The sequence below is a fragment of the Neopsephotus bourkii genome, unplaced genomic scaffold (genome assembly GCF_033783945.1).
Source record: "Neopsephotus bourkii isolate Nb327-2 ecotype Australia unplaced genomic scaffold, CSIRO-AGI_Nbou_v1 NB_1768, whole genome shotgun sequence".
NCBI lineage: Eukaryota > Metazoa > Chordata > Aves > Psittaciformes > Psittacidae > Neopsephotus > Neopsephotus bourkii.
This window is the reverse complement of record NW_026902242.1, coordinates 7753893-8033980: the sequence shown is the minus strand read 5'-3', so window position 1 is coordinate 8033980 and position 280088 is coordinate 7753893. Positions and strand designations below refer to the sequence as shown.

The following is a 280088-nucleotide window of genomic DNA, read 5'->3' as shown; positions in this document are numbered from 1 at the left end:
TCTTTGGACAGCAGTGGAGTGGAGTTGAGAGGCCATGGGAATTGATCCTACAGACTCCCTTAGCTTGCATGTCTAGGAGCTACAACACCAGGCAGTAGTTTGAGTCTAACTTGTGTAATGGGCTCTTTGGTTGTGATTGTTGCTTCCAAGATGTTAAATTAAGCCTTTTCTCATACAACTGATATGACAGTGATGCTGGCCTTCCATTTTTCTGTAAGTCTGTGCCCTATATTTCCCATCTTACTACTGGGGTGTGCCTAAATCGATGACTTATGTTGGGGGAGAAGTGTTTAAGTATGTCTTTTAGTGGATTTACAGTCATTTACTTATACAGTTCAGAGCAGCTGTAGACATCAACAGCACTAACCTGTTCACACACTTGATAAAAGAAGGTTCTGCTGTCTCCACAAACACTGTGTATATTTCTACTGGAGAGTTGTTTTGCTTGCAGTGAGGAAGGGGAGTAAGTCTTGTTGCTTCAAGAATGCATTCAAAGACTTCCACTGAAGTTTGGGGATAGGGTGAAGTGTTGTCCCTGAATTATTAATTCATACTCTGAGAAGAGAAAATTTATGTGCTGCTCAGGACTTTAAAAAGTGTCTCTTTGACTAACTGTGTGTGCTAGTAAGATAGAGCCCAGCCACTGCTGGCATGAAAATGGGAAGGGTTTTCAGGTTTCCTTCATACCTGACTCTTCCCTTAAATTTTGTTCTTAGATTCCTGCATCATTACCATGGAGTTAATCATTTGGCAATTAATTTAGCAGCCATCTGTTGTTTTGCATATTCTGTAATCTAATAACAGTTGCAGCCATTGGAAAAGACCATTTGCCAGTAAGTCTGAGATAATATGATGGTGTCAGTTCATTCCAGGCACAAAGCAGAGACTGCACTTTCATCTTTGAGAGGAACCTTTCAAGTGCATCCAAGAATTCCACAGGGCAAATGCCAAGTCTCTGCATCTGTGTCTCCAAGCTACACTCAGACTTTCTTCCATTTCTTTTTGCCTCTGGGGATCCACCAGCCACAGTGTGTCTGAACTGATTGCTTACCACCAGAATCATCTGTGTTTTGGGTATCTTTCTTTGATATCTTCAACTCATCCCTCACAACATCATCTGAGGTAAGACTCTAACTAAGGACTGCTGTTTCTTCTCTTGGAGGTTAGTGTTCTTGTACTTCACTGGCCTCTGCTTTGAGACTTCCTTACTAATGTCAAGGACTGAGCAAATTACTCTAACTCCTTGTCAGCTGTATTCCTTTTCAGAAGTTTAATTAGCAGAGAATAACACAGTTTGAAATAAATGTAGCCAACCCAAAAGCCATCTCCTGCAAAGTGATTAGCTTGTTAGCAGTAAGGCTCTTAGGACTGTATCTTCTGGAATGTTACAAGCTAAGAGAGAACTCCACAATCAGTGAGTCCCAAAATCCCTTTTACACACACCTGCAGCCAGCTAAAAATATGTAACATCTGGTGTGTGTGTACCTGCATAGAAAAACAGCTTTTTTTTATCTTTCCTTTGCAATGCGGGCTGCTATGTGGGCTTAACCAACATAATGTTACTAATGTACTTTAGAACTAAATCAGTACAAAAATGTAATCATTTCTGTGTGCCTGGAGACTTACAAGCCGTTCTGCAGGACTCTGGAACTCTTGTGTCAGCAACAGGGACCACATACACATTTTTATTGTTATCCTGTCGTGCAGCAGGAGTTACTGATCGAATCACTTCAAGTGTTCATAAACCTCAGTGAAGCTGATACGAAAAGTTTGAAAAAGGTAAAATAAAGTTCTTCTTTATGCAGTGGGTGGTGAACTTCTGGACCTTGCTGCTATAGGAGTTTGTAGAGGCAGTCAGTATGAGCAGGTTCAGAAAGGGATTTAGACATTCATGGACCAAGGGTCTGTGAATGCATACTATGAGGACTGAACAATAAGCCCTGTAACATCCTTAACACAACAGCTTTGAGGGAGTAAAAAGTAAATAGAGAACAGAGAATGGCTATGTTGCCATGTTCCCTCTGAATAATTTATCCTGTTGCTACTACCCAAGTCAGGATCCTGGGCCGGATGAACCGTTGATCCAACCCAGGAGGCAGTTCCTACATCCACATTGCTTTCTTAAGGCCAGGCTGGATGTGGTTCTGGGCATCCTGATCTAGCTGAAGATGTCCCTGCTCATTACATGGGGGTTGGACTAGATGACCTTTGAAAGGTCCCTTCCAACCGAAACTACTCTATGATTCTATGATTTTATATGACTTGCATTTGAGCAGTGCAGGTTGTCAGGTTCAGCCTTGGGTCTAGAGGTCCAGTTCTTGACAAATCTGCACTCAGAAGTAGACTCTTCCTAGAGCCCTCTTGCTAGCACAAGTAGCACAGGCTATTTCAGAACAGAGCTAAGACATATTGGCTAGTCTCTGTGGGGAAAATGGTTACCTTGACTTTTCCAAAGGAGCTATACTTCATAATGAAAATAACAAGAATCATTTCTCACTGAGCCTTTTACTTTCAGAGGTAATATATCTCTAGCCATTTCCATTAGTTCATTGTCCTTCCCCAGCACTGTCCTTTGGCTTGTTGTTTGGCTTCAGTGTGAGGCAAAAATGGATCTAAGTGGCATTTGGCTACCATGCTTGAAACACTCGCTTAGTCTGAAAGTCTTTGCAAGTGGCAGCTATTTCTACAGCCGCCTCTTTTTTGGAATGAACGGGACAAATCAAGGACAGTACATACCAAAGCAAAAGGCTTTTTTACCCTCATGTAGATACAATACACATGTAATTTATGAGATCCACACATCTTGGATTTTATTTCCGCACTTCAATCCCTTCAGTGCTGGAAAATACTGCTTGCTTTGAATGGGAATTCTCTTTTTCCCATTGCTCCGTACTGTGATATCCACCTCTGCTGTCTTTGTCACAGGGCTTATGCAGTCAGAAATCTCTGTTTAGGGTCAGATCATCTGCTGACAGACATGTGCTGCTCAGGCTCCAGTGAAGCCATATTGACATTTACTGGGGCAGCATCTCAGGGAACACAATATAAAGTGCTTCATATTTCTTTTGCTGGTTCAGTGCTTGGAAGCAGTCCAGCAAAACCCAATGTGAATTAAAAATGGAAACTAGTTCTCTAACCTTCTCTGCATGCTGGCTTGGTGATTACACGAATTAGCTGTGCATACCTTTTTCTTAGTGCAATGCAAACATCTCCCCACAAGCCAGTCAGTGTTAAAATGTGCACAGTTTTAAACAACACAGTGTTAAAGGGTGAAAAATTGGTGTTAGTCTTGCTTTCTCCTGACCCTGTCACCATAGTCGAATTTTCTTTGTCAAAGAGAGTACCTTTTTGTGACTGCACCCAGTAAAACTCTCTTTCCGTTCCTTCCATTAGCTTGCTTACTGATTGAATTGATTCCATCATTTATAAGGTAAAGATTGAAGCCATCTCAGCACATCCAACACACAATGTAAACCATTAAGAGGTGTGAAAGAAAAGACAGGCAGTTGATACACTAACCCAGTATAATAAACCTCATAACCTGGCACAAAAGCAAACCCAGTAACTGTCAGAGAAACCCCTTTGGTAATAAAAGGGGGCTTCACAGATTTAGATAGCAATGCTTCTAAAGCCTGTTTGGCACAAAGCATTCTTGTCACACTTTGCAGCAGCCATGATTAAAAACTATTTGAGGGTAAAATTGTTTTCTGGTATTTATCAGTGGGTATTAACCTTACCAATATCAACATTTCTATTGTCAGCAAGATTAAAAAAAGCCCATTATAGAAAAATGAGCACACTGTATATAGAGATATTGGAGTGCTGATGAATTACCAGCTCTGCTCAGATACAGACTTCAATAGGGTACAGCCTTCAGCATAGTGAGAAATAGAGAATGAATTAATTGCTGTGTGAAGTATAATGCTGAAGAGTTAGAGGGAAACTAACTGAGATGGTTTAGCACATAGGAAGACTTAAAGGTTTTATGCGCAAGAGGAAGAATATACATCAGCTTTTAGTTCCTGTAAGTGATGCCAGTAATGATGGTACAAAGAAAAGCAGACCTGAGTAATGAAGTCTGTGAATCCAAGCCCATATTTAGATATAGATGAGAGGGGGAGTCCAGGCAGGAAACAGGCTGATTCCATGCAGAGGTCAAAGCAGAGGAACACAGGGACAAGGCAGTGGGTATGAAAGAGGAGAGGACCTGACAAGCAGCACCCTATTGTATCTACCTCATTCCTTGTTCATGTGATTCTAGATGAGGATAAGTCGAAGGACCACCTGGTCCTCTAAATTGTGGGGTTGGACTTGAGTGCCTGATGTGCAGAATTTGTACCCCATGCAGCAAGCACTAATTGTACCTGGCAATGTCTGTATCTAAAACACACTGAAACCTGCTGTATAGAGAGCCGTAGGTGCAAAACTCAGAAGAGGAGTCTTCTCATTTCAAAGCCATTGCTTTTGGTTACAGTATAATGGAAAAGCTCAGGGAGGAATGCAGACTGTAGAGAGGTGGTTGGGACAACAAGGATAAAGGCTCACTGCTTATTTCTGTGGTATACTGAAGCAGAAGGGGGACCTGAGCCTTGCAGTGAGAGTCTCTTTACCAACTTCTCAGTGGCAGAAGCAGGGAGAGTTTGGTTGGAAGGGAAAGCCTTAGGAAAGAGCTTTTTTCTGCATCACAGGCCACATCTCCACTTGCTTTGACCAGAAGCCTCCTATGTGAGGGGCTCTGCAGGATACAGAAGCACTGGACCGCTTGTGTTCTGCAAGGTAAGAAGAACCAGAAGAAAAGGTCCATGCTGACAGCCCTGCTGGCTACAGAGCAAGACCACCAACTGTTCTGCTCTCTATGCAGCTTTTAAGTTATAAAAGTAAAGATATAACAGAGAGGATTTTTGTTGCTCTCTTTTCCCTCTGCTGGTTATTTTTCTAAGTGTGTGTGTGTGTACATAAGAATGCTGTTAGGCGGTCATTTATTCCTGCCAGGTAGCTTTCATTACTGTAATAAAACTCACCTGTTTGACAGCTTTTATTTCTGGATTCTGAATTCTCATGCTTTTCTGAGATTTCCTTCTGACCTCCAGGATGCCTAAGGTGGGTAAGAGACATGTCTAGCATTTGTGAATGTCTTAGAAATACCAGAATTCAAAAAGCCTGGCTGTTCCTGTCTGGTAGATCTAATTTCAAGCTCTACTAAGAACATGGAAAGACACTGCTGATCAGCACAGAAGGAAGCATTAGGTGCAGGCTGATGTTTTTCTTAAAGCATCAGTGCAGAGATGACCATAAAGGTTAGCTACAGCTGACAATTACATATTCTCCAAACCAGGTGAGGTCTGAGACCCATCAGCCTCCTCTTCCTTTTTCTATTTGAACTGGCTCTGCTGCTGACAGAGGTACCCAGTCCTTTCTGCAATAGCAGAGACACAGGCATGAAATTTCTTAAGGAAACTTCAGGGACAGACTCAGGTTGGCACAAAGTTCTGTTCAGAACAGTTTTTGTACAGGGAGGGCTGACATTCATTTTGGGGATTCCCAACGGAAAATAAAAGCATGTGCAGACCCGCTGCAAGTTGTCCTGCATGTGTGTAGTAGGTCTGATGCTTTTTGAATGGTTACTGTGTAGGATTTACTTTATCATAATGTGAGGACTTGTTCAACACATTCATAGGAGTTCCAGTGAGTGCCAAGAGAGGACTGTGGGTATGTGCAAGGGCACATGGCTCTTGTGTGACAACTATTTGTGCAATCCAGCCAGCTGGAGCTATAGCTCTGATTGAGCTGCTGCTCCTACTTTAGCCATGCCTGGAAACCTTGAACAAATAGCCAGACCTCAGAGGGAATGTACTGAAGTGTCCCTGCATACAGTGACACCTGCTTCTCCTTTTCTGTTAGATGTTCTCCCATTGCAGGCCTTATTGGAAAAGGGGTAGTGATCTCTTCTGTTCAAATAGCAGGGGTTTCCATATGAGACTGGGCAGGTATCCTGAAGTACATCACCTGCTGTGGAATCATAGGCCATAAGAATGAAACCTGGCTTGAAAACTGGATTGTTGTGAATGAAGAACTCTTCTTGAGATTAATGTGGTTTCTACTGAAGTCTTAAGATGTAAATTTGAAATGTTGTGGAATGTATAAGTGTCTTTTGGCTGCTAACTCTCAGAGGGAAAGAAACTGTTAGAAGATAGGGGTTTGATGATGCCTGGTGGAAACTGCCACACTCACATGAGATCTGCTCTTGCCCAAGATGTTTTATACAAATCTGAAAGAGTATTTGGTGGAATGTGAAAGCAAGTATGTTGCCAGAGAGGGCCTCGATATTCAAGATGAAGGGAAGCTACAGCAGCATATATAGCAAGTATTATAAATATGACATAAATGCCATTGAGTAAGAATCTGCTTGGCTAAAAGCCATGGAGAGAATCTGGGAAGGAAAATAACTCCAGACACAGAAATTCAGTGGCATGGAGGGAAATAGATGTGCAGTCCAAAAGTGATAGTAGACAGCAAGTTGAACCCGTAGTGCAGTGCAAAGGGGCAGATAGAAAGGTCAAGGCAATTGCCAGCTCTGGAAGCATAGATGGCATGTTACCAGAGCACAGAGGCAATAGCCTTTCTCCGTGTATGTCCAGGAGGAAGAATATATAGGAATATTAATAGGAGAGAGTGTAGGCAACTCAGGGTAATGCAAAGACAGGAGCAATTAATGGGATAGAAATATGTTTTTATAGTTAAAGAAAATAAGGTAGTAAAATGTTATGTGGCTTTAGCCCTAATTTTCAAATATATATAGAAAAATACCTAGTAGATTCTACTGCCCTACACCTTTGTGATTAAGAAGGTAAGAGTGCACATCCATAGAGTCTATAAAGACATGCTATCAGTGCCAGCACCTGCTGTAAATGAAGCTGGAGGAGACAATCCAGGAGAAATCCATCAAAGATTATAGGCCAAATTCCACTGCCTTCACTTTCTGTACTTCCACTAAGGTAAATGAATTTGCCCAAGGAGGTATTAAATGAACCATCCTGATTTATATCAGACAGAACCCTCGTTGAAGGCACCATTCACAACAATTAAAAAGACAAAACTATTAATAGTATGGATAATTGAGAGTGTAGTATCTGATTGATTTATATATAAATGTATTGTTACATGTCAAAACATTTATTGTTAGCAATATAATATTGATGGCATAGCATTGATAATGTCCTGCAGGCTACCTGCTATTCAAACAGTGGCCATTTATCACCTGGCAAGATCCATGGGCTCATATCTCATTAAAGAGGTGGAAAATATTTTTCAGTGTCCTCCAAGATGTCTGAATATTTCTTGTCCAATCCTTCACAAGCTTTGCTCTTTGTACATCCCGAGTTACTGAAATTAGGTTGCTTTACCTTACTGACTGCTAGATCCACTAATGGAAGAGACTGAGTCAATCTGATACGTGCAAATATGAATACTCTGACCAGTTTTCTGGAAACAAAACCTATTTTAAAGAATACATTTAACAAGTGTCTTGGGACAAGTCATTATCTCAGATTTCTCTTGCTGGTTTTGGTTAACTTGAAAGAGAGAGGAAGAAATACAAGAACAAAAGATAATCAGGAGGTGTGAAACTTAGTTTCCTCTGTGACTATGTTTTATAAAAATTTGATATTACCCCCTGCCTGAATGGAGCTTTATTTGGTGGAATCAGGCAGGAGGCGTTTGGCTTTACCTGATATCTACTTTGGCAGTACTTCTTTCCGTTTTGTGTGACATGGTGCCAAAGCCATGTTTTGTAATCATAGACTTTTGGGGGTGCCAGGCCAGATCCAGAAGCTGCAGAAGGGACAGGAAGACTTGCACTGACACAGCTGGCTTTGGACCAGGTTCAGTCTCAGTATTTCTCTAAGTAAGGAAGGGACAAATATTATTTGATGAAAGATACCGCTTCTCATCTGTCATCTTTCACACTGCAGAGTGCCATCCCTACTGTATTTAAGACTAAAAACTTACAAAAAGTTTGTACTTGCATCTGTATGTTTTCAAAGTAAACATGGAAATCTGATCATTTTAACTACAATGTAGTTTCTGTAGCAGCTTGGTATTGTTTCTGCATTCCCACTTTTGGACTAATATTGTTTTAAGTACTCTGTGTTCGTAATGGAGTTGTCATCCTAGCAAAGAGCTATGCAGTGCCAAAGAACATTTCTTAGTGCTGTTTGTTAGTCTGCAGGAGAGTTAAGCACCTCTGCAGACGTCTGATAGCCTCAATTTGCTAGAACTTAACCTCCAGAAATATATTCCTGCTACCATAAACAAAACTGGGCCAAAATATTGCTGCTGACAATGAGCTGTAAGCCAGCAAGGAGAGATTTCAGTATCCTAAGCACAGCGTGGAAACGCTTGTTCCACCAATGTTAAATACCTTGGAAAAGGGCTTGTCATCTGACAGCAATGACCTTGCCTGTCACGCTTACATGCCTGTGTGCCATCCTGTACCCTAGCAAAAGACACAAAAATGCAGGAGCCCTACTGTGGACATTCCTCCTGGAGTCTCAGCCTGCTTCTGGTCTTTTGTGGGTTGTAACTTTAAAAGGAAGAGCTGGCAGCAAATGAGCCGGAGTCACTTGCAGGTTTTTTCCCCCTCACAAAGCCTTCTGACCTTGAAAAGCCTTAAAGCTGCATTCCCCATGAAAAATAACTTCTACTTAGTGCTGAGCATGTGTATTGTTGTGCAGACAACTAGACAAATAACAATGTGAGTACATGCCTTTATCATTTATCCTCCTTGGAGGGCCATAAACCATGAGTAAATGCAACAAAAGCAGAAGATTAATAGTGGCTGCATAATGCTTTGCATTTTTCATAATGATTCTTTACAGATAGAATCAGTAAGTGTCACTAATTGGTAGGCACTTGTTCTGTGAGGGGGCTTGAGTTCCCTCCAGTAGAGTTGAAGGCCAGTCTCTGGTTCTGATGTGAGGGAGAGCTCCTAAGGAACTGCAAAGACTGTTTGTTAAGCAATGCCATCATTGAGGCAAAGGCTGTGTGCAATGCAGAGAAAACCCCAGTAGCCTTTTAAGATGTTACCAGCCAGCCTGTCTGGTGCAGGGGAGGTTGTTCACAAACCCACTGGTGGCTATTCAGCCTTGAGGACTACTAACACAAGGTTGGCCACAAGCCAGCTGTTGAATTTAACGGCTGGGGCTGGCATAATGATATAATCCTGCAGTGTCCTGCTGATCTTTTACAGATCATCTTGGCTGCTTCTGATCCTTGTCCCCTTTCGATGCAAGGGTCCTGTGCAGTAAACTGCTGGAAACCTACCCAGCATTGTCCAAACATTGTTCAAAGCAGCAAGTATGTGCAGAAATGCCCATAGTGATTCTCGTGGAGGGCTGTATGCTGTGAAAACCACTTTCATCAGACTTTTATCAAATTTGTTGCTTAAATTGATTTGCTTTTTTTTTGTCTTCTATAAAATATAAGAGCATATTGTGTCTAGTTCCCTAACTCTGAAATTACATACCTGCTTATATCCATTATAATGCCAAGCAGAGGTACCCAAGCTACATCAGTGCTGTTTGAGCAGGAAGCAATGCCAGGGAAGCTGTGCTGCTTTCAGTGCCCAGGCAAATCTGGCTCTTTATGTGCAATCTGGCTGTAGTGCATGGGCTCAGACACTGACCATGCACTTGGGTGCTCCAAGAGGAGAGCTGGTACCACACCCTGCCCTTGAGTCCTCCGTCAGACCTCCCAGGCTGAGATGATGATGGGCCCAAAAGCCACGAGCTGGCCGCTTGGCTTTCAGAACTGCCACACGCACACACTGCAAGCTGTTCCTGTTGCCAGCTCTCTGAAATGTAAAGCTTAAATTGATTTGGGCTATGCTGCCAGGATTTCCCCAAGTGAACTTGGAAAAAGTGATCTTACACAGATTTATCTGAAAAGCTGCCTAGTGGTGTGGATCTTTTCCCTTTCCCAAAGTCCAGAATACCCACATCATGTATCCCTGCTCATATTCTCCATAGTATCTTTTAGTGTCTCCCTTTATTGTGGAACTGTGTTGTTCAAGTCTGAGATTGACACTGGAATGGCACATCCTCTGCAGAGAAGAAGATGTGGGACAGATGGAGATACAGGAGAGGGAGAGCATATGGGGCCTTCCAACCTCTTTCTGTCTGCAGCCTTCTAAGGCAAGTAGAATTTGGCCCCTTGTCTTCTCCCCACTCCTAATTAAAAGCTCTTCTTAGCTCTGTTCTTCCCAAGGAGGCAGGAAAATCTGGAAGGCAGCTTGTTAAGCTTAGGTAAGCTCATAGTTACATCGCTCCAGAAATGGCTCTGGTGGAGAGCAAGCCCATTAGGGAAAAGATGTCAGTTCTTTAAGTGCCTCTGAGGACCAGGCATGTGTTCTTTTAGTAGTTTCTTTACCTATTCCTAATTCTCTTCATTTTTCATCCTTTCTTTGGCTATTTGTGCTCTTGTCTCTGTGCAGCGTCTTGAACACAGTATGGCTTCAGTCTGGCTTCTTGGCACTGCTGTAATAGAGGTATTTCTGTTACTAAGAGCAGTCAAATAAAATCCAGCAGGCTTGGGACATGAACATTTGTGGTCAGTCTCAAAACCAAAAGCCAAGTAAGCAGCTTTGTTCTTTTCAGGCAGATCTTAGGGCCAAGATCAGTAACATGTCAGTATGGTTTCTGACGCCAGGCTGCTTTTTAAAAAGCATCCAAGATACATAGACTATCACTTGACATGATACAGATATTCATACAACATTTACCTTGAGGTTTCTAGAGAAGCTTCTGAACTCTCCAAGAAGCTTCAGAGCTCTCCCTGTTCACTATTTATTTAGTGGTGACAGCAGGCACACCAATGTTACATATGTGAGGTCAAGATTTGAAAGAAAAGGAGGCAGAATATCATGAAATCCCATCCACTTAAACTAAGAGGAGTCATAACCTAGTAGGAGAATAACCTGAGCATTCATTACTGAATTGCAGCATCAGGTATTGCTGGGGTAATCAGAGATTATCGCCTCCAGAAAAACTGCATCTGAAAAGAGAGCCTGGCTGCCAGACAGGCATTTTGAAAGGGAAGGGAGCTTCTCTGCTGCAAACCGAAGAACATATGCTCTTCCCTCCATGCTGCACTATATGGTAAAGAAAAGGAACAGAGCTTTTAGCAGAGCTGTCCTGGCACACCAAGCATACATTTGATGTTCAGTGGCCTGGCACAAGTGGAAAAGCAGGGCTTGGACGATAAACATCTGAAACAGTGTTAACTGAGGCCACCAATGCACTAGGAATGAGACATTGAGTATACTGCTAGGGAAAAAAAAAAATCCCCTGCAAACCCCTATTCCCTCTCTATTTAACATTTCATATTCTGTTATTTACTTCTGCATCCTATAATTTGCACTGCTGCATGTTGGGACTTGCTGAAAACAAAAGGAGAGCTTGAGAGGGCAGATTTCGACTCATGTCATATCCAGGCCAGTTCCCTTAATACAAGCCTTTTGACTGTTGACTGTTCCCTGGCTGTTCCACTCGTTTATCTTGGGAACAGTTTACCAGGGCCTGTGCTCACCATGCAGACCCAGGGCACTGAAACCTTGCCTTCCTTGTTGCTTGTTAAAACTCTTACCTCTGCTAGCTGACAGCTGCATCCTGCCAGGTAAAATGATCTTTTGCCAATGGAGTTTGTGTTCTCTTTCTAGAAATCCCTGTCTATGAGCAGGAATCTGTAAGAAGGAAATATCTGAGTCCTCCTCTAGGCATTAGCATAGCAGGTTATTTTCTAGGTAACATGTTGCCATTAAGTACAGCTGGCCGGTGTTAATTTGCTATTTGGCAAAGCTCTGGAGAATCAAGATCAATGCTGCTGCTGTCCTTAATGGAAAGGAATTTCAGATGTTGCAGGGTGATGAATCTGAAATGATACCTAATAGGTAAATGAACCCCAAAACTACGTAAACCAGCATATGGGTGTGGTAACTTGGTGGAGATCAGGAATTGACCTGAAAAAGCCTTGGAGAGGAGAAAATATTTCATTAGGCCTGCTAATGTAACTGCGATCAGCTGGGTAGGATTGGCAAGAGGGTTTGTTGCTGCATGATATGGTGCAGCTGGAGCAGGAAAGCGTTTTGTCTGGCAATGGGAAGAATGGGTCACACCTGAGAACTTTGGTTTAAAGTTGTAGTGAGACGGGCAGTGCTGCATGGAAGATCAAGGTGGAGGTGTGGTGTGAGGATGTGGTTCCAGATTCCCAGGAATTCAGGTTAAGGCTTTCCTACAATCTGTCCCTCTCTGTCTTAAGAGAGGCATGATTTCTAAGAGCAAGCATGATGGAGATTCTTGTGGCAAAGTATATACTGTGTTCTGAAGGTGGTTTGTTTTTTTGAAGGGGGCTTTTTTAATGTGTGTTTTACACTTTTGCCCAGTTAAAACATGGCTAACAGTAAATTAGTAGAAGTTGCAAGTAGGATTAGAACTTAGTGGAATTTTATGAAGGAATTAGAATGGTATTTCATAAAACCAGATGAAAAATGCAGTTTTATCCAAAGCACATCTGCTCTATCTTTTCTTATGAAGCACTTTGACCTTCCACTGCAAACAACAGAAGGTTTGGCAGGTAATACAATGTGCTCTAGTTATAAAAAAAGTAGGAGAGAGTTGTAATAACTCTGGAGTTCATGCAGTTTTGCTTCCAGAGAGCCTGTTATGATTTTCATTTGTCCTTATGAAAACTTTGCACTGAGCTCAGTTTTTATGTGAGCTCAGAAGGAAAATAACCTAAATGATCATGTATGTGTACCCCTTTCTTCCATGGCTGACCTGGGCTTATGCTTATCCTAAACTTACCTGTGTTCTTTTATCTAGTTCAGACATGAAGAAAGCATTATATGTTTGAAGCTTTGCTTTCTTTTTTTCTGATCAAAAATACTACCTTTTCCCACCAACTTTGTTTTATGAAGATCCTTCCTAAAGACAACAATGGCTGTGGAGAGTTAGTTCATGCTGTCTGCAAGCTGACCAAAGCGAGTGTTTGCTTGTTGCTACTTGATGCACAAGGTTGTCCTTGTGTCTCCTGTCTTTGCATTGCTATCTCAAAACACTGTTCTCTACTGAAGGTGGAAGTTCGTCACCTTGAACTGACAGCATGAGTTGGAAGGGCACCAGTTTTATTAGATGGTGGGAAGGGTCCTGTTAGTTTTCTTTAGAGCCTGTGAAGAAGGGGAGATGCTGTAGTGAGAATGGAGTGAAATCTCAGTCTAATCAGAAAAGAGTGACACTGCTAGAAAAGTGTGGATTTTTTTTTGTGTTTGTGTTTTAACATTAAAGCTTGGTGCATGGCACGGTTGCCTTCAGCTGTCTCCAGCACAAGTAACATCTTCATGCTGACTTTCCTCTCTGCCACTGTTCTAACATGTAGACCAACCATGGACAAAACTGGAAATTTTCTCCTCAAGTTAGGCAGTAACATACTTCAAGTAAAACATAGGAAAGTTGTGTGGAGACAGGTCTTTGTGAGGGATTCTTGAGCAGGAGAATAGTCACAGGTGAGGCATTGGGTACAGGGTTCTTTGGCACTCTGCTTGCTCTGTGTTCTGCCAGCACAGTTGCCATTGCACAGATATGGCCTTATCTCCTTTCCCTTATAGTTCAATCCTTTATTGGTGACATCATTCCATAGGTATCCCTAATATTCCCATCTGAAACACCTTACAGAGGCTGTCTAAGGGGAACAAAAACCTATCCTGAAAATCAGATTCTTGTCAGAATATTTCCAAGTTGAAACCCCAGACTGTAAGCCACATCTGAAGCAAATGTAGGTGGTTTCCAAAAGAAGCTATGGATTTTCTTATCTTTCTTTAAAGATCAGGCATCAGCCCAAGTAGTACCCTGTGTAATATGATGGATTTGTACTAAGTCATTGCAATCAGGAAAACATACTGGGTTTTCCTTTCCTTCTGTATTCTCTGTGCAAACCTGCTTCTGAGGGAGTTTTGCTTGGCAGCTTGGCTTTCCATGGAAGTGGGGTGTGGAGACAATGCAAAGTTTCTTTTTCTTTTCCAAGTATTTCTCTGGCCCAGGGAGACATTTGCAGTCCTTAGGCAAAAACATGTACCCACCCTTGTCAAACTGTCAAGGGATGGAACCCAGCTGTGTGTGTGGGGATTGCTCCTGCTGCAGAATCCTCTGCTAAAGGTAAAGGAGAGAGACCGCTGCTGCTCAAGGGCTTCAAAGGTGATAAAAAAAGGAAAATGGTTTTCTTTAAAACACCTGAGTCTTATTTGACTACCATTAAATTTTCATTCATTACCCTGTGCTGCAGAAAATGGTATGTCCTGCGGTCATACTTGAGTAAAGCTCTTGCTGCTTTGTATAGAAATGCTTTGAGAAGGGTCTTGCATGCAGCTGTTTTCATTCATTGGAAATGGAAGGATGCCTTTAGTTAGTACAGGCCAACCAAAATACACTTTTCTAGATCTTTGCCTGAACTCATAGAGCTGAGCCTTCAATTAAAGCTGTTAGTCATGCTGTGTGTCTTGTCAATGGTGGCTTTGAGTCCTATTGGAACAATGGGAAATCAGAGGGACTGTGTTTCAGTGGGGGGAGTTTGTTTTGGTTTTCATTATCTGTTTGATTCCAGCCTCCTGTCACCTCTTCCTGAGATCTGTCAAAAGCAGTTCTATGTTATTTTGGTAGTTACAGAATCGAGCAAAATGAGGCCTCCTGCTTTACTGGTGTTTGTAGGTGCTGGAGTAGCAGAGGTAACAGTGCCCTGCAGGTTGGTGCTATGCTGTGGGGGTCTGCACAGTCCTGTGTTTGGTCTGTGTACCAATAGGTGCTGTGTGGTCATCTCTGCATTGCTGTTGGGTTGTGCATGAGCAGGAGCACCCCTGAGCAGCAGTCTGGTGTGTGGTAGTGCTCATGTAAGCTGTGCTCATGTACAGCAGTTGCCTCTCAAAGGCAGCAGTATCAGCATCTTAACAGTGCTTGGTATCTTTGTTATCCTGAGAATCTTCATGCGTCTGCTCAAGGGGTTGAGCAACCACGGAGTTTACTAGATTGTTAATAGTTCTTGTAAATAAAACAGCCTGCTGGAGATCTTAAAATTCAGGTCCTTATATTTCAAAGAAAATTCTTCCATTGTATTCTTCCAGAATCAAGAAAGTCAAGGCAGCCTCACTCTTTCTCTGTGCCTTTTAGGCTCTAAATGAATGGAGGTGGAAGGACAGAAGCTGCTTGAAGCAAAGACAATAATGGCTCCAAAATATGACTGAATGGATTCTTCTTGAATCCTGTTTTGAAGTCCTTCAGATCTGTCATTGATTTGGCTTTCTACCATCTTCAGTCAGATCTAGCTGTAAGCACTGTTTTCCAGCCCTTATCTGCTGTTTAGGCACCACCACAAAGCGTGTGTGAAAAGAAAACAGGAGGAGGAGGACTATCCTTCTTCCAAAAAAAAAGTTATTTCATAAGGCATCAGGGAAAGGGGAAAATACGGCTTCAATACAAAGTGCATTCAAAATGCATTGTGAATCTTTGTGAATGAGTGACCACAGTGATGCTGATCACTCTGTGATTTGTTTGGCTGTTGTAGCAATTGCTTTCTGTGTTTCCCTGAATACATTGGAGTTTTTTCCATTTTACTTTTGCTAAAATTATGGAATCATCCCAGGTATAGAGTTCTGAGTTGTTAACATCTTTCCAGATCCCAACTTCTTCAATTTGATGGTGAATTAACTAGGACTGTGCTTGTTTCTTCGCTAAAGCATTATCTTAGAGGTTGGCTTATTCCTACCAATAAATGTCTGCCTTTGGAAGAGCATGTAGTGTGGTTTTAGTATTATTTAGTTATTCATTTAGAAATAGAGAAGTCTGCAAAGTTGTGATCTGATTCGACATCTTTCCCTGGCTTCATCAAAGAGATTGTCTATAATATTCCTATGATAAAATGAGAGGACTAGACATGGCTCTTTTGAGACTACTATCTTCTTCCAGCAGCAAGACTCTCCCAAGATTACTTTTCATTCTATCCATGTGGCAGGTGCATAGGTCTGAAACAGATAATCTGGAAGAAATCTGCTGTATGTATATAGACAGAATACAATCTGTATTGTTAATCTTGGAAAAAGTGACAACAGCTGTATAGTCCCTGCAACTGCTGAATAAACCCAGCTGCTGGAATCTTTTTATCTTTCATTCTGTTTATGCTTTGATCAAAAGCTTTCATTGCATATTCAGAGATAGTATTTTATGTACCAGTGATGCAGAATGTACAGCATTGTACGTTAAATCATTGGTGCAGGTGTGGAGGTACCTTTAAGTATAGGCTGGGTGTATTAAGGCTTTCTATAGCATCTGAAAGTAGCTCAGGGTGAAGGTAGCTTGTTTTGACAGTGGCAATGTCACTAACATACCATCTGTTGGCAAATGATCATCAGCTCAAAACTAAACTGCACCTTGTAGTGGAGTGGACCTGCATGGTTTGTATGCATACAAAGCTGTTGTCTTGATTATTGACAAAGGCACTCTTCTGTGAAAGTCATGTATTCCAGAGGGAACAGTTGTGGTTGCAAGGTTTCTTTCTTTGGAGAAATACTAAGGAGTTGTTTCACAGATTTATAAAGGAGAAACTGAGGCAGAACGTGTTTGGTATCATGTTGACAGTTTATCATGGATGGCCAGTGGGATCTACAGAAGAACCAGATAAGGCACCTAATCTTGTAAAAGCTAGAAAGAGCCAGAAAGGATTTGAAAACCTTTCCTAAAGGTGTTAACAGATAAGCCCTTGCTGAGCAACTGCAATTTTTGTAAGCATGTCTGCACTAGCTTGCACAAAATGTGGTTCCAGCTCTGACTGAAAATACCAGCCAAGAATCTAGACATAGGCTTAGGTCCTCATCCCATCTAGTGCCTCAAAGGTAGTGAGAAAGCATCAAACGCTGATGGTAGTGCTGAGGAGCAGAGTTCAGGCATATTCTCTGCCATAAAGGACTTCTCTACGTGTCCTTGCTGTGGGCAGAGCTGCAGGGCAGCTGACTGCTGCTGCCCTCGACCTCTTCTGCAGTCCTGCACATGTTCCAGGCCCACTGCACACAATGGCTGCTGGAGGCTGCTCTCATAGGCCATTGCAAATACTCATCCTCCCTGAAAATGAGCAGCTGAATTTTATCGTTGCTGTGTATTCCTAGTGATCCAGAGTCTTGGAAAAAAAATGGGGTGGAAATATTTTCTTTCCATTTTCTCTCTTCTTCTTTCTCTGTGCTACTGAAAACAGGAGCGTTCTGGAAACAAACATTTTTCATTTTCTGGGTGTCAAAATTCCTTTTAGAAATAATTGAAACGAGTATTTTGTGTGCATCCATTTGGTAAATCATGCCAGATCATAGAATCAACCACATTGGAAAAGACCTGTAAGATCATCCAGTCCAGCTGTTCCCAGCACTGCCAAGTGCACCACTAACCCATGTCACTAGGGGCCTCGTCTAACACAAGTTTTGACCACTTCCAGGGATGGTGACTCCACCACTTCCTTGTTCCAATGCCTGACCACCCTTTTGGGGAAAAAATTGTTCCTAATATCCAGTCCAGGCCTCCTCTGGTGCAGGTCAAGGCCTGTATTGATTGTTAATAGCAGTTAAACCAGATCAAAATCAGCAAGCACTTCAGAAATGCAAGGTGACAGCTAGCATACCACGTGGTTGGTACATGAGGAAGACAAAGCACTTGTATAACCTGAGCACACGAGCCCCTGGTTCTTCCACTGTGCAGTCAAGTTCCTGGTCACCATACGTATCTCCCCACATGTTGTTTATCCTTGCCCCTTGCCCATGAATGGGATTGTGTCGTAATCAGTGACAGACACAGAGATGGTTTTCTGTCCCTTGATCTCAGGAGGGAACCATAATGGGAGGAGAGTGCATAATTTGTGCCTTTAGACAGATGATGGTTAGGCTGGATGGCAAAAATAAAATCCAGCCCAGGCATACTGTTGACAGCATGCAGAATAATTCCCAGCTAACTCTAATGCAGTCTACCCACCATAAGTTCAAGTCTGGCTGTTAGCAGCTCAAGATGTGCGCAAAGCACTGAGCTTTCCCATCTCCTGCATTTTTTCCCAGATGTGTACTGTGAATAGCCTTTTCCTCTTATACATGTCTGGTTGCACATGTTCCCATGTTAAAGTCAACATAAGGTTCCAAATAAATCCATGATGCAACTATGACAGCTTTGTTGAACTTAGTGACAACCATCCTGAGCTGCGATGGATGGTGACTGCACTGGAAACTACAGCAGGAGGGGGAAGCTGTAATGGAAAAAGAAGGTGTAGTTTTAAATTCCTCTCACTCTGTGCTTAGAGCATGTGTATGCAGACATACTTTCTAATGTGAATTAATTTAAATGCAGGAGCCTAAACTTTGGAAGTAAAGTTTCCTCAAATTGACATGGTACTTCAGCTGTTGGGTTTTTTTTAAATGTTTAGACAGCATTAGTGTAGTTTGACTGAGCACCCATATTGTTGTCTACCATAGCCTCTCAAGTTAGTATAAGACCTTAGAAATAATGCAGGTATGTGTATACTTAAGCATTATGTGTGGTGGCCAAGTGTTCATAGCAACATTGCTTTTTGATACTTCAGTGTCGGCTCTTCCTATCATTGTGAAGCAGAATTCACCAAGCATTGGATTGTTCACCCACTGATAGGGAACGTGAGCTGGGATTAGACCATCATGAGACAGGTTAGTTTTACTCTACTGATGATGTGTTGTTGCAATAGTAATCCTGCTCAGTATGAGAGGAACCGCAGTTTCAGACCCCTGGTGCATGCGCTTGGCTGAGGAGCCCACTGGTGTGAGGCCACCATCTGCGGGCTTATGACTGAATGCCTCTAAGTCAGAATCCCGCCTAGACGCTGCTTGTGCTACTGCATCATCGGTCGCTCGAGATTGTCCCAGGAGATGACAGTCTTGTTCAGAATGCGTGGGTTAAAGCCCTTCCCGAATCTTCGTTAGCGAAGACAGGCCTTCCTCACAGGAGAAGGAAAACTCCTGTCGTCAGAGCCGGGCAGATGGAGCTGGTCTGGCCTTGTAAGGTTTTCCATCGAAGAGAAGGACACTCTTACAAAACCTGCGACCTGTGGACTTTGCTGTCACCATCCTAGCTAGCTAGGCCGTGGCAGTTAAACCTCAGGTGTAAAGGGTGGGACCAGTTCTGCGCAAGCTGTGCCTCACCTAAAAAATCCACTGCGCAGGCTGGAAGGGCTCACTCTCACTTGTCTGTCTGGACAGGCGAGGGTCAAAACGGTAGGTGGGAAGCTGCAGATCCAACCTTGCATGGGGGCAGACCAGTGCATGGGTCACTCACGACTGCCCCAGGAGATGACAGTCCTGGTTAGACACTTCCTGATTGCCAAAACACCTTTTATTCCAAGCAGATTTGCATATCCCACGTGCCCTTGGTTATCATGCTTGTAGTAAGCGTGGGTAAAGCCCTTCCTAAATCTTCGCTTGTGAAGCCCAGCCATCAATATGTGATGTTACTGTCACTGGGGACTAAGCATAAAAACTTGTGGTTCTGTTTTGTTCAGGTGTGAGTTTTATCTATAGGATACATGGAATTTTTTCCAGGTGTTGGTCCTCCCTGAGCTTACAGTTGTTGCGTTGCAAATATTGGCACAATGACAGAGCCTTTAATTTCTTTTCAAGGTCAATCTGTGCTCTTTCTCTTGGGAAATCCTTGCAAACAGCTTTAGGGCTATAATCTCCAGTGATGAAAGTCCATTGGTTTTAATGGAGTTGGTTCAGCAGGGAGCTTGCCTGTTGGATTTGACAGAGCAGTGAGGTGGCCTGATGGCAGTAGCTTCTGTTGTTTTCCCTGGAGAGGAGAATGAGGACATGGATTATCCTCTTCAAAAAGGATTGGGATTCGCTCTGGATTCCCCACACAGTGTCTCAGAATGAGTTTCACACTGCTGCTGTATTTCTCTGCAGCCAAAGGAATAAAAAGTAGCTGAAGTCTAGATAAATCAGATTAAAAACCTTCTATTTGGGAACTGAACATGAGTATGAAATCGGGTATCTACAGTAACAGGCTATAACATACAGCATGTGGGATAGAATGCTGTCTTGGCTTTCCCGTTGGGTTTCTGTTTGAGGAGCCCAGCAGTAAACACTGTCCTGACTCTTGTGTGCTTTGGTGTTGAACTGTATGTTCTCACTTAAGATATGTCTTCAGAGTGGACTGCTGCATAGTACAGAGATAGCAGAGGCAGACTAATCACAGTAGCATTCGTCTTGGTAAAGCAGGGATCTACACTGTATCTAAGCTGACACTGTGATTTCTGTTACTGCATCAAGGCTGCCTGTAGTTCCCACTTACGTTATTTAAATGGCCCAGGTATAACTACGCTGTACTGCGGTTTGCAGCACTGATACATCCTCACTCTTCTGGCCCTTACCAGCATGGGGTTTTCACACTGGAATTATTCCTGTGTCACAGAATCATTCTCTTAATCCCATCTGTAGAAGCTCTGTAGATCACCCTCCTGGGAAATGGTACTCAAAATATCTGTTGTTCTGCTTAAATGCTGACAGGTTTTTACAGCCCTCTGAATACCTGTGGCCTCCTCTTGGTTAGTTTTGTGCTTTATACCTTGAAATACAGTACAATTTATTGTATCTCTTTATCAAATACTCTAACTTAATCCTATAGGGTTTTTATGAAAGTATCAACTAGACTAGTGTCCTATCTAATACACCTGCATGCTTATATGTAAGTTCCTATTTGTAGGTGTCTAACTTAAACCCAAATACATGTTTTGCATATAGCTTTTATATAGGCATATGTACATGAAATCATACATACACCTTGGATAGAGAGAATGTGGAGAGATTCATGCTGTGGATGTGTTTACCTGCATAAAATAGTTTACAATATAAGATAGAATACATATCAAGAATATATCAAGTCCAGGTTGGACGGGGCTTGGAGCAAGCTGGTCTACTGAAGGTGTCCCTGTCCATAGCAGGGGGTTGGAACTAGATGTGCTTTAAGGTCCCTTCCAACCCGGACCATCCTGTGATTCTCTGATTTTTCTGGTAGGTTCTAAGGATACACCCCTCCAAAATGGTCTCACAGTGTTTAAAATTCCATCTTTCCTAGACATCTTAAATGTTCCGCTGCATTTGCAGTAAAGTGCGATGAAGTGGTGACCTCACACCACCACCAGTGATGTAGAAAGCATGACATGTAAGGTATAGTCTCCGCATGCTTCCAATTAATACAGGCACAATCACACATGCTTCCCATCCACACATGTGCATGTGCTTAGCTAAGCTTCATTCTGAAAACCTAGCTATGGTTGCATTAAACTTCTTCATCTTCAGTTTCCATTTTCCTCTGAATACTAACAGAGTCTAAATGAATATCTGTTTACATTAATTGAAAGAAAGAATGTTTTTCCTCAGGCCCTAGATGGCTTTAGACAGCAAACTGACATCCCTTCCCGTATGAGGGATAGTGCAAGAGGCAAACTGCTTGCATCATTTTCACATGGAACAACCTCTGCTGACGTACAATCCCATGAAGCCTCTCAAGACAGTTAACCCTTACCCCTGTTAATCTTTCACACAACTGGCAATGGAAAGGTGCAGCAAAAAATCAACTGCAACTTGAGGTCATAGCAGGTAGCTTTATGTGAGTGAAAGGATCTGGATTCGGTAATGTTTGTGCCAAATGTATTTTCGTTAATGTTTACTTTTAGCAAGAAGGCAAAAAATACAGAAAAATGTAAGATTTGGAGCCTTTCAAAAGCTGCCTTTACTTCTCTTTATTCCAACTGAGAAATACTGACTTGGTCCAGTGAGGCACTGGGAGCTGTGTATGGTTTTTGCTGCATTTTCTGATGCATTTTCTGATAAGTAACACTGGCAGAAAATTAAAGCCTAATTCTGCAGGGAATACAAACTCTGTATAGCCACTGACTATATTAGCAAACACTGAATGATAATGATCTTAAGGTCCTTTCCAAACCAAACCATTTTATGATTCTATAATGGGCTCCAGTGTTAAAGCATTGATGAAGCTTGCTGTAACGAGTCTTTATTGCAAATCAGGACTGTGGTCTTGTTATGGTGAAGTACATAAGGATGTTTTTAATGAATAGAGTAATATAGTTAGGGCTTAAATGAAAATACATATTTGCATATGTTTACTTTTACAGGAAAAACTATGTGCAAAATGAACTTGGATGACTGTATTCAAAAGGAAAGGAGACTTTTGTATGAATTGTCAAACAAAATTTGTCTATAAATTTTTTGTTTGTTGAGTTCTGAATGACTATTAAATTGGAGAGTCTGGTAAGCACTTAGCTGAAACCTTCGCATAAGGAAAAAGGAGGAGAAAACAGATGCCCATTTGACTAGAAGCGTGAAAAGCATGTACAGAGGGTCAAAGACTGACAGGACAGAGAAGATGAGATGCATAGTCTACCAAAAAAGACCACCTGTCTGAAGTGGCAGAACAGATTGTAAGGCACTGGGAGTAGACAAAATGTGCTAATACTTATTACTTTAAACAAAGACTATGGTGTAAGGAAGCAGAGTAGCTGGGGGAGACAAGTGGAGTATTTGAAGGCTATCTTGTTCACAGAAGGAGACAGTGAATTGAGAGCTTTACATGGAGAGTGCCACTGCACTTGGAGTGTCCATACTGGGAAGGTAAATGAGAGACCGTGCGTGAACATGGTCGCTCAAGGGCACCAGTCCTGCCATGAATTTGCCATCTTACAAAATACTACAGTTTGGAATCTATCTTCAGGCTTTGGTTCAGACCATCATAGCAGATGGCTCTAGGTGTTTGGACATCTCTCTGGGTGGGTACAGTGATTACCTCAGGCTGGCCTGTACTCACATTACTTTAGGAGTGCAGCTTCAAAGCAGATTTACCTTTTAGACCATGTGCTGAGAAGCAGAGTACTTGGTTGGCCTTGCTGAGCCATGTGGAGACCTGCTTCCAGCGGGAGCTGTGCTGGGCAGGAGGAAGTGCAAGCTCCAGCCAGGTCTCTGCTGCCAAGGAGGCATTGATCATCTGCTGCACAAACCTCACTGACAGCACAGGATTTTAGGGATGTTGCTACTTCTTTTCTGATCTTTTAAATGTATTGACTAGTCTTGTAAATTCAATTGAGCTTGAATTCTAGGTGACTGCTAGCTCTTGAAAGGTTCTTCCCACTGAAATTCCTGGTACTTGCTCTTTACTCTGACTCCAGTTTAACTGCCTTGCCTGAATAACTAACTAATAGCCAAGATGAGCTTTATGTCTGTTTAAATGCTTGTGGCTTTAGTGTATAATGTAATATGATGCTATCCTCTGGGACAACGTGGGAAAATGTAAAAACCAATTCCATGCGTGTGTTTGCAATATTAGAAAGGCAGCTTGGTCAGGTTGGTCAGGCTTGGATTCTTTTTATAGTAGGACAAGTAAAACAAGCCTGTTTGTCAAACTGCTTGGCTGAAGATTTTTTTCTCATGAGTAAATATTTATAGAAGTTATATGGAATGGTTGCATCCCTGTGGAAGGGTAGCTTGTATTATTTTGTAATGGTAGACCAAACTTTCTCCGTGTTTAGCCATGTGTATCAGGGTAAGCAAAAGAATTCCTAAATCACTTCAGTTCTGGCATCTCAGTTGCCTAATTAAAAGTGTATATGGATACTTAGGTAGATATTTATTTAGTTACACACCTGACTTCTGCTGCATGAAGTACCACTGCATGCCTCCTATGTGCAACAGAATACTTCCCCAGAAGTTCCCCAGACAAGGCCAACTTCTGTTTTACTGATCTTACAAGAAAGAAAGATACTCAAGGGCTTCTTTTGCTAGGTAATTAGTGATTTATAGTGGAACATGCAACTTCAGGCACTTGAGTTATCGAAGGTCAGCTGTGGTGCCAGGGGGCATGTGGCACCCTTTGTCCGTGCAAAAGCACCAGCAGTGGGTCTGGTCCCACAGCCCTTATTGTGGCTCTGAGAGTCTCCTCCACAGTAGGATATCAGTCACAGCCTCAAATTCTTCCTCTGTGTGTGAAGTTTGCTAAACAGTATGATCTTGATCCTGCAAGAGGTCTGAAGCTACAAGAGAAGAATAAGCACATAGACCCTGTCCCATACAAAGAAAAGTGACACGTGGAGGAAATACAGCCAAGCCTGAGCTATGCTCTTTCAGAGTGAACAGAAACAAGTCCCAGGATCTCTCGCACGCTTATTTCCCTGGTCATAAATAGTGAAATTTGATGTTTGTCTGGAGACAAGAATGTAAAAGCAATCCTCTGTGCCCAGGGCATGGGATCATTTTGGTCCTGAAAAGCTTTGAAAGATTCCTCTTCATTCAGTCCCAGTTACTTCTGCCTATCTGAACACAAACTTCTGCAGCCTCTTCCCAGGCTTCTTGTTTCTGAGACAAAGCCATTTCCATTTAGAGCCCTCCAAGCCCCATCCACCATAAGCTTTCCTTTGACCTGCTGGGTGTGGACAGGTTCCCCAGAGCACCCTGTCCTGCCCACTCTGCCCTCACCAGACATGGGCAACAATTAAGCTAATTAAGCCATATGCAGGATTAAGTCTATAGGGCCAGTTTCACAAAGGGACTTAGGTGTTTGCAATGGGAATTAAGCTGATTATCAGCATATCACTCTCATTATACAGTCTTTGAAACTCACATAGCCTTGTGCTTGTGCACATTTCCCTTCTGTGAGTTCCTGTGCCTACCGGGAGGGAACAGAATTCCCTTTATGCTGTTCCCTTAGTGAGAACTGCCCCAGGGCGAGTCCTGTGCTGGGGATAGCCCCCACCTCACTATACAGTGCTCAGAATCTGTGAGAAGCTATATACCCCATATCCCTGCCACAGGCTTTGCTTACTCCATGTAGTAGGAAAGCCTGTTTGAACCATCTTGTTTCACACCTTTATGTACAGAGTTGTCAGGGAACAAAAGACATTTTTGTTAGCAAAGGCTCACAGAGCTTTTCTTTCATGTGTGACAGATGCTTTCAGAATCCATTTGAGGGAATCTGCATAATTGATACACAACACCAGTGACCCAGCCTGAATGACTTAAAGTCTTTATTTTCATCCCGGGTGGCTCAGAATCAGCCAGTGGAATTTGTAAGGCTCCATTAAAATGTTCAGGTCTTTGGGCTCTAGCAATGGGGGCCACATGAATACCTGAGGACAAATAGCCTGGGTTTCATTAGCAAGATAGAATCTGCAGGGTGAAACATGGGAAATCAAATGCGATAAGGAAATGATTGTGAGCTGGTTATGCAGAGTGTCAGCTGCAGCAGGCTGAAGAATAATAAAAGGAGGGAAAACGACGAGTTCTAAACTGCAACAATTGCCCTACAAGCCTTGACTGCTACAAGACATTTCCTTCTCTCTGTCACTCCTAGCAAGGGTTAGCAAGCTTTTAATAAAAAGCCAACGTGGAAAATCCTTTTGACAAAGTACATCGTTCAAAGTGGTGTTGCTGTCAGCAGCATGTTGTACCACTCCGTCTTCAGATTTTCCTCGTCATCTAGGCATAAAGACTCATCCCAAAATGAGGAGAACTTGGGTGGATTAGTTTTTTCTCATTGAACAGAATGTATTTGAATAGCTCAGGCAGTGAGCTTGGGGGCTTTTGGAGGGTCTCTCTGTTTCCCAAGGGTAAGATAAAGAAAACTGCTACAGGTTTAATTTTAAAGACATTTTTTCAGATGATTACTCTGCTCATTAATGGCCCTCTCTTTCATTCTCTAATTTTTCTCATTCCCTCAACCCAGTGGATCACAACAGCATCCATGCCTTGGTTTCCAAGGGATGTGGGATTGCAGCCCACATGGGCTGGTGGAGTTCTGTTCAGGGTCTGGCCTTCCAGAGGTTCCCTGTAGTAAAGGCTTCAGCAACATTGGGAAGGAACTGAGTGTTCTGAAAATAATATTTCCCGAGTCACGCCACACTCATTTCCAGTAAAGTGCTGAGAGTCATATTACCACATTTATCCCCGTTCAGCTCCCTGAGTCACCACAAAAATCACTGGATGAGTTGCTTATTCTCTCTGCATCACCATGATCCATTTAAATTGGGGATAAAGTGTAGCATTTCTTCACCTGCAAGGAACACCAGCTTTGCACTGATGACTTTATGTTCTAAAATAGTGATCAACATAAGGACTTATATTGAAGTTTCTCCCACCTTAGTGCACAGTCTCTGGTGTCTCTGCTTGCATGAATGGCTCGTGCCGGGCACACTTGAGAGATGGGTTGCAAAGTCACCTGGGTTGGATCCAGTATGGCAGGTCTCAAGGTCCTGAATGCTTTGCAACAGCACAGTGATCATACCTGTTCTCTAACAAGTCTTAGCGGGAAAAGCAGTGGCAGTCTGTAAGATGGTATTTGTTCCCTTTCCCACTCTAGTTTCAATAAGGTGTCTAAATATAGTCATATATATTCTTCTATTCTAGCTTTATGTGTAATCACAGAGCAAAGGAATATGTCCTGAGAGAGACTGCTCTTTAGGGGCTAAAAAAAGTTTGGTGAAGCCTGGCAATCACATTAAAAATTATCAGTGACCATGAATAAACTGTTTGCACCATTCAGCCTAGCACTATAATCACTATAAGTTACTTTAAGACATGTTTCTGTTTAGTGGCTGGTAAGAGTGAGAAGCTTATAACTTAACTCTGGCAGGTGCACTGGCAAATGCCTCTTTAGTAAGTGGCCTGGCTCTGCAGGGCTCCACGTTACTTGCAGACCCATTGCTGAAGAGAGCGCTAACGTATATGGTGTATAGCTGCTTTAACAAGCCAGATGGGTTTGATACAAGCGAATGCAACGTGAAACAGTTACAAATCAGATACCAGAAACAAACCAACAAGGGTCATGTGAAGCCTGAGCTTTGAGTTTCGGTTCCACACCTTATCCTTCCCAGTGGTGAAGAGACTTCAGCATCTTCCTCACCTTATTCTTCCCATTGATGAAGAGACTTCAGCTTCTCTTCTCCTCAAATGGGCAAGGTGTGTTAAACTACAAACAAACTTCTGCAGCTTTGGGACAGGCTCCTTCAGACATTCAGAAACTTTCCAGCCCCATAGCCAGTGGGATAATGCTCTCCAGGAATTTGCCAGTGCCCCCTTGAGTAATGAGTTTGCATTAGCCAGAAGGAGCAGAGTGATGCTATGCTATCTATAGTTTACTAGCGAATCCGTTTTATCCCTTGCTAAGGAAACATAGATTTGCAATAATGGGAGTAAGAGTAAAAAACAGACAAAGCATGTTATCAAAGATAATACTGAGTAAGAGAGATCCTCTTTAACTTCTGCAGCCTTTCAGTTGCTTAGGAAGAAGCTAAGTAGCTGTTTGAACTAAGTCAAGGGTCAACATGTCCTGGAAAATTCTTGCAGTCTTTCCTTCTCTCATTTGAAGTTGAGTTTGTGCTACCCAGACCACAAGATTATTTGCTCTTTTCTATAAACTAAATGGAAAGATCCAGCTTTGTTTTCTTGCCTGTTCGCAATTCTTGTGTTTAGAAAGTTAGGACATCGTATAGCCGGGAACGTGTTCGGGTCCTTTTATCTCCTCCCTAACATTCTGATTAATATGCCTGTTTCTCTTACTATATTATATATTAACTTCATCTTTGTGCTTTTTCATGTTCATTACTGGACCCTTAAGGCATGGTAGGAAGATTTTATAAATCTTATAATGGTTTATAATTCTACCTGCATTTTAACAGGGCAAGTAAAATTTACTACTAGCAATCCATAGAGTTCAAAACCACTATTGAAACGTAAAGAAATTAAGAAGTACATATGACACCTCTTATAATTGTCACTGGATCACATTTAGAGTCACCATTGCATGTAATATACGGGAAAATGTGTTACTTTGGCTGGGAAATACTGAACCTGTATAATTCATTGTTTGAATCTACTAATATTAGCCCGAGTCCTGTGATTAAATAGAGTTAGTGGATGGTACAGTACTTAATGCAGAGGTAATAATCTGACTTCCCTCATTAGTGCAGTACTGCTATAGCTTCTTAATTGATTTTAATTGGCATTTAATTAGAAAATGGGAATCCCCTGTGGCTAATTCGTACTTTATTTCAGAGCAAACTGTTATTCCTTTTGTACAAGTGGCATCCCAATTTCAGGTGAGGAAAAATATGAAATCTTGTCTTTGAGTCATGACCTTTGAGGGTCTCACATATAGAGATTGTGTGTCTTAGACTTGGGCTGCTTATCAGCTCTAAGCCTCTAAAGATCACTATCACCTGCCTCAGGAAAGAATCCCCTTTTCTATCACAGCTTTTTCTCTGGAGTAGAATTTCCTACTGCCAAAGTACCTCACAGACCTCTGTAGTTATACAGCAGGTATCCAAGTATTTCTTGGGGGAATGATCCAAGGACTCTGTGTTCACAGAGTTTGTGGTAAGATGCAGACAAAAGTTTTATCCCTTATGAAGGACTGAGAATACCTATGGGTCCATATATTGAAAGCGTTGTGAAAGGTACTCAGTGAAACACCGTATTGTTCCATCTCCAGAAAGAATGACTTGAAACAGAGAGGGAAAATATCCCACTCTTTGAATGAATAACACAAAGAAATCCCTGTGCTAGCACAGTATGAAAGTTTTATTGCATTCTGGATTTTTAGTTTTGCTGTGTTAAACCATATTAATATTTGGTTTGTCTAGGGCAGTCAGAAATCATTGGTAATGATGAATTTTTCATGTACACTAGTGCCAAGTGATCAGCCTTAGCGCTCCAGGGTCAGTCAATCATTCCACTCTGGTGGAACATTTCTGCCTTTAAGGCAAATGAAACTTTTTTTTCCTCTCTATCTCAAGTGCAGATAACTTATGGGACAAACTCGCTAATAGCTCATCCTGTGTGCCACAGATGTTGCCCTATGATCCATCAACATACCTGAAATGAGAAGTGATTTCCCTGGAGACAAGGGGTAGATCTGCTCATAGCTTTTGTTGTGTACCTGACTGTAGATTCTCTCATAAGCAGCCAGATCAAGTGAAGTCTCTCTATCCAGGCATGCTGTGGCTTGCCAAGAAGCTAAAAAAACCTGAGAGTCTGATCCAAACCTAGGTTTAGTTTTTCACAGAGATCTTGATTCCAATGGGCATTCAAGATAGTCCTCATATCTACCCCTGGAACCACATGAGCTTACACTGAAGCAAAATAAGCTTTAAAAAAAATGACCTCCAAAAGCATTAATCCTCATAGTCCATTTTATAATGGAAAAGCTACAGGATTATTGCCTGAACTGTGATTTTGCTGCAAGTTTAATGTATAGTGTAGATTTCTTACAATCATCTACCTCAGTATAGCAAAGGAAAAGGCAGGTGTGGCGACCTTAAACTCATCTTACAACTTCACTTCCAAACAAATGCATCTGACCCTTCTAGCTTCTAGCTTTGTTTGGCACAGAAATGAACCTGCAGGGACTTTTCAGTGACATTCACCCATTTTATCTTTCTTTTAATACTGCTGTTCTGCGATTGGTCATATATAGAAACTTGAGGAATTTTATCTGTCTGCATGGTGTATTTAGCCTTACAACACAATATTCCTTTCTTTACTATCTGTCATTTTTTTATTGCTTGTGTTCTGAAGCCTTTGGATTTAGTTCAGACATTAAGGCTGAAAGCTGTTGATTTCTGAAAGGTAAAAATGAACAAATTCCTGCAAAGCTAAGTATTTGCTTGCAAGCCAGCACTGACACAAAGGTTGCAGAAGAGACCTGCTTCTTTCTGCTTCATATCCTTCTTTGTGCTGCATGCTGGTCCTGCTTTCCCCCTTTTAATTTTTTGTTTTAATAGTACATCTGTCTTTTTTTCCACCTGCTGTTACACTTTTCATCTGCCTTCTGTATTTGCCTGTTTCCTGAACCTCCTTCAAGCTTCTTTTCCAAGGCATCTTCCATCCTGAAGATAGTTTTTTTGAGAGAATATGTCCCAGTGAAATATCAGCAGACCAGGTTCTTATATGTCTCAAAAAGGTGGAAATCAAACATCCTCCACAGTGAGCAGGATTTTCCAGAAGCTGTATTCTTTTTCAGCTAGTATTTTACTTTTCCTAATCATAGAATCACAGAATTAACTATCTTGCAAAAGACCCTCAAGATCATCAAGTCCAACAATTCCCCAGCACTGCCAAGGCCACCATTAAACCATGTCAATGAGGGCCTCGTCTGCATGGGTTGTGAACACTTGCAGGGATGGTGACTCCACCACTGGCCCTGGGCAGCCTGTTGCAATGCCTCACCACCCACCTTCTGTTTGGAGAGATTCTGAAACTGAATATCCAGCAGTTCAGCATCTGGGCTGCCCTATTCATCCATCCATACAGCATTGCTAAGCACTTCCTCCAGCTCTGTCCTGCTGCAGCTGTACTTCACAGAGGCTGGGGTGATTTGTGTGCTGTACCACATGAGAGCTGCAGCTGAAGGCAGCCTTGAGCAGCTGTGGATGAACTGGCAATGCCAGCAAACACCACTGACACCACCAGAAGCACTCACATTCAGAGGACCATCAGCTCATTCATAACAAGGACATTCTGATTGCAAGGTTAATATTTCACACTGTTATTTTGGGTCTGCAATCACTGTGCATTGTACAAAGACAAAACTCAGAAGGACCATCCCAGCCTTTGATAAAATACATGCAGCAATGGGGATCACCCAATGCAGGAATGAACCATCTCCCTCACATCCAGGTTCATGGTCCCCAAGGACCAAAACTCTTCAGTTGTGTGTCTTGTTAGAGATCAGCCATACTTGGTATTGTAGAAACTTCTTCAAAGCTGAGGAATGTTTGGATAAAAGGCTCTGGTCTGCTCTGTCTGTTTGTATACATCATGAGGCAGCCTTGGGGAAGGAGGAAATCTCATTAGGAATTAACTTGGGATCAAATATGACCTCCCAGGTGATTCTGAAAGGCCGGGGTCAGTCTAAGGGGAAATGGGTTGATGAACAGAGCCACCTCAGGCTGCTTTGAAGAAAAGAACCACATCAAATTTTGCTATTACAAGGTATTTAATAGATCTAACTTACAAAGGGTGTTGCTTCCAATTCCCAGAGTGCTACAAATCCCGCGGCCTATTTCTTTACAAGAATGACTTCAATTCATTCGTGGATTTTAATGCAGCAAGCTGTTTAACAGCTGCAGAACATATTTTAGGACAGGAAACCTGAGCCCTTAAAAAGTGTACAGGCTCTTCTCTATCTTCAGCAAGCCTAGAGAGGTAGGTAGCTCTGATATGACATGAGGTACCAGGGTTTTTTTCACTCAGCCTAGAAGCAGCATTACCACAACCTGTGCAGTCATCGTAGAGATCTTGGCTCACTGGAGAGCAACAAGCAGCCTCTGCTCAGGGGAACTTAAAAACCCAGAGTTTCCCAAAATTCCCCAACTCCCACATTTTCAAGCATCCCACCACCATGTGTGTGCAGCTGTATCATGTCACCAGGATACAGGTGTCCCTTTGGGTGACGGGTGCATGCCAGGCCATGATAGAGGGAACTGGGATGTGTGCTGACAGTGGCTATCACACTTTGGTGTGAGCAGGGCTACATCTATGCTGTGACCACAACACATCTAATGAGACCTGGAACTCCCATGCCTCAATGAGAGGACAGATACACCTCCATTCAGGTGGTGGGAAGTCATGCGATATAGATAGTCCTCAGATCCTTCCCATTCTGCTTGTGTACGTCATCTCAACAGAGGTGAAGGCACATTGCATTTTCACTGGTGCTGCACACGAGAGCTCAGTCTTTTGTGACCTGGAATCCAGAATCCTGCCCAGTGTGACAACGGAATGTGACAATGGAATGTCCCAAGCACAACCTGTGCCAGCATCCTGCAGAGCCAGCGGGACAGTATCCAGCCTCTGCCAGCAGCGTTTTGAGGACATTCATTGTCAGGCAGGACCAAACAGAAAAGTAGCCAGGATTTTGGTGAGTCTTCCAACAACATTGGGATATATAATAAACATTGGAGCAGTTTTTCCACTCCTGCTGAGTCCAGGGAGCCAGTGCCGAGTGCAGAGAAATCTCCATAGAACCAGATGGCCTCAGGAGTGAGAGCAGTGAGATAGCTGACTAATGCGAGTCAGCTATCATCCACTTAGGCTGGCAGGAATAATTCAAGTGTAAGGCATGATGTGAATTGTAGCTGGATCTCAGGCTAGTTTAGTGAGGGAAATACTGTAAGTCCACTCCAACAGGCAGGTTGGTTTTGATTTCCACAGAGAGAGCATGATGCTCCCTTATGTCCATCTCCTTGATGCATTGATGAACCAAGGTGCCCAAATCCGAATTAAATGTAATCTGCAGTTGGCAGTTATTATGTCTGGATAGTCAGTCTTCACTTTGTATCTGTATTAATGGTTCTGTGTGGACATCAGTAGGCATTTGAAAGCTCTTTAGCACCAGTCTAATTATGCTCTTACTAGGGGCAATGATAAAACTGCTGTTGACCTCACTGGAAAGAAATTTGGCAAATGCCAAGTGGCTTTGAAAATCCCACTTAAGTGTCCTACAGCTGTCCTGCTATTCTGGAGCCTTTAATGAATAAGGATTGCAAGAGCACTACTTCATGGCCATTCTCAGGCACCTCCTGCAGCAATGGCTGCTGGTTTTGCCAAGCCAAGTTGGAGAGTGAGCATTATACAGGAATTACATTAAATGACCTATCCCTGTTCACACTCAGATTCTACTTACCATGAATCTTTGAAGATTTACTTTTAAAAGTGCTTCTAAATGTAGTTTGGCAGTACGCATGTCTGAGTCAAAGTTAGACCCACACATCAGTAACGTGTTGTTCTCTATCAAACATGAGACAAGCATGAGAAGTGTATGGGCAGTTGAATAAAAATGCAGTGACTGAATTTTCTCTTGTGACAAATTGTAAAGTGGTGGCTCTCCATGTTTCCTAAAAAATAGGAATCTCTTACTAGCCCAAAATGGAAAAATGCCTTATGTTGGTATGCAGTAAAATGTGTTTGTCTTTCAAAACTCTATTTATAGGCATTGTCAGTGGCAGCTGTTCAGCCCACTGTCAAACTGCTACCTGCCAATTTTCTCTTTATGCTTCTATTAACTGGAGCTTTGGGATTCACAGTTTATTCTAATTCATTCTTAATGATAGTAAGACAGTCTCTTGTGTCAGTACTTGAGTTACACTGAAGCACTGGAGTCAAACTTCTTACAGAGAAGGAATTTCCAACCCCCCCCCCCCTTTTTTTCTATACTTACAGATGATTTTTGCAGTGATATGTTCTGAGTGTCAGGATCAAGACTGGTTTCAGAACAGATTGTGTCAGTAAAGATAAGAGGAAGTTCTGCAGTCTACATTGTTTTCAAGCACTTTGACCCTGTCTGTCTATGAATAATTTCTTTGTCTTAGGGATATTCTTTTAGTCTTTTCAGGTAGCAGCTAAAGGTTACTGTCACTTCTACTGGGGCAAACCTGCGTATTTCTGAGATGGCTGTTAGAGATTCTGCTGAAGTTATCTAAGAGATGCTAGGTACTGTAGCAATGGGACAAGGGGTGATGGGTTCCAACTTAAACAGGGGAAGTTCAGGTTAGATATAAGGAAGATGCTCTTTATCGTGAGGGTGGTGAGGCACTGGAACAGGTTGCCCAAAGAAGTGGTAAATGCTCCATCCCTGGCAGTGTACAAGGCCAGGCTGGACTGAGCCTTGGGCAACAGGGTCTAGTGTGAGGTGTCCCTGCCCATGGCAGGGGTTTTGGAACTGGATGATCTTAAGCTCCTTTCCAACCCCAACCATTCTATGATTCTGTGTTGATTCAGTGTTGGAGAAACACTTGCTTCTGTAATGCATATTTTTAAGCACAGCTAGTTGTTACTTCTCCATTCATTCCCTCTCAGGCTGTCTGTGCCCACACTGACTTGCCAGTAGGCACACCCCTGGGAAGACTGGGCAAGTTCACTACACTTATGGCAGACATAACAAGTTCAGGTCAGTCAGGAAAAACATTTGTGAAATATAATTTTCCATTATGCCTCTCAGTAGCTGGTGCTGATGCCTGTTCTCTGTGTGTGAGGATGTAGAGGTGACTGCACATTTGTTATATTTAGTTGATTCATTTCAACAAACTTGGTTGCATTTCCTTCACACAAGCAGCGAGTTGAAGGAAGGTGTATTTAGCAAGAGGCATGCTACCTAAAATTTAAAGCTATGAAAAGACCTAAAGCTTGGAGGCAGAAGAAGCAATCCTTTATTGTCCCATTGAGAACGAAGAATAAAAGAAAGATAGGAAGGCTCAGTATGAATAACTTTATAACAAGATCTAATGCCTTGCCATATTCATAGAGCTGTTTGAGAGTGTTGAAGTAGAATGTGTAGTCTCGGGCCATGTAATGATATTACTAGGTGCTATATGCATTAGTGTCCAAGGGAATAGTGCTGTTTCTGCCAGGATTGAATTGAATCCTTCATGGGGTTTTTTTCATTGCTCAGATGTGCAGATAAATGCAATAACAGAAGACTGTCAGAAAATGTACAGTAAAATTACCAGTGAGTATCAAGACTACAAAACTCCTGTTCTGATTGTATTACCCTCAAGCAGCCAGGAAAGCTATACAAGAAAGACAGTGTCTACTATAGCAAACTGACCGCTCTAATTTCTACTTTCATCTGGTGATAAGTATTTGAAAATTATTATATATTACTAACCTGTAGAAAAACACCTCTTCAGTTAACCCTGTAACAAGAGGAAGAGCCGTAGGTGGAAACACAGTGGACTCAGTGAAATTAAACTGATGTCCTGGAAGAGAAACACAGATCAGGGAATCCTCTCGCTGATGGGTGCCCCAGAAAGCGTGGATGCATAAAATGCTCAAATATTCCTTTACTTCCTCCCCCTATTTTTCACTTGAATTTAAAAAGATCTCCATATGAGATTATTTTTTTTCTTTCTCTGTTCTGATGGTCTTTGTAATAATAAAAATACAGAAAGGGAATAGAGAGTCTGCTGAGGACAAGTGACCTGATTTATGGCTTCATGTCCCAAGTCTCAACAGAATGTCCAAGGATAACATCAGCTACTTTGCTCACAATTGTTAATTATGAGAAAGCTTGACAGGAAGATCTGAAATCTTTTAATTAGACCAAGTAATATAGCTATGGGGAAAAAGGAAAAGATCTGGAGTAAATACACCCTTCTGCAGGTTCATTAAACACATGTGATTCGGATGGTTGGAAGACGCTTGTCTTGCTGACAAGACCATGTTGGTTAACACATATGGCTTGGTAGCGCTGGGGTAAAAGTTGGACTTGATGATCTTAAAGTTGTTTTCCAAACTAATTGATTCTATGAACCTTTGTAATTACTTTATTCACAGCAGCTTTGGATGATTTATTTCATGTGAAATGCAAGGCCTTGAATAGACCCGACTTCTAGAAGGTGGGTACCTGGTAATTTTGGGGAACATTTGTTAACTTTAGTTGAGACACTTTGGAGTGGGTTTGCCAGAGTCTATGGGATTAGGTCAGCGTATGCTGGTTGAGGAGTTGGCCAATACACAGGTAGAGGGGAGAAATAAGGGTGCAAGTGTGAGTTAAGAAGCTGTAGTGAAAATGAGTGCTTACAAGATGTAAAGAAACAGTTACCTGAGGGGAAAGAGAAGAAAAGGCAATGTGTCCTTTTCAACAAAAATCTCCTCCGAATCAACACTGAAAAAACAAATGGCAAACTCATTAGGTTGACAATGACTAATGGACCAGCTAAGGAAGGCAATTGTGCGCTTCCATTCTTAAGAAAGCCGTTTCTTCTGGCAACCAACCATCCCAACCAGAGAGTGGAGTGTTATTATCGTAGGAAATGAGTTGTTCTGCTGCCTTCATGTACACAGTGAATTGGCAGAACTTCTACAGCAAACTTCTTTTAAAACAAGCAGAAATCACAGATAAAATTTGTTAATATGCCTGTCAGCACTCAGCTGTGTTAATACTGGCAGAATGCACACAACATATGGAGTTTAGGTATAGATTGAAACGTGTTAAATTTGACTTTCAAATCAGATCCATCATGTTAGTGTTAGACAAATATTATCTGAAAGGACACAAATACAGTAGTTATCAAAATAAAGCACCAACCAGAGAGATTGACGTAGCATGCCCAGACTTAGCTGATTTATGTGTTGAACTTTATAAGGGTACCCCATGCTGGTGTATCACTTGTATGAAGTGATCATACTGTGTGATGGTAGCGAAAGTCCCACAGATGTGATTGCAAAAATTAGTAAGAGGCTCTGCATTATTAAACCGTTGCCGTTGTTCCTTTGTTTTCCACAAACACAAAGGAAATATATTTTTGAGACATCATAAGAACACTTAAAACTCCTGTTTTCCTTTGGGAAGTTGCAGGATATGCCATAACTCTCAGTGCATCAGGTGTATGAGAAGGAATCCAGCTAATAACACAGGTTGCCTGATGAGAAACCAACAATAGACCATTCACTAGAAAAGCCCCAGTAATTAATACTGGAGTTACAGAGGGTTATAGGCTAGTTAGAGGCCTGGCATAAATGAGTGTAGCTCTAATACTACCCTAATTTACACCCACATTATATGTCATTTAAAGCTATTTACAGTATAAGCATTAGTTTCTATAATTTGTCCTGTGAGAGGAGAGATTCTCTTCTGTTTTGCAATGTGCAAGTGCTGATTTCAGCATTTGCTGAGAAAAGAACAAACAGATCAGCTTTTTTGGTCAGAAACTGTTGTTCTATTTAAAGTAATTGCAATTTTCATGACAAAATGCTTCACGTATTATATTAAATGTATTACTACTGTCTTGTATTGAGCAATGGTGTAGGATATACCAGGGTTTTCCACTGTAAACACCAGCCACTTATCCTTAAGACTTTAACATAGCCGTAAAAGCTGATTATACTTTGGAATGTGAGTGTAAAGATCTTGGAGAAAGAGCTCTCTGGCGCACATAGAAGATACCTCTCTATAATGGCTTATAAACATCTTTCCTTGAAACCAGGCAATATTGAAGAGAGATGATGAAGACCTACTCAAAAATCCATTTGACTGATAAGCTGAATGCTCCTAATAACCAAATTTCAGGCATCGCAGTGAAATAAGTGAAAACAGTCTGAAGCGAGTGTAGCCATAAGAAATCCCACCCTTTCAGGACAGTTTCTCCACAAAGTGCATGTTTTAGAGCTCATTTCATACTGATAATGTCAGCCCTTTAGTTACCCATAATTAGCACCTGCTGCCTATCTCTCGGTGCCAGGTACCATAGGAGTAGGAGCTGTGTAGCAGATGCTCCTGGGCAGCAGATCCCATCAGTCACTGAGAGATTGCTTGTCAACATGGCACAACTCAATTTCATTTCTGGGTAAGAGCTGCACCCACTGCCTGTTGGACAGGCATAATGGGCTGTGATGCTGAGGGTCTGTCTGTGCCACAGAGAGATGAGATCTACATTTGCTGTGCTAGTGGCTGGGTGCAAGCAAGTTCATGCCTGGATATAGCTGTTGGTTAGGCATTGTTGTAGAGGTAGCGTGATCTGCTTGGGAGAATGAGGTGAGTCGTTCCCATATAGCCCAAGGGCAATGAAGTTAAACCAAGGCTGAGAAGCCATCAGAGAACTTCACCCTGAGTATCATTCCCTCCTTGAGCTTTCAGTAACTCAGGGATCTCTGTGTTGCCCTCTACCTCTACAAAAGATGTGCTAAGTCTGTAGAACTGAAGATTATATACAAGGGTTGCTCTCATGCTGTCATCTCTCTGCAGTCATCTTTGGCTTTCTTCTAGTACATCCACTGACCATTAGGCATGTGAGCTTCTGTGACTTGGAGGATATGCACAAAACGTGGTGCAAAATGTTTACGGAAAGTTGGCTATAGGAAACACATCTCAAATGTTGGTATTTGGGGTTGTAAGCAGCCTGCAGGGACATATGCAGAAGAGATACTGCTTTAACTATACCACAGTTGACTGTTTTTTCTCATACAAGCAGCACCATACATGACAGTCCTGTCTGGATCTTGTTATGAAAGAGAGCTTTAAACTCTGGAATGGGGGCTAGTATTTAGATGTTAGGGCTCTTGAGCAAATCCGTGGCAGTTCACACCTGAAATGATGGCTCAGAGGAGCTATCTTTCATCCAAATAAAGAAAATTAAGAGTACAGCACTCATATGGAAGAAAAAAAGCCCCAAAACTAAGTAGAAATTGGAAGTTGTTAAAGAAGAGCTTTTTAGAAAGCTACAGGGAAGGAAGATTACAATTTTAGATTCAAGGTTTTCCTGATTCTGCAGTGAAAGCAGCAATTAGAGATAAGTGTGTATGTATGAGAACTCGGTGTGTTTTGCTTATCAAAGAGAGGAGAGGGAACAGTTGTTTAATGGATAGTGTCTTCATGGAGGAGAAAAACTATCTAGTAATGATTCTTGAAACCAGCAAAGAAGGACTTACTGAAAAATTATTGCTGGAAGCTAATGGTAGACAAATTTAAATTCTCATTTAAAAAGCATGCACCATTGAGAAACATTGATAAGGACATTGGTGCTTGTGTCTTCAGGTCAAGAGTTTCTTAAAGATAGGCAGTATTCAGTGGCAAAATTTGGGATGTAAACCAGTACTCACTGATTGTTAGACCAAATACAAGGCAGAAGCTACAAGCAAGTGGAAGGACTGGAAGCCTCTAAGCACAAACTGAAATGAACTGCACCCTTAGAATGGGCAGAAGGGATGTGGGGGTATTGCGTGACCCCATGAGCCACGGGCTACAGCTTCCCCAGGGAACTGTGAAGGGCTCTACTTCTAACCACACCAGTAGGAAACTGTTCCGGGTCTCTCTGGAATGGAAGTTGCTCTTTGCCCGTCGCACAGCAATCTCATCGCTCTTCAGTGTCTCCTTTAGAGAGTTCTGGCAGTAGTTTATTCAGTAACTAAACTTTTCTGCCTACCAATTCAGTTTCAGAACACGAACAGAAAACCAAACAGAGGCTGAAGGTGGGAACAGCAGCTGAACAGGGCAAGGTGAGCATCAAGTGAATGACAGTTCCTAAGCAAAATGCTCACATTTCTTTAACTCTTGCATTTTTTGCTCTTCTGGCACAGCCTGTCCAGAGATAACACAGTCTGGGATGAGTTCTCCTTGTAGCAGTTGCCTGTTGCGGAGAAGGAGCCCTTTTCCAGTCAAGGTCAGTGTGAGAGCTCAGTCTGCACAGTGCAGTGCAGCCTGGTCACCTGTGGATCTTTCAGAACCAGCTGATAATGAGTGAGCCCAGGGAGTCCCTGGAACCTGCAAGATCAGAGCCTGGGTTTAAATGTACTATAACCAGGCTTGGTTTTCAAGCTAAGGGGCTCTGCTTGGCCATAGGCTGAGCTCTGTGCTATCCGAAGTCTGAACCTGCTGTTACTCTCAAGTCCTACATCAGCTGTTTATTGTTTCTGCTTCTCTAAGGGCTGGCCCTCAGGACTTGATTTTGCATATACAGTTGAAATAATTATGCATGTAAATTACACATGCTCTTTTACCTTCATCTCATCTCTGACTACCCCATTAAAGAGATTTAGGGGCACCTCCAGTCAGTGAAGGGGACTTAAAGCTAACTTGTTTCACATCAAATGAGCATATTTTGTCTCTTTTGGCTGGTACCTGACCAAGTGAAACATCTTAAACCACTCCAGATTTCTTTTCAGCTCATGTCTGATGGCTCCCTTGGGGCCTTTATATTTATATCCATATCTGTGTATAAACTCATTTTTAATCTAGGCTCATTTAGATAAAATAAAACTTCTCAAATATTTAGTAGAGAAGGGAATGGGCAAGTTTCTTGTGAGGAGAACTTTGATTTTTTTTCTGCAGTAGCTATCTTCAACACCAGATTTTGGCAGAACATGATGGAATTAAGGCCTGAGGGTACAAATTCCATTTCAGGAGTGTGTTAGAAAAAGGAGTCTGCCAGCACAAAGGCGGAGATGGTACCTGCAGGGTAAAACCTGGGGAACAGAAGGGGTAAGGTTGGGAGAAGGGGGACATCATGATGTTTACAACTGGAGATGATGGAGCAGCCAATAGAAAACCTTGGCCAAAGTCTCCTTTGAGGCCAAGGCAGCCTCAATATCGGTGAGGGAGGCTGCAGGCAGTGATGCACTTTATCTCTCCTGGTGGAAAAGCGCACTTTGTTCCGGTTGAGGGTAGGATGGACTTTTCTGACTGTGGCCCAGTATTTCACCAGTCCTTCCCTGTCCTTGCACATTTCTTTAAATACAACTTTATTTTACCCTAGCTATGGGATTTGAACCTTGCAGTAAGTACAAATGAGCATTGTCTTCCATGCAGTTGAAGATCATCCAATCAAAACTAGCACCAGAGAAGTTGGTGTTATGTATATACTTAACTTAATCCACCACTAAACTTCAGCTGCTTGCATTGTGTCTTTGTTTTGTTTTTAATCACTGTGTTACTTCCTAATTGAAGCTGACAGTGTCTTATTTAACGAGAGCATTCACCTAATTCACTCTTGAGTTTCTACAGTGCATATCTCTGACAGTGTAAGAAATAGCATCATTGCTAGTAAATGGCTCACCTCCTCATACCCAGAGCAGCAAAGTTACACCCTATGAAAAACCTGGAGAAAGCTCTCTAAAAGGTAAACATCTTGGTTGGCATTGGATATAAGTCCCAGGGGTGATGGCATACTGAGGCACAGCATAATTCTCCAGAACAAACCTTATGCACAAGCCATTAGAAAGGGAAGAAAGGGCAGAACAACTGTTTTAAGTAACTAGAGGACTTTTTGAGAAAGAATAATTTTTCAAAGTAAATGAAGTATGAACCTTGCTGTGTTGATATAAAGGTGGTAAGAAAATAAGGTACTGGTTTGCACTGATTTCTCTTTAAATAAGTGTAAGCATCTTGCTTTAAGGACGTGCATTGTGGGCAACTGCAAATTCAGGTCTTAGCTGTGCAGCCCAGTTCTTCAGGCCCTGTCAGCTCAAGTAAGCCTGCAGGTTGGGACTGCAGGAATTGGATGTCTGCTGAGCAAAATGTGCAGGAGGATAAACAAGTATTAACCTTTTTCTCAGGGGTCAGAGAGAAATCAAAATGCCCTTCCAAGGAAAGGAACGGAATGAAATTAATTTTACATGCTACAGCTATGATTGTCCAAGTGTTATGGGGAAGGCAGGAAAAATTCAGGCAGACAAGGTTTCATTAATTGAGGGAATTTCCAGGCTAATTTCCAGGTGTTCAGGGACCTGACCTACTTCAATTTGAATAACACCTGATGACAGAGTTCGATATGCACCAACCTTCTATTTAAACAGAGAGAAGAGAATTGTTTTGGGTTGGAGCTTCTTAATTAGTATTCTACAAACACAGCATCATTTTGCTAAGGCCAGCTAGCACTGATTTCCTAGTGAGATTTAAACTTAAAATCAGTGCATTTAACTTTGGTCCATATAAAAGATAAATCCAAAAAGAAAACAACAAAGAAGTCCAACAAGATAAAAACAAACCCAAGTCTTGTGATGTATCTGGTTGTTGATTTAAGTTTTAATCTGAATTAAAGGGAAAGAAAAGCCGGAGAACAGTCAGATACTCTTTAGACTGACAATTAGACTCTCATTTCCAGTTTCACTTGTTTAATGGACAGCTACCTTGGCCATTAACTTTATCTGAAGTGGATGCTAATTAATGCTAAATTACAGTTCCTAAGGTGCTACATATTATACTCACTTGACTACCAACAGTCACCCACCATTCACAGTAAGAGGGAAACACTCTTAATCGGGGACTGTAGCGATAGGACACGTGGTAGTGGTTTTAAACTTAAACAGGGGACACTTAGGTTAGATATGAGGAAGAAGTACTTTACTGTGAGGGTGATGAGGCCCCTGAACAGATTGCCCGAAAAAGTGGTAAATGCCCCATCCCTGGCAGTGTTCTAAGGCCAGGCTGGACAGAGCCTTGGGCAACATGGTCTAGAGTGAGGCGTCTCTGCCCATGGCAGGGGTTTGGAACTGGATGAAGGTCCTTTCCTACTCCAACCATTCTGTGATTCCATGACAAGAAGCCAGCGAAGATTGCCTATCACCTGTGGTCTTCTAGTTATTCACTGTAACTTAAGTTACTTGCTGAGTTTTAACATTTCAGCTATAATTCTTAACTGTAGGGGGGTTTGCCTATTTAGAAAGAAATAATCTCAAGCCCTCTGGAGAATGAGTTAATATTTAATACTTTTGTACTGCAATGTCAAAATTTCATGAGTAGGTAAGCAAGAAATGTGTTTAGCTCACCAATTCCTTGAAGTACAGTGTGGTGTAGAATGCACATGTCTAATTGTGGATTAATTGAGCTGTTTTCAGTGTCACTTTTCTCTTCAGTTATCACAAAACACTATGCTTGCCTGAGGTAACAGTGGCACTGAGCAACTTCCTCCTAGTTACTGGTGTTTGTATTTCATTATAGTCCTGAGTTCCCAACAAAGATAATTCTGGTCCTGCATGCTGTGCAAATAGAAAAGGAAAGACCTCATCTCTGGGATGTTTGCAGTCTCCTAAGCTGTAATCGAAAGGCAATCCACTGACTTTGTAGTTCTCCATGATGAGCTTTAAGTAGAAAGAGGTGCTTTAAATGTGTACTCTCCCATTTAAAACCAGGCTTAACCTTTAGCATGGTACAGCCTGGCAGAGCCATCTATCCATTAATCATTTAGATTCCCTGCTGACTGTTTTCCATCCATTTCTATCTCTGCCTTCTCCCAGCTGCAGGGGGAATACAGTATTTCTCACTGTCTGGCCTAAAATCTTGGTATAAATCTTCCTCAGAGCGTAGGATTCAGCATATACTGACCTTTAGAAGTTTACTTGTGCTAATGACAATCTTCTAACAATCAGAGTAGCAGTAAAATAGACAGCCCCTAACTAGATCCCCAAGATACATAATCTTGGCATTTGTCAAATAGTAAGTTTACCAAGAAGAATGACTTATTTTTGTTCAAGAAATAGTGAAATTCTCTCCCATGGCATTTTTACTGTGGTATTCATTCTCGTGAAGTCTGATAATCTTACTTAGCCACTTGTCTCCACTGTGAGGTACACATGTGCAATTTATTTAATCTTCCTCAGGATAAGCAAGTGAGCCAGAGGCTAAATAACTACTGACACTTGCCGGTCAGTAATTGTCTGTCCTACGAGATGTGTTAATCACATTTGGTAACTGTTTAGAAACCTCACCATTCACACAACAAGGTAGTTTTGTCTCCTATTTTTTTGTATCCAGAACTGCACATGGTTTTTCTACATAGTTTCCCACAAACAAAATCTTGATTCTTCTCTCTCACACACAATCATAGAGAAGACTAGGCTGGAAAGGACCTCACCTGCTTAACCTCCCATGGAGAGCAGGGCCGAGTTAGGAACACTGACTAGCAGCTTCTCTTCTGGTGTTGTGGATGTGGATGGCGAATGTGGAGGGAGTGATCTCCATGCACAAGAAGAACTGACTGCACAGTTAAATGAGTTCAATACACTGCTTGGGGATGTTCAATACTGACAAGAGGAACAAATGCATCCACAGTATTTATGCATACGTGGTGAGTCTTATTGCAGCACACTGCCATTCGTACCAGCAAGCAGAGGTACTGCTAGCTTTACAAGATGATGCAAAACCTCTTTTCTCTGTAGCAGTTATTGCCAAATTAATATCCAGATGGAAGAGATTCATAAACTGGACGTTCATTTTGGGAGCTTGTGCTTAAACTTTTAGCCCTAATGCAAGCACAGCTTGCAGTATTATCTCTTTGTGTATCTCTCCACATCCATGATTGGTGTTTATGAAAGTGAGTTCAGACACTGCTAAGAAGAGACTTCTGAACATATACATGTGTATTTAGGTGTGCAGCTTGGTGTGGTAACAGTCAGACTTCTTATAGCTGATCTTCTTTACTGTAGCCTTCTAGATAGCACTCCCATTCATCTTCCTCCCACTAAATCTACTGTTGCTGCCTTTTGGTTAATTATGGAAAGGCTGTGGACATCGTGTATTTGGACTTTAGCAAAGCATTTGACACTGTCCCACAGCATCCTCCTGGAGAAACTGGCTGCTCATGGGCTGGATATGTGGATTTTTCACTGGGCTGGAAACTGGCTGGGTGGGTGAGCCTGAAGAATGGTGATAAATGGTATCACATCTAGTTGGTGACCAGTCTCTAGTGGTGTCCCTTAGGGCTCAGTGTTAGGGCCAGTGTTGTTTGGAATCTTTATTGATGATCTGGATGAGGGGATTAAGTGCACCCTCAGTAAATTTGCAGACAACACCAAATTGGGTGGGAGTGTTGATCTGAAGTCTGATGAGGACTGGTTGAGGGAACACAGTGGGGTTTAGTCTGGAGAAGAGAAGGCTTGGGGGCACCTTATTGCTCTCTACAATTACCTGAAAGGAAGATGGAGGCAGAAGGTGGCTGGTCTCTTCTCTCAAGTAACAGGACAAAAGGAAAGGCCTTGAGGTGTGTCAGAGGAGGTTTAGGCATGATATTAGTAACAATTCCTTCTCTCAAAGGGTAGTCAGACTGCCCAGGGCACTGGTGGAGTCACCGTCCCTGGAAGTGTTCACAAACCGCGTAGACAAGGCCCTTAATAACATGGCTTAATGTTGGATTTGGTGGTGCCTGGGGTAAAGGTTGGACTTGATCTGAAAGGTCTTTTACAATGTAGTTGATTCTATGATTATATTCTGTGTTCTTTCTGTCTCGATGCTTATCCATCCTTACCTCCACTAGTGATGTTGGACTTCTGCTGTCCCTTTAGTCCCCACATTATCCCCAAACTTGCCTGTGGGTCCTACAGCATTGTAGTGGAACTTGGATTGGCTCCATTTGAAAAAGAAGCAAGAATGACATATCCCTTTATTCATGCAACATATCCCAGAACAGGAGGTGTAAAATCAGATTTTGGATTTAGGACACAGCAGAGATTATAATATCATGAGTTCTGGAAAATGTATTCTAGGCAGATGTGATGCTCTAATGCTTTTAGTAGAAGCATGCTGTGCATATGTAGGTACATCACCAGGCCAAGTCCCTTGTGCTGTAACTGCTGCTTTCAAAAGCTAATGAGACAAAACTGCTAATTTCATGACCCATCTCTTGGTGTCTTCACAGAGCTCCCTCTCCCTTGGGATTTGGGAGTGAATTGAGATTTAAGGCCAGACTGCTGTGGAAGTGTGGTGTGCTGGGCTGGTGTAGGGAAGAACAAAACCAGTGCTTATAGGAGATGGCTACTATTTATGTAGAGTGACAAAGTTAGGTCCTCTCTGTTTTGTCTAGGTGTCCCCAGGCAGATAGGGCACAAGAAGCTTGGGTCCTGACCTGCCTCTATGGTTATTCCTCTGCACTAAGGGAGCTGCCCAAAAGAGTCCTCCCAGCCCTGTCACTGACAGCCCGGTGCGCCAATGGGGCAAGCGCTGGGGGCTCCGTGCCAAAGCCTCAGCCTGTTCCAGGCACACTAATGAGCCTCCAACAGGTCAAAATATCTGCTTATTCCTACATCATTTCAAGGAACATTAAATGTGAAATCAGATCTTGGGGTCAAAACCTGGTCACTGCCACCTGTTCTGCTGTCACTTGTCAGGCTTTAGCTATTCCTGCAGGATTTCTGTGCCTCTCCATGTCAGTTTTGCAGTGCTCCTTGTCAGCTTCATAAAAAGGACCAAGGGGAAAAACTGACAACCAGCACACAAGGATCAGAGGTGGAATAAATTGAGAAGGAGTGGTTGGAGAAACGTGAAGGCTTTGGAGCTCGAGAGCACTGAAAATCCGAGGAATTAAAGATACATTTTAGACATACAGTTAAAAACTGCACAAGCTCTGAGGCATCAGGAATGGTTCTAAATTACAGCAAAAGGATAATGCCAAAGGTAAAAGATCAGAGATGGTCCCAAACTCCAGCAAAAGGAAGCTGGAGGAGAAAGAAAAGGTGGTAATAGAACTGAAAACCAGATTACAAGTTTTCAGTCAACTGCACAGGTTAGTACTAGCCTGGGAGCTGTGGGAAGCCATGAGGTTTTGCAGAATAACTGCTGGGTGTCTGTCTGTGATTCTAGAGACACAGGCCAAATTTGGAGAAGCAGAGAGTGAGGTTTGTGTATGTAGTTTCAGCAGGTACTAAGCTTATACTCAGTGCAACTGTTGTGAAACTTCTGTAGGCAATCTGCTGCCGCACCCGTCTCTTGTGTGGGTCAGCCACTGTTACGGCATCACTCATAATAAAAGGAGAGGTTTGGTGTATGTATGGAAGGTGGAAAAAGACGAGCTCTGGCTATTCAAAAAGCATTAGCCATCTGTTTCAGGGAAAAAGTCTCATCCACTAGACAGGACAGGGGTGGTTATTCAGTGTTTCACTGTGGAAAGAGGGGCATTTGAGGGCAGAAGGGATTCTGTAGGCCACCATCCTACACAGCTTTGGCCACTGCACTGGAAGATTCTGGCACTGATCTCCAAGCATCTGTTAGAACCAATATATTTTTAGATGTATGTCTGCTAGGGGATTTTAAGGCTTCAAGAAATAGAAATTATAACACAACCCTGAATGGGCTGTTCTCATATCTCTCTGGTGGTTAAAAAATAGAAGTATCTCATCTCATCTGAATTGCTCCCATTCAAAGGTTTTTGTTATGCCTTTATCTCCCAAATAATGAAGGTCTTTGCTTTGAGAAATTGTCTCTTCCCATACACACTTAGCACGAAACTCCCTCTTTAACAGTTATGGATATAATGGTTGTCTGATGCTTCTTACTGTAGGATTCTTTTCCTCCAAGTTCCTTACCATTTTGGCAAACTGGGACCAGCTAGGTTGATTTTCCAGTCAGGGTTATTTTCCAAGCTATAGGAGTGCTATGGTGGCTTGGATTTGGGTTTTTTCGATAAGTTTCACCCAAAAAGATTCAATCATGTACAAGAATAAGCAGAGAGAAACACATCGTTTGGTTGGTTGGTTTGTTTTTAATGGTGAAGAAAAGCAGCCTTGTGAGCATTTGGGATGGTGTATCTTTGTTGTGGAAATAAATTCAGTGATGTTTTGAAGTGCCCTGATACCATCTTGCCATTAAAAAGAAATAAATAATTAGTTGTTCTGCCTTCAAAGCTGGGCTTGGTTAAAGCACAGCAAACCAGGGAGTGTTTGAGGCCTGGCTGAACACTGAATACCTATGCCTATCAACTGTCCATTTTGTGCCCCAGCTGAAGCAGATGTAGTGACAGGACAAGGGGGAATGGCTTTAAACTGACAGAGGGGAGATTGAGATCAGACATTGGGAAGAAATTCTTCCCTGTGAGGGTGCTGAGGCGCTGGCACAGGGTGCCCAGAGAAGCTGTGGCTGCCCCATCCCTGGCAGTGTTCAAGGCCAGGCTGGATGGGGCTTGGAACAACTTGGTCTAGTGGAAGGTGTGCCTGGCCATGGAAGGGGCTGGAAGTGGATGAGCTTTAAGGTCCTTTCCAACCCAAACCATTCCATGATTCTTTGATTAATACCCCCAGACATACATATCTAAAGGCTAAGGGAGAACATATTGCAGAGGTAATACGGGTAACCATTCTGTCATTCTTACTTTCAGGTCTGTTTGACCCTTCACAGCGTGTTATTTTCGTGCTCTGTTTTGCATGTAGTGAGCTAAACAGGTATGTTTTGTTTAGTGTCTCAGTGTCAGGTAGGTTTGCAGCCTCTGAGCTGCAGCTGTAACTCTTTGCCCTGTCTGTCCTGCCAGTGCCCTTCCTCTGAACAAGGGGAGGCAGTTCCAGTAATGCTCGCACAAATAGTTGCTCTGTAATTGCCAGAGTTCTCGTGGTACATTTCACTGGCAAACACTGAGTGTATCTGAGGCCTGCTCCCGATGCCAAGGGTTCTTTAGGATGTGCTGAGCACCTCTCTGTCTTGCTGAGTTCAGCTGGCATTGACAGCTCCAAATACCTTGCAAGAGTAAGCACTTGGCATATAAGGCAGGTGAGAGAATCAGCATTTTATGCATGTGAGGATGTGATCATGCTTGCTTTATTTCACTTCCCAATAAGCTTTCTTGCAGGAAAAACAGCTCTTGCACTTAATAAAGTCCATGCCTTCAACCAAAAGGCAGCAAGTGTAATTATAGACTGTTAATGATCAGGCTTTTGCATGAGAGAGTTATCTTTTGGCTTAGCTATGTTTATAGCCTATTAAATTTTATATGACTCAAATAAGATTTTCTTTCTTGTTCACATAAAGATGTGCACCATCATTTTCATGCAGGTAATTGCATTACTGAAAAATACGGGTATTTCACTCATTTTAGAACAGAGATGTGCTCTTGGAGCAAGGTTAGCATCTCAGGGGGTGCATGTGGTTACATTTGTGTGTATGTGTAACAGCATTTGAATGACAGTGGACCACACTGAACAGAGGCTGCGTATTACACTGTTACGGAAAGTGCCCCACCATGGTGGAGGGAGGGCAGTGGGCACCAGGGTAAGTCCATTATGGGGCTTTTGTGTGTCACCTGCTGATCAAGTGTGAATGATGCAATATTGATAGAGAAGGAGAAAAGGGATGACTGTCTGAAGTGAAAACGCAAGGAGATATAACTATTTTCCCCCGAATCACATAATCTGTCCCCAAGATAAGTGTGTTGTGTTGGACAACATGGAAGTGTTAGACTGACATTCCACATGCCATTTGTGGTGTCCCACAGGGCTCAGTGTTGGGGCCAGTGTTGTTTAATGACTTCACTGATGATCTGGATAAGGGGATCAAGTGTACCTTCAGTAAATTTGCAGATAACACCAAGTTGGGTGGGAGTGTTGATCTGCTGGAGGGTGGGAAGGCTCTGCAAAGGGTCTGGAGTAGTTGGATCGATGGGCTGTGGCCAGTGATAAGAAGTTCAACAACGCAAAGTGCTGGGTCCTCTACTTGGGCCACAGCAATCCCCTGCAATGCTCCAGGCTTGGGAAAACTGGCTGGAAACTGCTTATGGAAAAGGACCTGGGGGTGATGACTGGAGTTGAACATGAGCAACTTGTGGCCAAGAAGCCAACAGCATCCTGGCCTGTATCAGCAGCAGTGTTGGCAGCAGGGCCAGGACAGTGATCATCCCCCTGTACTGGGCAATGGTGAGGCTGCACCTGGGGCCTCTCACTACAAGAGACATTGAGGTGCTGGAGTGGGGCCAGAGAAGGGCAATGGAGCTGGTGCAGGGCCTGGGACACAAGTGTGATGGGGAATGACTGAGGGAGCTGGGGGGTTAGTCTGGAGAAGAGAAGGCTCAGGGGGGACCTTATCACTCTCTACAACTGCCTGAAAGGAGGATGGAGCCAGGAGGAGGCTGGCCTCTGCTCCCAAGGAACAAGGGATGGGACAAGAGGAAACGGCCTCAAGCTGCACCAGGGGGTGTTTAAACTGGATATTAGGAACAATTCCTTCCCTGAAAGGGCTGTCAAGCACTGGAACAAGTGATGGAGTCACTGTCCCTAGACAAGACCCTTAGTGACGTGGTTTAATGGTGGGGTAAAGCTTGAACTTGACGATCTTAAAGGTCTTTTCCAACCTCACTGATTCTGTGATTCTATGAGTTCTTTCTGTGGAAGCACTAAATATGTGAGCAATAGGCCCCTGTGATCAGTAGGGAAAAAGGCAAGTTTACTTTTCCTTGGCACTGGGGAATCATTTGTATTGTCCCACTATGGACAGTCTGTGCTAGCAACCCTGGCTATAAATAGGGAGCATTTTATTATTTATCATCTTTAAGGGTGTTTTTCTGTAGACATGTGCTGCTTTTAATGATAGGGTTTCGATGATGTGAATACAAAATACATCACCATTTCTGTTATCTTTTTAATTTTATAGATGGCACAGCTTAAAACCAGGAACATCAAATAAAATAACTACTGCTGAGAGTGAATAAAAGTTGGCAGGTATGGCAGTTTAAAATAGCCTTATTTTCACCCTAAATATAACCTGGTTTAATTGAAATCTAGTGGTAGCTATGAGACAGCTGCTATATCAAAGACCGGTGGCAGCATGCTGAGGTTAAAAGAATACAGGCTGCCTGTGTCTCTGCTGAGATAAAGTGACATCAGAGAGAGCAGAGCAGCAGCCAGACTGATGAAAAGTTAAGTTTTTAAACACTGATTCATAAAGTCCTCATGCAGTTTTATTTATAGTTTGTTTGTCCCTGTCCTCCTAATAAAACCGGTTCCTGCCTGAAACCAGAGGCGGGATGCAGATCCTCATTTGCTGTCAGCTGCTTAAGCCCGGCTGGAAAGGAAGCCACAGATAGTCAGTCAGCTGGGTGTCCCCGCTGCAATTCTGCCAACCTAGGAACAATAATGATAGAATTCTGACTTTTTCCATGACAGAGTTTCTTATAACAGGTAGTTCAGCTCCATGAGGTCTGCTTAACATCACCACGCAGTTTAGAGGAGAACCCTCAGCACATTAAGGCACAATCTGGTGCTTGCATGTGATAAACTCAGTGATAATGGTGTTAGTGCCCCTCTCTAAGAGGACCATGTACTAGGACCAGAGATTTAATCCTAAGAGTTATCTCCATTGTTGCAGGTGAAAAGTGGACGTCTCTCATTATTCTGCTGCTTTCAGTATTCTCTAATTAACAAGTACTGCTCTTAATTTCCATGTTCTCTGGTTTTTATTTTTTCGGCTTCATACTGCGTAAGCCCCAGACTCTCAGACTTATCCTCCTTGGTAGGTATTGTCTTTCTTTTTCCTTTCTAGTACTTAATATTTGCCATGTTCTTACTAAGGTAAGTCTGTACTTTCTCATTATATGAAATTAAAAGTAGATGAGCTTAGTCCCCAATTAAGAGAAGCCTTAGAAAGATACAGGGCACCTTCGTACCTGGATTTCTTTGGATTTTAAACCTCAGGAGGGCCCCTGAGACCTTCTATCACCCCTACCAGTCAAATGAATTGATGAAGCATTGACTTGGAGCGGGCCTGCATAGCAAGTTCTGAGTTGAGCTCGTGACTTGCTTGATTATTGCACACAGACAAAAGCTCTTCATGGCTGTGGGTCACTGCTGAATGAGTACAAAATAAAGCAAGTAAAAGCTCATCCACCTTAGGTTTTGTGATTACTCTTAGAAAGATGTGAGTTCAGCTCCTCTTCTAAGCCACATGCTTCCTGGACTGTCAGGATCAGGAGGAGAACTAGAAAGGCAAAGCGATCTGCCTAAACAGGAGGAATTGCATCCTAACAGCATCCTCTAGCTGAGTGAACAACAACCTATCAGGAAGGGAGATAGATGGGGAATGGAAGAAGAGAAAGGGAATATATGGTGGTGTTGGAGGGTTTGCACAGACATGCTAAAAGGTACCATCATGATGAATGAGTTTACTGTTCTTATGAACTTCCATGGATATCTGTAACTTGTGTTCTTTGCTGGCATCATTATGTGTATGTCATAGAAACAAATACGAGTTTGGGAAGGGGAACCATGCCAAAGCCATTAAGATACCTCAGAGGGTTTTCTGTATCCTGTTACTACCCCAAAGGCATTCCTAAGCATCACATCACATAAGCATACTTCTCTCTTCTGGACACCATACGAGAGCTGAGACTGCCCAGACATCTGTGGGAAGCTCCTTGCACACTGCGGGACAAAGAGGTAGGAGCCTGTCCTCAGCATCACCAACCCATGCATCCTGGCTCCCTGGAGCTAGGCTGCTTGATTCAAGGAAACCAGCATACTGCTGCTGAGGCACCCTAGTGCATGCAGAGACTCATTGGGAGTCACCTGAGTTCTTAATGCTGCTGTTTATGTAACTGTAACTTGAAAGGGTTTCAGATAACCAGATTAGTAAATGGAGACTAAAGTGTGCCTGAGAATGGGTTAGACCAAAGGTGTCTGACAAGGGTCACAAGTGCATGTATAGGGAAGAACATATGGCAGTGCTTCCACATTGACACCCTCTGAGCTTCCAGCAGTTTGTACCTCAGAATCTCTCCAGTGAGGTCTGTGCTTAATAGCTATGTAAAATTCCCACTGATGTTAAGGGGAGCTTCAGCAAAGAGATTCCAGCCATCCTTACTGAGCTAACAAAGATAATTTTGCAGTTCTTCTCTGCATTTGGCTATCTCCAGTTCTGCTTCTCATATACAGAATCAATATTTAAGACGATGCCATCAAAACTTCCAAATCCATTTGGACAGAAGGCTTAACCAAAACCCATAAAGGCAGAAAAAGAGGGCTTTCTCTTGTGAGCTACACTGCATCTCTTGAAGAGTACATTTATTATGCTACTTTTTGGAGGGAATGGTTTTCAGCTCCTTCTCAATAGATAAGTTTTCAACAGTTCATTTCACAAAACATTAGGAAAGAAAGATTTGGGGGAAATTTTATTTTTCTCCCTTAAAATTGAGTTATGGGTAGGGTGTTTGTCAGCTTATTTTTCTTGTTTGTGTGAAACAGACATTTGTGAGTTGAGGAAAATGAGCAATAGGAGGAGGGAGGAAATTGCCTAAGCCTAACATAAGAAGGTTAGGTACTATACTGGTGTAATTTATAAGGATTTCAGGTACTGCTGTGCTTTGATACCCAGGAAGGCCATTGTGGACACGCTGCACTGTGTTCTCACCTTGTGACCCATCAAGCCAATCGCAGCCATAGATGGGTCAACTTTTATGTGCCTTGAGGACATGGGAGCAACAGCAGCTGTTAAGTGAACAACTCTAGATTCTGATATTAGCTTTTGTAATTACACTTGAGCTATCAGGCTGGTGCTTGTAACATAGATGTTAGAGACAGCCTTGCTAGCAGAGCGCATAGCATGTATGAGGACTTAGGGGCTCACTGCAGGGTCATCAGCACATTCATTCACATAGTGAAGGGCCATAGGAGTGAAAATAGAAGCCTTTAAGAATTATATTCCTGGTGGATGCTGCGTAGTCTCTTGTTTCCACCAGGCTGGATTTAGGAAGGACTGTGAGTCTGAGACTGCAGATGGCTCTAACGCTGGATCAGTCTCCTTTCAAGCATGGATACACTGGTATCTAGTACAAGCCATCACTTGGTTAAGCAAATGCATACAGTTCTTATTAGTGTTTTTGAGTATGTCCCAAAAGTAAATCTTTCTCACTGATCAGTAAGCATAACAGGTTCCTTATACTTGGTTATTTTAGAGTTTGTGAACCTTGTTAAGGTTACAAAACCAAGGGCCAAGAAAGCACAGAGAGGAAGCATTTTCTTATGGAAATCTGGGAGGACAGCAAGGCTTCAGTAGGGCTTCACTGTAGGAGCTAATCTTTATTTTCTTGAATTCGGAAGACATGAGCTATGTCTTGAAAATTCATAATTTCTTTAGTCATATTTATGAAGAATAAACTCTTATCAATTGCATATTCCTGTGCCTAATTGCTTTGATTTAATAACAAATTCTCATACCAAAGATATATGTTTTATATATATTGTATTTGTTAGCTGCTGCTGCATTGAAGGGAGGAGGGAACACAGCACATTAGGCCTCTTGGTTTTGCAAATTCATTTCTAAATCCAACATTGACGTTTTGAGGCTGCTTTATAAAGGCAAAGGTATTCTGTTTCATTTGGAGTCAAAAAAATAGTCTCTGTCAGTCCATAATTAGTTTTATATACACCTAGTATTAGGAAGAAACTCATACAGTCCTCTTCTTGGGGAAAACAAAGAATAATTTGTGGATGAGCTGTCATTGAAAAAACTCAAAGCCAGAAAATCTGGCCCCAATTTTAATCTGAAACCCAAATCTGTTTTAAAATCATTTAAGGGTAAACATCAGGTTGTAGAACACCGTGGAAGTAGATTTCTTATGTTGTAAGCTTTGTTTTCCCCAAATCTTTTTCTTTTAGGTCTGGCAGGGAAAAATCAGGAGACTGGGAAAAGACTAGTATGGATAGAGCAGAACACAACAGCCACAAATAATCCAACAGTTGATAATGTAATTTCACACTCACTAGACTGCAGAGGCATTGCAGGCTGTGGGGAGAATAATCTGAGAAGGGTGTTGGCTTGGCAATGATAACATCAGAGCTGGAAGAGAGGTCTGGCAGCTTTCTGAAAGTAGGTGTGTGTCCTTCCTTCTCCCTCTTTCTCTACTCAGTATAGATTAAAGTGACCTCTGGAGAGAAACTCTCCTGAACCCCCCCAAGTCGTTCTGCAGTGTAGTTTTTATTTGCACAGTATGTGAAAGGAGAGCTCATATTAAATTCCAGGCGCTTCAGAAAAGTTTGCCTGTTCCTTAAAAAAAAGAAACAGAAAGAAAAAAAGGCTATTTGATTTTAAAGCTGGAGCTTCTTTCATGGGCCCATGATCTCATGAGTTCTTTGGCTGGCCTGTGACCTCTCAACCCTGCACTACATGTTTCTTTTCTAAATTAGCCCGTGTTGAGACATCAATGGAGGAATATCAATGTTGTTATAAAAGGCATCATTCTCTCCCAAAAATGTCAGTGTGAGTGAGTCATTGCATCTAACTGCCTCGCTTTTGTAAGGCAGCAAGGAAGGTTTGAAAGTGTGATCCAGGGTCCCCTGGTCCATCAACTTCTATTTAAAATGCTTTAAAAAGCAATGTCCCAGGCATCTGCTACAATAGAGGCAAAGGACCTAAGCTTTGCTCCTTTAGCTGTAGAAGAAAAGTCCTGCCTAAGACAAAACTATAGGTGTGATGTAAAAACACAGTTATTGCAAACAATTTATTTTCAAGGTTGTGCTCAAAAGTAGCACTGTAAAAACCAACCAACAGAAAACCCTTTCAGAAAGAACTCAGTGTCCTGACGAGTTCTATCATTTCTAACACCCAGTGGCTCTGCATCTTCTTGTATTCGTGCTCTCTGGTTTGCGGCAGGTTGAGGAAATCCGATTAAGAGCTCTATTCTTAATCTTAAGAAGATGAGTTTGCGTTGTCTGGTGTCTTGAAAAATTCAACACTGGATGTTTATGTGGTCCTGACCAAAGAACCAGTAGCCAGAGGGCCTGTAGTGGCGCATGAGGATGTTGGATTATAACGGTGTTTAATCCTTAGCCAGGATAAACAGCTGTCCCTTCACTGGCATCACACTGTCTTCTGAGAGCTTGCTCTTTGAGCACCCTTAAAGTTATGTAGCCACAGCAGATTCATACACGGTATTGTATAACACATAGATCTTAAAATGAATAATATTCTGGCCCAAATCCACTTCAGCTGTAACTCCACTTGTGTACAGTTACCTCAGAAGTGAAGCTGGCACACATCGAAAACTGTGTGTCATTTGGTTATCACTTTACCAAGACTGCAGAGAAAAAGGCACAGGAAGGATACGTTCCCAACCTCCAAGTCAGGTTTTGACCCCTGTACGTGAAAGGCTGCTTGATATCCATGGTTAGCTGTCCTGCCAGCAAGCTGGTCTAACCCTGCTTTGCCTGCACCTCTGCCTGACACCGCTCAGCACTGGGTGTCTGTCACACTGGAAAGCCTGGAGGGTGAGAGCCTCTCTTCACAACCAGAGGTTTTCAGTGCTTTGCAGTACAACCTTGTCAGTGTTTCCTTGTAGTCACTTTCTTTAGAAAACCAGGTTATGTTGTACCTAACCAGATGTGAGGGGAAAAAATAAACACTTGAGCAGAATGCAAGATAATTGTATTAATTCATCTAGTGCTTTAGTCTGTAGTGTTTAGTGTAGCAACAGCTGAGGATAAAGTGTCAGCTGAGAAGTTCCATTAGCATTGCCAGATGCCTGTATTGCCACTCCACACATTTCTCCCTTCCTGGCTGTAACTTTTGTTTCTCACAGAAACCTGGGATGTCTATCCCACTTCCATGTGCCTCGAACCAATGCTCAGGAACATAGTTGAGCTAGTATTTATAGGAACGGAGTGTGCTCCTACTGGCAGTTTTCTTACACGAGTGTCCAGAGACTGACGATGAGAATGAGGGGAGATTTTTACTTGAAAAATCCCTTTCAAAACCAGTCAGCTCTGGATATAACCTCTTGAATAATAAGAGAAAGTCATCAATTGCAATGTTGAAGTGGGAGAAATCTACATATCTCTTCAGTGGCATGCTGGAATGACCCATTTCTAACCATTTGGGGGCAAATTTTAAGCCATTTCATGCTGTTAAGTTCTGCTTATCAAACATAAATCAGATTGTCATCTCCATGTTCTTTTTTTATTGTTGGCTATGTTTTGGGCAGCTGGGAGTGGGAAAAGCTTTATTGAAAGCAGTGGACAGAAAGGATGAAATGTACTTCCTGGGGCAGACCCAATTAGCAGCCATTTCTTTAATGAGTTTATGGCATTTGTTTAATTTTTTTGGCCTTTAAGACTTCTTTCTACTGGGAAATTTCTGACTCACATATATAATACAAGTTCAGTCCTGCAGGGTGGCGTCATTTGTAAGAGGTCATTAAAGCAGTACATTCCTTTAAGTCGCTGCTGTAACATCGGATTGTTCAATTCAAAACACAGCACAGAGTGGTAATTACCTGCATTAGCCAGATTCTCTGCCTGAAATTATTTAGCTGTTCATAATCTCCCTCTGCAGAGTACTAGCAACACACAGGGGGAATTAAGCATTGCATTTAAAGAGTCTGTTCCACCAAAGTATCAAGCATCCGACTGGCCAAGCCTTGGTATATACTGCTACACTTGCTCTCGGTGCAGCCTCCCTTCCTCTTCTCCTCAGCAGCCAGAATTGTGTTCATCATTCCTCTGGGAACTGAAACTGGCTCACTCAAGACCTGGGGAGGATCATCAAATCATGGGTTGGAAGGGACCTTAAACCTCATCCAGTTGCAACCCCCTGCCACGGGCAGGGACACCTTCCAACAACTTCCACTAGAGCAGGTTGCTCCAAGCCCCATCCAACCTGGCCTTGAACACTGTCAGGGATGGGGCAGCCACAGCTTCTCTGGGCACTCTGTCCAGGATTCCCAACTCTGTATATCTATTGAGCAATACTCTTAATCTGGACACACAAATCCCAACAGGTCTTGGCATTTCTGTAAAGCAAATGGCTTCTTATGAAGTCCACTGGGATTGAGCTGGGTTTGTTAGCCGTACATAGATGTCCCAGCAATTCAAAGGGACTCATCTGATGCTTCTGGTGACCAAAACAACCTGACAGGTGCTTCCTGCACATGTCAGAAGAGGGTCATGAGGCAATGTGTGCAGAGTGGTGGAGCAGGTGCTGGATTTCTACTGAACGAAAAGCCAGTGAAGAAGTAAGCAGCTGTAGATAGCAAGGTGTAATCTAGTAAATCCTCTGAGTAACTTAATTCGATTTGATTCAGCGAAACACACACATCCAGCTTCTGCTGAACTCCAGCCAGTGATGGGGGCAGGGCAGGGACCACAGGGAGAGCTTTCACGGATCCTGCAGAAGACAGGTAAATCATACATTAAAAGAAACGGGTGGAAAAGGTACTGAGATACTCCTACTTTGATGAACATTTTCCATCTAAAGGTGCCCGATTTTTTGATCTTTCCACAGAATCAGAAGCAGCGTAAGACTGGTGAAGGGAAAGGTGCTGGGAGTTTCTTTACACAACATTGCTGAGAGGAAGCTGTAGCCCACATAGGCTTTGCCCATCTCTTTTCCCCTCCCCACTCCCCATTCTGTGTGAGCTCTGCACTTGACACAATAGTGAAAAAGGTGGAAACACCAGTGAATCCAAGTAGGAGCACCCTATACTTTTATGTAGCATCAAAGATACGATGCGATTTAATATGCTTATCTGGTTTTGCTGTCAGAATTCAGGTTGCTGCAGCTCAGCATAGGTCCATTTTGGAACCAGCTGGAGTTCTGGTGGGTGTAATTGCATTGCTGCCTGTTCTATCCTTGATTTGCATCCATATAGAAAAGAAAAAAGAGGTATGTCCGCTGCCTTATGAAACTTTTGGGAAGTGCTGAAGAAATGAAACAACAGTTGAGGTTGTACAAAGCCTCTCTTCACTTCTTTATTAAAGGGTAGCGTTCCCCACTTGTGCCAGATTATTTGGCTCCTCTTCATCATTCTTACACATAGTGCTTGGATCAGCTTTTCAGTGGGCAGCACTTTCTGTCAGATTGTCAAGAGGTGATCCCCACACTAGGATGGATTTCCTGTCTTCCTCTAACTATCTTGCTGGCTGGCTGTGTGCTTTTTTCCTCCTCTGCATTTTATCTACTTATCTTTGTGTTTTGCTGTGCTTTTCCTTATATTCCCTAGTTCTAGCTCTTTCTGCTCATGGTTGGACAATCTTTTGTTCACTTTTTGCAATGCTCCATTCTTTTAACCAAGAATGTTCAGGAAGTGGATTTGGTCCTCAAATACACACAGAACACAGCTGCCAGAAATACATTTTCATCAGGGTGCTTTAAAGATGTTTATTTCAATGTGCTTAGAGTGTACCTACCTCAATCCTGCATGTTCGTAGAAACAAATAGATTGGCTTGCTCAGGGTTGGATCCTGTCTAGACTCGCAGATAGCTTCTCTGTTGAAGAGCTTGTATCAGCTGAGGTTTATTTTTAATCTGCCTACTTACAAGCTTCTATTTGTGATAGTACGTGAGCATCTCACAGGTGGGTGGTCAGGTAAGAAGCACCTCTTATCCCTCTTTAGGAAGTGAGTGAACTGATGATGGTCACTTTGTCACGGAGGTTTATGGCAGAGCCTGGAATTCAGTTCCAGCTTCTGCACTGGGCTTGGGAACTAGCAGTGTGCTGTGTTCTGGCAGTGGGTACCTTGGTGTTTCACCATGGGAATAGCAGAGCGCATGCTGCAGTCCCTCAGGATTTTATCAGGAGTGACATGACTTCAGTCCCTGCTGCAGGCGCTGTTGTCACCCAGCTTGAGGAAGTGAGATGTATAGGAGGAAGGGAAATACTTGGGTCTGTGAAATGATCTGTAGCTCAGGGGTTGGTTCCAAAGCCAAACCCAAGGGTTTCAGTTTCAGTTCTTTCCCTGCCAGCAGTTATTTCTGTACGATTGCAGAGGGCTTCATGGTGCAAACTTGAGGTATAGCTGCAGCTCATGGAGAGCTTCTCTGAGGTCACTTCAGGCAGAGCTGCAAGCTCTTGATATACAATGGCAGCAAGGATCCAACCTCAGGCTTGGATAACGAAAGGGAAAAATTAGGTACTCATTTGGTCCCCTGTGCCACCCCGCGTCATTCTGTAGCAGCCAGACCAGATAATAAAGAGGTATATGACTCTGCCTTTCTTCTCTATCACGTACTTTGTCTCTTTGGAGTTTGCATTCCTGCAGTTCATTCCCCTCAACAGGCCCAAGTGAGAGTGTTATTAATGGTGTGTCTGTGAGTATCTGATTTTCCCTCTTTGGTTTTCCAGGAGGAGGAACCAAGATCCTGATGTTCCTGTAGCCCTGTAAGTATATATATGGATTTCTCTGGTGCTTGTTTTCTGCTATTACTGTAGTTGAATTAATTAGATGAGATCTCTGACGTCTCTGAGAGATGTGTTCAAAGCCTGGGATGGGCAAAATATATAGCCATTTATATTTATGGCTATAAAATTAAGATAAACACCTAGAAGTAAGAGCTTAAGTAACCTTGTGCCACATTAACATACATGGTTACCTGTTATGTGTATTGTACTCTTGTATTTACAAAAGAGATCCCATTTAAAATGGGGCAGGTCAGACTTTCCATTATCCATGGCAGATTTTTTCCTTACGTATTTCCAGGAACAAGACCTATTTCCATGCTCTGTTAGGCCAACTCCAGGCTGAGGTGTACCAAGTTTTCGGTACTCCGTAAGCTTTGGGTTTCTGAAATGGGCATGACCGAGAGATACAGCAAGAGACCAAAAGAGATCTGCTAAAGAATCAAGATTTGGGGTGTATGGGGTGTATCTGACTTGGAGTCTTTAATTTTTGGTGGTAATGATGTATCAGTCACCTTAGCAGTGATCCCCATGACCAACTTCTCCCTGGCTTTGCAGTTAGATCTAAATCTGCTTTGCTGTATCTTGTAAATGAATTTAATTAGGAAGATTTAATAGGAAATCATTAGGCAACATCATAGGGAAGCAACAACTTTTCTCTGCTGCCATCCTTCTCCTCCCTGGGGCTCTTACTTTGCGTCATTTACTTGTCCATTACTCGTTCCTCAGGAGAACAAGGGGTTCTCAAGCAGCAAGATGAACAACCCAGATTTCCCATGTATTTCTGCATGTCTGAGTGACTAATCCAAAAGCTAAACTCTGATAAATTTTTGCTGGGTTTTTTTTTGGGGGGATGTGTTTCTGTGTGGGGTGGCTGGTGTCTGCTAAGGTGTAAACTCACACTGCTTCAGCTGAAGCACAGGCACATTCCCTCTCCTTTTTCTATAGAAAACAACTGCTCCCCCTCAGCTGAAGATTTGGAGGAGTGATCTTTGTGTCCTCTGTCGGTCCTGAAACATATCATATTTGTTTGATGTTCGTTGCACAGAGAAGCTGTGGCTTCCCCATCCCGGGCAGTGTTCAAGGCCAGGTTGGATGGGGCTTGGGGCATCCTGCTCTAGTGGAAGGTGCCCCTGCCCATGGCAGGGGGTTAGAACTGGATGAGCTTTAAGGTCTGTGATTCTGGCCAAAAGCCTTGGTGCTTATTTTTTTGGGGGGAAACACATGGGCATTACCTCGACAGAGGTGATCACAGATGCCTCAGTTCTGTGGGAAGCAGTTTAAAACACAGCTGGCAGAGCTGCAGAGCACCAGGTTCAGAAGCTGGCAGGCTTGTGTAGGATTCCAGAGCTGACAATCTCTTGTTGAAAACAGCCTCCCTTTCCGTGTGTACTCCTAAAAGGGGCAGTTTTAACCCTTCCCCCCATTCGAACCTTGCTGGAATGCCCAGGCTCCCAGTTACAATGCTTTCTACTCACCGTCTTGGCTAAGTGCTGTGTAACTTAAGTCTTCTGCGTGATTGTTTCCCCACTAAATTTGGGGCCACTCGGGGTCTTCAGGTGCAGCACCCGGACCACGACGCAGACGAAGATGGCTTTAACACCCCTGTTCCCCAAGGACGGCGTGCGACCGCACGAGTACCCCATTCCCCGGTGCTCCGCGGCCGGTGTGAACCTTCCCGGGCGGGGTCTGGCTGCCGGCGGCCGGGACCCCGGGTTCAGCAGCGCTCCCGCGGGCCGTGCCGGCGCAGCCCCGCAGGGGAGCGCGGCTCGGCGGCGGGGGCGCTGGGCGGGGCGGGGGGCTGCGCCCTGCGCGGGATTGGCGCGGGACGGCGTGATGCCACGTCCGGCGGGGGAAGCCCGGCCTCGCTCCGGAGCTCCCCCGCCGCCCGGCTCGGCGCGCAGGTGGAGCGGTGCCGCCGGACGCACGGACCGGCTCGCCGAGCCCAGCCCCGCGCCGTGCCGAGGGAGCAGTCCTGCGGCCCGCCCCGCGCCTCGCCCTGCTCCGCCCGGCCCTGCCGCGCCGCAGCCGGCAGCATCGCGGCGGGACTGCCCGGGGATGCAGCCGCGCTAAGAACAAAAGCCCCTCTGCCACGGTCACGCTCCGGGGCTCTAAAGCGGCCCGGCCCAGCCAAACTTGGATCTCTGCCCCTCTCCGCCGAAGCAGCGGCGGCGTCCGGATTGAACTCGCCGGAGCCTTCGCCGCGGCAGCGCCCGAGAGCCGCGGCTCCTCAGCCCCGTTGCGCGCCGTCCCGCCGGGGCTGCCCGGGGAGGGACGGACGGAGGGAAGGAGGGGGCCGCGCCCCGGACCCGGCATCGCCGACTCAGAGGGACCCCGGCCGCCTCCCCGCTGCGGGACCTTGGCTTTGCCCTTCGCACGGCAGGTGGCGGGGCCAGCGGAGAAGGATGCGTTTCTTCCCGTGGGGATTTTGGCTGCTGTGTGTCGCCTCCGCCCCGGCTCGCGGTGACAGCGGCGGCAAGGCTAGGAGCTGCGCCGAGGTCCGGCAGCTGTATGGGGCCAAGGGCTTCAGCCTCAGCGGCGTGCCCCAGGCCGAGATCTCCGGTGAGTCCTGTGGAGCGCGGTAGCCGAGGGCGAGGGGGTTCCGGCCGGGGCTGATCGCTCCCGCCGCTGGAGTTTGTGTCTGGGCGCGGCGGCGAGGAGTCGGACCGGACCGGTTACCCCGAGGGCCGGGCACCCCCTGTAGCCACTGCCCGGGTTGAAGCGGGCTCTCTGCAGCGGTGGCGGTGCGAAGGAAGCTGGCGCGGGGGGGAGGCGTGTAGGGTGTGTGCCTGTCCAAGTGTTCGGCGCTCCTTTCTTTTATTGCATTGTCTCGTTTTTTTCTGTTTTGGGTACAATTGAAATGGTTTCAGGGGTTGGTTCAGAAATCAGGATAATTAGTCTGTAGTGGGTTTTGGTGCTGGAACTGGAAAATGCCACAAGGTTATGAGAGAGAAGAATTCATTTCGTCTTCTTTTGAGTGGGGAACAAACCTATAAATGGCATTTGTCACTTGTTAAAACGAAGGAGGAGTAAAACGACCCAGTGTCGAGCACGTAGAGCGTAGAGGAAATCTAAGCAACCTACGTAAGAGTGTGTCCGCTTGCCTTCATTCTGGATTTGGACAAATCTTGGTTGATTTCCTCCTCTTTGCAGAAAACCACTGAAATACCAAAGAATATTAAAGGTCTGGTTTATGTTAGGTGGGTTGGTTTTTTTCTTGAAAGCTTGAGGGAAATATGCTGAGGTATTGGGGGTTTTGGTTTGGATTTATAGATTCTCACCTAAGTTTTGATACACCAACTCATGGCCCATATCTGAAAGCTTTCCCCTCCCTTGTGGGAGCTTCCTCCTTCAGACAAAGCATAAAACGTGCAGGCGTATGTGCCAGAGCCAACCTACAGGGACATCCCAAGAAAAACTGAGTTTGTAGTTCCCATCGAAGCTACAGAATGCCTTATGTTGAATATTTCATTGTGTAGTTTTCCAGGGAAACCGAGTCATTATCTGCCCCATAGGCTGAACCATGTGCATGTCTCATACATATGGACAAATTAAGACTTTCTTTGTCAAGTTGCAACAAAGAGTACGTTTCCCAGATGAGCTGAGCAGTCTTGAGGTTAAACAGTGGGGAATTTTGAAATCATTTGAGCATCACTATTAATAGAATAGTAATTCAGCTGAGCAAGAAAGTGGCTTTTTATACATTTGCATCTAATTATGACAAATGTGAATACATTAGAGCTGTGTTTCAAGTGGAAAGTTCTTGGAGGACTAGACATTTACAAATACTCATAGGGATGGCTACAGCATTGTGTGCAGGGATAGTACTACATGGGCAGGCCTTGGGGATAGCGGGTACAAGTGTTACATAGCCCAGGTTGGCCGTGAGTAAAACATCTTGTGCCTACAAACCACTCATGCTCAAGAAGTGGTAGAGGACACACAGGTTTCTGGGAAGCAGGAGTTTTGTTTCTTACTATTTTTTGCTACGTGTAGGCTGACAAGTCTTGAGCAACAGTAGTTAAAACTTTAGTATCAAACTGGGCATCTCTGGTTGTTACTTTAGACAGGGAAACTATAGATAAATGCTATAAAACTTTGAGGAATACTGCATGGAAACTAATATGAAGGAGTGCTTGGGAGAAGAAGGTTCCACCCATAAACCTGCTGCTGCTGATACAATTAGCCTGGTATTTAAAACCGAGTATTTAAGCTAGCGGACTTAATGACTTTCATTGGTAATTATCATGCATACCTCCTGACTGAGAGATGCTTATGAATGTGCTTTCCTCCTGCTGTTGTACTTACTGTATGGTTAAAACATTGATGTACATTAGTACTAGCCTTAGAAATGTCCATAAAAGTGTTGTATATCCTGTATGCTTTTTGGCAGTTGTGCATGTTAGTGCAGAAGTCGGATGCCACTTTTGTTGTCTCTAAAAAGGAAGACTCTTGAGTATCCCTATGTGTAGGAGGTGCAGTTTATAATTCTACATTATTCTAAGTGCTCAGTCATCACTTAAAAGCTCAACAGCATTAGTTCAGCTTGCTGACCGTGGAGGTCATAATCTGTATGGACCCTTGTCAGGCTCCCCCTGGTTGACACCTGGGAATACACACACATCAACATACAACAACTTTTGGCTAAGGTAAGAAACACTGATGAAGGTGCCGTGGCTCCAGTTGGACCTGTGCTGCAGGTTCCTCATGGTGCCCTTCACCAGAGCTACCCGGAGAACCACATTTTTATTTCTGAGCCCTCCAGAGGCAAAAGCTCTTCACTTTGTCCTTCTTTTGTCCCTCTGTCAAGGGGATCTTGCTGTTCCTTCTCTTTCCATTGCTTGCCCTGAAGCAAAAGAGAACACTCATTTCTCAGCCCACTGCCTTGTCCCTGTAGCGGTGCTGCCATGCTGGGCTGACCTTGCTCCTGTCTTCTTTGAGTTGGCTCCAGGCACTGCTTGGTGCATGTTGCTGTCACACCAGGCCAGCACCGGGAGTGAAACCACACTTGCATCCTCAGAACATGACTTCAAAAGGAGTTCAGTAAGCTCCCATGATGCAGGCTCTGACTCAGGCTGAGGTGGCTGTGTTTATGTTGGGTTTAGAACAGTTATTGCACGCTTTACACCTTCTAATCTGTATTCTTTGTTATGATTTAAGAGGATTATGAGTAATACAAAGCCTCCACAGCTCACCAGAAGGTAGTCCCTGCTTATGACTGTACAGATCAGTTCGAGGAGCAGTCACACAGTTATTAGCTGGCTAATAGATAAGCATCTGATTCAGGGATAGACTCTTGGCTCACCATGTTTCTCATGAACCACCTAGATGAGGTTTCCTCTGTTTTTGCTAATGGTGTACAATGCCTTTAACATGTCTAAGCACTTTAAATGTGTCAGGTGCTGTTATTAAGGGTGTTTAGGGTATACTGTTATATCTCCCTACTTTGAAGTCAGTGGCAAAACTTCCAAACATGAAAGAAGCATCTGCTCGTGTTAGTAATCCTAAAGGACAGACATGCACCAGGAGTCTCAGGTGGAGATCTGCCTGGAAGAAAGCTTTTAACAGTGGGGGAAACATTCCCTGCTCCTTGGTTTTGGGAAAGTTATGAGACCTGCTTCTGTAAGACATACTTGTAAGACTTTCCTCTCTGTTGGAGACTGTTCCTGCTCACCGGCTGGAATGCCTGGGGGGTTCCACGGGGTTTCTGTGATTGCTACAAAAAGATGGGAAAGCAGTTTGAAAACTTCTAGTTCCATTTCCTCTCAAGCCTTCTGGATGCAGCAAGTTCCTACTTTCTCACTCTTGCTGCCCAGACACCATCACCCCCACTGTGGGTCCCCTAAACTGGTGGTTGAAGAAGAGAGGTGTCTTGGTCCAAGTGTACTTAGTGCCAGTGCTAAGGGCTGGTCTTCTGAGGCTCACAGCGTGGTTTGTAGTGGAAGAGAGAAAGCCTATGGAAGAAAATAGTGTGTTTTAGGGGGATATCCAGCCTTCTCTGTTGACTTGATGGAATGATGTAGGGTTATTGATGTTGGATGGGTGACTGCTCCTGAGTGTCTCAAGCAGAGATAGGTATCTCCAGTACTGGAGGAGACTTGTTGTGATTTGATGTGGATGTGCTTGGCTCTTGCTCACTGTTTCGGCTAGGCTTTTGCTTTTGTTTGTTTATTCCCAAAATTAATCCTTCCTAGACTTGGCTCTCTGCGAGGTTGAGTTTGTTGACGTGGGCAGTGGGTGTATCACAGTGAAAGAAGAGGAGGGCACAGAAAGAAGCCAGTGGACTTTGACAGGCTATGTTGCTGCCCACCCAGTCACAGACCTGTGCATGCTTCCCTTGTTCCTTAGCTAAAATAAGTCAAAACAATCTTTGTAATCTTTTGGTCCTTTTAGGCTGCGTAATTGGGTTTTGTGATGAGAGCACTGTCAAGTGTATGTGTTAGAGACTTGCTCCAACAGCTCCATGTCCTACTTATGTTGAGGACACCAGAACTGCACAGCAAAGTGCAGAGGGGCAGGATCCCCTCCTTTGACCTGCTGGTAACACTCCTTTTGATGCAGCCCAGGACACTGTTGGTTTCTGGGCTGCGAGCACACACTGCAGCCAGCTCATTTTCAGTTTCTCGTTGACCAGCACCCCCAGGTTCCTTCTCTGCAGGGCTGCTCTGGGTCACTTCTCTGCCCAACCTGTAACTGTGCCATATGACAAGTAGATTGGTGCGAAGGTTAGAGGAAGCCATGCCTGAACTGTGTGTTTCCATTTCTGTTTAACTCAAAATACACAGGGAAATGTGGATATTGGGCACTTCGGGGTGGTTTTGCTGTGGCCGACTGCAGAACATGTGCATGCAAAACCAGGATCCGAATGGGATTTAGGGAAAAAAATGGGCGCCCTCTAGCGGTTGGCCACGGCAGCGGCCGGAGCCGGGAGGAGCCAGAGCTGGGTCTGGAGTCTGCTTGGATAGCCTTAGAGTTCCGTGGTGTTGGCATCGTTTTTTAGAGAGCTGCCTCTCTGTCACTGTGATCCGCATGACTAAGCTCTCACCGCATAATTATCCTTACCAGCTCTGTCTGACAAAACGATTTCAACAGCTTCTTTTGTTGGTGAAGCAAAGTCATGTATTTTCTTTGCCAAACAAACTTGTGCACGCGTGTAGCTGGAGACACCCGCCCCTACCAGGGAGTGAAACTGCAGGGCTTACCTTCCCTCTGCTCTTGCCCTGTAAGTGCCCCGCTCTGTTTAGGAACACATGTCAGTCAGTCTCTGGATGGGTTTGATAGGTGACATGTGGCTTTTGGCAGGGATTGGGAAGCAGTTGGTTTAATGTTCTATTGCATTCAGTATGACTGTCTTGAATTGAGGGGACCAAATAGATCTATTCCTCTGGGTAATTTCAATATTAAGTGTGGTTTGACTTAACCAAAGGTGGGGAGGGAGCTGCTAACTTGATTATCACCAAATTTAGAGCCAGAGGTTTCCTTTTCCTCTGGCAAGTCACAGTAATGCTAACTGAAACCAGAGGCAATGGAGCATCACAGCAACTGAGCCAAGCTCTGCACCCTACCCACCACTGCCCATCAGTAGGGAAGGGGGGGTTAAGTATCATCTGTTTTTATTGCAGCAGCAAATTGCATTAGGCACAGTGTGGAAGGGGAAGGCAGGATAAAGGATGGACCCAGCCTCAGAGAGCTGCTGGTCTGAGCAATAACAGCCCTGACCCTGCTGTCTGCAGTAGTCTCAGCACGGTGTGGCTGGGGCTGGTGCTACAGTTCTGGTTTCTGAGCAGCAGCTTGGGTGTTCCTGTTCCTTGTGTGGTGGGACTGTGGAATTGAGGAGCGGGGAAGGTGAGAGGGTGATTCCAGGTGTCCTGGGCATTGGGAAACTTTTGTTTTTGCTTTCAGCTGGAAATACTGGCTTGGAATTTCAGGGGAAGAGCAGGGAAATAGACATCCCAATTCTGTGGAGATCTGCAGGCTTCCTTGGGGAAACAGCTTTAATTTTTCTGCTGCCCTGGCTCCTGCTGAAGGCAGCATATTTCTGGACACTGTTTCTTTATTTGTCCTGTGAGGTGCTTTTGTGTACCTGTAGCAGGCAGGTAGCCTTTTGGAGGGGATAGCATCAAGGCAGTGAGCTGCTCTGGCATAGTGAGCCCTACCTCCCATATCCCCTTGACTTCTGTGCTGCAGCAGGCGTGCAGCAGGCGTGCAGCAAACGTGTGGAGACACCTTTTGGGATTGTGCTGTGGAAGAGCATCTTATCAATTGAGGCCTAATTCAGAAAGGAGCTGAACGTGCTACTTCTGGTTGTGTGTCAGTAAAGCTGAGGAGAATGCTTGATGCTGACTTGTGTCTGCCCCTTCTGGACCTTCTGCATAGACTGAGTCTTTTTGAAAACCCTGAGCACTTCCTTCCTTGTTTCCACCTGTATGAGTTAGGTCAGAAGTGGGCCATGTTTTCCAAAGTGTCTCCAAATACTACCAGGCACAGCTATGAGAAGGCAGGAGAGGTTCCGTGGGCAGCTTGGTGGCCTGGCGCAAGTTGGTAAAGAGTGACTTCATCATTACATCTCCCTGGAAGAAGTCACATTCTTGCTTCCCTGTCTGTGGAAGGAGGATTGACAGTCTTTTCTTGACATCTGGGAGGATAACTCAGGTGATGGAAAGACCTAGGGAGAGGTTACTCTGAAACATGCAGGAACCCTCGTAGCAGTTGCTTGAAGATCATTCCATCACAGTTTGTAGTTTGTTTGCACAAAGTTGCTGTTGCTGCCCTTGCATTAGGACATTTCCTCTCAAAGTTAGAACAATAAATACAGTTCGGAACTCAATAAAAGCAGAAAATCTGCCTGTTTTCCTGAGTGCCCATGAAGGACAGACCGCCCTGTGATGTCTGTACTCCGCCACAGAACCTGTTACGTCCGTGACAGGTAAAACATGTCTTTAAGTAACATTTGATTCCCAGGCAGTCGGGTTACTTCTGCTGCCAGATGGCTCTGCAAACATCATAAAGCTTTAGACTGCAGACACTTCTGATGTAGCCTGTATGGCAGGCTGCATCCCCACAGCATGACCAGCAGGTTGAGGGAGAGGATTCAACACCTCTGTCCTGCTCTGGTGAGACCCCCGCTGCAGTCCTGTGTCCAGCTCTGGGGCAACAACACAAGGGGGACATGGAGCTGTTGGAGTGAGCCCAGAGGAGGCCACGGAGATGCTGCGAGGGTTGGAGCAGCTCTGCTCTGGAGCCAGGCTGAGAGAGCTGGGCTGGTTCAGCCTGGAGAAGAGAAGGCTCCTTAAGGGGACACCTTAGAGCAGCTCCAGTGCCTAAAGGGGCTACAGGAAACCTGGCGAGGGGCTTTGGACAAGGGCCTGTAGGGACAGGACAAGGGCAATGGCTTTAAACTGATAGAGGGAAGATTGAGATGAACTCTTTGTCAGAAGCTCTTCCCTTTGAGGCTGCTGAGGCCCTGGCACAAGGTGCCCAGAGAAGCTGTGGCTGCCCCATCCCTGGCAGTGTTCAAGGCCAGGTTGGATGGGGCTTGGAGCTCTAGTGGAAAGTGTTCCTGCCTGTGGCAGGGGTTGGAACTGGGTGAGCTTTAAGGGCCCTTCCAACCCAATCCATGCTGTGATTCTATGAAAATGCTTGTCTGTATGTGTCGGAGCTGGGTCAGTCACTTTTGCTCACTGGTGTGTTTGGGAATTCTTAAGGCATGGACCATTTTTTTAGTTTCTTATGGCTTGAATGAGCAGGGTGCGCTGTGACAGTTCCCGCTCTGAGTTTTAGCAAAGACATGAATCACTGTACAGAGATTATAAAGCTAACTTAATTTCTCGTGCCTTTTCCTATACAGTGCATCATGAATCAAAAGCACAGAATGATCCAGCTGCTACAACTCCTGTGCTAGCAGCAGGAGTAAAACAATCGTTTAAATTGCCATGCATTCTTCTGAAGTATTAAAAGAAGAGGAAAACAACAACACAGAAAGTTTTACTGTGGTTTCGCGGAGCAGCGTGATAGTACTTATGCAGACAGTCAATCTTTTATATGACTAGAATGCAAATAGTCTATGACAAATAGTTTTGGCTTGTAAAACATTGGTATTTTATAGGATTGTAAAACTATACTGTATAATTTAGTTGGAGTGTTTCCATGAGCTTTACCCAAGTCTCTTGCCTTTTAGCTGGAGCAGACGGGCATATTTCTAAAATATAAATAATTTAGAAATTCTGCTCACTATAAATTTTGTTCATAAATAGAAATAGAATAAAAGCACTGTCAGAAATCTAGATTAATTGCACATTTCTTAAAAAATACAGTTAAAACAGAGGCTATTTCAGCCTCTGCTGCTCTCTGTTCATGTTGTTGCGCTCAAGTTTGCAGTGATTTGGTGGCATAATTGATCCTGAAGTGAGGGCTGAGCATAGCGTAAAGTGAACTTTGTGTGATGGCAAAGCAGGGGGATGCTGTATCAGCATCTCTTGTCTGTTCCTGTGATCTCCCACATAAGCTGGGTGGTGAAAATGGGGTGCTGTAATATACCACATAGGTCTTGCAGGAAGAGAGTCTGCTCTTTGTACCCATCTAGATGCAGATTTTTACCATGAGGCTGGAAAAGCCACTTTACTTTGCTCTTTTCAGCTGTTTCCTGTACCATAAACACTCAACTGGAATGAGGGAGCTCAGATAATTCATGGGAAGTTTGGTTTATTAAACTGTACTCCTTAAAAGAGAGCAGTGGTCTTCTCCCGTGATGCAGTTGCTCGCTGTGCACAGCTGCACGAGTTTAAAACAGTTGGATAATAGTTTAGGTTTTACAAACATCTGTTTGGCTTTGTGACAGAATACCAAGAAAGCCCTGCAAAAAAACCCCAACCCTCTCACTCCCCTTTCATTTGTGGGAGGTCTCATGGAGGCTTCCACGTTGAGGGAGAAGGAGGCTGGTATTTGTATTTGAGAGGCTCTCTAAGACCAGACCATAGCTGGAGACTCATCTGCTGTGAATTTGAGGAAGGGCTGCACAATAGTGGGAACCTGTGGGTAGAAGTCCCATTGACTCAGCCACAGGCTCCCCAGGGCCTGTGCCCCATCGTGTCTGATGGGGGGTAGGATGTAGGAGCGGCCCAACTGCTTGTGTTTGGGGATGGTTGGTGTGGAACAGACGTTGAGAAGTGCCTGGAGAGGTCAGAGAAGTGTTCCCGATTGCCTTCTGCAGTGTGCCTGCCACTAGTGTGTTCCCTATGTGAATTTAAGCCCAGATAAGCAAAAAATGATACAATGCTGTATAAATATATGCATGAATCTCTCTAATGTGTTAGGTACTGGAGTCCCTGCACAGAGTGCAAGAGTAGCAACTTGTTCGTCAGAGTTGCCATGGAGGTTCTGTCCTCTGGCCAGTGATCAGATACTCCCTTTTGTCTTCCCAGGTGAGTCTGCACATCTGTCCTCTCTCTAGGGTTTGCATTAAGTTGATTTAGAACAGTGTCTGTTGCACTCATCGTGTCTTGGAAAGCTGTATTTGGTTTTATGTGATCAGTTGATAGTAACCAGTAACTTAATTATCTCTGCTACACATTGATATTAGGGGCAGAAAAAGTTTAGATGTGGAAAGTGTGGATTAAATTTTTCTGTGATGGAGTTTATATGGGGTGAGGTCACTTAATAGATATATTAAGGTGGTCAAAGTGATGTTAGTTGTGGAGGGTTGGAATTAGGTGTGGCAGAGCAGAGTGCTATAAATCCTGTAAATTGCTCTTTAGGTTTACTGGCAAGTGTTTTATCTTACTGGTTGCAGAGCCCAGTCATGCCAGAAAAGGACTTGTTTAGGTTACTGACCTCCAGCTTCAGGCATGGGGTGCGCTGGCAGCCTGCTCTCTGCTTTTCTGTCCATGAAGTCTCACAGCCACTCCTTGCCAGGTTAAATGTTGCTCTCTACATCTACCTGATGTAGGTGTACATCTACATCTGAAAGGAGGTTGTAGCAACATGGGTGTCAGTCCCTTTTCCCAAGTCACAGGGGATAGGACAAGAGGAAACAGCCTCAAGCTGTGCCAGGAGAGGTTTAGACTGGGTATTAGGAAAAACTCCTTCACCAAAAGGGTTGTCAGGCCCTGGAACAGGCTGCCCAGGCAAGTGGTGGAGTTGCCATCCACAGAGGTATTTGGAATATGCATAGATGTGATGCTTATAACACCGTAATAGAGGTTATGGTTTATTGCCATGAAACTGGAATCAACTCACGGGTTTTATATATTTGTATGTGTGTCTAAACATGGGGTTGGTAGCTCTGGAAAGGGAATTTTGACCAGCTTGCTGGTGCCAGTGTTCGTGTGGGGTGAGGTTTTTCCCTGCCTGCGCTCTGATAATGCAGCTTCCTCCCAAGATGGAGGTGGGCAGTTATGTACGGAGCCATGCTTGTTTCTGGCACCAAACTGGTTCATGATGGAGGGCAGTTTGTTTTGCCATATCCACATGTACCACACTGCGATTGTGGCATCACTTACATCTCCAAATGCCTCCATGCTATGCTGATGCCTTTAGTGTCAGGATGGCTGGCTGTCGCTGAGTGAATTGAGTTTGCTGCTCAGTAGGGCAGTACATTCAGGGGAAACCTAAGCCAAATGTTGGTAGCACTTCTGCAGAACTAATTAAAATGAAATTCTTTACTGGTAAGTCTTCACAGGTGCCAGCAAATAGAAATAAGCAAAGCCTAAGCTCTGACAGGGCTCTCGTTAAAATAAGCAGAGAGCAAATACCTTCTGACACAGGGCACGTTTCACTTGTAAACCAGGAAAGAAAGCCACTTTGTTTAAATGCAGTATCATTTCTCCCACTATCCAGCTGTCTGAGAGCTCCAGTTTTATCTTGTAAGTAACACTGCTGCTACTGTTTGTGTTGCACTGAAGCAATCTCCTGTCACAGTTGTAAAAGAAATATTTTTCACTGTTACTAATACACTCCGTTGGCAGAGTTTAGGACTTGTGTTTCTAAATATATCTGCGGATGTGTATGTATCCAGTAAGGTGTTGTCTTGTGTTGTCTGGCTATCACTTATGTGTTTTGAGCACGCTGTGTCGCTCAGGCTGATCAAGCTATTCATTGTGTCAGCTAAAGACATCTGAAAGGCCCCTTTCCAGCATTCTTTGTGGGAGCAGCTCTTGGAGCCTGTTGTGCCTCTGTGTGAGACCCCTGCAGCAGCCTGGAGTAGAACTGTACAAGGGAAGCTGTGAAATGTGGGTTTGTTCAGCGTTGAGAAGTTAAAGTCCAGAAGAAAGAAGGGTAGGGGGGATCCTGCTGCTGTCACCAAAAGCTTAATGGATGGGAATAGAGAAAATAGAGGTAGACTTGTGTGCACTTGGGTGCAGCAGTGGGAGGTGGCAGACACAAGCTGGAACTGGGGAAATTCTCATTTCATACATGGAAAGACTTTTTCAGTGTGAGTGATGAAGCAGGATCCCAGAGAGGTGGTGGGATTTCCATATCTAGCCTTGAAGATATTCATAGTTTTTCTGCTTTGGCACATGTGTCTGCCATGACCTTTGGCAAGTTGCTTAATCTGTTTTATCCCCAATCCCCATCTGTGCATTAAAGTCTTTAAATAATTGTGTTTTGTAATTTGCCTACGAATTATAAAGTCTTGGAGTACTGAGTCTCGCTACTTCTCTATATTTCACTTTACAGTACTTAGCACAACGGGACTGTAAATCTTCATTAGTCCCTTGATACATGAATAATAAGCAGTAAAGGCATAATCTAGGGCCACATTCTGCCTCTGTTCTCATGATGCATAAAGACAGGGGGGGGTTGTTGATTAAAATGCTCTGCTGTTCAACCTAACAAAGACACATGGCCTTACTGAGCAGGTTTTTATGAGCCTGTTGTTGGCACTTTTGGTTTTGAGGGTTTTATTTTGTTTCATCATTACTCATTGATTGCAGGTATCCAAACAATTTGCTTGGCAGATCGGGGAATAATAAATTCCTTTAATCTCTGTCTCTTTCAGTTTAATTATTGTTAACTCATTACTTAGTGTTTAGTGCAGTGGATAATGAACTCTGTTCACTGTGCACTGGAGAAGACTTGGACTACAGAGACAAAACTGGATTCACTGGATCTTTTGAAGATACAAACCAAAATTGCAGAGTGGCTGAACATTTAACCCTAGGTTAGATTGAAGGTTACCAGTAGGCGTCCTGCTATTGCTTTTGCAGGCTTGAATATAGGTTATTATTTCAGTTGATTCCATGCCTTGCATTGCATTACATTTGTTCCTTTATTTTAGGCAGCTAAGAAAGTAATCACTACTATGTAGACAGTTATTTTTGTCTTGATTATAAGAGAGCGTCTAATAAAATCATGTGTAGTACAATTCTCATTATTACAGACACACTTTACATTTGTGACTGTGGTAATACTTGTGTTAAATTACTTCCTGCAGAGTTTAACAGACCTTCCTATTTCACCTATAGCCAGGAGAATAAGTACTACATCCACTCAGGGGTGCCATGCTGCTGAGCCTATGAGTTGTGTGTGGAGATGACCCATTTCTCTCATTTCTTGTCATCTTTTCATCATAGAAGACTCGGTGAACCCTACATGGCAGGTGTTGGTCATCCCATCACAGTCAGGGTCACCCTAATTGCTTTGCTGTCACATCAGCAACTCAGTTCAGCCCCTGAAGCCAACATGCACTGTGTCACATAGAACACAAACTAAACCACACCACTGTGTTTTTAAGCTCTTTAGTTATGTATGTTAAGCTTTCTTGCTGAGGCTGAAGAAAGCTGGACACCAGAAGTTAGAGAACATTAATGATCCAGGACAGATGGAGTCACTCTAAAAAGGAACAGCAGATTGTTCACCTATTGCTGCCTGCTCTTCACCCTGTCAGGCTGGCTTTAAGCATGCCTCCCTCAGTTCTGCAGCTATTCACACAGGAGTTTGGAAGAGTAAAAATACTACCAAGGCTGAGGCTCTGGAGCAGACCATGAAAGCCTGCAAACACAGTTGCCTTTGGTAGAAATACAAATTTCCCATCAGGATATTATCAGCTTTTTCATACAATCACCTGGGTTGGAAGAAACCTTCAAGGTCATCAAGTCCAACAGTTCACCAGCACTGCCAAGGGCACCACTAAACCCTGTCATTAAGGGTGTCATCTACATGGTTTGTGAATGTTTCCAGGGATGGTAACTCCACCACTGCCCTGGACAGCCTGTTCCAATGCCAGAGCCCCCATTCGGGGAAAACACTGTTCCTCATACCCAGTCTAAACTTTCCCTGGCACAGCTTGAGGCCGTTTCCAGTTTTCCTATCCCTTGTTACTCGGAAAAGAGACCAGCCACCTCCTTGTTCCATCCTCCTTTCAGGTACTTGTTGAGAGCTAGAATGTAGTGAGGAGAACAGTGGGAAACCATGCTGAGAGGCTTATGAGGGTTTGGCAGCACATCATGGAAAGGTTGAGTTTGGCTGCATGTCAAAGATCAGTCTCGAAATGTTTATTATGGGCTTGCTACTGTATTCTGCTCAGTCATCAGAAGACTGTTCATAGCACTCTCATTGTCTGACCATTCTCAGCACAAATTCAATGCAGCGCTCTTTCTTGCAAAATGAACAAGGAGGGAGATCCTGGCTGACCTAGAATACTAAGTTGCTGCTCTAGAAATAGTTTTCCAGGGCCGGGGAAGGAGTTTTTCTTCGCACAGTGTCTGCCACAAAAGCCCTCTTAATCTGAATGCTATTCCCCACAGTTGTAGAGAGAGAAAATGGCACTTGCCAAATCTGCAGATCAGGGTTGTGTTTCTGTCAGCTTTGGCAGTTCCATGGCTTCTGGTAAAGCTAATGAAGGCAATCTGCTTTTAATTTAAAAGCCTCCCTGAAGGAAAAAACCTAGCTGGCAGTTGAGGGTTTCGCCAGTGTCCTTGTGCGAAACTTCTCTAACCTTGTTTTCTATGGTTTGCTCTAGCCAAGGAGAAACTCTTAATTAAAAAATATTCCTAAAGTAGCCAAATATGCAGGAATGTACTTATGCAATAAGTACCTGTACCGGTTCTGCAGTAAATCACTCCTTTGTTTTCATTTGATGAGCAACTCTAATTAGCTAAATGAAAAGACTGCTTATCCTGCACTTAGCTGCTTCTCAGGTGATCAAGGCACCAAGGGTGGCAGGGCTTTAGATGGGTTGTTTGGATGCAGCAAGGCCAAGGTGGTCAATTGTCACACCAGGGGAATAATGCCCAGAGGAGGGCTCTGCCCATGGAGCACTTCCTCCTGACTGGAACGGGCAGGCTGGGAGCACCGAACACTGCAGGCTCTCCCAAAAGGATTGCCTGGGGTTGTGCCTCCCATGGGCATGGGGCAGGGAGACAGGAGAATGGGGAAGACAGCATTGCTCAAACCACATCTGAATGCAGTTTCTTTGAAGGCGTCTTTCCCTATTTCAGAAGGTACAGGACCAAGTCATGGGTCTAGTCAGCATAATTTTGTGCTCTGCACAATAGTAAGTAGTCTGTGCTTATAGAATAGTGTAAGGCAAATGTGTCTGAGTGTAAAACACACATGTATACAGTGCTGCTGCTGTGGTCCTGCAGCAGAATCATCTCCAGACGATCAAAGTGCCCGTGTGTTGTTCTCAGTTGCTGCAGCCCTGACTGCTTCACGCCAGTCCAGGGGAGCTGCAGGCAGGAGCTGCACCATGGTATTCTGCGTTTTTCTGCTGTGCAGATCTTAAGAGATCTTTGGAGCTGTAGAAATTTGGGGATTGGGCAGGAGATGTCAGAGAACTTCTTCGTTAAATGTAAAGTGATCAGATTTGCTCGGTCAACAGCTGTGGTGATCCAAGTCCAGTATTGTCACAGGTCCTGTTTGACAAAGCACCATCCGCAGCAGTCTGTCAGCATCTGGAGCAATTTTATTTATTTGAAGCACATCAAGATAGAGAATTGTTTCTAGCCTTAGGAGAACCAAAGTAAAATCTACTGTAGAGCTGTCTGGAGGTACTCTGTAACTAGAGTAAGCATTTACAGTGCCAGATGATGAAAGCATTTTGCACGTTATTGGATTGTAGTGGCTTCCTCAGCGCTGCATTTCGTGTGTGCAGGAGGGAGGGGTATGGTTTGTTTCACAATGATTTGAAGCGTATTTGTCCCTTATCACAAATGAAAAATGGCCAAAGCTGTTAGGCCTGTGCCTTATAATGCTTCACACTAGCACTTGTTTTGAAAGGGATGGGGAGCTCATGAAAGTGCTGATTCAACCCAAGGCACAGTATTGTTAGCCATTGCTATAATAGAGTGAGGTTTTATAAGCCAACAGCTGGAGGAATTTTTAATACCCGAAGTCTGGATAATCAACGAGAGTCCTGACCACTCTGGTGGTGCTGGAACCAAAGGCTGTAGTGACAGCAGACTTTGAACAGCTGAAAAGCTGGGGACAGCATTTCAGGGCTACACAAGCAGTGTGGTTTGCTCAACAGCACTGATTCCACGCTCCCATCTGCTTTAAGGCTGTAGTGAAGGGATGAAATTCCTGTCTCATTCCCTCCTCCGGGAGGATTTATCTTGGAATTTTGAAACCTAACCTCCTTCTCCATCCCTAAATTTAAATCCATAACTTCTGACAGAAGACAGAACCATATGTCAGTGAGTCACAGGGCACAGCCGTCCTCCATATATTTGTGATCTACTGTTGGCATTGGGAGTTTGCTGTAGGAACAGGAGCCAGAAGAAGAATCAGCATGGCAAGAGTCATAGAATCACTGAGGTTGGAAAAGACCTTTAAGACCATCAAGTCCGACCTTTATCCCTGGACTGCCAAGTCCACCATTAACCATGTCGCTAAAGATACGTGTGTTGTATGGGATGTGCACTTGGGCTGCTCCTGCCCTGCTAAGGAGCATGAGATTAGCCTCTCCTGTGCTTGGTGAATGAGCACTGGGAGTGGTGGAAAGATGGTCAGTGTATAATCCAAAGGTCACCTGAGGTGATCATAGAATCCCAGACTGGTTTGGGTTGGAAGGGACCTTAAAGCTCATCCAGTTCCAACCCGTGCCACAGGCAAGGACACTTTCTGCCAGACCAGGTTGCTCCAAGCCCCTGTGCCCAACCTGGCCTTGAACAGTGCCAGGGATGGGGCAGCCACAGCTTCTCTGGGCACCAGTGCTGGTGCCAGTGCCTCAGCGCTCTCACAGGGAAGAATTTCTTCCTAATGTCTAATCTCAATCTCTCCTGTGAAAGTTTAGAACTATTCCTCTTGCCGTGTCACTGCAGGCCGCATGTCCTTCTCCGGGTTTCTTGTTGGCTCCTTTTAGGTGTTAGAAGACCGTTACAGGGGCTCCCTGGGGCATTCTCTTCTCCAGGCTGACAAGCCCAAATCCAAGAAGCACCAAAAGCCCTGTGTTGTTTGATAGATGTGCCACAGTCTGAAGCCTTGCTACACAGACGAAGTCACTTAAATGGAAAGCTCATCACCCCAGCAGAGCCTTCTTGAGACTGCAGGCCAGTCCCATCTTCCCTGGCGACCTTGGGGAGGGGGCGAATAGTCTTAGAGGTGGAGGAAATGCGGGTGATGGGCTCCTTCTAAGCAGGGACGGTCTGTGCTTTTAATTAATTAGCTGTTTAATGTGTCTGTGCAGTGGCATGCCTACCTAACGTGCAATTACTATGAACATGCGGTGCAGATGGCTGTAATTACCCGTGTTGATTTCTGCAGTAAGCACACATGCAACACGTCAAGTTGTCATAAAAATTCACATGTATTTGGTGACCTGTTTTCCTCCCTTCGCTGTGTATGAATATGCTTCCCTGACCATCCTCTGTACACCCAGGTTCCCTGGAGTCACTGCTGGGCTGTACCCACCAAGCAGAGATAAGACTTTAGTTTTTACCACATACACAAACAACTTGGGCAAGCTGAAGATGACTCTAACTTAGGTTTTCTCTGTGCTGTCTACACCCATTGCTTTGGACTACATTTTGCCTGATGATGGTGCAGAAGCAGGGCTCTAGGGCTTCTGAGGCTTTCATGTATCTGTGGTGTCTGATTGGCCTTCAGGGCAACTGTTTCAAACAGGGCAGCTGGTTCTTGCTCTCAGCCAGTCTTGAGTTGTGTGTCAGGGCCTTGTGCAACTGCCCTGCAGTTGCCTCCTAGAAACGTAAGAAATCATAGAACTGTAGAACGGTTTGGGTTGGAGGGGACCTTAAAGCTCATCCAGTTCTGACCCCCTGCCACGGGCAGGGACACCTTCCACTAATCCACCCTGGCCCTGAACACTGCCAGGGATGGGGCAGCCACAGCTTCTCCGGGCACCCTGTGCCAGCGCCTCAGCACCCTCACAGGGAAGAATTTATTCCCAATGTCTAATCTAGATCTCCCCTCTGTCAGGTTAAAGCCATTCCCCCTTATCCTGTCACTACAGGCCTCTGTCAAAAGCCCCTTTCTAGATTTTTTGTCAGTCCCTTTAGGCGCTGGAAGGTGTTCTGAGGTCTTCCCAGAGCCTTCTCCAGGCTGACTAGATCACCCCATGGTCTGTCTGGTCCTGCAAGCTGTGGCTGATAGTGCTAGTAGAAGATGATACTTAGGACACAGTGTGACTGTGGCACCTTTCTTCAGTCTCTCACTTTGTATCCCCAAACACCCACACCTTCTGAAGGGGGGATATCAGGGTGACATGCCTGCACATTCCTTTAGGGATCTGTTGTCCATGAATCTGTCTAACCTCTTTTCAGACCTGCTGGATATGATCTGTTGCCACAAGCTACCGTAGCAGCAAGCTCCCTAAGTTTACCTCCCACTCTAAAGAAGCACTTTTGCCTGTTTTAAACTGGCAAAGCACTTGAGCTTGCCTGGCTGCTGGATCACATGGCCAGATGAATCCCTGCAAGGGTTTTTATTAATAAAAGCCCAGATGCTAAGGAGGATTTGTATTCAAAAGAGTTAAAGGTTTGGGGAAGCGATCAGACCTTCTTTTCCCTGGGGTATGCCTAGGGGAAGGGGACAGTGTCAAATAGTTGTGATGCAGCTTTAGAAAGGAAATAGAGCTGCTTGGAGTGACCTAAGAACTGGGAGATCCTGGTTGGCAACAGGAGTGGGTACTGCCAAAACCTCTGTTGACTTCCATAATGAATAGTGCTTGCCTGAACTGGATAATGGGCTCCCTTCAAGCCTAGGGACTGAGGAGCTGCTTATCCATGAGCCTGAGTTCTAGCTGACTAAGTGGCAAAGGCAATTTAGGGGATGTATGCATCAGAAAGCATTTCTGGGATTGCTAAGCACAGCTCCAGGTATAAGCATTGAGCACCATCTGCTCTGAGATAGCTCAGCACAGAGGAGAAAAGCTCTAGAAACTGCTATTGTCCTGTGCATTGCAAACCCAGAGGGAAGCAGAAAACAAGGGAGAAGTCCTGGCTGCTGCCATTCGCCCTGGAGGCGGCGGTGGGTGGGTGTACCTGCCCTGCAAACTGCTTTGGGCAAAAAGCTCTGTCAGAATGAAAGACCTGTGGATAATTCATGTGTCTGCACTTCTTTGTGGAGTGGCATTAATCTTTGCATCAGGAGGCTGCTGCTTTGTCTCTGGGGGTTAAATCTTGAAGGCTTGTGATGGCAGTTAAAAAGCTGGGGGTACAAAGGGAAGTTGAAAGGCGGCTTGTAAGAAAAATTCATGTCAGGGAGTGAATAATCTGGAGACCTTGTGTAAAGGAGAGCCCATCTTTGGCTGATGACTCTAATGTAGTCAGTAGTGCAGAAAAGAACTGTAAGTACTTCCAAATCCGATGGCTGTCCTTTCTTTCTACAGCAAAAACATCTCTTTGTGATCATTTCTCTGCAGGCTTTTTTGTCTTTCTCTTAGCAGGTATGGGCCCTGTTAAATATTTACTTTTCAACTAATATTTTCTCTATCTGGTTAATTTGTTTGGGGACACTATTTCTTGGGGGGTTTTAAAGCTTGTTTTGTGAGGCTGATGGGTAAAGCCTTCCTTTTTTGACAGCCTTTTTACTCATTCTTTAAAGCTTCTCTTTGATGTGAGCTCACAAACACAGATCTTATTCTTTTTATTTCTTTTCCCCTGTCAATTTAAAACCAGTTATGAGTACCACAAACTATTAAAAACAATCTAAGCTAAGCTCTCAAGTGACAGATATTCAGGGCCTATCTCTTATTTTCAGGACTATACAGTTTTGAGGAAACAAGAAAGGATGCTGCTTGGTAAAAAGCCACGATTGCAGCAGCTCCAACAACTGCTTCTATAAAAATTTATCTGGAAAAAGAGCAGTATAATGTCCTTGTGAGTTTAATATACCAAGAAACTAACTATCCATGCAGTCATGCTTATCCTGAATTTCAGACTTTGAGGTGCTGATTGAAGCTGCTGAACATGAGCCAGCTTGTGCCCAGGTAGCCAAGAAGGCCAAGAGCATCCTGGCCTGTATCAGCAATAGTGTGACATCAGGGTCAGGGCAGTGATCTTGTAGGCACATGTTATCCCTTTCAGGTCGGGACAGGCCATCTGCAGTCTATCCTTGGTGCTGTGGGAGTCAGGTGAGAGTAAGAGAATCAAAGGATTCGTGGTGAACCTTGGTAGAACACATGGCTGTTTCCATTTCCAGACTTTTGTCTGTCAGAAGTAGCCGTGTCTGCCAGGTCCTGAAGCTGTCTGACTAGGAATGAGGACTGGTAGAAATGCCTTGGACAAGAGAGCCAAGTAAGGAAACCAGCTTTGAAAACTGTTAATAAAAAACTTGGATATCTCCTTAACAGTAATTTTTCGCTCCTCCGCAGCCAACTCTGACACGGCAGTGCAAGGTGGGAGGCAAGGAGCCCCACTGCCAAATGATATTAAGATCCCCTATCTTCACCTTTCTCAATGCTGTCATGATTTAAACCGAAGATTTTTTCCCAGTATGTAATGATTTTTAAATATATGGTTTTGTGCTGCTTGGTTTTTAATCTGGTGGTGTACCATTACCTGGCATTGCTCAGAGGTCCCTGATGCGCAGGGAAAGTCATGTTTCTCTATGATTTTTGCTGCTCAGAGGGTCTGCTGTAGCTGTGAACAGCAGCAACTGGGATGAACTTGGCTGGTTCAGGGCTCTGACAGGCCAAAATAGTGTCTTTCAACTCTGTCAGATTGAGTTTCCCGGTATCCAGATTTTCTGTAAGTGGAGTTTGTAACTTTACCTTCAGAAGATCTGCCAAGCTCTTTTGTTCCTACCTTTTTGGTCTGAATTAACTGTTTTCTTATGGGCAATTTCCTCATACTCCTTTCCTACAGCTACCTGCCAGTCCTTTACAGACATCTGCAAAACCTGGAGTGTTTGTTTGAAGTAACGTAAATGTTCAAGTTACCAAATCCCATCGGGATCCTTTATCTTTCCTACTGAAAGAGGGGATACCTTGTAAAGCTACTTCTCCATCTCCAACTCTGCATCCTCCCTGATGGCATGTAACATTTCCTGATGGCTTGCCTTCTTCCCTCTTGGTTCCCATGGCCAGATTTTGCAAGGTGCTTGGCACCCAGCACCTCACAGGAGAGAACAGACTCTCCCAGTAGCTCCCAGCAGCATCCATGGGTGAGCACACAGAAATGGCAGCGATGAAACTGAGTGACTCTGACTGAAGCGTCATTGCCAGCGCTCTCCCCAGTGCCCACATTTCTGTCTCAGCTGCTTGTGGACACAGCCAACTGCTACTGTCACAGGCTGGGCTTTGCTTTGTTTTGTTTTAATCCATCCATTTATGTGCCTGAATTTGAGCTCTTTGAAGATCCAACTGCTTGTTTAGATCCTTATGTGAGTACTTTGCAAGTCTGTCTCTCAGTCTCTAAACAACATTGTTCATAAACCAGAGTGGAGAATGAGGCCTGTCTCCATGGTTTTTCTCCGTCCTTCCTTGTGTTTAGCTGAGTATCAGGATATCTGGCATTTGCTGTATCAGAAGGTTATCTATAATTCATAAAGGAAAGCTCTCTACCTTGTCCAGTCTGGGAGTTAACAGTACCTTTAAAAGGTGCTTCCGAGATGCAACCTGATCTTGGGTCCTAACCTCTGTTGCAGCTCTCAAGGCTGTATGTCAGCACTGTAGCCTCTGCTTTCACTTTATTTATGTAAACACCAGCCTTCTACAAAAAAACCCAGAAGTCTAGACATATTGGAGCTGCTTCCTGCATGCCTGAATCACAGGTTACAGGGCTTCCCAAACCAGCCATCTGCCAGTGTTCCTCTCCTTTCAGCAGTAGTTCTGCAGCATTTGGTAAGGCCCCAGGAGGGCTGCCCACAGTACACAAGTATAGACTGTAAGGACCTTTCAGCAGGCTTGACAAGGTGAAAACCTGACTTGTCACACACACGTAGGTCAGGGTTCTGAGTTTAATTGAATTTAGTCATGAGGAAAGGATGTGCGCTAGTGGTTCTGGAGCCAGAAACCTCTCTGCAACAGAGATGCAGCTGTGGGTTTACAAGTTCCCTGGTAACCCTGAGCAGAGCAGAACCTCAGTCTTCATGTTCCTGTTGCATCCTTTTACATGCACACCTCTCTCAGCGAGGCAAGGCTTGGGCCAGGCAGAAGCTTTAGTGCTTGGAACAAATGGGGAAAGGCAACAGGACTGAAGCCTTGGTGTTTCTCAGTTGGCCAAGGAGCAGCTGCTGGCACACAAAGGATTTGAAGAGCAGGATTTTCAAAACCACCTGTGTTGACAAAACTGTTCCTGTTCCAGCTCTTTAGTGGAAACCATCAAGCTGGGAAAAAGTGCTTCTGTCATCCCAGTCTAACCTCTGTACATTCACTTGGACCTAACTGGCAGCCTACTGACTGATCTTTCCTCATTCTGTCCTTTGAAAGGCTTCCTGTTCCTTAAAACTAAGGCTGTGGCTGTGTGTACTGGTCATTTCCTTTGTGTGCTGCTTGGCTGTGTGGTCTCACCTGCCCTGCTGTAAGGACAGCAGGCTGAAAATTGGTCTGAAGTTGGGCTTGGTGCCACCTTTGTGGTCCATGTATGGAGCCAGCCATCAGTGATGGGAGGAGAGCCAAAGAGAAGGGATAACCCATCAGGGCAAACATCTACATGGCTTGTCAGTTCCTGCTGTGGCAGACACCAAATGCAGATGTGTGATTAAGAGTGAAGGCAAGGGTGATGAGAATATTGTGATCATTTGCCCCAGGATGCTCTCCCTGACTTGCAGCTTTGGGTATCGGAGGGGTTAACAGCCTCTTTGCACTTTCTCATTAGGACTGTGAAATGAAGAGCACGTCGTGTATTAAGGGAGTTTCAAGCGCTTTTTCTGTCCTGCATCAGGATGGAGAAACATAGCACATGATTTCCTGCACAAATCCTTTCATCCTGTCACAGAGTAACTAGATGAAGAGGTCTGTCCATCTAGAATATCACATCCCATTTTGCCAGACCGGGCGCAGGAAATAGCAGCGTAGTTTGTGTGCTCTCCTTCAATTTCCAGTCTCCTTGAATTTAATTCATTCTAAGAGATAGATTTGTTGCAGAAAAGCTCAGCTATTTCAGGATGGTGAGCGCTGGGAGGTGGGTGCTGGTTCCCCACAGCTAAGGCAGTGCAATTATACCTGGCAGAAGCAATCCTCAGGCTAAGGAGAATCTGTGTTCATGGGGTTTAAGGGACCTCATCATGTGCCTTACGGCTTAAATGGAAAGCATTAAATGGCCTGTACCCTGAAGGGGGAAATAACTATGGTCTCCTCAGGGCGCCTTTGCCACATGCTGACTGCCTGGCTTCTTTACAATTCACTTCTTTCATTGTGGAAATTGTCTGTCTGGTACACTGTCATTTTGCCCCATTGCCTGCAATGATGATTTCTTCGTTCACTTTCTGCTATTGAGACTTCAGTTTCTTGGAATTATTCCTTGTCTGATGACTTCCATTGCTAATTTCATTCTAAGTGATCCCTGGACAGCCACAACCATAAAAGCATGTAGGTGGCTGGGTGATTTGTCAGGGCTCTGCCTCTAAGGAGATGCTTAGCTTCAGTACTTTTATGAAGTAGTTTAAATAGTTATCATCTGTTTCATGTCTGCATTATGAAGCAATCCTAGGTATTGCTTTTTTCATTTTTAAGTCTAAACTTGTTGATTTCTAATAGCAGTTCCAATTTTCTGGCCAGCCTAAGACATCCCCATAGGATGGTGCCGGGCTCCAAATGCAGGGTTGGTTGTGTGAGCCACCCATGGGAGCACACTTGCCTTTCAGCCATGGAGATGTGTCCGTATGGACCTGAGTAAGAAGCATCCTTGTCATTTACTGTCCTGACTGGCACAGCAGCTGTGACAGGATGGTTTTGCAGGCTTATGAGGTGATGAAAATCTCTATCTTCTGCCTTGATAAGGTATTTATGTCCTCTTACTCCTCCAGCTTCTGAAGCAGAGAAAGGGGTGCTGCTAGTGACCAGCAATAAAGATGAACTGGTCCCAGCGGGTAAAATAAGATCCTTCCTCGCTTCCCCAGGCATGCTGTGGGATGTAATTGCACCGGTGGAAGGAAGGAGGTCATGTTGTTCTTTCAAAGCTACATCATTATTCTGTCATTGCCATTGCTTCCTTGGCATGTTGGAAGCTCAGTACATTGGTGGATTTGAATGTTTTATATATGCATATGCATATGTCCTCATACACTTTTTCCATTTGTGAAGCACATCCTAGGAGACTTCAGAGTGGCCACTCAAAAAAAAAGTAGCAACAAAGCATTTGCTATCCTGTTTTGTGGTTGGGGGAATCAGTTTGCTATGAAGTGGAAGGACTTGTTTGAGGTTGCTTTGGTAGCTCAGTGTTCAGATTTGTGTTTCCTGATTTCCCTGATTGTCATTAATACTGTTTCACTCTACTGTATTCTCAAGCTTCATGAGTTTCTACAGATAAAAACAAGTGACACGGAATGGTCAGAGATAAGTGATTGATTCAGCTAGGCTAAGAATAAAATGAGATTATTGTATGTTATATAGGCATGACAAAAATGTGATTCCTCTCTCCTCTTGGACCAGCGCAGCTTTAGGCTTCCTTTTATCATAGAATCCCAGACTGGTTTGGGTTGGAAGGGACCTTAAAGCTCACCCAGTTCCAACCCCTGCCACAGGCAGGGACACCTTCCACTAGAGCAGGTTGCTCCAGGCCTCTGTGTCCAGCCTGACCTTGAACACTGCCAGGTATGGGGCAGCCACAGCTTCTCTGGGCACCCTGTGCCAGCACCTCAGCACCCTCACAAAGAAGTTCTTCCTAATGTCTAATCTACAGGACAGCAGCATGGTTCTTGCTGCCTGTGTCACCCTACACCAGAGAGGAAAGGTTTGCTGACTGAATCCAGCTGTTCCCATCTGGATACCCAGAAGTGCCTGACTGGGCCAGTCGGGCCAAGATGTTCAGGGATGCTATAAAGAGCCTTGGATAGATAACACCTATGATATGATACAAATTAACATGCCACAGTGTTAAATAACAGACATGGTACAGTTACAGTAATGCTAACACATGCAAGAGCTGGTTCTTACTTAACATTATTTCTACTTTAGTATGAAATTTATATTTTTAGTCCTTGTCCCAGAGCATGAATAGATACAATTATTTTTTGCTGGGAGTACCATTAGAACCTATGCTGTGTTGCTGGCTGGGGTTAGGACACTGGCAGAGCCTGAGCAATTTGTCAGTAAAGCCTTTTCTAGGGTGGATGTAGGGAAGACAGTGTGAAAGCCTGGGCTCTCTGGAGGAGGTGGTTGCAGTGGGTTTGTGTGTGAGACACCTCTGATTGCTGTGGCTCAGCTAAGCAGTAAGCATTTGTTGCTCTGATGAAACACCTTTGGGAGACACATGTTGGTGTTCAGGATGGGAGAGGACTCATACCAGTGGGCTGGAAGGGAAGGCTGCAGTTAAAGGGGTGTATTTGCACTGGTACTCTGCTATGCATGGCACACGTGAAGCTGGGGTCTGAAGCTTGGCTGCCAGCCTCCTGGTGACCTGAACTAAAGGCAAGTTATGTCTCTGCTCCTGCTGGAAAGGTGGCTTTACACAAGGCTTGCTGCTCTCTATCTGCAGCAGAGAGGGGTGTTGGGAATGGGGGTAAAATCTGCAGATGCAGCCTGTAGAAAAAGGGTGGGAGGACAAAGGTCCATGTGTGAGCCTCACATAATCCTCATTTCAGTTACCCTCAAAGTACAGACAAAGAGATAATATACCACATTTTCCTAGAGCGTGAGAAAAGCAGATCTCGTATCAACACAAATGCTCAATTTGTCATGTATCTTAACGGGATATCCCCTTCGGTGTAGCTTAATCGTTGAGCTGGTTCCAGCTGTTGAACCAGCACTTTATGAAATCACCCAAACCCAGAACTGCATTCGTTCATATGTCCACTTGCGGTGTTTTTTAAATGGACCTCCAAAGCTGCACCTTGGTGGGAAAACATCTGCTTTTACACATGCACTTGGTGATAGCCATGTAAAACATGTGGGGTAGAAGGTCCTTCTGATAATGAGGGGAGCTTTAAAGCCCAGAGGAGACAAGCTGCTGGGTGTTGCAGGGGAATGATGTGTCTGTGTAAATTGAAGCATCTGTAGAATAGCTCACGGGTTTTAAGGCCAGGAAGATTGTCCCTGCTTCGAACTCTGCATTGTGTCCCCTTTGATTCAAAGTATCGTGGGCTGTGAATTATTATGAATAACCCTGTAAGGTGGTTTGTTTAAAAAAGCAAAGCAAATAACCCCTTAGCAATTATGCAAAGAAAACAGGATAAAAATCACAATCCCTGAAGTGATTACATACATACTCTCTTTCTTACTGGAGTGCTGGTTGTGAAGTTTTACCCGTTGTTTCAGCTTTCTGTGGGTTTTATGAAGACAGATAAGCCACGAAGCAAATCAAGCTTTCAGGAAGTTTGATAAACTCTGCCTTTTTTAATCACCCTGCATAGCTCCGGGTGTAAAATTTACACAGAATAGAGTCTGCAGGTTCAGGGACTAAGTAATCATTTTTGCTGAGCTGCAGAGCGAGCCCAAGAGAGCTGTTAGATGTCCTAAAATAAATAAATATTGAGCCCAGGGGAGAGATGAGTGTGTAATTACCTGAGGTCTGGCTTTTGTGCCCTCTCTCAAAGTTAATTTAAACTTTGGATAGCTGAAAGCTCTCTGCGTGAGGCAGCACCGGAACCTTGCTGCTGCCGGGGAATTTGTTTGGTGTGATGCTCTTACCTGGCTGCTTGCTGACTCAAGTCCATGCAGGTGAGGAAATCAGTGTTTGGAGGGGAGGTGTATGTGGGGTTTAACTAATAGTTGTGACTGTGAATGATAGAAAAGAGAAGGAGAGTAAAGCGCTGGTCCTGCATAGCATTCAGTTGCTTGTTTCAGCTTGCACAGCAATGGTTGGTTGGTTTTCTGCTTGTTTTAGGTTGGTGCTGATTTACTCATTATACTTAGGAAAGGATGAACACATGGTAGTTGGGGAGAATCAGACTTCAAACATGTTCAGTTTAAGGCAAGTCAGTATGATGGTACAGGTATTGAGCCTAGGAACAAAAGATACTTGTTAGAGATGAATTGTGTGGTCAGGCCTTGAGAGACTTGTGTGACTTCACACTGTCTCACTTCATCATGAGCTAATGCTCTCTTCCCTGGGAAATCCCATTTGCTTTGGTGGAGTTGCTCTAATCTCAAATTCGGTAGTGCATAGGGAGGTCATGAAGCCTGCCATATGTTTTTTTCAGTCTCTTTAAAACCAGATGTATTTGGCAATGTACAGATTTCTCACAATTCTTATTGAAGTCTTCTGCCTGCGGAAGTCAGCCCAGAGTTAAAGACATGAGTAGAGAATGCCAGCCTTGGATTTTCTTTTTCTTGCTGTTTTCAGTCCCTCCTATGCACTGTACCCAAGGTTGGTCCTGGCATACACAGGAGCCAGGCTGAGTTCTTTGCTCATTCCCTCTGCTTCTATTCAGCCTTCTAGTCTTTTTATATCTTGTCTCTTTGAGGCAAGTAGCAGCTGTAGCTGAAACAAGTGGCAGTAGTTTAGTAGCTCAGCAGTGATGCTCAGAGGAAGACATTATCTTTACCTTTTTGCATTTGCAGAATTGCCTTGGTTTTCAGAGGAGGTAGCTAAGTCATTGTAAGCAAGGAGCCCAGATCCAAACTGCACTTATTGTAAATGTGTCAGGTGCAGACTTTGGACACTTGGGGTTATTACTCATGAGGTTTGTTGCTTTTACTGCCTTTTTGTTCTTAATGTAACTGCATTAGCACTAACAACGGTGGTTTTCCTTGAACATATCCTGAATCACATAGAAGTATCAAGAAACAACTTGGCAAAACCTTTATATGCCAGCAGGACTACCCAACAAAACTGTGTATGATTGCTTGGTTTGCATTTTTATAATGCAAGAAATCATCTGAAACTGCTCTGACTTGAACACAAAACATGAAGAGATGATTTTGCTGTGGAAATTCTGCTGTTGCACATACTTGGTACAGCTGCTGGCTGTTGCACTTGAAGGCCTACCTGTAAAACTTGGAGGAACAGCTCCACGAATGCAAGTGGTTCCACATTGTGTCCCCTTAGCTTCAGCCACATAACTTGGAGTGGGATTTTGGCACGTAACTTCCAAAGGCACCTAAGAAAATAGATCATTAGGTGTTGAATTGGCTGTTTTACTCTGCTTCAGGGGTGAAGAAGCTGAAGTTCATGTGTTTTGCTGCACAGATGCTTCCGGCCCTGGTTGGTACATGGCTGTTAGAATCTGACCTGATTTTACAGATTTTTAAGGCATTAACTCCTGCCGCCTCTCCTGATGCTTTTGGACCTTTTTATATACCTTCCTTGGTTTTAAGTAGGGAATTTGAAAGAGTTCTTAAATTGGGTGTTAAGACTTTGCTAGTGCCTCTTTCACCTGAAATACAACACCTAGTTAAATTTGGGTTGGCAGTACCAAGTTTCATAAAGCCTTCCTTTTCAAATGCACTTCTTCCATGAGGCACTGATCTTCAGAAAACTATACACAGACATAGATACAAAGTATGAGAGGTTATAAGTCTAGATATAGCCACTGGATATAACCATGTAGAGCTAAGGGCAGCCCAGAATGTGTTCCTGCGCTGTATGTACTGTTTATGACTGTTAAGTGTTGTTTCTACTTCAGTTAAGATGAAATCTCTCCAGGGACTAGGCAGGATCTTCTGCATTTCCACTGTATTTATAGACCACTATTGTGGTCTATAAATCGTAACTGTTTATATGTAGATATAATGCTCACCTTAACCTTTCCATTCCCCTTGCAAAGAAATAACTGTATTGCTGTCTGTGCAGCATTCTTTATTTTCTTTATATTGTTAGAGAGAAATAGCATTATTTAGAGAAAAATAAATTGCAGCATTAAGGGCCAGATATATTTAGTGTGAAGACCACTAGTCATCCTGGTAACTGCGCCAGGATGCTGATAGAGATACATGGTGATGCACTACATGGACATCCCTTTTTGTACCTAAAAAGCAGGCACCTGGCTCAAGGGAGTGAACTAAGGGATGCTACATGGTGGGAGATGTTTCTGCTCACTTTTATTGTAACTAACTAGTACTGAGGATTGTGAGCCCTCAGAGCACGTCCTTATACACAACATTGATTGCTGCATTGTCCCTCATCCAATCTCCTTTTTGTCTATGAGCTGGGGATAGCCATGGTGACAGTGAATTATTTGTGTGGAAGGCTCTGTGCCTGGCAGTTTAGGGCTCTGGTTCCTTATTGCCCTGTATGCTGTGGACCTGTACAGTAAACTTGATGCTGATTAAACAGAATCCACAAGTTTTTGTGTCTTAAACTTTCAGGAGTTGTTGCCATTGTCTTCATTACCATCAACTGAAGATGAGAGGTCCTGAATTTGCATGGGAATTTCCCCTTCCATTCTGTAAACTTTATGGGCTATTTATTGTTTATGTGGTAAATACCATGTCTCTAAGGCCTTTCTGTCAAAATATCCAGGCTGTATTTGAGAGCAAATGGCTGAATAAAGAGCTTGTGTTTCCAGGCTTCTCCAGAGGGCTGGGAAGTTGAAGAGGACTAGTGAGTGATACATCTGCCCTTTCTACCTACACAAATTGAGCTCTGGAAAACTTTAGTGTGTAACCAAATGGTGATACACCCTGTATGGGGAATACTTGAAATATTGAGCAACTATTAGCTCATTTCCTTTTTCAATAATGCTGGATGTGGGTGGTCAAAACCTGCATCTGCATGTGGGATTTCTGCCTTATCGGGGAAGGTGAAACAGCAGGAGGATAGCGCTGGGAGTCAGAGTGGGGTTTTGAAAAGCAGATCTGAAGCTCATGGGGCTTAATGCAGTTCCTGCAAAATGTCATATGATACATTATAGGTATTCCCAAGGCAACTTCAGGTATTTCACACAGGCCAACCTGTGCTTGGATGTTCTTGGTCTCCAGGTTCTGATCTGTCTCCATCACTCATATAAGGAAATCAGCCTCCTAAAAGAGCCTTAAGATTTGTAAGGGTAAAATTTCCTGCAAGTGATGGCACTGTATCTCCTTCCTGTACTTAATCTGTAATGATGTCACTTTGACATACTTTCCTACCTGTGAGAATGAGGAGTTTACATGGAAATCGTTTTTTGTTAGGTTCCTGCATATGCTGTGTGTAGTTTGGCTTTGGCACAGTAATTTAAATACAAGGATAAATTTGGTCTCCCAGGCATATCGGCTTTTGAACTCCTGAAATTGCTGCATCTCTACCCACATACAGCAATCTAACCCCCTTGGTTTGGAGAAGGTTCCTTGAGGTATTTATCCAGAGGCTTCATGTAGCAGCATATAAAAAGGTTTCTGTTATTCACCTCCAGTCTGACCTGTAAAGACCCTTATTCCGTGTCCCAGAAAGAAACTTAGTCACTGCGGTAAAGAAGTACAGCTCTGACATCCAGTCCCAAATTGCCTGAAACTGCACAGGAGGACTTCTCCTGCTGAGTCCTCTGACTCAGTCCCTTGAGCTACTAAACAGACTTAAAAAGACTGACTGTCTTGCTCTAAAACATCTGCCCAAATAAGCCTTTTCTTTACAACCAAGAGCAGTTTCCCCTCACTGCTTGTATGTTACATCCACTAGCATAATGGCAACTACAGAGAGCAGTAGAGAGGTGTTCTACTTTGAATTCTTGGAACAGATGTTGGGAATTAGAGCTTGCAACTCATAAATAAAAGGTTTCTTTTATATGCAACTCTCCTCACCAGACCAGGTGTCTAAAATACATATGAAAAAGCTAACAGGTGGCACGTACCCAGTTTTCTGGGGGAAATTTCCATTAAGTTGAATGACCACATCAAAATCACAGAAAAGGAAAGAAACCAAGAGAGCTAAGAAGTGACAAGAGAGAGGTTTTTGAAGACAGTTTGGAAGCAGTTGGAGTATTGATGTGGCTGACAGGCAAGAGGGCTGTTCAGGCAGCAGAGGTAGGAGATGGGGGATGAGTTTTATGACTAATGTTAAAGTAATCTGAAGGGACAGCACAGAGAGTGGTGAGAGGTGAGCTGAGAGAATAAGAAACATGTTTTGCACTGAAAACAGTGATCTAGCTTCCACTGAGCAAACAGGAGCTTCGTGCATATGTCCAGAAGCTGATTTGTCCGTAGATCAGTGGAGGAGAAAACAGGTAGCAAAACACATAATTTTGCCTTCACTTTTACAACGTTTTTCTGCATTGCTAAAGCTTCTTGGTGTGGATGGAGGAGAGATGGTGGCCCTTCAAAGGGTGTCTCTAGTGATAAGCTCTGTTTAAGGGTAATTTCACTGCTGGTAATTAGCTGACACTCTGCAGCTGTGATAGTAGTGCATACAAAATACTATTAGAGATCAAGCTCAAGGCTGGTGGGGAAGATAAAGGAAACAACTGTTCTTTCTCTTCCAATACATGATTTGGGCAGCAATGAGTGAAAAAAAAACCCTACGTGTCAGGCACAGAACAAGTGGGCTGTGGGGTTTTTTTCCTTTCCTTTATGCTTGGCAAACTCTCAAGTTTCAGGTACCAAAATGCAGTTTCTAGTGCACAGGATGGTATCTTCTTGCTGCTCCAGAACTTGTAGTGAACTATTAAACTGCAGCAGCATTTCATCCCTGGGCTTCCCACACCTCATGTTGGATGAAGTGATCTGGAAAGCAAAAATACATGAAAGACTGAGATGGTTTTTGAGAATTGAAGTGCTACATAGGTAATCTGATTATTTTGAGAAAGATGCTGTGAAAAGTGGTCCTGATGTATATATTAGCTCACCTGAGGGCAAAGTGGACTTCTTAAGGGAAAAGAGTATGTGCAGGAGAGCTTGGGGTTAGGTCAGTGGGCAGAGGTCATGCTGTAAAGCACATGAAACCCTTGAACTGATGATTGTGCTGAATGAGGAGCTAACTCTTGACGGTGCTGGTGCACAGCTGCTCCAGGAAAACAGGTGTGCTCCCTGCAGAAGACAGCAGTACTTCAATTAGGTTTTCTCCCTTCTGAGGCTCTCTGCTCCATCTTACACTTAGAAGAACTGCAGTAAAGGACAGGTAACCACGCAGAGCGCGTTCGCTTGTTTTGCATAACTTTTCGTCTTCTTTCCTCCTGGTTCCTTGCACTTGGATGTAATGTGTTAGTGAGCTCCTGCTTTCAGCTTACCAGCCTGCCTTCTGCAGGGTTTGCATGGCTGGCTTCAACTGTACTCCTGCTTGTGGTGATCACTCCATGCTTGTGTGATCATGCAGCAGGGTGGCAGTTCTTGTGATTTGCCTGAAATCAGGTTTTAGACAGACTCTTTATGTCCTTGATGGCATCTTTAATCAGAAAACCCCAAACCAACAGCACTGAAGCAAATAAGGCTTCTCTTTTCACAGAAGAGTTTGATTTCAAAGCTGTCATGTAACTGGCAGGAACAGAGGAGCACTACCAACTAGGAGAGCAGAAGATAAAATAGTTTGGGCTCAATAAGTTGTACCTAGGAGCTTTTCAGAAAATTGCAGCAATTTCCTTTTAACACCCCAAGCAGTGCACTTCATGCTGGCACGTACCTTGAAACAGAGGTTAATAGTACCAGATGTTGGCTTGTAGTATTATAAACTCTTTGTATTACAGCAGCACACGGTGGCCTGGTTCAAAGTGACTGGCGCTGCATTGAGAAGGGCAGTCCGGGCGTTACCTGATGGGTAGGGATGATGGGACACAGAAATGCCAGGATGTGACTTGCCCCGAGTTATGAAGTGTTTCTTTCAGGGAATAGAAATCATTTCTCATGAAACTCAACAAGTAATACGTAGGTGATATCAGTTTTGGCACTTAACCCTGGTGTAATGTGCTGTTCTGGAAGTTTATAAGGCACCCAGCTTGATCCTCTTTAAAAGTCTGAGATCTTTAATCTCAGTGTCTGTGACTTTATGGGGAAACCTGGAAGTGAAACGGGAAAGTGTCAGTCTCTTGAATTTGCCCTAATCCCACAGGTTACAGTAAATGGGTGGTGGCAGTGTATTGTATATCACGGTGCTGCGCATGACTGATCAGATGTCCTTCAAATGCTATTAACTTCAATCCAGTTAATCTATTTTCCTGTATGTTGAAAACAAAGCAGTGCTCGTTGAGGGATTAGGGGAGGAATTAAGTATTTGTTCTCTAATCCTGAGTGTTTATAAATCAGTAATAATTACTTTAGGTGCTTTTAGAGAGTTTACATGCCAGGTTTTGTAATAATTTCGTGATCCATCTGGCTAATAAAAATACTTCATTGCAGGAGAAGAAATAAAATCTATTGCTGTGAAGTGTAAGCATGCAGCTCTCTTGCTTAATGGGAACTAACTGCTGTTATTATGGATTCTGATAAGTTAAAAATAATAGTGGGGCTAGCCACATCCTACATCAGTGCCTATAAACATGCTGCATAGATTCAGCCCAATCTATGGAAGAAGAGAAGAAAGCTGAGCCTAGGGCAGTGGAGCTCCCCTGTTCATAGGAGTAAATCTATGTGTTAGGTGTTTCTAAGTGTATAGGGGGTTTGGGGATGCTATTTGGGGGTGAGGTTGTTTTTTAGGGCAGGGGGGAAATGATAAGGCATAGGGATACTACTGGAAAATAAAAGATCCTGCAGTGTTTTTGTCCCCTGGTTGGCAGTGGTGTTGCAGACACTATGCTGTAGTGCAGCAGTGCTGAGGAATGCTGTGTGTGTGTGAAAACAAAGACATCAGTTATCTTCAAAGGATCATCTTTCCACTGATAAGGACAGTGGTCTCAAAGCAAAGCAAAGCAAGTTTGGCTGAAGCAGGAAATCTTGCACTAAGCATTTAGCAGGGCTATTGATTGCCCCAGATTCAGCTTTTAATCCTTCCTTTAATCACAAATCAATTCCACTGGGTGTTCGAGTTTCTTTCATTTCTCACCCACATGCTTCAGACTTCTGAACAACAGAGTTCCCTGTTCAGGGCTTTGGGAACTGCAGCCCAGCAGCACCCCACATTCCTGCCACTTCAGTGCAACCAGACAGAAAGTGCTCGGAGCAAGCACATCTATCAGGGTTTGCTGTGTTTCTGTCTTTATACTGGAAGGGTGGAATCCTTTCCAAGCACAAACGCAGGCTGGGTGAAGAGTTGTCGTGGTTTAACCCACAGCCAGACAGCTTGTTACCCACTCCCCCCCCTTTCTTGCCCTCCCCCTACTCCTGGAGGGACGGAGAGGAGAATCAGAAAGAATGCAACTCCCACGGGTTGAGATAAGAACAGTTTAGTAACTAAGGTATAACACAAATCACTACTGCTACCACCAATAATAGTAATGATAAATGAAATAACAAGGGAAGAGAATACAACACCCCATCACCAGGGACCGATAACTTGCCCCCCCAGCCCGACAAGCACCGACCATACCTCCTCCAACCCTGCCGTCCACCCTGTCCTTCCGGCTAACTCCCAGTTACATCCTGGGCATGACGTGCTGTGGTATGGAATACCTCTTTGGTCAGTTTGGGTCAGGTGTCCTGTCTCTGCTTCCTCCCGGCTCCCCTCCTCCCTGGAAGAGCATGAGGCCCACAAAGTCCTTGGCCAAACCAAAACATCATTGCTTTTCAGCTTTGTTCCCAGCTGAAAGTCAAAACACAGCCCTGCACCAGCTACCAAGAAAGAGAAAAATGACTGCCACTGCTAAACCCAGGACAAGAGTGGATGGAGAGCAGCCCTGAGGAGAAGGACTTGGGTGTGCTGGGTGATGAGAAGTTCAACATAACCTGAAAATATGTGCTTGCAGCCCAGAAACCACCTGTGAGCTTGGTGTGCATCCTAGGTCCTAGGTGTCCCTGCCTATGGCAGGGGTTGGAACTAGATGAGCTTTCAGGTCTCTTCCAGCCCAAACCATTCTGTTATGCTATGGTTCTCCCTAATACTTTGTCTCCTCAAAGTCCTTAATAAGCTTGGGGCTTTTCTAGAAAGTTTGTTTTTCTTTCCTTTGATCTGCATTTAACTCACAGAATTGATAGGAGGACATGGGTTATGCTCCTGCCTGTGTAACTCTCAACCTTCAGTATTGACTTCTTGAAGTTAGTGCCAGAGCTTGGCTTTTGGGCCTCTTGAGAAACAGGAGGACTGGCAAACACCACAAATACGTGTGAACATGTATGGTGTGCCACTCTGTTTCCATCATCTCCTTGTTTGCCGCTGCGCCAGCTTTTCCTGGCATTAAGATGCATCTGTTGCAATTTATGGGGCAGTGGTATCTGCTGCCAGTAGAACAGCTACAGGGTTTTTAGGGTGCAATGTTTCAGTCTGCTCATAGCTGGCTTTTAAGATCCTGGTTCTAATGTATTACTTAGCTAATGTTCATTACTCTCTTACACTGGTTCAAATGAAAGGGACTCAATTGTTGTGCCTATATTTCACAGAAGTGCTTTATAATGACTAAATAATCATCTCCACAGGAGGAAGGAAACAAAATGGTCCGAGAGAGAACAATTCTGAAACCTTTGGTGCAGTTTCTTGTTCCTAATTAAATATATTTTGTTGTAATATTTTGGGTATAAATCTGGCTGCAACAGCATTCTAAAAAGAAAGAACCAAAGCTCAAGGCTTCTGGATTGGTTGGTTTTCTTTAAATACAGCTAAATTTTAATCTTGAACTCTTGGAGTTGCTCAGTGGACTGGTGACACAGCCACCTCCCTGGCATCTACATGCTGCCATGGAAGGGAGGGTGCCTTGCCCTGCTTGCACCAGCCCTTAGCATGGGTAGATAGTCCTGCACACTGGAGGTCACCGTCTCGCTTTTGGAGTGATTGAGCTACGCACTGTCCCAAACTCCAGATCCACAGCAACACCATAAACCTTAACACAACACTTGGGTGGCTCCCTGCCTTTCAGTACTCTGCAGCACTAATGCTTTGTGTGGTTCTTTATACTCTCAGTCTTGTTTGATGTATCTTTCAGCATCACTTTCATTTATTAGTTTCTCATGAGTTCTTAACCACTGTTTTCTATAATGGTAAAACGTATCTGTGTATATGCAGAAAAAGACAGGTGAGAAATGTGGTAACCATGGGTGTTAAGAAGCGTGCTGGGTTTGGGATTTTTATTGCCGTGGTTTTGACAATAGCACATTACTTACAAGCAGGACAGCCACAGCTGAGTTAAAGTTCCCCTCTATAGTAAAACTCCCCCAGCTTTACAGTGCCTCGTGCCATTATTTCTGTGTTTATGCCACATCTATTTGGTGACATAATCTGTCACCCACTTTTAATACCTTCCTCTACTCTCCTACACTGCAGTAGTAGGCATGTTATTTACTGGGCAAATGTTGGTGTTTCTATTAAAATTACATTGAAGCATGACACACCAGTGGAAGGAGTTATAAATGGGCGGGGGGACACTTTCACAGATGACTTACTTAGCTGGTGGCAGAGCCGAAATTTGGACTGCTGCTCCTCGATTATAAAGCAAGAGCCTGGCTCATGGACCACATTCTATGGGAATTCAAGGTCGTCTTGGGACTGCAATATTACTGTTGTTTTACATCTTCTTTGGCTTAGTTATAGAGAAGATGAACCTCTCCGCCCTGTACCAGGCTGTGGAACAGCCTTTAAATGTCAGCATTGCCATTAGTGGACATGTCACAGCCCTTTCCTATTTTCCACATTGATACCAATTGCATCTGCCCTTGCCGTATCACCGTGTCTGGCCGAGGGGACTCCTAAACAGGATACATCTGAGTTGGAGAGGGAGTTTGATTGGGCCCAGGAAGGATGTTTTGTGGTTGGTGTGGGATGTTTTTTATGGGTTGTTGGGTTTTTTAAAATATCCAACATATATATATATGGAGATGTGTATATATATCCATATTTGTCCATATTCATATATATGTGGATATATATACACACATATATATATTATATCCTAGTGTACCCTTTAGCCATTGCTTGCTCAAAGCCTGAACCCATGAGAAGGTGATACTTTCAGTATCTAACCCCAAGTCAAGGCCAGTAGGACTCTTGATCTTGGCTGTAATGAGCTTGATACTGTCAAATCCTGAATGTTCCTGCCTGCACAGCTCTCCTAAACAGGGTATTTATTGGGTATATTTATTTTACTGGTAAATATTTATTGACCCTAAATATGATCTTGTAAGTCAAGGCTTTCCATTCAGTAATGATTTGTCCGCTTCCTCCAGTACTGTTTTGATATTGGGAAGCTCGCTGAAGGAAAAGGGAGGCTCTGAGGACAGGATATCCCTCACACAAAATAAACACACACAAGACAAAATATGAAACCATCTTTAGCAGTTAACAGAAGAAAGAATGCAAAAGGTGATGAATGGCAGAAGGTGTAAAAGGCTGATTTTCAGCTCCTGCATTACTCTGCTAGCATGTGGTGCTGTGAGGAAAGCAATGTGATCTATGAAAATCAAAACATTGACTGTTTGAGCTGGAGACTTCACTTCTGAAGGGTGCCAAATCCTGTTAAATTTTAATAAGAGTTTAGATAGAACTCCTTGTGTGTCGCTGCTTGAAAAACAAGACTTGAGTCTGATAACAGCAGAGAGCCTATGAGTTAACACCTGCAGCACAGCATGTGGCTTTCAGAGCTGACATATTGACTGCTCTGGAAGGCGCTGTGGTCAGGAGCGATGGGAAGCAATTCCTTTGGCCAAGCTGTCAAAACTGCTGTGCAGTTGCTTTTGCTGCCTCCAAGCTACATGAGCTTACCTGGCACGTGGGGCCTGTCACCAGGGGAAGGGGAGGATTGGTGGAGTTTCTTAGATGGCCTGGAGCATCCAGCCCTAGCTGTATGAGAACAGAGGAGTGAAGCGTTGGGGTTTTACTACTGTAATCATAGCTCGGCCAGTACGTAATATCTTAGGTTTTGTTCGTGTTTATAGGTGGTGACAAAGTGTGATCGTACCTTTATCTCCTTTTTGGGCATGTTTTCTTAAAACAGAGCACTGGTTTCACACCAGGCCCACCTCTTCTACTGGTGGTTACAAGAGCTGAAGTGTTCCTCCAGTGTTGAGTTGTAACAAGTAGTTTAATGAGAACAATGACATTCAAATGGATGAGATTTGTGAAAACACCTGTATTTTTAAGAAGTTTTCTAAATGAGCTTTTCATGAGAGCTGAGAGGAAGGGGATGGAGGATAAGAAAGCTAAACTATTTTGAACCATCACTTTAAAGGCTTTAAAGTACCAATACTCATTAATTCCTTTGGCAGGTATTAGAATAATATTAATCCTGATGCACTGAATTGGTATTAGTGCAGGAGTCATAACGACTTCTGCAGGCATTCAGCTGTAATTTAGCATCAATTAGCTAGGCCATTATTTAAAAGTGTTATTTTAACACATTAAATTTCCCAGTGTGTCCTCAGGCAGTTGCTGGAGCTGCTGTTAGATTCTCTTATCACTCTCCATTTTTCTTTCTAGTTGTCATTGCTGTTCTCCTTTACTTGATAGTGTGTGCTTCACACAGGGCTCGTCAAGGGTGACTGGCACTATGAGCTCACATGCTGCTTAATCTAATTCAGCTGCAGGAAGCTGCTGCACGGGGTGGTCCTGGCTGTCTCCAGACCTCTTCCCTCTCTTCCTTTTCCTCCCTTGTAGGACATCTAACATTTCCAAAGGTAGGATTTTAAACCTTTGAACACATCCTCTGGGCCACATAACCGCTGCTCAGTGCAGCACTGTGCTACAGCTTACAGAATCATAGAATCACCTAGGTTGGAAAAGACCTTTAAGATCATCAAGTCCAACCGTTCCTCAGCACTGCCAAGGTCACCACTATCCCATGTCACTGAGGGCCTCATCTACACAGTTTATGAACACTTCCAGTCACAGTGACTCCACCACTGCCCTGAGCAGCCTGTTCCAATGCCTGACTGCCCTTTCAGGGAAGACGTTGTTCCTGATATCCAGTCTAAACCTCCCCTGGTGCAGCTTGAGGCCGTTTCTTCTTGCTCTATCCCTTGTTCCCTTGGTGAAGAGCCCGGCTACCCCCTGCCTCCATCCTCCTTTCAGAGAGAGATCAGGTCCCCCCTGAGCCTTCTCTTCTTCAAACTAAACCCACCCCAGTCCCTCAGCCGTTCCCCATCACGCTTGTGCTCGAGGCCCTGCACCAGCTCCATTGCCCTTCTCTGGCCCCTTCCAGCACCTCAATGTCTCTCTCACAGTGAGAGGCCCAGAGCTGCTGCATCCTCACCATTGCCCAGTACAGGGGGATGATCACTGCCCTGGCCCTGCTGGCAACACCGGTGCTGATACAGGCCAGGATGCTGTTGGCTTCTTGGCTGCCTGACCACAAGCTGGCTCATGTTAAGCAGCCATCAATCAGCACTCCCATGTCCTTTTCCATCATACAGCTTTCCAGCCACTTTTCCCAAAGCCTGGAGTGTTGCAGGGGGTGTTACGGCCCAAGTGCACATTGTAGTCAGCACCCAGAAATGTGGCATTTGTTCCTGTCCCTGTTCAGAGCTGCAAACAGATTCTCACTCAACTGCTGGAGGCTCTGTAGCTGTGCCAGTGCCCTGCTGTTAGAGGCTGCATGGCCTTACCTGTCACAGTGCTGCTTGTTCAGGGGAATACCTGTGCCTCCTACTGCAAAAAAGACAATGTTTGCTCATTTTATCTCCCTGTTCTTGGGGAATGCCCTAAAACCAGCTTCTGCCTTCAGAGACTGACTCTTACAATGTAGGTGTAAAATGTCTAGTACAGCAAAGCGCTCACACAGATTGCTCAGGGTTTCTGTATATTTCTGTAGTGCAAATTAATAAGAAAAACGTGATACTTGAGTGTGGAACAACCTTTTTCCCCATATAAGGTGTAAGAGCTCATCTGCAGTCAATCACTGCTGTGGAATAGTTCACTGTTTTGCATGGAAGAGTTTGGGATATGTTAGGCATTTTTATCTCAAGAGAAGAATAGCTTCTGCCTTGCTGTTTCCCCACAGCATGATGATGGATGCCTTGGAGGGGATTTGCTGCAGAGAGCTCTGCAGTCACTGGGACCGGCGCTTGGATTTATTGCCGCGGTGCTCCTGACTTTTGCGAAGGAGCCTGATGAACACTGCTTTTTATATCCTTGGGTATAAAGTGGGAGGTTCCCGTACGCTTCAGTCAATGTCCTCAGTATTACTACAAGTCCTACTGTGAGCAATTCTTCTGCAGACCAACAGATGCTCAAGTGTTAGCAGACCATGCCAAATCAGCAAATTTAAAATTAACAAAACATATGGCAATCACTAGCAAAAGCTCCTGATTTCAGTAGGACCATCCATATCACTCAATTCAGACACCTCCTGTACTGCAGTATATTTTGTTTGATGTACCAGATGCCTCTGTGAGAGTGGTGTGGGTGCAAGCTCACAACTGAGGACCTCTGAAGTTTCTTGTAGAGGATGGAAATACCCAGTTACTAATAGGAGAATGTTTTCCACCAGACATCCCCACCATATTGCTCCTCTCAGTAATAAACCTCACAAGAGAGCAGTGAAAAACTCTCTAAGTGGAAATGTACAACTCCACTAAATCTCTGATATTTAGTTGCTGTAAAAATGATGGGGTTCATGTCACTATAGGGTTTTCCTCCCACACTCCGTGGTTTCTTCATGCATCCCAGATCCATGAGCAGTAGTTGTGGGTCTCACTCCTCCTCCTGGTCCACAAGTACTTTCTCTTAAGCTAAATCAGAGTATGTAGCGTCCTTAATCGTACTTAGCTTAATGTATAGCTCCAGTTTTAGACTTTAAGGTAGACCTATGACCATGAAGTTTGCTAATGATACCTCTCCCCATAGTATATCCCTGCATTTAGTTATGTTTCACTTAGTGCCAATGTTACGATTTTTAGATGCAGTATGTTTTCATTCTAAGCAATCAGAATTCTTTAAAATGCTTTGCAAGTCTTTTTTGGGGACAATTGCTGTTTCTTGGTATTTTGTTCCTTTCCCTCTCATCGTCTGCCCTTTGTAAACACATCAGTTCTGTTGGGCCTTGCTTAACCTCAGTGCTGTTCATCAGACTGAGACTTTGATCTGTCACCTAGTCTATGCATTTGACTGTGTTTTCTGCACAGTGATGTGGACCAAGATGCTTTAAAAGGGATGGACTTTTCTGTTGTTTTGTGTGGTTGTCTAATCAGTCATTTAGCAGTTAAACCCCTGTGAGCAATGCAGTGGCCTTTCTTTATGTTCTTGGCTTTCATGCAAACTTCTGTGATGTGTTTGCTGAAGTATTTTAGATTTCTTCTGGTAGACCAGCAGTGTCCCCTGTTAGTAATGTCATCCCTCCACCTCCCTTCCTCTGAGGTCCCTCCTTTTGGACTTCTGTAGCCAATCAAGGCTGACACCACATCTAGTGAAGACTTCATGGCAGTGAGAACAGAGTCATTACCTTCCACCTTTTGTCTTTGTGAACATCAAAGAGTCGCAGGTGCCAGAAAGTGAGGTTTGGTTTAAGGTTCCCATAAAGCAGAACTGGCAAGTCCGCTTAGGTTTTCCTCTGCAAATTCTATCAGGACTCATAACCGAGCAGCAACTGCTGTTTGGTTGTCTCCTTTTGACCCAGCTGCTTCTGTGCTTCTTGCTGACGCCCATGGGTGCTAAAGTAGCAGCTGTCAGTATAACTCATCCTTTCTGTGAATGGCAGATTTGTACAGTGAAATGCTGGGAGCTGACGTTTTAGTGCAGAGATCCCAAGGGACAGCTGTTTCCCTGACTGTAACCACTGGTTATGGCTTTCAGAAGTCCTGAAGTAGTCAAGGGATCAAGAGGTCAAACCCTGGGATTTATCAGGGCAGTGTGCAGTAAGTCAGTGTATTATAGTAATGTGTCACTGCCTAAGGCACAGGTTGCAGAATTGAGGGATTTCCTAGTTTAGTTGTTTGAAAGGAGAATTGATCTTTTGTTCAATTCCTGCTGCATGTCATCAGTTGAGCTATTATTTCTTTATTTTTACACTGGGCATAGGCTATGCTTTAATGCTGTCTGGAGATGTTCAGTTCTCTCTTGGTCTGTTCAGGTTTTGATATTGCTGTCACTGTGGTTTCCGAGTACCTTCCAATGAGCAAGTAGTGACAGGACAGGGGGGAATGGCTTTAAATTGACAGAGCAGAGATTCAGATTAGACATTAGGCAGAATTCTTCCCTGTGAGGGTGCTGAGGCGCTGGCACAGGGTGCCCAGAGAAGCTGTGGCTGCCCCATCCCTGGCAGTGTTCAAGGCCAGGTTGGACACAGGAGCTTGGAGCAACCTGCTCTAGTGGAAGGTGTCCCTGCCTGTGGCAGGGGCTGGAACTGGATGAGCTTTAAGGTCTCTTCCAACACAAACCAGTCTGTGGTTCTGTGACTAGCATATGTCTTGTTTAATTTCTTGTCCAGTCCTTGGGGATGAAACTGATTTGGATATATCTTGCTAGTTAAGCTATTTATGTATTTTTAATGAGATACAGATGTGGCCATCTAAGCCAGTAGAATTTGCCCAATTGCCATCAAGTGCCAATCTTTGCATTTGGAGAGTTGCTGCTCCTAAGGATTAATCCTGAGGCAGCTGAATGCCCACAACTCCTCTTAAGGTAGAGGACGGGCAGTGGGTGCTTGATATCTCTCAGGATACCTGGGAAGAGAAGCTGGGCTGTGGTCCTGTGCATGTCTCTAGTTTCAAATATATTATCATGTAGTCTTATTTGCAGCAGTCCAACAGCTTTCAAAGTTCAGTTGTTAAGAGCTTTTGCAAACAGAATTATGTATATACTCTGCCCAGCCCAGTGAACAATGTTTTCCCTCAACCTTTTGTAGCAGAGACTGCAGAGGTTGCAGTAACGTTTTAAGTGTTCACATTGCAGTGTCAGGATAGATGATACCAGGGGAAAATAATCTCTTCCTGATAAAATTTGCTGCCTCATTGATACTCAGCTTGAAACAGAAGATTACAGGGAACTGTGCAGGTCTCGACTTTGTGTTTAAGCACACTTGTAATCAGACGTATGTGTTGAGGGAGAGATCTCGAGTGGGTATAGGTCACTCCACTGCTGTTACTTTCTATTGTGTTACGGTAGCTTGCAGCTTGTTAACTTAAAGGTCACTGAGCTGTTGGCTTTCTGTGGTTGCCCTTGCACCAGCTGAGTGTAATCCGTGATACAGACTCATACCACTGCCACTTCTTCTCCCATAGTACCTCTGGAGTCACTTGTGCATCTGTTACTGAGGAAATATGTGCTGGTTGCCCCCAGCTTCAGTCAGTCCCTGTGAATCGGCTGGGTCCTGCTGGCTGCAGGCAGGGTAGGCAGCCTTGAGGAAGGCTCTGGGGATGGAGAGGTGCCAGGGGTGAGCAGCATTGGGTGTGCAGGGTGCTGGGGGGAAAACCCTTTAGGCAAGGATCTCAAGGGTTGGTTGGTGTCACTGAAGGAAGGAGAAGGGGATTTCATGAGAAACTGGCATGTACAAGCAGAGAAAGACAACACTAACAATGATGACCAGATGCAGTGCAGTGATGGGGAGCTGGTTTATGTCCTCGTTGTGATGCAAAGTCATGAACATTTTCTCTAAACTGTGTGGCTATGCAAACAGGCTGCAAGGTTTCTCTTGTGGCAGCTTAGTTCCAGTGTGTGTTCGGTGCTTACTCATGAAGTGCTTCAGGAAGATACTGAGTTTCAGTCAGCCACAGTGATTTTCCTTCTTGTTTGAGAACTACATCAGGGTCATAATGCGAAGGCCTTGAAGATAGCAGCTGATGCTTAGACACATAGAGGGGCCTGGATTTGCAGCAGCTCTATGTGTTCAGTTGCTAGGTATATATCTGCTGGAGTACTTCTCTGAGCCCATCACTTATTGACACGGAATTTAACTGAAAACTGTACTCTGGGGTTGAGAAATGGTTTTCACTCACTTTACAGAAGTGAAGCACAGATAAGACTCTGTAGGGGAAGGTTTTGTGATTGAATAGTTAGGATTTAGCTCCTACTTTCTGTCTTAACACAGATTAAGTTATGTTTCTGTCGTGGTTTAAACCCAGCCGGACAGTTTGCGCACTCACTCCCAGTGAGTGGTGCCGGGCTGGAAATAGTCGAGGCCTGCGTGTCCTCCCCTGGGGGCTCCCCCCTTCCCCGCTCCCGGAGGGATGGGGAGGAGAATCGAAAGAATGCAACTCCCACGGGCTGAGATAAGAACAACCCAGTAACCAATGTACAACACAAATCACCACCGCTACCACCAATGGCAACAGTGATAAGAGATAATAACAAGGGAAGAGAATACAATACCACCCACCGAACAATGAGTCTGACCCAGCAGACCCCCTGTCCTTCCAGGTAACTCCCAGTTCCCTCCTGGGCATGACGTGCTGTGGTATGGAATATCTCTTTGGTCAGTTTGGGTCAGGTGTCCTGTCTCTGCTTCCTCCCGGCTTCCCTCCTCCCTGGCAGAGCATGAGGCTCACAAAGTCCTTGGCCAGACCAAAACATCAGTGTTATCAGCTCTGTTCCCAGCCCGAAAGTCAAAACACAGCACTGCACCAGCTACCAAGAAGGAGAAAAATGACTGCTACTGCTGAACCCAGGACAGTTTTGAAAATCTCAAATGACTTGCTGCTACTAGGTGGAAATCTGTCCCCCTGGAACATGGCTTGTACCTTTTTGTCTTTAAGCTATCTTCTTAAATGCATCAATACAACAGCTAAACAGACACTGCCTGTGGGACTGTCCAACCACAGGGTTCTGCCTTATGGTTTCTCCCGGGCTCTAGGAGAGCTTAAGGATATAGGCACCATAGTGGCTTCACATTTAAGACAGAAGTTCCTCTCTGCACAGCCTAGGAATGCATTTGGAAACACTTTCTGGGAAGTAAATTCAGTTTAGCAATGGTGTCTGTGGATCTGCTGAAGGAGGCTGTCTTTTTATTTTGTCAAAGGTTTTGATCAAGAGCCTTTATTTCAACTTGCTTAATGATTTGTTGTATTTTCCCTCCCTTTCTGTTCAGATTTCTGGTTTAGATGATACCAAAAGATACCACCTCAGATTCAACTGAAACTTATTTTGTTTTGGAGAGGTTGTGAGTTGTTATTTCCTAGTGTGGGCATACTGGTAGTAGGCAAAATTCATTGTATGAAGGAGGCCCTCCTTTTCAAAGTAAAGAGGAGTTGAGAAAAGCTGTTGGAGTTTACGTAAATCAGCAATATCCTTAAGCCTGGAGGATGGAACTCTTCGCAGGGCATGAAGAGCAGCCCAGATGTGCTTAACTGTGTGACTGATAGTCTTGTCGTAGCCGTGCTGTGGCTGGGGTCTGAATGGGAAATGTTTGTGCTCTGCTGCTGTACATAGATTCCAGCATTAAAACTCATGAGGTTTCACCAAGGCCAGGTTGGACAGGGCTTGGAGCAACCTGGTCTAGTGGAAGGTGTCACTGTCCATGGCAGGGGTTTGGAACTGAGTGAGCTTTAAGGTCCCTTCCAACCCAAACCATTCCATGATTCATCACAAGTCTGAGGATAGGGAACGTTTGGTTGCCAAGAGTGGGACTTTGTGAGAAGTTTGACTCTAGTTAAAAAAAGCCTCACAACCTCACACTAGAGAAAACATAACCCCTTTGTGGTAAAGAGGTAAGAGATACAACCCAAAGCATTAAACTCTGGAAGGCACATACAAAATTTATGTATAAACTACACAATGTTCTAGTTGTTTAGGTTTCTTTTAGCAATGTCTTTAAATCCTATGCTTGGGGTGCTATAGTTGTCATGAGGGGGAGCTTTAGTTTTTGAGGTTTCTGGGGAATCAGCCTGTCAGAGATACCTGTCTGTGTAAAGACACATCCTGGTGGTCTTCACTAGGCTCATTCTCCTTCTAAAGAACAACTGAGGAATTAATAGAGCTAAGCAGGAGGACAGGGTTCAACCTGATGGATTCAGAGTTGGTTCAGGTGTTCCCTGCCTCCCGGATCAGAGGTGGTTATGAAGCACAGTGTGTTGGTTCTTGATGCTGTAGCGCCTGAGAGGTGACAAGGCAGTGTGATGGTGATGCTGTCCCTTCAAGCAGCAACATGTCATTGTGGCCTTTGAACTATGTAGGCATATGGCCATCATCTTGCTTCAGAAGAAACCCATCAGCAGGGTGGCAGGCAGGTGCTGTGTGCTGTTTGCACTCATCTCCAGGAATCCTGCTTGATTTCTTTGCAAGACCTAGGCTGAAACAGCATGGTTTGGTGTCCTTTTGATGAAGAATCAGCTGAAAACACTCCCCTACAGCATATCTTGCTGATTGTCTATATTTACTGAGTAGAGAAATTCTCATGATATTCCTCTAGTTTTGATCACTGCAATCAAGAGAGGATAATTTTAAGAAAGGAAGAGCAATGTTACGCACTGCTGAGCAACTAATGAGAGATTGCTAGATGGGAATAATGGGTGGTAGGAGAGAGGCTTCTCAAAAACCTGGGTTCAGAAACTAAGTAGATGTAATGAAAGCTATCTTTCAGAACTCTCTGGCAGAGCTTTGAAGAAAAATCTTCATCTGGCATATGAAATAAGCAAGAATTTCATATAAAAGCCCATGCAGGAATCAGGTTGGATTATGTGCCTAGTTGTGACATTCTCCCTGCATTCATTCAGACTTCCTTTTATTACTGTGTGATCTGACCGTAAACACTGCCGAAGCGGGGTCTGCCCACACAGAGCATGCTGCAGCTTCAGTGCCCAGGGCGTATCAGGATCCATCCACTCTAATTCCTGAATTCGTTTGGAGGGTGGGGGAAACCTTCTCCTTTTGGATAGCAGATCCCAGAAGTGAGCTCTGCCTGGCTCTTGCTGGAGCACGACACGAAGGAAAGGCAAGCACAGGGTGATAAATAAGCGTGCAGACCTTAAACAAACTACCTTGAGCAACACCAGCACAGGCGTCTGCTCACCAGGTAACAGACGCCGTGTCAGGTTTCTCTGTCTTCTTTCATGTTTTACACTCAATTACAACACGTTTGAATTAAGTGCTTTGGTCAAGAGCAGCAAATGCTCCTGTCTTTTGCTGGCGAGTTCCTCTGGCTCTGAGCAGGGCTTGGCAATGTGTGTGCAGGACACACGTGGCTGAGGCCACTTTTGTTACTGATGCAGAAGCTAAGAGGGGAGTGAAAACTTTGGGAAGTTGGTAGTGCAGTGTTGGGGGAGCTGTGTAAGAGCCTGCAAGCTGGGAGGAGAGGAGCAAGGATTGTTAGTGCTGAAGAGATGTAGTGGTGGCCCTCTCCAAGTGCTTTGCTTCAGGTTCACTGTGGCACCTGGCATCCATAGAACACTATTGTGAAAGCAGTGGATTTTAAACCTCTGCTGGTTGCTGAGGTGCATGTGCTCCTCTGCAGAGTAGGTCATATTGTAGGAATGAGGACAACCTTTGTCAATAAAGAGAGAGAGCATGCTGCCTGTCAGAGTAAAACATAGCATAGTTTGGGTTGGGAGGGACCTTCAAAGCTCACCTAGTCCAACACCCCCCTGCAGTGAGCAGGGACATCTTCAACTAGACTAGGTTGCTCAGAACCACATCCAGCCCAGACCTGAATGTCTCCAGGGATGGTGCACCCACCACCTCTCTGGGCAACCTGTGCCAGGATTTTACCACCCTCATTGTAAAAGTGTTTCTCCCTCACGTCCAGCCTGAATCTCCCCTCTTTCACTTTAAAACTGTCACCCCTTGTCCTGTCGCAACAGGCCGTGCTAAAAAGTCTCTCCCCATCTTTCTTATGGGCCCTTTCTAAGTACTGAAAGGCTGCAATAAGGTCTCCCAGAGCCTTCTGTTCTCCAGGCTGAACAACCCCAGCTCTCTCAGCCTTTCCTCACAGTAGAGGTGCACCATTCCTCTGATCATTTCTGTGGCTCTCCTCTGGACTGTCTCCAACAGGTCCATGTCTTTGCTGTGCTGAGGACCCCAGTAAGTGTCTGAGTGTGGGCCACCTGCCATCTTCCCCTGCAGCCTGGGCCAGTGCCTCCCTCCTGCCACCAGTCTAGGGCAAACTCTACTCCCAGTAGCCAGCCTGTTCTAGAGCTCGCCCTCCGTGGGGTCCTGTGGGAAGTGCAGGGTTGGTGGGAGCAGGTGGGCAACAGGACAGAGGTGGCACCATCCTGAGACATCACAGTGAGCAGAAACCTGTCTCAGCTCTGGCTGTGCCAAGGCCTTTGCCTAGCACCATCCTGGTACCAGTGTGCCAGGCTGCCACAGCCCTCTTGTCATGCCATTAGCTGTGATCACCGGGCAGGCTGTTGGAAGGCCATGAATCGTAACAGGTATTAGCCCATGATGGGTCTGTTGGCAGACTGGGAACCAGTGGCTTGCTTGGTCATCTCAGCTGTCCAGCAAAGAGTGCTGGCTTTGGGAATGTGTGCGGATAGTGAGAGCATTGGTGGCTCCACTGGCATGTGCAGCTCAGAGTTTCATCAGAGCAGTGCTGACCTCCAACATTTCAGGAGAGCTTGAGTAACTTGTGAATTAAAGTGTTGCTGTCATGGCTTTGCTCAGAATGTTGTGCTGCAACCCTACAAGCTTAGGTTTGGTTTTGGCCATTCATAAATGCTTGCCACAACTTGTATCTGGAATACTTCATGCTCCTGATTGTTGCTGCTGTGGTGGTTGTGAGGGGCAGGAGGGCTCCCCTGTGCTTCCCCGCAAAGCTAGCCATTATCGTGCCTTCATTGTCTGGCTTTGCCAGAATAAGGTTCCCTCCCCCAGAAGAGAAAACAGGGTTTGTGCTCCTTTGTTGGATGGATGAATGCAGCCTGATGAAAGGAGCCAAATCCCTGGCTGCCTGAAGTCAGCCTCCAGGAGTACTGCCGAGAATTGGGTGTGAGTCCTTGCAAGTCTCCCCATGCTTGCCCTCGGACAAACCCTGCCATACTGGCACTTTAGGAGACCTATTAATGCTCCACCAGCTCTGCCATGATTTATAAGCTGCTTTGTGGGTACAAAATTGCAGATGGCTGAATATTAAAACTGCACCAGAATCAGCAAAACGTTTTCTGGATGAGCCTGCAACTGGCTGCAGTGTTGAGTGGGAAGCCCTCATAGCACTGTGGGTTTGTTCAGAGGCACAAGGCAGGCAGGCATCCTTCCCAAGCAGGCTGCTCGCATAGGGACCTCACTGGCCCAGGCAGGCTCACATCATCCTTCCCAAAGGGCAGGCTGCATCTTAGAAGACAAATTGCCTGCCCTGCAAAATCCAAAGGGAAAGGCAGAATTTGTACCTGCAGGGTTTGGGGGTTGGGTTAGACTTTTCCCCCCTGCCTTGTGACAGATCATGCCCTGAAGTGGTGAGGGTCTGTGTCTGCTGGGCTAAAATTACCTTGTGATCTTAATGACTTGAAGTTTTAAAAGTTAAACTCTAGCAGCAATTGATGTGGCAGATGTAGTTTCTTCAAATAAGAGGGAGTTGATGAGAAGTCAAGAAGGATGAATAGATTACTGTTTTTATTAAAGGTATTATGGAGGGAGAAATTAGTGTCATGAGCAGACTTTCTTTTCTTACTCCCATCTTCTCAATAAGTCACTGCCATGGTGTCAGTACTGTCTGGGGATCTTGCTCAGGAATGTTTTAGATTGGAAGAAAGAAATTCATACAACAAAACAGACTGTCTCTGATCACTGTAAGGGTTACGGGAGCTTAGAGAAGGTAAAATATTTACCATCTGATTCGCATTGTAGGTAAGATAAAGATTGAATGCTAAGGTGGGGAGAACAGCCCGAAGGTGCAAGCCACTCCTACCAATGCCAGCGGGGATTAATGAACAGCTTTTGCTCCTGCTCAATTTTCTTTGCTTTGTACTTGAAAGTCTGTGCTGCAGTAACTTCAGACTGTAATTAGATTGACTGGAAAACCAAATTATCTGCAAAGAACGACTCAGATCAGGAATGAAGATCATGAGCTTTATTTGTCCACCCTAAGTGTGTGTCACCTTCAACAAGCAGCAAAATAATTTCAGCATTTAATAAAATAACAGACAGACGTGCCTTAGAAAGTTGGATAGAAAGACAAGCAGTATTAGTCTAGAGAAACACAATGTAGTGGCTTCTTCAGCATGACAGACTTCAATGGCTTTGGTAAGAGTTTATGACTGGCAGCCTCATTCAAAGTTTAGGATTTACTTGCAGTTGCAGCACTTTGTGTTGGGATGAATAGATTTCACTGAACATTGTTCTTTGAACTTAATTAAGCAACAGAAAACCCGCTTTCTAGGCTCACACTAGCAGCAGTTTTGAAGATCATCTGGGTTTCTTTTTAACCTGCATACTTTCCCATCTCACTGTTACATTTGATGGGATGCTCACACAGTTTTAGTAAAGTGTGTGATAGATGTGTGGGGTTGGAGCATCCCTGTCTCTGGCACGGTCATTGAAGGTGTAAAAGGGGAAGCGGAAAACTAGGTTTGATCCACCCTTCTTCTGTGAGAACTGAAGCTGGAGGTAGGTCCTGGTGCTGATGTTTACATCTGTCCACAGCACTGCTGGAGGCTTGGGCTAAGGCTCTGGCAAATAAGGGCAGGGATCTTACAACTGAACAAAACATGAAGTAAATGAATTTAACAGGGCTTGCGTTGTCATAGGATCATGTCACAGAATGCCAGACTGGTTTGTGTTGGAAGGGACCTTAAAGCTCATCCAGTTCCAACCCCCTGCCATGGGCAGCGACACCTTACACTGGACCAGGTTGCTCCAAGCCCCATCCCACCTGGCCTTGAACACTGCCAGGGATGGGGCAGCCACAGCTTCTCTGGGCACCATGTGCCAGCGCCTCAGCACCCTCACAGGGAAGAATTTCTTCCTTATATCTAATCTCAGTCTCCTCTCTGTCAGTTTAAAGCCGTTCCCCCTTGTTCTGTTCCTACAGGCCCTTGTAGAAATTGTCTCACTTCTGTCTTTCTCTGGTGTTTCACATGGTTAAGAAAGAAACTTCTGATCATCTTTTGGCACAGGTCACATTCTTTGGTATGTATTCGGAAAATCTCTTCTATTTTCCCTGTACAGTTAAATTTTCTTGGGGCATCTCCCCTGGCTGCCTTTTTTATGTTAAGCAAGCAGCTAGGAAGCTGGCAGCATCCTTAAAACTTCATATGCATTTCTTGGGACATACAAGTGTGACGAGATGTGAAACACTTTGACTGACTTCTCTTGGGATCCACTTACTTTCAGTCTAAATGAGACAAGTTGTCCTCCAAAGAATCCTTTGAAGAGTTTCTCTTGCCTGCTCAGATGAGGTACCTGCAGGAGGAAGAAGTAGTTTGGTGGTTGGAAGCTGAATGTTGCCAGACGTATCATGCATCACCGATTAGTTTCGTTTAGCTTTAATTTTTATTGTATTTAAATTTTATTTTGTAATGAGGGTGGAATGCAAGATCAAACTGCTCTTGTGTGCTTCAACTTTGAACTTAATGCTTTTATTTTTGGCTGCCGTCACATTTGCCCTTTTAATGATCTAACCAGTGGCAATGTTGGCACCCACGTGCTACCCAACCAGAAGTGGCACTAGCCCTGTGTTGAAACTGAGGTTCCTGCAACCTGAATTATGGCTCCCTAACACGAACGTGCAACCTGGCCTTTGAGGAAAAGGAGAGAATAACATTGCCTGTAAGCATGGTGTTTGGCTGTATTGAGGAAGGTGACAATGACAGTCTGTTTTGTAGCCACTCCTGTGCTCTGAGGAGGAGTGGGGTATTGACTGCAGTAGAAGTGTATGGTGTAGGGGGCTGCACCCCATTTCATGCAGTTACGAGGAGCCCCACTCGCTTCTGGCCTCTCGTGGACTCCCATTTTCTATTCTCCTTCAGACTGAGTTCAAATATCAAAGGTCAGCATAAGTTCATGTTACTGTTTTACCGCAGGAGCGTCTGGTTATTGGAAAATCATAAGAAATACAGGGCAATCAGGTTCTTTTTAATGCTTGGTTTCCTTCAAGGAGGCATCAGTTGTTCTCAGAATGTCTCTGGTGATTCTGCTGCAATAGTCTTGGTCAGCATGCTCTCTTTATAAATCATGTAGTCACTGTGCTTGCTAAGCTTTCCCACAATGTTAGTTTTTAGTGTTTGCTTGATTTAGTTGTATTTTCTCCACCTTGTTTGCACAGTCCCTCCTCTCTGTGGTGGAGCAGGAACAGTGGAACTCTCATACAGCTCTGCTAATAAATTTTTAGTCTCTTATGAACTGCAGCAAAGGAGAAGGAATTAAATGTGGAGAGCAAACACCTGTTTTCTCGGGAGGCAAGACTAATGTGCTGCTCCCTCCTGCAAGCCTTTGGGTGCCTATGGAAATACCGGACTATTATGCCTATTTAATGTGCTTAGCATTAGAGGTCAAAAGAGAGGGCTAACCTCAATATCCATAGGTTTCTGGCTTGCCTTTAGCCACAAAATCTGCTTCACTTAAAACCACCTCATTCCCCACGCAGCTGTGGTAGGAAACCTCAGTCACCTGCTCAAACACGAGTGTCATTGTGTGGCTTCTTCTGAGAGCACACTCCAAGCAGGAGTAATTGTGCAGAGGTGGGGAAGTGCTAAGCTCAAGTTGTGAAGTCCTTGTTGAGGAATGAGCTGAGTGCTTCATCTTAGTAGCCCACCTAGCACTATGGACCTGACCTGTAACTGGGCTTTCCTAACAACAGTTAGTCACTTTAAAGCCTTTCTCATAAACAGTTGAAGTAGCGTAGGAGTCTTAATGAAAATGGAAAAGAATAAAAGGCAATGGGGCATAAAAGCAAAGACCAAGAACTGAAAGGGAGTCTGTGCATTAGGGGAGTGCACGTGAGAACAGAAAAAGGAATGAGATGAAAAAAAGAAAAGGAGAATAGAATTAAGATTCATAAAGAGGCGGGTAAAAGACAGAAGTAGGAAAGAAAAAATGCAAGCAGGAAAGTGTAAGAGTTAAGACTATCAAAAGAAAAGCAGAGATGGGCAGAGACCTTCCTTCCATATGGGCTGTGTGCCCTCTGTGTGGTGCCGTACAATAGTGTATAGAATAAAGTCCTTCAGATATGGTTTCTTGCTGATGTGCACTGGGTGACCATAATGCCCATGGGCAAGACCCTTGAGGCTGCCTCAGCAGATGATGTACTGTGCTGGAGCAGAACAGCACGCAAACCAAATGTCCATGTCATACGCCTTTTGAGGGCTCTTGCCACAGGCTATTTCTGACCTGTAGACAGAATGCCTGCCAGCAATAGGTGTGTGCTCCTGTGCATGTCTCTCTGTTTAGTTTCAGCTGAAAGGAATTCCCTTCCTATGCTGTGTGACTGCCACAGCCTTGTGAGCCAAAGCACGGTGGGTGGCAACGATGGGGAGATGGTCTCTGAAGCATGCTTGTTTATAGTCTGCAGCTTTAGTGTAGACACACATTGAAACACCCATGAGAGGGCTGCCGTTTTCCTTAGCTCAGTTGGACTAAGCAACTGGAATTGAGTCTGCAGGTATTGGATTTATCTTCATTTACATACCTCAATGCACGCAGGACAGAGGCTTGAGGACCCAGAGCGTGCTGAGTTGTCATAACTAAATCTCAGTACTGTACTTAAATCACTGCATTAATGTGGGATAGGGGTGTTTTTCCTTTGCAGGATCAAGGACTTTCTTTAGGAAGAGATACGTTTAGGATTAGTGCTGAACACTGAGCACCAGGTATGACTGAGTAATGTGCAGTCTAAATGGTGGTCTCTGTGCTTGCTCACAGGCTAGTGATTTAACATACAGATACAGACTTGGAAGGTTCAAGTGTGGATTAGAACCTCTCGCATTAAGTCTGAAATAACAAGTCCAAAATATATCAGGTTCACTGGAATGGGTTGCCCAAAGAATTGGTAAATGCTCCATCCCTGGCAGTGTTCAATATCAGGTTGAACAGGGTGTCCCTGCCCATGCAGGGGGGTTGGAACTGTATTGTCTTAAGGTCCTTTCCAACCCAAACGCCTCTATGATTCTATGAGAAGTTAGCTCTCTTGAAGCTGGTGGATGTTTAGCAGCTCTGTGTGTGCATGCAGTATTGCAGGCTTCTCTCCAGAGATCAGTCTGTTGCTCAAATCCAACAAAACCGAAAGTAAAGACAGAATTCACACTTGAACTAATCCCAGTGTAGTCAGGTGAGAGAAGCTGGCCTAGAAATAGTCTCTAGGTCTTTGGAGAATGATTAATATTTGTAACATTGCAGTATAGAAAGGTCCCAGCCACTTATGCCTTATAAGTGTTATTTTTTCTTCTCATAAGTGAAGGGTGTTTGGGCTACATAAGTCTAGAGCTTCTAGACCAATAGTTTGGGAACGGCTACAGCCACCCTCAAACATCTCCAGGCTTATTGCCCACTCCATTGCTCTTCAGTTTGACCTAGTCTTATCTCAGGAACCAAATGTTTGAAAACAAACCCAGCAAATAACATCATTATGTAAAAATCCTCTGGAATTAAGGTTTGTTTTTATTTATGTGGATGTGGAGCCAGGCATCAGAGGCAATAATATTCCTTGTTACTTAAGAGTCTTCATTTTGAGGATTGCCCCAGTTCAGCTTGGTTTCTAGTCCTTAAAGGTCACTGCTATTGTTTTTATATGGGTTTTTTTGGATAATTTAGGGGTTGGAACTAGATGATCTCAAGGTCCTTTCCAACCTTAACTATTCTATGATTCTAACATGAACGATAAGCTAAGGGCCAGTATTGTGTGTTGGGTTTGTCCTGGACTCTGCCAAATTCATTTCCTGTCCTGGCCATGTCTTAGTTTCTTTGAAGCATATTGCAAGTCAGGTCACACAGTCCTGTCTCGTTTCCTTCTCATGGGCCTCAATAAATCTCTGCCAGACTGAGAGGTGTAATGACTGCACCCAGCACACGTCTCACCTCTGCATGACTAGCTGTGTAATGATGAGGAGCAGCAGATCTCCAATGAATATTGGATATTTGCTTCCTGGGTTTCCAGGGTATTGATGGTAAGAGTCAGTGTTTAAAATTGCCCTCTTGAGCTTTGTGTGTCATTTCCTCACAAAGTGCCCTTCTCTCAAGTCTGTTAGTCTCTGCTGGGGGTGAGGTGGTTACTTACCCAGTGGTTTGGATCAGATTTGGCTGTTTATGCCAACTACAGGGCATCCGTGTGTGTTTAGGAAAAGCACCTCCAAACTGTTGATGTGAACCTCTGTGAGCCTTGCTCTTCTTTTGCAAATGCCCTCCTGCCTTTGTGGAATGGCAGGGAGAACCAGTGTCATCTCCAAGTGAGTAGATGTGAAGTAGTGGAAAACCCACCCCACCTTGCACTAATTGGCCTTCACAGTGACTAGCTTTATAGAGGGGTCAGGGAGCAAACGAGCAAGGTGGTTATGTATTTCATAGGCTTCAGAGACAGGGAAGACATCATAAGACCTGCAGGCTTTATTGATTTTTGAGCAAGACACTTATCTTTTTAGCTCTTCTCTAGCCCAGTTCTGACTAGCTCTCTATTAGTAGTACTTTGGGGACACTATTGTGTTTTCTAACACATCTCAGCACCACATTGCCCTGATACTCAGTCTAAATTTACCTCTGCTGGTTGTTTTCATCATATTTTACTTGTAAGACCTGCTATTCCTTCTCAGCCCCTCCTGTGAGACAGCCCCACCTAGGATGTGCTATGAGACAGCGGCTCGTGGGGTCTCGCACCAGATTGTTGCCTGCATTTTATCCATTGCCATTTCTACACCAGTTGGGTGGGTTGTGACATTGTGGCTGGAAACCTAACAAGAGGCTGCTGTGCTTAGGTGGCATTATGGGCACAAGCTGCCACACTGAGCAGGGATGAGCTAGTAAAGATACATGCTACCACTCTTGCTGCATTTCCTCCTTTAACAAATCGGGGGGGGGGGGGGGGGCCCCCCCCAGTTCACTGACAGCTATTTCATATTGTGCTGTGTGATTAACTGCAAAACACTCTGCTGGCCTCTGCCCCCATTTATACAGAGCCAAGCAAAGTGCTATGAGCTCTCTTTGATTATAATAGTTCTGATGATGAGTGTGTGAGGGAGTGCTACGTCCCCTAACTGCTAGCTTTTGGGTAGCACCATGTTTTTCTCATCAGACTCACTGGCAGGGACAGCTTTAGTTAAAGCTTTCCTGCCTTAACAGCTCTTTGCTCCATCCTTGGGAGAGAGAATATTCTTCAGCCGTCAGCATGCTTCTGCTGTCATGCTGAGGAGCAGCAAGCCCACAGCACAGCTGAAACTCCAGGAACTGGACTTAGTTCCTGGCAAAATATATCAAAAGGGAGGGAGTTGTTTATTCTGCTGTTTTCTATGGGTGTATAAATATATACATGCTCAAAATACCAATGTATGGTAGTCTCTTTCCTAGCTAAAATCTCCCCAATTATGATCTGGCATAAAAGAAGTTGTTCATACCATCACATGAATATAAAAGTGCTGCTTACATTCAAGACCTACAGGTTCTGGTTTGAATCAGAATCAGGCTGCTTGGTGACCAAAAGTTTTGCGGTGTATTCATCTGCATCCAGCATGTGCTCTGATTTATTGACCCTCTCCAGCTTCTAGCGAGCAGCCTTCCACATCACAGAGGTACCCAGCTGGTGGTATTACTGGTAGCTTCAGATGGGAAGTCAGGGAATGGATGAACCTGGGACTCATAGGTTTCCAAGCATTGGAAGTGGTCCCTTTGGATCCAGGTTAAAGCAGAGCAGTGTGGAGTTCTGATTTGATGCTGCCTGTGATTTGTGTGCCCTCAGTATCTGTAACTTAGCTGCTAATATGCTGCCAGCACAGATTTAAGGGGAAGGTATTTTTAAAGGCAGTGACCAACATGTTGAATTTCACTACTCAAAAACTTTATTGTATTCCTAATATCATTCATCTTTCCTGCACTTTTCTCTAACAGGGTTCACTCCAGCCGTTGGTAACCTGAATCAGGTCCTCATCTGGAGGTACTTCCTACACCCCAGCCCGTGTTAGGGGAGATAGTTTTTGATGTTCCCCCCTTTGGCTGGACGTTAGTAGCAGGCTTGTGAATGCCAGCTCATTCCAGGAGAGAGGCTGCGGAAGCTAAATTTATTTTATCAGTCTCTCAAGGGTGGAGTATTTCGCAGTCAAAAATGTGTTGTTTTGACTTTCCCTTTGTAAACTCCTCCATGGTTAGCTTTGCCACCTTGGGCAGCCAGCCTTGTTTTCCAAGCATGTCTTTCACAAATAGCTCTGCTCTGTGTAGTTACAGTGTTGCAGGGTCTCCTGAGCAGCCAGGGCTTGATGCTTCCAAGCGAGCAGTTGGGGGCACGGGGACAGTCTTGGGGAGCCTAGCACAGAAAGTGTCCGTGATGCCGCACAAGCAGAGCAGAGGAAAAACAGCCACTTCCACTCCATTTTTTCATCATAAGTGAAACTAATTCCAGACCTCTGATAGGGAAGTCTCAACCCTTTGTTCATCCTTCCCTTTCATTACTTTCTTTAAGCAAATCTTAAGAAAGATGCAGGCACCCACACACATGCACAGAGTTAGATTTCAAGTCCTAACAGGAAATGTGTAATCTGCTTGAAGATTAAAGTGCCAAGTGCTTCTCTTAAGATTGGGAACCTGACACGGATGTGATTATGAATTGGAGACTGCTTTGTGGTATCAGTGGGGAAGAAAAATGAATGTGGAAATAGAAGGGTGCAGACTTGTTGAGTTCTGCAGCCATCTTCAAACAGATATGGGGAGCCTGGAGGTTTTAGATCTTAGAGGATATGCGGAAGTGAAGCCAGAGTGTTATAGGAACACATTTTTCACTTTTGCTAAGATTTTGTGATATGAGAAAAATACCAATTTTGGATAAAATGCTGCAGAGCAGATGCCTGAACACGTGTCCTCAATGCTGGATGTTAAAGGTGTACTAAGTGAGCTTTCAAAGAGAATTTCCTTACTGCTGCAGCTTGGTGGGATAACTGAACCGTCCCTAAACCTACCACCCCAAAGCAGGGGTAGAAAGAAAAGCTGCTGTCTGCATCCCACTACAGGCAGATCTGCTGCTCTTTGAGCAACAGAGTGCGGTGCCTGCCTGGTTATCCCAAGTACGCTGCTAGAGAAGTTAAAAATAAACCTTGTCAAAAAGCACTCCAGCATCAGAGTAAAAGGTCTGTACCTGGCTTACAAAACTGGAAGCAAAGTGGAGAAACAGCAGGGTAAGGTGCTCTCCCTGAGAGAGAGGAAAGGCCTTCCTGAGACCAAAGCTGGCTTTGGCCTGCAGAGTGATTTCTGTGCTTTTCCTGTTGTAGCTCTGCCTTGAGAGCTGGTTTCCTTGCTGTTTAATTGGGCCATCAGTGCTCATCTGAAAAGCATTGCCTTCTCCAGGCTGTTGTTAAGCCTATGATGTATATTGATAATTTCACAGAAGCACAGAAGTGTTGGGGTTGGAAGGAATCTCTGAGGGTCATCTTGTCCAACCTCACTGCTCAAGGAAGATCACTTAGATCCAGCACCACCTCCAGAAGGCTTTTGAGTATCTCCAAGGATGGAGACTCCACAACCCCTCTGGGCAGCCTGCTCCAGTATTTGGTCACCCTCACAGTGAAAAACTGTCTTCTGATGCTCAGACAGCACCTCCTGTGTTCCTGTTTGTGCCCATTGCCTCTTGTCCTGTCCATGGGTGCCACTGAAAAGAGCCTGTCTCAGTCTTCCCTTCACCCTCCCCTCAGGTGTATGTTCCCATTGATGAGATCTCCCCAAGGCTTCTCTCCTCTAGCCATGATTGTCATGAAACTGGCTGCATCCTCCTTCCTGGCATGTAGTAGGCTTCATCTTCTTACTAATGTGTTGATGTACTGGACCAAAAGAAGCCCCTTTCTGCTGATCAGGGGGTTGGAACTGCATGAGCTTTAAGGTCCCACCCAACCCAAACAACAAATAAGCAGAGGAAAGGTTAAAAGAATGTCTGTTTCTGAAAGAGTTAAGTATGATGAAAGGCTGCAAGACAGTTTCTCTTGGTTTCCCAGATGAATTAAGCTTGGCTGTAGATCTGCAGGGAAGGAGTTATAGAAATAACATTTAAATAAAGCTTTTGCTTCTCAGCCAGGGAAGGGCACTCAGGTTTTGGCAGTGGTGCTTCTCGTTCAGTACTGACAGGCAGTGTATTGTGCCGTAGCTGTTGACAGCAGTAGGAAGCTAACCTGAGCGTGAGCTGGAGCTGGGTGAGGGGAGGAGGGAGGTAGAGCTGCAGGTGGCTAGTTTGCCTCTGGGGAATTAGCCTTCAGGTGGCCCTGGCCTCAGTGCACAGTAATTTGCCTCCTTGTAATGACAAGGAGAGCCCCTGCATAAGTGCATATCCCTGACTTGCTCTTCTGGAGCAGTTTGCCTACCATGAACTTCACTTAGGGGCCTTCCTTCTCTTGGGACACCCATGCTGGCTTGCTTTATCTTGCACATTTGCTTTTTCCTTCCTTCTCAGACCCATTGCTTTCTTGCCCACTTTCACCCAGCCTCTTCTGTAATCCAAAGCAATCCTGAGCAATACCAGGCAGAAATGAGCTCTGGATCATGTCTGGGGAGGGCATGACCCATCTCAGGTTTGGTCATGGTGGCCATTCCTGGCCAAGTTTATGCCAGGGGGGCTCCTTGCCTGCTGGGTCACCCAGAAATGGGCTGGGTGACAGGCTCCTGGCAGGAGCAGGCTAGCTGTTGCTCTCGGTCATGTTCCCAAGCCATGCTACACTGCTTGGCTCATGGACAAGGAAGCACCATCCCCATAACCACATTAGATACCAGAGCTGCTGAATCTGTTCTTTCCTCCCTCCTCCCTTTGGAATCACATCTGGGAAAAGCCAACTTTCTCACTTGCTGAAGAGGGGCTTTAAATGGGTAACTGATGTGTGCACTATTGCAGCAGCTCCCCTCCCCCGTTCCATTCCACTATTTATTCTCATAAGGGCAGGATGAACCCAGTCAGCCCCAATAATAGAAGTGTCAGAGGCTGCCGAGGATTTGCTGAAACAAATGCTTATTGGAATTTTAACATGGCAGGGAGCATCAATTTTGGTAGTAATTTCCTTTGTGGAAGAGCTTGCTTGATTTTTTCTTTTTTGGGTACAGTTTTGTACCATCTAAGGCTCCTTTATAGAAAGAGTTTGCAATGTGGCATCTTAAATATGTATTAAAACCACTTATCAATATTGCAGCATGCCAGTGTTAGTTTGCTGAAGCTGGGCTGCAAGCAATTGCTGGTGTTGCTGTCAGTGACTGGGTTTGCCTGTTTGTTTGGGGGGGCTTTATAACCAGTGAGAGTGTTTATTTGCAGAAGCAACAGCTTAAATCGTAATCGGGATTTTCAGATGATATTTAAGAAAAACAAGGAACGTGTCACACTTCTTCGGGCCTTTCTACCTTGGTTACATAGGAGAGAAAACTGCTTGCAGCATTAGATGCCCATTGCAAGAGCACCTGGTGGCAAGGGAGGTTTTAGCGATTGAATTTTTCTTCTTCCTTGTGTGTTTTGGGTTTGTTTCTTTTTAAGAGACAGATTCTGTTTAGAAATCGAAATCCTAATGTCACAGACCCTTGTTGCAAAGCAAAGCCAACCCAGCAGTTGTTATTTTATCAGCTTACATGTTTGGAAAGCGAGTACACAGTTTTGATGGTAATTTGTGATGTTGGAGCAACTGGAGAAGCAGACCGGGAGACAGAGGGCCTGCCAGGGCGGAAAGAAGCCGATAAAGATGAAAGCAAGCTGATCTCCCTATGCTGGTGTGTGTTAGTAAGCTCGGCTTCAGGCCAATGTCGGTATCAAAGTATTGCACTTCAGGACTAAGCCCACGAGAGAGATGCTTAGGATAACTCTATCAGTTTTCACTGGGTTATTTTTAGGGTTTTCTAACCCCGCCACAGAGAGGCTCAGGGGTTCCTTGTGCAGGTAGGTATGCCAGGCAAGGCTGATGGAGCAGCTCTGGTGCTCTTCATCCTCTTTTTGAAGGACTGCTTTGGGGTTTTTTACCTTGGTCAGGATGCTTTGTGGGTAACTTTAGTGAACAGCAGCAGCCTCACCCCGTGGCAGAAGATTTCCAGGGAAATCTTGGGATTCTTTTTCTTCTCTCTGTAATTTTAGAGCTGGGTTTTTTTGAAGTATTTGGACACAGCTGTGGAAATGATCATGTTGAACAGCTGGGGCACAGGCCCACGGCATATGCTGTGTAATGCAGTGTGTGCAACCAGTTGTGGAAACTTCTTGATCCCTGCGAGCACTAAGGAAAAACAGGATCAGTTTTGAATCTCTCTGGTACATGCTACATGTCCTGCTGCTGCTCTGCTTCTATTGCATGGTTTCACTCAGGGTCTGTGGTGTCCCTAATGTATGGGTAGATGATGGTGGCATCCTCATATTCCCTTGCTTGACTTTGCAATGAATCCCAGGGAGCTGAGCAGCCATCTGTATCCAGTGATCACAAGTATTTCAGTGTCATCCTTTTTCCATCGGGATAACAGCCTCGTTCCACCCTTCCGGGATGATTCTTTGCTGATGTGCCAGTAGTGGCTTTTCAGCTGCCAAGGGACATAGATCCTGCCCAAGCTTATGCTGGGCTGATGCATCCTGACAGCTGATGGCAGGGCTCTGAAGCTGCTGCCCCATTTGCAGAGGTCACTGTCAGCTTTGGCTTTGTCTGTGGAAGGAGAGGGAATCCTCAGGAGCTCCCCTGCTGCAAACCTCTGGCCTGCTGTGCTTTCATTGGCACACTCGAAGTCCCCATGGACACCGGCATGAACATCGTCCCCATGCGCTTTTTCCTGCTTAAGCCCAGTGTGGCCGCTGAGGGCATCTTGGCATTTGCACCACAGCCCTGTGTGCTCAGTGCGGCTTATTTGTTTTGCACTTTGCTGCCTAGCTCAAGTGCTCACTTAGGTGGGAAAGTGAAGTTGCCTTGCCAAAGGGCTGGTTTTTCATAGGCTTACTGAGGAGATGCACTAACCACTTGGCTGAGGGCTTTTCTGTACATCTCTCCACACAAGCACACCTTAATCAAGTGCTCACTTGAATGTAAGAAGTGCCTTCATTAGGAGGGCTGGCATTTCAGAGGTGCCCTTTGCTTAATTCCCGTTGTCTGCTTAATTAGACATTTGAGAGCGCTGTTAAATGATTGATGAACAATTAATACAGCTCCAGCTTCTCTCCTGACTAAGATGCATTCAGCAGCTAACCCTGCTTGTCTTCCCCTCTGGGAATGAGCTCTGCAGTTGCTTAGCTGTTACCTTGCCTGTTTTGGTCTGTAGCTCTAGAAACACACAACACAAATGCATTAGCAGCCTCTAAATAAACACACATTAATGTTCTGGGCTTGTCCTGCACTGGGAGCCACAGTTACGCCCTGGGAAAAGAAAGCTGGAATGGGGAAAAGCCAAAGCTGCAGAAGCCAGGGTTTTTCTTCAGTTGGGTATTGCATTTGCAGCTCCACCTTATATTTTATAAGGAGACCTAAGGGTCATGGGGCATTGTGACAGTCATGCCAGCTATGAATTACCCTTTATCAAAACAGGGAAAAGACCTGAGTGAGCATGTCTGGATTAACTCTGGTTCAGGCTACCCATGACCATCAGCCTCGCCCCAGTTTCTGTTGCTGGGTGTGTTGTAATAACCCTTCTCATTTAATATTTGGAATGCCCAAGGGATTTGGCAATTTGGAGGGATTTGGCAATTGGGAGGTATTTAACAGATGAAGAGCTGGCATTGAAGGGGAGCTCACACAAAGCATGTGTCCTGCCCGGTGACCGCGGCAGAGCCCAGCGTGTGCGGGCAGGTTGCTGCTGCCTGCTGCGGGACGGGCCGAGGTAAGGCAAAGAGAGGAGAAACCTCAATTAAAACTGAGATTAGATAACAGAGGGAGCAGCTGCTCTGAAGTGTGCTCTTCACAACAGCCCTGGGGGCATTTGTTCCTTCCTTCGCCCACACAGCTTTGTAACGGAGCCCTTTGCTGTGAAACAAACCCAGCTGGAAGGCTTTTGGTGTGTTTCCTGGAGAAAGCAGTGGGCTCCTTGCCAAGCTTTGAGAAGTCTCTCTACTTCTTAGGGTCCTTTCTGCCCGTGCTTGCAACTGTGACCTGCAGCTGCCATAATCCATCCTGCAGAGGAGTGAACTGAACACGACTGATATCGGGAGCAGAATGCTGGTGCGGCTTTCACCCGAGCAACAGGAGACAGTTTCCTGTAGGAGCACGCAGGACACCCGGCTGCGAGTCATGAGAAACCATGTTACTTCTTTGTGCTTTGTTTCTCCCAAGCACACCTTTGTGATGTGTCTTATTTACAAGGCAAAACATGCTTTTATCTAGTGGACAGGAGACATTGTGTATGTAGGGCCACGGAGATGCTGCAAGGGCTGGAGCAGCTCTGCTCTGGAGCCAGGCTGAGAGAACTGGGCTGGTTCAGCCTGGAGAAGAGAAGGCTCCTGAAGGGGAGACCTTAGAGCAGCTCCAGTGCCTAAAGGGGCTACAGGAAACCTGGAGAGGGGCTTTGGACAAGGGCCTGTAGGGACAGGACAAGGGGAATGGATTTAACCTGATAGAGGAGAGACTGAGATGAGACATTAGGAAATTCTTCCCTGTGAGGATACTGAGGCCCTGTCACAGGGTGCCCAGAGAAGCTGTGGCTGCCCCATCCCTGGCAGTGTTCAAGGCCAGGTTGGATGGGGCTTGGGGCAACATGCTCTAGTGGAAGGTGTCCCTGCCCATGGCAGGGGGTTGGAACTGGATGAGCTTTAAGGTCCCTTCCAACACAAACCAGTCTGGATTCTGTGTACTCCTTTGTTGTCCTCACTGTGCACTTTCCTCATGTTTGCATGAGATTTTGTTGTGTGGATTTAAGGCCCAAGGAGAAGATGTCATGTATGCTCATTATTGCTGTGTCATGATATGGAGGGGGAGCAGTGACTCAGGTGAAGATGGCTCATAAGAAGTATTGGGCAAATATGTGACAAATTCCTTGGAGAGAAGATTAATGAGGGAGCACAGGGCTGGCAGAAACATGCATGGAGGGTGTGAAGGAGCAGCTCTGCTGCAGTGAGCAAATCACAGTAGTGGTTTAGGTGTGAAACTACGGGACTGGTGCAGTCCTGTCCTGCCCACCAGTGCATCCGCAGGAACAGTGTGCTGCCATGGAGGGCAAGAGACTTAAGTCCCTTGGTGCCAGAGGGGCAAAGTCTGTGCCTGTGGGTTTCAGTGGCAGCGTGGGCAGACCTGCCTGTCCTTCCTGCAGCCTGTGTGAGGACTTGTGATGGGGTTTTAGGTGGTGGATGGAAACACTGGATCAGGCTCACCCCATTCCTGCCTGACTGCCTCCCCATAGGGCTGTCCAGTGTGCTCTCTCTCCCTGTTCCTCAGGTCTCTAGGTTTCCAGTTTTCTTCACAGATAAGCCATGAGGGTCTCTTTCTAGAAATAAAAGGTTTTAGGAGGCAGGGACATGCTGGCAAACAGACAAGGGATAGGCTCATGTCGATTCCACTTCAGTAGCTTGGTAGCCAAAGAGCAGCAGACAGTGAAGGGTTAGGCTGGTGCTGGGAGGAAGGGGCAGGCTTCTCCTCCTTAGCCCTATGGATTTTCATCACTGTGTTTCATATGAAAACAGCATTTGCAGAGTTCCCCTCCAAGCCTTGTCTCTGTAGCATTCAGACTGCCCCAGCACGCCTCTGGCTCCATTCCTTACAAGATTAGAGGTCCTTCCATCTTCAACGGTAGCATGAGGCTAAGTGAAGCTATTTGTTCTCTCTTTTTTTTCCAGCAGTGAAAGCACAGCCAGCCACTGTTTGTGTTACTGCTTTTACCTGCCTTTTTGTGCAGACACACTGTGCTTTCCTACTGCAAGACGCGTCACATGAAGCAGTTGTCAGTTGGGGAATAGCTGTTACGCTTGAATGGAGCTTGTAAGAGGTTAGAAAACCATCACTTCAGCCTTATGCAATGACCCTATGGCTGCAGAGGGGTGTCCCTGTTACGTAGAACCTGTTTTGTTTTAATGGCTTTGTTTTCTACAGGATGCTCATCAGTGATCCTTAGCTATTTATTAAACCTGTCTACATGATACTGAAAGGCAGTGGGTAATAGGAGACTTGGTTAAAACATAAAACAGATCAGAATATGTTTTAGTGAATTCTCTTCTGCCAGGTGTGATTGAAGTCTCTTTTAATTGGAAAATAAATACATCTGCTGTGCTGGGGAAAAAATCTCTCAAATACCACCATGTTGTTGTTAAAGAGGGAGAAGATGCTCTCGATGGTCATAGGTTGTGATGTTACAATCTGAGCTTGGTGCAGGCTAAGATAAGAAGACCCATTGCATTTAGAGGTGTTAATTACAGAGCACAAGAGGAAATAAGAAAGCTTATGTCTGTCCACCTTTTCTGGCACTGAAGCTGACAGGCGCAGGCCCTGTTCACATGCTGTCTAATGGTGTTAAATCAGTCATATTTCAGGGAAGCTTCCCACCATGTCCAAAACTGGACTTGGAACCTGTGTTTACTGAGCCATACTTTCCTCATCTTCCTGCCAGATACCTCCACCACAGACAGAGTGTTAGCACCGTTACCTAAGTTTCTTCCCTCTTCCTGGTTTTGTCAGACCATCTCCCAGGCTGAAGGTGTAATGGTTTGTGGGAGGCTTGAGGCACCAAGGGTGGAAGTGATGCTGACTGTGGCTGGCTTAGTGCTGAGCTGAGGAATACTCTGCAAAAGGATTGATGGATATTTTTATGATCCAGAATATCGTATCAGAATTCCCTTCTCGTAGCGCTGATACTGTCATAAGGTGGTGAATGCAGCTTTCAGCCCCATATGAAGTCTTGAAGATCTTGATATTTTTCAAGTGCTGGGTTTCGGGTGCCTTCAGTATTGTTTTCCTAGAGGAGGGATTATGAGTGTCACCATTGCTTCTGGCACACATGGAGTGAGGTCAGGGCTGGAGTCTGGGAAATGGGTGAAGTCAGCCATTGAAAATCCTGTTCCTATGTCACTTGTGTCCTTTCTTAGCACTGAACTGGAAGAGCTTGAGGTAGTTTTGATATACTGAGATGTATATAGAGGTCCTCAAACGAAAGGACCTAAACATGGCTAATTCAAGCCAAATGAAGTATTTCGTCAATTTCAGAAAGGCAGACTAGTCAGCAGCTTCCTGAAGTCTGTATAGCCCGTGGTATAGCTCCAGTTCTAGCCTTCAGCACTCCAGGATCTTCACTGTTGGTTTCTGAAGCTCAGAGGACACAAGAGAGGACAGCATTTGGGGAATAACTTTGTGTTTACCACTGGAAATCTTTTGTTTGCCCTTTCTGTGTGTGCAATAACACGTGCTGTCTCCTGAGCACCATTTCAGTGGCTCACTTCCACAATTTCCTGAGATACAGAGGACTTTTTATCATGGCAGAGCTGCCATGGGAATGGCCCTTCCTGTGGCCCTTGAGGAGAGTCCCCTGAACATGGTCAGAAATATGAATGGCATTAATGTTTAATTCATAGCGTTGAAGTATGTCTCCTTGTTCAGGTGAAGAGCACTAGAGCCAGGTGTGAAGAAGCCCGAGTGCTTCCTTAGATGTACAGTTTTCCCCCTAACTTCTGTGGAGGTTTGCAGATCAGATGCTTGATAAAATCTAGAGTGAGCAAATGTGGTGGTAGGTAGTAGCTTGTTTCCAGTATGAGATTTTCCTTCTTTGCAAAAAGAATGGATTTCAATCTGATGCCACCTTTCTCTTCCAACAGACCATGTTCAATGCCCTTCTAGCAAGATCATGAACATCACAGGTGATACAGCATTGATGTAATTCTGCCACTTTGGTGCCACTTTGGAAAGTATGGTGCCACTTTAGAAAGCTCAGTTGTTGGCTTAATATGAACTCAAGTTGCAGCAGAGTCAGCAAGAGCAACTATGGAACAGAGTTTTATTTATTTGGGTTTATAAAGTGGCTTATGCAAAATTAGGAACAGTTTTAGAAAGCAGTTGTCACAGACTAAATACCAGATTCCCCAAACATCTGTTCCAAAAACCCTGTTAAATTCTCTCTCCATTCCACAGGGAAAGCCTGAGGGGGGGAAAAAAGAGCCAAAAACAAGCAGACCTTTCAGTATAAGCTAAAGGAAATTAATTGCAGACTAAGGAGGAAGAGAGTTTTGTTTCCTGGGAACGCGTCCTCTCATTTTTGCTATGGTGAGCTGTTATCTGGAAAACTCCAGCTGCCATGGATATAAATGGACAGAAAACTGGTCTATTAAGCACATGCATCTTCCAGAATGTAGCAGATTCTGCAGTTAACCAGTATGCAGATGGGAAATGACTAATGTATGAAGGCGAACGCCCACCCTCACGTGTGTTCCGAGTGCAGCTGAGGTGCCCGGTCATACTGCGTGTGGATGGGTGTTGGTGGAGAGGCTCTGAAGAGGTGTTTGTGAAGCTAAGGCCAGGGCTTAATGCTGTGCTCTGCTCTGGTTTATGTGCCCTCTGCTTTCTATTTAGCTGCACCAGTCATCATTCAGCCTTTTGATTATCATATTTTTTCTTTCATTGCTTGTTTTTCTTAGAGTATAGCAATAAAGCCAGCTATTATTTGAACTCAACTAGACATGCCCTGTGTACAGTGCATACCAGGTGCAGGTTGGGTGGCACTACCTAGCCAACTGCCATAGAGGAACAGCGTGTCTAAATGTTCTAAAATCTCTCCTCTTTTAGCCCCAAAGTCCTGGAGTATTTTGGGAATTTAATTAACGGCATTAGTCTGGTAAACTGGCCCAGATAGTTCCTTTCTCCAGCTTCCAGCTTTTAATCATAGTCTGTTTTCACGTTAATAAAAGAGCAAGTTATATAAGTAATTTCACTAATATTAGCCTCGGGCTCCTCGCTGCTGAGAGTTTTGTGGTACAGAGCTATTTTCTGAATCCCAAAGCTATGTGCAATTGTACAGTGCACAATTCAGCTCACCATATGCACTTCATACAACTGCGAAAGTTTACTTAATTTTACCCCCTATTAAACCCAGCTTTAACTGAGAAATGAAACTAATTAATACAGTGGACAATTCCTCCTGACTCTAATAAACTCTGTTTATGTTTTGTTGGTATCAGGCAGGGTTTATTTTATAATGGGACTATAAATACGGCTGAGCACCCAGCCATTTGTCAGTGTAATAAAGGACACATGTAATTAAAAGGTAGAGCTGACTGACCAAATAAAGTTGAAAAACAAACAAACACACATTCATATCTTCTCAGAGATTGCTGGTAGGTGTCAAGTCATGCCCCACTTAGTTCAGTAGAAGGGATAAAGTGGATACTTCCAAAGCAGCCTGTGTGTGGCAGGAAGAACCGGTACCAGTAACCCCAGCACCAACTCTTGCTTTGGTGTGTGTGCTTCTTCATGAGCCTTTGTAGAGCTGGTGCTCAGTTCTGATTTACTCTGGCACGAGAGGCTTCTGCTTTAGGCTGCTGAGGTTATGGGTTTGGCCTCGGAGATGAACTGATGTTTCTCAGGCAGGACAGGATCCATGCTTGTGTCCAGTGCTTATCTCCATAAACATTTATATCACTCATAACTTCCTGGAATTGTTGGGGTTTTTTTACACCCAATTATTCTTAGTTACAGGATCTCCTTCTAGGTGGTAGTCAAGCCAGAAGTAAGGATAGGAATGATGCTGGACTTTGGGTTCAGCAGATAAAGCCCCCTTTGATATATTACTGTGAGTCAGATAATGCCCCCCATTTCCCTTGCCAGTGACATAAGATGAGCAAAGTATTAGGTGTCCCTTAACCTTTTGAGTGGCCTAGAGCTGTCAGTGTTCCATCCAGTTCAGTCACCACTAGAATATCAAAGCACCTTCTGTATGGCAGGGAAATATAAATATTTCCCTGTCAAGAGGAAAATAAATCTAGTTCTTAAAATGCTGTCTCTGCTTTTGAAGCACCTTTGGAAAGCAGTCAGCATGTAATGTTGCTGTGACCTGGTGGATCACGTAGACACATCTCTGGTACTATTGTACAATACCTTCTGTCTTGAATGTCTGGCCAGATCAATAACTGACTTTGCCCCAGCAATCTTTACAGTTTGGTACAAGTGGAGTTTGTCACACAGGCTGCATTCAAGTCACAATCTACTTTGCCTGCAGCAAGCAGAACAATTTCTTGTAATAACAGTGAGGATGCATGCTGTGGAGATCTTGTGTCTCTGTAGCTACCTGAAAGGAGGATGGAGAAAGGAGACAGCTGGTCTCTCAAGTTATGAGGGATAGGACAAAAGGAAACGGCCTCAAGCTGCATCAGGGGAGGTTTAGACTGGATATGAGGAACAATTCCTTCCCCCAAAGGGTGGTCAGGCACTGGAACAGGCTGCCCAGAGCAGTGGTGGAGTCACCATCCCTGGAAGTGTTCAAGAACTGTATAGAGAAGGTCCTGGTGACATGGGTTAGTGGTGGCCTTGGCAGTGCTGGGGAATGGTTGGACTTGATGATCTTGAAGGTTTTTTCCACCCTCGTTGATTCTGTGATTCAAACCTGGCCTGCTGCTCCTGTCATTAGGGGCCATAATGAACTACTGGTTTCTCTGCATCTCTCCCCACATGTGGGTGAGGTTGGTGGCTGGGGTGTGCCGAGCCTGGGCACTGCCATCAGCTCCTGGGTTTTGCTCCCTTCATGGGGAGCTCGGTGCAGGGTAGCAGATGTGGGAGAGCTGCTCATGTTCCCCCCAGATGGCACACACTTAACTCCAGGGTACTGTGTTTTGGTTTGTGGCCGGAGCATGGGCTGTGCTGTGAGGACAGAGCTTCCCCTCTTCTTTTCCTGTTCCCTTTCCCCTTCCACTCTGGTTGCAGGCAGTTGCCTGGGTCCTGAGCAGCAACACTGAGCTTAGCTCCAGTCAGCAGTAACTGGTTGTCAAGCTCTATATGAAGCACTTGTTTCCTAGCCTGGGACAATGCTTGCGCTCCTGACAAATCCTGCACCTATGGGTGGGTGAATGGAAATAGTGTCTTTAGCTGGAACACGTTCAAAACACATCGACCATTAAGAAAGCCCTCAAGTAATTCAGTGCTTGTTATTAAAGCACTAAGAAGCTTAACCAAGATTTCAAATCTATATTTGATCTTTAATTTACCTCAGCAAGGTAGATGGGAATTAGCACCAGGCATCTAAACAGAGGTTTTGATTTTCAGTGTGATGGGTGAGCCTTGCTATCATTCCCCAGTTTCTCAAGCTCTGTTCTAGAAATGAGAAATGCTGCTGCTTTCTTTTTTTCCCAGTCTCCCTGTTTGTGGAGTAAATGTTAATGACACATTTCCCCCTCTTTCATGGGCTTTTACTTGTGAGTGCTAGATCTGATCCCTTGTTCCGTGGCTGCACTCCCTTGGCATATAAATGAGGATTTATAACAGAGTTTAACTCTTCCAAATGATTGCGAGGTCAGAGGTGACTCCTGCTTTATGGAATGGGCTCAAGCACAGGCTGTTGTGATGTTTCAGTCCTGCTAAGAGAGTTTATGGTAGAAGCTTCCTGTGGTAACACAGTTTTTAGGAGGAAAATAACTGCATCCTGGTGGCTCTGAGCAAGAAAAGGGGCTTTGCTGAGTAATATGCACATGGCTGGCTTAACTCTTTGGTACCCCAACAAGGCTTTTAAGATACATGACGTTTGGAGGGGGCTGGTCACAGTGATGATGCACACTATGGAGTCTGCTCTTTATAGGCATTGGGGCCATCTCAATGGCAGGGCAGATGGGATCTGCACTAAGGTGAAGCATAACCTCTTTCTTCTTTATTCATCAAGGTAGCCTAGTATTCCAGGCATAAAGCTTGCCTAAATCAACGGAGTGTAGCTCGGCCTCAGCCCTCTGGTGTGCAGATCCAGGAGATCATAAGGGAGGTTCACTGCACTGCACTTCCTCTAATGCACAAAAAAATGGGTCCTTGCTGCAGGTCTAAAGTGCATGAGATGAGGCATTTCAGGTAGGTCTGAGGTTATGGGATCGTTCTGTCTGAAAACTCACGTGGGTTTTCTTTTTCTCCAACTTCTCTGTTTGCTGTTGTAAAGCAGGGGCAGGAAGGGCTGTTTCTGGAGCCAACTTGCATCACAAACATGTGCAAGGAAAATGTGTGCTTTCTAACTTGCACAGGTGTCATTGCTCTTGGTTAGCTTGCATACAGTTTTTTTGGGTAGGGAGCCTCCAAATAGGTTTTTTGACATAGCAGGAGGTTCCTTGCCAGAACAAGGGGAATGGGGAGGGAGTGCATTTACTCCAGTATATACTAGAAAAGTCATGCTACTGCAAAGGTAATGAATGAAGTCTTTCTGTTATATCGAGCTGGGATCTCCAAGCTGTTAAGGGCATGAGTTATGTGTCTCGTGGTGCTGGTTAGCTGGACAGCCGACTCCTTCTAGTGCCTCTTAAAAGCCAAGCAATAATCTCCATGCAATATACTATGAAGTATTTTGGGCATATTTCAGTCCCATCCTTCTGCCGTGGCCACCTTTCTGTTTCCTTGGAGTTCCTTGTTCCTCTGTCCTCTTCTGCTCTTGTACCTCATTCTGGTTTTGTTCAGTTTCGTTCGTGGCCCTCTGAAGTCAGAGCAATTGGAACAATTCCTGTCTCAGTGGTAGGCTTTACACCACACCTCTGACAGAAACCCAGAGCAGCTTTCAGAGTGAACTGTCAGGGCTGCAGTGCCCATTTGTCATTGCTAGGAGGAGACTTGAAGCATCTGGCTCAGGGGGACCTTGTCACTTACTACAACTATCTGAAAGGAGGATGGAGAAAGGTGAGGGTCAGTCTCTTCTCCCAAATAACAAAGGATAGGACAAGAAAAAACAGCCTCAAGTTGTGTGAGGGGAGGTTTAGACTGGATATGAGGAAAAACGTCTTTCCCAAAGGGTGCTCAGGCATTGGAACAGGCTGCCTAGGGCAGGGGTGGACTCACCATCCTTGGAAATGTCTACACAGCATGTAGACAAGGCCCTTAATGACATGGGTTAGTGGTGGCCTTGGCAGTGCTGGGGAATGGTAGGACTGGATGATCCTATAGGTTTTTTCCAGCCTAGTTGATTCTGTGATCTGAGTCAGCTTTTTTGATGCTCGAATAACAGCAGGACAGTGCATGGCTTATGTTTCTAAATGAAAAGAAATTCTTGGCCATGACTTACCTAAAAAGATGGTTTGAGGGCTTTTTCCAAAATTGAGTGGTAATGGCAAGAGGTTTGCAAATCAAACGTTGCTTTTGAGGCTTAGCTTATTCACAGTGTTCATGAGAGACCTATGTTTCCCTGGCTGGAACAGTGCCTGTGGTCACCCCAGCAGCAGGTCCCAGTGCCCCAGGGCATATGTGTATGCCTGACCAGGGAAGAGGAAGCTGACAGAAGGCAGCTGGAGCTGGCCTCTGCACAGGCTTTATCATCAGAATTTAAGTGCAGTAATGAGAATCCTGCTTCTGTCTTCATAACTCTTCGGGTTAATTCACCATCCTTGTGGTTTCTCTGAGCTTTTGTTTAACAACTCGGGAGGATGTGAGCTGTTAATGTAGCCAAGCATAGGGACGTTTTAAAAATGACTCACCTAACAAAATCCCTTAACTATCAGGAGCTGCAAACCCCACAAGGAAGATCAGTTTTTTATGATGACTGCATCTTATTTGGGTCAATGAAGAATGTCTGCTTTTATTCAGAAAAACTGGGACTGGGACATAACATTGCAGGGACTTTTAAGGGATTTTCAAGTTCCTTATGATATGTGAGGAGCACCCAGGAGGCTCTCAGAACCTTCCTTATTATTCTAAAGTTGTTTTATATCGTGCTTGTTCTTTATGGGGAACACCACAACTGTCAATGCTTGCAGCTCTGATGAAGTCAAAGGCACTCACTGGGCTCAGCAGAGGGAGATACTGCTTTACAGGTGGTCGCATTAAATGATCCAGTGGCCCCCTTCTGGTCATAAAAAATGTAGGATTTTCTTCTCCCATTATCCTTAAATGTAAAATATGCACTGAGCTCTTTGTTAGCCTTTAAATCAAGCCACAGAAGGTGCTGAAAGCAAATCCAGAGTTTTATACCAGATCGTGAGAAGATAATGAAAACAGGAAACCAAGTGTGTCTAAAATAAGCCAGTGTCCAGCACAGGAGAGCTAAATCAGTTTAATACAGTGTCAGGCCTGAACATAATACAAAGCATAGCAAACTGCTTTACGTGTTGCAGGGCCTTCTGCTTGTTGTATTGGTCTGATGTCCTGTGTGACATCCACAGGGAGGCCAGTATGAGGTGCCAGGAGAGCTTGGTAAGCCCAGGAGAGCCAAGGCCAACTGCAAGGTCCTGCACATGGGTCAGGGCAATCCCAAGCACAAACACAGGCTGGGCAGACACTGGATGGACAGCAGCACTGACGAGAAGGACTTGGGTCCCCATCCATGAACTGGCGGCCCAGAAACCACCCTTGTGCTGGGTTGCATCCCCAGCAGCATGAACAGCAGGATTCTCCCTATTTTTTTTCCCCTTGCAAATCTTTTAGAAAGCTTGGGTTTTGTTCTGTGCAGCTTATAGGCTGGGTAAGAAAATATAATCCTCTTTTCTTATTACATCATTATTTTCTTGCAAGCTGTGTATATAACGTGCCAGGCAGGCTGTTTCCTGTAAACTGTGATTGAACTGTTGAGTTGGCCATTTAGGCCGAGGGGCTTTAGGTCTTGGTGGCACAGTATGGTTTCCTTCTGGATTCACGTCTTGTCACAAGTGGCATGGCTGATGTATCTGCTTGTTCTGAGAGGACAAAGACATGGCTACTTTGAAGTAGCCTCTGAAGTAATGTTGACTGCTTGCTGAGGTGTGAGCAGACTGAGACTCCAGCAGTGATTTGGTGTGTGGGCAACGGGGACAGGTCATAGATGTTCACATCTGGAGCATTGCGTAGCTGTGATGGGTCCCTGGTGGTCACAGATGGCAGCAGATTCACCTCTTGAAATGGCTGTGATAAGTAATAATTTTCTCTTCCCTTCCCCTTTCTCCATCCAGTAATAACCCCTGCACTCACGAGAGGCTCAAAACACTGAAAGGCATGTGTAATCTGCTGTTTGAACCCCTTAGCAAGCTTTTGGTCTGTCCCTCTGTTGGGGTGTTTTGGCAAATACCTCACTTTTAAATATAATGGCATTATCTTGAAGGCTCAGTGCTGCCCTGATGACAGACAGCACACACATATTTCATGCAGCTTTTAGAAACAGGGAGGGGAGGCGGGAGGAGAAAACGCTGCACAATTGTTTGATGTGCTGATCAAAAGATAAACTAGAATCAAATTAAACCCCAAGGGTTTGTACAGCCTCGCTTATGTTTTATGCAAACCCTTGTGTACTAAAGGAAATAAAACACCATTGCCTTTCAAGGCAGATGGAGTACAAATGATGAGCTATTTTCCCCTTCTTTATTCCACTCCTTACGTTGTTGTTTTACCATTTCTCCTTACCTGTACCACTTCATTCCTGATCATTAGCAATATGGATATGGGGTCTGCCATTAATTCTGTCACTGTGAGTCAGGAGCACTGGCTCTTTGGGATAGTTTAAATTGAAATGCAGCTGTTTGTCTCAACTTCTCATCAAAAGGCCAAAGGTGCACAGCGGGAGGGCAAGGAGGCATTCACTGTATTCTCAGAAATGAAGGGGGACTCTGTCAGAGGCAGAGACAAAGCCTTAAAATGTAGGCAGGTATTTTCTCAAATTAAACACCTCTCAAATGTTTTAGGTCAGCTGCAAACACATAGAAAAGTGTGTAAGGAACAGTTCATCTCAGGTAGGAACAAGTCCCAAAATATCTTAGCGCAAAAACTGGCAATGCTGCTGGCAAATGGGAGGCCTACTGAAAAGCAAGAAAAGATCTCACTTCCAGCCCAAGTACAGCACAACCCTCCCCTGTTCTTTGGTCTGTAGAAGCAATCCTGGGAGCAGGAGATATTCCTGAACTGTGGGACTGATCCTATCAGCACAGGCTTTTTGTTTATTCTCCTGACCTTGCAATTCTTGAGCAGGCGCAGCTCCCTAAGAGGCTGGTAGGTGCTAGGTTTATTGGTAGGATTGCATGTGCAAACAGAGATGCTCGTTTGGGCCTCAGCTGGACTAAAATCACCAGTGAAGTCTGCCCAGACCCTAGGACAGCTTTAAGTGGTGATGTCCACCGTCCAGGCTCAGATCAGTGTCCTGAAAGTGAGAGACTTCCATTTCCCAATCCCCTATCCCATGATTGGCCCAGCAGTGTGTTTTGCACCACCAGAGACTGTTTCAGTGGGCATATTGGTGCTCACTGCTCTTTGTTTCCATCTTGTTTGCTCTTTTTTTAGCTGTGTAAGTGAAAGGAAGGAATCCCGTGGCTTGTGCCAGGAGAGCCATACTGAATTTACAGGATGGTTTCTGTCTCAAGCTAGACTTCCAGCTACTCTGCTTGTCTCGTCTTTCCAAATAGCAGGAGCCACTGTTTTCTTTGGACGAAGAACAATATCAGTCAGTCACTGCTTTCAGATTTCTGGTTCTTTATCTTATCACGAAGTAGTGCAGGATGGTTTTATGAAGGTGGCTATTGCCATAACTACTATGATCGTCTTACTCCCTTGGCTCTGTTCCTGGCCTTTTGTCTTTGGGAAGCTGGCTAATGAAATACTGAAAGAGCTGCTTGTGGTTGAATCCATAAAATGGGTATGCAGGCAGGGTTCTGAGGCACTGGCTCATTTTTCACAGTACCATGTTTATCTCCTGTTCAGTGAAGCCAGAATATCCTGTGAGTGAGAATAGCTCTCTGCTTGCCCTGGTGTTGTACTCCTCCAGGACAAGCACACTGGGCCAATAGAGTGCAGCTGATACTCCGACACTTTGGAACTGCCTCTGCTAAAGCTGCTGTGACCGGGTGAGGGTGATGGATGCGAGAGGTTTAACACAGATTATGGTTTGTAATGCAGTGTACCAAACACTGAATGCAGGAGACAGCCCTCCGCCTGTGCTATTAGTACCATTTTCTCCCCTGGGTTGTGCTGCTGTGGGGGACATGCAGAAGTGGTTCTTTGGTACAGCACTTCCCTTCCAAGCATCTGAGTTTGCTGAGTGTGTTTAAAAGAAAACATGAGATGAATGAAAACTGATGAGAGATGCCAGGGACTGAAACTGCTCGAGACTGTCAACTTTAAACTGATTTTTATCTTTAAATTGCGTGGTTTATCTTTTAAATTCTCCCTGCCACGGCAATCTGTGTACAGACGGTGGTAATATGGAAATGCTGATATTCACAGAACCTTCTTCTATCACAAAAACTGCTGCATATAGTTGGAGTTTGGAGATTCTGGAGCTGGATAAACTGCATTTTCCTGGCCAGTGCAGATGCCCCTTCTTTCTATACACCTGTCAGTCATAGCACAGGGACTCACAAAGAACAACAGCCTGGTGGTTAAAGGGCAAATATGAGATGCAGAAACTGCGGATACAGATTCTGGCTCTGTTGGAGACTTGCTTCATAAGCCTGAGCAAGTCTGTACCCTGTCTGCATGGAGCTTCCTTCCCCTGCCCTTTTCCTGTAGTGTCCAGTTAGACTGTAAATTCTTTGGTATGTGGAAAGGCCTTTTCCAGAGCCAGTAAGGCACTGCTGTACCTCCATACTGACATGCAGCCAGCACCTGAATTAAGTTGATGGCTGCTGGCAGCAGTGAAGTAATTGCTAATGAGGAGTGAGCACTTCTCCATCTACCTTCCCTCCCCGGGGTCTGCCCATAGACACCCTTGAAGCAAGTCCTACAAGGATCAGTCAGTAGCCTAGACTCTTCCAAACCACCTCTCATCCGTTCCTTATCTCTCAGATACATGCCCACATGCAAGGAGATCAAAAGCTCTTCCTTGGCAGTAGCAGGGAGGAGGCTTGCTCAGGATTACCCCTTGCATGGAAGTCTGTGACAGCAGGAAAGGAGGCACTGCAGTCTCTTTGTGTTTGAGCAGCCCCTATACATACTCCTCTGCAATAAGGATAATTAATGGATGCTAGCTATTAGCAAATGAGGGCCAGTTGAATTGCTCTGGCTTACACCAGCCAATTTATAGTATCAGAACTACATCCATTAATAATAGGCTGTTGCTTTTGTTACGGTAATTGAAGGTTGGATTTGGACCTCACATCCAGCCCAACTCACCTGACTCTCTTTAACGATCATGTTACATAAAAAAAAACCCAAATAGAATCTTATCAATCAATCCAGGTGTTCCTTGATGCAAGTAGAGGAATGATTTTTTAAAGCAACAACAAACATACACTGCTGATGGGGCCAGACCCCCTCTACCCAATGACTCTCTGCTGACTTCAGTTCTCAGCCGAGACACGCACACGGTGTCCACAAGGTCAGCCTGCTTATTCTCTGGAACAGGCAGGTTATTGATATGTACAAGAATTGTGCTCTTGCAGCCATCAGTAATCTGTCAGCTCAGAGGAGTGGAGCAGACAGGCGTAGGACAGGAAAGGGATGATGGAAACCAGGGCCAGGGCGTCTGCTCACCAGTAATGAATAGAAAGAACCCACAGGATGGCAGAGCTCAGGCTTTCTTACCAGTAAGTTGGGGATTTTGCACTATTGTAAATGGCGTGCCAGCTGCCATTCAGCTGCTTCGAAGTGGAAAGTGCGAAGGAAAGAGTGCTTGACAGGGAGTCAAGTCTTGTTTGAAGAACTTTATGTGCTCATGCAGGTCAAACAGGGCACAGAAGTTGCCAAAAGTATGAAGACAGGGTAATCTTTCCTTCAGACTGCAAACCTTGCTATTTCCCAACACAGTGTGTTGGTTTTCAATTTATGTTAACCAGTAATTTTGAAAAGTAAAAAAAATCCACTTCTTAGATGCTGTTTTCCAGATGGTGAAGTACACAGTGGTTTCAGTGAAGTATTTAGTAATACCAGTTATCTGTTAGCTGCTCTCCTCTTTTGGAGTGGTAAATATAGAGCACAAGACCTGCAGTTGAGCAGGGATGTGTGTCCTGTCCAAACTGAGAGGTTAGAAACATCTAGCCTTCTTTGTCCAAGCCTGTGCTACTAGACTGCCTGCTATATATTCTCTGGTGTTGGGTTTTAATGGTGTTTGACAAGGATTTTTCCCTCTGGAAAACTTGGAAGAAGTAGGCCTTTTTGCACATTCATGGAGATTATTTAGCAACACCAGTACTGGGACCCTGGTGGAGTTGAAACAGCAAACGAGTAACAGCCCTTCAGTAACAGCGTAGGTGCGATGCTGTTTTGCAGGGAGCTCTTCTGTGATTTATTTTAAACAAAACCAATTTGTACGTTGTGGTTCATTGGAACAGTCGATCCTGAAGAACAGTTCTGCTCTGAAGAATGACTGTGCACAATGGATGTGGAGGTAGGCTGCATTTAGAGTCTGGCTTACTGAAGTTATGGCCAAAATAAGCTGTTAAAGCATGGCACTTGTTGAGCCCACTGCAGTGCCTTTTCTTGCATCTTCAACAAAAGGCTTATCCAGTTCCAGACAGCAAATTGTGCAGCCATTCAGCCTGCTGAATCTTGTGTTTAATAATTAGTATATATTGGAGGTATCAGAGAGAAGAACCCCTTCCCACCACCAAAAACTGTCTTCCTGTATTCCAGGCTGAATTTGCAAGGTACAAGTTAGGGAAAGAATGTAACCGTCAGGTGTGCGTATACGTGTATATATACACATCTCCTCCCTTAAGCCCATAAGGCTAAAACAACTGGGATCAATGGGAAAGGGGCCTAGCCCATCGCTGCTTTTCAGCTGCTGCACAGGGGAAACAGCAATCACTGGAACACAATAAGCATAAGGCTGCAAATGGCATCATGTTGCAGGTGAAGCAGCTGGTAAAGAAGGCAATGACGAAGATGTATTCAGCACGGCTGAGCTCTGTTCACCAACACTTGGGAATTGGGGAATGCGAATGACAGCTTTCACAGTGCCGGGGGAGCACTTGGGGTCTGGGAATTCAGCAGGCAGGCTGTCTCGCTCCTTGCTGCTTGAGTGGTTTGGGGGAAGCATGAAGACACACAGGCTACATCCATGGTATGCCTTTTCAGTCGAATGGGGGCTGTGAGTCTGCTTTTGCCTCGGTCAGTAGTGGGGATGAGGAGAGGCTGAAGGCAGAGGGGAGGAGTGTGGAGGGTTGGCTCTTGGGCTGCTTTAGTTGCTATTGCAGTGAATTTGAAAGGTGTTTCGAGAAGGTTCCTATAGGGTGCTCACAAGCATGGCAGCTGGAAGGGAACTGCCAGGCACATCCTCTGAGCAGAACTTAATCTCATCACTACCTGAGTGAAAAGAGGCACTGAAAAACGATAGTGCGGGAGGCAGTGTCTTTGGAAACAAGTGGCATGTTTGATACACAGGATCTGTTCTGGGCTCAACACACAGGGTTAGGTCTAATCTTGCAAGCAAAGAAGTTCTAGCCCTGCTCAGACCTTGGATGTGAGGTGGAAAAGAAATTCCAGATACGGTTGGCGCATGAGAAAGAAGTCCGGGGGAGAATTAGACCTCAAAAATGAAGTGAGTCAAGAGACTGCATTTTGGGTGCTGCGCCTTCTGCAGAGGGGAGGCAGGAAAGGAAGCATATTCTATAGTCTGAAGTGCCTTAGGTGGTTTAGACGCACACTTCTTTGCCCTTGCTTTTGAGTTGTTGAAGCTGCAAATTCACTATATTAAAAGTCCGTTTATTGACTTAAATGCTCTCTCTACATGTTAAATTCCTTGCTTTATATAAAGCCAAAGCACTGATAAAAACATGTAGATATGCAGTGCAGCACATCAGACACAAGACCCCCTGTCCAGTGGATATATGCTCTCATCTGTTCCTCAAGATAAACCTAAACAGCAAATAGCATCCCTTCTGCATCCTATTGTAGATTTTCTCAAAAGGTAATTTAGATGCAACCTTGAACACCATTTTACTGCTGGTGGTAGATGATATATTAAAAACAACGCGGGCTCAGGAAACAACGTGCTACAGTCATGTCAAGAATACTGGTTTTATGACTGCTTAAACCGCGCCTGTTGTAGCTGGGAGCCATTGTACTGCATGTGCACTATCTTTGCAACATGTTGTAATAGCTACTGTAACTTGTGATTGTCTGTTGTATATAGAAGTACTAAACAATAGCATAAAACTAATACCCAACGTATTTGGACTTCACATCTTTCCCTCCCATGCCATTCACACTCAACTAAGACCTCATGAAAAATCCTGGAGCAGTATGTGCTAGAAATGCTCCTTAAATCAGAAACCCCATTTCAGCTGAATTAAGGGAGTCAGGTAGAAAATGTCCAAGTCAGGGATGCTTTACTGGAAAGGTGTTGCCCCCAATCCTCTTTGGTTATGTTCTCTTGCTTACTGCACTTGTTCGCCAGAAGAGGTGCACTTGGGTTGCTGAAGCCAAGTCCACAGGTGATCCTCAGTTCTGCATACAGTTAATGGAAGCTTGACCATCACAAATTGGTTTGGGTTGGAAGGGACCTTAAAGCTCATCCAGTTCCAACCCCCTGCCATGAGCAGTGACACCTTCCACTAGAGCAGGTTGCTCCAAGCCCCTGTGTTCAACCTGGCCTTAAACACAGCCAGAGATGGGGCAGCCACAGCTTCTCTGGGCACCTTGTGCCAGCGCCTCAGCACCCTCACAGGGAAGGATTTCTTCCTAGCGTCTAATCTCTGTCTCCCCTCTATCAGTTTAAAGCCATTTCCCATTGTCCTGTCCCTACAGGCCCTTGTCAAAATCCCCCTCTCTAGATTTCTCATTGGCCCTTTTAAGCACTGGAAGCTGCTCCAAGATGTCCCCAGAGTCTTCACTTCTCCAGGCTCAACAATACCTGTGAGCAGTTAGAATCCAAAATGCACTGATGGGTTTTGCCCCAGACAGTTCAGGCCCAGAGTGCCGAAGTCTTTTTATGCCCCAAAGAACAGGGAGAAATCTCATTTGGAGGTGAGCCATTGTATAAAGCTGGAGCTGCAGGGGGCAGTGCGCTCTGTGCCAGGGTAGCAGCAGCCAAGTTTGCACCAGAGGACACTTGCAGGTGACTCGATGGCTTTGCTGCAGGGTAGGGCCTGGCTCTGGGGCTGAGCTGGGCAGTAGGCTCGGTGCCAGGCTGTTCCTTCTGGGGCTGGGCTCTCCCTGCCCAGGCCAGCATTGCTGCCATGGCTCTCCAGACACTGCCTGCCGGCTCTGCTGGACCAGGCTGCTCTCTGCCCCCATCTCTCAGTCCTTTACCGCCTCATGCCCCAGGGACAGCATGGCAAAGACAAGAGCGTCAGCTGCTCCCTGTCAGGGGGAGATCAAACACAGCCTGGTTCCAGGGAGGCAGCGTGCCAGGACTAGCAGGGCACCGGGTGCTCACTTGTCTCACACATGCTGTCAGGAGCCAAGCAGATAAGAGGACATGAAGATGCACTGCGGAGACTGGCAGTTGTTTGAGGGAAGTTTCAGGCTTGTTCAAGTGCTGTAGAAGACCCACCAGCGCTTGCAGCATCCATGCAGGGTAGGATGGGGAGCAGGAGGGAAGTATGCTTTTGGCTGCATGGATGTGGCTCCATGTGGTGGGTGATGGCTGCTTTCCATCCCGAAGCTCGGCGTTCCCTCCCCCTGAGCAACTGTAGCTACCTCAGCTCATTGCCGTGCGATTTGGGCACAGCAGCATCCCTATAAAGCTACTGCTGTCCTTAAAGACACCACTTAGCTCCCTGGTGTTTTTGAAGAGGCTTCATGTAGGGAATTTGCTTCTGTCTCAGAGCAACGTCTGCCATCCTGAACCACTACGCAGCTAAAGCCTTGCTCACTCCAGAGGCTGTAGCACCCCTGCAAGGTGGAGGTGTGCAGCTCTGGATGCCCACTGTCCCCTCTAAACATGCCCCTCTGTAGGACACGGAGTGCCCTGGTGTGTCCTGGCTTGGAAGCACAGTTTGAAGTGTATTGCAGCCCCATTCATGCTCAATGGAGGTACATTTTTACCTCATCTGAGGGACCTAAGGTCGTGGGGGTACCAGATCTTCATAGGTAACTTCCATTGCCTCAAGTTGTTCAGTTTGCTGCAACCAGAGAGGCTCTGACTTTTGGAAGGTAAGTTTCAATGTTTTTTGAAAACTAGGTCTCCTTTAAATGCCTGGAGTGAGTCCCTCAAAATAATAAAACATCCTTGCAAATATTTATCAGATTATCTTAATAATTCAACACCCTGGGCAGTAATGGCCAGAATAGACAGGAAGATACCCAGACTGTGGCTTCCTTTATGAGTCACCTGCACTGACCTCAAGAGACTTCTTTAAGGACTGCCCCATTTCAGGGCTGCTGGTTTGTAGCAGTATCTATGTAGTGTCCTACATCTGAACAGTACCAGTTTGCACAGTAGCCACTGCTTCACAGTGGGGCGCATCCATCCCATGGGAGATGTAAACAACTTTGGGCAAAGCACATAGGATCTGAGGTGGGTCTCCCTGCGGCATGCTTCCTCACACAGGGTTCCGTGGTTGTCTGGCTTCAGGGTGTGAGTGTGAGCAAGGATTTGTGTGGGTCCAGCTCTCTGCTATTGATCCTGGGGTAGCTGAGACAGAACCGCATTTGCGGTGACTGGAAAACACAGGGGATAAGCACATGAGCTGGAAAGACTGAGTGTTAGCCAGGCCCTGAGGGAAGAAATATCAGCGACCAGTGGGAGATACAAACACCAGATACTGCTTAATTTACTGGCATGGAGGTTCCTGGTCTTGGAGCTGAACCAAAAGCAAAACAGTGGCTGCACTGCTGGGAAAGACAAGGATTATAAGCTGTTGTGAGGGCCTCCCGCAATCTTACTTTCATCAGTTAAGATAAAGTACAGACTAGCTGACAGAGACCCTTCACAGTGCAGGAAAGGAATACTGAGTGCAAGCAGGAATGACAGACAACCCAGAATGGTGCTTTCTAGGCCTGAATAGAGCTGTTGAGCAGCATCTGAAGGGCTGGAGCAAAGATGATTAAATAAGATGCTATCTCCCAACCCTAGCAGGCTACAAAGGGTGTATTTTCAGTGGCTAAATCCTGAAACAGTTATGACCTAGGGTGTAGTCAGGTTATGTCTTATCTTTCTGATGACCTGTCAGCAAAATCTGTTTTCTTAAACAAGTTTTATAATGTCTGATACTCTCAAGGAAAAATGGTATTGCTGCTCCTATGTGTGTGGCAGTGAGGATCAAAATAAACACAAACACAGCAGGCATTGCTAAAACTGTGTAGGCTTCTAATTGATAACCTGTTCCTCGGGGAAGTGGTATTTTTACTATGGGTATGGAAAGACTTGTTGCTTGTTGTGCAGGAGCACTGTGGGTTGTGCTGGCTCCATGTTCCCCCAGCCGGTGCTCCCTCTGTACAGGCACATTAAATGTTTGTATCTGGATTTCTGGGCTTGTTCCTAGTGGGTTCTCCAGATGCTTCTCCAGTGGAGGGGCAGTTACTGCATGAGGCCATGGCAATGTGCACTTGTGCATTGTGTGTGGCTGGGCAGGCATGCTGACACTCAGCCCAATGCAGTGACAGGTGGCTATGAATAAGCTGTTTCAGGGCACATGATGGGGTGTTTTCCTCATCCTGGTCCTTAGCATGTTTGCTGGCCATGTACCAGACGGACACAGCACCAACGGCCTTTACCAGCATAATTCATCTTGCCTGAGAAGCTGGAGGCCTGTGGTTCAGGTGCCAGCAGGCAGCAGTTCACTTCAGAACCTGGGGCTGAGGGCACATAGCACTGCTGAGCCTTAGGTCTCCAGCTCAAAGTGAGAGAAGCAGTGCCATTACTTAGGCAGCTTTGTGAAGGTAAACACAATTTACTATTACAGACCACCTCACTGTAAGCCTTAGTGCAGCACAAGCATTTAGTAAGGCCACTCTGCTAAATGCTTTTTTTTTGTGTGTGTGTGAGATACTGAGAGCTTTCCTATGAGAAGTTTTTCTTTTAGAAAGAAACACCACAGGGGATGCCCATTCTGCCTTGCAGAGACACTGAATCCATGGCATTGCAGCTGATGGGGTTTATTTCTTCTTCCTAAGCAAGTAACCTCAGCGTAGCATCCAGATAGTTACAGTTCCTAGTGTGAAGCTGCTTATGTGTGAGATGAAGGAAGAGGACAGAGTTTGAATGGGTGAAGTTGGACGAAGAGACGTGAAAGAACAGACTGCTGGGAAGAGTAAAGGCTGGACAAATGGCACAGATCACTAACACAGAGGTTTCCCAGCTGCAGCAGGTCTTTGGAATTTAACTGGTAGGTGGTAAAGCTACAAGGGACTATGATCCTCTGGAGTGCCCTCCTGCGTAACCCATACCATATGATCACTGTTCATCAATTCCTTTGCAAGGCAAAGCTTCCCCTTTGACAGCTAATCTCAGCCCCACACAGCTAAGTGGGGAAAGGGGGCCCTGACCCACTGCTGTGAACAGGAGAGGGAGCTAAGAAAGCCTGTGGAAAGGGGAGCCAGGGTTGGTTTCAGTGCTGAATCACAGGAATCAAATAGGCGCTTTGGACTTGGACCTTCTACTTGTTGTGCTCAGGAGCATCCTGTCCTGATACTAATACATTGGGGTTTGGAGAAAATATATCTATGTTTCTTTCCCACTCTCCATCTGGTCAGATAAATACGGGAGCATAGTAGGAAATTTTCCAAAGACAACAGAGAGCCATCAGAATTGGAATAGTGTTGTGGGTTTCTTGGGTTTTTGTGGGGTATTTTTTGGTTGAGCATCCAGGAAAGAGGGGAGGAGTAGGATATTCCAAAATGACAGCAGCCCAGAAAAGTACAGTACTTCTGCTGCATTGCAGGCTGCTCCATTTGGCTTCTCTGAATACAAATGAGCAGTGGAAGCAAAATTTGCTAGGAGTTAAAGTAGTGTGCAAAGTAGTGTAAAGTAGTGAAAAATGCCTGTGTTAGGGTGTGATAAGGTTTTGAGATCATTTTCCTGTCTGGAAACTGTTCTACTGTTTTTGTTGATAGCTTTGAGCTGCCTCAGGCAGCTGACTAGTTCTTGTGACCATTGGATTCCTCTATGAAAATATCATGCTTCAGGATGGAAAAAAACCCCAAACCCTAAAATCAGTCTAGAAGTCCCCATCTTCAGGCAGGCAAAGGCATGAAATTGGAATACTTCCAGGACTTGTGAAGGAAGCTTATCTTTGTCGGTATCTTGAATTGTAGAGTCAAAAGGTCATAGCTAGGAACTAGCTGGCTATTTGGCATAGAGTATATGAAGTCCACCTTGGAGGAACTGTTGTTTCAGGCCAGTAGTGTCTGTAAAGCATCTTATCTGCAGCATGCTTCACCTCTGAAAAGTGGCACTTTGTTCAAGCTTCTGACATCAGTCCAGTCACTGTACAGTGCTTGTGATTGAAGTAATTGAGCAAATGGTTTTTGGACAAACCTCTTCTCCGCTGCTCAGAAGAGGGTTGATGGGTTTGAAAGCTCTTCCCAATTTGGCAAACCTTTGTTAAACACACAGGTGTGTTACAAGAGTTGAAAGCACTGGGAGTCCAGCCCCTTTCACTTTGAAGTCAGCAGGAGTTTTGTCATTGAGTTCAGTAGGAGCAGCTTCGGGCCTCAGGTGGGCAACAGCCTGAAGTTACAGCAAAGGCTTTGTATCATGTTTGAAAGGAGCTGGATTGCTAACAGCAGATCCTCTGCAAGGAGATCTGATCCATTCCCATTTGTTTCCTGTGTCAGTGCTGCTTCAGAAGTCAGTAGTTCAGTGTCTCTGCTGATTGAAGTGCAGGTTTTGTTATGTGCACCCTAATACCTTATTAAGGCAGATGCAGAACTTCAGAGGGGGGAGCCAGTTGTCAGCAGCAGGTCATGCTGGGATAGAGGCAGGGATGTTTGTCTCCTGAGTAAGCCAGGTAATTGCAACATGCTCTGAGGGAAGTGGGGGCTTCTGAGGAAATCAGATTTTGGCTGACAGGAGCTTTTTGGAGTTTGGAGCATAGTTGTGATATTGTTCCTCCAGCACTGCTCACCTCCTCAGCATGGATCATAGAATCATAGAATCATAGAATAGTTAGGGTTGGAAAGGACCTTAAGATCATCAAGTTCCAACCCCCCTGCCATGGGCAGGGACACCTCATGCTAAACCATCTCACCCAAGGCCTCGTCCAACCTGGTCTTGAAGACTGCCAGGGATGGAGCATTCACAACCTCCCTGGGCAACCCATTCCAGTGCCTCACCACCCTAACAGGAAAGAATTTCCTCCTTATAGCCAACCTAAACTCCTCCTTTTTAAGTTTTAACCCATTACCCCTTGTCCTGTCACTACAGTCCCTAATGAAGAGTCCCTCCCCAGCATCCCTACAGGCCCGCTTCAGATACTGGAAGGCTGCTATGAGGTCTCCATGCAGCCTTCTCTTCTCCAGGCTGAACAGCCCCAACTTTCTCAGCCTGTCTTCATATGGGCGGTGCTCCAGTCCCCTGATCATCCTTGTGGCCCTTCTCTGGACTTGTTCCAACAGTTCCATGGATGTGGGGAACAGCATCATCAGAGTGAAAGGGTTGAAGATGAAGCATTAAAGGAGTGGGTAATTGCATCAGTGAGACAAACCTGTGAAGGAATGAGAAGAGGTGACAGACAAGCTGCTGGTCCACCAAGTGGTCTTCTCCTTCCCACAGTGATGCAGTGTGGTCCACATGGGTTGTGGACCATATATGTGTGAAGACATGTAGGATCTTTGATTAGAGGAAACCAGTCATGTACCTTTTGTACATGTAACAAATAAGTCTCACAGGCAAATTTCAGAGGCAGGCACTGAAAGACAGGTGGTAAATGGGGAGTTTGTTTAATTAAAGGCTTAGGTTCTGTATGCCAAAGGAAGAAGGTTGATCTGGAGTGCTAGGGAAGCTGAGGGAGCCAGTTGTACTGAGAAAGGAGGAGAGTATTTCATAGCAGGAGAGAGGTATCCACTGCTGTCTCCCTGCTCAAGTGATAGGCATCACAAATCCCAGAGGGGCTTTCAGCAAGGATGGGACAAACATATTCTGCTGCTGGTTGGAATTTGAACTAGATCAAAAATAGACAGTGTGAAGTGTATTAATTAGGGGTTTTCAGCTGTCACAGGGAATGAGGATGCAATTAAAGGTGCGGTTCTTCTTGCACCTCATTTCTAATGCTGGGTAAGTATAGTTGACTGTCACTCTCACATGCTGATGGGTGTGTTGCCCTGATTCCCAGATGAGGTGCAAGAATCTTGCCTAAGATTTCTTGCCTGACCCCAGACCAGGAAATGGACAGGTCATAACGTCTTGGGAAATGGAGGGTGAAAAAGTCCTCTGAGACCATGTAGTCTCAGCAAATAAGACTTGCTCAGTAAAGTATATTTAGAGCTGTTTGCCCAGCCTGTTTCTAAGCATCCCCAGTGACAACACCTGCTCCTGTGAGATTTCCACTTGGATTTTCTCCAGAGCAGGTTCACTGAGGCTCACCGTGCCTGGCATTCAAGCTGTGTGAGCACATATGGTATGAGAGGAGCAGGCCCCCAGCAGTACCCTGGGGAAGCCTGAAGGCTAGAACATGACTTGCTTATAAACACCAAAACCAAGAGAACTGCTCAGTGTTTACTTGCATGGGTGCTCAGAGGAGAAAATGCTCTCCAATTTCCTACCACGTTGGTCAGTAAAGTCCACATAGCTGTTGGGAGGCAAGCAACCTGTACACAAGTATGGCTGCTCTGCATAGCACAGTATTCTGCTCTGGGAGCTTTTGTTTCTTTGTGGGTACTTTGTTTTATGTCAGTAGCTCAGAAATAAGCCAAGAGTTGGGCAGGGCCAGGAGTAAGTATGCTGCAAGGCATTGCTGAAAAACATACTGAATGTGCTGGTTTACTTACTGGTCAGACTGGTATGAATTTTTTCTGAAGAAAAAGAAGACAGGGCTTTTGAATTGCGTTCATGCCTTACACTAATAGCAGCCAGACGGCGAGTGTGTGGAGGTAGTATATCTCATCTTTAAGAGTGCCAAGAACATTTCCCACTGCTTGACTGAATCTGGAAGAGGAGTTGACTTGCAGACTTGATAAAGCTGCTTTCTGGGCCCTGGGGATGGTCCCTTCTTTCTTGCTAAGACAAGAAAGGAAAAATTTGGTGACAGTGTTGTTGTGCCGTGATGCACAAAGAATGTGATTGTTCAAGAGCAAAAGCATCTTGGTGAGCTCAGAGAACAAGGGGATCAAAATGAGAGCTTGCCAGTATGACGGGGATCCTGAGTTAGACCTAGTTAAGTACCTGGGAGCTGATGCATGAGATGCACTTTGAAGCACTGCATATTTCCCCAGATGCTTGGATTCACAGTACCAGCAGAACTAAATTCAAGTTTTAAAAGTTGTGCCTTTTACTGATTGGCCCATGATGTCTTTTAAGGTGGTTGCTGAGGACTGAACGCTTACAGTCAGGGCAAAAGTGGTGAAGAAAAAACCTGTGCCATTTGCATTTAAAGCCACTTCTTAACAACACTCCAGTGAAAAAGACTCAGTAACCAAAATATCAAGAAGTTACCTTTTTCAGTTTATAAGTTCCTGAAACTGCAGAGCTTTACCTTCAGCCATCTTTATGGATTGAGTGGAATGCTTAATGAATGACAGTTTCTCTAAGTTATTCCCTAATCATAACCATATTCTACAGAGACCAGTTACAGCATCATTATTATCTCTTACTCTATGAACATGTTATGTCAGGTTAATAATGATTGCAGTGGGAAAGTGTGATCCAGCTCTCTGAAACCAAGATCTTGCTAACATTCCTGTAAATGATTGTAGGTGCATGAGTAATATTTCATGAGGGTTCATTTGCCTCTTAATTTCTAACTACCACCTTGAAAAGCAGATTCAAGAAGTCTATCTAGGAATTCTGCTTTGTGCAGTTTGTAAGACATGGCAGGAGTTCAGATCCTCACTGCAACATAAGTAACTGTGGTTGCTACAAACTGTAGCAGAGAGAAATACTTTCAGTCTAAAAGGAGACTGTTTCTTTTATGGTTTTCACAAATCACAGTCGTCAAGATGGTGGTGTAAATGCTTTCCTCTCAGTCAGAAATGATGGTGTTCCTGTTCTAGTCCTCTGAAGTCCTGTGTGGTGGCATCTGTTTCACTAGAAAATCCAATTACCTGGATACACTAGTCTGCTCTTTAAAAGCCTGTGCACCAAAGGTATGGGTATGAATGTTCAGACTATTCACAGTTCTAGACTGAGGCTTGTGAGTATTCAAGCTCACAGTTTTGCACTGTTTTTTCAAGTTTTACCACTCTGAGCTGGGAGTGCACTTGAAGCAATTACCTTCTGATGTGTGCTGCTTGTGGGCTAGCAGTGACAGCCAGGCACAGTGCCCAGAGACTGCTGTATCTTACTAGTGGTCAAATCTCATTCATATCCCAGAATGCTGAATCTCTAGGATGCTTCAGCCAGAGCTAGTTGGAAAAGAGCAAATGAATTCTGCTGCTGTTGTTATGAATGCAAATAGCAGTCTGCTTCTCTTGAGTAGTTGAAAATGTTGTGAAAGGCTCTGGTCAGTATTTGTCCCATTGAGGTGTTTCTCTTGTCACTTTCCCTTCATCATGCTGCTTCTCGGTGGTACCAGATGTGCCTTTGTAGGTGCTGAAATGCGAGCCCTAATGAGATAGCCAGGTAGGTGGGGAGGAAGCAGTAAGGTTGAGGGGTGAGCCCATCGGAAAGTAATCCCTTTTAATCTCTGGAAAATGGTATTTCAAAGAAACAAACCTGTAAAGAAATTTACAGAAATCTAGTGGCTCCATCCCATGAGATGTAAACCCATCTTTGGCACTAGATGAGTTTAGCCTGAACATAAAGGCCCTTTAACATGTAGCAATTAACGCCATAGATAGTAACGCTTATGAATACATCCAAAGGAAAGTGGAGTTATAATTGTGGGAATCACAACTTCAATTTTTAGGACTTCTATATTTGAAAACCCCTGCGAAATTGACAATTTTGGTCCCATTAACCACACAGAGACATACACAGAAACCAAACACCAAAGAGCGCACACAAGTGTGTTTAGTTTCCTTTATGCCTAGTGCGACAGCCTCAGAAGCAAGAGGGGAACTGAAAGTGTGTGTGTGGGGGGAAAATCTTTAAATGGTTTAAAAAAACAATCCTTGCTCTAAAATTTCGATTGCCAAATTTCATCACAGACTAATTCCTTGCAGCTGAGCTGCAAACCTCTATGAAAATAGGGGTTTACAGTGGAAACACTGACTAACTGTAGCTATGCAGACCCATGAATCATGACACTGTAATTATGCCTTACGATTTACCAAGCCCTGGTTTCTGCGTAGCTCATGAGTTTTTGCTGGTTGCTGGTTTGGGGAGCAAGGTCTTTTATTCTTGACTGTGGTTTGCTTCCTTTTGTTCGGATTATGTTGGCATGTACTTTTCAAAAAGCTTCTCTCTGAAGGGAGCTGGGCAGACAGCTATGATTAAGTACGAAATGATTGGGTGAGCTGTTTGTCAAAGTTATAAATAGGACACCACACAAACCCAACACTAATCTCACTGAAAGACAGATACTGGCAACATTTCTTAGTCATCTGTTCCTGACGCTCAGGGGAGAGCAGCTTCACTTCCATTAAGTTTTCAAACAGAATTTGCCTAAAATATATTTTGCTGGTGAAATTTTTGGCATATGCGCTGTGAGCCATGCTGAGATCTAGCGGGGCGTTGGAGTTTTAAATGTTCATCCCAATTTAATCGTGGTCCTCTGGGTCACCCCTCTATGTGGGGGTGAGCAGTTTGGTTCTTGTGGAAACAAATCTGTTCATGAAGCAGTTGTGGCAGGACTCAACTGGTGCCCTCATCTCATCATACTGCTGAATTAATTTCAAGGGTAGAAGAGAGGAGCTCTTTATGGATATCCATTTCATCTTTGGGTTTACAGGCAGCTTTCTGTAATCTGCTCCTGGAAGGTCAGATGGAGACATAAAAAGAAGGGCAATGAAACAGTTTTCACCTACGTGCATCTGCAACCAGAGGCGAAAGGCAGCATATTGAATTCCTTCTGCTGCAGATCTCTTGCACGCAGTGGCCAGAGGCTTCTGCAGGCTCCAGCCTTGATGCTGGTGCTTCTTAGTCCAAGTTTTTCAACAGATGCATCAGTTTTGTTGAACTGAAAGTCAGAGATTTCATGTTCCCACAAGATGACCCTGTACTTGCCATTTCCTTCCATGGTGGCTCAAATTGTAGGAAAGGGCTCACTCCACAGTGGTGCAGCACTTTTGCTGCTGGCCAAAATATTCATGAAACAAATAAAGCAAAGCAGTTACTGAGTAAGAACCAAGCATTTCTGGGGTTAACAAAAGCTTCAGGTTTCAAAGTGAAAAAGCCCACAGCAACCACGACTTGCCCCTTCAATCCTGCACCTTCCCACATCCCTGACAACACATACAGCAAAGAGTTTTGGAGGAGGTATAAGTGCTCCCAATTTATGACACAAGGCAACAGCTCTGCATAGGTAAAGTCTCTTGAAGTTTAAAAAAATACCTAAAAAAGGGTGCTACTGAGTTTGTGGGGTTCAGACAATTTGTGACAGGTATCTTTTCAGTTCTGAAAAGTGTTCACACATTTACGGGATTTCAGATTAACGAGTGTCATTAAACCTAGTTTCCTCAGTCTTCAGTCATACGCATTCTGGGTTTGTGAGCTCTCAGAATCGGATTCAGATCCAAGAACTTAGTTTGTTTAATAACTGTTTAAAGACAAAGGGGGCTTGCATACTCAGGAGGCATTTACATTGTTACCAGCAGAGCGGTTGAGGCTTCTTTTGGTTTGTTTACTTTCCCTTGGGAGACTTTTGTTGCTGGAAGGCCAGATCCTCCTTGCACATACACATCTTTCTACAGGAAGGGAATGAGATGCCCCTGGTGCTACCAACAATGCCTGTAGCTGTGCTCAGGAGCTGGTGTGCAGTCTTCTCTTGAGCAAGCTAGCAGCCAGGAGTGTAGCTCATTAAGGTGGGAAGCTTTGGCAGCCCGCTTCTGCATCGTGCCCATCCTCCTCTGGTGTGATACATCCTGCTTATCACAGCATCCTGCAAGGCTGACAGGGATAAGATGTAGGGAGTGTCTTGCAGGAGCCATGTGTTAAATATGTGTCTGAAACCCAGAAAGGTGGTATTCATGATTTTCACACCAGCATCTATTGAGATCTACTTGAGCAGCTTTGCTGGGGTTAGGAGGAAATGTTCTCTAAATGCTAACTTCTCCAGGTTTGTTATTTGCAATGAAATAGTTGGGAGGGGGCACAAGCACCCCTCATTCTTGAGCAACAACCTTAGAAGGTGGCTGAAGCTCCTTAGTTTTTTTACCCCAAAATAGCTCAAAGCATAGTATCACCATTTTCCTTGCAGGGCTTTAAGTAGGGTGTCTGGAAAAAAGACTTTTGGTTTTGATCAAAGTCTTCCTCAAGTTCCTAGCATGGATTATATGGATTACTGCCCCAAAGTTTTTTTCTTTTAAATGGAGAATAAACCAAAAGCCTTCACCTCTTTAATGTCTTAGTGGGAGCTGCATCTTTAATCCTCAGTTTATGACTGAGATCCCTTTTCGAGTCTGATCCCTCTGGCAGCAAGCTGCCAGGCCGTGGGGAAGAGATGGCAGTTTCTCCGGTAGCTATTTTTCTGAGAAGAAACTGGAAAAGATTCTGCTTAATGAATTGCTTCTCTTCTTCTGTAATAACGCATTTATGTTGTTATGAGGCCTCCAGTGAAGCTGCATCTGATAAGAGTGATAGGTTTCCAGTTTGATCTTATTTTAGATTGCAGCAAACTGAGGATAAAAAGACTCTTTGTTCCAGGAAGAAGGAAAAAAAAAGAGAACCAAAACATCTGGTGAGAAGCTGATGTGCTCAGGACAACTCTGAAAGCGGTTGATAGTGATGGATTATGACACACAACTTCAATACATCCCCACAAGTGTTATGTGACGAGACAAGATAATTCTTCCCTTGTCTAAGATGCTTTTTAAGAGTTTTCTGTTTTTTAGAGAAGGGGAGGGGAGAGACAGTGAACAGTGAGCTTCCTGTCTGTTTGTCCATGATCCTTGCAACTGGTTTAGCCTGAACTGAAGGCTTTATTTGGAATGTGCTAATTGTAGGCCATGTTCTGGGTCCCCTTTGAAGCCTTTTGTAATGGATCATTTCCTTTCCTGGAGCAGAGAACTGCTTACGAGCTCCCAGGGATGGGTCCAGTGCCCAGAGGAGGATCTGAGGAGCATTGAGTTTTGGTGTGTTCAGTCAGTTCTGCTAGATAGAGGTCCTTCATTGCTTGTGGTACTTGTGGATTTGGCTGTAATTCTTTCATTCCTCTCTCAAACTGCTGAAAAAGATCTTTTCTACTGAAAATTATAAAGCATCTTCTGCATTGTCCTTAAACACAGGCTTGGATCATTGCACCCTGTGCTTGTTGCTTCTGCATGCATGCAGCTTGGAGTCAGATGTAGAGCCAGGCCCTGATGAGAAACTGGGGGAGCAGAGTGATGGGAAGGGGTGTTCTGTTCCATTCAGGAAGACACTCCCAAACACCAAAGGAGCAACACGTGGGGGAAGTGCTCTCACGCACATCTTTTCAGTAAGAATCAAGTCTCTTGTTAGTGTTTGTGACATTTTCTCCATTCCCTTCCTTTGGGCAGTTTGCCATTGTACCATACACAGATGACATCAGGATGTTCAGACTGTCATTGCTGAAGGCACTCTTATCTACTCTGTACTTAATATTTTTCCAGGACATGAAGGTGTCTCTTTCTCCTCTGTTAATTAACTTTTTTTTGCCTATGTTTGCCTGTCTTATAAATTCCTCTGACATCAGGGTCTAGGATTAAACAAATTGATACCACGCTTCCAGTGTGCAGGTGTGACACTGAGCTGACAGCCTCAGAGCCTCAAGTGTTTCAGTGCACAAGCAGAGCAAATACAGATGAAGTTCACATTCAGCTTGTCCCTCACTCTTCTGCCCAGCTCCCTGGGAGTCATGCTTCAGGCTTGAACAGGCTGCGTTGGTAGGAAACAGGGCAGTCCCAAAGCACTCCCACTCATCAGTGGTTTCTGAGAATGGCATTTCTTAGTGAATCAATACAGGTATTTCTGTGTCAGGGTAATGGGATTATAGAACACTGCAAACCTGGTAGGAAGCCAACTCCATGCAGTAGCCAGATTAAGTTGTCTTATTTGGTTAACAGTGTTTTGTTAGTTTATTAAATCCTGGTAGGAGTAGGAAGGTAAGGAGTGGAAAGAGCAAATCTTACAGGTTATCTGCTCTTGGTTGTTCACTTCTGTTTGTATAATCCTGGTCTGAATGATGAGCTGCGGGAACAAGCATTTAATGTTTTGCTATTGTTTCATCTTAAACACGTGCATTGCATTAACAGAGTAAGCATATTCTGTAGCTATTTTTCCAGCTTGCTGATTTTATCACTGATGTGGAACATAGAGCTTGTTTTCTTTATCTGGAACGAAAACATTAGTTCATCTCAGATAGCATAAGCTATTTCATCAACTGTCAGATGGTAAGGCATTATAAAAGCTGCTGACACAGGACAAATTCAGACCTGTGTAGTGCAGCTTAAAAAGACTTCATGCCCTTGTTATCAGTCGCTTGAGACAGCCAGCTATTCCCTCGGCAGTGGCAAAGGAAATGGGAGTTGGTTGTTCTGGGGCCCAATCCCTCTCACCTCACTGAGGCTGAGGGACAACAACAGTGTGAAGATTCTTCTCCCAGGTGACAAGTGATTGAGGAAACGGCGTCAAGCTGCACCAGGGGAGGTTTAGACTGGATATGAGGCACAGTGTTTTCCCCAAAAAGGTGCTCAGGCACTGGAACAGGCTGCCCAGGGCAGTGCTGGAGTCACTGTTCCTGGAAGTGTTCAAAAACCATGTAGATGAGGCCCTCAATTACATGGGTTAGTGGTGGCCTTGGCAGTGCTGGGGAATGGTTGGACTTGATGGTCTGAAAGGTCTTTTCCAACCTCATTTTTATCCTGAGAGTGCTCCCTGGTGTGAAAGTGCAATAAAATGATTTCACATGAGTGCGGCCCTTCCTCCTGACCATGTTCTGCTCTGACTTCTTGGCCAGCCCATAGCTATGCCCCACCATGCATTTCCTAAGCCCAGGAGAGAACACGGCTTAGTGCATTTTGATCAAAGTGTGAAGATTTGCCGTACAATACTTTATATTCAGGCCTGCTGTGACTTCCCTGACATTAGGTGCAAACCCAAGCCAAAAATGATGTTACTCTTAATACAGAATCAGAAAATAGAAGGTAACATATTTTGCCGACAGCTGACTGCACATCAAAGCAGGAGCTCAGCTAACACCTGCCTTTGCAATAGGGGAACATTCCTCATCTGCAATGTCCTTCATAGAGCAGTCTGGTAGCTGGTTCGGTTTGATGTTAGCAGCTACTGGGAGAGACCAGCCATACACCCAGACACCTTACACAATATTGTGGGGTATAGGTTTGGAAGCAGCTTGCCAGCTGATGTTTCTCAGTGCCTCCAGAATGTAAAGGCTATCAAGAACTCAGTCTAGGGCAGTCAGCTGAGACTGTCTCCTAGTCCGAATGATTTTAGGGTACTCCCATTTCCTGTAGGAATTATCTGTGACAAGATCAGGTTTCAAGGTACTAGTGCTAGAGGCTGTGCTGTCAGTTACTTATCAGCATGTGCTAAATCATGTTCTCTTCAAAAGTATGTATTTCAAGAGAGATAGGGACAGGAACACCTGAAGCAGGAAAAGCCAGGAGGCCTAAGGAAGGGGTTTTACTTTCATTGCACTATCTTTTTGCAAGTTATTTTTTACATCTGAGCCACCTCCAGGCTCATTTTGCTTCAGCTGCAGACACTGTTACATGGTTAAAGAAAAGAAAAATGGAGGAAAAAGAAAGAAAAAAGGAGGAAAAAGACCCCAAACCATGATCTGAATTATATTGGTTTGTCCTGGCTGCGATACTCATTAGCCTGGATGGAGTTTAGGTGGCTGGGGGCTGTGTCCTGGCATGCCTGGCAGGGGGTTTCAGCAGGATGGGACTTCAGCAAGCCTGATTGCCTGTGCCATGTCCACCAAAAACCCCTGAGGAGGGGTTTTGGGCTGTAGGTGTCCTGGCATGGGGTCTGGACTGCGGCAGCTGGGGGTCAGTTTTGGTCTGGGAGCATGAGATGAGGTTTAGAGCAGTTTGGAGAGGGAGGGGGAAGAGGGGAGAAGAATCATGACAGGTTTATCACAGCCTGAAATAGATTAACCTCTGGGAGGAATGATTTTGTAATAATTTGCATTTAGATATTCTTACACATCCAAATAACCCCAAACCTTCTGCAAACATTGTAATGAATTCAATCTCCAACATCCTGTGAGAGAGATAGAAATAGCACTAGTTACATGGTTAAAGGAGCCAAGGACTCTTCTCTCAGTACTGCATTCTGATATTTTCTTGTCATTATCCTTCTGCCTGTTCCTTTCCACTTCAGGCCAGGTAATCATAAATGAGATATTTGTTCAATGCTGTTCTCATGTATTCTCTGCCTTGTCTCTGTTCCAAGAGATCATGAAGTCAGTGGGTTACATCCCACCCCAACTTCGGCAGCTTTTGCAGGAGAGCTGAGTCTTCCAGGGAGACCCAGATTGTGCCGCACATTTTGGGTGCCGAAGGCTTGGGCAAGCATATTGTTTTCTGAAGGGAAGCGGAGCATCCCAAAGTGTATCTGCTCTTACAAACGTATCTCAAATCCAGAGTGCTTAAGGCAGCAGGAGCTGGTATTAGCTGAGCTGTATCAAATGCACCCTGGGCACCCCTGTGCTCTGCTGCAAGACCTGATTAGATGAGGGGCTGCAGGACAAGGTCTGACAGAGATGACTGCATTTCAGTGACAGACTCATATGGGATTGTGTAATTCTCTTTGGGTCTGACCCAGAGTTGGCCTGAATCACTGGGACTGTATCCGTTATCTCCAAGCCCTCTGCTTGCTGCCAGTTTGACCTCTGCTGTTCTCACTTCCTTTCTATAAAGCTCTTCCCAAGGCTGGGATTATGGGCTCTGGAGCAGGCAGTTAGCAGTATATAAGGGGAATCTTGTCTGGCGCAGCAGCAGAGAGGAGAGCGCACACTGCACCTTGTAGATTTACTCCTCGTAAAACACCTCTAGCTCTCCACAGATATCTGCAGATAATCTGCCAAGTGAACCCAGGGATATTTATGGTGCAGCTTCGGCAATGGCATAACAGCAAGTCAGCAAACAAATGAACTTTGAAATGGAAGGAGAGCAAAAATACAGGCTGGAGAGTGTTTATTTTGGAGTCAATAGGAAAGGTTAAATCATAATGGTGACTGTTTCCAGGGTGGGTCAGGTTAGACAGCAGAGCAAGCAAAGCGTTTTCATAGTGCTGTGAGACTGTTTGGTGTGTGCTGAGTTTAAATTACAAAGACAAATGAAGACAAAGACAAAAAACTTGCTTCCCACCGAGATAAAGTGCTGTATTGCTGAGTACCACACAGGTGCCTGCAGAAAGCTAAGACAAATGTTGCCTCAAAAGGGATTAAAACGGCTCTGAGTTCAAGCATTAGAAGAATTCCACATTTGAGTCGCAAGGTGTATAAATGTAGGCAATGGATGTGACTTTTCCTTTGCTCTCTGTCTGTTTCCCGCTCTGTCTCTTTCCCTGCTCTGTTCGGCAATGCCAGCTGGCGGGAGGTTACTTGAAGCTCTGCTGGCACAGCGAGCTGTTGGGCTGATGCCATCCTGCTGGAACACACTCCCTGCTTTGCCCGGCACGGCGGCGGGGAGGGTTTGTCTGGTCATGTCATGTTGTAATCAGCGCGCCTCACACTTCTGCTCCTCCTCATTGTTCGTCTGGTAGCTCAGGCGCAGGACAGGGCCCTTCTTCCCGTCCACCTTCCTCCTGCGGGGAGGCCCTGCTTGTCCCCAGAGGCAACGGCCACACTTTCCACCTTCTTTTGTTTATAACAGGGATCCCCTCTGGCTGGCAGCTCAATGGACATGTGGTGTCTCCTTGCTGCAGCCGCCATGTTTGCGCAGCCTAGTTTGAGGCCCTGAGGAGGCCATTGCACAGCCAGGCCCTGCTGACGGTCAGCTCCCTGAGGAGCTGGTTCCCAGTGCTTTACCTTGGTTTACCACAGTAGGGCATTTGTGAAGGGCTGTTCGGGCCTTGAACCTGCAAGCCCTGGTGGGTTGTGCTGAAGGGAGAAGTGGCGGGAGCGCCTTTGGGTGCTATCGAGCGCAAAGCTTACAGCACCAGGGCCTCATCTGCACAAGCTGTTAGCCAGCAGTGGTAAAGGCAGTCTTAGGGAACCATTGGGATCCTCTGGGATCCATCTCCTTGTTTATAGGCCTTCCAGAGAGGCCAGGTGCTGAAAAGGCCTCGCTTTGTCCTGAGGACACCAAGGGCAGTGTGGAAGGGTGCACAGTGCAGGAAAACAACTGTCAGCACAACTTTGTTCCTCATCAGAAGCCCTGTGGCAGCAGAAATCAGGCAGAAGGGGCTGGACAAGAAAGTTTGCAATTTGCTGTGACACAAAACAAAGCTGTGTCTTGTCAGAAGGTTGCAGCTCCCTTTCTCTGCCTGTCTGTCACACATCAGCCATCCTCATGGTGCAGCATTACAGAAATGAGCTGTTGCAATAATCCAGTTTATGAAGGAAGGAAAGGCATAGGCAAACACTGTAACTTAAATTGCATTTGGTAGGGCTGGCATTGAGCTCTATATGGTGCTTGTTTGACTCTTAGTTTCTATAGTGAAGCAAGTTGCTGCTTCTCCTGTTGCTTTGATGTACTCATGGAGACTTTGATGGGGGGCCCTAACGAAAACAGGAGCCCACAAATATCTTGCTTGATCTCCTTTGCACCAGGAGCGTGGCACAGGCTTGATGGTGGGAGTTCCTCTACTACAAAAAGCTGGTGAGCAGCAATTCCTGTCACATAGGCAGGAGGCTTTTCCATCAGTGCAGGTGCACATGGTATCCTCTTTTCCAAGGGAAGGCTCACCCCAGCACCCTGCAGAGGCTGCTCCAGAGCACTCCGTGCGCAGGGACCCAAGGGCCAGCAAAATGCAAACTCATCCTGAATGGCTTATGCCTAAAATACATCAACTACAGAGCACTCCTGTCAACATCACTCTTGGTCAGGCTGCCAATGACATGGTGCTCACAAGGGTAGGACACATGCCCTTTCAGTTTCAAAGGCCCTTTAGCATAAAGCACCCATTTGCTAAAGGGTCTACACTGGAAATAGCTATGGACTTAAATGGGAAACTCTGGAGGACTGCGCAGGTTCAGGATTTGAAGCTGTTGAGACACACACAAAACATGATTCTAAAAGTATGTTTCAGCTCAGCTGTGATGCAGAGATAGCAGTCCCGTCTTACACCATTTGGTTGTAGTCCCAACCAAAGTATGTTAAGCATGGTGACTTCTTCATAATTTATCTCAGTGCATACTTGGAACAAGGAGGGGTTTTATTCTTTAAAAAGAAAAAAATCTCTTTTATTTTATTTTGTTTTTTATTTTATTCAGATGAATTCTTACTGCTGAGTAAGGAGAAACACGGGGTGTGTCTGCAGGTGAATGTGTCTTCCTTTGTAAGGATTCATGCGAACTTAGGCAATTATTTTTTAGCTGTTGCTGACTCTGCCTACGCAAGCACTTGCTTCTCCACAGTAAAGATGTTGCAGAGGGCAGGAAGAGCTCCCATACTGAGGAATTTTTCAATTGGACTGCCCAGTCCTCTTGTCTTTCCTGTCCTTCCCTGTACAAAGCATATATTCAATCAGGGCTTGTCATGGCAACCCTTTTTTGGGTGATTTTGTCTCTTTCTGGGAGGTAAGTTTTTCATAGAAAATGTCAAAACATGGAGGAGATTTAGTTACCCAAATTCTGTCTGTCTTTGAGCACATCTGTCTTTTGAAAACGTCTCACGAGTCTCACCTCTCTGGTTATGGGAGTGCCTTCTCAGGGTAGGTTGGAGGGGGTAGTTTGATGGGGAGCACGTTGGAGTTGGGGTAACTTCTTGACGAAGTAGTTTCAAACAGTTGTTCTGATACACCTGTTAAGTCTAATGAGGACAACCAATATGTCATTTAATCAGACCTCCATGTCTTCTGGGATTCTAGGGCAGACTTGGAGCAGGAGACACTTGTATTTCCCTTTTTGCCCCACGTATGAATTTTATCTCCTTCACTCACCCTTCCCTTCACAGTCTGGAGTGAGAAAATTTGTACCTGCCTTCATACCAACCGCTATGCTAATGCAAGATAACTCAAATTAGGGGGTAAACACACAAAGCCTGATGTAGGTCTAGGTTACTGAAGAGCTGGCATATTTTTATGCTATGTTCCTTTTCCAGACCTGGCCATTCAACTACATTTTCTGTCATTTTAGGGGAGCACCTGCGAATCTGCCCACAAGGCTATACCTGCTGCACCAGTGAGATGGAGGAGAACTTTGCAAACAAAAGCCGAAGTGAATTTGAAGCCATGATGAAAGAAGCTGGTCGCTCTGTGCAGATGACCCTGACAGCGCAGCACAGAAGCTTTGACAGTAAGTAAAACATACTCGGTTCCTCCCTGCTAAGGATCCAGACACTGCTTAACTTTCCAAGCACTGTTTGAGTCAGGAATTTGTGTTTGACACTCCTTCCTCTGCATCTTGCTCAAAAGTTTGTGTCATGTGTTGACCTTCAATAGGAATTGTACCTCTGGCAATGTTTTGCAAGACCCAGTCATTTTGAGAACTGTTTCAGTGAAGCCACTGAAGGAGGCTGGCAGGCTCTCATACCAACAAGTTGTGTATCTTGGCACTGACATAGCTTTTACAAGCATGTTGTAATTGAGTCTTACCACAGCAGCATAACATTTTGAGGTAGTGATGTAAAATTTGGCACTATGCCTTGAGCTGTAAGTTGAACAGTATGGTAGAGGTGACTGGATAGCCTACAGTAGATGGGGAGGGTTTAAGGAGGCATAGATTTTTCTTGTCCTTTCCATGTAGATTGCAAATGAAAAGGTTAGTTCACATTAGAGGCTTACAGTTTTCAGCTCCGTACATACATCAGGGATGTTGTACAGCAGTGAAGGTCTTAGAGACTGTGATATGTAAGATGTTGGGGACATATTCTCCAAAGTACAGTATCCCTCCTAACGTGCTAAGCAAAGGCTAAGGATAGCTCTCCTGCTTTTACTGTTCCCTAAAGAATCCAATCTGCAGTGCACAGTAAGCCTCAAGGTCTGAAGGCCACTGGAAATAAATGGTTTATTGGCAAAATTGAGATGACCTATGATTCAGAAACTGTATCTATTATCAGATTTTAAAGAAGGTCAGACATTCAGAATCACAGTCCTCCTAACTTTATCAACAGTCATCATTTGGAGTCACCGTGAAAAGGAGTTGAAGAAAGAAGCTATAATAGCTGTAAAGGTGGAACTGGAAACTTCAAGCAGTAGATAATAGATCTAAAGAAATAAGCCTGACCTTCAGGGGCCTGACAACCAAGATTAAGTGCTTTTATACTAAAGGAAAAGGCAATGCATCTCTGCAAAATACATTATAACTGTGTGGCCACGGTTGACCACAGCAAAGGCATTCCATTAAAAGCTCAAAATTAATTGATTTTCATCTGCCTTCAAGAGTGATAATGAGGGTTTTCAAAAGAGGCTTACAATGCTGGTTGCTCAGACTGGTGTCTGAATGGGACCTGGTATAGCTGTTGCTGAGCACACTCACTGACCTCTGAAATCCAGCCCTTCACAGGGTTAATGCAGAACCTCCACCAGCCTTGGCACCCTCTCCCTCCACTGCCTATTGCAGCATTGGCTGGTATATCTGCTTTTTATTTTTGCCACCGAAAAGAACATAGTTGTACAGCTATCAGTGTTAAGAGTGTAAAAGTTATTGGCAGCTTTGAGGATTATATGCATGAGCAGAAATTACCTGGTGAAGAACTGGCTTAACATTTGAGAAGAAGAACCAGTAAGACATTACATCACTGAATGATGTTTTGGTGCATTAGTAATAGTAACAGCAGTAAGAATAGTCGTAAGCAGAACCAAGTATATGAAAGGGGAATGCCTGTGCTGAGAAGTCAGAGCTGTAAGGGCTTTCCTTTGTTTTTGTTCCCCAGCATTTTACAAGAATAGAGCTTTATTTCTGTGCTGCATACGCAATTTTCTTTTAAGCATCAAACAAAGAAATTCTTCAATAAGCCAGGGCTTCCTTTGACAGACCATAATGCACAGATCATTGGTGTTTTGTAGTGGAAGTAACCTCACTTGAGCCCACAAGGCCAGGAAGTTGTCTCCTGCTCCCATTATACCTTTTTAGTTTGCTTAACTACGCTTACAATCAATATAGAGTATATAACCCATGCAAGACATGATTTAAAAAACAAAATCATATTGTGTGTGAGTTTCAAGCATGACTTTATGGGCAGCATTACTATTTTTTCCTTTAGCTACTGCACAGATGGTTTAAAATTGAGGGGAGGGACTTCTGGTGATGGGGCAATGGAATCACCTCAGCTCCTGAAACAATGCCGTAGAAACTGCCTTATCTTCCAGTTCATGCAATGAATCTGAGAGTTAGGAAGACTTTTTGCAGGTAATGCTGTTGAGAGCTGTTCGATAAGAGTATTTTAATGTGGGATTGACAAGTTCTAGTCTTTCTGCCAACGGATGCCTGGTTTTGCTGAATTTCCTTAGCAGCAGGTTAGAGTGCTAGGTTTGGGGTTGCAGAAGTATCGATGCACAGCTTGTCCTCATAATAGAGATTTAATTTTCAGCCTCAGGAGTGGGGGGAGTCTCCACTGCATGGGAATGTCCAACCCTTTCTTGTAGTACTTTCAGCCTGGAGATCAAATTATGCATATATTCTCTGGTAACAGGTGTGGCACATTGAACTTTAGGCCTGGAGCTGTCTTGTTTAGATTCATCACAGCAAATCTTGCTTCTGTAGTCTCACTGCTGATCGCAGGCAATAGTCTCTACTTGTAAATTGCCCTGAAGCTGCAGCTAGAAAATAGCAAGACCACAGCAATCTGCCTCTGAAGTAATACTCTTCATGCCAGTGTTCAACATTCTGCTTTGGAGAACAATTCATCCTTGCAGGTTGTGGTGTGTAGAGCCATAAATTGTCAGAGTGCCTCTGTAGCTCTGAGCTACAGCTTGGTCCCATTGCAAGGAATTATCTCTTATTTCAGTCTCAGTGGTTGCATCTGGGGCAAACACTTTGTGGCCATGAGCAGAGTGTCCTTTTTCTCATACAAAGTATTTTTAGAGAAAATATGCAGATGAAATATGATAGGAAGAGGGAGCGAGAGCAAGTGGTGCTTCGAGTGACAGTGAGGGGCTGCAAGCAGCAAGGAACAAGGCTGACTTTCTAGTCTTGATGAAAGCTCACTTGCTCAGAGTCTAATCCTTGTCTCTTTTTCCCCTTTTTCTCCACTTAAATCACTTGTTAATAATACTGCAATGCTGTGCCAATCTTTCCTTCCCAGTCGTTTTGGTACACTTAGCGATCGCTCCCTGTGTCACCGCTGACCTTTAGCTGTGAGCCAGCAAATCTGTCCTTTCAGAATTGTTTCATGTTTTCAGGAAATATCAACAAGCCAAACCCAAAATCTTGGCTTTTATTCCATCCTCCACAGTCTAAAAAGCAATTTGTAGCTCTCATAAATTCTGGGATTTTTAAGCTGTGGCAATCAAAAGCGGATTAAAAATTATGTGTTTCGTAGGTGGCTGCTCATTGGAAAGCTGATGTCATGTGAAAGCTTTCATAATGTCCAATGTTGGTAGCTGGAAATGGCATATGCTGAAACACAGACTGTGCAGATAATTAACAGTATTTGAGAGTTAGGCAGTTACATATTTCTTGTAGAGATGAATCATACTTCTAAATGTTACAAGGTGGGGAACATACTAGAAGCTGTTACACACTGATGGTTAAAAGTTTAGAGATTTATAAAGGCTCCTTGTTCAAGATTCAACAAAAGGTGTCTCTGATAGAGGAACTGACTGATTTAGTACGTAAGTTTTCAGCCCCTAGGAGTATTTGGGGAGAGAGGCATATATATTTACATATAGTAAATTTATGTATGCATAGTACATATTTACATACAGTGTAGATGCTTAAGGCAACTGAGTAAGCCCAACAGGAAGACCTGTGTCGTACCCCACTGGCTTTAAACCCAGACTACAAAATCCAGAGATGAATCCAAATTTTGCAGGTATTTTCTCAGTTGATGATAACACAAACCAAGCCCCACATTTTAAAGTATCTGAATTTGGTGGCCCAGATTTGGCCCAAAAGGTGCGTTCTGAAAGATGTGGAACTACTCTGTGCAGAAAATGACTGGCACAAGACCGAAGCAGTGGTTATCTGAGCCACAGGGACTGCAGTGCCTGTGTCCCAAACTTGTTGCCTCAACACAACTGCTCCACACTTGCCATGTCCTGCTGCCACTGCTCAGATGTGAGTGTTCCGTGGAGGCACCGTGTGGTTTGGCCTTGGTGAGGTGCTGTCTAAAAGTAAGTGTTTATGTAGAAACATGAAAGAAATCTTCTAGGAGCTGGTTGTAGCTCAGAATATGGAATTGCTGCTGTGTTTTGAAATCAGTTCCTTTGTTTCAAAGGTTGTAGAACAGAGCACTTTGGAGTCAGTGGTGTCCCTCTGGCAGTGCCAGTGTACTGGGTAAGTTTGCTGCCTCCCACTGCTCCTGGCATTGGCACTGGCTGCTCCCTAGGGCCTAGCATTCAAATTTGGACTTCAAATGTATTGCTTTTGATCCAGAAACCCATAATTAGCTGAGAACACTCTTTTCTTGTGGTAATGCTCCTCACTGCGGTTCTGCCCCTGAAGTTGTGGTGTGTGGCCTCAACTGGTGGCTTTGGCCATGGGCTCAGCTCTGTGGTAGAACGCTGACCTCTGGGGCATCTTCAGACATGGTGGGGACACTGGGGGTGACTTGATGGCTCACCTTATGTTTTGTGCCTCATTAATTGTTTTGTGCCCTTTCCTGCATTGTCTTGGGCAGCATCATTCAGAAGCAGCCCAGTTGTCCCCTAGCTTCACCTTTGTGGTGCATTATTAAAAGTACTTGTAAGAGGGGCTATCAAAGGTGGTTTCTGCGGCTCCTCCCTACTTCTCTCCCTTAGGGTTGGTTTTGGGACAAGATAGAAAGAGAGAGAACATTCTTTAAAAGGGAAATAAAAAAGCAGGTTCCCAGGCAGACACAGGACAGAGAAACAAATAATGGGGTTCCCTTGGAGGCCTCCTTAGGAGGGAGGCAGCAAGCACCCATACTTACCTCCTTCCTTCCTCACCCCCCTCCCCCCGAAGGAACCACCTTAAGAAAAGCCCTGCACAAAGCAGGATTGATACTCGTTGGGCTGTCACTCCCCTTGCAGAAAGAAGATGCTTTCATGTGTGGTGCTGAGCATCTCATTTGGTATTTATGCTTTCCTGGAATGGGGTGCGGCATCTACTGAGGCACATTCCTGGGCTAGGCAAGATTAATCCTGACAGGTAGCTGCCTCGGGGCAGCAAACACTTAGGCTCACCTGTAACAGCTCCAGCACCTGGAGTTTTCTCTCCCCTCACAACCACTTCTCTTCACATTTAATCTGCAAGGCTCCATTGCGTGCTGCAGTGTACATTGCAATGAGCATGCAGCACTTCGCATAACAGATGGCACAAGCACGACATTCTCTTCTATAGAAAGAAAAGAGAACAAAATAAGGCAGTGGCTTGTGTGAGAGAGCTGCACTGTGGTGCCTCTTGCAAGGGCTTGCACACTGCAGGAGATGAGCTGCTTCATCCGTGCAGATTAGGTAGAAAAGGTAGATCAGGCATCTCGGTTTCAGCAGCTGCCACCATGTTTTGTCCCACACTCAAACAGCTGCCTCTGAGTGCTCAGAGAACAGTGAAATGTACATCTGCCAGGGGACAAGAAATAAAGCACCTGCTCTTCCAAGATACTGGATGACACAGGCATATTTTGCAAGAAATGAGTGATGTCCAGATAGTCCTTTTGGAAGAAAGTGTCTATTTTAACATTCAGGAAACAATGCGCAGATCTCTTTGAAAACCTCTGATTTCACAGAGCAATCAGCCAAATTTTATTGCAAGCACTGGATGTTGCCTTCAGTGACTGAAGAAGCATGACACCCAGATGGCTGGGTGGAGGTCAGAGCAGTGGAACAGGAGATGAACAGCTGAGGTTTTTCTGCAGTGGCTCTTCAGAAGAGCCTGTGTCTTGAACCAGTTGACACTCAGCCATCTTCCAGCTGGCTTACTAGTTTCCACCAGTATCCACATGAAGCTCTTCAGCTCAAAGAAACATAGGTCCTCTGAATCAGCTCTTGAGTTGGTAATTCCCCCCCAGCTTGGCATTTGCCAAGAATCACATCTCTGTTCCTAGCCAGGTGCTGCAGTAATTTGGGAGCATCAGGGGTTTCAGTGGTAAGGTGCTGTCCCCACTTACAGATCGTCATGCACAATGTGCTACTGAAATATGTGGCATGTCCTGACATAGGAGGTTGTGTTATTTTGAGTACTTCGAGGTGTCTGCTTTCATTGGAGATGATCGAATTACTTTGTTCTTTCTCACCAGAAATGTTTGCAGCAAACTGTTGATTCTTGATTAGTTATTGGCACTGAAGTAGCACATCCATAGGGCCAAGAAGTTCGTTACTGTAGTTCACTGCAGAGCATCCTGCCTGTGTGGACTCAACCTGTGGTCCAAGGACTTTGTTTAAAAAGGCAAAGCAAACCAAACAAAAAACCAAACAAAACAAACAAAATGCAAAACAAACAAATAAAAACCAAGTTTGGGTGAGTGGACTCTGGAGGGAAGAGATGAGTGAGATATTGTGTGATAGGTTTGTGCTAGAGGTGTGAATAGCTCAAGTCCCTTGGCTTTGGGTAACGTGCAGGAGTACCAGCAGCCCCCCTGGTTCATAAAATGCAGTGATCCTCTTCCAGTAAGACAGCAAAAGACATCATGTCATTCCATTTTAAAGGGGTTTATCAACCAAGACCTTTCCATACATTCGTTCTCAGCACCCCGAGCCAGAGAGTAGGCACTGGCTCTAAATACTCTTAGGGTCATTGGTAGAAGTGGAATTTTATGTAAGGTCCCTTCCAAAGCAAAAGTAATGATCAAAATTATAAAGAAGGTCTGAAAACAACTTGTATAAATGGGAGCAAGGGTATAACAGAGGTTTTTGGCATCTGGTAACCTGTGTTAGGGGAGTTGGGCTGGTTTGTAGAGTGTAGCATGAGTACCAGCAGTACCAGTGGAAGCTTGGAGCTGCTCTGTGCCTATGAAAACTATGCTAGAATCGATCTGTCTATGGGGAAAGCCAAAGATAATCCCTCTTTGTGGTAGAAAGGGGTGAATGCCTTTGCTGATGGACATTTCACCTGTTTTGTTTTTTTTCTTGGCTGCTTAAGGGTGCTTCACTTCTTCCCCCCAGTCTTGCTTTCCTATTCTCATTTAATTTCCTCCCTTTAGACCACCACAGCTTCTTGCATTTAAACGCACAGTTAACATGGTGAAATATATGTGCAGAGCTTTTTCCAGTGCCTCACTTCCCTTCCAGGCTATGTTGGGGTATTTTAATTCCATTTCTTGTATTTTCTGAAATTAGCCAGTCAAGAGGGAAAAAAAAACCCTCATTTTACGCAGCAGTTCATAGCTACTTCTGAAGAAACAGTAGTATTAAGTCATTCTCATTAAACTGCAGATTTGGCCAAAACACCTTCTAAAGCACCCTTTTATTGGTTACCTAGCTTTATTTTCTGCATGCTTTTGACCCCATCTGAACTTTTGTCTCCATCTGAAACAAAATTAAAATAGGAGAAATTACCATAAAGAGAGTAATGAAAATTGCTTGGATTTTCATTCTTACACATAGAATGAGGGCTGTCATATTTTCTCAAAGCAGTACAGTCAAGAGCCTGAAATTATTGAAATTCATCTGCTTGGAGATGCTAGTTAAGGGAGAGGATCAAATATATGACAATAAATTTATATATATGCATATGTAGACAGGTTGTGTTTATTTCAGTTGACATGGGGCAAACCCCAGTTTCATGAATTGCTGTATTCTCTACAGTATTATTGGGAACACATATTACAGTATTATTTACGTGTCAAGAGGTAACAAGCCTGGTAATTTGACTTGGGAATGCCACAAATATCTAGTTAAATGTGAATGCTAAGTTGTGGTCTCCAGCTGTTCTTAAAAAGAAATAAAGTTCCAAATGATGGAAAAGAGCATCTTCGTTGTGAATACTGGGGGCTTCAACCTTTTGTATTTCATTCCCAGCAGTGTTTTGCAAGTAATGCACTGCTGAGCACCCCAGTGGTGCCTGCCTCTGCTCTGAAGGTTCAGAAGCCGTATGGCAGTGATAACAATAAATAAACCAACCAAAGCCCCCAACCTCCCTCCCCAAAACCCCGAGACAGCTGTGAGCTGGGGATCACACTGTCAGTTAGAGGCTAGGGGAAATCATGTTCATTAACAGTTTAAGATGAATATTGAGTCTGGAATCAGGTTTTGACACACTGGAGATAATTGAGCAGCTTCCTACAGCCCCAGCAGTGCAGCGATTCACTTATAAAATGCAACCTCTGTTTTAATTATGCTAAAAATGAATAAATTGGTCCTCAAGGGCTAATGAATGCCAATAAAAGTATTGCACGGCAGCCTGTAGTAAACTTGTCATGGAGGAAATGGCTGGAATTTACCTTCCTGAGAGCAGGATTTCGGTTCTCTTCTGGTGGACCCATCCATGCTCAGTCATTACAAAAAGCAACGGTGTAGCTGAAAATACCCAAGAATAATATATAGCATATAATTTGTTTGCTTTGTGCTTTATTTGTGACATCTGAGGGCAGAAGTAGAGCATCCTGTTTGTCTTGGTTCACTGTAAATCAAGAACTTGTCTGTATCTTTGTTCTCCAATTTTGGCTCCCAGTTAATAGTGGTGGAGGGGAGGTGGTGTTGCTTCTGCTCTAATGTTGACTGCTTTGGCTGGCATTAAGAGCCTGGGAGCACCAACTAATCCTCCTCCTTCACAGTTTCGAGTGAACAGGCAGTCTGTACAGCTGGCTGTACCCATGATGAAAACAGCCACTATTTTAAATGTCGGGCATGCTTTTGCTGCAGCTCAGAAAAATCATAGCTATTTTAAACTGAATTTTGTCCAGTTTGAGGAGCTCTTTGAAAGGAATGTAATTGTTCTTAGAATAGAATCACAGACTGGGTTGGGTTGGAGGGGACCTTAAAGCTCATCTGGTTCCAGCCCTCTGCTGTGGGCAGGAACTCCTTCCACTAGACCAGGTTTCTCCAAACCCCATCCAATCTGGCCAAATAGTTTGTCTTCCTGGTAGTGCCCAAGCAGTCACCATCAGGTCCCTGAACTGGTACATGTTTAAGCTTCTGTTTGACCATGTCTGCTAGACTCTAAATACTTCCATGCATGCATAGTTCATCATGAAAAAGCAGTGAGGCAAAAGACTAGAGATCTCTTATGCAGTCTTAATTTGTGCCTCCCTCTCTGGCACAAATAAACTGTGCATATTCACTCTTTAATGATGTGATCCTAGACTGTATTTTTTTTCTCACAGGCCGCTTGCCTCTTGCTGAGCATATGATAGATGATTGCTGCTGAATCATCGTTTGTTGAGTAGCATGGTGCATTATTTACTGTACAGCAGCCAAATCCTGCACTCAGTGCATAATTATTAATTTCCTCATAGGCTAATTAAAGATTGTATCATAGTGCACATGCATCAAGGAGCTGAATTAAGGTTTCACCAGCAACTTGAGTTTTTTCTTTCCCTAAGTGTGGGAATGTTTGACTTTTGTAATTATAAGACAGATTTAGAATCACAGAATCAGTGTTTGGGTTAGAAGGAACAGCTAATGAGGAAAAAGAGAAGTTAAGGCAGTTTGCTGGTCCTGTTGTAAGTTCCCTTAATTTCAGCCTTGGAAACTTAGTTAACATGTTTGGCTGATCTCCTCAAAATTCATTCTAAAGCAGGTCCCCAGCATGGAAGGTTTGTGTAAGGTAGGTTACTGTGAGGTGTGTAATTATAGGAGCAGAGTAGTCCAGGAGCTCATCACCAATTTGCATCAGGTATGATTCGTTAAGTGAAAAAGAGCTTTAAAGAGCTCTTTACTTGATTACCCCTTTCTTCTTGTTGTCTAAAGGAGAGAAAATTGCATATTTAGGTGGGAAACGCTTTAGAGAGGGGTGATCTTTTTATTATATGTTTCTTCAGTGTTTTGCCCAGTGTGCTTGAGAGCTTCTAGCACTATAATAACAGTTACAATAAATGTGCATTGCCGGTGAAATTGTGTTTTTCTACTTCAGACATCACAGGTGAACTGATAAAGCCTCAAACTATTGCCTAAGGGGAAGAAAAAAATAGCTGCTCTTTGTTGTTGCCTTTAAACTGTGATAAGCATTTCTGTTGGCAAACAAACAAGGGCTTTTGTGCCTTTTAAAAGTTAATGCACAGAAAGTCTCCAGTTGATTAGCAGAGGTCCTGCTTAGGATGACTGTTTCGTTACCAAGAATTTAAGTGAGCTATAAATACATTTTATGCCCTTTTACAAGTCAGAATACCATGAAATGTAATTAATAGATTCTGGGCACTGTAGCATAGGAGCAACATAGGAAATAAATGTTTGACCTTTTTTACCTTTGGTCGCCAGTAAGCAATTGCTCTCTATGCTTCCTGCCTACATTACTTATTGTTTTGGCTTAAATACAAGAGGAAAATGCCTACTGAGAATGCTGAATGAACATTCACTATTGAATAGTTCTTCAGTCTGGATTTTTCTCTCCTCTAGAAGGTGCAGTGGAAAATGCCAAGCTATTAAGAAGCCGACAATTACCTTTAGTTATGTGGGCCAGCTTTGAGAAAGAGATTTGGAGCCTATTGTAATTTCCTTTTCTTTCTGAAAACAAAACAAGAAACGCTAATCGAGACATTTTATACAGCTGAAGCACAGTGTGTCTGGAGCAGTTCTGTTTCATTCCTAGCCAAGGAAAACAGCATACATGTATCATACAGGAGTAGGATCCACCCTGTGGATTGACATCCCTGAGGATTTACTGGGAAGCTGACTCACTGAAGAGCCTTTTCTGTAAAACTGAGCCAAGTTTTGACACTATATAAGTTGATGTAACTGAGTTAGGACATGACCTAATGATTCTCAGGTTTGCACTGGGGAATAAAGCTGTGGCAGACTAAATCATTCTGAATGAAACCCAGAAAATTAAATACACAATACCAAATATACAGTTTTATCTCTTGGAGCCAAGGAAAATAGAACAAGCCTTGTCTGCTGTGTGTAAAACAGGGGAAGAAACCGTTGGTCAGCAGAGCTAATGGAAACGAGTTTACAAGATCCAGTTATCTGTTATTTGAATGTGTAGTTCCCAAGCTCAGAGAAAGCCTGTAGCACGCAGCCCTCTCCTTGCCATAGCTGCACACCACTGTTTTCTCTAAGCTTTTTGGGGCCGTTTCCTTGACTCATTCTGAGAGCTAGGAGCAATTTGATCAGCTATGCTGAGATCAGTCGTGGTACTGGAGGAGCTGGAGGTGCTTGCAGCAGCAGTTTGGAACTCTTTTTCTGGAGGTGATTGTGGTAGAGAGTCAATAGGCACCTCATGCATCTTCAAAGGGAAGGCAGGGGGTTGCTAGCATGAAAGGTGAAGTACTTGCTGTAAATCTGCACTTGCTGCCCAGATAACAGCTGCCTCAAGAGTATGTATGGGTAAACTGAGGGTGGAATACGAGTCAGTCTAAGAAATCATCTCATCAAACCCAACTGCTGAGTGAACCGCAACTGCAGAAATACAGCTGTGGGAATAAATGTCTTCTTTAGAACATGGGTAAGCATTGTGGCAAGGGATATGTTGTAAGGCCATTAAAGTGACTGCAGTGCTGGAGGACAGTGATTCTGGTAGCCACTGCTCTTGTTTTAGCATGGGAACTGGTGGGGCACAGAGATGAAGAGAAAGTGCATGCCTCATCCTGCACTGAAGGGTACAGCCAGGCATCCCTGTTGGGGGAATCTTTAACGTCTTCCTGCAAAAGGCTAAGATTAGCACTGTTAGAACCAGGCTATGGAAACAAACTGGCCTGTCCTCACAACAGCTCTTTCTTTGGCATCTCTGCTTGTTATTCCTAAATGAAGACATACTCCTAGTCCCATGACCCTTTATGTGGAGTCTAAAGCCTCCCTTCTGTTTAAATAAACATGACTCATGACAAGGATCTGGTACAGTGGCTGTTGAAATTGCTGGGGTGCTTCCATGGCCACTGAAGTGCACATTGTGTGGTTAAGGTGAAAAACCACCTTGAGAACTTAGATGTGAAGAAGCTGGAAAGGCTGAGTTTTAACAGGTTGTCCCTCTTGGGCATCAGGGCTGAGAGTTTTGCTGCTTTGCGCATTTCACATTTGCAGAGCAGATGGATTCTCTGAGGAAGTGACTGCTTTGAAGATAGGGGTAGCTTATCACTGGGAGAATATATAAATAGCCTGTAACCAGTAACACACACCCTTCATTCAGGCATATTCCTGAGCACACAGAAGGGAGACGTTGGCAGAGAGCGGTCAGGAGGAAACAGCCTGATCAGCAGCAGTCATGTTTGAACTTCAAGGGGATAGAAAGGGGCATATAGGCAAAGAGAGAAAAGGGATATTTCTTGCAAACCTGAAAAGCACATTTAAAGGAACTAGGAGAGATACACAGAACTCTGTCAGCAGACACAGTTTAGGTTTGGTCTTTTTCATTGAAAAAAAGACCAAGCCAAAAAAAGTATGGTGATTAATTTTCATTAGAAAGGACTAAGAAGATTGGGTTCTGTGCTGTTTAAAATTTGCAGGTCTCTGTTGTGCTATTTATGTTCAAAGGACAGCATTTGAGATAGCGGGCGATACCTGTGCAGACCACAAACCGCAATATGGATAAAATGCTTCCCTTTCAGACCCAAGCGATGGGTCACAGCGTGTTGACTGAGCACTTTCATCATGGTAATTGGAGTGTTTGATGTCTGTTGTGCTCTGCACCAGAAGCTTCCCAAGCAACTCGGGAAGCAAGCAGCCACCAACAGCACATTTAAATCTTCTCAAGTCTCTTGTACAGTCATAGTGCTACAGTAAATCTTGCTAATTGTTTCACTAGAGTTCTGTCCTCTTTGTATATAAACCCAGACATTTATCTGTAGAGTTGCAGATTTAGCGTATTTTGTAGTAGTGTTAAACTTGAAAATAGAATGCATTTTCTCCATACTTCCAGAGATTCACAATGAACTGAAACAATTTGGAACCTGAAATCGGATATTGGAAGTTCTTTTTCTTCCAGTAATAGAAATTCACTGTGTTGAGCTAAGCTGATAAAATAGTTCTATTCAGATTGCTGCAAACAGGCAATTTGGGCAAGAAAGCAGTGACATTTCGAACTCCTATTAGGAATAAAATTATTTTTCAACACTGTCAAATTAGCAAAAAAAATATCCAAAGAACGATTTGTAATTTCTCATTTACAAGAATTGCTGATCTGAATGAGACCTGTGTTTGTGCTCTGAGGGACTACCAGCGTGACCATGCAAGGATGTTAATGTCTTAGGCAAGATGAACAGTGTAAGTCCAAAACCCTGATATAGTAATTTATAGAAGGACTTCTCATCTTTATCTCTCCTGTTCCCAACACACGTGCAAATGTGGTGGTTGTGTTTGCAGGCCTAGTACAAACCCGTGTTTTTAACATCCTAGAGTACCTCAAGTGAATATCAAAATCCACCTGAGAGGCTTAACACACTTTTCACATATGGGCTAAATAATGAAATAGTAATTTAAGTCTGGAAATAGATTTTTGTTTTTTTTTTTTTTGTCTCCTCAGCTTCCACTTTAGGGAATTTAAGTGGTCAATTTCCAGGCAAAATTCTGTGGCTTTAAAGTAATGAACATCAAAGACTGTCTGTTTTTAAGATGTTGAAAAATGTTGAAAATGTTCAGGTAGTTAGCTTTGGATGATTTAATACTTGGCTTAATTTAAATCCTGGAAAGATTGAATTAATGCATATCTTAAGAGGTAATTGCTTTCAGGAAGTGGAAAATACCATGTCTTCTTTATTTGGAGGAGTGTGCCTGTGGCAATTCAACGGAACAGTATTTTGGGGTTACACTAGGCTCCTTAGTGACCATGGAGGAAAAAATCACATCTTCCTGTGGTTGCAGTAAGAAAAAAATACTCTCTGTGTGTGTCCTGATGAATGTTTGGCCACTAAAGGCCATATTGCCATTGCATCAAGAGGCCAGGTGCTTGTGGTAACCCACCCAAGAGGTTCAGAGTAGCTGCTTGTTTGACCACCTAAATGTGCTTGTGTAAAGCCCAGTTTTGAGACAGTGGGGTTTTGTTTCTATATAAAAAGTGTGTGCTGTTACCTTGTGTGAGACCTCTTTGCTTGTGAGAAGTTTGATGTTCAAAATAGGTATCCGTATTTGTAAGTATGTTTAAACAAATTCCCAAGCGTGGGGGACAGGAGCTCTGCTGCTGCTCCCGTTGTGCCTTGTGGGTAGGTGGCCTTTGGGTTTTGTACATCTGTTGCTCAGAATCAGGCAGGGAACTAGTGGAGCCCTCCAGGAAAGATGGAAATTCCCATTCTAACTGGCCATGCTGGTAAGGCTACGTGCATGCAGACACTCTACATCTGCCCAGCCCTCACCTGAGCACACTCTGCTTTTCAGAATTCACTACAGGAGAACCACCGCTTCTGCGGAACAAAGCCAGGTGCAGAGGCCAATCAAAGTGTATTTGCTGCTCTGTAGGGAAGGCAGTCAGGAGCGTTGAGCTAAATAAGAGGTTTGGTAGTTATTTGTGGACTATTATGCAGAGCTTTTTGGGAGAAAACTGAGCAGGAGCAAAACAGTGTACACCAAAGTGCTTGTAGCCAGTGTATGCCAACAGTAGAAAGATTTTAAGGCATGCATAGAAAGCTTTTACGGTATGAGTAGACAGAAGAGAATAAGGACATGATTTTTGTCTTATCTAATATCTTCATCGTTTAACAGCATAAAACTAAATCAAAAAAAGAAAAGCTGGCCCAGAAATTAGCCCTGCAGCCTAGGAAGTGAGAGTCTTAAGAGTGGTTCCCTGACTCATTTGAGATGTCCTTTGTGATTTTAGGGACATAGCAGAGGCTCTGAGCCAGAAAAGCCATGGGGCAGCTAATCCCATTTATCTCAGTGGCAGGCCCCTAAATATCTCTGATGTTCTGAGCCTGAGACTGTAATAGGACTTTCCCAGCTCCCACAGGTATTATGAAGATAGATAGACTTAAGAGGTGCACGCATCCTTCAGTAATAACAGCCATTTAAGTACTTTAGATGCACTTTATTATGCATGGAAGGAGTAAGATAGGGGAAAGATAATATTATGTGTTAAAAACAGAGACTGGCTTTATTAAAGAGGAGCAGTTGAGAAATAAGCAATAGCCAGGAGAAATCCATGTTAAGAAGTATTTCTGTAGACATGTCTTTGTGTCATTCTTCTTTTCTCTCATTGCTCTTTGTTCTCAAGTGAAGTGAGTGACTCTTCCTTTTCAGACTGCCCTGAACCTAGAAATTAGACTAAAACTTGCCTGCACATAATGAGGAAGAAGCTAAAGTACATCATCATAACTCTAACAGGTGATTTCAGAGCTAGATGGTAGGAGCATTTTTAAATCTTCATTCTTCAAAGCCATTCACTTAACTGCACTTCCCATGATTATTGTAACCTTACAGCACAGAAATCTTGGTTTTTCTATGGCTAATTTCAGATCAGTTTACCAAAGCTAATGCACTCGCTGGTGCCATTGCTCAGTACTCTCCAGTCCCACCAAAATAAATGGGCATTTGAAGGAAGGCTCAGGATGGTCCAAGACAGGCGGAGTAATTACAATTAAAAGACATTTCCTAGGCTTTGAAGTGCTTGCAGTGATGGTATTTGTAAATGGATTTCACTCCACATAAGCATGCTGGGAAGATGAAACTGCAGATTGCTGGAAATACAGCTTTCTGTATTAGCATTTTAAGGATATTTGGGGTTAAAAGACTGACAAGCATTAAGGAAACCATATGCACTAAGGCCTCTTCAAACAGGAGACTTTTCTGTCTTGCTTCTCTGTACCCTGAGAAATAAAGGAATGAAGACATTGAATTTAGCATTAACTCTGAAAACAAAATCAAGGGGACATTAGTACTTCCGCATACATTCACTTTTGGTAGCTGCTCAGCCTGATGTAAATTATATCTAATTCTATCACACTGGTGCCTTATAAAATGGAGCTGTACGCAAAGAATTGCAAAGCATGCACAGCACAGGGTATATAGACTTCTTAATAGATGAAGAAATCAAGCCACACTGAAGGTGTCAAAAACCAGCCCTTGAAATATTTCGTCTTCCAGCTCGGAAAGTAATAACATTACTGCTGCTAAGCCTAAGCCTGGCAAATATTTTTCTGTCATTAAAATAAGCATTTCCCAGTGCTATTTCCTTCCTGTCACTCTGAGTATTGCGCTATAATTCTCCCCACTGCTGCTTTTCTTTGTGAGTGGGGAGCGTCTAGACGGGACGTGGTTTTGAAGACACTCTCTCAGCCCTTGCTTCCTGGAAGCATATAGGTTTGCTATAGGCAGTTTGGTGGTGGTATCTCTTCTGCTGCTCATTTGAGGTGTATATATATCTTTGCTTTTGCAAAGAGCCCCTTGGAGCCAATGGGAGTAGTTGTGTGCTTAACACAGACAAGATTCGACCTTAAAATAATATAATAGCAAATATACAGGTTCACATTGGTGGCTTGGTGCACGGAAGTACCAAGAACTGCCTATAACAATTAGTTGCTCATGGATTAGAAATTCTATGCCCTGCAACCCTCATTGTAATCCCATTTATTTTTTCACATATTTCAGGAGAGGTACCATTTAGTTTACATTAGCATGAATGATGAGTGCTAATCTGAGATGACAGAGCAATTTAAAACTGGCAGTAAGTTGCTGAGGTAATATCTAAAATATGAAACGTCTCATTCGTCAGGAGAGGTGAAGATGACAAGCTTAACTGCACCCTCTCTCAAACTGGTTTTATGCCAAGGCATGTCTGCTGGTTTTTGTAGAGCCAGTAGTCTCTTGGTACTGGCTTCAGTTCAGGTTAGAGTTACAGTACAAATCTCACCTTGTTCACAGTAGCTGTATGGAAACCAAGGCTGCATATTCGTCAGCAAAAATCAAACAAAAAATGTTAACAGGAACTTCACCCTGCCTTTCCCCTATCAACAGGTAAGATAATTTAGGGCGATCCAAGAAAAATCAGGTCTCTTAAGTGAGACAGTTTGCTTCCTGTCTTCAGAGAAAGGGAATGGCAGCTGTCCTTCTCCTTGGGAACACAAGTGACACCGTGGCACAGCTGGCATAATTTGGATTTTTAGGAGGATGTGCAGATTTTTTCATTACAGGCTCCACTAAATAATCTTGGCTGGAAATACACAACCAGATGGCATTAGAGCTGCTTTCCCTATAAGATTACAAAGTGCCACTGTTCACAATCTCAGCAGCTGAGAGATTATAAATTACTGGTGCAACCAGTTGTTGCTTTTTCAAGCTAATTCTCTTGATGCATGGGGAGTCTTTAGGTTTCTCATGATAGTATCTTCAACTTAAATATGTCAGGTTTTATTAGTTGGCTGGTTTAGCTCTCAAAGCCCACCTCTTCTTTGTTGTGAAATTAGTGTTGCATCCTCATCTTTTACTCTTTCCTGGGCTTATGGTCTGTCGTCTGTGGGCTTTCTTCACATCTCTGCCTTCTCTAATGACTGCAGTGTGTACTTCTGACCTGTGTATTGACTGAAGTGAGTATGTTTAGACTTTTGTTAACTGTGAAACATGCTGTTCTTCCTTGAGAGATAGGCCACTGAAGAGATAGCAGTGCTTTCCTTGCCATTTGTCTGTGTATAAGCAATGAAGGCACATGATTTACTCTGGTCTTTGTGCATCTTGAGTGTTAGGATGCCCTGCCAGAGTACTGTCAGCCTGGTCTGGAGCCAGGAGGTGTGCAAGTGGGTTTGGGGATGTGCCTGAGCAACCAGCAGTGAGAGAAAGAGATGATCATTAATCCTGGGCAGTTTCTGGTAAGATGGAGCAGCAGTGGGGAGTGAACCTTGCTGTGAACAGTGGTTTTCAGATCATTTTTGTGTATCAGGTGTTATTTTAGCAGGCAGTTCTATCAAATTAGCCCAGTCCATCCACATGTCCCTGCTTTGTAAGACCATGGAATGCAAGGATGAAAAACTTTATTGTAGGCTCATGGCTCTGTCCCTTTTTGAAAGTCAGCTCCAGAAGTGTTAGGTCATCTCTGGGAATCAGATAAAGATGCTCATGGAGTGGGTGAAAGAGGATTTATCATTGTAGCCTGTACTTTGGAGGGATGCCCACCCTCCCTGTGCACTTCCAGTGGCACACTAAATGATTCCAACCCTAACTACTCGATGATTCTATGATTCTGTGCTGAGACCTTCTAATGGTGATGCCATTAGTTTGTCTTACAGGTTTAATTGCAGCAGTATTTTGCAAATGCAGTGTTTGAAAATATCTACCTCTGCTAGAATCCTTTGAAATTGAAATGAAAAATACTGAGTTTGCTGGCCCACAACCCTTGTGAAGTACAGAGCTCCCTAATACTTAAGCAAATGGTTTTAGAGAACCAGAAATAGGTTTCTCATTAAGCATTCCAAAGAATGCTTTGCAGATACATATTAAAAGACATTCTCTATCTATGCACACGTTTATTTATTGCCTGTAATTTTCTCTGCACTGTAACTCTGCTTGCATAGTGCAGCTGAGCATAAATCTCATTTTTAGGAGCCCTGCTCATGTTATGTTTCTTGACTTTGTATAATAACAAGAAATGGGATGCTCTGAGATAATCCAGACAAAGGTGTGTGCAGTGTAACAGCATCTAGAACAGTTACAAAGAGATCATTAATGCCAGTGAACCTGATGACGGAAGCCTGTTTGTCATTGCAGTGTGAAGGTCACCTGAACTGGAAATTACTTGCAGTTGTGCAGGCCAAAATGCCCATTTGAACTCCAGAGCAGAGTACAAGAATTGTAATAGCAATGAGTATCAGCTTGGCCAGTGTTCAGGAGAAGGTACTGTCCTGGCTGTCTGGCCAGGGCTTCTCCTCAAGGCATCTGATAGCAAAGGAGAATTGAGCAGAAGAGGGGGAAACAGTGTACCAGAAGAATAAGGAGGTGAGGGAGAACAGACTACAGACCTGGGCTGGACCAGAGCTCGGATGGGCAGGTAGGGGTGTAAGGGTCTGTTCAAAGATGGATCCAGGAAATGGGCAGGAGTAGCCCCTGAGTCAGAGCCACTGCTGTGTAAGTAGGTGTTGCAGATTTTATCACCATAGCATCATTGTTATTATTGCTATGGGTATTACTGTGCAGTACAGGAATGGGGCCAGACTCTGGTGTGAGTCTGAGCCATGTCTTCACCCATGCTAGCCCTGTGTGTGACCTTGGGCAGATCCTAAGCAGAGAGAAGAAAAACAACCTTTAAATTTACAAACAGTGATTAATTCTAGCTGTGTTTGAACTGATTATTCAGGGAAAAAAGGAATCAAAGCTGGGATTAAAGGCTTAGCAAGCACGAGTGTATCATCGGGCAACTACTGCTTGCTTACAACTCTGTTGCACTTGAATGTTACTGTGCTGCTATTATGCCATTGTCCCAAGTAGCCTGCAGAAGTCCCAGCAGGTTCACTCAATGAAAAAAGCATCTTGGTGGTTCATAGCTTCCTGATGCTCTCCCATCATGGCCTGCTTCTTATAAGTTTCTGGATTACATTTTTCTGTCCTCACCACGTTAGTCTGGTATTTGCCTGTTACTAAATGTGAGTGGCTGCAGTTTTGTGCACAGGTAAAATTTCAAATGGCTAAAAAGGTTTAGACAAGATAATACTCATCAGCTGTGCCTGTAACTCACAGGGCTGCTATATCTTTGCTGTAATATTTAGTATGTTTATAATTGATCTCTCCAGTACTAGCCTGGAAAAGTTGCCTATCTCTCCTGGAGTCTCAGTGCCTTTTTCTGTTCAACTAATGACCTTTCAGACATCTCCTCACCAGGACAGACAAGGTCTGTCTTTCAGGGCACACCATGGAGCAGATCTTAGAGCAGTTCATGTTAGTGATACGCTGCAGCTGTGCTGCCTGTTCAGGGCCATGTGGCTACTGTGTCAGAAAGGACACAAGCCCCTTTCTGGGGAACCATTTCTGGTTTGGGCAGCGTAGGAACATGGGCCTAAATTGCTTTCCAAGCCAAGATTTGTTAGGGTGTAGAGTTTCCCAGGCTTCATTTGCCTCTTACCCTCAAGTAAGTAATAATTGTCACATAGGTGTTTGTTCTTTGCAAGTAGCTCTTTATCAGAAAAGTATTAATGAAACTTATTAGAAGAAGTTTGTGTTAACAGGTACTTGCCAACTGATGTTCTCTGTGTATATGTTTTTGCATCTGAAGAGTACTAGCACTCGGTGTTTCATGAACTGTATAATGGCTCTCTGAAGTTGGCCAGAACATTTTGAAACATTACTTACAATAGGATGGAGAATCTTGAAAACAAGATTTGTTGTAAGCTTTGTATTGTTGCCTCTCATAGCCTTGTATGTCTGTTTTTCAGGCAGCATTTTTATAATCTCCAGTAAGCCCTGGAGGGTGCTTAGCTATTATGGTTTGACTTAATATGATCTAAAAATGGCTAGCAATGAATCCAAACATTTCCATGTAAAGGAAATGTGGAATTGGAGTGGTGGAGCTATTATACCTCGCTCAGGGGGAAGAGCCAATAAATCCAAATCCAATATATTTGTTCAACTCCGAAATACCCACCTTAATTCGGTGCAAGGGCAGGGGGGGGGGGATTAAAAAGCACAAGCCTATAGTTTGAAGTACAGTAGTGGGAACACCATCGCAACATCTCAGAGGGAAAAAGGGGAAGAGGGGTGGGGTTTGGCATGATTAATACTGTACCAGGGATAGGGAAAGTTGAGAGGAAAACAGAGCTATCTCCTAAAGGCTGTTGATCTCTGCTCTGGGCTCCAGGCCAGTCTGCCTGTCCCTGAAGTAACTGCAATTTCCTGAACTATACAGAGCCAAACTTCCATTTTTGAAAAGGACAAATTAGGCCATAGGAGAATCACTTGTCTTTGCAGCCCGTGACAAAGCACTCCAACTTAGAGGTTGGCCTCACCTTTCCTTGATTTTATAGAGCACTTATTGGCAAGTACTAGTCTTGTTATGGTTTAATCAATATTAATCTCAGTGGGAAGGATACTTCTGGTTGCTAATTGAGATCAGGTTCAATTCCATCTCATCATATTTGCTGTATAATTATTACATGCTTTACATCATGTCAGAAGAGTCTTTGGCTAATAGCATCAGTATAACATTCCCATATGCCAGCACAACATACAGCACAGAAAAAGCTGTTGTGAACTTGTCGTTGCCTATGCAGGGTATAATTCTCTGGAGTTCTCCTGACTGTGGAAAGGCTCACAAAGCCTAGGAACATCTGTCCTGTTTCTGTTTTGCACATGCTGGTAACTCATTTATAGTTTAGTTCTTATAAATGTTTAAACATTGGGGTATGGCTGGATATTTCTGGTATGTGACAAGTACATTGCATCTTTTCCTGCTTGTTTCCATTGAAATAACAAACAGTTTACAGTGGGAGAGAAGGTAATTGACCAGTACCACCTTTGACGTATCTGTGGTGGGAAAGATGTACATATAAAAAATAATATCCACCTGAAATAATTTCTTCTTTCCTTTGAAAAAGACAAGTCCTGGGGAGTATCATGCTGCCCAGCTGTGTGCACACCACATAGAATAAAAGAATCCCAGGCTGGTTTGTGTTGGAAGGGACCTTAAAGGTCATCCAGTTCCAACCCCTGCCATGGGCAGGGACACCTTCCACTAGAGCAGGTTGCTCCAAGCCCCTGTGTCCTTGAACACTGCCAGGGATGGGGCAGCCACAGCTTCTCTGGGCACCCTTTGCCAGCGCCTCAGCACCCTCACAGGGAAGAACTTCTTCCTAATGTCTTATCTGAATCTCCCCTCTGCAAGTTTAAAGCCATTCCCCCTTGTCGTATCGCTACATGACCTTGTCAAAAGCTCCTCTCTAGTTTTAACAAGAGCAAGATTTATTTTCTCCCGTCTTTGGCATGGCTGCCAACTGCCAGGTCTGGCCTTGGACTTCCAGGCTGGCTGTAGCCAAAATTTCTGTGAATAACCAGAAAAGGGGAGTGAGATTTGTCATCTGTGCAGAGTTGGGTACAGCGGGAGCCTGTAATCCAACCCCAGAGGCTGCAGGCAGTGGTGCCATTGTCAAGGTTGGGTTTGATGTTCCAAGAGCAGCCTGTGACTCCTGGGAGCCTCACTGCAGAGCAATCTGGCCATGTTCTCAGGGATGCTCATGTGTATTTTTAGACCCATATATTGGAACATGTGCAAATTTATTAGAGCTTGTTAATTAAGATTACTGTGGCAAGTGCTTGTTACTATATCTGACCAGAAAGCTTCCACAGATAGCTAAAAGAAAAACCACCAAAACCCACGTTAGAATGAATGCAGGTTAGTGACCAAAATGCAGTATCTAAAAATAGTTGCACTGCAAATAAATATAGGTATTTATCTGGTGGAATAGCTGCTTTTTTCTGCCTTTCATTTTCTGGGTTTCTTTAAAGATTTTATGTTTTCTTTTTTGTCAGATATATTTTTTCTTCATATGTCCAGAATCCATTTTTGTTTCCATGATATTGATCCCCATGTATAGTGCACAGCATTGATTTCTGCTTGTATGTAATATATCCATATTAGCAATGTCATCCACATCTGGGAATAGTGAGAACCTGACAGACTGTGGTTTGCAGAAGGATAGGAGTGACTTTCTAGAATGAAATCTAGGTATAGGAAGGGATACAGGGCATAGGGTAGGAAGTATCATGAGGACACAGTGCTGTAAGTGGGAATATCACAACTGATTTCTAAATAGGTCCAAGTGGAAAACAAAAGGTAGTGGAAATTTTAAACTGAGAAGAATAAGGAAAAGAATGCGAATGGATAAGACTATCAGGACAACGAAACGGCATTTCAGAAGAAGCTTAGAAAACTAAAGAAGGCATAAAGAGGCCAAAGGATATTCCCTCCAGCATCCTCCCAGCCCACAAATGTTTCTGTGTGCTTAACTCTTCTCTGCAGCAGGGCATGTGGGTTTTAAGATGTGGTCCACACCCCATTGCTTGGCCATGACCCATGACCAGACTAAGAGGCAGGTTGTGCTTTCAACCACAAAAGCCTGCTCCTGCTGGCATGGCTGGGCTGGGCTTATCCTTCCTGTGATAGGGCCTTCAGCTGTAGCTTGTAGAGCAGCTCAGGTCATTTTTAGCCTCAAAATTAATAAGTGGCTTAATCCCCTTTACCTTCTAGTCACTGGCTATTGTCACAACTTCTCTTCTGACAAGGTGTTTGTGGACGCTTGCCTGTAATAAGTTGGTTTGACAGGCTGCACAGAAGTTATCATCTTCCTTACAAATCGGATCCCACAGACATCAGGCTGGCACAGCTATAGCTGCTCATTTACCTTCATATGAATTTGTACAACACTCACAGTTTTCTTCTGAAATCTGCCCATTGTTTTATGGGTTACTAAAAGTACCTATAAAGGCTACAGCAGTTTTAGCCCTCACAGATACTGTGTAGCTAAAGTTTTGGGGTTTTTTTAATGTGCTATTTCAGTTGTTACTGTTTTACCTTTGCTGCTGGCATGCAAAATATTTGGCCATCACCCTGTCATAGCACTGCATTCATCTGCATTTTTTCTAAGTAGTGAGCAAATGTAATTACTCTCCCCGTTGTGTTATCCTTGGCACTTATGCTAATTCTTCATACAGATAGTTCCATGTAATTGCAAAGGTTCTCTTCAGGATCCTCAAGTTTTTCCTTCTCCTTGTCCTTTTTGCTTCTGGTTATAAATTCTTCTCCTTACTTTCGTCTGTGCTGAGGTGGGGGCCTGTCAGGGCTATGAAGAATGCAAAAAGTATTCTTCAGAGGGTCTGTAGAAAGACCTGCTTTGGGACATATGTTTTATTCAGGTCATGCTCTCGTTCTGCAGAAAGTCCACAGTAATTATTAGTTTCAATAAGCAGCCACACAGAAGAGACAAGTAAGGAAATGTCTCACTACCAACCTCGAGGAGGACTGGAGAAGATGGTTTTCTGAGGTCTCCCCTACCCTGAGGTAGTGTTGCATTTTAACACTAGCTTTGAAATCTATTCTGTCAGAGGTTTTCAGTTCTGGAGCGCAAAAGTGTGACACTGACAGGCTGCATCACTTGCTGTGTGTGATACTCCTTGAAAGCTCCTCCAAAAGGCAAAGTCCCCGAGCCAGCCCTCCTATGTGACAGGAGGTAAAGGCTGCCCATGCCCTGTGGAAAGCCCCTCGTGCTTAAGCAGGAAGAAGGGAGGTGCCTGTTCACTTTTAAAGCGTGCATTAAGTATTAAACAAGGGTTTACTGTTCTCATGGTGTCAAAAGTAAAGACAAGCCCTTAACCAAAGCCTCCAGCGGTGAATGACTGCAGAACTTGAGAGAAGTTTGGCTATAAATACCAATTCTGTGGTGAAGCTCAGCCCTGCTTAATATGAGAATCTGGGTGGGTTGGTGCTGGCAAGCACAGGTAGCCCTGTGGTTCTTTCCAGGTGTTTATTTTGAAGCACTAGGACTTTTTTGATGAGCATATGAGAAGTGTTTGTGACTGTGTCTATGGAGTGGAGGCTTGTCTTGCCACTGTGTAGTGCTCAGAAATCCTTATTTCTTACAGTACCCAGACATATGCCAGGCATTTTATAAGGTGCTGCCTTCCCTGGAATGACATACCACAACAGGAAGACAGGGTGGACACAAGAGGTAGGATAAGAGAGTACCTGTCCAATAGCCTGGTAGGCTCCCTAGAGCCCTGCACAGACATGTACACAGCAGGGAATATGTTTTTGAAGAAACAAAATAAATTGCAGAGCCATGGGGGAGGGAGAAGAGGGGGGAGAAAGGGAGGAGTGGGGAAAGAAAGCACAAGACCCAACTGCAAGAGGAACAAACATCTCTTTGAGGATGGTGTGCCTTATGCCTTTTGTGGGGTTTTCTAAGTTGCCTTCAGGCAGTTCAGGATGTGCAAGAGAAATCAGGATATCAGAAGTGGCTGGATAAAAGTCTGTGCTCAGCCTCCTTCATCACTAAGCACAACTCTCCTTGCTTGAGATGAAAAACAAACACTGGGTGCACAACCTGCTGTTTACGCGTCTGGTGGATCTGTTCACATGGGGCTCTTCTTGCAGCCAAGGCAAAGGCTTTGTTTTCATGGTTTCTTGTTAAGGTTTCTTGCTATTTGCACAGAAAGGATAAGTGTACAATCTAAGTAGGCCTGAGCAAATTACGTGGGAGCATGAACCTCAAAAGGCTGGGTTGTGGATGCCAGATGTCTCTTATAGCAGCACAGGGTTTCTGAGACAACTGCAGACCAGACCTGAACCAGACAGGCGCTGTGGGTGCGGTGAGCCATTGTGGGGTGCAGTACTGGGCCCTGCAGTGATGGCTTCATGCTTGCGTGTACTGTCCTGGTCCCATCCTGGGGATGTGTTGTGTCTCAAAGCACAGATGTGGTGTTACAATACAACTGGAGGGGTTTAGTAAGTCCAAATGATCTCGTACTGTAGTATTTAAAGCATGCACTTGATCCTTGTGTGGTGCTGTGTTTGTGAAAGCTCGCTGTGCGCCAGGCACATAGCCTAGCTACACAGGATTTGGAGAAGGCTGAGGTTCTCAATGACTTCTTTGCCTTGATCTTCACTGACAAAGGCTCTGACTGCACCACCCAGGTCTTGGAAGGCAGACACAGGGACTGTGAGAATGAAGACCTTGGGCCCACTGTAGGAGAGGATCCGGTTCAAGACAGTCTTAAAAACCTGACCATGCACAAGTCCATGGGTCCTGATGAAACCCATCTGCGGGTCCTGAAGGAGCTGGTGAATGAAGTTGCTAAGCCGCTGGCCATCATATTTGAAAAATCATGGCAGTCAGGTGAAGTTCCCGACGACTGGAAAAAGGGAAATATAACCCCCATTTTCAAGAAGGGGAAAATGGATGACCCGGGGAATTACAGAGCAGTCAGTCTCACCTCTGTGCCTGGCAAAATCTTGGAGCAGATTCTCCTGGAAGGCATGCTAAGGCACATGAAAAACAACAAGGTGCTTGGTGACAGCCAGCATGGCTTCACCAAGGGAAAATCCTGCCTGACCAATTTGGTGGCCTTCTATGATGGGGCTACAGAACTGATGGACAGCGGTAAAGCAGTTGATGTCATCTACCTGGATTTGTATAAAGCACTTGACACTGTCCCACACGACATCCTTGTCTCTAAATTGGAGAGACATCAATTTGATGGATGGAGCACTCAGTGGATAAAGAACTGGCTGGATGGCCGCACACAAAGAGTTGTGGTCAATGGCTCAATGTCCAGCTGGAGACCAGTAACGAGTGGTGTCCCTCAGGGATCAGTGTTGGGACCGGTCTTGTTTAACATCTTCGTCGCTGACATGGACAGTGGGATTGAGTGCACCCTCAGCAAGTTTGCCGATGACACCAAGCTGTGTGGTTCGGTTGATACGCTGGAGGGAAGGAATGCCATCCAGAGGGACCTTGACACGCTTGTGAGGTGGGCTGATGCCAACCTCATGAAGTTTAACCATGCCAAGTGCAAGGTCCTACACCTGGGTCGGAGCAATCCCAGGCACAGCTACAGGCTGGGCAGAGAAGAGATTCAGAGCAGCCCTGCGGAGAAGGACTTGGGGGTGCTGGTCAATGAGAAAATGAACATGAGCCGGCTTCAGTGTGTGCTTGCAGCCCAGAAAGCCAACCGTATCCTGGGCTGCATCAAAAGGAGTGTGACCAGCAGGTCGAAGGAGGTGATCCTGCCCCTCTACTCTGCTCTTGTGAGACCTCACCTGGAGTATTGTGTGCAGTTCTGGTGTCCTCAACATGAAAAGGACATGGAACTGTTGGAACAAGTCCAGAGGAGGCCACGAGGATGATCAGGGGACTGGAGCACCTCCCATATGAAGACAGGCTGAGAAAGTTGGGGCTGTTCAGCCTGGAGAAGGCTGCGTGGAGACCTCATAGCAGCCTTCCAGTATCTGAAGGGGGGCTATAGGGATGCTGGGGAGGGACTCTTCGTTAGGGACTGTAGTGACAGGACAAGGGGTAATGGGTTAAAACTTAAACAGGAGAGGTTTAGATTGGATATAAGGAGGAAATTCTTTCCTGTTAGGGTGGTGAGGCACTGGAATGGGTTGCCCAGGGAGGTTGTGAATGCTCCATCCCTGTCAGTGTTCAAGGCCAGGCTGGACAGAGCCTTGGGTGGCATGGTTTAGTGTGAGGTGTCCCTGCCCATGGCAGGGGGTTTGGAACTAGATGATCTTCAGGTCCTTTCCAATCCTAACCATTCTATGATTCTGATTCTGTGATATTGTCAGGTGTCCAAGTGCTCTATCACTGAGTAGAACTCCTGGAGCTGTGTATTATACTCTCAAATTTAGTGCTGGTTATCAAAAAGAACTGGGGAAAAAAATAAGCTTAAATGTAGGCAGTGCTCACTTTAGCTCTATCAGCTTTGTTGCCAAACAAGTCCATGACCTGGGGAGCATTTACTATCACTGAGGATTAGTGTTTCATAGCAGCCTTTCACTGTCAGATGGTTTTTTAGTCTTTATTTGATGTTCTAGCCGTGTTCCCTATTCATGCCATTCATCACGCTGTCTTTTGAAGAAGGAATCCCAATATTGTTTGTAATTCTGGAGTTGAAAAAATGATTAATAGCTGGAAATGAGATGCTGATTTTGGTTTCTAATTCTTCTGTGGCACATCAGACAACCAGGTCTGAGAAGCCTTTCCTGGCACAAGCCTGGTGCAAGCAGCCTGCAGCCCCTTGGCATTCAGTGGGTGCCCAGCAGGTACAGCACAGGGCTTGTTTGTCAGAAGTGTTTGCTAATAGCTGCCCACTTGGGAAGTCAACAGATTGAAGTTTAATAAGCTCTGATTTTTAGTGGTCATTTGATGGCAGGCATAAATTTGTGGAATATTACAGTGAACACAGGAGAAAAGCTGCATCAGAGTTTTCTGTAAACATATTTGTCTTTTCAGCTGCAAATTGAACATTACGAATTTAATTGCAAATTAAACTTTTTTGGGGGGGGCCAAAACCCAGAGTGTTGTTTGGAAATGGTGCCAGGAGCTGTGGGTTGTTTCCATTCCACTGGGGTTCCCTGTGTTGCGGGAGCAAGGAGCATCCCCAGGCATGACCAAAACCCCATGGACAGGATGGTGGAATACAAGGGAGTTGAACTATAGGACTCTCCCACAGGCTGTTCAGATTGAAGTATTTCAGGCTCAGTCCTGCCTTGGAAAACAAGACTTTTGGCAAAATACTTTACTCAAAAGCCTTTTCCTAGTAATGCATGTTTATGTAGAAAATGTTTACCACCCTTTCAAATTGCAGAACAGTTTGCCAATCACAATATTCCATAGTTGTTATTCGATAGAAGAGAATGGTCCCAGCAGCCACAGGCAACATACCATGGACTGTCTTTAATAGCAATAATTAGTTGTGTTCTCTTAGTTATAAACTAAATAATTTTTCTTCGTTGTGATAATGATTAACAATAGGACAGATTTCAATTATGACAGCAAATCATTACAGAATATTAAGATAAAATCAAGCTAAAACGTGTTGTAAATAAGAATCCATAACTTACCAGAATTGCATGGGTAATATGTTATTGGATTTTTCCCGTAGGCCCACAGGAAGAAAAAGAGGAATTTTATTAAATGTCTTTTTGCCTTTGCAAACTTAAAGTTCACATTGCTTTCTTTTTCACTAATAAATTCAAGATGTCCATATTAGTTTAACTTGAAATGAATTTGGTTTATTGCTGAAACTGGAATTCCCCTGTGAACATCTCAGTGGATTAGATATATGTTGGTTATATTCTTCTGTGATTGTTTTTATTGATTTTTTTTTTCAAGTCAGTTTATGTAGGTTACTCCTCACTGCCCAACTATATTGTGCTGTGCTACCCTTGGCATGTCAAGAAGGATGATATGTATTTAATTTACTTAGTTTCTCAATAAGTTATTAATCATTTTTAATACGGTATGCTAATCTGGAATCCAAAATAGATGGTGTTTTATACAGCTGCTGGTCTGCAGAAGACAGATACTGTAGCCCATTTTTTCCCTGTCCCCTTTCTAAAGTGCAGCAAAGACTGTGTGTTCTTACACGGTTGCTGTTGCCTCTGTGATAGTGCTGCACCCCAAGAGGAGATGGGGCTGGCTGTGTGATCATGGGTGGCTCTCGGGTTATGTTCTCCAGTGAGTTTCAGCCTGTGCTAGGAGGGGATTTGGAAAACTGGCCAGCGTTCATCTGAGTAGAAAGAATTCCCATTTTGGTAGATAATGATTAAAGTAAGTAATGATCAAGCTTTCTGGAGGGGAAAAAACAACTGTTAACTGTTACAAACATATCTTGTTGCTGAGGTGCTGAAATCCAGACCCACAGAAGCTGGATCAAATATAGAACATTCTGCAGGAGTGACCCATCACGGTATTGCTTACTTAAACACAAGAAATAGTGGAAGGAGTCAGCTGTCTCTCTGTGTTTGATTTAGATAATCCCTACTTGTCTCCACTCTCTGAAATTGTTTTTTTCCCAGGCATGTGCAATAGCTACATTATTTTTTTCCATCAGGTCATGACTCAATAGCAAGAATTTTCTGATGCTATTTTCTGTCATCCCCACCCAGAAAAACTCCCTGCCTTGCTTCAGTACAGAAACAAACCAAATGTGTTTAATCACAATAGGGGCACACCTTGCATTCTGCAGAAGTCAAGCAGCTGCACATCTGGCACACAGCATGAGTCCACCCTCTTCAAACACAGGGCTAGCTTTTGGTTTGGGCTGTGTGAGGATGATGTCAGAAAAATTCATAGCTACCTGAGCAGATCAGTGATCCTAAGCATCTCCATCATGATAAATGACTGAGAGGGAGAGGCACTGGGAAAGGACCTGCCTGAAAGTACAGTCAAATCCACTTGCTAGGGAGAGCAACCATTGGAAATGCAGATACTGTTTTCCTCCAAGTTGAAGGTCATTTTCACGCTGCATGGAGAATTTCAAAGTGCATCCATGTATAACCCATTGCCTGTTAGCATTCTGCTCTCACAACTGTATAGTGATTGTCCTCTGCAAAGACTGCAACAGCGGTAACATAAACACACTTAATGTGAATAGAGGCTAATTAAGAACAAATGTGCTGGTTGTGTTGGGAAGTTATTTATCACTAATTATGTATATCTGTGACTTGCCATATATACTCTTGTCCAAGCTGACTCTCTATAAAAGCCAGTCCTACCTGTAGGTATGTGGACTGCCTTTCCTGCTGGACAGTCAGGCCCTGCTGAGGAGGAGGAAGGGGGCAGGGGCTGTGGCTATGGCAGCCCAGCCCCTGGGTGGAAGCAGGAGTGTTTGCCAGAGCAATCTGGCTCTGCTGGGAGAGCCGGGGGAAGCTCCACTTATACCAAGAAGCCCTTTTGGAAACTTTCACATAGTTCAGCCCTGTAAAACCCCTGAGAAACGTGTGCAGATGTGCCTCAGCTACCATGGATATCACTAAGTGATATCTCAGAGTGGCTGTGTTTTGAAATCATGATACTTCAGTCATTTGCTCTCTGTGAGTCCTCGGCACAGGTGAGAAAGGGAGGATTACTTGCAATAGGGCGATGCAGGAGAGAATTTTACATGTGCCCACTTAGAATCATAGAGTCATAGAATGGTTTGGGTTGGAAGGGACCTTAAAGCTCATCCAGTTCCAACCCCTGGCACAGGCATGGACACTTTCCACTAGCGCAGGTTGTTCCAGGCCCCATCCAACCTGGCCTTGAACACTGCCAGGGATGGGGCAGCCACAGCTTCTCTGGGCACCCTGTGCCAGTCCCTCAGCACCCTCACAGGGAAGAACTTCTTCCTAATCTCTAATCTGAATCTCCCCTCTGTCAGTTTAAAGCCATTCCCCCTTGTCCTGTCACTAAAGGCCCTTGTCATAAGCCTCTTTCCAGATTTCTTGTAGACCCCCTTTTGTGTTAGCAATTCTCTATGCACCAGAAGGTACTCCTTGACAAAAACTGCTGAGGAGCTCTGACATTAGGCAGTTAAATGGTTGAGAGGAGCATCCAGCAATCCTGTGTTGGATGCCAACAGGCAGGACTACCCATGCTATGCTGTGGCAACAAGGAAACCCATCAGCAGTGGCATGTTTACATGGGATGGGACACTGCTTCATAGCAGCACAAGAGTAGTTTTCCCCACACTTTTCCAGCTCAGGCTGTGGGTATCCTGCCGAAGCCTGAAGTCCAAACCCAAGCACTAGCTCATCCCCTTTGGAAAGTGCCAATGTAGCTTGCTCTGAAAGTGGAGCAGTTACATAGTGCTGTTCCACCGCCTTTCACTGAGCTGTTGAGAAGCTCCAGAACTTTCTTAGACCCTCTCATCCAACTTGGGGAACTGAAAATCCCGCCTGGGTCTAGAAAGACTGGTACTTTGCAAACTGTTTGTGATAAAGCTCATAAAATGAAAAGAGCTCATGTACTCCTTAGGTACCTGCAAATAAAGGGATGGTACCTAGGACGGATCATGAATTAAATAACTGTCTAGTGTTTTCTTGCCTGTATCATGCATATCTATCCCGTATCACAAATTACTGTTTTAAACCAGGTTTTCTAAGGGAATCAAATCAATTGTTTAGCTTTTCTCATTAACATGCTTCTGTTCTTGGGAGGTGATGTATTATTACAACATTCCTTTTGCTCTCAGTTTCTGTGTATTTGCTTAGAGTGGAGAGATTGCTCTTGCTATTGAAGATATGCTTTATCCTAAGTTGTTCTAGGATTTCCCATTGTAATGGGAAGGTATTGCATTTCATGTTGAAGAAGGCTCCATCAGCAGGCTCAGCAGCTGAAGGGAGCTGGCTCACCAAATGGATTCTTGAGACTTTCCCACCACAGCTGTATTGACAAGAAATTAAGTTTGGGTTTAAACAACGCTGTTCTGTTTTCAAGGGATGATATATAGTTGCTGGTGCAATAACAGAGTGATATCATATTGTCCAGTGAAATCCCTTAGCAACTGATTCAATATTTACAGAAAAACAGTCGGGATGGCAGAAGCCCAAAGTGCTGAATGACTGACAGTGCCCCAGGTCCAGTTTGAGAAGCTCTTCCCTGTGGGCTGTTTTGCACATTGGATCCTCAGAGCTTCTGGGAAGGTTTTCAGGAGTGATGATTCAATGGTACCTGCAGATAACAAAATTATTCTTTCTTTCTGTAACTAACATTTGTTTAGTGCTTGAAGCTTGGCTGGCAGCTGCTTCTAGCATTTGAAGCTCCCTGGAGTTCATGTTTCGGTGACATGAAGTCTGTTCACTGGAGCCTGCTGTACATTGAAAAGCTCGGGTCTGAGGGAAGTGCTGTTTCTGCCTCTGACATTTGCCTTAACAAAGAAGTGCTGTTCTATCCTAAGAGCCCAGAAGACTGTAATAATGCTTCTCTGATGTTTGCTGTTGTAAGGGGTTTCTCTCTGTGTAGTCTTCATGTTGGAGATGGGGAGGGGGGAATAGAGGTTAGAAGGGAGACCACATTTCCCATGAATCCCCTAGGACCTCAGCAATTGGTCAAGTTTTAGCAGGCTGTTAACATTCATTGCACAAACCATTGTGAAAACTAAGAGGTTTGCCATGCGTGTCAGTGTTGGAAGAGCTGTGGGAAAAGAAAGGTTGGGATTTAGCACTGACTCCTGTAAAAAAGTAAACCAGTTTCTCCACGTAGAGGAGATCTGCTGCACTGGTTGAAGGTGTTCAGTGCGTTCATCATCTTGTGCTGTAACTAGGCAAGCCTGTTAATTCATGATGAGAGCCCAGGCAGGGTCAAACAAACCAACAGGAGAGCTGAGCTGGGGAAGAGGAAACTGGAGTCAGCAGCTGAGGCAGCTGGAGGGGCACAAGCCTTTTTGAAGATATTTTACATTAAATTTAGTTCTTTTTGGAGGTTGTGCCCTCAGAAATGTTCAGGAGTGGTGCCAGAAATGTGATACATAAATCCTACCTTTCACCACAAACTGTCTTCCTTGTCTTCCCTGTCATCTGCTTCTATATCAGTGTTGTCAGCACTTCTGTTTTCCTTGCCTTCCAGTTTTCTCTCTGGCCTACTCTTCTTTATCTCTTTGTCTCTCCTAAGCTTTCTAAGTGCTTGTCACTCTTCCCTCCTCTCCTTTCAACCCAAGAAGATGATATAATTCTGCTTTATCTGATTTCAGTGATGTCTGACTGAGGCAGCTGTCAATACACCACTTCCATCACAACCTTCAAACTGTTGAATTACAAGGGCCAGCCTTAAGGTTTTTATTTCTAAGCCTATATTCTGTCCAGTCACTTGGACTTTAAGGTCTTCCCTTACCTACTGCTTCTAAACATGCATATTCCCTGTTATTAAAGGCTTACTTGCAGTGTTGCAATCGGGGGGAGGAGATATAAATTGAACCTGAGTATTTAACAATAAAAGTGAGTAGAAAAAATATATAAAAATTTAAAATTGTTTTCTAAATGTTTCATTTTTGTGCTTATCTATTTCAGTTGTAAGAGGCAGTAATCTGGTTCAGATGTGCCTGTTTTGATACTGGCATTTGACTGGATTTTTAATAGCATGACCCCATAGAGGCTGCAACTTCAACAAAAAGGAAAGTTGTGATCTTATCATGAGGCTGGCGGCATAAAGGAGATTAGTTCTCTTTCCAAACCACATCTTGCTAGATAGTGGAAGCATTTGGGCACATTCAGCATTCAGGCTTTTTAATCAATTGTCCTTGATTGCAACCTCTTCAGAAAAGCACTGGAAGAGTGATCTAGAGGAGTTATTGCTTCACTTTTAATGCACACAGAAGGAAATCCCAACCAATTTATGTTTTTATTAGATTTATTTGTGTTGGTATGTTTGCTTTTGATTTCATAGGATGTTTTTGAACAGTTACACCATGTGTTTCAACAGCCTGATATGTTTTCTACGAAATCTTGAGCTGGCCTAGTTTGGCAAAGGTGCTGGGTTTGTGCATGCTCATGTACACCAGCTGTAGGGTCCTCGCTGTCTGTCTCTCTGCTCCAGAATTTTTATGGGTATGTTATGATCAACTGGATTACAAGCATTTGGTTTGGGACATACTTCACCCTTAGCTATAGTTCCAGGACCCCAAGTTTATCAAGGCATTTGTTCCTGTAACCTTTTCTATTCATAGTCCTACTTTCATTTACACTTTCGGGATTTAAGTTTGCAGACCACCACCAGTATTAATGACTGCTTCTGCCAAGCATCATATGCTCTCAAAGTCTCCATTTCCACTCACTTTTTGGCATCTTCTGATCCCAAGAGAGCTATTGTTCAGCCAATGGTGAATTGAGTATTCACCATAGCCAGTGGTGAACTCCTTGTTACTCCTACTGGCACCAGCTCCTTTCAGAAACCTTGTCACTGAAGTCACATTGCTCTTTGTGAAGGCAGTAGAAACTCTTCAGGTTGCCACTGCATTAATAATGTGCCTGAATCTAAGCCAGATGGAGCAGGGATGTTTGTAGAAATAAAAACAGCATGTCCAGAAAACAATTTTCAAGAGCTTGCTCTGTGTTCTGGTGAGTCTTAACTTTGATGGAAGCTGAGTTACATTGCAGAGGCATCTTTCCCATTAGGAAGGAACAAGGGGATTCCTGCAGAATGCCTAAGCATAGTCACCAGGTGGGTACTCTACTCACACTACTCCCTGTTGGAGCTTGCATGCTTGAGGTGGCATCACCAGATGACTCTGTGTGATTCCTCTGTGCTTGGTTATTGAGGCAGGTAGAGGTAGAGGAAGGTCTGCCTAAACACAGGAACAGTGTATGAAGATGGAAGGTTGAGCATCAGAAATGACAAGTGTGGTCCCAAACTCCAACTATAGACAGCATTGAATCTGCTCATTGATAGTGTGTGCATAGGTAAAATATGGAGAGAGTTTTGGCACAAACCAAAGTGCCTCACTAAGTTTGTTTCCATTGAAAGCTGGTTCTGAGGGAATAATGGCATAGATGTGTTTGAGTGATCAGTGAAGTGCTTGCCAGCCATGCAGCCTGTAACCAGCCCATCACGGGAAGAGCTGCCAAGAACTTTTCTGTGCTGTTCTCTCTGTGCAGAGTGGTAATAACAGTTCAACACGCTAAGCTCCTGCTTTAAAGTTGTATTCTTAAACTATTTGAGGTTTTTAAACATGAAATTTCTACATTAACTTCCAACTTAAAACCAGTTTTCTTGCTCAAGTATCCTCTGAATTCAGAGAGAGAAAGCTGAAAGCTGTTGCTTGCAGAGTATGTCCTGTTAGTTCGGGCTGGTAACACACTTCCTGATCTCTGCAGTGGTTAAAGTCTGTGCTGTGCTGGGAACCAGATGTTCCTCTGAGGTGCCTCCGTAATCCCAGGGTCTCTGCAGGGCTCTCATATGGCTCTCAGGGTGGCTGGAAGAGTGAGCAGGGCACAGGGCTCCAGGCAGCTCCCATGGGGGATGCATGGAGAGCTTGCACACTTGCTGGGGTCCATGTAATATATCTTAAGTATTCATTTTCCCTTTCCATTCCTTAATGGCACTTCAGTCCCTTTAAATATACTGGGTCATTTGAGGGAAAATCCCAGTTTCAGGATGAGCCCTAATGAAGGCAAATATTCTTGGCTGTTTTGAGAAATAACATTAGGTTTGATTATAAGCACTTTTCCCTGGAGCTTTTTCCTAAAAATAAAAACATCTTTTTTGCTAAAGAAAACAATGCAGGTTTCCAGGAGAAATATAGGGCTGATGGGTTTGTTCATTCTGTTAGAGAGTAAGCTGTGTATTTAAAAGCCTGACAACCTCTCCAAAGGAGCCTCAATTTCAGTGAGTGAACTCTGGGTTTTAAAGAAGAGGGCAGGGCAGCCTCCTGAAACAAGAATGGGTCTTGTCAGCTTTGTGGCTAAAGATGTGGCTGTTTTGGGTGACTGACTGTCCTTTCCCATTGTGGGAGGGTGTTTTTGCATGTTACTGCTCTGGACAAATCACTGCAGTTTGCCATAGGTGGCAAAGTATGGATGGGTTGGGGTTTCCCTTGAGCTCAGGAAAAGTAGGTTGGGACATGTCACCTGGGCTCACCTCCTGCAAGGGCTGGCACAGTGGTGGTCACAGCCTCAGCACAGCCATGCAGGATTCCACCACTCCTGGGGGGCCACACACAGGATGTGTGGTTAAAACAGAGAGAATGGCTTGTACCACCAGAAAGGTGGTCTGAGGGGCAAAATAATGCTCATGGAGCAAAGGAAAGCTGTTTTAATTGGGAAGGGAAGGGAGAGGAATGTAAAAACCACACAGATATTCCTTTCCCTTCAGGGCTGGCGGTCGCCAGCCTGTTCTTCAGGAGGGATAACTGCACCTTTGGAAAGGGATTTGAATAATTAAATTGCTAGTTAGTGAGACCCGATGGAATTTGGGCTGGTAACATTTCCTAGCATAAAAATTGCCTTGTTGAGAGATTTTTTTGTTTTGCCACGCCAGAATTCTTTCCTTTGGCATGTCATGTCCAGCTGCTCCTCCAGATGGAGGCAAGGGAGCAGTCCCTGACCCCCTCCGGGACCAGGAGAGGGATGGGAATGATTATGCAGGAGCCACCGTAGTGCAGCTGTTTGGCTGCAGACATGCAAGACACTTGGGTTGGGCTTCCCGAGCAGCCATGGCTCCTACCACTGTCACCAACAGCTTAGAGGCCTTGCTGGATGGCAAAGCTGGTTACTCAACAGCTGGATACATGGCTTGTAGCCCCTCCAGAAAGCATGCCTGTCTGCTGGGAGGGTATTTTTGGAGGCACAGTATTTTTGCTGGCACTCTGGGTATTATCTGTTATATATTTATAGATATGTTCTCCGGAGTTATTCTATATATTTTGCATGCTGAGAGAATTGAGCTTGTTCAGTTCAGAAAGACCCTATAACAGTCTTCCAATACCTAAAGGGGGCCTACACAGAATCTGGAGAGGAACTTAGGACAAGGGCGTATAGTGACAGGGCAAGGGGGAATGGCTTTAACTTGACAGAGGAGAGATTGCGATTAGACATTACAAAGAAATTCTTCCCTGTGAGGGTGCTGAGGCGCTGGCACAGGGTGCCCAGAGAAGCTGTGGCTGCCCCATTCCTGACAGTGTTCAAGGCCAGGTTGAACGGGGCTTGGAGCAACCTGCTCTAATGGAGTGCAGCCCTGCCTGTGGCAGGGATTGGAACTGGATGAGCTTTAAGGTCCCTTCCAACTCAAACCAATCTGTGATTTATTCTATGATTCCTGGTGCTCAGGAAAATAGATGAAAATAATAAGGGATGTATGAAGTTCTAGAGAACTTTCCTGGATGCTGCTTCTCTTTTCCATGGTGTGATTTTTGGCGTGGAGAATTCAGTTGCATTCAGTCTTTCTGGGGAGTAGGCAGGGACTTTATCTCAAAAGCTTTCTGTTGTTTTAACTTCCCATCAGGGATGCATCATAGCATGCAGAGTCCAGCAGGAATCTGCAAACTTTCCATGCTCATCTGAAATGGTTTGGTCATGATCAGTTTGCCAGAATAGTGCAGTTCCCCTTCAACTTCACCCTGTTTCATCCTTATGTCTTCCAAAGGCCTAATTTCAAGGTGAAACTTCCTTAGAGTTTGATACTGGTTTTTACTCCTCTAGTCTTCACTTTTAAAGGCTTTCATTTCAAAGTATGATCGTTACCCTTTCTATCATATAACATTGATACACACTTGTATCACGCTTTATGTGTCTAAGCCGGGTAGCACTCTGTTTCAAAGCATTCTCTGCACCTTCTGGGCACAGGACCTCCATTCCTGAGAGGCTTTCAAGAGCAGAAAAGATGCCACTCAAAATTCTGCCTTTGTGTCTGGGCACGTGAGGTCTGTACTGAAATCCAAGACACAGAGAAAGGGATGAGGGTAAGACAAAGCTTGCAGTGATCATCCAGACTTCAAAGTCAACCAGCCTTCTTTTTGCATTTCTGATGGGATGCTGGAGCACTGAGAGCTGCTGAGCAGCAGGGTTTTCTGGGTGTTATTGGGGGGAGATCTCAAGACTCAGTCTTGCAACCTTTCGCACATTAAATAGGTATTATGCATTTGTATCTCCCTATTACATTCTGTAGACTGAAGATTACTTCAGCTAGTGACAAGCTTTATAGAGAGGTACCTGAAGCCTTTTGGACTGTGATGGACTTACTCCCCATGTCCAGGTCTCTTTCCTTGGCATCGTTTTCCCTTTGATTTTGATTCCATGTTCTGCACCACATCTGCTTATCCAGACTTTACAGGTGCCTTTCTCCTTTGATTATCTTGACTGCAAATCAAACATGACCATGGTTTCTGCTTACAATGTTTTCCTATCACTTTAGGTCCGGCCTAGCCTCAATATCCCCTTTCTGTCACTGCAGGCAAGAGGTTCAGGACACATGAAACCCATCCTTGCTCTACTCCAGATTGCCACATTTTTAGTATTTCTTCTCCTCTATTGATGTGATAGTAGATTGTTTTCAGGTCACTGTGATTCTTCTTCTGGCATTGCACCATCTGAATACAGTTATAGAAATCATTCTTGGGGTAAGACACAAAGATTCTCACCTGATAGGAATCATCCAAGATCCACTGAGATCCGATGAACTGCACTTGGCTGAGGGACCTGGCTCTGAGGCTGGATCTGTGTGAGCAGGGTCATATGTTGTGAGTGTCTGGATATGGACAGACACAGTACAAGAAGCTTGAAACCTTTCTTTAGCCAAAGGCGCTTGACTGACAGGACAGTTTTTCTCAGCCTGTCTCTGTGCTGTAGAATTGTGCATTCATTCTACATACATGAGATGTTCTAAACTTTGATCTCCAAAATAGCAGGAACAGAATAAGTAGCTCTGCCAGCCAAAGGAAAATTAAAGTAAATCCCCAAAGAAGTGATTTATAGGATGTAAATCACTTACAATAACGAACACAATACCATCAAACAAGTTCTTCATTAGAATAACTTCATAGTCATCTGTTAATTTTTATATCAGATGATAAATGCAGTCTGCAGTTTTATGAAAGCATTTATTCACAACTAATGTTGAAAACTGTCTGACAGAATCAGTCTCATAAACAAAGGGCAAAGCTCTGCCTTCTTTCTAAAGTAGCAAGAGCTTGTGAATCTGCCCTTTCTGCCTGCCTGTGATGAGAACTGAACTGGCTCTGTGAGCAGCATCTTGCTGTGAGCTGTAATCAGTGCACATGTCATCAGATTGTACAACTTAATGTGCAACAGCTCGGAGAGCACAGACCCATCCTGCACTTTCCAGCAAAGGGGTCTGTGTATGCATGTGGTGGCCAAATAAGTAATTAGAATGCTGAGAGCCACAATTAGAAGTCAGATTTCATTTTGCAGACTTCACTGTGATGTGCTAATCCCTTTCTTAGCACAGAAGAATATTTATTTTCTTCTGTACTTAATGTTTAGCTTTGAAGTTGTTCAATAACATCTGCTAGTGACCACAGAAGATGTTACAATCCTGCTACATCAATTGCAGCTTAGACTGCATTTGAGACTCTTATTAGAGGCCCTCGTTTTCTGTCAGTTCTCTGGTTCAAATCACATCTTTTCCCTCTAAAGACCCCAGCCCTTAAGGCACTTGATAAAAATCTCATCTTTTTGGTGCTACACTAATTAGTTACTTTAATGAGCATTAATTACCTGCTTACCTAAAACACAGTTTACAATGTCAAGAGAAAACATCAAGTAAGAAGAAGGAAAAACAATTTAAGCAAAATAAGAATCCGTTCTCAGTTCCTAATTGAACTAAACGCAAACCAGTTTTGAGAGTTAGAAATGGGCTACCACTCATATGGCTGCTGTGTCAGCTTGTCCTGCCACACTTCATCTGCAAGCAGAAACACAGCGATCTCAAAAGAGGTCAGTGATTTTTCTGCCTGTTTCTCTGAACTTTGAGTAGTTTTCTGTGCAAAGCAGGAAGCTGGTGGTTCAGTTTTAATGTCTGAGAGTGTGGGAACCTGAAGCCACAGCTCAGGCGTTCTTCTGCCCCTGAGATGTATTCCTCGCCACCAAATTACATGATCAGTCTTGAGTGTTAATGTTTTCTTTGTTTACCCTTTTTCAACCTTGATTTTTTCTCCAGCAGTTCCCCTTGCATAGCTCCTCCTTTTTTGCTCTCTCCTACATTTGTTTGTTTATAAGGTTTGCAAAAGGTGACATTTTCTGAGTATTAGTGATGGTCTGTATTCACATCCATCATGTGATAATGGACAGCATTCAGGATATGATGGATGTGATCCAAAATCCTGCTGAAGTCAGTAGGACTGCTTCTTTTAGAGGACTTTCAATTAGACCCTTAGCTGCAAATATAGTCTGCCTTTTCACAGCATAATGCTAAGTAGCTAATGGTGGCTTGTGTCATTCAATTTATATACTTTCTTCTAAATCTGCTGCATTTCTTTCCATTCTTGACATGCACAAAAGACCTTCATTGTGATTTGATTAACATTTCCTTCTGCTGCCTTTGTGTAAGACTGTGTGCAGTGCAAATACAGTTGGAGTGTATTCATCAGGGTACACATGTGCAGCAGCATTTGGCTTTACATACGGGTTTTATTCCTTTCTAAGGGCAGGTTGAATGTCTTTGGCTTTTCTCTTTTTTCAGTATAACAAATCAGATTTTGCTGAAAAAAATAACCTTATCTCAAGGGTGTGCATCCTGCTGAGGGAAGTATCCATAATCCACTGTTCACTTAAATGGGTTCTGCTATGAATACAGAGTGTATTTTAATAAGATGATATATAACAAACTGATTCGTCTTGACAGACTGCCTTGTATAGCAGCTCATCATCCAAGTGGTTCCCACTGTGGCGTCACTTGGGTTTAATTATAAAAAACCTGGTTAGAGTAGTTGACAATGGAAAATGTTGGCCTAAATAAAAGCTCAAATCACAGGACATCTCTGAAAAATGAAAGGATCTGAGCTGACATAGGAAGACTTGCATGCATAGAAGTGTTCCTGAGATTTAGACCTCACTGATCATCTGTTACCCTCACTTTTAGATGAGTTATGTTCTCAGCCGGGTACAGGGGATGCATTCTGAAGAGCAGTCTAACGCACAAGCTGTATTATATTAAGTACTGTGAAAGGTAGCTAAGTTTAATGAAGGAGACCAAGAAGTGTTATTCCTACTATGCAGCCCTGCATGCCCTTGGCTTTCAGGTGGACTGTGTTCATCCAGCAAAGGAGAAAAGTCCAGATTTCCTTCTGACAGAAGGAAAAATACTAAATGTTGCTGTAGGCAACTTGCCATCACGCATTATTTCTTATGAAACATGTTCTTGTGGTTTGATTTTTGAGTCATGCTGTTTTAAAGGAACGTGGAGGGTGTGTCAGAGTAGCAGGACTGGTACTTTGTGTGAGGCTTACCAGCACACCGCCAGCCTTCACATCAGCTTATTTAGTTCTGTTTCTTATCTGTCACTTGCCTGTGGCTTATGAATCACTTGCTTTAAGGGTGGTTTATAAATCCCTCACAACAGGTGTCTAATACTAGACTTAAGTGTAACAGGGGGTTGGTTTTGTCTTGGTTTTGCTCTAATTTGTTTTCCTCAGTAGCTTTAGGCTTAGCAAGCCCAGTGGTTACGCATCATCACCTGGAGGTTCTTCTGAAGGTTACCTCAGTGCTTCAGTCATGGCTTTATATGTAATATGTATATTAGGTATGCAAGTAGCCCCAGATAGTGGCTCTTAAAGCCTAAATACCTTGATTACTATTCTTGTATCTACATTCATGTATATAGGCAAGTAAACTAAAGAACGTGATGTATATAAAGTTTAAAAAGGATGAAGCCACACTGAAAGCACACGTATGTAACATGTCTAACCTACACTGACAAGTACAGCCACCCCTATGTAAAGGATGTCTGGGTAGGTTCTCAGTAATTATTTTTTTTACCCCTGCACCAAGCAGCTTCTATTCCAGGTGCTTTTATTCCTGGCTCACCAGTTTTGGCTTTGCATATAGTTAAAGTAGACCTGTCAAAAGCATCCATTTCTGTTATACAGCAACAAGTTCAAGGAGGAGCACTGGTGACAGTGGCATGTGCTGCTGACACTGCTGTAGCTGGGCACACATTAGGCATGCACAGTCACAAACAGGCTGAAGATCTCAAGGAAGCTGTGTCAGGTGCTGGATAAATTATTGCAGATACATAAAACAGTATCTGAAATGAACATTTTGCTATTTTCAGAGGTCACTTTCAGTTGCTCTTTGTTTTTAACTTGGAGTACCATGCTAAATTGTGAAATACAGTGTGAGTAGGTGTGGGATGCATTTGCAGTGTTAGTAGCCAAGATTTTGGAGTGGCTCCATTATAGGGTTATATTATGGATAGTATATTCAGTAACCTGCCTGAAGGAGAAAGTGGGCTTTAGCCACTGACATCTCTGCCTTTGTTTGCTGGGTCTTAAAGTGAGCCCTAAAAAAGTTTTTTGTACAGGTTAATCCACCACTTTCTGTCAGAAACAGTCATTTTGTAGTATTGACCTAAGTAAGAAAAAGCAAGCCTTTGTAACTGATGAGCTGATTGCCAGTAATGCCATATCATAAGGTGGTAATTTGCATGGCTTATCCAGTATTACATTGAAAAATTGTGGCTGAGTGTTAAAATTGAATAAAGGTACCTTTAAAAAGTAGGGTAAAGGAATAAATAACTTCCAGCACTGTTGCCTCTGAAGTTATTCTCATCCAGCTCTGAATTTACATTTCCCATGACAGAAACATGCACAGGTAACAGATGAAAATGGTTGATCTGCTCTTTTGGATGCAGTAGCAGTTAATTGCAGAGAATCCTACTATTTTGTTCAGACCTGCCTGCAGTGCAAGGAGACAAGGGTGTTCTAAGTTTGATTTGCTGCCATTTATGAGGTTTCAAAAGGGAATGGCCCTTCATTTTCTGTTTTCAGGATAGCCATGGGCTGGTGCCCAAGCCACAAATACTGGAGTGTACAGATGTTAGGTAGAAGTTAGATACCCCTAAATAGCAACTGAAAAACTAACCCAGCACTACTCCTTTATAAAACCTTTATCCTTTGGAATGGGCAAGCAGAGCTTCCAAACTTGCCTCTCTGCAGCTCACACGCAGCAGCAGTGTTGGGCACAGCCAGTTAAAATCCAAGTTAAGGTAGCAGGTCTTGTACCTGTTGACAAAGAGCATTAGGTTCTCTCTGTGCCTGCTGACAAAATGGCATTGAAAATCCAGTAGCGTCAAAGGAAACCACAGAGCCTGGCAGGGCAATGGCAGTGTGCAGTCAGTGGCTGCAGAGAATGTTGGGTTTATGGAAAAGGGCACAGATTGGAAGGGGTGGCCCCCATGGCATCGTCGACACTGGAATATGCATGTTGGCCTTTCCTAGCAGAACAGCCCCTGGCAAGGTGTTAAATACTTGGTTACAAACAAATCAGTTACTTCGTTGGAGGTCTTAGTTTGGCGTGGCAAATCTTTTGCTGTTGGATCTCTTTTCAGAAATAATTGGGCAGTAATTTGGGTTGGTTTTAGCTGAAAGTCTGCTTTCTGTGGGCAAGAGCTCTGCATGTGGCCCAGGGATGAGTTTCTGAAGGACATGTGGCAGCCTCCCACCAACTATCACTGTGGCCAAGGAGGGCTTGCAAAATACAGGTTTCTTTCATTGGGCTCCAGAGGAACTTGACAAAAAGCCCCACTTTTCAAGTGAAACATGGAGGATTACATCAGTTTGAAGGCATGCCACACTGAAATCTCCAACACAAAACAGCTGACTGAAGCATGGCGGCATATCCAATTGCACCTAGATTATAGAGCTGTCATCAGCCAGGGCAGGCTGCGGCACTGTGAGTATTTCTGTAATGACCATGGGCATCAGTGCACTCAGTTCTCACAGAGAAAGGGGGCTTGTCTGGGAGGGCAAAGAACTGTTGAAGAAATGCATTTGTGCCATTCCATGGCATCATTTGCAAGAAGTTTTTCTTACCATTTCTTGGCAGCGTTTGCCTAAGAAACTGCAAGAACATGGTTAAGAAGAAAAAGGAAGTAAAAAGAAATATCCTTCCAGGGAAAATAGGTATAATTGAGTAAACATTCATTTTGTTGCTGAGAGACTCCGTAACAACAGACTGAAGAATTGCCTATACAAAATGATACAAATACAGTGAAGATTGAAATTTCAATTAGTAGGTGCTGTATAAATATGTGATGAAGAGACAGTCCTCTGTCCCAAAGGTCCTAGTGACAAATGCTCACCTGGAAGACAGGGAGCACTCACAGCATCACTGGTATTTTTGTAAGATTTGTATGATTTTAAAAGAGCTCATTCCATGCAGGAGAGGAATTATGTGCCTCTGCAAAACATGTCTTCCATCAGTTCATCCTGGATGCCCAAGTGCTTCAGACAGGATTGCTTTAGAGTACACCCGTGACCCTCACCTCCTCCACTGGTGTCTGAAATATTCCACTGTACCTTAAAGAGAAACTCCGTGCTTTCTGCTAAGCTCCTGGCTAAACATTTCTCCGCTAGAGCTGCTCCTACCCAATGTGTTTCAATGAGCCTGGTTGAGAGGTTCAGCTCTCTAAGGCTCCTACTTGTGTTACACTTGCGGTTTGCTCGCAGGCAAGCTGAGTGCTAAAATCAGTTTGATGTAAACTAAAGCACATATTCTAGCACCTGGGAAGATTAAGTGTTGGAACATATTTGTGAGAGGAGCAATGAAGTCTGTTTTTTATAGACCCTTCTGGAAGATATGTATTACCAAAATGCAAGTTATGGCACTTCTTGTGAAACAACTGATGCAATTTAACTCTCTCTGACGTGACAAAATCTCAGTCAGCCTAGATGACCCACAGGCCCTTTTGGACTTAGTGTCTCTCCAGCTGTGCAAGCATCAGGCAAATGACATGTACTTTGTTGTTAACAGCTTCTTCTTGGAGATTACTTACCTTCTAGAATTGGATTAGTCCATAAGACAGTCTAGGTCTAAGGGACTCGTATTGTAGGATGAGTGTAATGTAATGCTCTGAAATATCTTGCTGTTACAGCTTTGGAGGCAAAAACTGTAGAAGCTCTAATGGTTTCATTCGTGCACAGCCTTGAGCATTCAAATCCATGTTATCCATACAGTGAGGAGAACTGGTTGCAAGCCTATTCCAAGAGATCCTTGCTGTTTATGAATCTCCAACTTTTACCCTGTCAGCTTCTGCATGAAGGAGATACACAGAGGCAAACCTGTTTAGCAGGGAAATAGGTGCTTCTTTCCAACAGCTACTGAGCCCTGTGGGGTTTGGTTTATATGAGCTGGTGTTTGAGGCTTTTCTTCTCTGAGGAGCATTGCAATGTTTCTGTAATGCATTGATTTCATCTGTGGAAATGCAATTTATTACTGCCACCAGCTTTTGAAGGAAAAAAATTAGGTTGTTGTGTGTGGTGCCCATTAGATTAGGTCACTTAGGGAATACAGAAGTCTCCTGAGGTTTATTAAGAAAATTGAGTGGAGCTATTAAATTGATGAGCAATCTACTCTACCCAAGCTATGTAAATTCTTTATCAGCAGCTTGTGGTTACCTCCTGTACAAGGCAGCAGCAGTAAATAGAATGAGCGCATTGAAGATACTCCCATCAGAACCCCTTAATGACCACTTCAGCTGTACTGCAGTGTGAAGCACTGGTGTGCAGTATGTGTTAGCAGGTATCGTGCGCTGGGTGTCACTGTGTTTTAGTAGGAGCTGGAAGCTGCACTTGGCTGGAGCTTGGTGAGGCACAGCTGAAATCCCACAAGTCAGACTGAGTCAGACCATGCTCTCTATGGGACTTGCAGATTTCAATTCCAGGGAAGAGGAGCTCTCTGGTTTTGTTTGCAAGTGTGTGTCTTTGCCATCTTTATAGGTGGGGGGGAGAGTCTCGGAGTGTGACTCAGCTGAACCTCTGTGCTTTTTGAATGTGAGGTGGGACCAAACCTGGTGCGTGGTTGGTAATAAAACTGAGGAGTTTTCCAGCTTAAAGGACTCTACTGACATGTTCTTGAGTTATTTGCTTAGCAGCAACTTGTTAAACACTGCTAACTGTGCTTTGCTGCTTCTGTGGCAGAGGATGAAACCTCCCTGAGCGGCAAAAGGGTTGCTTTGTCAGGCTGTGACGTTGGTTTGTGGGGTACTCCCCAGGAACACTGGCTGCAGATTGAGGAAAGGATGAAGAGCATCAAGCATAGAGAAGACTTGTCAGTTTTGGCTTAAAAGTCAGATATTTTTAACTAGTCTGAGATGGAGGCACTGTTTGGGGTTTATGAAAGAGTAAATCTCATTTGAATTTCAGCTCTGGGCAAATTCATATTCCTTCACTGAACTGCCTGCTGGCTTTTGGCATCATGCCCTTGGGATTTCTGTGTATGTTTATTTGATTAATGATTGGAAGTTGACTCCAGCTATTGCTGAGTTGAAGCAGAGTAACACAAAGAATACAAACAATGAAGTTAATGTCAAGCCTCTTTAAAAATCATACAGCAGGCCTCAGGTGCAGAATCATGTTTCTTCAGATAGAGGTGTATGCATGTAAATTCTCTCTTTGTGTGCCTGTAAGCAAGTTTTCATGCAGTTTGGACAAAACGTTGGCACAGAAGTATTTTACTAAGTAAGGCTGGAGATTGTATGGCAGCTGCACTGTTTCTAACATGTTCACACTGGTCAGGCTTGAAGTTTCCAGCTCACTTCTTTAGAGTTTATGTTTCTTGAAGCATCCTCGTCTTCCCTACAGAGTTCCCCAGGGCAAGGAATGTTTTGCAGTACATGGGAATTGAAGTGATACATCTTTATCCAGTGTTGTGTTAGTTCCATTGTTTGTATGCATTGGATTGCCTAGGAAACCCTAATAATCTTGCTAAAATAAAGATTTCATCTTCCTGTGGTGTTGGGGCTAGTTCAAAAAGCCAGGCTAATGCTGGCTGCTCATCACCCTTAGAGCACATTAACCTGGGGGAGGTGAGCAAGCCCCTATAGTTGCTTTGGGATAGCAGAGGGTGGGCACCAGGCAGCCACAGCCAGTGTGCAAGCCTTGCTTGCTGTGCCATGAGCAGATGGAGGGAGCCTTGAGGAGAGCCTGGGTCAGCATCTCTCTTGCAGGGCTAGCATGGTAGTGGGCTGGCAGCTGCAGCAGTCACCACGTCATAGCCAGCTCATAGACCTCCTCCCAGCAGAAGTGGAAGTGGAGTAAGCTGCATTTTCCTTCGTTTCCTGGGTTATGGCTAGCTCATTTGCTATTTGAGCAGGTAATGCACTGCCACTTTCAAAAGCTCTGTTCTGCTTCGAGTTCCCTCAGTTGCAGATGCTGTTATGTATTTTAGCTATAGAATAGGCTGGCCTCTCGTCCTGATCACTGTAGCTCATTGCTATGCCACTCGCTGGTGTAGGCTTCCCAGGAGGGAATCTCCTGTGGCTTCTATCATCTCCTCTGCAAAACTGTCCCACTGACTGGTGCTGATGTGGCCAGATACATCATCCACTGCTCAGGATGCTGGAACCCTGTAGTTGGCTGCTCCTCCTCACTTGGTCATAGCTTTTAGTTATGGATTGCGTTAGGTCATTTGTACATATGTAGTTAAGAAATAAAAGCTGACCTCTGTTGAAATCCAGCAGCTCCTTCAAAGAGCTCCATCCTTTCTTCTCTTTCCTGCTTCTTAATTTGCACTTTAAAGAGCAGACTGTTGCTTGGAAGGCAACTGAGTTGCTGATGGAATAAAACCTGTCACAGTCTGAAGAAAATCAACAAAGTGAGTCCATGAAACAATTTCTGAGATATAAACAAGATCAAAGCGCTATCAGATGTGGACACCAACAGACTAGGCCTTGATAATTTAATCTACAAAATTACAAGTTTTAAGTCATTTGATTTGTTATTTCTGCAAATTAGGGACCAGACACTGCTGTACTTTCTTAGCTTTTAATCTTTCAAAACTAGAAGAGATTACTGCCGGAGGACTGTGCTGCTCAGGCACAGGGATGCTGGTTAACGCTTTCTTCAAGTAGATTTAATTGCAGTTTGCCGTTTCTTCCTGTGATAATAGAACCATGTGCGTAGAGCAGTTGCTTCAGATCGGTGAACCACATAGGAGCTGTGCCTGATGCAGCAGAATAGACCCATCATAGTTTCGGCAACTTCTTCCTTTGCTTCATCTTTTTCTGTCTCATATTTTTCTTCTTTTACTGCTGTTCTCAGCCAAAGTGGGTGCGCCTGCACTTTCACAGGCATTTCATTTCAGCCTAACTCTGTTGCCTTCAGTGCATCTCCTCATTCTCCTTTCTGCCTGTCCATTCTCTTGCCAACCTCTTGCTCCTGCTTTTTCCACCTCCAAGAAGATCTATGTCCACTGCCTCGTATTTTCCTGCGCAAGAGGAAAGAGGGAAGTTTGTTCCTGTGCTGAAGTGCGTGGAATGGGGAAGAAGAGCCTTGGGTAGAGGGGCTGTGAGAGGCAAGCAGTGCTGCAGGACTCAGCTGAGATTTCAATAGCCAGCTCAGCTCTGTAGGGCATCCTCCAGCATGGTGGAAGGCAGTGGGTGGACTGGTGCCTCCCCAGTATCAACTGGAGAAAGGATAATGAATCTGACACTGATGAGAGCTGTTCACCTTCTGCCTCTGGGTGGAGGAGGCTGGATTATGTGATGAGCAATCCTGCGTGTATGTGTTTCTGATGGGGTTAAAGAGCTGATGTTTGGCCTGGGTGCTTCTCATGCTTTGGGCTGTTTGAAAAACCTCCCCAGCGGAAGGGAGGTGTCTTCAAGTGGCAGAGAGTTTTCTTTTATATAAAATAATACCGAATTAACTCCCAAGTTAGAAGTCTGGTTTATTGTCTGTATTTGCTCAACCCAAAGTAATTCAGCAGGGTTTCAAGCCAGGAGAGGCTAGCTGAGCCCCACCAGGAGTCAACAGCAAATTTGGTAGTAGATAGATTCTTTTCTTTCAGCAATGAAAACGCATTAAAGAGCAGTAGGAGCAGCCTCCAGGCAGGAAATTTTATCCTGGAAGGGAGACTTGGAAGGATTTCTAACCTCAGGGCAGAGAGCCTGGGAGAAACAGTGAGATGACACATGTCCTGCTTCTGCCCTGCTCCCTTCCCGCTCTCTCGAAAGCTGGTATTGAAACCCTTTTCCTCTTCTGCTGACAAGTGCTTATTATGGACTGATTTTTGGTGAGAGGAAGATTGGAAGTGAGCATTTTTGTTCCTCATTATCAGTGTAGGCCTTTTCCCAGCTGCATACCACCCTCTGACCAATTAATCCACTTGGTATTTTCATCCCATGCAAACAGTGCTGTTGACAGTGGTGACAGGCTATCGTGTGTGTCAACATGCAGAAGGACAGGCACCAGCACACTGACTTTTTGCACCAGCTCACAAAGAGAAAGGGAATTACTGCATCCTGCAGTGTTGCAAAGGACACTGACCTTTGAGCAGTGCTGTTATAACAGTGGATATGGCTTAACCTGCAGCCTCCTGCCATGAAATGAAGGCAAGTGGTGTATTTCAAGGAAACAGAGCATTCCTGCCAGCAGGTACACCAGCAGGGATTACATGGCCTTCTTCATCTGCTCCTTTCACCAGTCTTCTGATGAATGGAGGGCAGAAGAACCAGGGAGGTATCACTGGGGAAATGTGGTTCACTTTCCTTTTAGCAGGAAGAGGACAAACCTGAAACTAAGGGCTTGTTCAGACAGCACCTCTGTCCTCATATCACTGACGAGTAGCTGGGCACCGTCCTGAGCTGGCACCTCTGTTCAGACCAGCCATTCAGTTTGCCCACCATCTGCATGAGCACAGTGGCACAAGGGCTTTATTTAACCACATCTCCAGAGTTGTCAGTAAGGGATTCTGTTGGGGTTTTTACATTAAAAGAAGATAGTTCCACAGGCCTTTAAAATCTTATCTCATCCATTTGGCAACCACACATAAAAATAACCCTGCTGGGTTTAGAGATCCCAAGGGAGCTGCCTGAGCTAAAACCCAACACAACAAAAGATAACACTGAAGGAATGCATGGAAGGTTTTCACAACATGAAGATGAAATGATTAACCACCACAACTGATAGCCACTGGAATCCAGCAGCCTGTGGCTACATGCCGAGCTGTTGAGCTTGATATCTGAGGAGCTGCAGATTGTGTGTTGGCGGAACGATGGAGCTCTGCTGCAATGTCATCCCTTGGTGTGGTATGAAAACCTACTGCCCATTCCATTGCGGAGATAAGAAAAATGAATTCCCAATCATACCAGCTCAGTTAACATTCAGTTTTCTGTAAATTCATAGCAGTAAATTAACCAGAGATAAAACCCTGAACACGTTCATTTTTATATCAGGATCCTTCCACACAGACAGCATGCTGCAGTTTCCCTTGACCTGGCAGTATGTGCTTACAGCCCCAAAACCATAGAAATCCATGCCTGGAGGGGCAGCTGCCACTGGGGTGGATGAACCATGGTGGGATTCCACACACCCATGGTTTTATGGCTAAGGACAACGTGGAATGCCACATTCAGCTGCAGTGGCAGCTTTAGTGTTTCAGGTAGAATATAAATGATTACAGTTAACTGGCACAGGGGTTGATCATGTGATTTATAGTCCCATTAATAATAACTGTTTATTTGTTATTGCAGTTTATCAACAGTGCTGCAATCCATCAGGTCTATACCAGACGTGAAATTATAGATTATGGGTGTGGAGAAAATTGGGAAAGGAGTAAGGAATGATTTGTAACATCTGATCTTACACATATAATGCTTTTCCTGGGGGCAGTTTAGTATATATTATTTGCTGTAGGAAAGCAGCAAAATACCCTTTGAGCTTATCTTTTGTGCTTGCCACTAGAAAGCTTTCTCCCTTGTTGCTCAGGTTCAACATACAAAGCCACACCATGCATTAACTACTCTAAACAGCAGGTGAATACATGTTTGCCTCTGGGTGGAGGCATGCGGAGGTGCGGCACTGACGTGGGGCTCTGCAGGGTGAACCCTGGTGAACGTAGCTGCAGTGATATCCTATGTGTCCTTGCCCGATTGGCAGCGAGTTCCAAACCCCAGGGGAGTTTCACTCTACCAGGTAGTTGCCGGGTGAGAGTTGAGGTTAATGTCAAGGTTTGCAGACTAATCCGGGGCAGGATTAGTGTCTCGGGGCTTCTTTGGTGCACAGTGACTGTAAGTTGGGTTGCAGGCACAAGCAGAACTGCAAAGCCCCCAAACAGAGTGTTGCCAATGACTGCAGAGCTTGCTGCCTGCCTGGGTTAGGGACATGACAGAGCATGGGCCAACCCCTGTTTTTCCACTTCTTGTTATGGCAGCTTGGACACCTATGTGTAAGGGCCCTTTCAGCAGCGTGGAGCAGTTAAGGTCAATGCTACTAAAAATTACCTTTTAAAGAGCTACCTCTGAGGCTTCCCAAAATGATTTAGAGAACGTTCACAGCTGCCTTTCATGTTAAACCAATAGATGAAATACAAAAGCAACCTGGTCTAGTGGAAGGTGTCCCTGACCGTGGCAGGGGATTGGAACGGAATGAGCTTAAGGTCTTTTCCAAGCCAGACCATTCTGTGAGTCTCTGATTTCCAGTATCCCCCAAATAACCCTGTAACCCCGAACACCCCATGAGAGTCATGTCACTGAAACCCACAGCAGGCAAAGACAGGAAAAAAGCAAAATACGAATGAGAACCCACAAAGTTCTGTTCTCACAACTAGTTTAACTGGTGTGATGTCTGCTGTTGACTCCTGTAAGACAACCAGCATGCTGCAGATTAAGAGCTGGCACAGATGTTGTTTTTGAAGATGTCTATTTGTGGAACAAATTGTTTCTAATAGGGAATGGCATCTGTGTTAATTTAAGAAAAGCTATATATGCACCAAGCGAGGACAATGGGTGCTGTGTAGTCTGAACAAGAGTGGGACTCAAGGTGAGCTCCTTGTGTGCGGAGTGGTGGCTCTGCAGCCCCAGAGAGGCACGGATGAGTTACGCCCTTCCTACTTGTTGCCTTGAGGATGCTCAGTCTGTCATCCTATTGCCAAGGCTGTCAGTCTTGTAATTTTAGTGAGAGAGTTTTTTGCATCATCAAGCCCCCAGCTTGCCTTTTGCAGTTTACAGGAATGTTGTAAACATAAAAGTAGAAATCCTATGTGATAAGTCTGAAATTCTTTTGGGAATTAATAGTGCCCAATGTAGCCTTGTAAGACTGTGGAACAGCAAAGAGGAACGAGTAAAACTCTGGCAGTATAGAGAAGGAAATTTCATAGTTTAAATTCTAAACGTATTTAAGGTCCTTGAATACAACGGGTTTAGTTGGAGCCCTCTGCACACCCTCCTAACCTCCTCTGCACACCCTCCTAACCTCAGCTGAGGATTGTGTGGACTCCTGAAGATGCAGAGGTCCATGAGCCTTAACATTAAATTGCAACACTTCTGACTGCAGACTGCTGAGAGCTGTTGTGCAGCTTGTGAGCCAAAAGGCTGGAAAGCTTTTGCCATAGCCACAGGTCATTATTTTTCCCTCCCTCACAGAAAACATGGCCATAAATGCAATGTTTGTCGGGGGTGTACCGAAGTGTCCACTTTGTTTGGCAGGGTGTGATCCTGGTCCACCATACGTGGACATACATGCCCTCTGTAGCCCTTTGAACAGAGCAAGGGCTATGAGATCTAACCCTTTGGGTATGATTCTTTCTTGTTGTGCTGTTGAATACTAAGATTTAATAGCTTACCAAAAGAGGAAGCTTTCAGAAAAGTATGATTTCTGGTTTGAAAAGTCACGGTTGTGAACACATTGTTTGAATCAACAGCTTCTTTTTATTAATAGAAGCACAATGAAGTAAGTGGAAAACTCAGTATTGTGATGAATTGATATTTTTCATATCAAAACAAGTGAAAATCACAGAGGATGATTGGATTAAACTGAAGAAGCCAGTATTATAGCATTTTTATTTGCTTTTATGTGTGAAAATTCAGTATATCTATTTTTTGCCACTTTTTGTGCAATTTCATGTTTGTTGCAACTAACACTTTCCAATCTTCTCCTTCCCCTGGGATAGTCCAGTGTTAAAACCCTAAACCACACAATTTTTCAGTGAAAGTAGTAACTGGTTTTGCTTTGTTTATGGTCCAGACCAGCAGTACTTGATAACCTACCTAAATTATCACAGATTCGATTTTTATGTAGTGTGAAATTATCAGTGAATCAAACCCTCCACCATGACAAATTACCCAAAATCGCAATAAATACTCTGAATGGAGAATTCTACTATGTGTCCTTCAGCCCTTCCTTTCATCTGCCAAACTCTGGGCACACTCTGGGGTCTAATGGGTCCCTGGTGGCAATTCTGGAGTGGTAAAAAGCAGGTTTGTGTTGGAATGGGACCTTTGAAGAGAGATGCTGTTCACTCTTATTTATGCAATAAATACACCGATGGTTTTTATGTTCAGTGACATGTGGTTACTTAAAGACTACTGAATTGCCCAAGAAAATGAATTTAATTGAAGTCAAACTTGAAAAAACAGTGCAGAACCAGATACTACTTTAGAAAGCAATTCAATATATTCAGCTGATCTTACTCTAGCAGGGGTTTTATTTTTAGCTTTATGATTATGGATTTTTGTAGTGGACATAAAGGGCTTTTCTTCACAGTGAGGGCTGAACAGAGGAAGTCAAAGTAAATGAGGTACAATGTCCTTCAGAGAGGCAGTGGTAAACATGTTCTCAAAGATGGAAAAGTTCAAATATAAACTAACTATGCTTGCTGTGGGGAGAAAAGAAAATACATTGATTATATTTGAAAAGGCAGCTGGTTGAAGACCAGAATCAGTATTGTTATCCCAAAGTCTGCCACAGTGATATTTCAGAAACTCATTCAAGCCTCATGTGTCACAGAGAGATAAAAGTATATCCGGTAGGGAAAATTCGGTGTCCTTTTCTGTGGTATCTGTTTAATTCCAGACAGCAGAAGCTCTTCAGATTCATTCAGAGCCACAACAGGAAAAAAAAGTGATGGGAAAAGAAAGGAGGGCTTGCCTGGGCTTGGGCTCTGTGCAGAATTCTCCCTGCTTGGCTGCCACAGGCAGCCAGGGGAGCCTCTCTCCCTCCTCCTTTAGCACTGGCTGTGGCTTGGTATCCTTAGGAGATTCAGATAGAGTTAATACAGAGGCATGAGTCCTGTGATTCAAGCTACACTTGTTTTTCAGCTAATTGTCATCCTGCTAATGAGCACCAAATAGCTTTGTTCCTAATAACAGTTCTTTAGCATCATGCTCCAAGTGTCGGCCTGAGTAAAGCTTTAAAACAGCCTATTTTAAGAGGATTAGGAAAAGGAGTGCTACTGGGTTAAACCAAGTGATAGAAATGCCACGGGCTAAAAGCATTAATTAGACTTACTTAAAGCTTTCAGTAACACAACTAAAGTTAGTTACAAAGTGCACACTCTGCTTTTGATAGCGGGTGTATTCTCCCAGTGGTCTCATCAAATTGTCTGTTGTGCAGCCCATGTGTCTGGAAGCAGAGGAGCAGGGAGAAAGAGCATGGCTTTCTCTGATTAAAACTGAACCCACATTTTGCTCTGAAGCACAGACTGTTGCTGTGGCTGAACAAAGTTGAAAATCCAGTAGATATTCCGTCTCTTTGCAGGGTCAGCAGGGAAGTCTAACATTAGTTATGCTTGTACTTTGGCAGAGAAGTGTTCAGACTTGGATTTGTGCTGTTGGTATCATTGGTCATGGACCCATCAGAAACCAGCTGCTCCATACTCAGGTGCAAAGCAGCTTCACTCCACACCTCTCCTGTTGTATTTCCAGGCAAATGCAGGTGACTTGTTCCTAGACACTTGCTTTCCATGCACTTTGCTGAATTAGAAGTAGGTCAGGTCAGTAAGAGTGTAACAGGTCCAACCTGTTACTACTGAATTTAAAAATAATACCAATCACAAATATTGGTCTGCTTTAGTATTGCTACAGATTATTTCATTTGAAGGCAGCTCTTTAAGAAAACAGCTTTTGCTTTTTCGTTTGTTCTGGATGAATTGGTACAGTAGTTTCCAGGGCCATTTATTCAATAGATCTCTGAAAAGTAAGTTGCAGCTATTTGGCTTTTCTTTCTTTTTCTGACTCATTGTAGCTTCTGGACATGCAGCTTCTTTCTGCCAATATTTTATGACCGGTTTTGCTATTATTATTTTTTACATATTGTGCACATGGTTCCATGAGCACTAGAACTAAGAAGTCTGTTTTTCTGGGGCTTTGTATTTCATGCACAATTGACTTTTATCCCCAAGATGGTGTAGGATCCCACTGCAGGTTTTCCTGAACTCGGTATGTTTATATTGTCTGTCTCCTGTCTGCATTCTCTTGGAGTCAGTAAGCTGAAGGCTCATTAAGCCTTTCCAACACAGACAGCATGCTGAGGGTCCCCCTCCTCTTCCTCATTTCGGTTGACTGGTAGGAGCTGTCTCTCCTACCATCCTAGAGGATGGACCAGAAGAGATAGGAAGCCCTGCTTCCTCCCTTGCTTCTTTTTCACTTTTCCAGTCCACTTGCACTGATTTCTATGTACAAATACTGGCTCCTGTGACACTTTGCCTCATTTGAGAGACACTGCAGACACATTGCACGCTGTCAGCTATGTGAGACTGCACACAGAAAAAACTTACCAAGGAGCATCAAAGCCTGTATCACAAATTGAACAGCTGCAAAGACCTTTAATGACTTTTTGCCTGTTGTCAGCACCACAAAGCAGCCGTGGTTTGTATCACTGTAGGACACTGATTAAAGGAATTTAAGCAGAGGCAAGCTTGAAGGTGCTAGGGCTTTCCTTCCTCAAGCCTTCATAATGAAGGACAGGGAGGTGGTCCTGGGAGCATAGCATGTTAATTTAATTAATTGAATGGGAGACTAAAGACTGGAGGTTATTTTCATCCCACCTAAGCTGAGGCCTCCAGGTGTCTAGTCTAAGCAATTGCCTTTGAACCAGTGAAAAGAGATCTCTGTATTACTGGTAGAACTGTCATTAGGTGCTGAAGGAGAACTGGAGCAGACGGAGACCATGCAGAGCAGTTTCTCCATCAGTGAGATGAGAAAATTACATCAAAAGACCAAGACAGCAGTGTCAAATATGGTGAAAGGTGAAGGTTTGGTTCTCCATCATGTGAAATGGGGGAGGGTCTCTTGTCTTTGCTAGTGGCACACAGATGCCACCCCTTGCTTATAGTCCTTATTAATTTCTGTGTGAAGAATCCAATGCTGTGAGCTCTGGAGTGTATTAAAGAGAAGGGAGCAGCATAAACAGAAAGTTGCCAAGCATGTAGTTGAAATGGGGAAGTAAAAGCATAGGAGATAAGCTACATAGATTGTTGGTTATGTGCAGCAGTTGCATGTTGTAAATGGGAATTCGGATAAGTCATTGTGAGAGTGTGCCCAGTCGGAGTTTGTGCTTCTGCCAGCTGCTTCCACATCTGCAGAGTTTTAGGGCTGGGAGCAGCTCTTCAGCTCCCTCAGACACTGGGCATGGAGTTTTGGTTTGCCTTGTCCTATCTCAGCTACATGGAAAAGTACTTAACATCCTTTTGGACTCACACAATGTAGCCCAAAATCGGTTCCTTCAGATACAAACTGGCTGACTCAGATGGAATTCTCTAAGAAATGGGCATCATCTGACCACCAGTACTTTTTCCTGAGCACACCAGGAATTTTAATGACTGTTTTATAGTCAGCACATTAAAAGCAGCCTTCAGCTGAAACAGCTGGGTGGGCCATTAGTCTGAACTCCGATGGAGCATCCCAAGGGAATCAAAGGAGAATTGTCAGATTACTCCACAACAGGCATGAAGAAGCCCTCCTTACTGGAGAGCCCTCACAGGGGTCCTGCTTAAGTTGTCTTGTTACTTATTGCCTCTCCCTGGGACTGACAGTAAGTTGCATTTATTATTATCATTGCACTGGCAGTACAAGACATCTCTGTAGGTTTACTTGGATTCATTTACACACAGAGTTGAATTTTAGGTCTCACTCACCAGTGTGTTTGTAAAGAAGAAGCTTCATCTGTGTCACCTGGACAGTCTGGCTATTCATGAGTTGTTATAAAATGGTCTGCTTCACCCAGCCTGAGCTCATGTTCAGAAGCATGTCTGCACATCATCATCTAGTGGTGTATTGCACACCTTTTCATTAACAAGAGATGCATGAGTTGTGCAAGTTGATCACTGAGCTTCTCGGTTATGGAGGATCCCTGGTGATGCATTTAGGCACAATAAGGTCACGGGAGGGGATACGCATTCAAGAGGATGATTCTGGTTTAGGGGGACAGTGCCAGAAAGAAAAGTCTGTCCAAGGCCTGGGTGATGGCTGTAGCAGGCTGCAGGGTGAGCCCAGCAGAACCCAGCACTGGCTCTGGTCAAGACACTGTGTTTGGTGGCTCTGTCTTCTGACTCTAGCGACCAGTTCCTTAACTTTCTTTTCCCAGAGAATAAAATTCACTTTGATTCTCACCTCGATCCTGACAACATCCCAGGACAATGCCAGTTAGTGAGGTACACCCTTGCTTACAGAGGAAGCACCAAAGTTACCCTGTGGGCTCTCTGCCCCATGCATGTTTGCAGTTTCTTTGCTGCCCTGGACTTGTTTATTTTGTTTCATGTCCACTTTCATCTTTCTTGATCATCTTTTGAGTCTATTTTTGTCTTCAGCATCCAGGATATTTTGTAGCAGGGGTGGGGTTTTCCGTAATTTCACTGTTTGAAACAGGTTTTCCCTTTTGTCTGTTCTAAATCTTCTGCCAGATCTGAGATTTCTCTGATTGTCCCCAAGTGTTGTGGTAAGAGAAAAAGGTGAATGCCAGCTGCTTGTCAACAGCTCTGCACATCCACATCCTCATAAATGTGTTCTAAATGCATTAATTAGCTGTTTAGTGAGGATTTAAGTCTAAATCCATGGGATTACCTTTTAAAGAGGTCAGTATTACTCATGTCCAGTTCACTGGTACTATGTACTTGGGATAAAATCTGCCAGGAAAGAAAAAAGGAAGGTTCTAAGTTGGGTAGAGTGGAACAAGCACATGCTTTTAGCAAGTATCCTTTTCTCACATCCTTCAAACCTGGGCCTGAGCCAGAAATGCTTCTAAAGCAGCAGAAACCCCAGCTCAAGCAGGAGGAGAGTGCCAGAGTCTCAGGGTAACCCAAGCCTTTTTTTAGTCGTTTGAAGTATATTTTTAAGTAAGGAGCACATCTAGTTTCCTGTCTTCTTTCCCCAAGCATCGCTGTATTCAGAGTGTGGTTAGTGTTCCAGTTCTCAGCTAATATTTTCTTTAACATGCTTTTTTGATCTCTGTTCTGTAAGCGTGATGACAGCCCATGGCTGATGCAGATGTTTTCAGCCATTGATGTATCCAGCAGCTTGTCCTGAGAGGCACAAGGTGCCCAAGCAGGTTGTCATTTAAGGGATTGTAATGCTTACAAGTTCTAAGTTGATTTATGTTTACATGATATAGGTTATAAATACGTGTATTATGTGTACAGTTTAAAATGGAAATGGGGAGAATGTCAGACAGGACATTTCTCAACTTCTTGCACTCTTTCCCAAGCATTCAGAATTGGATTTCCTCCAGATGAGGTTTAAATGGCTACACAGAGTGTGGAGGTGACTGGTGGTCTGTAAGTCTGGCTGAGGGAAGTATGCTTGACTGGGAGGGGTGGGACATCCCAAGCAGAAATTGGTTTTTGCTTTGCTTTAGTTTGGCTACTAAATAAGGACTGTATTGTGTTCATGGTGGTTCAGGTTTGCAGTGCATGCACAAAGTGAATATGCAAAAGTGCCAGTGAAAGTACTAATGTCCTCTGTCCTGTTCATATAGAGTGAAGGCAGAGGGTACAGAAGTGACACTAGCCATGTATATATAGATTGCTGCTTCATTGCACACTGCTGTCTGGTATAGCGGGGTGGCTCTCCACAGGGATTTAGCCAAATTGTTGTTGGACTGGGACCATTCACTCAATTGCTGTGTCCTGTCTGAAAGTAGTGTTGGTCAACAGCTGAGGAACAAGGGTTTTCCAAGGCGCAGTTAGGATGGAACAGCATCTTCTTCTATCACCGTTTTCCAAAGCAAATAGATTTTGTGGCATTTCTACACTGGTTACCGTTGTGGTGCTGTTTTTCTTTAAAAACACACACAAGTTATAAACCAGGAATATGTGACATGTATAGACAACAAACAAAAATGTTTCTCTTAAAAAGTATGTTCCATTATAATTGAAAAAGGTCTGAATACTGGACAAGGTGTATTGTGAATCTCAATGAAATGAAGTGAAATCAGACAGTAGTAATTCAGTAGCAGTACAGCTGTAACTTAAGTGTCCATAGATCGTGGTGTCTCAGTATTTTGCCTCATTCTAGATTTAAACTGGTCTTCTTCATAATGCTTTCAGTGCCAAATCAAAGCTTAGGACACCTGAGCTATTGCACCTCCTGGTCTGGTGCCATGTTGTCATCCATCCATTCAGAAGGGATGACAGAGCTGAATGAACTTAGATTGGATATAAGGAAGAAGTTCTTTACTGTTAGGGTGGTGAGGCACTGGAATGGGTTGCCCAGGGAGGTTGTGAATGCTCCACCCCTGGTGGTGTTCAAGGCCAGGTTGGACGAAGCCTTGGGTTTAGTGGTAGGTGTCCCTGCCCATGGCAGAGGGTTGGAACTTGATGACCTTAAGGTCCTTTCCTACCCTGACTATTCTATGATTCTGTGATTCTAAGTCTTTGTACTTGTTTGGTTTTCTGTGATCTGACATTCACCAAATGATCAACCACATCTCTTTGGGCTCTAGCCAAGCAAGGCTCTCAAGCTCAGGCAGGGAATCTAGTGTTTTTATCTGAGCATGGCTGTAGGTCAGTATATGCTTAGCAACCTTAAAAGGAAAAAAAAGGTGGAGGTACGAATAGGTAAGCTAAATTTAAATCTCTCTTTAGGACTGATTTATAAGTGACTTTATGTTTTAAAATAAAGTAGTTAAATGATTCTCAGGATATTTGAAAATCAAGCTGTATCTAAGTCTCATCAGGGACTGTAGTGATAGAACAAGGGTGAATGGGTTCAAACTTAAAGAGGGGAGATCTAGGTTAAATATAAAGAAGAAATCCTTTACTGTGAGGGTGGTGAGGCACTGGCACAGGGTGCCCAGAGAAGCTGTGGCTGCCCCATCCCTGGCAGTGTTCAAGGCCAGGTTGGACACAGGGTCTTGGAGCAACCTGCTCTAGTGGAACGTGTCCCTGCCCGTGGCAGGGAGTTGGAACTGGATGATCTTAAGGTTTTTTTCAACCCAAACCCTTCTATGATTCTGTAACAAGGTGAAAAGTTAGTGGTGTTTAACAAAACAGGTGCCATGAGACTGGGGGAGGTCTAACATTTGCTACTGGATTTATTGTTATATCTGTCAGGGAACATTAAATCCTTTTCCTTAACAATTGAAAAAGTGTGCTTCTTTTGAAGCACGCACCTAGAATTTGGGAAGAGGTCACACTTCTCTGTCCTCTGGGGAATCAAGTAGATAGTTATACCCACTATAATCCCTATGCAGTGAGGGGCTGAGGGAGTGCTGTTACCCACCATCCTTCTGACTTACCGTAATTTCTCTAAGTGTGTGGTAATGTCTTAATATTGGTTTAGGGTGGCTGTATATAATATATCCATGTTTCAGTTACATTAAAATTGCAATAGACATTAATTTGCCTATTATTCAAGTGGCAGACATGCATAGTATTGTATATTCATGCATTCTTTCTGCTTCCAACTGACAGATAGACACACATATTGCATACTTTGGGTTGTCTGTCAAGAGTATCTGCCTTCTCTCATCTTTACCTATTTCTCCTTTTCATACTGGTTTCATGGGTGGGAATATCATAAGCAAGTTATTTTTATAAAGAGACAAGTTCTTTTCTGATGCTGCTGAAAGAAAGTAGAAATTAAAAGCTTTATACAGGCTTAGATAACCTCCTGCAATAATAACAAGGGAACTTTGCCTGTTTAGAATGTCATCCCCACGGCTGGTAATTTCTATCCTCCTTGTTCCTTTGGGAAAGCCACATGTCAGATACTCAAGATATGTAAATATCCAAGGGCCATGTGTCTTGGATTCTCTGTATTGCAAATATGCAGTGGCATGCATAGATTCAAATGGTCTAATTAACCCAACAATAAATAGTTTGTCTAGGGGCCATTTTGAGCAGAGGGCAACACTAATGAAGAAGATGAAAAGCCAATGTCAGTTCTGTGCCACTGCCACAACGTGAAACCTGCAGCTTCTGCAAACTTAAACAAGGAGGTTTGATCTTGAAAACGATGTGGTAAGGATGCTTGAGAGCTTAAGTCCCTCTTTGAACATGGAAAATGTCAAAGACAGACACAAACCATAGGGGTTTTTTCCTCTGCTTTTTTTGCGGAAACAATGACGTGCACTTGATTCTAAAGAGAGAATGATTCACTGATTGTTTTCTCAATTAAAATACTACTGCATAGAGCCTTAGTGACAAGTTGGTAACAGTATGTTTTATAAGTAAGGAAGAAGCTAGGCAATGTGTATTGAAAGCTCTAATAATTATCTTCAATCTTCAGCAGCATGTATTTGAGGTGAGGGAAGGAGGCTGAGGTGTTGTGCTCTCACAGTGGCAGCAGTCTGGCATGTGCTGAAAGGGATGGAAAGTCAAACTCAGTCTGAGTGAGGCTCATCAGGAAGGTGTTGCTGGAAGCATGACAACTTGCATGGCCGTCTCCTGAGCTTCTCTCATTCATGCCATGTTTCTGTAGCTTGTCACCAGCCTGGTACATGGGCATGCAGCTGAGGTGCCAGGAGGTTACCTTGCCTGTCTCCCTTTTATCTGCAGCTGGGAGGCTGTGTTTCCGTGTGTTTATTTCAGCTGGAGGAAAGGAATGCTTTTGTTTCTGGGGTGAAAAATTCCTCCTCTGTGTAGGTATGTACTGTGCATTTATCCAGGGTGTTTTTCACACCTTTTAAAACTGCCAGCAACCCTCAATATCATAAGATACTTCTGAGTTTATTTTGCTGTTAGAGTAATTGAGCCCTTCAGGTCTTACTGAATAAACCTGAAAAGAAACAGGCATTATTAGCAGTTACTTTTACCACCTCCCATGTTCCTGTTAGTGATAGCTATGATGCTTGTTGGTTTGCCTTTAAATGCAAGCTTTCTTAGAGGAAAAAAAGAGAGTGAAATTCATCTCACAAAATTTCATTTATCTAAAAGTTCAGCCAACTCTAGCTTAGTTATCCCAGCTCCTGCTATCCATAAAGACTGATGAGTGGCTCTAAAAGAGCTCAGTTCATGCTGAAGAGGAAGTGCCTTTTCTTCCTTAAGTGAGGACAGAATTGCCAGATCAGCCTTGACTCCCGTTTGATGCATCCCACCCACATGCCTCCTCAGTCCTCTCTCAGAGACCTTGTGATGAAATCTGTCTGATAAGAGCCTGCTGGGCAATAGTTGCAGTTCAGCATTTGCTGCAAGTCCGTAGCTGTAGCACAGATATATTTAGAAGGAGCCGTGATTACAATCCCTTGCCAGCTCAAATCCCAGGAACACGCATGGGAAAAATAATCTCAAGATTCACATCTCCTGTATTTGCTTATCACACCCTGGATGCAAACAGACTAAATTCCATCTGCAAAGGCTTTCAGCCTACAGCAGATTTTCTTGCAGCAGGATCTGGTAGCACAGCTCTTTGTTCTCCACCAGGCAGGCTGCATGGAAGCGTAGGACCTCAGGCCACAAGAGTCTTCTGAGCTTGATACACTGCCAAAAAGAGCCTGTGCTGATAAGGAAACAGGTAGTGGCAAAGAAAACGTAGCTGTACTGTAGAGGTTTAAAACCAGTGGAGGGAAGTACTTTTCCCCAGAAAATATAACTAAACAAGAGGCTTACTGCAAGAACCCAGTAGTGTACCTGTGATCAGAAAGGTTCTTACAAGCCCACAGAAGCTGGTGACCAGCAGCGACTCTTGGGCATTGAGGCTTGGCTAAGAAACCTTTCAGTTGGATGGGTTTTGAGGGATAGGGTCATCCCTTGTCCCGCTGTTAGTGCCTTTCCTAAGTACACAGTATCGCCTTGCTTCTAGGGTTGCACACTTGCCTGAAACTCCAGACATTATTGCTTTGGTGTTGACCCAGTATAACCTCATATGTAAATATTCAGGGTAACCAGAAAAGACATGTGTTTTAGTGGCTTGTTGCACCATGTTGGATACTAGAATCATAGAATCACATAGATTGGAAAAGACCTTCAAGATCATCAAGTCCAACCATTCCCCAGCACTGCCAAGGCCACCACTAATCCGTGTCACTGAGGGCCTCCTCTGCACAGTTTGTGAACACTTCCAGGGACAACCTTTGGAACATGGCCACACACGCAACATGCATGTGCTTCCATATGTGCAGCTCAGAGTGGCTGTCAGGTCACTCTCTCCAGAGCACCCCTTCTCCTGCCTTAGGTGCAGCACGCAGCAAGCTTCCTAACATGGAAGTTTCAAGCCTAAACAATAGGAGCTAGCAGGCAAATGGCTTGGATGTCAGCTGCATTACATTTAATATCCCAGGGTCTGTGAGGGTGATGTGTGGCGCCTGGAATCACTTTCCCAGCAGGTGTGTGCCACTTGCTCCTGTTCTCTCCTTGCTATTTTATCACCAGGCAGAAGGGAATACTGCAGCAGGCTCAAGTGCTCCTGCATGGAGATGCTGACTCCTGTTAATGCTGCAGCATACACACAGGCTTCACTTACATGTCCTGCCACTCATACAGACTATTTAGTCTTTGGCCTTCAGCCCCAAGTGTCTCTTGCCTTTTGCGAAGTTGTTATGTGAACTTGAATTCAGGGGTGTCTTAAGGTTTGCACAGATCTGTTCTTCCTGAGGTCTCTCACTAGCAGAACCATGTTCCAAAACTTTCTTTTACAGGAGAAGGATTTTTGTTCTCTCAAAAAGCCCTTTTTTTTCCCTGACAGAAGAAGTGAGCTGTCTGCTCTATATCCCAATCTAAAACCAGTTTAAGGAAGGCCATTTTTTGCTCTTACCCAAAGCCAGCTATTTTAAGGATTGGATCAAATCCGATATAGCTACCTGCTTTCACAGTTGTTGATGGTGTGTTTCTTCTATCAACTAATCCCATCTCAGGAGACTTCAAAGACGTTTGCATCTGTGCCTTGAGTAGTTAATTAAGCTGAAGAAGATAGAAATTAGTGAAGGAACTATCAGCTAACAGGGAGGTAGCAATACACTGTTTTGAAGGATACGCTCCTGGGCAGGAGGGAGGTCCCAGTTGTGGCTCTCAAAGGCAGGCCTAGACTGCAGCCTGGTTAACAGCCCCATTAAATACCAGCACATATGATAAGAAGTGCTTTCATGAGATTAACTGATGACACAGTGCTGGAAAAGTTGTCATTGTTGAAGAGGATAGTGGATAACCACAATGACCCCAGCACTAGAAATAGGGTGACATTCAGTATTGCAGTGAGGCGTACAGCTGGGGACTAATTGGTTGGAAATAGCAAGGGGAGAGTTGAGGACGTACCAGTTGGTGGCATAAAGTCTGAAATGCTGATGTGATGCACTCTTAGAAGAGGTAAGAGCAGTCCTTGCAGTATTCACAGTGTTATTTCCAGTGAAGAAAAGGGGATGTTATTTATAGTTTTGACAACCCAAGGTAGTTAATCCCAACGAGCAAAAGGTGAAGATACGAGTTAGTGGAAGGATCAAGAGGACTGGAAAGTCTGTCTGGTGTGAAGGGGAAAGGAACCTTTACGTGTGTAGGGAGGCTGAGAAAATATGGAATATTGTGTATAAATGCCTCGGAGAGTGAACACCACAAAAGAAGAACAACTATTGAAACTATAGGACCACATTGGCAAAGACCAAGTGGATAAAGAATGAACTTAAACCAGAAATTAAGGAAAGGAGTCTACCCATCCAGTAGGAGTGAGGGCAGAAATCTGTAATTTCTCTTGTGCTGGGCACTGAGCATGTTTAGGAGAGTACAAAATTGATGATTGCTTGGCAGAGCTGGCATTTGTCTCATTGACCCAAAGCAACTCTTCAGTCCTGTGTTCTCACACCCAGGACACTATGCAGAAGAGAAATCAATGAAGTGGTTCTTTGGAGAGACTCCTGAAAGCTTTGAAGTTGTATCACTTATAAGCATCCTAATTCTTGCATCCTGGCACATTCATTCATATTGTTCATTCTTTGGCTTCTAGGTAGAAGCTAATTTTACATCTCTTTGTTTGGGGTTTTTTTTTTGCAGTCTTAAGTTTGTCGTGGTGCCTCTTAGGTTGCAGCCATCGAAGAGGAGCAATGGGAGGGATGTTGCAGATGAAAGTAAATCAAAATGCAGTGGGTAGGGACTGCATTCTCCAGGGCGGATTGGGACCGAAGAAGCAGCTACACAAGAGCAGCTGTTTCACAGGTGTGTGAAACTGAGGAGAAGGGTAACCCCTAGGAAAATGTGGGGCTATTTGCGTGTGGAACCTGTCATTTGGTCTCACCCTGGTTATTTCCTTTGGCAGCACCCAGCTAAGGTACAACAAGAGCATATCATTGCTCTTGTATTGATATCAGCTCTTCAGCACAGCCATGGGTAGTACTTGAATTAATAATGAGTAATAACAATTTTATAAATAAAATATCACTGTACTTACTGAAGTGAATAAAATAGACATGAATGCATTAGATTTGGATTTTCATAGCTTAAATCTGCTGCTGAATTATTCTCTCCTAATAGTAGCTTGACTGCAAGGACAGCATTAAAACCAACTGGAGAAGCAAATTTGTATTGGGATGTGCAGCAGTGTGTTCTGTGGGAATTCAGCCCAGGAAAATACTGTGCCTCAGACCAACAGGGCTAGCACTGAGAGAGAGCTGTGCTGTAGACATCCCTATCCAGTTTCTTTCCCTGCTTTTACTGGTGTTCAGGACAACAGAGAGCCAGCTTTTTTTTTCTCTTCTGTTCTTAGTCCAGTCTTCTTGAAACACGATAGCAGTGTTAATGGTGAACAGGCTTCACTCGGCCTCCCTCCAGAGTTGCAGAGACCGGCACATGGCTCTGGCCCTGCGTGAATTCCACCACAGGCTCATGTGCTTGCTCAAACGTGAGAATTTACACATGGAATTGGATTCTTCTTCCTCCTCAGATTTTTGCCCCCACCTCCAGCTGTCCTTGCAGTTTATGGCTACACTGCAGAGCCCTTGGACCACAGACCTAGCTCACGGTACAAAGCAGGAGAGTCTTCATTTTGCCCCTTTGCTGAAAAACTTAGGTAGCTTTTGCATGAGAGCAACATTTCTGTAGCTGCACAGCGCTGCTGCACCACATGGTCGCAGCATAAGTTATTAGCAGTTCCTGCAGGGACTACTCTAGGCTGCCCAGAAGCATAAGCAAAATTGAACCATGCTGTCTTGGGGTGGAGCAATCTGCTCTTGTATTAAGAAAGGAAGAAGCAGAGGAGAGCTTGGAGCTGGAATGTGGAGGTAGGGCAGAGCCCTCAGTGTTGCTTCTGTGCTCAAAGGGAAAGCAAAACATTTGAAATATCATCAGCCATGGGCTTCCTTCTTCCTGGAGCCGTGCACACTGATGCCTTTCCCCTCCTCCAAGGTCTGGCTTCCAGATGTAGGTAGAGGTGATTGCCCAGGGTATTCACCAAATCCAATCGTCCAATGTTAAACCTGCCTTTAGGAATAGATTTCTTCTTAAAAAATGAGTTTTGAATTAATGGCATCATCTGATGTGTTTTCCTTCCCCATTTCCTCTGAAATGGTACTACTCTTTCCAGTTGTACCTTTTGTGACTTTTTGTACTGCGGATTTCTGCTTAAGGCTTTAATAATAGACTGAAAGTAATTCAGTCACCTTTTTCCAATTCTCACATTCTTTTCTAGTATGCCTCAAAAATTTAATGGGTTTTGAAGAAAGGCTTATCAGTTGCATGCCCAGAGAGCATTTGGATGTTCTTCCTTCTGTGACCTCTTCATTCCCTCCTACATCCATTCTTATTCCATCATTGTATTAGTTGAAGAAACCCTGGTGTGTTCCAGATGGTGAGTGATCAAATGGTATCAAAGAGCTTGGGTAAAGGACTTGGTGCTGGGGGGCAGCGAGGAAGTGGGAACCCAGAACTTTCCATCTTCAGAGAGAAACTGCCGGTGCCTACCTTGCTATTCACAGCTTCCCAGTTTGAATCCAGAGCTGTGAAAATGTGGAAACTGAAAATATGAGCTGTGAACACTGGGAAGCTGTGAAGTGGGGAAATGGGTGGGGATTTGCAATCTCTCTTGAGTGCAAAGGTTATAGATTCTGGGTGCAAACTTAATTCGCTGAGAAGAAAGCTTTTGTCACTGCAACAGCAAAAGAAACAGCGGCCAAGGCTGGAAAATGATCTTGGCTGTAAAAATATTTCATTTCTTTGCTCATAAGTTTCAGGCATTTTTCTGTTTGAGGCAGAGGTTTTTCAGACCTGGCCTCTGCCAAAAGCCTTATTTCATTTGGGCAAAGCTGGGTGTCTTGTTTCAGAGCCTGGAAATGAAAGGCAGTAATAATGATAAAACCCAAAAAAAGACTCTTATTTTCTTTATTCTTTCAAATACAGCAAGGTGAAAGGTGATGTTTCATGTAGGAGTAGCCTTGACTTGAGGAGCTGTGCCTTTCATTGGCCCAGGGAAAATGGAGCTTGATTCATCTGAATTACTGGCGTTGGGAACTCCCATGCTGTGCTCTACAGTGTTGGGAGCCTTTTGGCAACCACAGTGAGGAATGAGTCGCCTGTTCAATGGCTCTCTGAGAAACCGTTTTGGCAGAGGAGAAGCCCACCATGGATTTAGCAGGTGACTTGCAGGAAGGTATCTCTGGCTGATGTGCCTCCATTGTACAGTTTCTGAGGCTGGCAGAAGCTGAAAACATCTGTGCATTTTCAGCATGACTCCAGAAAATACATAACTGTTTCTTGTGACTCAGGGTGGAAACTGATGCATCATTCCAGAGGGAAGCTGGCCCTCTGCAGAGTCACCTCAGCTGTTTGTGTAGCTGCTCCCAGAGACAGGAGGGCAGCAGCTCTCCTGGACCAAGAAGAACTGTGTAGTTCCAGCGCTGGCTCCTCATAAGCCCTTTCCCTCCATTCCTACCATTCCCAAATCTAATGAAGCCACCTGCTATGGTGCATGAACTCAGGCATAAGTTAAACCTGTTGCTGCTGGAGAACATGGTGTCAGCATTGCTCGGGCGCCTTGGGGATGTGTCCGGGATGCAACCTGGATTAATCTGACTCTACCTGCTCATGCCCTGCTGGAGCTAATCTGTCTAATCATCCTTTGGGAGCCAGGGCAGACCCAGCAGTGTTAGACCAAGTCAGAGTTAATGAATCCAGATGGACCCACTTCTTACAGAAATACTGGGACAGCTTTATTATTAATGGTTTCCAACCACCCACGTTGCTCACGGGTCTTCCATCCACCGTGGCTACAGATATTGGGATGTTTCCCCTAGAATAAATAATTGCTAATACTTAAAATCAAGAAGGAGAGATGCCTGAACTGTGCTTCAGCAAGTTGTTTTAACCCAAGGCCCTGCATATCCTTAATCTGTGTCAGTGTCTAAAATCTTAATCTATGTCTAAATACATTAAAAGGTTGGATATTAGTAGGCAGGGAGTGTTGAAAAGAAGATGTGGGGTTAACTGCAGAAATCTGTGCCAAGTGTACAAGCAGCACTGGCTGAGATCATGGGTAGAACCCATGCAGTTAGCACAAGCTTCTGTGCATTCCACTTGACAAACCCCACTTCTTAGTGCTTTCTGATGCTGCAAAATGGGCATTTAAACTCCCTGCCAGGTCAGCCATTCATCTCAAACACATTTAGACTTAATTGCTAATTAATTTTCCCTAGATAATGTGGATTATTTTACCCCCCCTCAGTGTGTGAAACCTAGAAGAGTTTTCTTACAACCAGCCGCAGACGGGTTGACTGTAATTGGTGTTCTCTCATTTAGGTGAGAAGTAACAGTTCGTCAGCTCTTAATTAGCCTGGACTTTTTCGAGAGCAGTTTCCAATTTTCTGACAGGGAGATATACATCTTGTTTCTCCTGTAGCAGTACAAAGAAAGTCATTTTACCTTGAATTGACAAACAGGGCTGTGTTTGTTGGTGTTTCTTTCTTCGTGTTGGTGAATGCCAAGCTGCATGTCGTACCTGAATCGCTGAGCAATTTTTCACTTAGCATCACTTGTCACAGAAAAAGGAACACTGATTATACAAGGGAGGGAGTTTGAGCTCAGTTTAATTAAGTTGTGAATGGGTAACCAGCAGCACTTGGAGTGATGCGTTAAGATACACAGCAGCTTTGGGATATCTTGGCAGCAGTTGAGAAACTTGGTATGTTGTGTCTGTTGTAGGTGAATGCCATTTCTGATCACTGTGCAGGTAGGAAGGCTGAGGCAACAGAACAATGAGACTACCTCAAATTACTCAGACTGGAAAAAGTGTCCTGCCAGGACAAACCATCTGCCTGGCTTGTGAGCCCCTTCCGGAGATGCCACAGGGGAAGGTGACCATGCAAGAAGAAGTGGTGAGGACCTGGAGGCTGCTCAGCCCTGACTTGGGCTTGTCCTGCTGCGATCTCCTTAGCCGGGGCTCACTTGTGATGCTAGGGCAAGAGAAAAATGCAGGATGAGAAGTTCCCAAATAGTAGGTTGTCCTCTGGCAGTGTCTTACCTGTTGGTGAAGTACTCAGGAGATGTTTGGACAGAAATATTTGGAGATCCAAACTGCCAACCAGGTTAGGTTGGATAACTTCCTTCCAGAAGTACTCTTTGAAATCACAGTTTTTATTCAAGCATTTTGGATAACCTATTTTTATGTTCTGCTAAGACCTGCTTTGCTCACAATCTTTTAAAAGCACTTAAATTTTATACTACTAAGCAATACATGATTGTGGCTGGAGGAGGCCAGGTTATTCATGCTCAGCATCGGTTTGTTAAGATACTACAAGAAGTTTCAGTACTAGCAGCCTGTCATGCAGATGCAGAGCATGGTTTCAGTTGCTCAGTCTGATTCTGGGTTTAAGCTTCATTTGAATCTGAGAAGCCAACAAGAGTTAACTAATGCAAGAAAGCTTTTATGGCCCTTGCAGTCTGTGAATATAAACATGACCCATGGAAATGAGCTTTCCTAGTTCTAGTGTTTTAGACTACAATTAAAGAAGTTTTAGTCAGTGCTGTTCCCTGGAAAGATACTTTGTTTTATAAAGCTTTGTACATGCAATATGCATTTTTCAGAAGCTTTCTTTTTTAGCATAGTGAAGTTAATTTATATACTCAAATACATGCTGTTTTGTTTTAATTGAATAATGGTTTCCCTCCAACTAGAGCTTATCATACATCACCAGAGAAAAGTAATAGTAGTTTAGATTTAAAGAACAGTATAATCAGGTTTGCTTCAAAAAGACCCTAAAAAGTACAAATGTAATTTAAATGAAAATGATTATTTAAGTCATTTTTCCTCTCACTGACTTAAATGATGATTCAAGTTGCTTATGTAAATCAATAAATTGAATCAGGCTGCTCCTGCTATGAGTTCCCCACTGTGCAGTCTCAGAGAGCCTGAAGGTACCTGGCAGTCAAGAGGAAAGAAATACCCAAAGATGCTGGTAAGGGAGGAGATGAATCCACCATCCTTACCCTGTTGTATGTAGCAAGAGAGCTGCATTTCTGTCACATCTGTGACCACTCAACCTAAGGTGAAAACCATCTAGTTGTTCATACCTAAACAAAAGCAGGATGCAAACCTAAACAGGGAAGTGGCACAAGAATCTTTAACATGACAATGTCAGCCTCAGTTCAAAAACATTTGAGTTGCAACACTGTCTTTAAATACGCAATAAAACGTGCCTGTTCCCATCTGGCACAGGCTTTATGGGCTGTGCCCTCCCAGCCAGGCTGTCTGTGATGACTAGGGTTCCCAGAGGCATCTCTGTGAAGGGCTGGCACCATTACTGATGGCAGCTGTGCTCCATCCATCTCACCAGGGCTTTGGAAATAACACCTTGGAAAATAAGCAGTGAGGCAGGAAAGAAAGGCAGCTCATACAAGGTGCAGTGGTGTCTCTAAAGGCAGCTTCAAGTTGTGTGGTGGGTCACGGTGGGTTTGGGTCAGTGGGGATAACAGCTGGTCAAAGTAAGACCATGTCTTCTGGAACTAAATGTGCTTCATGGACTCCGCCTGCAGGGACATTGTCTTACACCACCGTGCTTTGTGCTCCAGATGTGTATGATGTATTGGCGGCCTGCTGGCTTCCCAAATTATCAGTGCCTCACCCAGGAATAGCAAAGGAAATTTGGGGCAGGGCAGAGGGGAAAGTTCTGTTTAAAAATTTAACAAGTTGCAGTCTTCTCCAGAAGAGCCTCCACTTTTGAGTGACGGCAAGAGCAGGAGACGCTGGAGGAATTCCAGCCTTTCACGCATGAATGGAAGACTTCGGATTATCTTCTAGATGAAATCTTTATCTTACTTCATTCTGGTGTGGGTGCTCATATTGATACACTAGTCTGATTCTAGCAGATGGACAGACGTCCATTGCCTGAGTGGCATCCAGGCATCTTTGTGGGCTTACAGAATTTTTAATGATGTTTAACAAGTGTGAACTTCTGTGATAGAAGTAGCTGGTTCTTGATTCGGGGTTGAGTGTCTCATAAGGTGCTGACTGACAATTGTAGCAAGTTACGGTGCAAATAAGCTGTGCCAGATGATGCATTCTGTGAAGAAAACCTATGAGTAACACTATAGCACTACTAATAGTAACACTATTATGCATTCAGAGAAGAGCCTCAATTTTAGTTCTAAGTGAGGCCACAAAAAGAGGCAAGGGGCCCAGACCATCATTCTCTGACACTGGCACTGTGGGGTTCTTCCTTCAATATTCTTAGCTAAGGCTCAAGACTAAGAGTGTGGGTAAGGTGGGTTGGAGGAAAATCTCTGTTAGGGCTCTTCTCTTTTCTCAGGGCACTTGGTTGTGCTGCCAAACAGCACAGCCTATTGGATTCCTTCTCGTCCAGCTGATGCATCACCATTTCCTTTTTCTTCTCTGCTCAGGTTATTTCCAGGATCTGCTGAACAAGTCTGAAAAGGCCCTTTATGATGCTTTTCCAAGCCTGTATGGAGAACTGTACACTCAAAACGTGAAGGTCTTCAAGGACTTGTACAGCGAGCTACGCCGCTATTACCGGGGCTCCAACATCAACTTGGAAGAGGCCCTGAATGAGTTCTGGACACGCTTGCTGGAGCGACTCTTCAAGCTAATGAATCCCCAGTACCATATCACAGATGAATACCTGGACTGCATGGTGAAACATGCGGAGCAGCACAAACCCTTTGGGGAAGTTCCCAGGGATCTGAAGGTGAAGGCAACCCGAGCTTTCATTGCAGCACGCTCCTATGCACAGGGCTTTCTTGTGGGCAGTGACGTGGTCAAAAAGGTGTCTCAGGTATGTTGGGTTTCTTCCTTTTCCTTCATCCTCAGATTGGCAGGAGCCAGTCAAATACTGCTGTTAGGGAGATGGGGGTTTACTTCCCCTGATGTTTTCATTACAAAGCAAGCAGGTATTTTTTGGTTTTATGAAACAAACTCCTTGAAGGTCACCCATCGGTGGAAGGGAGCAGCAGGCTTGGACTTCTGCAGGCACTGATAGTGTGAAAGAAGTAAGGTATAACTTGCCACAAATCAGTCTTTACCTCATTTTAACCTATGCAGCAAAGTGCCAAGGAGATGTCAGTCACCCAGGCTGTAAAGCTGTTCCATTGCCTGCCTAGATTCCTCACCCTTCCCTGACAGGGAAGGGGCATGGCTTTAAATCACACTGCCTAATTTTCCTCCTTGATGGTGACATGATGTAGGGTGTGCAGAGCTGACTTGCCATGAGCGTGCTGGGAATACATGCAGAGAGATGCATTTCAGCAGTCAGTGGTGGGATTGCTGTGTTGGTTTATGTAGCCGTGTATATTTGTACAGCTTCTGTGTACAGAGAGGGTGAGTTTGTAGAGTGCATTGGGGTCTTCAGGGATGAAAGGTGCTATCTAAATGTAAATTAACATGACTGAATCCAGAATTCCAGGAGGAAGGAAGTTGTCTGTATTCTTTACTGCAGCCTTTCAGAGCTAGAAGGTAGTGATTGTCCTCAAACAAAATATTGAGGCTTTTCACATAGGTAGAGAGGAGAAAATCCATACTAACAAAAAACTACTTGCGTACTGCATGTGGAGATGGCAATCAGCGGGTGTGAGAATCAGTGTGATTAAACTGTGAAAGTAAAAACATGGAATCGCGATTCATTTCCTTGGAAGGAAACGCATGGTAATGCATGGCACAGGAAAGCACTGTTTGATGCAGCAAATGCAGACTTTGATCACAGGAATAAATGTGGTAAGAGTGACAAATGCTTTACTTTATCAATGTGGGACTGTAAAAACTCTTCAGCTACTCAAAAGCCTTTGTACATCTCATTAACATCACACACTCCTGACATGACAGATAAAAGAGGATAATGATGTCATTTCAGGGGGACCAAAGTAAAATATTTTCTCTGACTGGCAGAGAGTTCCAGCTGCATGTGTGTGACTCTGCCTGTAGTAGAGTTTGGAGGGTAAAGCAGACTCGCCGGGCAACTGCAGTCACGGTTTCAGTGGAAGGAAGGACCTGAGATACTGATATGCAGCGTATTTTTCCCCTCATCTTCATGTAGACTTCTGACCCAATTGATTTCTGAATTCTCTTCCTTCTTCTGGCATTGCTTATCAAACAGGATGTGGGGTATATGACCAGTCACGGATCCTCCTGTTCCCTCTGCCTCCCCACAACCCATTCGTCCAGCATGGACAGTTTTCCAGGAGGGTCCCAGCCACTCCTCTCTCTCGCAAGAGCCCTCCCTGGGGTTGCAGTAAGCCCCGTGTGTTGCTCTTGTAGCACAATGTGCATGACCTGAGTTGGGAAACCTTAGCAAAGCCTCCCTGAGAGGTGATTTTGTAACAAAGGCCGAAACTGGCCCATTTCCCCTTCTTCAGGAATGGGTTGGTACTTTGGGCAAGAGGGATTGAGAATGCTGAGGTGGGAAATCCCTCAGTTCTGTCTGCAGTAAAAGCCCTGGTTTACCCACTCTCCTTTACCAGATGTGAATTTACACTAGTGCCAAATGGATGTGCCGAATTCAGTCCACAACTGGTGCTTTGGTTTTAGTTGTTTTTCATGTTGTTTTATACTTACAACATTAGGAGAAGGTGTGTAAGACTTTTATTAAGATCAGAGACTGAGATTCATCTTTTCTGTCTGCTGTTAGCAGCAGTCTTTTGAGGCGAAATTTCATACAAAGCAGCAGTGAGTGTTTTGGTCAGGAAGTGTGAGAAAGCCTATTTAAACAGGCACTTAAAACCATAGGGTCATAGAATAGTTAGGGTTGGAGAGGAGCTTAAGATCATCGAGTTCCAACCCCCTGCCATGGGCAGGGGCTTAGAAATAAATTACCTAGTTTGGGGCTCCTGAAAAATTCTATTACTTAGGATTCTTTTAATTTGTAAATTCCAGAAAAGCTGCTCATCTCTATTACAGCCCTTCTGGTTCTGGCTTCTTGGACACTTACAGTTTGGTGTTTGCCACCTGTATTCTGCCACTGTTTCAGGTCCCTGTGCAGAGTACATTCCTGGGCATTCCCAAGTAAACCTCCTGCTGTTTGCCTGGTTTTCTGGCTGTGTTAAAATGGGGAAGGGCCTGCCCCAACTGTGGTGCAGGCGGGGATTTTGTGAGATTTGTTTAATCCCTCCTGCTGCTCAGCTGTGCCCAAGGGGCGATTTTTCCCCAGCTCCTGGCTTTGGACAGCCCTTGGCCGGTGAGTGCACAGAGGTAGGAACGGGAGCAGTGTGCTGAGAGCAGGCGTTCTGCATCCTGCTGGGAATAAATAGTTTGAGGGCAGCTGGGGAGAGAGAAAATGGCAAAACCATTTTTCATCTTTACTGCCGTCCTGGCTTTTAAGGCAAAGTCACCCTGACAGACTGCAGGCTCTGACACCGAGATCTAAATCTTTTCATGCCATGGCTCCAACCAGCAACCTGGCCTCACGCTGACAGTGCTGGAAGTGCTGCCCGTCTGCACAGCGGCTGGAGGAGGGTCCTGGGGCATATGTGTGGCTTTTGCAACCTGGGTGGAGGAGCAGAGCTGGGGATGGAGGCACAGGTTGACACCCTGCCCTAGGACAGGTTTAGGGGTCACCGATGTGCCATGCATGGGTGGGGGTGCTGGGGCAGCATCTTGCTGTTCACATTCACATTGTATGTTTCTGTAGCTGTTCTTTCAGCACAAATTGCAGTTTTCATTTAAGTTGCACAGTGACAAGTGTGTTTCTGCATCGTCTGCGCGAAGTAGCAGCTACTAAAACAGAGGCAGCCGCAAAATCGCTAGTGAGGATCCTTGGCTGGTTTTGTTATTTATTATTCACGTTACGATACTGCTCAGACATCTGAGTCTTAGGCCAGGACTATTGCACATAATGCAGTGGGAACAGGTAGCAGAGGTAATGCTGTCTGCACAAGAGTACCCAGAAAGGTCAGTGAGGCTGTGCACGGATCCCTTCTGGCCTCCTGCAGCACAGTGCCATGCCCGTGTTGCACCAGCAGATCATATTGGCAACATCATGCTGGCAACCTATACCACCCTCACAGGGAAGGATTTCTTCCTAATGTCTAATCTCAGTCTCCCCTCTGTCAGTTTAAAGCCATTCCTCCTTCTCCTGTCACTCTGTGCACTTGTGGGAAGTCCCTCTCCAGATTTCTTGTAGGCCCCCTTTAGGCAGTGGAATGCTGGGGAAGAGATGGGGAGGAGACGTGCCCCACGCATGTCAAAAGATGTCCAGAGTCCTTAAATTCCTATCGAAGACCTACAACCTGTGAATCTCGAATGAGAGTGCAGAAAATGTGAGGAAATAAGGTTCCATTTCCAAAGGCAGGGAGAGGTCTTTTCAAGTTAATCTTGGTTATCAATAGGAAAGTGAATTATCAGTACTATCTTCCCTTTGCCTGATCTTTGTTGCTTCTTGCTCCTGAAGATTTAGCTTCCCCATGGTAGTGGGATTGATGGGAAGCCACACCAGCTATGTAAGCAAGAAGCACTTACTTAAATAATCAATTTTAATAGTTGTTTGCATTTCCTTTTCTGAGTAGATGTATTTCACTTTACCAATGAAGGGCATCTGTCAATGCATTCTTATTTAAGCAATCCTATGTCTCACAATACCATTTAGCCCTTTTTTTCAACTTTATGGTAGTGTAAGGTAAATGTCAGTTTCCTGTTATATAAAAAATATGAGTGATTTTTAAGCATGTGGTGGGTCAAGCTGCGTTTGGATGGGAACTGAATTCCAATTCAAAAGGCCCAAAAATAGAATTTCTTTAGATATTTTTAATAGTGAATGTGCTGGACACATAGGGAGAAAAATGTTTGTCTAAGCATGGCCCACATTTCCAACAAGTCAGTAATATAATGAAGACAGTATGGTCATTCCTGATCCTCACATCCTTGATTGTAGCCTTTTCTCATGCCCTACTCTTTTCCATAGCTTGGAAGGGCATAGGTGGCTTCTGTCTTTCAGCTTCCAGTTGTTTTGGGGGTGAAGTAGGCATAAAATTGATTTGACTGAATAAAATGAGGTGAAGAATATAATCTTTTTTCACTCTCTCATGACATCACTGTGCTAAAACAGCTTAAGTACAGTGAACTCCTGTCCCAGGTGCTCAGTGACACATCTCCATCCTTTCACTGGCTTATCTTTATTCAGAGCATCAGCAGCAAGTATATACAACCTTAGATAGCATTTTATTTCATTTAAAAGATTTAACTTTTGTAGAAAATTAAGCATTTATCTAAATTGGCCTCATCTTGATCCTGAAAAGACAGTGTTAGTGTTTGTAAATAGATGTTATGAGAATGTTGTTCCATGGCACTGGTGAGTGGCGGTATCCTGTTTATTTTATATCCATGTTTATTTCCTTTTCACTGGCTATTATCCTAGCTCTTGCTTTGGACCTGTTAAGTTTTCGCATGGCGGAAGTGTGTGTTCTTGTGTTATGCAGGTGACTCAATGGCTTTGCCCCAAGGAGCCATAAGGTGCTGCAGTAAATTCTCTCTCCATGTGGGAGAAGTTCTCATCTAGGACCTGTTCCCACCAAGGGAGGTAGCATTTTGCTTCAGGGAGATTGTCTCTTTGCTTGCATGGGATTTATTGAGCCTCCCACCTTCAGACAGCAGCTACTTGTGCCTATAGGCAGCTCTGCTTGGTAAGATACCAAGGGCTGGGACATGCCTCTTCACAAGGTCAGTGCCACCTCTGCTGAAGGGTCTCATGTTTTCTTGGCAAGCTGTCCCTGGGCAGTTTGTATGTGAGAGTGCATGGCTTAAAACATTTTACAGATCTAAGTCCCATTCAGCCAGATTCCTTCTGCAAACCTGAAAGTTTAATATCTCTTTCCCCCAGCTTGCTATGCTCCCCAAACTTGCTGTGCTCTCCAGACACGCGCCTGCCATCGGCTGCCTTCTTACTTAAAATAACTTGGTGCAGCAGCTCTTGCAGCCCTACACTTACCTCTTGCAGCCCGCTGCGCTTTTCCAGCACTGCTACATGTAAAGCTAGGGAGAGAATTTTGCAATAACGTTGGGATTTGTTTGGGCAGATTCAAATCAAGCTGGATTGGGAGCGTGCAGCCTCCAACACAGCCTTATGTATTTCACGTATTACTTTCCAGTGTTTCTGTCTCTTATTATGTTTAAATCACAACTGTTCGGGGATAAAAACCTGTAGGTGTTCTGAGTAGAATAGAAATAATGCAGGCAAGCAGGTATATGTCTCCTATATTTACATGGTGGTTAGAAGTCAATTGAATCTACTTTTCAAAGGATTGAAAATTGTACCAGCTGGAAATAACAATGTCAGACAAACCGAGCAGGGGAAGTGTTGAATAGGCAGGTGGTGGCTTGCAGAATTTTCCTCTGGAGGGAGAGGAGCATGACAGCAATCTGTTTATCCACATTAATCTTCCTCATTTTAATATCTGAAGGCAGTTGGGCACTAGGCAGGAACCTGAAGGTGCAGTTAGCCATGGATCTTTACCCTCGGGTTTGGTGTCCCTTGCAGGCTGGACTGTCTTCTAGAGCTGTCACCGCTTCCCTCTGGAAACACCCTCATCGCTGGCTGTGGAGGAGGATGGGGCTGACTGCTAGCTGCTCTGCTCTCCCATATTAGCTGGCTTACCTTAGCCTTCATGTTTTTAAAGTTTGTTTTTTCCGGAGCCTGCATAACAGCCATTTGGCTGCTAGGCTGGTGGGGATGGACCCAAGCAGTCTGTTTGGCCTCAGGCTTCACAGCAGCCCTGATTTGTTGGAGCATGAAGGGCACAGATTTGGCACCAGCCTCCATGCTCTGTGTAACTTGCCCTGTGCTGAACTGAACACAGTGAGGTGACAGCAAGAGGGTCACCAAACTGTGGGGTCATCTTTGCCCTACCCCCGCCACCAGACCCCAGCATAGCCACCACCATGCACACTGTGCCTGCACCCCACTCACTTTCTGATCCCTGACCCGGCTTTGGAAACATGTTTGATGTATCTTAACTGATGGATTTGATGAGGCTTAAAACTTAGTGTGCTCCAAGGACTTGTGGCTGTGCATTTGTGGAAGAAAGATGCAAAATAATGACTGAAGTGATTATACAATTCATTAGACTTTGAAAGAATCATATTCCTGTCAGCCCCGCAGCTGTTTCTTTGAGAGTTTTATTCACAAAGATGGGAGAGCTTGGTTCATTTAACACATGTCAAGGTGCTAATTACATCAGGGCTGGCATAAACATGCACAAGGCAGCTGCTGACCATGTGGTGGGGAGAGTGGGGTCTGTTCCCCGTGCCAGCAGAGGGCTGGGACCACCTGCACCTCCTGCTTCTTTCACTGGGGACACTGGGCACAGGAGAGCCTTGGCACTGATTTCCGGCTTGCAAACGTGGAGATGCAAGAACCCTGCTGGGTTTTGGTCATAGTATTTGAGGGTCCTTCCATGGGGAGACTGTAAAAATGAAATGTTTCACCAGCGTGAAAGTGTCACCTTGCAGATAGTCCTGACCACAGAGCCAGCCAGCTCCCCAAGGAAACACAAACCTGCCCTCCCGGTGCTGGGCTTGGTGTAAAAGAGAGGGCAAGGCTGGTTTTCTGAGTGTGTTCCCAGGCTGTTGATAGTCCTGTGGGCAGCTCAGCAGGATCTGCTCCCTTGCTTGGCCTTCTTTTGTAGCTTCTGTTCTTCATACAGACAGGTTTATCCCAACTGTACAATTTCAGTTGAGGGATTTGGGGTAATTGGAGTGGCTCTGAACACCTGCTTGCATTTCCCAGTGCACAAGGCCTGATCTGTGAATTGAAGACCTGACCTGTTTTCTTACCCCAGAATGGGGTTTTCACAGCTGGCAGTATAAACTTTCCTTACCTCTATCACTTACCTTTAAAACAGGTTTTGGAACCCATTCACCCTGTTTAAAACAGGACAAGGGGGAATGACTTAAAACTGGCAGAGGGTAGATTTAGATGAGACACTAGGAAGAAATTCTTCCCTGTGAAGGTGCTGAGGCAGTGGCACAGGGTGCCCAGAGAAGCTGTGGCTGCCCCATCCCTGGCAGTGTTCAAGGCCAGGTTGGACACAGGGTCTTGGAGCAACCTGCTCTAGTGTGAAGTGTCCCTGTCTGTGGCAGGAGTTGGAACTGGATGAGCTTTAAAGTCCCTTACAACTCAAGCCATTCTATGACTACGCATGTTTTGGCTGCAGTGTCCTGCATAGCCCCCAAACCTGTGGAGGTCTCCAGCCATAGGTGCTTTCTGCCTCTAGCTGCCCAGCACATGTGCCTGCCTCTAGAAAGCTGCCTGCTATCTGCTGGCTTTAAGGCATCAGTTGGTTTGGAAGCCTAAGTTGCTCAATGTTGCTGGGCTTAATTGGTGCTTCTGAAGGTTAGAATGGCCATTCAAGATAGTAAGTCCTGGAGAAATATACCTAAGAGTTATTGCCGGCACGTTTTGACATACGTCTGACACGTGTGGAGGTATTCTGTGTTCACCCAAAACATTCCCACATCTTGCCAAAACCACATCCAGGTGCTACAGGTCTCCATGCGCACCTTCTGTCTGCACTCTCCTCAGAGGCTTAAGCCAGGAAGGGACATGGTCCAGCTTGGTGAACAGCAACACCACACACCACAGAGAGCACTCTGTGGCCACCCTCACCCTGCTATGGGCAAAACGTTTAGAGGGGATAATGCCCACATAATGACACCTCCACTGACAGCAGTAGCGACTAGGACAGCCTTCTCCCTCCATCGGCCAACCTGCCCACATCCCCTTGACAGGGGGGTTGACAGCACTTTCATCAGCCTGTATTTTTAACCCATGCCTCTTTCTCCATCCCCAAATCTCTCCCTTCTACCTAACACTGCTTCCCATGGGAAGCAAGGCACAGATGGCTCACAGCAGCCTGGGGGTATATGTGCGGGGCGGGGGGGGGGGCGTAGGGAAAATACCAGCAAGAGCTCAGCTTATTTGATTGGTGTTAAATGCCTTTCAGATGTACTTAGAGGCCCCTGAAGGCCAAGGAGTCCCATCACATTGCAGCGAGGTTGCAGGTTCTCATTTGCTTTTAAGCCAGGCTTCAAAAGAAGAAAGGATTTGGGGGTGGGTTTTTTGCCTTTTCTTCTCTCTTGTTTGAAGCCAGCACTTCAAAAGCAGCATGTGCAGCTTGGCTGCAGGTTTTGAGTGCCAAAGGAGCTGGACACCTCCTGATGGGTACACAAGGAGCCAGGCTCACCCCTCACGGTACCTAAGAGCCAGTGGCACTGTCTGACCGCACACCATGGGAACATATTGGTGCTGCCACCCTTAAAATGATTTTTCAGATGCCTGTGATTTCCTAAAGCTCAACCTTTGGCCCATGCTCAGGAAGCTGGGAGCAGGAAGGAGGATCATTGTGTGATCAAAAAGACCCTGTAACTCCTGGATGTGAAATACGGAGCTTGTGCCTCTTTGGTTGCTGTTCTCCAGGGCCTTCCTTTACGCATCCCACATCTTCGGTCTTTCCAGCCACCTTTTCAGGAAATAATTGGCTCGGATAAGGCAATGCTTTTTTGGAGTGAGGAGTGTGTAGCAGCTTTTAGCTAAAGGAGACAGAGTGCTTGTGAAAACTCAGAAACCACTTCCGTGGCCCTTTCTGTGCCCTGATATTACCCAAGGTGTTTTGGAGGCTCTTGAATATTTCCCAAGCAGTAAGCATTAGGGTAACAGCAGAAAACTCATGTCTCCTTTGCACCTCCCTGTTCTTCTGTGTTACCTGTCAAAGGAGATCCCAGTTCAGAAGGGTAAAAAACCTCACACTGCTGCAGAGTCAGAAAGGTCCAGGGGGAATTGCAACCCCCTTTTGCCTCCTTTGCACTAAACCCTGTGCTGAAAAGAGGTCTGCAAAGGAGTGGGTGTTGATTGGAAACTGGAAGAAACAATAGGTAATGGTGGGGCTGAGGGAAAAATGTTCTGTGGCTCTATAAAACACACTTCGGTTGTCTGTGAGCATATGTACCTATGCAGAGGTGGGTGACTTGGGTTCAGTGGGCAAATCACAAGTTTGATTTGCTCTTTAAAGGTACAGTGGAAGGATAAGAAGGCTTTTGCTTATGTCCTGGAAAAATCTAGCCCATTTTGACCAGAGTGCTGTCCTGCTCCTGTGTGTCCTACAGAGACTAAAGCCCCGGCTGTCCCAAAAACTGTCTGCATTCAGGTGTCTGCAGTCCCCAAAGTGATGTGCAGGGTTGTTTTGCCTGTTGGAGCTGAGTGCTTTCCCCTTCTACAGGTGGATTCACCTCCCTGTGTCTTTGCTTCAGAAAGTTTGTAACTGTTCTGAAGCTAGGGTTTAGGTACTGTGAAGGATAACTTAGCTCTCTTCAAATGTGTCTCAATGCAGAAAGACAGAGTATGTGACTGCTTGTTATCCCTGAGCCTCCTGTGTTTCTGTGATTCTCTGCTTGGAAAGCATTATTAATAAAATACGTGGCAGGAGCTTATTATTTCTGTTAGAAGCCTTTCACTCTGAATGTTTCCTAAATTGGCTGGGGGGTGGCAGGGAACCCAGCTAGCAACTAATCCCCCAGCCCATCCTCTCAGCAAATTGCTTGTGAAAGTCATTAGTTTTACTCTAATTGATTTGAACATTGCTCAGGAGGAGGAGGAAAAATAAGGGAAAGCAATTCTACTCCAAATGCTAAGAGTTACTTGTTCTCAGTTGTCTGTCATAGTATCTCCACGTGTGCCCATTCTCTGCTGGCTGATGGGCTAATGCTGGTGCTGAGCAGTCAGATGGTGAGCCCCAGCTCAGTAATGGGGCTGTGCCATGAGGTGTGTGAACCTGAGAGCAAGCCCCAGCCCTGTTCAAGGCATGAATCAAGACAGTCTGCAGTGATCTTTCGCTCTGGAAAAGCCCTTGGCCTCCAGCAATGCACATCTGGTCAGATGGCTCCATCAGCAAAGCACGGGCACATCAAGCTTTGGAAAGTGGCCATGGAAAAGCACAGAGCTCAGCTCTTGCTACAAGGCAGTCATGGGGTAATACCTGATGACAACCCCCTTGAAATGTCAGTGCTTCTGGTGGAACAGGGCTTTTTATGAGGCAGCCACCTGTTTCTGCTGCATTACCTCATTGCTACTCAAATCAACTGCTCTATCCCCAGCTGGAAAGTAGTTCTAATTAAAATGATTCATTGCTCAATACCGATTTGTCCCCTATTTTGGGTGTATCTTAGAAGACAGTATTTTTTCCTTATCACTTCATCAGTGGTCTTACACTTTAAGGGGCCGTACCCGCTGATGTCACTGGGGTCAGAATAGAGTATGTGGGTTTTGACCGGATGGTGTATGAACAGTGTATTTTAAGCTGGGCTTAGCCTTGTGTGTGTATTTATGCCTCCGACAGCTGGACGAGGAGTGCCCTGGCTCCAAGCCTTATCACTCAGTAATAATTTTTTTCCAGATCCTTAGAAATGGCTTCTCCAGTGTATTGTGCATGTTCTCTTCCCATCTTATAATGCAGCTTTTAGGTCACTAAGCTAAGAAGAGACTATAGGTGCCACTCAAGTTAAAGGAGAACCATGTCTCCTTACAGGAGAACCAGCCAAAGGCTGGGCCAGGTTGCTGATACTTAGAGAAATCAATTATTATCATGTACTGTCTTCATGCTGTGCCAGTTCATTTAAAGATGAAGGAATTATGTCAGCTTTCAGTCTGTCTGCAGAGGTTTGCATGCTCCTGCTTTCAGGCTACCTGTGATGAATAGAGGACATTGCTTATTGATCTATCAGCTATTGCAAACCTGTGCTGGGAAGCGAGAGGGACTCTCCATCAGCTCTTAGCTGGCATCCATTAGCTGTTTCACAGAGGGGGTAGGTCATAACTTTTCAGCTTCTTTTAAAAGCTGCTGTTTGAAGGGCTCCATTCCTTAATGTGCTGCATGTCCCCCAAAGGGATGGTGTAGGATCAGGGTTGGGAGGGACTCTGGGAGCCCCAGGCCCTTCTGTCCTCTGCCCTGTGTGGAGCAGAAGTCCATGGGCTGGGTGGAACAATTGGGAACTGAGCTCTGGCCAAGGGAAACATGCAGAAAATACTCCAGAATTCCTCTTCCTGCCCTCTCATCCCTCTGTTCTCAGTTCACCTCTGCAGCCTGCCTGTGAAAATGGAGTGCTGCTGCCAGCAGGAGAGGTTTGAGTCATTCTTTGGGGAAAGGGAGTGGAGCCTGGCCTCTTCCACCTGCAACACTTAATACTTATCCTTTCTGCCAAGAGATTAAGTTGAACATTCGGCACCTGCCAGATTGACTGGAGCAACAGCTGGTGGTGGATGTGTTACTTGCTCATCTTCAGAGGAGATGCTCTGGGTCAAGGGAGCAGGCATGAAGAGTGCTGCCTTGCTGGGATGCTGCAAGCAGTGTCCCCCAGGCCTGGGTCAGTGCAGCACTCCAGTGCCTGCTGGGAAACAAAGCCACCCTGTGAGCCTGACAGGTTGGTGTCACACACACAGCTCCTCTCTGAAGTGCAAAAGCAGCTTTTTCCCTTCTCCAGACCCTCAGGAGCTGAGCCTGAGCCTTGGGCGCCACTGGCACCCAGTGCCTGTCTGCATCCACTGCTCCAAGGTGGGTGGCAGCAGCCCCAAAGAGCAGTATGGGTAGGAGCTGTGGGTGCAGCGTGCCTGGGGACAGGCTGTTTTGGCTGGCTGGCAGCTTTGGGGTGGTCAGAGGCGGGTAGGATGCATCTGCCTGCATCACAGGGAGCCTTGGCAGCTGTGTGCCAGAGGCCAGATGGAGTAGCTGGGCACCAAGAAGCAGCCTGCCACTGCCATTCCCCTTCTGCAGCTTGGCATGGTGGCAGGGCATGGGTGGCCCTGAACAATTGCTCTGCAGGGGTGCTGTGCTCAGGGGGTGAAGGTCCTTTCTGTTTTGTCAGAAAGAGGCACACACAGAAATTAATGCAGAGACCAGGCTAAATTCTGCAGTCAGAGACCCTTGTGAAATGCCCATGGGCCTGTCACATTTAAATACTGTGATCACCTGAGTAGTTCTGATACGGTTGCTGGGTTTACACCGTACTTTAAAGCTAAGCATGTTGGAGATGCTTTTCTGAGCCAAGATCTGTCACCTGCCTCTCTCTGTGTACCTACATGCTCTGGCAGGGTACCAAACAGCTTTGTTTTCTAGCTGCTGGTCGCTGTCATCTCTGTCACTGGATGGCTGGCCCACACTGCCCCAGGGGGGTCTCTGCTTAGGTGACATAGAATCATAGAATGGTTTGGGTTGAAAGGGACCTTAAAGATTATCTGAACAACCCCAGCTCTCTCAGCCTCTCTGGGGAAGGAGAGGTCGCAGCTCCTTTCCTAGCCGCATCTCCTGTTTTCTGTGTAAATGCTCTGGTTTTGGAAGGTCTTCAGCCACAGCCTGTGTTAGCGTTCAGCATGCTCTTACTTGTTGTCTTTTCAGTCACTATTCAGTCACGGCTATCTAAATGCTGATTTGAAAACCGAACTATTCTTTTGTTTGCCTGTCCCTTTGCTTTGTTGCACCCCTCTCATGTCCCCGAGGCAGAAGAAAGGGGTGATGCCTTTGCCAGCTTCACCCAGGCACAAAGCGTGCGGCACCCGTGTGATGCAGCGGGACAAAGCCTCCATCTCCTGGCAGCAGAGCCACACAACAGCCGGTTTCTGTCTGCACAGTTGTCCCAGAACACAGGCAAAAAGCTCACCAGGGAAGCAGAGCACAGTCTTGGTATGCATAGTGTTTCCTGCAGGGCTCAGCCCCTGCGGCCGCGGTGGGGCATGTTGTTCATCTGCAGGCATCTCAGGGCTTGTTCTGGCTGCCGAGGCAGTGAGGCAGTTTCTCTTTGGGTTTTCTGGCTCTGAGACCTAGATATTTTTGTCCTGGTCCTGAAGAAGGTTCTCACAAGGTTATTCTAACACATTCCTGTGTGATGAAGCATCAGCACCATCCAACACGTTTTCCAAGGCTGACTGGAAGTGAGGTGCTACCATGCGGGCGGTTTCAGGATGGGGAAAGCTTTGGGATTTTCTTTCTCAGTCTCTGATAGCAGCTCAGTGTGTTCACGCTGTCCTAAGGGTACCTCAGAACTGCATCTTTCTGGAGTCCCCTAGCAGAAACTTAAAAGGCCATCTTCAAAGTATTTTTCACAAGTAGTAAAGAGGTCAAGGCAGTTCTCAGCACTGCAGCTGCAGCTCGAGGATCAGGGATTTTTCCAGGTCGAGGTTTGCCCCTTCCAACACTTTTCCCCCTTTGGGCTCCTCGTGAGTGCCAAGTACCTCGTATGAGGGGAGACTTGAATACACTTATGTTTATTTATGTAAATGGTTCTAAAAGAATGACAAGGGAATTGCAAACGGATCTGTGCATATGGGGAATGACGACAAAGGAGAAGGCACTTCAGCAGCAGAGGAGGGATCTGGACCTGCTTGAGTGGGTCCGGAGGAGGATCAGAAAGATGCTCCAGGGAAGACCTTAAAGCAGCTCCCAGTGCCTAAAGGGGGCCTGCAAGAAATCTGGGGAGGCACTTTCTACAAGGGCCTGTAGGGACAGGAAAAGGGGGAATGGCTTTAAACTGGCAGAGGGGAGATTTAGATTAGACATTAGGCAGAAGTTCTTCCCTGTGCGGGTGCTGAGGCGCTGGCACAGGGTTCCCAGAGAAGCTGTGGCTGCCCCATCCCTGGCAGTGTTGAAGGCCAGGTTGGACACAGGGGCTTGGAGCAACCTGCTCTGGTGGAAGGTTCCCTGTCTGTGGCAGAGTTGGAACTGGATGAGCTTTAAGGTCCCTTCCAACCCAACCAGTCTGGAATTCTGTGATATGATTGAGAAAAGACAGGGGAGCACTGATCTCTGCCAGCATCTCTGCAGGGTCTGCCAGGTTGTTATTCCCCAGCTTACACTGACAGCCCCTTAACTGTGGCATTCGGAGGGGCACTGTCCCATAGCTGATAGGCTGGGGGAACTGTGACACGCTGCAGAGGCTGCTGCCCTGCTGTCTGCATTCTGCACCTGCACTGGCTCTGTGCTTATGGGACCAGGGTGGTTTAATTAAAGGCAGCAAAGCCACTTCCAGAGTCAGCTCTGCAAAGCATTGGCTGCACGTGCAGTGCCTGCAGGCCACCAGCATGGTGTGTCTTGGGCCACATCACCAACTGCCTGCGGTTCCTGAAGTGCTTTCAGTGAGCAGTCACTTCCCAGTGTCGAGTGCTCTCAATTGCCCATGTTTCTGGAATTGTTCAAGTCTGCTTCCAACACCATTCTCCTTTCCAGCTGAGAACTTTCCATGTCCCCCCTGTGCATCCCCCCAGGAAGCCAGAGATGCAGTTTGTGGTGGGACGCCTGCATGTGCCAGGCAGTGACAGCAAACCCTTCCTGCAGAATGGTGGTGGCATTGGTTGCAGAGGCTCCAGGGGCACATGTATATTGGGGTCACAGTTACAGGGTGGACTGCTGGGGCTGTCCTTGCCAGCCATCAGGTGTGGCTGAAAGGGGGATGGAGCTCAACATTTGAACCCAGGGTTCAAACACAATCCAAACACAACCAAGGAACCCCAGAGAATGCGAGGTTTGCCCACATGCCTCCCCTGACCAGCCTGCATGCCTGACTGAGATCTGTCTCCCCCAGGTATCTCTCAGCCATGAGTGTACTCGCGCCATCATGAAGCTGATGTACTGCCCGCACTGCAGGGGCATGTCCAGCGTGAAGCCATGCAACAACTACTGCCTGAACGTCGTGAAGGGCTGCCTGGCCAACCAAGCAGACCTGAGCACCGAGTGGAAGTACCTGATGGGTAAGATGGCCTTCTGCTGCTGCAGCACAGCTGCCTCTCATAGCACCTTTTGAACTCTCTGAGGCATTATTTCGTGGGTAGAGAAGGGACTGTTGGAGGCTCTTTCACGCTATGGTTTCTCTGTGATCTGATGCCTAGAAGCTATTGCATGACATTTTGTTGGGCTTTAATAGTTAGAAAGAACACTGGTGGTATGGATAACAAGGGTTTGAAGAGTTTTCATCTTGCCTGTGCTTATTTGGGATTGTTCACACTCTGAATTCAAGTAATTCTTCCTTTCCTCCCAAGTGTCGAAGCTTAGGGACAGATCCGGCCATGTGTACACTGTCAGAGCTGCCTTCTCATCCATAGCAGAGCATTTTCTGCCTCCCTGGGAGGCAGTCTAGAGATGTGAAGCCATAAACTGCTTCCATGGGTAGAGAGCAAGGGGATTAGAATCACATATTTTTAAATGGGAAGAGGTGTCTTTAAACACATGGGGAGGAGGAAGATACAGGCATCACCATGAATGAGAAAATTAGACTTGTATTTTGAGTAAGACTTCATTTAGGTTTTGTTGTGTCATTCAGCTAACATGATGGGTATTTTAAAGGGAGTTTTATGTGTATAGAGGTGGCATTTTCATTAAGTTTAAAGCAAAAAAATCACTGTGATGGTGTGGTCTGATCTCCTGTGCATCACTGGCTGGAGAACTTCAACCAGGCCTTTCTGCGTTGCTTGATTAGACCCAGGCATCTCTTTTAGGAAGACCTTGGGTGATTTTTGAGAACCTGTAGCTCCTGGTTAAAATGTGAACTATGGCTGAGTGTAGCTTGTGGAACTGAGAGACCTGATTTAAGGCTGGTGAGGGTCTGTGTTTAGAAGACAGCGTGTTTGTGTTACAGCACACATCAGGGGAGGTTGTTTGCAATGGTAAACACTCACTCTCCCTTGTGCCCACAGAGCATCATGCAGCAAGCTCCTCTTTTTCTCCCAGGCTGTGGGAGCCTGGGCTGATGGGAAGCAGGCACCAGAGGAGATGAGCTTTGATTCCTTGCCTTGGCACTGGCTGCTTGTCCAACAAGGCTGCCAGCTAACTAGCCAGCTGCAGCCCAACAGGCTGGCTCAGGCTTCGTGTGTGGCAGTGCTAGCAATAAAAACCCTGCTGAGGCTCAAGGAGTGTCATCTGCCTCTCAAGGGGCACTGCAAAGTAAATATGGAACCCAGAGGCCAGTGTACTTGCTCAGGGAGGTGCATTGATGGCAGCTGCCCACCTCACTCTAATGAGGCTGGGGGCTAACGAACGGAGTGGCACCTTACTGCAACTAATTGGTAGTGCTACCCATGCTGCAAAAGAGGGGAGGAATATTCCCTTCCCCAAGGGCTTACACCAGGACTTTGATGGGGCCTTTCTGACCAGAGCAAGCCAACTGTTACCTGTCACTGTTCCCTTGGCAGGATGACTGCCTGCCTCCTGGAAAGTCAATGTACAGCTCTCCCTGATTGGCAGGGAGGCAATTCCGGGTGCATTTTGCACTTGCTCTGGCTTCCTGTTCCTCAAGGGACCCTGTCAAGAGGTGACAGCCAGGAGGAAATTGGATCTTCTTTCGAATTGCAGATGTACATTTGAGTGTCAAAGGTCACAATTTGATCAAGGACTGGAGTCAGAGGTAGCAGTTCACTGACATTGTCCATTCTTCACCCTTCTCCAGGCTCTTCTGTGTAGCTGGAGTTACACAGTGCTACTCTTTCAATTTGACAAATTAGGGCAGGTCAAATTAAGAGAGATTTTTATAGTAAGTGGTGGTACACACATAATGTATCACTAATTTGGGGATGCAGCCTTTGATTTAAATGTCTGTATCAAAATGAGTGCCTCTGCGAGCTCAGATTGTCAGGAAAATACAGTCTCAGAGGTGACACTGCAACTCCTGAGTGGCAGCAAAGTTAAACTGAAAGCTCTTTCGTGCTGCAGATGTAATTTCTATGCTACCCCTTTGTATGACATGTTTAGCTTTAGAAATCAGTGCTGCCATGACTGTGTTGCAGGAAAAGAGAGCACATTAACTTGGAAACTGTGTCCCTTGTTTCTGTTCTTGCTCAAGCTAAACAGCTCTTCGCTTGTTTTTTAAGTGTGGAAAGTAAATACATAATGTTTGCAAGCTGTGACTTTGCATGTTGTTAAATCCTATATTATAGACCTGAGCAAAGAGTGTTTAGTGATCAATGCTCCACACTGGCAGAGGCTTGAGCCCTCCCAGTTCTTTGACTAATTGCTCTTGCTCCTCACAGACCGGACCCGCTTTCAGACTGTGAGGCCTGTGGGCCTGATCTGGTATCTGCTGTGGGTTTGTCCCTTATCTAGTCTTTACCTGGTTTAATCATTCTCTGGGATATGTCAGGGTCTGACCATCAGTCATGTAACAGCAGAGAACAGACCTGCAAGAGTTGAGCATGCTGTTAAATTGACAACAATGGGCTCAGGATCAGATCTTCATTATTAACACACTGCATCCAGTGTGGACCTAGTGTCGCTGCACAAACCTCATCTACAGCTCAGGTAAGTCGCTTGGGGTCTTTCTACTGAGTCATGCTGGCTTACCCAGGCAAAGGACTAAGCACTTTCCTAACACGTTTGAAACGGTGTGGTCCATGGTTGTGCTGCAGCAGGCTGGACTCCTGCGCAAAGGAAATCTGCTATGTGGCTCACAGATAAGCATCAGTCTTTTAAAGCGATATCACATGTGACACACACCCACTGTGGGATGGTGTGGGTTGAAGGACATGTTTGACTGTTGAACTGCCAGGGGTAATTCACCCGGTGGTTTCATTGCTCATGAATAATGTCAGCAGTACCAACTCATGCTGAATAAGCTTTTCTGCAACATCACACCATCTGCTCTGACAGGCTTCTGCCAGGCTGATGGGTGAGATATTGGGATTTAGGACAGAATAAGTCACTCCTAATGAATAACTCAATTTACAAATGGAACAAATCTCCAACCTAGACCATGGGATTTGACCCTCTTTGTGTAGAGAAGAACCAGCATGAAGCCATCACACTTGTTTTCTTCCATGTGGCAAGGCCACAGGAATATGAAACATTTTGTTTTCCAGATAAGCACAGGCCACCCCAGCTCTCTGACACATCCCTTGTCCTGCCAGGAGGTTTCTGATGTGCCCTGGGGGGATGCAGACCACATAACTGAATGCCAAGTCCCTAAAAGCCAGTAAAGCATATGCATGGCCTGTCCTCCAGGCTACTAAAGCACAAGCGTTAGGAAACTGAGGCAGCAGCAGCACAGCAGCGACTTTCAGAATTGCAGTTTTTGACTGGCAAAGTCATCCCCGGATAAGATGGCATTTTAGATGTCCAAATCCAGTTTGGGCTTTGAGATCCTGTTTAAATCTCACTGGACACTGAGGTTGCCAGTTTTCCTCTGCATTCCCGGGTGCGCCGAGCCCTGCAGGTGTATAGGCTGTCCTGCTTCAGACCCAACTGAAGTGCTGAGAATTACCTCTGGAGGTAGGCAGAGGTTGGGAATTCTTTGTAAGCCAAGCATGGTCCCAAAGCAGCCATCTAGAGAAGCACATAGTATTCTAGGCCAGCAAATCAGAGCTTTCCAAGACAAGAGGAGCTGGAAGCAAGAGGCACCCTTCAGTCACTCCCTGTCCTGTTTACCTGTTTAGTTGTGGGCATTTTGGCCTACTCCTCCATCTTTATAGCCTGGTATTTCTCTGGCTGGTCACATGTTGTCCTTCTGTAGGTAATGGTGAGAATTGCTCCTTTTCTCATTCCTTCACTGCCACAGAAGTCATTGCCTTTGTACCTTTGGAACTTTATTGACCCCAATTCCCCCACTTTCTGCTGGCTGTAGTGCTTTGCTGAAGGCATGTAATGAGTTAGGAGGGTTAGGGCCAAGTATTGCTATGCATTAGTTAATATTTCTGCACCAGTTTTCCTTTCTGTAGCATCCTAGGAAATGTTGGTCACTTCAAGTGAATACAGGTTCCATTTACCATTTGCAGCAGGGAACCTCTGTTTCCCTGCCACTGAGGGTGGCTTTACTTACATGCTGAAAAAAGGCACTTGGGTAGCAGTGAAAATGGAGAAATGTCTCCCAACAAGCCTGCCAAGGGGCCAACAGCTCATCCCAGCAGCATGAGCATGATCTTGAACTTGGTTTGTGCAGAGTCTGATGAGAGATGTCTGTCTTGTTTCACTAGATTCACTGGTCGTAGTGGCTGATCGGATTGACGGACCATACAACGTGGACACTGTAATAGGGACCATTCACCTGAGGATCTCTGAAGCTATTTCTAACTTGCAAGAAAACAAAGATTCGATCACAGCCAAGGTAAGAGCATGTGCCTGGGTCTGGGTTAGGATGCACCATGTGTAACTGCCAGGAGCACACTTTTTTTGTGCTCACTATTCAACTAACTGAAGAAGATGAAGGATGAAAGAGGTCAAATGCCCATTCTTTTAATGATAGGAAACCACCCATCTTATATGGGCACAAACCTCCTCAAGTATTTCCAAATATTATTCCTTCCTACAACCAGTCAGCCACCTTTAGATACAGACACACAAGGTGGGCTGCATGTGCAGTGGCTGTGGGAGCTATGGTGCCATTTGCTGTCAGGTGCCTCTGTGTTTGAAGAGTCCTGGAGTATTTTGGCTGAGCTGAAGCATTTACAGACAGTGCTCAGTCCCTAGAGACAGAAGGCATCTGCCTTAACCTGCCTCGAGGTGATGTTCTGTGGTGGAAACACTGGGCTATCAGGCTGTATCTGTGGGACAGAGCTACAGTCTGGCAGTCCATCTGGAGAGTATAAAACAGGCTCTCCTGATACTCGACTGTCTTCCAAGAAGCAGGTCAGGAAGCTCTCTTCTATTTGTCTTCTATTTTTAGTACATTTACCCACTTAACCACAATCGTCTCTGTAGCTGCAGGTAAGAGAAGCTTTGGGAACAAAACCACCCTCCAGGGTTTCTGCTTTTTGCCCAGACATTCCCCAAGTCCTGCAGCTATCCCACAGCTGGGGCGGAGGTGCAGATGAAAGGAGCGGGGCAGGTTCTAACTACGTCTTGGAGAAAGGAAGGGCCAGAAGTATTGCTTAGCCAAGCAGGAATTCACTGGCACACGTCAACATGCCATCAGCAGCGTGCATCCAAGTACTCATTAAGGTCTCTCTTCTGACATGAAAGGCCATGTTCTTTCTTCCCTTGTTAGGTGAGGCTGAGGTTGTCCACATAAAAGCAAGCCCAAGAAAAGTGTTACCAAGGGTCATATAGTAAATCTGGTATAATGAAAAAGAGTAAATAAATAGTCTAATTGGTGTTCAACTGGAGCAACCAAACATGTTTGATAAGCTTCACAGTGTGAGCTGGTGACCAAATTGGCTTAATGCTGAAGTGCCATAAGTGCTGGGTCCATCTGATCAGCAGAGAGCACCCCAGGAGAGGGCTTTCTGAGCTGAATGTCCCTCAGACACGCTGGTGAGACCGGCTGAAGGTCTAGATTAGGACTTTGCTGATGGCTGTCAGAAGCTACTAGCTGAAACAGCATTCAGCAGCTGGCACAAGCTGCATCTCTCTGAGGTCTTGATCTCTCTGCTTTAAGGGAACACCATGCAAATTCAGATTTATCAATAGCTTCTGACAGCACCCTAGTAACCACAAGAAGCTTGGAGCCATCTTTTCAAATCAGATGGCTTTCTTTGTGAAGGCTGGTGTTTCCCAAATCAAACTGACAGTGCAAAGGCCCTCCTGCCCTTTGACACTTGGTTCAGTCTGATTGTCTGAGGACTCCGTCCACCAGCCCCAGTGAGGCATGGTTGCCTAAGCACTGGCCACTTGGTAGCAGGAGATGTGTTGTCTGGACTGGTCATGCAGAGACTGGGAGAAACAGGCACCCTTCATCTCTTCCTAGAGGCGAAGTGTGAGGATTTGTACCTTCAAAGTGCTCCTTTGGCTACAAAACACGCCTGAGCAGGTAGTTAGAATGGCAGGAGGTGCCCAAATTTAGGAGGCAGATCAGTTTGGCTTTCTCATTTGTCCTTGAAACATCCAACCTGACAGATTGGGACACTTCTACTGTCTCGCACTCCCCTGTTGGAGAGAGCACTGGTTTGCTGAGTGTGGGTGTCGATTGCCACCTCAGTTGTCCAAATCAGTGAAGCTCATGTGCTCTGCAGTCTTGAAGCCCACACCACTGGTGTAATGAGTGTGAGCAGCTCCCATCTTGTTCTTCCCAGAATTTTATTTTTCCATCCTAATAGGAGCAGGTAAAATGGCAAGTGATAAATTAGCATCAACGTTTCTGCTTCATCCAAAAACCTGTGCTAATTTTGTGTTAGTGCTGAATGTTTTGCTTGATAGCAGTAACCAAAAGCAGTCACAGTGTGCTGAAAACACCCTGGCACAAGAGTAACCTGACCAGAAACTAAGCCAAAATCTCAGAGATCTTGCAGTTAGGAAAGACAAATATACTTAAGAAGAAAAAAACTGTAACTGTGGCATGCTAATTAACAACAGAAATAGTATCAAAGCATGGAGTAGAGAGTTTGGGGTTTCTTTTCAGGTTTTCCAAGGCTGTGGAAATCCCAAAATCAGCACAAAAGGCACCAGCAGTGAAGACAAGAGAAGGTGGGGGAAAGTTGCGTTGGAAGCAAAGTCCTCTGCACAAGCACTGGAGATGCTGGTGAGTTTGCCTCAGAAGCAAGTGTGCTGGTGCACTGAGCATGGGAAACCTGTCTGGAGCAGCACTGAGTCCTGTGGGTCAGGTCAGACCACCCCTCAGGCTGCTGTGTCAACTTTGCTGGTGAGTTTGAAGGAGATCAGATCAGTGCGTACTGGCGTGACTGAAGCAGGTCTGATCTTGCCACTCGGCACAGGCTCGAGGTTTAGATAACCAGTTTCTCAGGGATTTGGTTCCAAACTTACCCGAAAAGACACCTTGCTATTGGTGTTACTGAGGCAGGTTATATATACTGGGGCCAGAGGTCCTCCTCTCTGGAGATTTGGATTCTGTGGACAGTGAACTATGGGATCTGCCATGGTTCCACATTTCAAACACTCCTCACTCACAGACACCTGCCTATCCCACCCTGGCAGAGCCCTGCTGGCTCCCACCAAGGCTGCTTCTCAGCAGTGCCCTCATGGACCCACAAGATGATCTTCTGGCTAATCTTATGTTACCAGAACAGTCCTTAGCATGTAACCTTCAGCCTTGGGTGCTTGGTTTAAGGGGGAGGTTGGCAACACATCCCTGTTTGCATAGAAACAGACTTTGTGATAGTACAACAGCAAAAAACAATAAATAGGCAGAATGCTATTCTGGGGCAGCCCAGAGCTCTCCTGACCCTGAGCATCCTCTTTGTTTACAGGTTTTAGATGCCAAAGGGAATCTGACAGCTCTCAAGACTTACTGGATCACCCTGCCTGGCAGCCTATGCAGCAAAAAAATAATGGCCAGCTCAGTGGCGGATGACAAGTGTTGGAATGGGATGACCAAGGGCAGGTATGGAGAGCATCAAGGTGCCAGAATAGTAATGTCCTGGGGTAAGAGAAAGAGGGTTTGATGAAAGGCACTTGCACCTCATCTCAGCCAGCCCCACAGGTCTGTCCCTGTCTACAGAAATGCTGAACTTCCTGAAGAGCTGGTATCTGGGAATGTCAAGCCTTTTGTCATTTTGCTGTGTGTTGGGGGGTTAAGCACTGGAATGCATTGGCCATGAAATAACTTGTGTAGTTGTGTACCAGTGAAGCAGTTCTGCAATTCCATGTGCACTCAGAAGGCAGAAGGGCTGCATTTACCTCACAGACTCCAGAACTGTTGCTGAGAATTACATATGTGCCTTTCTGTTCATACCTGCTCTGAAATGCTGCTTCCTCATGAAAGGAGGCACCCACGGTGACATCAAGCAGCTGCAGAAACACCTTCCCCTGTAGCTGGTGGTTAAAGGATGGTGGTGAGGGGAGGTACGGTGGGCATGTGTGTTTCTCTGCTCCGTTCTGTGGACCTGCTGGGCTGGTTTCTGCTAGCCTGAAGCCGGCACATTTGGTTCTTCCATATTTCATGTCCTTTTTCTGCCAGCAGTGCTGCACATCCCCAGGAGCAGATGAGCTGGGGCACTGTGGAAGGGGGCAGCACAGCTGTGTTTGCTGGTTGATTCCTAGTTAACAGAAGCATCCCTGAGGGCCTGTTTGGTCTTACCAGGCTGGGAGCACTCAGTCATCCCAAGGCGTCAGTCCCAACAGGCTTTAACTGGGGCTGAAGATGCTCTTCATTCTCCCATATAGACAGCTTTTCCAGAAAAGAGTGTCCCCATGGCTTCACAGGTACCAGCCTGAGAGCAACCCCTCAGCCCTGCACACACCCTTTCCCATAGGAAACCCCTCTCAATGCTGGGACACTGATTCTGCAAGGTCACCAGCCAGCTTCTGAAAGCTGAGGTGGCCTCAGAGCCAGCTGCAGGCTCTGATGGGGTCTGGCCATGTCAGCATGGCTTGGCTATCCATAGAGCAGGCAGCAAACACCAGCATATGAAGACTGTTCAACACGCCAATGCCTCTGACTGCAGCTTCTCTGGTGGTCACTGAGATTATCACTGGTGTCTGTAAAGGTGAGCTTAGCTGGGAAGAAGCATTTCAACTTGTCTCCTTCTGTCACAGTTACCTGCCTGAAGTGATGGGGGACGGCTTAGCTAATCAGATTAACAACCCGGAGGTAGAGGTGGACATCACCAAGCCAGACATGACCATTCGCCAGCAAATCATGCAGCTAAAGATCATGACAAACCGGCTGGGCAATGCTAACATTGGGAATGACGTGGATTTCCAAGACGCAAGTGAGTTCAGCAGAACCAGAGAGGTCCATGGCAGGCTGAGGGGCTGAGCAGTCAGTCTGGGGGGGTTGTGGCAGCCTGGCTTATGGCTCAAGGCTGCAGAGGCTCTGTTTGAGTGCAGACAACTTGCTGTGGGGTGGCTGGAGGCTGTGCTGCTGAAACTTGGGGTGCTTTCTTCAGTCCCAGCCTAGCCCTTCTTGATGGGGCCACCGATCCTATCTGCTCTGGAGGTTTCTGGTGGTTAAAGTCAACTGGAGGTCAGGTATGGGCTTGGTTCTCATGGTGGGGATGCAGGAGGAAGGAGGTGGCAAGGGGAGGGCTGGTGGCCAGCTCTCCCTGGGGTTGCACGAAGGGGTGGGAAGGGACATTGCCCACCAGAAGGACAGCAGTTGGAGCTCACACTGTGCCTTCCTCATGTTCACCCATGTTTGTCTCTGCACAGGTGATGACATGAGCGGCTCCGGGAGTGGTGACAGTTGTCCTGACGACGTCTGTGGCAAAAGACTCTCTAAGAGCCCCAGTACCAGGCAGCCAGAAACGCACGCTATTCCTAAGCAGTCTGGACATGGCATCAATGGGGCCAGCAGCAGATCTTTGCCTTCTGCCTTCCTTCTCCTCCTTTCAGTGGCTTTCCTTGCCGTGCAGCACTTGTGGCGGTAACTCACTAGCACAGCCAGGAAAGAGACTGTGGCCGAGGGCTTCACTTCGCCAAAACCAACCAACCAACAACCAAAGGACATATTTAATTCACCTTGGCAAAAAAAAAACAAAAAAGAAAAAAAAGAAAAAAGAGTAAGAGGGAGGAGAAAAAGGTTTCAGTTTTTTGCTATTTCTGGCAGTGCTCGAGCTGTTTTCTTCTTTCTTGGTCTTCTCCCCAGTGCTGGGCCCTTCTTTCCGTACCTCATTGTTTTACTTTTGTTACTGCCACAACCTGGCTCTCAGGGCTGAACCAAGCCTTTGCAGAGAGGCCTCCGGGGCAGCTCTTGTGCTGCTCTGCCTCCAGTGGAATATGCAATTGCCCTGATCTCGTCACCCAGCCGCTGCCGGAGCACCGCTTGCCATAGAGCTGCCCAAGCCACGACAGTGCCGGGAGCAGCACCACTTGGGAACGCCGAGAGACTGAGCTTGTCAGTGCTGCTCAAGGGCTGCATTCAGGGGCTCTTGTAGGGTCTTCCCTCTGTGCTTCCTAGGCAGACAGAGATGGCCCTTTGCTTTCAGCAGCGTACACAGGAGTGTGAGCAGGTTTGGTGGGTTGAGCTGAAACAGTTTGGCAGTGGACCCAATAATGCAGAACTCCCTTTTTACTTTGGAAAGGGGTTTCTTGACTAGAGCTCGTAGCTGACAACAATTTGAAATATAGGTCTCCTACATCTAAGTGACTGGGAATGAGTGTTAGGGGTTGGGGTTTGGTGTATTTTTGATTTGCATGCTAGTTGGAAAGCCATTTTTTACCCAGGTAATAATGGTCCAGTTTCTACCTGCAGTGCGGTACCGTCATAGGTAACAGAGAGATGACAATATGCACAGTGGGATTCTCCACTTGACAGACAGTTGTGTTGCCACCTCAGCCATGGGTGGAAATCCCTTTTATTTGTTGGTAATGATTAAAAACAGGGAGTTATTACTAACCAGAGCATTGCAACTGCTTGTGAGAGCTGAGTGACACACCACACCCCAGCCCAGGTCTCATTGCTACCAGCCCCAGTCTGCCCAATTGGGGCTGGTAGCAACGAGACCTGGGCAGTGTCCCTATGCAGGTTGAGGTAGCACCTACTTGGGGGAGGGGATGTGAGGATGGGACACATTTTGTTTGGGTTTTTCTTTTTCTTTTGGTGTCTGTGGCATTGTTAGGTTTTTGAGTGAATTCCTGTTATCCCCATCCTCCAGTGCACCTTCCCTAGCCACTGCAGGGATGAGGTGGGACAGCGGGTCACACACCCTCTGGCAGCTCCATTTTGGCTCAGGAAAGGACCAGGCTCACCCTCTGCCACTCCATCCCACCACACACCAGCCTTTGGGACATGCAGGTGGCTGCCCTAACCCTGAAATGCTTGGTGGGGTGGGCTCCATGATGGGTTTTTAGGCTGGGCCTGGTCAGTGAACAATATAAATATCCCCACGTAGCTGTAGGAGTGTCAGTGCTTGTAGGGCTGTGTGCTTTGGGGCTTCCAGAAGGGTTCTGTACCTGACAAGTACAGCAAGCACTGGCTGGAGGTGTAGGTTTAGCTGATGTTATAGATACAGAGCAGTCAGTGTGATTGGTTTGGCCAAGAGCACGCCATGGGGTTGGGCTTCATTCATGAAGGGTTGGGTCTGAGTTTCAAATGTGTTTGTACCATGGGTGAGAGGGGGGCAGAGGCCTGTCTATCTAATACTTTACTGGTCTGCACAGCAAAGTTTTGAGCATTTCTCCTCTGTTCTACCAGAGGAGATGTATCTTTGGGCTGAGCAAATGTTATGGGGTGGGGGGTTGGCTGTTTTCTAAGAAGGGGGGAGCAAGGGAGGGGGAGAACAAAACCCCGTTTTTAACATTAGCAGTTTTTAGAATGTGCAGTTTAAGGGAAGATGAGAACATGAGCAAAATTGGCACCAAAAACCAGTGCAGGTGGGAGGTGTCATCCTTGTGGTGATGGTCAGAGCTGGGGTTGATGGTACTCTAACAAAGCAGAGATTTTAGGGCAGCTTTGACTGGCTTCCCCATGTCACAGTGACCAATGCTGCTGACTTGGTGTCCTTTCTGCCTTGTGCTCACCTCCATGTAAGTCTGAGCCTGATCTAATCTGATAGGGTTTCAGAAATGAAAGCCAGAATAATAAATGCTGGCTAGAGGCCAGACAACACCACTAGACCCATCAGAACCCAGGAGTGGATAGATACAAGTCATGGATTTATGCAGATTTATTTACTTCTAGAAACATGGCACGTTCCACATTAATTTTACTGCTCTAAAGAGTTCCTGATTTTATATTTTATTTTGTTTTTTTTAACCAGCCAATATAAATTTAGCCTCCAGTTACAGAAATCCCCACAACCAGTCCTGCAGAACCAACAGTTTAACAGGCCAAATTATCGGTCCTGTTACAGTGATAAAACCTGATAGTCCAAATTAATCAGTGAGGCAAAGCCTCAAAAATGCCATAAAACTGTTAGGCAGGAGACACCCTGATGCCTGGGATCCAGCTTCAGTGTCCCTCCAGGTCCTGAGGGCAACTGCTTCAGTCTCCTGGAGCTGAGGTGGGGCTGGAGCAGCATCAGCAGCCTGATCTCTGTGCAGGCAGTGTCTGAGCTCCTCCCCGTCTTTGACAGCAAGCACATGGTGTTGATGCTTCCCCTCTTCTCGGCCCTGAGTCCATTTGGGTTTATTCAGAACCCTTCCACATGCTCTGCCTGTGCCGCTGCCCTGTGTAGGTTCCTGGTTATCCAGTTTTACCGTTCTCTTTGTTGCCCTGGAGTGGTTTCCCTGACCTGCTGTGATCCGGTGGCCCCAGGGCTGTGCTTGGCCATGGCACTGAAATAGCTGAGTCCCCCCACATATCGACTTGGTATTGCTCTGAACTGAAGCAAACCTAAAGCAAACCATAGTTACCTGACGGCTAGGCAACCGCTAGCACGGCTCAACAAGCTGAAGTCAAGCCCCAAGCCTGTGCGCAGACTGGGGCCTTTCAGTGCTTCTGCCTGACATTTCCAGGGCCACTGCCTGCTGGAAAACGTAGTGACAAAGCTTCCCAGCCCCATGGCAGTGCTGACTGAGGGCTGCAGCCACAGCAGGGGCTGGTGGGTGCCATGGGTTGGTTACGTGACTGAGGAGCTCTAGGGAACAGGGGTGAATGGGAGGGAACGTTTGCTTTGGTGTTATCAAGGTGCTTGTACTTCACGGGGTTGAGGAGCAGGTGGTGGCCTAGGGACAATATGAACGAGGACCCCTGTCCCTGGAAATAGGAGAACCAGGAAAAGCGGATTTCCAAGTGTCTCTGTCTTTCAGCCTGCTCTTTTGTGCCATAACATGTATGTTTTAACTAAGGGCGAGGGTCTCAAAAGGCTTTGAGAGCACAGCTACTTATCATTTACAGATGACAAGCTGCCTGTTGTTTTCTGGTGGGCTTGGTAGAGGCTAAGGTATAGCAAAATATCTAAAGTCCACCTCTGCTTTAAACAGATGCATTTCTATCTGCAGGAGTAAGAATTATTTCACTTATTGGCATAGCTGGACAGTTATCTATTTCTTTCTGTTACCAAGGTACTTGTAACTCTCTTGCACTGTTTATCTAAAGTTGGAATATGTTCTTTGAATCCTAGTATAAATAAAAAGGCTGGAGACTTACATCTGTATTTACAGGGCAGTTTTACTTCTACATGCAAGCTGAATTTGGCGTTTTCTTTCTCCGTTAAGAAGGCCAGGAGTCCCAAGGAATGAAATCATGCTTTCAGCCACAAGGCTTGTAATGGGCTGATATCAGCCCTGAACACAGGAGGGAATCTAGGGTCATATGGATGTTATGTGTGCAGAGACAAGGTGAACCTGACTTGAGTCACCAAAGTGCTATGCTAAATGTTCTCTTCCTCACAGAGAGGTGGAAAAAATCATGGCATGTATTATGAGGAATCAGAAACACCCTTGGTAGTCGTCATTGCAAAGTGTTGTGCTAATTGTTTACCATGGCCTTGTACTAGTGCAGGTGTTGGCAGGGTCTTAACCTGCAAGCAAAGCTGGGTTGTCGCAGTGATGGGGATGTTTGATCTTGAGCTGTGCTTGAGACTGCAAGTCCTCAAGTCAGCTGCAGGAAGGTCACCAGTAAACATCCATAGCCTCACTGTGCCTCCTGGACTGGCAGAGCTTTTCTCCAGGCTGGTGCTGTGCCAAGGAAGCGGTGGGGCAGAGGACTGAGCCCATGGGCAGTGGTACCACACTGCAGGAGTGGACACCCTGCTCCTTTAAGGAGGCATCTCAGGGCTGGCATCTCTCTGGCAGGCTGTTGGCACAAGTGATGGCAGGTAAGCAGCACATCAGTTTCCCCGCCCTCTGTGTTGGAATAGGAGCTCATCTCCTCGTCCCTCCCAGCTGATTCCTTACTGGCTGGCACTGCATTTCACACCAACCCTGTTAGTGCATGCCCTGGTGCCGTGACAGCCCAGGTTCATCTTCATGCCAGCCGCAAGTATCGGTCACAAGCTCCTTTTCTGCATCATGGCCAGACAGAATACTGTTCAAGAGGCACAGCCACATGCTAAATCCACCAGGAAGTGGCTGGTACCAGCACCAGTCCTGCAGCACCTGCCTGGTACTGATGGATGTGGCCCTGCCCTGGCCAGGCCCTTGCCCCCTCCCCACCCACCTTGCACAGCTCCAGCGCGTGTCAGCACCCTCGTGCCCTGGCACAGCACCAGCAGTTTAGCTGAAGTCCAGCAAGATTAGCGCTACCGTATCTAGCCAGCCTGGTAAATCATTTTCTGGGCACTCAAATACGCTTTTGTTGTAGGTGAGGGGCCACTACATGATCTGGAGCTGAGATGGAGGTGATCTGAGCCATACTGCATCATTGCACCAATTCTGACCCCAGCAGCAGCCTTCCTGTGAGGAAGAGGCCAGGTTGAACGGGGCTTTGAGTAACACGAGCTAGAGGAGTAACCCCTGTCCGTACCTGTGGCAGGGGCTGGAATTAGATGAGCTTCAAGGTCTCTTCCAACCCAAACCATTCTGTGATTCTATGAAGACAGGATCTTAGCTTCTTGTAAGAAGCTGCTATAGGGCTAGGAACTGTTCAATCGTCTCGGAGTGTTTTTAGCTTTTTTAATGCAGCTCTCAGTATCCAGGAGGCACTAGGACCTGCCTGAAGCCTTTATTCCCAAGCCTGTGCGGTGGAGATAAATATAGCAGAGCCCCAGCATTCCTCAGGGCCGTGCAGCCATACACATTGCGGGGTGGGGGGGAAGGGCATCCTGATCCCTGCTGGTGCAGGACTCAAACGCCGCGCGTCCGCGGCCATTGGGGAGCTGGTGCCGCTGTGGCCTCAGCTGCCGATGCTGCAGCTCAGCCAGGTCACCACCTCGCTGCTCATCAGCAACGCGCGGGCAGCCTGCAACGAGGACCTGCTCACGCGAGAGGGAATCACCTTCTGCGTTAATGTCACCAGGCAGCAGCCCTTCCCCGGCCTCCCGCAGGTCCGGGGCATGCGTGTGCCTGTGTTCGATGACCCGGCTGAAGACCTGTACCAGTACTTTGAGCAGTGCAGTGACGCTATAGAAGAGGCTGTGAGGAGTGGTGGGAAGTGCCTGGTCTACTGCAAGAACGGCCGCAGCCGATCCGCTGCTATCTGCACTGCTTATCTGATGAGACACGGAAAGCTCCCGCTCAAGGATGCATTCGAGGTATTGCACTGATAACCAGGTTTATACTTAGCCATCTTTCGGGTAAGAACTGCAGTGCTTACTGTAAGTAATGATAATGTCTCATAGAATTATTTTGGTGCTGTCACCTGTTTATTGACAGTTAACACAGATATTCATCATTTGAATAAAAATTACACTGTAAGCTTTTTCACCTCCAGTTGGGACAAATGCACTTTCAATGTGAGGCTTCTGGGACAAATGTAATTATGAATGCAGACAGACTTTAAGCAAATATGGAAAGTTGGTTGTTCTGTGAACCTTTTTCCCCATCATTTCCTTAGTCATGATAAACAAAGTTAAAGACGGAGATGTAAAGAAAACGAGGGAAATGGATGCGAGTGTGCAGTTGTTGTTCTGCAGGATTTGCTCTTATGTGACAGCTAACACAGCAAAGAAACATCATCTGCTAGGCCTCATAAGTAACTAGGGACAAGGTAGTGATGAGTGATAGCACCTCAACTTCAGTGGGAAGACTGTCCAATACATGTGACTTGTGATCTACCTTTTAGTGCACACCCATTTGGTAGGTACATCAGTAGAGTCTCTAATGCAGATAACTGTTTTGTTCACTGCTAGACAGAGGCGTGCAGACACATGACCAAGTTTCACACTATATTGAGCATCCTGACACATGAGTAGTGTCACCACACTGTGAAAGACATTCACAGGGACCCCATGCCAGGAGATCAAAGTCAGCTCTCCAAAATATCTGTTTATTATTCCATAGCCAAATCAAGAGCCTTAGAGGAAAAAAATCCATTTACATGCTACCTGCCCTTGCTTCTACAATGCCTCTCCTCTTTCCTAGACTGTGAAGACTGCCAGACCAGTAGCAGAACCCAATGCGGGATTTTGGTCTCAGCTGCAGAGATATGAAGAAGATTTGCAGATACCAAAGCAGTCTGACCACGTGAGCAAAGGGCTTAAAAATAGCAGCGTGTGAAATGTTTTAAAGAGAATTAAGTAGCTTGCAATAGATTTAAACAAACAGGAAGAAAACCGCTTCATCTATCAGCTGTACATAAAACACCTTCCTCCCCAAACTGAGCTGATGGTTCATTAAAATCATTCAGAGCATTGCTGTGGAAGGTGCATGCACAATAAGCAGGGAGAAACAGCAGAAACAGAAAATGGTTGGAAGGCCTGTAAACAAACCAGACAATGGCATGGTATCTTCAGCATTTATTTTCACCTGAATGACACTGAATGCAATAACATATTGAATGAACGAGTTAATTGTCACTGAATAGGGATTTTGCTCTTGGTTTTTAACTAAACTTCCCAGTGACTCCACAGTATACACTGTCCAGAGGACAATATGCAGACGATGGTGAGGAGTTCAGCTCCCACCATGCCAGTTAAATGACTTTTCAGCTTTTGAGATTATTCTCCAGAATATGAAAGGAGTTATTTTAAAACCAACAGTTGACAGTGGGGGGAAGAAGATGACACTGGCAATCTAAAAGTAATCCTAACACTTGTCAGTGCCCAATTCATGCCTTGATGTGTCAGCGTACAAGTCAGCTGTGTCTGCATGCAATCAACATGGCTAAATCATTTCTGCTGAAAACTGCATGCAGGTTTCCCTGTGAAATTATCTATTAGGATATCAAGGAGGCCACACAAAACTTCCAAATCAGACTACAATTGTGTTTAGGATAAGTCAGTAAAAGCAGAGAGAAACACCAAGGTATTCTGATGATCTGTATATAAATACATCTGTATTTATATATATGTGTATATATATATACACACATATGTACATATATATATGTATATAAATACATCTGTAATTTAAAAGGGACAAGTTATGAAACCTGTGAACCTGCAGTGTCAAATTCCATTGCACATTGCTCAAAGCATCAGTACAAAGTAAAGTGAGCTCATTGTCACCTGCCGGAGTGCTTACACAAGGCAAACACACACTCTCAGTAGTGGCGTGGTTTAAAGCAGAAATTCTGATGGTGGAGAATAAAGGCGCAGGGGAATTACATTGAGCAGACAATTCACAAGCAGTAGAAATTCTCAGACTTAAAATAGGGTTATTTTTAAAGCTGAAATCATAGAAATAAAAGTTGAAAAATGGGCCTATGATCTTCTTAGGTACCACAAAGCATTTTAGCACCAGGTGTTTTCTGCACTCCCAGCTGTGTCTGGTTCGTTCCGCATCATATCTGTATTATATCTGATATCTGCATCACAACCAACAAGAACTTTGTTGCACATCTGCAGACCTGGAGGTGAGTGGTTATTAGGGAAATGTTTGTGCTTGTTTTAAATCTTGACCATCATATATGGTCAGTATGAATTTCAGGTGAGACTTCTAGCCCAGGTTTATAGATTATATCCTTATTCATGGATAGCGTACCACTCATTAAAAAAAAAACCAAACCTGTTTCAGTTAATCATCTGTGGAATAAAGTTTATTTCCTGTCAAAAGCTAAAGCTGCTGAACAAAAGTAGGAAGCTAAACACTAGTGCAGACCCCATCCATTTCTAACTGTGAGGTGTATTAACTTGCAGTTAGCTACAGCGTATCAGTTCCGCATTTTTGAGTCTGCCAAAATAGAAACAGTTGCTCTCGATTGTTAGGATACACTGAACACTGAGGTTAACCTTTATCAGGCTCCTAAGCATGCAGAATACCTGCATGCAGCAGCATTTCACATCTCAGCATCTTCTGTATAATCCTGTTTACAATTGAAAACCATCTGGAAAACCATTCCTATTGACACTGGAAACCATACCTCCTCCTTTGTACTGCTCCAAATTAAGATGAAAGATTGCAGCTTGGAACAGGAACCCTGGGAGTAGTTCGCTTCTTTATTTGCGGTCATAACCTACTAACGTTACAAGTGATGTAAAAGGTAACCTTAGACGTACTCCTTGTTGCTTATGACTGTCTCAGAGTTTTTGGTGTACACATCCGGCTGAGGAGCTGCGTGGCCTGCTGAGTATGCGTATTTGTTGAAACTGTGAATTAAGAAGAAAGAGATACAAAACAATAGCTATTATGCACACATCCACAGCTTCAGATACTTGGGAAGTTACTCATTTAGGTCTGTATCCAACCCACCAACAGCACATACTTCAGGAAGGGGCAGAAATTAGAGGCCTATTGTTCTCAACAGTCTTGCACCTAACGGAAAACAGATGAGCTACTTGACAGAGAGCACAGCCATCTCTCTGGTAATGAGAAACACACCCTGGATTCCTAACTCGCATGTGCTCTTACTCAAGGCATTTTAGTCAAGTCCCTAAAGCAGAAGAGAACCTAGACCTTAATGCCTTTGTTTAAACTGCAGTTTTAATACAGGAATCAAGATGATGAGAAAGGAAAACAGAAGTCTCTTCAGCCAACCCCTTCATCTGTCATTTGTCATGTTGAACTTCTGTTATTCCACTCATCAGTTTTACTTCAGGATATTTGGTACTTTGTAGGGTGAGAGAGATCTAAAGTCCAATGTGGCTGATGAAATATTACTGTAAAACTTAATTGGTTTCAGATTAGGCAATGGAGTATCAGAGGAACACTCTCACTTATCATCTGTTTTGACATAACTTTCCTAAGATTATTCCTAAGTAGCAAGGAGCATGCTTCTTCCTTCTATGTTACCATCCTTCCAAGCTTAGCCAGTACATCCTCCAAGCCATTTGGGTTCTTCTGAGTAGACATGGACCTCTGCTGTTTCTGACAATTTCACCCCCTCTCCTTCAAAAAGTGACTTTCTGTGAATTGTTATGTGTGAATAGTTAAAGACTGGAGAAAAAATAAATAAATCCAGGCAAGGTCTGGAGGCCAGAAATACTCAACTTGTCTGTTTGATGTCTTGTTAGACATTTCCATAAGGAACAAAAAAAACATCATATGCATCTAATGATCAGTTGGATCTCCCTTGGGAAGGAAATGCCGTTACACTCTCTGCAAGGTAAATGGTGTTTGAATGTTTTAATGCTAGTGAGTATTACACAGAAACTTGATCTAATATGCTGTATTCTTTGATATAATTTCCTTTTGGCAGTAGATAGTTCTCTCTTTCACTGCACATCATCATGTAGATCTTGGAACCATTAGCAGTACCCAGATTTACCAAATACTAGTTACAGGTGACCAGTGATTGCAAAGCATCCACAAGTACACTGTCTGGAAGGTACAAGTATTTGGTACAGCATCCCCTGCCATCACCGGTCTGTGACATGCCGTAACACCACTATAGGTACAATTTGCTGTTTGTGCTTTCTATGGCTACAGGAAGCGAGAGTGAGAGAGAGAGAGAGAGAATAGTACACAGTAGACAATGGCATATAATTGGCAACTGCTATTTCAACTGCCAAATCCCAGATTACCTGTAATCCTGGTTTTTCTTCGCTTTGCATGAACAGGTCAGTAAGATCCCACCAATCATACAAAGAGCAGATCCAGCCCAGCCTAAGTACAGAGCGGTTCCTAGTTCATACCTGAAACATGAGAGATTTTATGGAAAGAGCACGTAACAGGATCACAAAGCCATTATTTTAGACTGAGTCATAAGGTACGTAAATCATGCAAACAAGTTCTAGTCTGCATAGAAAGCAGGTAACTGAAAGATTACTGCAACAGATACCAGAGGAGAACAGATCTGGCTTTGTGTCAGTGTTCCGTCAAACTCTTACGTGTATTTAGAAGTGCTCTGCCAAGTTAGTGACAGGACGTACTAGGCAACACAAAGATAAGCAGCAATGAATACTTGCATGTATTTCATAAATTGTTGATAATAAATAATGATAATATACCTTCTGGGCAGTCCACAACACTTACTTTGCCCTTGTATTGGCTGTGCTGCTTAAGTAAGTTTGTGAAAGTCAATGATTTAGACCTTACTGTCTGTGTCATAAGAAAAGGCTAACCGTAGAAATCAGTTTTCTATGGACATGAAACTAGATCACCTACAAGTAGCTACTTGTACAGGGCTAGTTTTCAGATTTACGTATCCTAAAGAATATTTAGCACTCTCTGTGGTTATATGGCTGAAATATGTTTATGGATAGTCCCAAGCTGAAAAGGAATAGTTCCCCATTTTACTGTACAAAACTACACCTCTGAGGAAACCCCCTGGTCCAGTCCAAGAAATTCACTGATGATGAATTTGACCCAAAGACTATGCACAATCAAGCCTGGCCAAATCTGACAGGAGTTTCACATAAAGAAGAAAACAAGTTTCTATATTCAGACAAAGACTATATCCACGATATGGCTGTACCTATGTGCTCTGAGACACCTGATACAAGGGCAAAATAAGTGTCACAGACTGTGTAGAAGGTATCCTGAAGCCAGATATGTGTGGAGTTTTTCCACTTGTAAACAGAAGGTCATTATTTAGAAGTGTCCAAGTTTCTGACTCAGAATTAATTGCTAACAGGAAGGTTTACACAGGTTCGTTGTTCTCTGTGTTCTCATCCCACGTTGGAACCGCAAGGTGTCCGCTGTTTTAGGCACTCTCCGAACATGGAGCACGGAGATAATAATTATCTCAAAATGCAGGAGTGCAAGTTGCTGGAGGAATAATAAGGAACAGAGAGTGTTGACCCGTGCATGCCACCTACAGAGAGGAATACTGTAGATGTCATTCATACCAAAGCAAAGTACATCGGAGAGATCTGGAGAACTTGGGTTGCTCTCACAGCTGTGTGAGAAATTCCCTGAAGAGTCAGTAGAGGTTAACTTTACTGATTTGCTGAAGTCAGGACAAAAAGATGCAATATGGAAAAACAGATTTGCTGGTCTCTGAAAGGTGAAGATCAATACCGACCTGCAACTGATTTTAAACCTGTCTCACAGAGTCCAAGGAGCACAAACTTCCTCAAGAGCATGCCTGGCTTTGCCAGTTATCAAAGTTAATTCACTAGGAACCTCTTAGTGAATTGATAGCATTAAACATGAAATTTAGATACTAGAAAAGAAGAGGTTTCTTTAGCTACTGAATGCAAACCACCTGGTAACTGATTAACATGCATCGATGTTGAAGCCCCAACACTGTAGCAGATAACTATAAAACTCACTAACTATCCCACTAACTGAAATTCCTTATCAACAGTTGTTTCAGTCCTCTAATGTATTTATTACCCTTCATATAATTCCCTCAAGGGGATATAAAACAACAAAAAGTATTCACAAGTGCAATTTCTTTGTAAGTGCTTGTTTGAAAACAGAAGGAAAACTGACAAACATCCAAAGCAATTGCTTAAAGTACTTTGATTCGTAACAGAGCACTTCACCTCTGACTTCCCTGAACTGGTTCTCCATACAAAGCTTACAAAACACTTCAAATATGATCCTAGCAACTAAAGACTGATAGTTTATTGATTGAAAAATTATATACTTGGTAGAGGTCCTGGCAAATGATAAATGTCCCCTTTTCCTCAAACCTGCTCTCTCATGTTCCATACACAATATATTGTTTCCCTTTCCCTTTTCCCCCCCTCTTTGAAGGAGAGGCCAGGTCACCTCTACCCTTGTTCCTCATTGCTAAATATGGCCCCTAGATAAGGTGCCATAAGCAGGCATTTGGTTTTCAAGACAGCTTTTATATCGTATGTTTTCTAACAGCTTTTACGTCAGAGAAGAATCTGGGCTTTTATACCTTGAAACTTCTTTGTGTGCAACTGTACAAGCTGAAAGCCTCACAGATTTTGCCTCATTTTAATTCACGAGGCAAACAAATGTTGAGCTGTTAATATAGGATGAATTTTTCATTTCTTCAAGACAAGCAACACATTACAGGGATGTTTCTCAGCTGTCTGCAGGTCACTATCATGCAGTTCAAGCTGGTTTCTCTATGCCTTTTTAGTTGCTTCTACATCTGAGGCATTCCATTCTAGCCATAGCTAGAATTCTGCACCTCTTTTGGTCTAAATGCTGCAGAAAATGAAGAGTTTAACTTTTCTTCTCCATAGCACTGGGATGTGAGGTTAATGGCACAGAAGCCCCTCAGATGTGGGGTTGATGTTCCCCACACATTTATTAAACTTTCTAGAAGAGAACTCTCCTCCCTCCCCACCAACATCTCTGAGGTGAAAAGATTCCCCAAAGACAAATCTTCCCTCCTGCAGGACTGGATAATGGGATCCATCCAGGTTCTGAAGCTCTGGAGCAGCTGAGGTTAGTGCAACCGTCTGTAACACATCATGCAGTTTGGTATGAGCGATCTAAAGACTTACTTGGTTCCAGCATACAGTGGGTCAAAAAACTGAGCAGTAATCATCGCAGCATACCAAGAAACAGCCACCATGGAACAGAGACCTACCAAAGTTTAAAAAGCACAGAGGTGAATGACTCCTTTAATGGCTCTGACAGCTTTAAACCAGGAATGTTTCATTTAATTTAACTGGGAAAGCAATACAAAATGTGAAAGAATTCTCATTTCTGCCTCATTATTACCTCCTAAAATAAAGAGAAATCCTCCTGTGACGGCAAACTTCATTTTCCCATCTTCATCGCTCAACCCAATCTTTGTGCACTTCAAACCAAGCAGCGAGAGTACTGCAGCTATGAATCCCAAAATGATGGAAGCAATCATCAAGGCACGGCATGCCTGAATATAAGCTAAGGAAGAAAAAGAGGAAACAAATCAGGATCCATACTGAAATTAAATGAATCTTGTGCTGAAAAAATAGAAGTTATTAGGGGAGTGACAAAATTAACAGAAGCAGTAATGAGGGAATCTTCTGTTTGCTATTTGGTTCAACGAAGCATTCAGACCCTAAGAGTGTTTAGCCTTTAAGGTTTCAGAGTTGAACTACACTTAGACTTTATAAACCCAGTAAGTCTTCTTGGGCCTTCAGTAAGGCTCCTTGGGTTTAGTGAAACCTGAAGCACCATTATAGCAAGCCCTTCATAGCTTACATCTTGTGGGTCTTGTGAAAATGTGTAGCAGTATATATGGTCATTTACAGGAGCAGAAGTAAGTTTCCTGCTCAGAAGTCCTGGTGACTTCTTTATACCTGTACTGCCGAGCACACAGGACACTTCTGAACTCCAGGTCCTAGCCAAGGTGTGCAGGGCTCTGGCAGTAGAGAGGAATTAGGAAAAGCCTGCCAGCTTTGCTACTTCCAGTGAGAGGTGGGAAAGAAAGTGCTCGAGTTAGCAGTGCACTCTAAACTCTGAGTCTAGGTAATGGTCGGGAGACAAGCAGAGCTAAGAGCTGCAGCACCCCTCTGTAAGACATAATCCTGCAGAGAGGTTACATGGGCACATCTGGGAAGTTGGTATGCTCATGATTCTGCATCACTTAAGCTCCCAGTCTTCACACTTAGGTGTTGATGGCACAAAACCTGAGCAGATTATTATCCAGCCTAAGAAGGAAGGTCAGACAGGGACTCTGGGCTCCTTTAAAATGTCACCCTGTATTTGGCAGGTTCCCGATCAAATGGCCCTTTGGCACCTTTCTAACGAGATAAACATGCCAAGTGTCACCAATCTGGCAGGTCTTGCTTGCTAACCTCATGGGATTCTGTGATCTTACAGGATCTTTTCAAATCCAAATGATGCTATGGCTCTAACCAAACATAAAAAGGGTCAGTCGCATCAGTGATGCTAGTATTCAAGCCCTTGCTCCCTAATTACCTCCATGTCATCCATGATAACCTGCTCTCTAGCTCTGTAATGGAGTGAGCCCATAACCCTCCAGAGAACAAAAGGCAGACCGAGAAACAGGAGGTGAAGTGACAGATTCATGCTCAGACTTACTTAGTGGTCTTATAGCTTTATGTGGCATTAGAGTATTGGTCCTGCAAGCATTAGTTATCAAAGACAGGAATAAGCAGTCATGAGACAAATACACAGAAGCACAGGATAACATCATTCAAGGAATTAATGTCTTGTTAAGCACTAATTTTAATTTTGGGGGAAAGAAAACCACACAGTACCATGAACAGTTCAAGATTTCTGCCTGCAGAAGATACTCTTAGGACAAGCGCTCAACTTTGGCACTGCTTTCTAGTCTGGGATCTTACACCATGGCAGCAGGAATACAGCAACTTCACCTTTCAGGTCTTTGGGAGTCAGATGGGATGGGATACATTAGGTGTGGTGCAGTATTAGATGGGATTCCCTGTACCTTTTCAGGACACAAAAGCTCACCCTCAAGCTAACTGCTTGCAAGCAAAGAGCTGTATTATTTTAACAGAACAGATTTCATACCATACCCAATAGCCAAAAGCTGTATTATTGTAACAGATTTCATACCATATCCTCTTAGTAGCACAATACAATAACCTCGACAGCCTTGGCTTAGGAGCTTACTTCACAAGCCAGGCAGCTCAATTTTCTGTTGCCTTTATCTTAAAAATAAGCTTACTGGAAAAGACACAAAATCTGTTTATCAATCAATACTGTTTTTAATAAATGATCCATAGGAAGAAATACCTATAGAACCTGGGGGGGGGCTGGGGAGGGAAGAGAGTTTAAAAAGCATTTGGCAGCTAACTAATTGCTTTATATGAAATGCTTGATCTAGTTGTAACTAAACGATTCATGGGTTCAGTCTCATGCAGTATTGCTTTTAAAAAGGCCCTCACTTCAATCATTTGTGATTCGGGCTAATGGCTGGCTGAATGCAAAAGCTTTAAATCTGTTAAAAAGAACCAACTCTGGTATTTTCCATGCACACAACAAAATCCATACCATCTATCACAGCTGCCAATAAGGAAACCTTCATGGAAAATCTTTATGGTCCTTCTGATGAGAGTTAACAAAGACACTTTTGTTTCTTCTTTTTTATCCTCGTGACAATCCCTGGCATCTTCTGCTGCAGCAATTCCAGCTAAGTTTCTAAACAGCAATTTGAAACACACCTAAACTGACAATGATAATTTTTACCCTGCCTTGACCCCTACCTGCAAGTTCTACAGACATTTCTTGGAGGTCTCAGCCCTCATTGCTACCAACTGCAATTTCTTCCTCTTTCCTGCTTTGCCCAGATGTCCTTTTGACTTTTTCTACAGTTCAGTGTCTTCTAATTTGCTTCTTTTTCAGGTTTCCTTTCTAAAACCCTTTTTTTCTTAACAGTTCTGCAAGCTGCTTTTCCATTCCCTCTCCCCTCAAATACACTGCCATCTTCTCAACAGTGTAACTGATCTCCTGTTCAACAGATTAGATTTAGTCTTCACAAATTCACTTTCAGACCCTGGCCAATTCATTTATGTCTGTCTGGCCCTGGTTTTTAACGTTCTGCTGGCTCCATGTTGTTAGCTGTAAGTCTCCAGGAGCCTTGCTGTTGCTTGCCTTTAGTTCTTTGCTTTAGCGCACTCATGGTACTCTTTGATGATCCTCCTGCCCACCTCCATTTCTTTAAAACCCACTTTTTCCTCAGCAGCTCCAAGATGCTCCGAATATGGCCCCATTGCCCACATCTGCACAGATGGGAGCTCTGTGACACTCTCAGAGACAACACCCCGTGTAAATATATCAAAGACAAGATGCTGCCTAGAGTCAGTAGCAGTAGGTTATGAACCAACCCTTGAAGTGGTTTACACATGACCCAAATGAACGCTCACATAAGGACATGATCCTGCTGTTTCTGAGTCTAAGAAGTTTAAACAGAGTTATGTTCCTCTTCATTCACACAGGCATTTTAAAACCAACTATTAGATAGCACTGAAAGATGGAAAGAACAGATTATTCCCCAAATACTGGACACAGCTTCAGAGAATTGCTGTGGTAGTGTCAGAGGTGGTCAGCAACATAGTTATATTTCAGACTGAGAGGGAAAGTTCATTTAAGACCTTCTGCCCACTAATCCTATACTACACTGTCTTCAGATTATGAGTAACCTCCTACCTATTTAGTTTAGCTACCTCCCAGTGTAAATTCAACTACACAGGAAGGCATTTTTATGCTGGGATAAGTATCTACACACCTAGTTTTTCAAGATTAGTGAAAACCAGCTTTCCTGCCTATAAACGTGCTTACTATTCATGGAGCAGTGCTTTAGTTGAGCATTTAAGGACCATCCGCAATTCTGATGAAGACTGATACAGGACAGCAAATCTAAACATCCTGATATTTAGAAACACATCCAAGAAGACATTAGTTAACAAGTCCTGAAGTATATTAATTTATAACATACACTCACTGTATAACTTATACTATATTTATAACAGATACTCATTGTATTTCTTGCATTATCTATGATTTTCAGTCTCAACACACAAAACCCCATTGCCACTTCTTAGCTCTAATTTTTAAATGCAAAAACTCCAGCTACAGTACATTAGCTATCAAGTACTGCAAAAGAAGCCCTATACAATAATTCCAAATAAACATGGAACGGTCATAGAAGATGCGTTAAAAGATGTCTCCTGGTAGTTCTTCCCACAAGATGCTAGAACAGAGATTAGACCATATTTTAAATCAAGTGATTTCATTTGCCTTATTTTATAGCCATTTTCAATGTGCCTGACACATTCCGACGCGTAAGAGGTTCTTATTACTTCAACCCACAAAGTACTTCTTGGCCAGTTATTCTCCAGTACTCCCAGTTTAACAATCAAAAGCCTTAATACTTTTTTACCAGCAAATTTTCAAGCTGTGTGAACAAGAATGCACAGAGTCACATACCAGGCAATGCAAGCAGAGAGTCAAATTCTCTGCAGTTGGATACTCCAATGCTGTCTTGTGCACAGCTCTTCCACAGGTTTTCAAACAACGTGGTCGTTGTGATCACACTGCCATGTAAACTGGAGACTTTCCAGTAGTTATTCGGCAAAGTAGCTCCAATAATTGCCAGCCCACCCAAGCACAAAAGAAGACTAACAATTTCCAACGCAGAAGTCATCCTTGTGAGTAGCAACAGTTAAATATCCCTATAATTAGATTACGATCAAGTGAAGCCTTCAGAAGCCTCCTTGCTGTTTAATCTCTGGGTTTCACTCCAAAATGAGGCTACCTTTGCTCTTTGCTCAACCCCAGATAAGGCTTACAGTGCATGACAATAAGAAGTGGGAGCAGTTCATGATAAAGATATTAGCGTTTAACAACAAAATGACAAGATTCATTCTTTTCTCTAAGGAGAAGTGACAATATCTTGCCTTAGCCTGAAAGCCCAGTCAGTATTTCTACAAAATATCTTGTAACAGGGATAATATTGGCAAATACCTTATTTCTGTTTCTCCTCTGGAGTCAACTAGGGTTTACACGAGATTGAAATGTTTTTTCATTTTATTATTGCTCTCAAGTCAAAAAGATTTACTCTGTTACATTATTGATGACTGAAGCATAAAAAAGCTTGAGAACAGGAATTTTATTCTGTTGCTGTAAAATTTAACAAAAGAAACTCTTTTTTTGAAGTTACAGTCATGAGCAATCCATTGCAACTCTACTGCCAGCTTCTTTCAGGAAGGATATGTCTGTGGGTGAGTGGTTTCCATTAATATTTTACAGTCTATTGATCTACAGTTGAACACATCTGATCTTAAAAATAGTCCCACTTACACTGGGATACAATTATAATAATATATAATATAATCTATTTCACAGAAATGAAACAGAAGGGAAGAGATGAGCCACTCTGACAGACCCATCTTGAAAGGAATAAAATGATGAAGGAAACCAGCTAGCTGAAAAGTCATAAATATCAGCTGCTTGCATCTGTTTGTCAGAATATTGTGATATTAAAACAAAATGTATCTATTCTCGGCAGAGTAGAAGCATGTTAAGTTTGGTTTACTTGCTTCTTGACTGAACAAACCCATAGACTCGCTTCACATCACCCACTGATGTTAATACCTTCACCGGTTTGTGTATCCAAACGGGGTTAACCATCTCTTGCAGTGATAACCTGCTCTTATCTCCAGGAAATGGAGTCACAGTTTCTTCATAAAATAATCCTGCTATGACGCAACATGGTAAGAGATTCACAGCATTTACATAAAGGCTACCACAAGAATTAGCCGCTGTGTCACAGCATGCCCGTAACAGATACATGGGGTTTCTTCCACAATGCACTGGTCAGCTTGAGCTGATGCTGTAGGTTGGTGGGTTCATGCAGCCTTGACAACTGAGAGGATCATTGCTGTTGATACAAATAAGAACAGCTGTGCAAGCACAGCCAGTGTGATCCTGTGTAGCTCTATAGTTGCAGACTATTAAAGAAACTAGATGGCGTGTGGTAAGAACTGATCTCCTCTGGTGACTTGGAAGCATTAGTTCTGGGCTCCTGCTGCAACAGAGTTAACAAATTTGAAGAACTGGCAAGTTCTTGCACAGGAATCACTGCCTGGTTACTTGGTTTTGGAAAACCTTCCTGGTTTCTATTATCCCAAATGAATTTTTGGCTTTTAAGGAGGTTAAAAAACAAGCTGAATCTTGAGAGTTAAACTCTCACATTTGAGATATCTGCCATAGGCAGCTCTGACTTTAGTGGAGTCCATGTTTACGTCAAGAAAAACAAGTGTTCATAACCTGTGAGAGGCGGCATTTACAAGTTTTGAGCTCTGCACATAGAGGCTAAGTGATCTGGAAAGAGTCCAAACAAACAGCAATGACAGTAATCAAGGATCTATAAAGCAAGGAAGGCTTGAAGAAATGATTCCATGATACAACTCATAAAGTGACTGCATGACACTGAAAGTTGTAAAAGAATAAACACTGGGTTGTTTTGAGCTCAGAGCTTAAGAAAACACCAGGTTTTAAAGGGTATATTGTGACTGTGCCAGCACTCAGTTTTCTGAGGAAAGAACTTCAGTGTCAGTCCTTCCTGGTCCTTTACTATAAAAGTAGTGTTCACAGAAAGATATTTTTTACGTCTAGAACAACCTAAATAGATAATTTTAAGTCCCTGCAAAGACAAATCTCCTTCTGTTTGCTTGTAAACTACCCTGCTAGCACAGCCTATCTCAGAAAACCCCAAAGAATCAGTGGCACAGATGTGTTTTAGTTTAAGCTGGCCACTTCTGAGAAATCCCAGAACAAATACACAGATTCAGCACCAAATATCAAATAAGTTCTGGAGCATATAAGAACTTCTGACTCACACCAAGGCATGAAAAAGCACCAGTGTTTGTTGACCTATGATCTGCTTTTAGTTAGGCATTAGGCCAAGTAAAGCATGCTAGTTCTTCCAAAATAGTAATAACAGATAAAAAATAATTAATTATCATAATTATCATAATGAATAAATAAAATTATCTTGGATTCATTGTGTATCTATGTGCACACAACAGAGATGGCAGCAAAGCCACATCAGTTACTGAGCTGAATTACAGCATGAAGACTATAGATTTCACTGGGACCCTTTAACCTGCCTGCAGGTACTACAGGACAGATCCTGTCCATACTAGACCCTCTGTGACCACTGCAGTATATGCTGCCCCACCGCTCTAGCATGGTGGCCAGAAGGAAGGAATAGAATTACATCCCTGGATTATATCTCCGTATGCCATGCCGACTTACTGTCTGAACTCAACATGTAGAGAAATTTCTTGCACTGAAGTGATCTAACAGCAGTCACTGCGCAGTCCATCCAAAGGCCTTCAGAAATCCAGTCTGTAGTAACTAGCACTGTTCCAATGTCTGAAACCTTCCATCTGTTGGACATGGTAGTAACAAGTAAAATGGTGAATCCTGCTAAAGCCAGCAGCAAGGAACAAATCTGTAGACAAGATGGTGCCATTCTTCTGACAGGAGTTGTTTCCAAAGAAGCCTTCCCAAAGTTCTGATCTTAGAAACCTGTTGGATGGATTTATACACACAGAGAAGTTGGAGTTATCTTTACATAAGCCAGACCTTTGTGAAAACCTCATAAAGATGGCTACCTAAGAACTAATTCATTACATAATGGAATTGTTGAAATGGAATCTAAATCTCCCTAAATAATTGGAATACCTAAATATTCCATGACATCTGAGTATTTTCTTAGGAGCGCTTTTATTACTCTACGTGTTTACTGTGTAAAATACTGACAGAGCAAAACCAGAGAACCCAGCTGAGGAAAGAATTCTCTAATTTGAATTTGCAGTGTTTCATCCATTCTTTACTTGTTTGCCAACTCAGAACTCTTACAAAACAGAAACTGTAACATGCCTTAAGAAGTTATTAATTTCCTCATTGCAGTGCCCAGCAATACAAATGGAAAACAAAATAAATGTGGATACTCACGTTTATGGTGTTTCTAATGCATTTCATCTACCTTCCTGCTAGACACTGGTGTCAGCACTTTGTGAAGATGAGTTTGATCAAACAAGTGACGGGTTTGTACCCTTTAGAACCTTTTCCCCCGTTCTAAAATCAAGGACCAAGGGCCAAAGCTCTGCCGACTGTTGCACAAGAGCTCAGACTTGGCTTTTGGCTACAGAAACGGACAACTCAAACAAGATTATAACAAAATCATGTATATTAGCACCAAGGGCACTCGGTTGAACCTGCAACCATTGGCATAGAGTTTGCTTCATCAGTGCCACTGAGCTTCTCACACCCCATTGGACTCCAAAGCAATATAGAAAGCTATTCCCATTTTCACAATGATTGTTTTACTTGAGAGTTTTGTCGCACTTTTCCCCAAGGCACTGTTTTCATGGGAGGAGGCCTGGGTCCACATAAGCCAGGCAACAACTGGAGGCAGGTTTTGTTTTAGGAGGCAGCCCACACTGTGAAGGAATAGGCAAGTTTCCTGCATTAAAACAAAAGGATTGGAGCCTCCTCCCATCCTCATGCATTTTAGATGGCTGCAAGTCTGGGAATTTGCAAAGAAAGAAGGATTAAGTTTATGCCCCTTTTTCAAATGTGTACATTCCACTGCAAAAGTTTAATTTCACATTGAGAAGGGACCATCTGTCCCTCAAGTGATTGCGTAACCTCTTCAAAACACACTCAGCTGTCAAAGAATGTCTGTAATAAATGATGCATTTAAATGAAGCAGGCAAATAATCCTAACAAATGTTTCTTACCTATTACATTGAGATCACCTGTACAGCAATGCATTCCTGGCAGTAAGGAGAAGAAGAAAAGAAACTCAGATGCTCTGCACCATCACTGTGGGTGAGACATATGCCAAAGTTGTAAATGCAAACTTCTCGTTAACATACAGTAATTAAAAAGATCGTAGGTTTCAAAGTGAAGCTTGGAAACTATGTTTCACAAATACAGAAGCATAGAAGCATGGAATGGTTGAGGCTGGAAAGGACCTTTTTGTTTTCCACATCTTCTGGAGACAAGCATGCAATGAAAACATGTATTACTTGGAAAGCAAAGCATGAAGTGCTGGT

The 280088-nt window shown here is 44.5% G+C and overlaps 3 protein-coding genes and 2 long non-coding RNA genes across 7 annotated transcripts; 4 read left to right on the top strand and 1 right to left on the bottom strand.

Moving 5' to 3' along the window:
- The first annotated feature begins 893 nt into the window (after positions 1 to 893).
- Positions 894 to 6176, top strand: LOC133225960 (uncharacterized). The gene is made up of 3 exons (XR_009729334.1): positions 894 to 1122; positions 5033 to 5100; positions 5902 to 6176. It is a non-coding gene; the product is annotated as an uncharacterized LOC133225960 (long non-coding RNA).
- A 55255-nt stretch (positions 6177 to 61431) lies between these two features.
- GPC1 (glypican 1) lies at positions 61432 to 258291 on the top strand. Of its 2 annotated transcripts, none has more exons than XM_061378930.1 (9): positions 61432 to 62001; positions 161227 to 161385; positions 233305 to 233696; positions 248465 to 248630; positions 252837 to 252967; positions 255197 to 255316; positions 256002 to 256135; positions 257290 to 257465; positions 257905 to 258291. In XM_061378930.1, exons 1-9 carry the CDS (start codon positions 61845 to 61847, stop codon positions 258120 to 258122), a joined length of 1653 nt encoding a protein of 550 aa, XP_061234914.1. In that variant the 5' UTR covers positions 61432 to 61844; the 3' UTR covers positions 258123 to 258291. The 2 variants fall into 2 exon arrangements, with proteins under 2 accessions (XP_061234914.1, XP_061234915.1); XM_061378931.1 differs by lacking the exon at positions 61432 to 62001 and adding an exon at positions 92874 to 92966.
- Positions 258292 to 263399: 5108 nt separating this feature from the next.
- On the top strand, positions 263400 to 264926 carry DUSP28 (dual specificity phosphatase 28). The gene is made up of 2 exons (XM_061379301.1): positions 263400 to 263828; positions 264658 to 264926. Exons 1-2 carry the CDS (start codon positions 263481 to 263483, stop codon positions 264790 to 264792), a joined length of 483 nt encoding a protein of 160 aa, XP_061235285.1. The 5' UTR covers positions 263400 to 263480; the 3' UTR covers positions 264793 to 264926.
- Positions 264927 to 266257: 1331 nt separating this feature from the next.
- On the bottom strand, positions 266258 to 278553 carry LOC133226127 (claudin-15-like). Of its 2 annotated transcripts, none has more exons than XM_061379299.1 (5): positions 278278 to 278553; positions 271267 to 271431; positions 271047 to 271128; positions 268197 to 268307; positions 266258 to 266822 (listed from the first exon to the last, which is right to left on the bottom strand). In XM_061379299.1, the coding sequence occupies exons 1-5, from the start codon at positions 278495 to 278497 to the stop codon at positions 266723 to 266725; spliced, it is 678 nt and encodes a 225-aa protein (XP_061235283.1). In that variant the 5' UTR covers positions 278498 to 278553; the 3' UTR covers positions 266258 to 266722. The 2 variants fall into 2 exon arrangements, with proteins under 2 accessions (XP_061235283.1, XP_061235284.1); XM_061379300.1 differs by lacking the exon at positions 278278 to 278553 and adding an exon at positions 275446 to 275902.
- On the top strand, positions 266570 to 279778 carry LOC133226129 (uncharacterized). Its single transcript, XR_009729413.1, has 3 exons — positions 266570 to 266716; positions 276175 to 276239; positions 278938 to 279778. It is a non-coding gene; the product is annotated as an uncharacterized LOC133226129 (long non-coding RNA).
- Positions 279779 to 280088: the final 310 nt, after the last annotated feature.

Excerpts from the sequence above, each read along its gene's own strand:
- LOC133226127 (XM_061379299.1), bottom strand. The coding sequence starts at position 278,497 with ATGGCACCATCTTGTCTACAGATTTGTTCCTTGCTGCTGGCTTTAGCA. Across the intron at positions 271,432-278,277 it reads CTACATGTTGAGTTCAGACA|CTTATATTCAGGCATGCCGT; the intron begins GTAAGTCGGCAT and ends TTTCTTCCTTAG. Across the intron at positions 268,308-271,046 it reads CCACTGTATGCTGGAACCAA|GTATGAACTAGGAACCGCTC; the intron begins GTAAGTCTTTAG and ends CTCATGTTTCAG.
- GPC1 (XM_061378930.1), top strand. The coding sequence starts at position 61,845 with ATGCGTTTCTTCCCGTGGGGATTTTGGCTGCTGTGTGTCGCCTCCGCC. Across the intron at positions 255,317-256,001 it reads CACAAGCACTGGAGATGCTG|GTTTTAGATGCCAAAGGGAA; the intron begins GTGAGTTTGCCT and ends CTTTGTTTACAG. Across the intron at positions 256,136-257,289 it reads AATGGGATGACCAAGGGCAG|TTACCTGCCTGAAGTGATGG; the intron begins GTATGGAGAGCA and ends CTTCTGTCACAG.
- DUSP28 (XM_061379301.1), top strand. The coding sequence starts at position 263,481 with ATGCTGCAGCTCAGCCAGGTCACCACCTCGCTGCTCATCAGCAACGCG. Across the intron at positions 263,829-264,657 it reads CGCTCAAGGATGCATTCGAG|ACTGTGAAGACTGCCAGACC; the intron begins GTATTGCACTGA and ends CCTCTTTCCTAG.